Source organism: Culex pipiens, chromosome 1 (assembly GCF_016801865.2).
Source record: "Culex pipiens pallens isolate TS chromosome 1, TS_CPP_V2, whole genome shotgun sequence".
NCBI classification, from domain to species: domain Eukaryota; kingdom Metazoa; phylum Arthropoda; class Insecta; order Diptera; family Culicidae; genus Culex; species Culex pipiens.
The window spans coordinates 15,712,705-16,001,062 of NC_068937.1; the positions used below are offsets into that span (position 1 = coordinate 15,712,705).

At 32.5% G+C, this 288,358-nt stretch overlaps 10 protein-coding genes across 17 annotated transcripts in view; 3 read left to right on the top strand and 7 right to left on the bottom strand.

Moving 5' to 3' along the window:
- Positions 1–1,387: 1,387 nt before the first annotated feature.
- LOC120417677 (kinesin-like protein Klp10A) lies at positions 1,388–108,291 on the bottom strand. Of its 5 annotated transcripts, none has more exons than XM_039579808.2 (10): positions 108,117–108,291; positions 107,408–107,676; positions 69,246–69,481; positions 55,929–56,141; positions 45,208–45,250; positions 8,698–8,798; positions 7,848–8,636; positions 7,130–7,795; positions 6,899–7,073; positions 1,388–3,759 (listed from the first exon to the last, which is right to left on the bottom strand). In XM_039579808.2, exons 2-10 carry the CDS (start codon positions 107,454–107,456, stop codon positions 3,614–3,616), a joined length of 2,418 nt encoding a protein of 805 aa, XP_039435742.1. In that variant the 5' UTR covers positions 107,457–107,676; positions 108,117–108,291; the 3' UTR covers positions 1,388–3,613. The 5 variants fall into 5 exon arrangements, with proteins under 5 accessions (XP_039435742.1, XP_039435741.1, XP_039435739.1 ...); XM_039579807.2 differs by having other exon boundaries at positions 107,408–107,681; XM_039579805.2 differs by lacking the exons at positions 107,408–107,676; positions 108,117–108,291 and adding an exon at positions 69,560–69,890.
- A 4,780-nt stretch (positions 108,292–113,071) lies between these two features.
- Positions 113,072–114,057, bottom strand: LOC120417685 (protein lin-37 homolog). Its single transcript, XM_039579821.1, has 2 exons — positions 113,898–114,057; positions 113,072–113,843 (listed from the first exon to the last, which is right to left on the bottom strand). Exons 1-2 carry the CDS (start codon positions 113,935–113,937, stop codon positions 113,167–113,169), a joined length of 717 nt encoding a protein of 238 aa, XP_039435755.1. The 5' UTR covers positions 113,938–114,057; the 3' UTR covers positions 113,072–113,166.
- A 3,407-nt stretch (positions 114,058–117,464) lies between these two features.
- On the top strand, positions 117,465–157,673 carry LOC120417682 (uncharacterized). The gene is made up of 5 exons (XM_039579817.2): positions 117,465–118,683; positions 148,508–148,980; positions 154,522–155,649; positions 157,034–157,115; positions 157,196–157,673. The coding sequence occupies exons 1-5, from the start codon at positions 117,658–117,660 to the stop codon at positions 157,211–157,213; spliced, it is 2,727 nt and encodes a 908-aa protein (XP_039435751.1). The 5' UTR covers positions 117,465–117,657; the 3' UTR covers positions 157,214–157,673.
- Positions 123,521–146,586, bottom strand: LOC120417683 (uncharacterized). 2 transcript variants are annotated; one of them, XM_039579818.1, is made up of 3 exons: positions 146,457–146,586; positions 128,793–129,614; positions 123,521–124,066 (listed from the first exon to the last, which is right to left on the bottom strand). In XM_039579818.1, exons 1-3 carry the CDS (start codon positions 146,472–146,474, stop codon positions 123,614–123,616), a joined length of 1,293 nt encoding a protein of 430 aa, XP_039435752.1. In that variant the 5' UTR covers positions 146,475–146,586; the 3' UTR covers positions 123,521–123,613. The 2 variants fall into 2 exon arrangements, with proteins under 2 accessions (XP_039435752.1, XP_039435753.1); XM_039579819.1 differs by lacking the exon at positions 146,457–146,586 and adding an exon at positions 144,462–144,713.
- Positions 136,712–137,257, bottom strand: LOC120417684 (protein disulfide-isomerase 2-like). The gene has a single exon (XM_039579820.2). The coding sequence runs from the start codon at positions 137,165–137,167 to the stop codon at positions 136,748–136,750; it is 420 nt and encodes a 139-aa protein (XP_039435754.1). The 5' UTR covers positions 137,168–137,257; the 3' UTR covers positions 136,712–136,747.
- Positions 157,674–161,533: 3,860 nt separating the features above from the next.
- On the bottom strand, positions 161,534–172,914 carry LOC120417692 (glutathione S-transferase theta-1-like). Its single transcript, XM_039579832.2, has 2 exons — positions 172,448–172,914; positions 161,534–162,279 (listed from the first exon to the last, which is right to left on the bottom strand). Exons 1-2 carry the CDS (start codon positions 172,563–172,565, stop codon positions 161,711–161,713), a joined length of 687 nt encoding a protein of 228 aa, XP_039435766.1. The 5' UTR covers positions 172,566–172,914; the 3' UTR covers positions 161,534–161,710.
- Positions 172,915–181,471: 8,557 nt separating this feature from the next.
- LOC120417678 (uncharacterized) lies at positions 181,472–196,725 on the bottom strand. Of its 2 annotated transcripts, none has more exons than XM_039579811.2 (2): positions 196,128–196,725; positions 181,472–187,505 (listed from the first exon to the last, which is right to left on the bottom strand). In XM_039579811.2, exons 1-2 carry the CDS (start codon positions 196,215–196,217, stop codon positions 185,511–185,513), a joined length of 2,085 nt encoding a protein of 694 aa, XP_039435745.1. In that variant the 5' UTR covers positions 196,218–196,725; the 3' UTR covers positions 181,472–185,510. The 2 variants fall into 2 exon arrangements, with proteins under 2 accessions (XP_039435745.1, XP_052563984.1); XM_052708024.1 differs by lacking the exon at positions 196,128–196,725 and adding an exon at positions 190,702–190,866.
- LOC120417680 (uncharacterized protein F54F2.9) lies at positions 184,748–217,987 on the top strand. Of its 2 annotated transcripts, XM_039579814.2 has the most exons (5): positions 184,748–185,332; positions 200,781–201,031; positions 201,094–201,641; positions 212,576–213,405; positions 217,574–217,987. In XM_039579814.2, exons 2-5 carry the CDS (start codon positions 200,867–200,869, stop codon positions 217,711–217,713), a joined length of 1,683 nt encoding a protein of 560 aa, XP_039435748.1. In that variant the 5' UTR covers positions 184,748–185,332; positions 200,781–200,866; the 3' UTR covers positions 217,714–217,987. The 2 variants fall into 2 exon arrangements, with proteins under 2 accessions (XP_039435748.1, XP_039435747.1); XM_039579813.2 differs by lacking the exon at positions 184,748–185,332 and having other exon boundaries at positions 200,667–201,031.
- LOC120417681 (uncharacterized) lies at positions 207,788–209,477 on the bottom strand. Its single transcript, XM_039579816.2, has 2 exons — positions 209,285–209,477; positions 207,788–209,227 (listed from the first exon to the last, which is right to left on the bottom strand). The coding sequence occupies exons 1-2, from the start codon at positions 209,384–209,386 to the stop codon at positions 207,920–207,922; spliced, it is 1,410 nt and encodes a 469-aa protein (XP_039435750.1). The 5' UTR covers positions 209,387–209,477; the 3' UTR covers positions 207,788–207,919.
- Positions 217,988–254,833: 36,846 nt separating the features above from the next.
- Positions 254,834–288,358, top strand: part of LOC120417689 (glutaredoxin domain-containing cysteine-rich protein CG31559-like) — an 82,952-nt gene continuing 49,427 nt past the window's right edge. The window contains exons 1-2 of the mRNA XM_039579825.2: positions 254,834–254,978; positions 261,732–264,192. Of these exons, the coding sequence (XP_039435759.1) occupies positions 262,474–264,192 (1,719 nt within the window). The 5' untranslated portion in view covers positions 254,834–254,978; positions 261,732–262,473. The remainder of the gene's footprint in view (positions 254,979–261,731; positions 264,193–288,358) is intronic.

A 288,358-nucleotide genomic window follows, 5' to 3' on the forward strand; every position in this document is an offset into this window, starting at 1 on the left:
AACTAAAGAATATAAAAAAAACAAAATGATAAAAAATCAAGGAATTTCAAGAATTGAAAGAATTTTAAGAATTTGAAGATTTTTTAGAGTAAAAAAAAGATAAATAAAATTGCTACAGCTACATTTTTTGTCTAATGTTGGCGCTACTGCGTGATTTTGACATATCGGACGTTCAACATTCGAACGCCATCTTCGCTTAAAAACCTGGATTTAAAGAATAAAAAAACAACTACTAAATTTAAATAATTGAAAAAAAAAAATGTTTTTAAAATTTGTATAATCTAAAAATTTGATTTAAAAAAAAAATAAAATTTTAGGCATTCTATTTTTTTAATATAAGATTTTTTGGAATTTTAAGGATTTATAAAAGGTTGAATTTTTTTTAAGGATCCCAAGAATTTTACTAATTTTAAAATTTTAAGGAGTTTAAGAATTCTAAGAATTCTAAGAATTCTAAGAATTCAAAGAATTCTAAAAATTGTAAAATTTTTAAAAATTTCATTAATTTTACGAATTTTAAGAATAAAACTCTTAAAATTCGGATTTTAAGAATTTTAGAAATTTTAAAAATTTTAAAAATTTTAAGAATCTAAAGAATTTTAAGAATTTTAAGAATTTTAAGAATTTTAAGAATTTTAAGAGTTTTAAGAATTTTAAGAATTTTAAGAATTTTAAGAATTTTAAGAATTTTATAAATTTTAAGAATTTTAAGAATTTTAAAATTTTTAAGGAGTTTAAGAATTCTAAGAATTCCAAGAATTGTGAGATTTTTAAAATTTTTAAGAATTTTGAAAATTTTAAAGATTTTAAAAATTTTAAAAATTTTAAAAATTTTAAAAATTTTAAAAATTTTAAAAATTTTAAAAATTTTAAGAATTTAAAGAATTTAAAGAATTCTAAGAATTTTAAGAATTTTAAGAATTTTAAGAATTTTAAGAATTTTAAGAATTTTAAGAATTTTAAGAATTTTAAGAATTTTAAGAATTTTAAGAATTTTAAGAATTTTAAGAATTTTAAGAATTTTAAGAATTTTAAGAATTTTAAGAATTTTAAGAATTTTAAGAATTTTAAGAATTTTAAGAATTTTAAGAATTTTAAGAATTTTAAGAATTTTAAGAATTTTAAGAATTTTAAGAATTTTAAGAATTTCAAGAATTTCAAGAGTTTTAAGAATTTTAAGAATTTTAAGAATTTTAAGAATTTTAAGAATTTTAAGAATTTTAAGAATTTTAAGAATTTTAAGAATTTTAAGAATGATGATATTCGTTTGTTTGTTTTGCTCATTTCTCAAGATAAAGATTCACAACTGATGCAGAAGAGGATCGTGACTTTCGCTACCAATGTGGCCGTGATATTACCATCCTACAGCAAACATAACAAAGTGGGCCGCATTTTGGTCAAGCGATTCGAGTTTCTTCGTTAATTTTGATTGTTATCATTTTGAGATAAGTAAAAAAAAAAACATTGTATTCGTAAATAGAAAAATCAAAGCGGTTAATTTTATAATTACCATACTCTTGTTTTCGTTTAGGTTTTAATAACTGTGAGAAACTGTACTCTTCTGTGTGAGTGTACCTGTCTGTTTGTGTTCTGCTATAACTTCTGTTCAACAATGAGCGCGCAACGCGCGCTCGGGGGCTAGATTTCTTTTGTTTGTTTGTGAGTTTGTTGTGTTTGTATTATTTATTTTTATTTGTTTGCTTATCCGTTATCTGTGTGCTTTTGTTTCCATTTTTTTTCTTGTGTTGCCAAAAAACGTAAACGTAAATAACTAACGCGCAAATCAAACTGGACGCCACTGTCAAGCTTTTCGTTTTTTGCACTTCACTCCAAAAGACACATTTACGTTTTTAAAAAAATCTGCAATTTTCTGGCTCTTTCTCATTCTTTCGTGATCTGTTCTCACACTCAGACTCGCAAACTTGGTCACGTCAACATATTAGCACTCTAATTTGATATATGCATAAGATATATAGTTGGTTAATGTTTTCACCTGTCTCTAGTTTGTTTGTTTGCTTGTTTAGTTTCGTCTTTTGTTTGCCATTTTGTTTTTTACTTTTTAAGCCCAGTTTTCCTATCTACACTCGTTTTCTTTCTCTCTCTCTTTTGTTCTTTCTTTTTTTTCAATTATTAGAGAATAGTAGTCATTAATTTTATGTTTTAACTTTCTGTATATACTTTTTGCATGCTTTTCCGTTCTTTCCTTACTCACTCAGTTTGTGTACAAAACTCCACTTTTTTTTCATCAACTGTGTTTGCACCACTTTTGTTTGCAGCAAAAACGCACACAGTCTTCTTCATCGGCTTCTTCTTCTTCTTGGTGTAAGCTTATTTTACAAACTACTCGCAAAACCTTCTAAGAGTTTTTTTTTGTTCAAAGGATGGCTTCCATTAGTTAACATTAGTGAGAAGTTTTCAAATAATTTCAAGCAATTCCCGTACGTTTATTTTTTGTCTCTCTCCGACAGAATTGCATTTTTGAACTTTTGTTTTACTCTTAAGGTGGTATTCCACTACGGCAAGCTTTCGCGTTGCCTCCAAAAGAAAAGAAAGTTATTCTAAAATTCTAAAATTCTAAAATTCCTAAAATTCTAAAATTCTAAAATTCTAAAATTCTAAAATTCTAAAATTCTAAAATTCTAAAATTCTAAAATTCTAAAATTCTAAAATTCTAAAATTCTAAAATTCTAAAATTCTAAAATTCTAAAATTCTAAAATTCTAAAATTCTAAAATTCTAAAATTCTAAAATTCTAAAATTCTAAAATTCTAAAATTCTTAAATTCCAAAATTCTTAAATTTACCTACGTAGTGGAATAACAACTTGCGCTGCAAAAAGAATGAGAGCGACATAGAGAAAAGTACAAAAAAGCAACTCTGGCGGAGAGAGTCTTTCCACTGCTCTCTATCTCCGGGGAGGAAAAAATGCTGAGCCTGAGAATAAACCACTTTTTTCTCTTTTTAAATTAACTGCGTTAAAATTAAACGAAGGGGTGTCGATGCAAAATTAATGACAAATTTCTTTTTTTTTTTTGCATCAAACTAGTAGAGAGATAAAATAGTTTTCGTCTTAACACAGTTAGTACAAGTTGGTCGCTCTCTGACTTTTTTTTATTCGATTTGGCTCTCTCACTCAACTCGGACAAGATTCACACAAACAAGGAATGAACTCTGAACTCAGAATGTTTAGAGGGAATCGGTCTTCGCTTCGGCAGATCAGCTGTACACTATCTATATTACGGTAAAATTATACATAGTTTAATGAGTTAATATCGTTAAAGATACAACTACACGCTCTCAACAGACGCGATTTTTTTAAGAGTGTGTGAGTGAGTTTTTTTTAAGGTTGGTACGTGTGACGCATTAGTGGGTAAACAAAACCAAAACAATCTAAAAAGAAACAGAGTCTGGAGATATAAAGCGCAGTTAAATAAATAAATATCCTTCTCTTTGCAATTTTTCGCTCTCTCTCGCCAATTTATATGTGTGAGTGAGTTCTGTGTCTTCAAATAAACTTTCGTATTCTCATCAGAGAGGATCGCTCTCGCTCTCACTCTCTCATTTTTTCCAAACACAAACACAACTAACCTCGCTCGCTCGCTCTCCCTATCGCTCTTATTTATACTTTCGCTCGGGGTTGATTTTGTGCGACAGCATCTCCTCCTTGGCGAGCTTGGCCCGGAACTCCGACATCAGGTCCTTGCAGGTGGTCGCAATCTCCGCCAGCTGAGTGAACAGCTCCTCGCCGCGCTTGCAGTATGCTATTAATAAGAGGGAGAACGAAAAAAAAAAGAAAATTCGATTTCAAATTTAAAGTACAATATATTTTTATCCAGGGGAAAAAAGACAACTGAACAGCCTATTACAAAAAAAGAAGGATCAATAAATATTAGCAATTTGTTTCGTCTTCGGATTCGTCACCGGCTTCTTCGTTCAAATCTTGAATCAGCTCAAAAGTTTTCTCGCGATCAGACTCGACTTGATTTGCGCTTTCGTGAGCTTCCGCTGTAAAACACAGTTGCAATTTAGTTACAATTGAAGGCAATAAAAAACAGTCCTTTTCATAGCATCTTATCTTGGAAGGCACCTCGACGAGACTTTGAAAATGCAGTTAAAAGATGTCAAAGATGAGCTGTTTCGTTTTTCTTAGCATCCTAGCTCGGATGACACATCGTCGGGTGTTTCAAAGGTCATTGTAAAGGTTCAATTTCAATGGGCTCTAATTGCAGCTCGTTAGGCACGCCGACGATTTATGTACTAAATAAAGAATGATGCAAGATAATAGTTTGGAAATTAAAAAAATGGACTGTAAGATTCTAAATAATTTTCACTCATTTCTAAATATTTTTTGAACTCCTGAATCACTGAAATTCATTGAAAAGTTTTAAAATTGTTAAATTTAAATAAACAAAAACTCTACAATTCTCAAATGCTTAAAATTTAAAAAATCTTAAAATTAAAAAAAAATCTTGGAATTCCAACTTAACAACCCCCTAACCCAACCACCCACCACAACCCAACCAACCCCCACCACCCCATACCCCACTACACCACACCCCCAACCACCACAAATCCCGGGGGGGCAACACCCATAACCCCAACAACCCCATAAACCCCAAATCCCCCGAAAATACCCCAAATCACCCAAAATAACCCAACTACCCAAAATACCCACAACGAATCCAACTACCCCAACACCTCCCACACACCCCCCAACCCCATAACCCCCACCCGTCCTCAAACCTTCAGAAACCCCCCACAAACCCAAACCCCCAACAACCCCAAATATCCCAACACCCCAACCCCCCCCCCCCAACCCAACAACCCAAAATCCAAAAAAAACCCCCAACAAACCCCAACAAACCCCAAACCCCCCCCCCCACAAAAACCTCCAAAAACCCACCAAAAAACCCAACCAATAAAACCAAACATAAAATCCAACAACTGAGCAGACCCTTCCACCGTCAGAATACGCACAAAAAAAAACTCATAATACACACAAACAAACCTATATAAAACACTACATACAACAAAAACTACCAAATAAACCAAACAATCAAAACACCAATCTACAATTCTAAAATTCCAATTTTCTAAAATTTTAAAATTTCATAGGTTTTAATTTTATAATTTCAATCCGAAATTCCAAAATTTACAAATTCTAAAAATTTTAAACTCAGCAATTCGGAATGTCGGAACTCTGTTTTTTAAATTCCAATACTTTTAATTTTTTTTGTTCTTAAATTTTAATATTTTGTGATTTTGGAAAAATCATGTAGAATTGTGTTAATTCAAAAAACGGGATTTTTGTCAATTTAGAATTTTGGAATTTATGAATTTAGAAATTTAGGATTTTAAGAATTTAGGAATTTTAAGAATTTTAAGAATCTTAAGAATCTCAAGAATTTTAAAATTTTTTAAAATTTTAAAATTTTTAAAAATTTTAAGAATTTTAAGAATTTTAAGAATTTTAAGAATTTTAAGAATTTTAAGAATTTTAAGAATTTTAAGAATTTTAAGAATTTTAAGAATTTTAAGAATTTTAAGAATTTTAAGAATTTTAAGAATTTTAAGAATTTTAAGAATTTTAAGAATTTTAAGAATTTTAAGAATTTTAAGAATTTTAAGAATTTAAAGAATTTTAAGAATTTAAAGAATTTAAAGAATTTAAAGAATTTAAAGAATTTAAAGCATTTAAAGAATTTAAAGAATTTAAAGAATTTAAAGAATTTAAAGAATTTAAAGAATTTTAAAATTTTTAAGAATTTTAAGAATTTTAAAAATTTTAAAAATTTTAAAAATTTTAAAAATTTTAAAAATTTTAAGAATTTTAAGAATTTTAAGAATTTTAAGAATTTTAAGAATTTTAAGAATTTTAAGAATTTTAAGAATTTTAAGAATTTTAAGAATTTTAAGAATTTTAAGAATTTTAAGAATTTAAGAATTTGAAGAATTTGAAGAATTTGAAGAATTTGAAGAATTTGAAGAATTTGAAGAATTTGAAGAATTTGAAGAATTTGAAGAATTTGAAGAATTTGAAAAATTTGAAGAATTTGAAGAATTTGAAAAAATTTAAGAATTTTAAGAATTTTTAAAATTTTTAAAATTTTTAAAATTTTTAAAATTTTTAAAATTTTTAAAATTTTAAAAAATTTAAGAATTTTAAGAATTTTAAAATTTTTAAGAATTTTAAAATTTTTAAGAATTTTAAGAATTTTAAGAATTTTAAGAATTTTAAGAATTTTAAGAATTTTAAGAATTTTAAGAATTTAAAGAATTTAAAGAATTTTAAGAATTTTAAGAATTTTAAGAATTTTAAGAATTTTAAGAATTTTAAGAATTTTAAGAATTTTAAGAATTTTAAGAATTTTAAGAATTTAAAGAATTTTAAGAATTTAAAGAATTTAAAGAATTTAAAGAATTTAAAGAATTTAAAGCATTTAAAGAATTTAAAGAATTTAAAGAATTTAAAGAATTTAAAGAATTTAAAGAATTTTAAAATTTTTAAGAATTTTAAGAATTTTAAGAATTTTAAGAATTTTAAGAATTTTAAGAATTTTAAGAATGTTAAGAATTTTAAGAATTTTATAATTTTATAATTTTATAATTTTATAATTTTATAATTTTATAATTTTATAATTTTATAATTTTATAATTTTATAATTTTATAATTTTATAATTTTATAATTTCATAATTTTATAATTTTATAATTTTATAATTTTATAATTTTATAATTTTAGAATTTTAGAATAATTTGTTGCAATAACATTGCAGCTCGGTAGGCAAGTCGGCGGTTTTTTAAACTAAAAAGTGTAGAATGATAAAATCCGTCCTGCCCACAACATCAAAGCTTGGAAGGCACCCCGACGACCCCTTTAGCCGAAAGTCTAGGTACTCACCATCCTGGTCGTAGTCGACAAAGTTGGTCTGCTTGTAGAGCTCGCGCGACTCGGGCAGGAACTTCATCAGGAACTCGTTCACCTTCTGGTGGTGGTCAACGACCTCCTCCTCCGTCTGCTGCAGGTCCGAGATGGCCGCGTGCTGGTTGTACAACTCCACCGACATGTCGTGTTCCTGAAAAGAATTGTTTGAATTAAAAGTTGAAGAGGGGAATTTTCGGTTCAACTCACGTTCAGCGACCGCAGCTGCGCCAGATCGTTCTCGTTGAGGCCGCCGCCGCCGCCGTTCTTGGGCTCGTCGCTCTCCATCGGTTCGACGTCGTCCGACCGCTCCGACGGATCAATGGCCACCAGTTCCTTGACGCGGTTCGCGTACCGCAGCGTGTTGAGCGTGTGCTCGCACGAGCTCAGCCCGGGCGAGATCATCGCAATCATGCAGGTCTTGCTCTTCTCGCCGATGAACGAGTCCCGCAGGACCTGGGTGAGCTTGCTGACGCGGAACGGCAGATGGGCGTTCTGCTTGCCGAGCGCCCGGATGCACTCCTTGAGCGCGAGCAGTGACTTGTTGATTTCGGCGCCCTCCATCCGGGTTTGGCGGTTCGCGGAGGACGTGTCCGCGCCCCGCTCGTTACCGGCCAGATCGATGAACGAGAACTTGCCGTGGATCTTGGTCGAGCCCTTGGGCCGCACCACGATCTGAAAGACGGCGTGTGACCGGGACGAGTTGGCGTTGGCGGAGGTCTGGCCGGACGTGCGCGTACTGTTGCCGTGGTTGATGATGCCCAGCACCTCCTCGACCGAGTCCACGACCTTCTCCGTCAGTCCGACGACCTGTACCTGCTGCTTGCCGTCCTCGAGGACGCGCAGCTTCTGCTTGTCCGAGAGGAGATCGAATACCTACGAAAGAAAGAGCTTAGCCAAACTCAAAACAACCAAGAGAGAACCCTACCTTTCCGCTGTAGATCTCGAAGAAGCTCGCCGACACGACCAGCTGCAGGTGGTTGTACTTGGCGCTGTGCAGATACGCAAACACGTCCTTGGCGGCCATCGCGTAGATTCCGTTCTTGCAGTCCTGCACCTTGCCGTTGAAGTCACCGCCCATCGTGTGCGTCTTGCCGGACCCGGTCTGGCCGTACGCGAAGCACGTCGCCATCCCACCCTCGAAGATCGTCTGCACCAGCGGTTTGGCCGTGTACTTGTAGACGAGCTCGTTGCCGCAGCTGTCGTCGAACGCGTAGTCGAACCGGAAGTTGTGGTTCTCCAGGAACTTGGTCAAGTCCACCTTCGTTTTGGGCTCGTGCACGATCAGCGTGTCCTTGGTCGGCACGCAGATCACGTCCAGCTCCTTCCGCATGACCTCCTTCCTGCTGAGCGGCCGCTTGCGCACGCACACCGTAATCTGGTGGTCCTCGATGGCCTGCCCGTCCAGCAGCGGCCGGAAGTCGATCTGGCTCTGGTACTCGCGGATCATCGCCGACAGCTCCCAGTTCGGATTGCCCGGGTCCATGTTCATGAGGGCGTTCTTCTCCTCGCGGATGACCGCTTGCTTGGCGCGCCGCTTCTCCCGGTTCTCCTTGAGCCGTTCCACCTCCTTCACGACGTACGACCGACGCGGGTTCGAACCGGCCTGGCCGAGGGCCGCCGCCGCCACCGAGTTGACCGGTTGCGCGATCTGGGAGGGGGCGGGCGCCGTCGCCGGGACCGCCGCCGTCATCGACATCCTGGTGATGGGTTGTGCCTGCAAAAAAGGTTCAAGTTCAATATCCCAGAGAGTTCAAGATCTGGCGGAGAGCACCAACCTTTGCCTGTTTAGCCTTCTGCGGGGGAATGTTCTCTGACTGGTCCGACGACTGGCCGTTGTAGCTCGGGGCCAACGAGGTCCGCGCTGTTCGGGCCGCTCCTGCGGAGAGGGAGAGATAAGAAGGTAGGAAAGAAATGTCAGTTTTAAAAATATTTGCAACGACGTACTAGATTAGAGTCAATTTCTAATGTTTCCCTAATTTTAAAACATTTGAAAATAGTTTCTTTTTTCAAATATTTGTCGTGTTTGAATAAAAATGTTTTATTTTTATACACTCTTCGTTTAAAAACTTGCATTGGCCCATTTACACTGTTTTGCTTGTTTAAGATTTGTATCGTTTAAGATAATCCCGAAAAAATAGTTACAAAGCAACATTACTCAATCAAATCTTTTAAAGGATTTAAAATCTGTTCCAGGGATCATTCAAATAATACGTAATAAAAATTTCAGCCCACTCAGATATTTCTCAAAATTCACTCCAAAATAAAAAGTCAAACCCCCTTGTTGTGAAGCACCTCTTCCGCTCCCTCATTTTTCCGAATGTGTAACGTAATGTTTGGATGCACCTCAAGACTTGTTGAGGAGGTATTAGACTATGACAAATAAAGCAAAATGTATGCTAGCTGATGTTTCTGCAAATAAAGGCAGAAAAATCAACAAAAGTGACAATCTGTCAAACTGCCAAAAGTGCGAATTCGTTTGTTTGTCATAGTCTAATACCTCCTTTAAAAATTCAACTTTAGAAAATTGAGAAATTTTAAAGGAATCACAAATATTTGCAGAACACTGCATTTTGTTTTCAAAGAATTGTTTTTTCTTTTTTTTCAAATGCCAAACAAAGCAACAAATTTTGCATTTTTTTCAACGTATTTTTTTTTTAATTTTCAAGTAAATTTTGCGTTGTGACTATCATACAAAGCGAAATTTACTATTTGAAATTCTGAGAAGTTGATACATGTTTTTTACTAAAATAGTCGTCTTTTTTTTTAAACCATTGCAAACATTTTTCAAGGTTTATACTTGTATTGTAAATATTTGAAATAAAAAAGTCAATTCAAACAAAGTTTTGCATGGATTTTCATAACTTTGTTCTTGAGCTTTTTTTTCAAAATTTTCAGAAAATACTGTTGTGAAAACCTCAATTGTTTATTTTTGCATGGATTTCACGTATCAAGGTCGTTAACGACAAAATAATCTATCATTATTGTTATAGTCATTTCCAAAATTCTATCGGCGATAATCTTATCGCCGATGATGGACGATAACTTATTTTTGTATTCTTTATAAAATCGACTTATTTCAACAAATTCACAAAAAACCTATTTTTGTTAATACTAAAATTTTCAAAATTTGCAATATGGATAGCAAACGAAGCTAAATTTAGTATGCTTTTCACTTTATTAGAGATTTTTATGTTGAAAACTAAAATTTACTCATAATTCCATATTTTTCGAAAAAAACTCCTTTTTTTAAAACTTGTAAAACATTTTTAAATTATAAGAGTTTTTTTTTTAAAGAAAATACTAAAATTTTCAGAAACTACCATATTTTTTCAAATGTACTCAAATTTCACAATTTGAATAGGTATCAATTGAAGCGAAATTTTGTATCCGTTCTTACTTTTTTATAGTTTTTTTTTAAGTACTAAAATTTTCACAAAATGCCGTATTTTCAAAAATACTATTTTTTTTTAAATTTTAATATTAAAAAAAACTTTAAAAAGGTGAAAAAGCATACATAATTTCGCTTCAACTGTTACCCATTTTTCAAATTATGAAAATTCAAGTACGCTCGAACAAATATGGCAATTTGTGAAAATTTTAGTATTTTCATAAAAAGACTCTAATAATTTAAAAATGCAAAACAAATTTCGTTTCGTTTGATACTCATATTACAAAATTAGAAAATTTTATTATTTTCAAAAAATGCGGTAATTTGTGAAAATTTTAGCTTTCAGCAAAAAAAAAAAAAATCTGATAAAGTGAATAGCATAATAAATTTCGTTAGCCCGTTTTTTTTAAATACCCAATTTTTTTATTTTAAATTTTAGTATTAAACAAACTATAAAAAAAGGTGAAAGAGCATACAAAATTTCGCTTCAATTGATACCCATTTTTCAAATTATAAAAATTTTAGTGCTTTTGAAAAAATATGGTATTTTGTGAAAATTTTAGTATCTTCCAAAAAAGACTATAATAATTTGAAAATGCATAACAAACGTTTCGTTTCATATTACAAACTTTGAAAATTTTATTATTTTCGAAAAACACGGTATTTTGTGAAAATTTTAGTTTTCCACAAAAAAAAACTCTGATAAAGTGAAAAGCATACTAAATTTCGCTTCGTTTGATACCCATATTGCATACCATGAAAATTTTAGTATTTTCGTAAAAAATTTGTGAACAATTTTGAGTATTTATACTTTGAAACTAACTACAATAAACAAATATATATTCTGGGTGACGATTTTAAAAATATTTTAAAAAATTAGTTATTGTCCATGATTGACGACAATTTTATCGATTAACAACCTTGGTATTGACTTTATTTCAGCGCTATCTTCCGACAGTGTTCCCAGAGTATAATTCACATTAACATATCCTTATTCAGTAAAGAAATTGTTGGGTAATTGGGAAGAACATTGAGGTCAGTCAACTGAGTTGATTAAAAAATAACATAATCTCTAAAAAACAGGGCTAAAACTATCGAAATATTTTTTGAAGTCATTATTTTAATTTTAATTTTGATGGTGATAGTATTTTTTGAATTATTCATTATTTTTTATCTAGCAGGTTCTATTTACTCACCCCATAGATAATTTGATAATGCGTGATAATTACACTTTACATTTAATTATTTAGGTGAAAAATGAAAAAAAGTTAAACGTAATTTTTAAACGACCCTGAGTAATGTTTTAAGAATTATGTGGGTTTTGCTTCAAAATTTTGAAAATATGGATTTGTATTTGGGATTTGGCATTTAAAAAAAAAAACAAAATACAGAAAAACCGCATTATTTTTTGTGCTATCAGAAGAAATACAGAAAGTCGATTTTAAAAGTAATTTTCCACAAAATTCGCGACATTCGGATTAGAAAAATTGTTTGAAAATTTCCTAAGTGCTCATATTTTAAGACAGAGTTGCCAGATCGTAAATTTTGGGGACATTCCAGAAAATGTTTTCAAACGCCTGAGAAACATTATAAAAAGTCAAGTAAAAGAAGATTATAACTCTCGACACTGAAAAGTTTGACAAATTATACTTAAGAAGCAGTATATTTGAACAGGGTTGCCAAATTTTATTTTTTTAAGGGACTTCACAATTTTTTTTATGAATTAATCAAAACTGAAGGCAGAGTTGCCAGATCGTCGAAAGATTTACGACATTCGAAGAAATGAAATTTTCACTTAAATGCTCATAACTCTCGACGGAAGGGCAGGGTTTTCTTCCAAAATTCACCAACCTGCCTGCACTCGAACCGCTTCTTCCCGTTGGTTACTATAACGGACATCCTGCACAATCACCACCCCACTTGACCTCCTGGCCGGTGCCGCCCTAATGGCCGCCGGCCTATGACCCACGGCCACCGGTATCTTCATGGTACTGTTGTTGATGCACCCACAGATAAACGAGTACATAGCACAACACTTTCCAGCAAAATTAGACGGGCTAGCTCACATAACTTGCACTAAATTGGCACTAAATTAACACTAAATGAATCCCCGGACCGAACTTGCCCCGTTGAACTGCACCGACCGACTGGGAAAGTAACGTCCAAATCGTTCGTCTTCAAGGTGGAAAGAAAGCCACAATTTGGCCGGAGGCCGTAATTGATTTGGCTGTGCGTTGTTTTTGGCGTGCGGCGAAAAGTTTCGATTTCATTACAGCTGAGCGAGGAAATCTCTAGAAAACATTTTTTTAAAATAAAATTTTGAAATTTTATTTTTTTATTTTTTTATTTCAGAAAAAGAAGTAAAAGTGGCAACACTGCCACTCTTTTCTTTACAGAACAAAAGTCAAATTAACAACATTGCTAAATGTCAAGCAAATTTCGAAAAAGTGTCGACCCGACAAGCAAAAAATCACGCAATTTTCTATTGGGCGATCCTCGCACTCACTACTACTACCAAACTTTTTGCGGACTTCACAGAGACCCGCTTCCGAGCGCTTCCAAGCTGCGAGGAAAAGCGAAATTTGCGAAAAACTTGTGTGCAGCTCCGCCAAATTCAATGCAATGAAGCAAGTCAGGAAGCTAATTTTCCCCTCGCCGCTACGACGACCGGAACGAAATCGACAAACTTGCAAGATACGGTGCAAAACTAGGTTAGGTCAGCTGCTGATTGTGCCACCTTGAACCGGAAGTTCTTCCTACTTTCTTGGGAGGTGGCTTCGGGGTTTGATATGCAAATTGCACATCAACAACAAGAGGAAAGTTGCACAGACGTTTCAGGGTCCTTCGGGGGGTAATTTTGTAATTTTACTTGCCACACATTGTTAGGTAGGAGGTCAACAGATAACAGCTGGGGCAGATAATGAAGGGGGAAAGGGCATCGCGTTTACACTTTTATTGGGTCATGGAAGGACCGCGAGGATGTCGTTAATCAACGTTTTGTTTGATTGTAATCGCTTGAGATAGCTTTGAAGCTTTTTTTTTACCATTAATGACAGCAAGAACACAGTTCCCGCAATGGAATACCGCCTTAAGAATTGATCTTATATATCATATTTGTCACAATTTCAAGCTGACACTTTTCACACACACATTGAATTGTGAGGAAGTTTTGCTGACCATGAAGGAGGGTGTTTGGTAGTGGTAGTGACAGCTCGCATGCACCCAGTAGAAAATTGCATGATGCTTTGTTTGTAGGGTCGACACTTTTCAAAATTAGCTCGACGTTTAGCAAAATGAAAGATGTTTCCAGGGTTTTTTTTCTCACTGCAGATTCGAAGTATTTGACAGTGTTGCCATTTTTGTTAATAATTCTCGCATCAAAAAATTTAATAAAATCATTTTTTTAAGAGGTCACCAGGTTCAACCAAAAATCGAAATGTTAAGTTCTGAGCGACAATGTGTACCGGTTAAAGTTCCGAGTCGGAAATTATAGCTTTATTGCGTGTTACTCCCATCATCATCGCAGTGGTGGTTGTAGTTTTAGTGGTGGGGTCGAGGTGCCCGGAAAACCCGGAATTATTATTCTTGGAAGGAGGAGTAGTTTCCCTGGCTGACTCTAGCGGCATATGGATGATTCTCTCACGATTACAAACTTAACAAAACTGCAACGAATCACGTGAGTGTGGTTTTCATTTTATGTATTCTAGCAGCATTATTGGAAATTTAATGTATCAAAATGTCGCATTAAAAATGCGTTGAAAAAATTGTAAATAAAAAAAATCGTAAATTGCAAACTTGCAATTGATGCAATTACCAGCTTTTAAAAATAGCACAATTGTGCTGACCTTGAGTTGTAATTTTCCTGTTTTTTTTTCAAGCATTTCCCAGGAGTAATTCTCGTCCAATGCACGGTGGAGTCAATCTATATTGATTCAATGTAATTTCCATTCGACCCAGAGGGGAGGATGTCAATCGGGCTGTACGTACCGTCATTATAGCATTTAAAATTTATGTGAAAATGCCAAAAGAAAAAAAATGCAGGTATTTGTATCCCTTTGGACATGATTTATTGCGATCTTCATGCAAAATTGACACTTCTTTTGAGAAGATTTATTTAAAAATTCTCGAACATATGTTTTAGTTACCAAATCGACCAAATTGAATTTGAAAAAAAGTTAGCTAATTTTTTTGTTCTATTTTTCCCATTGTTCAAAACCTGAACATTTTTTTCTAACAAATACCACTTTTTTAGATGTCACACTGTGCACTGCTTCAAAAATGGTTTACCTCAAATATCGAATCATAACATTAACTAAGCAGCAAAAAAAAGTAGTAATCCTACTTTGTGTAAAAGGCTAACCTCAATGCGTTTATCCTTTCCATTCTTCATCGGTCTGGTGGCCAAAAATTTTACATGCATTGTGTAATATCAAGTGTCTTTATCCACAAAGGCGATTTCAAACAAACAAAAAAGTTCTCCGATTACGGCAAACCGAGGTTGCCCTTGTAGAGCATACCCATTGGGACTCTCGTGCCAAATATAAGCCCATTTGGTTGAGAATTGGCCTGTCCCCAGCTGTTTGAAGTTCACATGGAAATTACATGCTTTTGCATGCGATTTTACAATCGGTTTTTTTTGCTGTGTAAGTAATTTATGGGCGATCCCCTACACAGAAAAAATATGTAAATTTACACAGCGCGTAATTACTGTTTCTTATGTAAACTCACTCAATGTAATGTTGAAATATGATGTAAAGAGTAAAAAGTCATGGAAATTACTCTAATGTAAATCTAAATCTAATGTAAATCATGAATCTAATGGAAACGTTGAGCATGGAAACTCAAATCTGATGAATTTCTACCCGTGTTCGGCTTCCTGTAAATTCGTATTTAATGTAAATCATATATTCAATGTATTTCTGCCAAACGTTGACTTCAAAACTACCCGAACTAAAAATAGTAATATTTGGTTCTCTTTCTATCGCTCTCATACTTCGCTGGCCCACTGGCTGAGCCTCGCCCTGAACAAGTTGATGCTTTAGCCGCTCGTTTATAAAATACAAAGATGGCTCAGTCGGCAGCGCACGGAAAGAAATCCGGTCTGCGTACTTGTTTTCATTTCGCGACGAAAACGTTTACAGCGAATGTTAACGTATTTGATAACAATGTTATCAAATATGCCAACATTGTTAACACATTCGTCGACATACTTCGTTATGGCGCCATGCGTATTGCATACTTGGCGGCGCATTCATTTTTAATACGTTCTGCGCGTTACGCATCTGTCAGTTTGTCAAGTGTACAGGTTAAACCAACCAAAACAAAGTGTGCGCTGCGTTTCGAAAAAAAGTACGTCGCGGATTTTTCGTAATCAAACTCGCGTGGCCAAAAGCTCGACTCGGGTTGTCAATGGTTCCAGATTCCGACGTGCCGCCGTTTGCCTTCTAGTCTGTGCGCGCCAGCTTCTGTGCCTCCTGGAAGATGGTCCGGCAGTGTCAAAAAAAGTCGGCCTCGGTAAATTTAGAGGTCGCTGGAAGAGTTTCCGGCTCGGCTAGAAGAACCTGTAGGAGAACACCAAGTCTAGGGTTAATCCGTCGATGATGGATGGATTGACCCTGGAATACAAGAAGCTGCTCAATCTGAAGGCTGGAGGCTCTTGTCCGGAAATGGACCGTCACAGCAGGTGGACTGGAAGTTGGCGGATGTCATGAAAGCGAAGCTGATCGGAGATTAGACGTCGGATAAGATTGAGACATTCAGCAGGAGTATAACATTGCCAGGGAGGTTATTCCGGCGGCGATTCCCGGTGATCACCATGACCAATCCAATCTGCAAGAGTCGATTCCGCTTCAAGACCGGTGCTACAGTCGGAATAACGTCTAGATGGTCATTTCGGCGCGTGCTGATGTGGACACCAGTCAAATCAGGTAAATTAATAGTTTTTTATATCCTAAAAATCTATCCATTTTAGTCACAATCTAATCTATAAAAAAAATCGCAAATCGCATGACTGAAGAATTGTGCTCCGATAAACTTTTTTTTATTGAAAATTAGTGATAAATAGAATAGAACTATTGTAAATATTTTTAAAAGATGTTGTCCCCCCTCTCTCCCATCTCAAAAAAATATAAAATTAAAAAAAAAAACAAAAATTAAAATTTATCAATTTACAATTTAACAATACAACAATTTTACAAAAATACAAAAGTACAAAAATACAAAAATACAAAAATACAAAAATACAAAAATACAAAAATACAAAAATACAAAAATACAAAAATAAAAAAATACAAAAATACAAAAATACAAAAATACAAAAATACAAAAATACAAAAATACAAAAATACAAAAATACAAAAATACAAAAATACAAAAATACAAAAATACAAAAATACAAAAATACAAAAATACAAAAATACAAAAATACAAAAATACAAAAATACAAAAATACAAAAATACAAAAATACAAAAATACAAAAATACAAAAATACAAAAATACAAAAATACAAAAATACAAAAATACAAAAATACAAAAATACAAAAATACAAAAATACAAAAATACAAAAATACAAAAATACAAAAATACAAAAATACAAAAATACAAAAATACAAAAATACAAAAATACAAAAATACAAAAATACAAAAATACAAAAATACAAAAATACAAAAATACAAAAATACAAAAAATACAAAAATACAAAAATACAAAAATACAAAAATACAAAAATACAAAAATACAAAAATACAAAAATACAAAAATACAAAAATACAAAAATACAAAAATACAAAAATACAAAAATACAAAAATACAAAAATACAAAAATACAAAAATACAAAAATACAAAAATACAAAAATACAAAAATACAAAAATACAAAAATACAAAAATACAAAAATACAAAAATACAAAAATACAAAAATACAAAAATACAAAAATACAAAAATACAAAAATACAAAAATACAAAAATACAAAAATACAAAAATACAAAAATACAAAAATACAAAAATACAAAAATACAAAATAAAAAATACAAAAATACAAAAATACAAAAATACAAAAATACAAAAATACAAAAATACAAAAATACAAAAATACAAAAATACAAAAATACAAAAATACAAAAATACAAAAATACAAAAATACAAAAATACAAAAATACAAAAATACAAAAATACAAAAATACAAAAATACAAAAATACAAAAATACAAAAATACAAAAATACAAAAATACAAAAATACAAAAATACAAAAATACAAAAATACAAAAATACAAAAATACAAAAATACAAAAATACAAAAATACAAAAATACAAAATACAAAAATACAAAAATACAAAAATACAAAAATACAAAAATACAAAATACAAAAATACAAAAATACAAAAATACAAAAATACAAAAATACAAAAATACAAAAATACAAAAATACAAAAATACAAAAATACAAAAATACAAAAATACAAAAATACAAAAATACAAAAATACAAAAATACAAAAATACAAAAATACAAAAATACAAAAATACAAAAATACAAAAATACAAAAATACAAAAATACTAAAATACTAAAATACAAAAATACAAAAATACAAAAATACTAAAATACTAAAATACTAAAATACTAAAATACTAAAATACTAAAATACTAAAATACTAAAATACTAAAATACTAAAATACTAAAATACTAAAATACTAAAATACTAAAATACTAAAATACTAAAATACTAAAATACTAAAATACTAAAATACTAAAATACTAAAATACTAAAATACTAAAATACTAAAATACTAAAATACTAAAATACTAAAATACTAAAATACTAAAATACTAAAATACTAAAATACAAAAATACAAAAATACAAAAATACAAAAATACAAAAATACAAAAATACAAAAATACAAAAATACAAAAATACTAAAATACTAAAATACTAAAATACAAAAATACAAAAATACTAAAATACTAAAATACTAAAATACTAAAATACTAAAATACTAAAATACTAAAATACTAAAATACTAAAATACTAAAATACTAAAATACTAAAATACTAAAATACTAAAATACTAAAATACTAAAATACTAAAATACTAAAATACTAAAATACTAAAATACTAAAATACTAAAATACTAAAATACTAAAATACTAAAATACAAAAATACAAAAATACAAAAATACAAAAATACAAAAATACAAAAATACAAAAATACAAAAATACTAAAATACTAAAATACAAAAATACTAAAATACTAAAATACTAAAATACTAAAATACTAAAATACTAAAATACTAAAATACTAAAATACTAAAATACTAAAATACAAAAATACAAAAATACAAAAATACAAAAATACAAAAATACAAAAATACAAAAATACAAAAATACAAAAATACAAAAATACAAAAATACAAAAATACAAAAATACAAAAATACAAAAATACAAAAATACAAAAATACAAAAATACAAAAATACAAAATACAAAAATACAAAAATACAAAAATACAAAAATACAAAAATACAAAAATACAAAAATACAAAAATACAAAAATACAAAAATTCAAAAATACAAAAATACAAAAATACAAAAATACAAAAATACAAAAATACAAAAATACAAAAATACAAAAATACAAAAATACAAAAATACAAAAATACAAAAATACAAAAATACAAAAATACAAAAATACAAAAATACAAAAATACAAAAATACAAAAATACAAAAATACAAAAATACAAAAATACAAAAATACAAAAATACAAAAATACAAAAATACAAAAATACAAAAATACAAAAATACTAAAATACTAAAATACTAAAATACTAAAATACTAAAATACAAAAATACAAAAATACAAAAATACAAAAATACTAAAATACTAAAATACTAAAATACTAAAATACTAAAATACTAAAATACTAAAATACTAAAATACTAAAATACTAAAATACTAAAATACTAAAATACTAAAATACTAAAATACTAAAATACTAAAATACTAAAATACTAAAATACTAAAATACTAAAATACTAAAATACTAAAATACTAAAATACTAAAATACTAAAATACAAAAATACTAAAATACTAAAATACTAAAATACTAAAATACTAAAATACAAAAATACAAAAATACAAAAATACAAAAATACAAAAATACTAAAATACTAAAATACTAAAATACTAAAATACTAAAATACTAAAATACAAAAATACAAAAATACAAAAATACAAAAATACAAAAATACTAAAATACTAAAATACTAAAATACTAAAATACTAAAATACAAAAATACTAAAATACTAAAATACTAAAATACTAAAATACTAAAATACTAAAATACTAAAATACTAAAATACTAAAATACTAAAATACTAAAATACTAAAATACTAAAATACTAAAATACTAAAATACTAAAATACTAAAATACTAAAATACAAAAATACAAAAATACAAAAATACAAAAATACAAAAATACTAAAATACTAAAATACTAAAATACTAAAATACTAAAATACTAAAATACTAAAATACAAAAATACAAAAATACAAAAATACTAAAATACTAAAATACTAAAATACTAAAATACTAAAATACTAAAATACTAAAATACTAAAATACTAAAATACTAAAATACTAAAATACAAAAATACAAAAATACAAAAATACAAAAATACAAAAATACAAAAATACAAAAATACAAAAATACAAAAATACAAAAATACAAAAATACAAAAATACAAAAATACAAAAATACAAAAATACAAAAATACTAAAATACTAAAATACTAAAATACTAAAATACTAAAATACTAAAATACTAAAATACTAAAATACAAAAATACAAAAATACAAAAATACAAAAATACAAAAATACAAAAATACAAATATACAAAAATACTAAAATACTAAAATACTAAAATACTAAAATACTAAAATACTAAAATACTAAAATACTAAAATACTAAAATACTAAAATACTAAAATACTAAAATACTAAAATACTAAAATACTAAAATACTAAAATACTAAAATACTAAAATACTAAAATACAAAAATACAAAAATACAAAAATACAAAAATACAAAAATACAAAAATACAAAAATACAAAAATACAAAAATACAAAAATACAAAAATACAAAAATACAAAAATACTAAAATACTAAAATACTAAAATACTAAAATACAAAAATACTAAAATACTAAAATACTAAAATACTAAAATACTAAAATACTAAAATACTAAAATACAAAAATACAAAAATACAAAAATACAAAAATACAAAAATACAAAAATACAAAAATACAAAAATACAAAAATACAAAAATACAAAAATACAAAAATACAAAAATACAAAAATACAAAAATACAAAAATACAAAAATACAAAAATACAAAAATACAAAAATACTAAAATACTAAAATACTAAAATACTAAAATACTAAAATACTAAAATACTAAAATACTAAAATACTAAAATACTAAAATACTAAAATACTAAAATACTAAAATACTAAAATACTAAAATACTAAAATACTTAAATACTTAAATACTTAAATACTTAAATACTTAAATACTTAAATACTTAAATACTTAAATACTAAAATACTTAAATACTTAAATACTAAAATACTTAAATACTTAAATACTTAAATACTTAAATACTTAAATACTAAAATACTTAAATACTTAAATACTTAAATACTTAAATACTTAAATACTTAAATACTTAAATACTTAAATACTTAAATACTTAAATACTTAAATACTTAAATACTTAAATACTTAAATACATAAATACTTAAATACTTAAATACTTAAATACTTAAATACTTAAATACTTAAATATTTAAATACTTAAATACTTAAATACTTAAATACATAAATACTTAAATACTTAAATACTTAAATACTTAAATACTTAAATACTTAAATACTTAAATACATAAATACTTAAATACTTAAATACTTGAATACTTAAATATTATAATTCTTAAATACTTAAATACTTAAATACTCAAATACTTAAATACTTAAATATTTAAATACTTAAATACTTAAATACTTAAATACTTAAATACTTAAATACTTAAATACTTAAATACTTAAATACTTAAATACTTAAATACTTAAATACTTAAATACTTAAATACTTAAATACTTAAATACTTAAATACTTAAATACTTAAATACTTAAATACTTAAATACTTAAATACTTAAATACTTAAATACTTAAATACTTAAATACTTAAATACTTAAATACTTAATTACTTAAATACTTAAATACTAAAATACTAAAATACTAAAATACTAAAATACTAAAATACTAAAATACTAAAATACTAAAATACTAAAATACAAAAATACAAAAATACAAAAATACAAAAATACAAAAATACAAAAATACAAAAATACAAAAATACAAAAATACAAAAATACAAAAATACAAAAATACAAAAATACAAAAATACAAAAATACAAAAATACAAAAATACAAAAATACAAAAATACAAAAATACAAAAATACAAAAATACAAAAATACAAAAAAACAAAAAAACAAAAATACAAAAATACAAAAATACAAAAATACAAAAATACAAAAATACAAAAATACTAAAATACTAAAATACTAAAATACTAAAATACTAAAATACAAAAATACAAAAATACAAAAATACAAAAATACAAAAATACAAAAATACTAAAATACTAAAATACTAAAATACTAAAATACTAAAATACTAAAATACTAAAATACTAAAATACTAAAATACTAAAATACTAAAATACTAAAATACTAAAATACTAAAATACTAAAATACTAAAATACTAAAATACTAAAATACTAAAATACTAAAATACTAAAATACTAAAATACTAAAATACTAAAATACAAAAATACAAAAATACAAAAATACAAAAATACAAAAATACTAAAATACTAAAATACTAAAATACTAAAATACTAAAATACAAAAATACAAAAATACTAAAATACTAAAATACTAAAATACTAAAATACTAAAATACTAAAATACTAAAATACAAAAATACAAAAATACAAAAATACAAAAATACAAAAATACAAAAATACAAAAATACAAAAATACAAAAATACAAAAATACAAAAATACTAAAATACTAAAATACTAAAATACTAAAATACTAAAATACTAAAATACTAAAATACTAAAATACTAAAATACTAAAATACTAAAATACTAAAATACTAAAATACTAAAATACTAAAATACTAAAATACTTAAATACTTAAATACTTAAATACTTAAATACTTAAATACTTAAATACTTAAATACTTAAATACTTAAATACTTAAATACTTAAATACTTAAATACTTAAATACTTAAATACTTAAATACTTAAATACTTAAATATTTAAATACTTAAATACTTAAATACTTAAATACTTAAATACTTAAATACTTAAATACTTAAATACTTAAATACTTAAATACTTAAATACTTAAATACTTAAATACTTAAATACTTAAATACTTAAATACTTAAATACTTAAATACTTAAATACTTAAATACTTAAATACTTAAATACTTAAATACTTAAATACTTAAATACTTAAATACTTAAATACTTAAATACTTAAATACTTAAATACTTAAATACTTAAATACTTAATTACTTAAATACTTAAATACTAAAATACAAAAATACAAAAATACTAAAATACTAAAATACTAAAATACTAAAATACTAAAATACAAAAATACAAAAATACAAAAATACAAAAATACAAAAATACAAAAATACAAAAATACAAAAATACAAAAATACAAAAATACAAAAATACAAAAATACAAAAATACAAAAATACAAAAATACAAAAATACAAAAATACAAAAATACAAAAATACAAAAATACAAAAATACAAAAATACAAAAATACAAAAATACAAAAATACAAAAAAACAAAAATACAAAAATACAAAAATACAAAAATACAAAAATACAAAAATACAAAAATACAAAAATACTAAAATACTAAAATACTAAAATACTAAAATACAAAAATACAAAAATACAAAAATACAAAAATACAAAAATACAAAAATACTAAAATACTAAAATACTAAAATACTAAAATACTAAAATACTAAAATACTAAAATACTAAAATACTAAAATACTAAAATACTAAAATACTAAAATACTAAAATACTAAAATACAAAAATACAAAAATACAAAAATACAAAAATACAAAAATACAAAAATACAAAAATACAAAAATACTAAAATACTAAAATACTAAAATACAAAAATACAAAAATACTAAAATACTAAAATACTAAAATACTAAAATACAAAAATACAAAAATACAAAAATACAAAAATACAAAAATACAAAAATACAAAAATACAAAAATACAAAAATACAAAAATACAAAAATACAAAAATACAAAAATACAAAAATACAAAAATACTAAAATACTAAAATACTAAAATACTAAAATACTAAAATACTAAAATACTAAAATACTAAAATACTAAAATACTAAAATACTAAAATACTAAAATACTAAAATACTAAAATACTAAAATACTAAAATACTTAAATACTTAAATACTTAAATACTTAAATACTTAAATACTTAAATACTTAAATACTTAAATACTTAAATACTTAAATACTTAAATACTTAAATACTTAAATACTTAAATACTTAAATACTTAAATACTTAAATACTTAAATACTTAAATACTTAAATACTTAAATACTTAAATACTTAAATACTTAAATACTTAAATACTTTAATACTTTAATACTTTAATACTTTAATACTTTAATACTTTAATACTTTAATACTTTAATACTTTAATACTTTAATACTTTAATACTTTAATACTTTAATACTTTAATACTTTAATACTTTAATACTTTAATACTTTAATACTTTAATACTTTAATACTTTAATACTTTAATACTTTAATACTTGAATACTTGAATACTTGAATACTTGAATACTTGAATACTTGAATACTTGAATACTTGAATACTTGAATACTTGAATACTTGAATACTTGAATACTTGAATACTTGAATACTTGAATACTTGAATACTTGAATACTTGAATACTTGAATACTTGAATACTTGAATACTTGAATACTTGAATACTTGAATACTTGAATACTTGAATACTTGAATACTTGAATACTTGAATACTTAAATATTTAAATACTTAAATACTTAAATACTTAAATACTTAAATACTAAAATACTAAAATACAAAAATACTAAAATACTAAAATACAAAAATACTAAAATACAAAAATACTAAAATACTAAAATACTAAAATACTAAAATACTAAAATACTAAAATACTAAAATACTAAAATACTAAAATACAAAAATACAAAAATACAAAAATACAAAAATACAAAAATACAAAAATACAAAAATACTAAAATACTAAAATACTAAAATACTAAAATACTAAAATACTAAAATACTAAAATACTAAAATACTTAAATACTAAAATACTAAAATACTTAAATACTGAAATACTTAAATACTGAAATACTTAAATACTTAAATACATAGATACTTAAATACTGAAATACTAAAATACTGAAATACTAAAATACTGAAATACTAAAATACTGAAATACTAAAATACTTAAATACTTAAATACTTAAATACTTAAATACTTAAATACTTAAATATTTAAATACTTAAATACTTAAATACTTAAATACTCAAATACTTAAATACTTAAATATTTAAATACTGAAATACTTAAATACTTAAATACTTGAATACTTAAATACTTAAATACTTAAATACTTAAATACTTAAATACTTAAATACTTAAATACTTAAATACTTAAATACCTAAATGCTTAAATACTTAAATACCTAAATACTTAAATACTTAAATACATAAATACTTAAATACTTAAATACTTAAATACTTAAATACTTAAATACTTAAATATTTAAATACTTAAATACTTAAATACTTAAATACATAAATACTTAAATACTTAAATACTTAAATACTTAAATACTTAAATACTTAAATACTTAAATACATAAATACTTAAATACTTAAATACTTGAATACTTAAATATTATAATTCTTAAATACTTAAATACTTAAATACTCAAATACTTAAATACTTAAATATTTAAACACTTAAATACTTAAATACTTAAATACTTAAATACTTAAATACTTAAATACTTAAATACTTAAATACTTAAATACTTAAATACTTGAATACTTAAATACTTAAATACTTAAATACTTAAATACTTAAATATTTAAATACTTAAATACTTAAATACTTAAATACTTAAATACTTAAATACTTAAATACTTAAATACTTAAATACTTAAATACTTGAATACTTAAATACTTAAATACTTAAATACTTAAATACTTAAATACTTAAATACTTAAATACTTAAATACTTAAATACTTAAATACTTAAATACTTAAATACTTAAATACTTAAATACTTAAATACTTAAATACTTAAATACTTAAATACTTAAATACTTAAATACTTAAATACTTAAATACTTAAATACTTAATTACTTAAATACTTAAATACTTAAATACTTAAATACTTAAATACTTAAATACTTAAATACTTAAATACTTAAATACTTAAATACTTAAATACTTAAATACTTAAATACTTAAATACTTAAATACTTAAATACTTAAATACTTAAATACTTAAATACTTAAATACTTAAATACTTAAATACTTAAATACATAAAAAAATTAAATATTTTTTGTCATCTAAATTATTTTTTAATGATTTTTTAGCACTAATTCACGCTTATTTCATCCAAATCGTCTAGGCTGCGTCACTGATAAGATGAACCGGGCGATCCTTTTCAACCTGAGCTTCTGTAAAGGTTTCCGGCAGCAGTGGCGGTAACAACTTCAATACGGCTTTACAATCCAAAGGACAACGATCAGCGCCACAGCAATTTGAATATTTTGAAATTTTTGAAATTTTTGAAATTTTTGAAATTTTTGAAATTTTTGAAATTTTTGAAATTTTTGAAATTTTTGAATTTTTTGAATTTTTTGAAATTTTTGAAAATTTTGAAATTTTTGAAATTTTTGAAATTTTTGAAATTTTTGAAATTTTTGAAATTTTTGAAATTTTTGAAATTTTTGAAATTTTTGAAATTTTTGAAATTTTTGAAATTTTTGAAATTTTTGAAATTTTTGAAATTTTTGAAATTTTTGAAATTTTTGAAATTTTTAAAATTTTTGAAATTTTTGAAATTTTTGAATTTTTTGAAATTTTTGAAATTTTTGAAATTTTTGAAATTTTTGAAATTTTTGAAATTTTTGAAATTTTTGAAATTTTTGAAATTTTTGAAATTTTTGAAATTTTTGAAATTTTTGAAATTTTTGAAATTTTTGAAATTTTTGAAATTTTTGAAATTTTTGAAATTTTTGAAATTTTTGAAATTTTTGAAATTTTTGAAATTTTTGAAATTTTTGGAATTTTTGAAATTTTTGAAATTTTTGAAATTTTTGAAATTTTTGAAATTTTTGAAATTTTTGAAATTTTTGAAATTTTTGAAATTTTTGAAATTTTTGAAATTTTTAAAATTTTTGAAATTTTTGAAATTTTTGAAATTTTTGAAATTTTTGAAATTTTTGAAATTTTTGAAATTTTTGAAATTTTTGAAATTTTTGAAATTTTTGAAATTTTTGAAATTTTTGAAATTTTTGAAATTTTTGAAATTTTTAAAATTTTTGAAATTTTTGAAATTTTTGAAATTTTTGAAATTTTTGAAATTTTTGAAATTTTTGAAATTTTTGAAATTTTTAAAATTTTTAAAATTTTTAAAATTTTTGAAATTTTTGAAATTTTTGAAATTTTTTGAATTTTTTTAAATAAAACAATTATAATAATAATTTTAACTACCCTATTTCTTTACCAACCCTATTGCGGGTATCCGAAATATGTAACAAAGAAGAAGAAGTAGCTCCACCCTCAAAAAGCAGCACTACGTGCTGCATACTTTCAGGGGTTCTATGGCTGAACCGGCAGAAACGCCTGCAAGTATGCAGAACGTTACCAAATTAAGGAGGGCGTTATGTTGGCAAATTGCGTTTACAATGTAATCGTTTTTGTTGCAAATGTGAACGGACGACGGATCGATAACATTTGTAAACGAAATCTAGAGCAAATTGTTTACAATGTAAACGGATCCGCTGACAGGATTTCTTTCCGTGCGGGTAGCAGCAATAACACCGAACATTCTACCCGTCGTCCGTTCGATTCCAGTCCAGTGTTATTCCACTTGGCCGTCGACGAGAAAGCGTCCCCCCCTACCAGTGAAACAACTTTTTTAAATCATAATTTCCTTTTGCTGCCCGCTTCACTCATTTTAAATAGAACATAAGCCACACCCTTTTCCTACTGCAATCCAAGTCCAGCTTCTCATTCCCATTGGCCAATCAGAATTAGTTGATTTGAACTCATGTAAATTTCAAAACTAATGTAAATTTTCAAAATTAATGTAAATTTCCAATGAATCTAATGTAAATTTCCAATGAACCTAATGTAAATATACATCATTTATCATGATACCTTTTGGTACATGATAAATAATGTAAATTTACAGAAATATTTTTTTCTGTGTAGGAAGGAGTTTTGGATAAATGAGATCATCCACACCGTAAAAAAATGTGTAAATTTGAAAGGTTGTTTAGAATGGAAAGTGGCGAATTTACATATTTTTAGAGGTAATGTTACACTTTTTTTTTTATTTGATATAAGAAACTTGCCCACGATGATTATGAATAAATCTATTTTTAAAAACTTTAACAGTGAAACACCCAAATTGTATGAAATTTATTCCATTTATGTTTATTTCAGTGAGTTTGTCTGTTTGTTTTTTTTTTTTTGTTGTTTCAATCAATTTTGATATGATTCATAATAAAATCATAAAATTTGTAGTTTATTCTTATTATTTAGGTACCGTAAAACGGGTGACTTTGATAGCCGGGGTGACTTTGATAGGTTCGCGATTTTTCCGCAAAATGAAGAGTACAATTAAAATACGTACGAAATGGTTTAGAATCATACTGACCGTGGTAGAGAAGTGTTCAAAGTATCTAAAGAAGAACTTTTCATAAAATTTTGAAAAGTTTTACAGGTTAGTTAACTATGGTAAAGAAAATGATGATGAAAGTCATTATTTTAAACTTCTCAAAGTGTCATGATTTTCTCAATGCACATGATTTTGAATCGGTAAACGGAATGCATTATCGGATTCATTGGACAATTTTCCATTAGGAGAAGGTTAAATAAGTTTATAAATAATAAATATATGTGTTTTTAAAATTTATGTGTTTTAAACAATTTAAAGAAAATCTCTAAATTTATAGGCAATTTCAGTTGAACAAATTTCATGTAAAATGTGAAAACTTGTGATTCGTGCTTCGAATTCAGTATAAAATGCAATATAAATAAAAAATTTAATAAACAAAACAAGTTTAAAAAAATTTCAGGCGAAATTCCGACTTATTAACAATTTTTCCTAAAATTTATATGTATTGAAAAAAAAAAAATGAAATCCTATCAAAATCCTCCCGGTTTACGGTGAGTAATATTCAACCTTCCAAAATGACACTTTCCAGGTTTACACATTTTTTTGCTGTTTATTGAAACTGAAAAAAAATTCTTTTTATTTCAAGACAAACAGTAAAAAAATATCTTCTGAGTTTTAGCCAATGACGGGAAAATTATATTTTTGATGATGAAAATAGTTTTTTTTTAAATCAGCAAATGTTAAAAATATAAATATTTTGTAAACTTTGAATTATCAATCGAATAGTTTTCAAATAAAAGCCATTTCTGTTTTATATAAAAAAAAAACAAAAAATAGACAATTTTAATTAAAAAAACTCTGCTGGAAATATCATGGGCTTGGTTAAAATTAGGGTGGTTCACGATTAGTGCAAAAAATTAAGTTTGAAAAAAAATAAAATTGAATATTTCAAAAACACGAAGATCAATCAAGTCGCATAATTCTAGAGAACCTTTATTTTTTTATTTTTTTATGTTTAATTTTAGGTGATAAAGTTTACAAAAGTAATGTTTACAAAGTGTAACTAAATTGAAAAAAAAATCTACCGAAAAATAATCTGAACCCAAATCTGCCTACAGAAATGTACCAAATTGTCAAACAAGTAAAGAATGCAGAGCATCTTTTCTTTTCGGTAAATTTGAAGAATGCGATAACCCAGGTGACTAAAAAGAAAAGCTAACAAATATTACTGTAAAAAATTATTTTCAGAAACTCTTTCATGGTAATCCAAGCCAAAAGTTGTTCTTATCAAATTTGGTACAACTATTCCAAAGACAAAATTAATATTTGTTGATATGAAGATCGGATTGATACTATTTTTTAAGAAATTTAGGAATCGAAAACTGTTTTTTTTTATTCCAACGCTCCCCTTTTGAGTGTAACCGGCTGCATCTTATTTGGATGGCACTTTCTTAAGATATTTGAGTTATAAAATAGCAACTTTTGGGCCCTGAAATGACTCTCCAAAATCATTTCTTCGAAACCGAAAAGGTTTGTTCCTGAATTGCTATGTGAAAAAACAGATTTTTGAGGGTTTGTGCTGATTCTTCTGATTAAATTAGTTATAGAAGGCGAATATTCATGGAAAGTAAGATTTTTGGAAACACCCTAATCCTCACCACTCTAATTTTTCATACAAGCCAAAAGATGACCCTTCCCATATGCAAAAACCCTTCGGAAAAAAGCTGCAAAACTGCATTTTATTTTGTTCGGAAAATGAATTTCCCACTTAATGTTGCGATCTGGAATACTGTACACAGAAAAAAATATGTAAATTTACACAGCACGTAATTACTGTTTCTTATGTAAACTCACTCAATGTAATGTTGAAATATGATGTAAGGAGTAAAAAGTCATGGAAATTGCTCCAATGTAAATCTAAATCTAATGTAAATCATGAATCTAATGGAAACGTTGAGCATGGAAACTCAAATCTGATGAATTTCTACCCGTGTTCGGCTTCCTGTAAATTCCTATTTAATGTAAATCATATATCCAATGTATTTCTGCCAAACGTCGACTTCAAAACTACCCGAACTAAAAATAGTAATATTTGGTTCTCTTTCTATCGCTCTCATACTTCGCTGGCCCACTGCCTGAGCCTCGCCCTGAAGAAGTTGATGCTTTAGCCGCTCGTTTATAAAATGCGAAGATGGCTCAGTCGGCAACGGGTAGCAGCAGTAACACAGAACATCCTACCCGTCGTCCGTTCGATTCCAGTCCAGCGTTATTCCACTTGGCCGTCGACGAGAAAGCGTCCCCTACCTGTGAAACAACTGTTTAGAATCAGAATTTCCTTTTGCTGCCCGCTTCACTCATTTTAAAATAGAACATAGGCCACACCCTTTTCCTACTGCAATCCAAGTCGAGCTGCTCATTCCCATTGGCCTATCAGAATTAGTTGATTTGAACTAATGTAAATTCCAAAAGTAATGTAAATTCGAAAACTAATGTAAATTTTCAAAACTAATGTAAATTTCCAATGAATCTAATGTAAATTTCCAATAAACCTAATGTAAATATACATCATTTATCATGATACCTTTTGGTACATGATAAATAATGTAAATTTACAGAAATATTTTTTTCTGTGTACATTTATGGTAACACTGGCTTATGAGAAACGTTAAAAAAAACGATTCTTACAAAGCTATACAGATCAAAATTAACTCAAATGATTGTTTGTTGAAGACACTTGGGATGAGTTAATACTGTCTTAAGGAGCTATTACACTACCGCAAACAAACAAACAAACTCGCACTTATTGACAGTTTGTCAGTTTGCCTTGTTAGTTTTGACAAAAAAGTGCGAGTTTGTTTGTTTGTTTGTTTGCGGTAGTGTAATGGCTCCTTTATGTTACATTATTTGTTTTACCACACAGAACGATTCCCTATTTTGAAGCTTTTATCACTACTTTTTGGCCAAAAAACAACTTCACTCTTCTACCACACAGGACAAAAAAGCACTGTTATCCGTTCCAAATTAAACGCCGACAAGTACTGAAACTTCCTGACTGACAACCAGCCACACTTGACTTTGCATAATACTGATGGTCAACATGAGGGTCACATTCGAAAACACACACACATAAAATTTACTTCCCAAACTCTCTCTAAAAACAGAGTATCCTGCCACGCAACCGACTTCCTGCTGATCATCGTCCGGCGACGACGCAACAAAGAGAAGGGTAGAAAGCAATAAATAAACATGACGCCCGAAACAGAGAGGAAAAAAAATAAGGTGAATTACCTCCGGAACAAATCACCCAAAAAGTGAACGGTTGGAACCACCCCCTCGCACGAAAACGCACTCACTCACACGGTTACAGGTGTCGTCTGAGGGTGCTGGACGACGACGACTAATTTATAATTCACTACAGTTCACCTAACGGTTATGTCCCTTGTCGTGTGTGAGATTACATTAATTAGTCACACTTGCTCTACTTTTGCTTCCTTTAGTTTTTTTTTCGTTGACCCGATTTATCACCATTTGAAAACGCGATTATCGATGAGTGTTGAACTGATTGTAACAGGTGTCCTTACACTTTGTTTTCTTCTTTTTTTTTGTTTTTCACCGAACAATAAAGTACGACGACACGTAGGTACGTTCGCCGTGACGTCCAACTGGCGAATGTCCTGTCCTGGCGCAGGGTGGAAAACCCTGCTCACCCTGGAAACACGAGACTGCAACTGCTGCTAGCACTAGGAGTCTGGTGGTGGTCAGGACTTCCTTTTCTAATCAACTATAACGGAGTGCATTGCATTCCCATCCCCCACATGACTTTGTGCGCATGGACGATTTGCACTTTAGTATGGAGGTTTTTAATTGCGCTAACGTGTAATTTAAAAATCATTATTATTTTTTTTTTCTAAGGAATAAAAACAACAAATTAAAAAAAAAATTATCAACCTTTTACTAACTTTTCTTCAATAACAAGAAAGAAAAAATAAATGAATATGCGAATATAAACGCAGATCGCTTTAGTATGTGTTCAGTTCAAGAAAACGAAAATCATTCAATTTTTTTTTGCATTTCATTGTCACTGTTTTCCATTAGATTTTCTTTCCTTCTTCCTTTCTTTCTTTCTTATACGGATGAGCTGTTTCTAACCTTTGGCATATGTAGTGAGTAAAAAATTATTGGATCATTTTTTTTATTAAAAAAACTTTTTAAAGTCAATGCAAATTTTAATTACAGTTTTTGCTCCTCACCTCTTGAAAACTTCTTTAAATTTTCATTCAAAGAGATTTTTTATTTACATGCATTTCTTTCAATTTTACAAATTTGTGAGAGTAGCTTAAGGGGTTACATACATGTAGAAAATTACAAAATTTCATATTACAGAAAATTTATTGAATTCACTAAGAAGATGATTTTCAATCAATCCCTAAAACTTTCATGAAGATATTCCATGATTCAACTGAGTTAGAGACGATTTTAAGTGGGGCGGGTGCCACGATATCTCGAGATGGGACGGACCAAATTGGCTGAAATTCGGGGTGAAGACTCTCAAGACATATCCCGTGTGCATGACGGAGCCCGATTTTGAAATCAAAAACTAACTGTTTTTTATATGAAAAACACAAAAATATTTTTATCTTTTTCAAAAATATTTTTTTTTTGAAAATCGGCCTACGTCATGCACACAGGACCGGTTTAACGAGTCTTTACCAAAATTTTGAGCCGATTTGGTCAAGGCAGTGTTGCGATATCATGGTACCCGTTTTTTTGAAACTGCTTACTTCAAATAGCAATATCTCGGCAATGATACAACCAAATGGCTGAAAATGTAGATTTTAATGCCCTGAAAACAGATTTAAAAAAAGTTTAGGTGTGTGCTCAAACCAACCTCTGACATTTTTGCTGATTTGCATTTATGTAACCCCTTAACATACATAATGGCTTAAAATTTGAATTTTTTGTATTTTTTTGACGTGATAACAATTAAAACATATTCACAATATTTACATGTTTTGTGTTTTGAGTAAAAATGTAATATTGCCCCAAAAAAATGTAAATTTACATCTATTAATGGATAATTTTGCCGATCCCACAAGAATCAACCATAACATTTTTCAAACTTTTTTTCTGTCCTACACAGAAAAAAATCTGAATGTTACATCATTAATGATGAAACACTGCTGCTCGTCATTAATCGTTTTAAGTTAAATGCGATTTGATGTAAATTTGCAACAAATCATACGTGAAAAACATGATTTCACGTGTGAACATTACAGAATTACGATTACATCAACCGAGTTTACATGTGATTCATTATTTTTGTTTCAAGTAAATTTACACAGTTTTTTTCTGTCCTATATATTTTTTTTCATTTATTGAGCTATTCCAATGGGAAATTCGCTTCGAGTAGAAAAAAAGCAAACAAAAATTTCCCACCTGCGTCAACCACACATTACGTAACATTTTTTCCTGGATTTTGAATCACATTTTGTAAAGATCGTCACAAATCCTGATTGGGGTCTTATTTTCGCCATAAGCTTCAAAATGAAGCTTTTTTAAAATGTTCTTTCAACGCAAAAATATTTTTTTTTCAAAATCATGTTTTCAATCTCTGAGCAGAACAAAGCTGAAAATAAAAATTGTTGCTGAGATATCGTCAATTGAAGATTTAGGTGACACTTATAAAACCTTTTTTTCACTCAAATTGATCATCAAAAATCTTTTAAATTTTCTTGGCTATTTTTTTTTAATGGTGATATATCGTCATAAAATATTTTGAAATTGCAAAAAAAAAAACGGAAATTTATTTCTACAGTGAAAGTCGCGTCAGCAAACGACGCTAAATTTTCACTTCATCATTAGGGTTTTTATTGTAAAACATTGAAATATTCAGTAAATATTAATAAAAAATAAATACGAACCTTTTTAATAATTTGTGACAAGGGTGGATTTTTTCATAAACAATCAAATTATAAAAAATGAATATTTTTGCAATTCCGTCGTGAAACTTCTTACTTTTCCTGTCATTCTTGAACGACGAAACAGCCTACTTTTCTGTACCAAAAATAACAGAATCGAATAGTAACCCTTTTCAAAACAAATGCTGAAAAGTTCTACTTTTCAGCACTGAAATGGATGCTGAAAAGATGAACTTTTCAGCACTTGTTAGGAAAAGTTATACTTTTCAACATTTTTTGTGATTTGAACGATTCATTGACTCAATGCATGGACATTAGCCTGTCCCATTTTGAGGTCATGTCGAGGAATTTCAGGTGCTCACTTCTTAAATGATAGATTATGATGTTAGGAACAATGTTTTCTTAGACAAGAAAAAATAATAAAATACTTTCTCGCACCCCCTAGTCGATTTACTGAAAAAAGTCACTTTTTTGAACAAATTTTCTAAAATCGCTTGGAATCAATACAAAAACTGTTTCGATCAGGTGTGTATTATCTTCAAACGATAGGTTTTTGTCCATAGATTAAGATGCACTATCAATATTGGACCAAAATTTAAGTTTTTGGACTCTCCCAGGCGGATTTGTGTCGAAAAAATCGCATTTTTTCGAAACTTTTTTCAGAAATGTTCATTTAATTTAGGGTAGCCTATTTTTCCCAGTGAAACCAATACATGCAGCTTGTAGGAAATTTCATGGCGAACATTTTTTCCTCTGAGAAAATGCAATTTCGACACTCCAGAGCCGAGATATTTGAGTTTTAGTGAGGAAAAAAGTGACAATTTTCAAAATTTCTCAGAATTCAGAAGCAAGGCCTACTAATTACACGATGTAGCAAGCATATGTCTCAATGGTCAGGGTATGCTTTTTTATAGTAATTTTGGCCGCTGAATCCGAATCTGAAATCAAATTTCGTGTAAACAGTGATGTTTTGGAGCTACACCCTTTTGGAATGTTATTTGCGTGTTTAAGAGGCAGTTTTTGTAAATATTGATCGGTTTGTTTTAGAGGTCGTATCAAGGTGCTCCGATTTGGATGAAACTTTCAGCGTTTGTTTGTCTGTACATGAGATGAACTCATGCCAAATATGAGCCTTTTACGACAAAGGGAAGTGGGATAAAACGGGCATTGAAGTTTGAATTTTCTGAGGATTTCAAATATGACAAAAGTGAGACTAAAAAGTGCCGCTATGGATGCCTACAGGACAATAACTAACGTTGTAAAATGTTTGTTATAGAAAAATCGAAAAACTATGAGAAAAACTGTGATTGGCCAAAAAGTTATTACCGTAGGCTTATAGTCCATGAAATTACCTATCTTTTGAACTAAAAGAGTATGGGTGTTGGAGGCTGTTGCAAAAAGATATTGAGGTTTAAAAAAAACCATTTTAACAGTAATTTGCAAAAGCTATGAGAAAAAGTTAAACCAATCCTGGATGCCTATGGCCCATTTTGAAGTGCTTCAAAAGACCTTTCGAATGCATCTAAGAGAGTGGGAATTGATGAAGTTTTACTAAAATGCGAGCAATTTAATTTTAAGATTTTTTATATTTTTTCCCCACTTCCCTTTGTCGTAGAGGGCTCATATTTGGCATGAGTTCATCTCATGTACAGACAAACAAACGCTGAAAGTTTCATCCAAATCGGAGCACCTTGATACGACCTCTAAAACAAACCGATCAATATTTACAAAAACTGCCTCTTAAACACGCAAATAACATTCCAAAAGGGTGTAGCTCCAAAACATCACTGTTTACACGAAATTTGATTTCAGATTCGGATTCAGCGGCCAAAATTACTATAAAAAAGCATACCCTGACCATTGAGACATATGCTTGCTACATCGTGTAATTAGTAGGCCTTGCTTCTGAATTCTGAGAAATTTTGAAAATTGTCACTTTTTTCCTCACTAAAACTCAAATATCTCGGCTCTGGAGTGTCGAAATTGCATTTTCTCAGAGGAAAAAATGTTCGCCATGAAATTTCCTACAAGCTGCATGTATTGGTTTCACTGGGAAAAATAGGCTACCCTAAATTAAATGAACATTTCTGAAAAAAGTTTCGAAAAAATGCGATTTTTTCGACACAAATCCGCCTGGGAGAGTCCAAAAACTTAAATTTTGGTCCAATATTGATAGTGCATCTTAATCTATGGACAAAAACCTATCGTTTGAAGATAATACACACCTGATCGAAACAGTTTTTGTATTGATTCCAAGCGATTTTAGAAAATTTGTTCAAAAAAGTGACTTTTTTCAGTAAATCGACTAGGGGGTGCGAGAAAGTATTTTATTATTTTTTCTTGTCTAAGAAAACATTGTTCCTAACATCATAATCTATCATTTAAGAAGTGAGCACCTGAAATTCCTCGACATGACCTCAAAATGGGACAGGCTAATGGACATTTGTCCTATAATTCTGTCCAAAAGGTGTTTTCGGAATTGCAAAAAACGTTGTATGGAACTCGTTGCAAAACTTGATTTTTCATCACTCGTCGTATTTATCGAACTCGGTGAACCTCCTTAGATAAATGTACGACTCGTGCTGAAAAAATCCTCTTTTTGCAACGTGTTGCGTAAACTACTATTTCATAAAAATAATAGTAGTTTATGCAACAAGTTGAAAAAGAAGATTTTTCAGCACGAGTTCTACATTTATCCAACGAGGTTTGTCTAATTTTCAATATTTATCACAAAAACATTTATGTAGTGAAAATCTACACAAAATTCCGCTACTTTTGATACCCGTTTTGCAAATTATCTATGTATTTTTTTTTAATACGAGAAAAATAGTGAAAATTTTAGAATTTTACACAAAAAAAACTGGAATGCAGTGAATAACTATAAACAATTTCGAACGTTTCAAATTTATGAAATTTAGCTATTTTTAAAAAAATACGGTGTTTAAAAAATATATTTCTCACATAAAAAAAGTATAAAAATTGAAATTACGAGCCATGGATTCAACATTTTAATGAAAAAAAAGTGTTTTATACGCCTGTCCAGTGGTTTTGCAATCATTAGTTTTCAAAATATCTAAGTATTGACGAAAATTTTAAATTTATGACATTTTAAAATACTCAAAATATGGTATTTTGTGAAAATATTGTAAATTATAAAAGTTTTAGCGTTTTCAAAAAATGCGATACCTTGTGAAAAAAATTACATTTAAAACTCAAATATTGTGAGAATTATTATAAAAGGGAAAATAAATCAAATAAAAAGAACACTCTGCATAGTACACCCAAAATAGGAACGCCAACCCTATTTCCTTTACCGAAATTCGAAAATTAAAAAAAATCTTTATTTAAAAAAAACTATGTGTAGTGAAAATGTGGGTATTTACAATGAAAACTAGAAAGTTGAGTGAAACAATACAAAATTTCACGTATTTTGAAAACCTATTTAAAAGTATGTTTAACAAAAAAAGGTATTTTTTGGAAAAAAAGGGCAAACCCATATTCGATTTTCGTGAAACTTTGCTTGAACAGATAGATCCGAGATCCATTTCGTGACGGAACATGACATGAACACTAGGGTGTAATATGGTTGTATGGAAAAAAAATGAAGTTGTACAAATTCAGCGAGCACAGCAATTTTTCAGTTCCTTTTGGGGTCCTAAACAACTCCCCAAAGTTTGGGAACAATTGGTTTAGTCCTCACTTTGCGCAAAGCGATTCAATTTTCCATATAAATTTGTATGGGAAAAACCATTTTTTTGGATTTTGATATTTATAAAATCCACGTTTCACGCTGTACTAAAACCGGATTCATATTCGGATGCTCTGTAAGGTGCTCTACAACTTTCCCGAAGAGAGTATGGTGCTAGCTTGTCCCTGAAAGAAGATACAGCGTCCTCAAAACTCGTCTAAAACGTGATTTTGGCGCAAAAAACACGTTTTAGACGAGTTTTGAACACGCTGTATCTTTTTTTAGGAGCAAGTTAGCACCATACTCTCTTCGGGAAAGTTGTAGAGCACCTTCCAGAGCATCCGAATATGAATCCGGTTTTAGTACAGCGTGAAACGTGGATTTTATAAATATCAAAATCCAAAAAATGGTTTTTTCCCATACAAATTTATATGGAAAATTGAATCACTTTGCGCAAAGTGAGGACTAAACCAATCGTTCCCAAACTTTGGGGAGTTGTTTAGGACCCCAAAAGGAACTGAAAAAATGGTGTGCTGGAAAATCGATTTTGATATTACACCCTAATGAACACGTTTTTCAATGATTTCTGGCAATTGGTTCAGAGGAACTTTTATGTAAAATTTTACAACCGATTTGATGACGTACTCAAAATTTAAATTGAAAAAAAAGTAATTTTCATCAAAAAAGTCAACAAATAGTTTTTAAATGCTGCCATTTCTAGTTACAGTTACAGGGTAACTGTAACTGTAAAAAATCGAGAGACGTGCAATTTTTTCGGTAAGAAAAAAATCTTAAACAAAAAAGCTGTAAATCAATTGATGAGCCAAGGGTTAGCCGCAATTCGCGTCCGTTGTTTCCAAGGATCAAAACTGGAGCATGCATCGCGCGTTTGTGTGTGTGTATGTGTGTGATGTGTACAACTTCTGGTGGCCGTGGAAACAAAGAGCAATATCGTAATGTTGAAGGCACATACACACACACACAACGAACACACAAAAGCACGCAAACGTGTGACATCGTGAAAAAAAGCGGTCTACACGGTGTGTGGGACCATAAAGGATCATTAAATTGTACTACTGGAACTGTGAAAAGTTCACACAGTAGGAAAAATCAATGAAAAAAAATTAATGTAATTTTACAAAACTTCTATGTAAAAAAGCAACCTTACATAATTTTCAATGTAAATTTACATAGTTAAAAAAAAATCACAAATTTTTTACTGTGATTTTTCACAGCTAGAAACTTTTGCAATCACGACGCGCCGATAAAGCAGTGTGTGATTTCCTGTTCCGGAACAACGCTCTACCCGCGACTCTACTAAACGGAACGTAACGAAAATAGAGTTGGAAGTCCGAGGGAGAAATGGAGAGTAGAACGAAGGAATGCTTCCTTCCTCTTATGGAAACGGGTGAAGGCTGATTTGCGCGATTACAAGATGTGAAGTTTGAAGGATGTATTTTGTAACGTTCACAAATGACGTAATTTTGCATATTTTTAAAATAAATTGACAAATATTTTTTGAAAATCTAATAAATCGCCTTAAAAATCGGTAAAATTAATCTGTTTTTTTTTTTTATCTGCAGTGTCCTTGAACCAGTTTCGCCTAATGATTCATCAATATTTCAAACAATTTAGTCTGGTCCAGTCCAGTCAACACACAAATCAACGTAACACAAACAAGGCACATTTCGTGTTTTTTATGACAACCACACACACGTGGACAATCAGCGATCAAACCGTACAATCCTTGTGCAATATACATCTACACACAATAATAATCTTGATAAAGTGAAACGAAATTTGATGTTTTATTGTGGGGCTCAAATTATGTCCTCGTCCTTCCGGCTGGTCCGCCGGTTATGCCGTGACAAGTACACAACACACGTGTGTGTTTGTCCTCCAGCACTGACCAAGTTCGTGTCCGAGGACTAAGCTTTTTTCGATGTTTTTTGTCCTTTCTTACAGGCATATTAGTATGTCATATGAGGTTGGTTGGTTGGTGATATCCTTGTTGTGGTCTGCACAAAAACCTTGTAGAATCGTCCAGGCTTGTGAACTCAATAATTCATAGGTAAACAGACCATCGCAACAGAAAAAAATAGATTTAAAGTAATCTACACATAAACAGAAGTTTGGTTTGGTACGGTATGTCCACGTATCCTTTCTCCCCTGTATATTAAGTTAAATTTGTGTTCCGTTCAAAGAATCCTCTCTGCGGTTAATGCAACGCAGTAGGCCTGGCCAATCTACATAAAAGTTAATAATTTAAAAAAAAAAAAAACAAGAACTAACTCCACTTGTCTGTGATGCAAGCACGCGAAAAGGACATTTCCATTACGGTTATGGTTCCTGTTCCGCCAGTCCTTTATCGACCACCCTCTTCTTGCATGTGCAGTTGCACAACCCAAAACAACCCCCCAGCAATTGGATGCACTCTTCAAACACGTGCCGCCGTGTTACCCATAAAAGCTCATAAAAACAAATAAACACACACAACACTATCGTGCCGTGATAATGACAGAGAAAAAAGGGGTTTTTTTTCCTGGTGCGGAAATGGCTCTTTTTTTTGAGCAGCTTGCTGGACTTGGGCAAGGACTTTTCCGTCCTCCTCGGGATTTACGAATTCAATTTGCAAAATGCCAGAACTTGATACCGGCTGATGGCTGCGCTGGAATGGCAGACCTTGACAAAGCTGATGGGAAAATTGATTTTTTGTTTCAAGTTAAATTTTTTGAATGCTTCAAAATTCAAAAAATATTCTTCCGTTTTTAAATGTCAAGTTTAGATCTACCTTAGCTCAAGATTAACATTCTAAAAAAACATAATTAGAGTTTTAAAAAAGTCCAATAAAAAAAAATTTTAGTTTTTGCATTTTAAATGTTTTTGAATACCCTGACTCAAGGCAGTTTTAAAACACCCCTAAAACGAAAAAACGGAAAATTGTGTGTATTGGACCACTTCAAAAACTCAAGATAATTTTGCTATATTTTTTTCATTGTTAGTGTTTTTTGTATATTTTCAAAGTATTTTCCAAAGCCATGAAAATACCTTTTCATAGGAAGCAAAAAAAAATCATAGACAACCATACGCATACAATTGAACATTTCAATCAAAACATGATCCAACAGTCAATCAAAAAATGATGAGCCGTGGTGAATTTTTTCCGAATGATTTGGTGGCTTCCGAAAAGTTTTTGGTTATGAGTAAGACTGAAAAAATAGGTACATGGAAAAATACGCTTTTTATGTATATTTTAATTACTAAAAGTATAAATCTCAATACACGTATTTTTGCGTTTTTGAAATTTTGTGATATGTTTTAGGGGACTGAAAAAGACATTTTTGTGCTAAAGTTTAGGAAAAATCTAGTACAGGAGTTACGATTATTTGAAAAAATGTTTTTTCTAAGCCAACTCTAGCGCAAAGATGCAATTTTAGAACTAATTATCAAAATTATAAAAATGTCCAAATTAAAAAAAATGCATATTAATTTATTTTTTATTGATAAATGAGATGTGGTTTGGTTGAGCGTTTTAGCAGAATGCATTACTGTGAATACAAAGAGACGAGTTGTTCCTTTAAATGAGATAATATAAATGAGATTTTTTTTCCGTGCACATTTTAATCTGAAAAGTCTTAATCATTGCCTACAACTTTGCCGATAAGATTTTTTTTAAGATATAGAATCTCGAATATTAGCATGCCCATTTGCTAAGAACAGCTGGAAAAAATGAATGTATGTTTGTATTTTTAAAAATGTTCCTGCTTTTCCAATCCAAATCAAAAATTCCACGATAAAAATTAAAAAAAAAAAAACTGGAAAAATTCCAATGAAGTACCCAAAGAAAAAAAAAACTGTTTTCAAAATGTATTTTGATTTTAAAGTTTATAGCTTAAAATTTTGCAAGTGATAAATAAATGTTTTTTTATATATTTTTTAAACATTTTGATTATTGCCTTATGTTGAAATTTCTGTATTTTAATTTCAAATCTGATTTTTATTTTACGTTTAGAGTTGTTTAGGTTCTGTAACATAGGAGCAGTTCTCTCAGATTTCAGATATTCGTTTTTTTTGTATTTTTTAATCCGACTGAAACTTTTTTGGTGGATTCTGTTTGCCCAAAGAAGCCATTTTGCATCATTAGTTTATCCATATAATTTTCCATACAAATTTGGCAGCTGTCCATACAATAATGATGTATGAAAATTCAAAAATCTGTATCTTTTGAATGAATGTTTTGATCGATTTGGTGTCTTCGGCAAAGTTGTAGGTATGGATACGGACTACACTGGAAAAAAATGATACACGGTAAAAAATTTTTTGGTGATTTTTTATTTAACTTTTTATCACTAAAACTTGATTTGCAAAAAAAAACTCTTTTTTTATTTTTTTCTATTTTTCGATATGTTTTAGAAGACATAAATTGCCAACTTTTCAGAAATTTCCAGGTCGTGCAAAAAAATTTTGAGCGAGTTATGAATTTTTGAATCAATACTGGTTTTACAATCAAAAAGTACTCTAGTGAAATTTTGATAAACTCTAAAAAAATTAAAAATACTGTTTTTTTGCAAATCAAGTTTTAGTGACAAAAAGTTAAATAAAAATCACCAAATTTTTTTTACCTTGTATCATTTTTTTCCAGTGTAATTCGTATCCATACCTGAGCAGTTCTCTACGAAATCGGTCTTTTTTCTTCAATTTTATTGATCCTTGCACTGTAACTTGGATTTGGCCCGCACTTTTCTCTCGCACTTTTGACAACAAAATTTCCAAAAACTAGGCAACCATCAGTTGTTTATTGACATTTCCAGTCGCAGTTTCCTCCAAACTGGACATTCGCACTTTAAAATTGCGATTGACAGGTGAGCAACATCGGCTCGCTTTGATCATTTTTTGAGAAAATTAAAATTTCCCAAGCCAGTTTGACAAGTCGCATTAGTGCGATCGAAAGCATTAATTAAGTGCGAAGTCCAAGTTAGTGAGAATTGCGCAATAGTTTTTGTATTTTTTAATCCGACTGAAACTTTTTTGGTGCCTTCGGTATGCCTAAAGAAGCCATTTTGCATCATTAGTTTGTCCATAAAATTTTCCATACAAATTTGGCAGCTGTCCATACAAAAATACATATTTTCAAAATTTTCAAATCAAGACTAACATTTCAAAAGGGCCAAACATTCAATATTACGCCCTTTTAAAATGTTAGTCTTGGTTTAAAAATTTTGGAAAAAATGTTTTCGAAGAGATCGGAAAATTTCACAAATGTTTCATACATTAACATTGAAAATCGGACCATTACTTGCTGAGATATCGACAATAAAAAATGGTGGGTTGTTTGGGTGAGACTTAGAAAACATCAATTTTCCTGTTTTTAAACCTTTGCATTGCAATATCTCAGCAACTAAAGGTCGTATCAACAAAGTCCGAAAAAGCAAAATATAGAGAATTTTCTCAGCTTTTCAAAAATATTTTTTTCAAAAGTGTGCAAACATGTGCACTATTTAAAAAAAATGAAAAACTGCGACTATTTTCAAAAAAGTTACCTAAAAATGGATTTATCTTGAAAACGGTGCACTTTATCAAAATTTCACTAAAGTACTTTTTGATTGCAAATTTGATTTTACATCGAAAAATGAAGTTGAAATTTTTTTGCGACCAATATTTCGATTTTTTGAAAAAATCAGTATTGATTAAAAAATTCATAACTCGGTCAAAGATTTTTTGCACAACCTGGAAATTTCTGAAAAGTTGGCATTTTATGTCCTCTAAAACATATCAAAAAATAAAAAAAAATTAAAAATAGTGTTTTTTTGCAAATCAAGTTTTAGTGATAAAAAGTTAAATAAAAAATCACCAAATTTTTTTTACAGTGCATCATTTTTTTCAGTGTAGTCTGTATCCATACCTACAACTTTGCCGAAGACACCAAATCGATCAAAAAATTCCTTCAAAAGATACAGATTTTTGAATTTTCATACATCATTTTTGTATGGACAGCTGCCAAATTTGTATGGAAAATTTTATGGATAAACTAATGATGCAAAATGGCTTCTTTAGTCATACCGAAGGCACCAAAAAAGTTTCAGTCGGATTAAAAAATACAAAAATTAAAATTGAAGAAAAAATACCGATTTCGTAGAGAATTGCTCATAGGTCAATTTGCAGGTGAATCAATCTGATTTTGCTTCCAGAAATATTTTTGCAAAGTAATAGATAGTCTAAAATTTTAAGTCTTTCAGATTTTTTTTTATAAATAAACAATAATACAAATAATAAAAAATGTTTCATAAAATGACCGAAATAAGTATATTGAGGTAAACTTACACGTTTAGCAATTTGGATTGTATTTTTTTAAATTAAAATTCTAATGGTAAAAACAACAAAATTCATCACAAAACGTCAATAATAATAATATAAAAAAATGTTCCACATAACGAGACGTAAATTTACAGTGAATTGAGGTAAAATTACACGTTTAGTTATTTGGAGTGTAATTTTCCCTGAATAAAAAATAATGATAAAAACCAAAAAAAAATTACAATACATCAAAAATATTTATGGTAAAAACCACAATTTTTTAATAACAATATTGATGGGAAAAACCACAAAATTTATAACTAAACTTCAATAATAATAATAATTAAAAATGTTCCATATAAAAAGACGTGAATTTACAGTAAATTGAGATAAAATTACAAGTTTAGAAATTTGGAGTGTAAATTTTTCATTAATATTTAATAATATCATCATTGAATTGTAAATTGGATAAAATGTTATATACAGTTTGCGAATTTTTGTTTTTTTCATGGTCAAAAGTGATGTTTTAACGTAAACCAAACATTTCTGACAATTTAATGTACAATTTTGTTATGTTTTTTTTTATTTAACGATACAATTTTATGTTTACAGCAATTTTGTATAAATGTTCAATCAGACACATACACATTCTTCACAAATTGTTATTCAAAACTCTCTTTAAATTTTCAACGCTAAACGACTTTCCCACCGTGCCTCTCGCACGTGCAAGTTGCATCCAAGTTTGCACGCAAGCAGTGCTCGCAATGTGTTCGAGTGAGACAAAAAATAAACCACCCACATTCGAAACTCCCTCTCCCGATGACATGTTTTTCCTCCCACGACAAAAAAAAAAGAGAAATAGAGAGCGCGAGAAGAGAAACTTGACAAAACACTTACCATTTACCATGTTGAGCCTGCTGATTGCACCTTGTGTGGCGTTCTGTTGATGTTGTATTGGTGGTGGTGTTTTTGTTGTTGTTGCAGCCGGTCACGTTTGATGATGATGACGATGATGATTTCCACCAGTGCCACACATTTTTATTTGCGTTGAGGTGTGTGTGTTGTTTGGGGGCGCCACGAAGAAGAAGAAAGAAAAAAAAAGAAAAAAAAGGCAAAGTACACCGTAATTAGTAATTGTGGGTAAAATGGGTGATTTTGAAAGAGGCGTTTTGCCTGAAATAAAAACAAATGTACATAATAAAAAATACCGAAAAAAGAGAGTTCACGCATAAAAACCATTCCGCACGGTGGCGGCAGTGTTTGTACAATATATAAAGTGTGTGCAAATGCAAATTGAAGGGTAAGAGGACTTTTTAAAGAAGAATAAACTGTAAAAATTGAGTGCAACTGCTAAAAGGGGGTAAACAAAAAGGAAAAGTAGGCAAAAAGGGAGTGGGAAAGTGGAAAGGTCAAGTGAAATCAGAAGAAGACAGAAGAAAAATACCGCCAAAACAGAGACGACAGAAAGTGGAGCAAAAATGGTAGGAAATAAGTAGCTCGGTTTTAGGTTTCAAGATTCGTTTAAAGAAGAGTAAAAAAAAAATACTTTTAAAATTTTGTACCTATTTAGAAGACAAGGTTTATTTTATTCTAATCTGATGCAAAACCTTAGATTCGCTTGAAAAACAACAATTAAACAAAAAACTTTCACCGGAAGCCACAAGAATTAAACGTACTGACTGCCCTTCAATTAAAGTTTGTAGCAAACTCATCACAAATGGTGTGTGCACGTACCTCTGCTGGAGTGATATGATATTGCAACACAGAGAGTTCATACAACTGTACCTTTTTTACCCACTCTTTTCCCTTAAAACAATCACCATAAATTCTACACTGTTTAGCTCATTTGTGAACGTGGACGAATTGTTAGGGTGGTTCATGAAAGGAAAATCATACATTTAAAAGTTAAGTTTTAAACATAAACTAATTTGAAAAACAGTATTTTTTCAAACAATATGAAAACGAATGAAAAAAAATAATTTTCAAATCAAGACTAACATTTAAAAACTGCGTAGTATTGAATATTTTGAGGGTTTTTTTAAACATGCTAAAAAACAAATTTTTCAATGTTTGCTTTTTGAGTATTTTTGAAACCCCAGGGGTACCATAAAAAACCAACAAAAACGAAAAATAAATAAAATTTAGTTATAGGACTTTTTCAAAAAACATAAAAAAAATCCAGATTTGGACCTTTAGTCTCCAAAAAAATTAAAAATATTTTTTTTCGAGAAGATCAAAAAAATCCAGAAAAAAATCAATTTGTGACATTGGAAATTGGACCATTAAGTGCTGAGATATTGGCATTAGAAAAGAGAGGCTGAGTGGGTGCGACTTTGAAATCTTGAATTTTTCTGCTTGTTCTTTTTTTCGATATATCTCAGCAACCAGAGGTCCCATTTCAATGTTTTTTAAACAAAATTTTAGGGAAATTTTATACCTTCGTTTTTTTTTCAGAAATTGTGTCAGAAAATCGAAAAACTTAAAATTTTAAGTTAAAATCAAACTTTAAGTGGCCAATCTTTTTGTAATGTAGTTTTCAATTGCAAATTCGATTTTGCATTTAAAACTGCAGTCAAAGAAAAAATTGATTTTTTTTTTTAATATTGTTTTTATTCATGGCGGAACATTTTTTGACAGTTTTTGTCCCATAAAAGATCCCATAATAAGATTAAAAAAAAACAAAAAAATACGGATTTTGTGAAATAAATATCTTGTTAAAAAAATAATGTAAAGCTCAACATTTTTTAATATTTTTTCGAATAGTTCTCATCAGTGCCTACAACTTGTCCAATGACACTAAATAAAAAAAAAATCAAAAGAAAAAAAAATCATTGTTTTTGCTCAAATGATTTTTTTTTTAATTTAAAATTTTGTCCCTAAATGTTTTTAAAAATGAGTTTTTTTTATGAAGACTGTTACATTTTAAGTATGAGAAGTCCATATTCAATCTTCAGCTTTGTCAAATACACAAAAAAAAACAAAAAAAATACGGATTTTGTGAAATAAATATCTTGTTAAAAAAATAATGTAAAGCTCAACATTTTTTAATATTTTTTCGAATAGTTCTCATCACTGCCTACAACTTGTCCAATGACACTAAATAAAAAAAAATCAAAAGAAAAAAAAATCATTGTTTTTGCTCAAATGATTTTTTTTAATTTGAAATTTTGTCCCTAAATGTTTTTAAAAATGAGTTTTTTTTATGAAGACTGTTACATTTTAAGTATGAGAAGTCCATATTCAATCTTCAGCTTTGTCAAATACACAAAAAAAAACAAAAATCGACACGAACGGCCAGGCCTACTGCGTTGCATTAACCGCAGATACAGATTCTGTGAACGGAGCACCTTTCACAGAATTAACAGGGAAGGAAGGATGCGTGGACATACCGTACTTATCACTCCGATTTGTAAAAACGCAAAAAGTTATGAATAGTGAAGAGTTTGTTTATGTTTGTATTCTGCACTATTTTTATTCCTACAAAATACGAAATAAAAAACTTAATTCAAAAATTTAATATAGAGTAGTACTTTACGGTTTACTAGTTAAGTTAATGTGTGAACCACCCTAACATTCCCTCCTCTCGTCACCGTTAATTATTTGCATTTTTCCACCGGGCCCTAACGTAACCTAGACCAACCTTTTGGTCACCACGTCGGTGCAGAGCCCGGACCAACTTCTGCCTTATTTCACCTAAACCAGTTTCACTCTGTTGTTATTTTTGTTGCAGTTTTCCTCTTCGTTGTTTCCTCCAACCAACAACAAACTTTCCCCCGCGTGGTGCACACGTGTCTCTACCGGCCCCTCCCCTTAATCCACCTAAGTGAGTTGGTTTGGGAGGGTGATGTTTGGAAGCGTTTGGTGGTAACCACACATATTCAAATGATGACGATGATAATAATAACCGCATGATTCGGATGGGTTGGAAAGTTTCCACACACCCAGAGCTTTTCCTCGTGGCCGCAGGTTCAAATTACTTGGACTTGGCACTGGCCCTTCGTTGGTCGGTTGGTTGGTTGTTTGGGAAGGTGGTAAGGAAATGGGAAACCTTTTTTCAAGTGTAAGGTTCAGGTGAAAATTGTGCACTCAACCGAAGGAAAAGAGGAGGGAAATGTTTTCCTTAGATCTTATAATGACCCTTTTTTGTATTTGTTGGATTATCAACATATTGGAAAACAAATGACTGATGATCCTTAAATTGACGAAAAAAGTTGAGCAAAATTTACGTTTATTATAAAGCATGTAATTTTAATGTTATTTTATCGTTTGAGCAATTCCAGCTCAAATCAGGATTTTTTCTGGTACTTTTGTACCCGACCCTCTCTGATTTCAATGAAACTTTGTAGACATGTTATCCTAGGCCTATATAAGTCATTTTTGTGTATATGGTGCCAATAGTACACGAGAATAACATTTGAGAAGGGCGTAAGTTATTTAAATATTTTAGTATTTTGCAATTTAAAAATTACTGTATCTTGAAGCCGTTGCATCGTATCAAAAAGTGGTTAAAGACAAACTTGTAGGAAATTGGACGGGCTTTCTGATTAAAAAAAAACACTGAAACAAAAATACACGCAACTTTTATGTCATTTTTCAATTTTTAAGTTTAAAAGTTAAATTTAAAGGTGAAGTCACGATTTTTTTTCGCTCAAAATTTTTGAGGAAACGCCCTAAGATGTTACCAAAAGACTGACGAAAAATGCAGGATTGTATGTCTCTCCTAAAAAAATACAAAAATCATTTACTAAAACTGTTTTTTTGAAAAGTGGTCTAAACGTCAAAATTTTTAAAAACCGGTAGTGGGAATCGATTTCCCAGATAATTTTACATAAAAGTCTCCATATTGACCATTGTCCTATGTCCAATCCTTGGGAAGATACAGCGGTTTTAAAAATAAAAATGTTGAAAAAACGGGATTTTTGGTGGTTTTTGACAATTTCTATATGACAGACTTGGTTTTTCAGTCTCGTAAATATTTTTACCGGAAAGCTCGTCCAATTTCCCTTAAGTTTGCCTTTGAAAGCTTTTTGATTTATATCGTTTTTTATATTTACGTAATCAAGTTTACTATCCTGGTTTCTACCACACTGAAATAAATATTCTATTTTCAGTTATAAGCAATGTAATTAAGCTTATATCTGTAAGCCCTTACATCCAATTGAAATGCTGTCAAAGGCAAACTTATGGGAAATTGGACGAGCTTTCCGTTAAAAATATTTACGAGACTGAAAAACCAAGTCTGTCATATAGAAATTGTCAAAAACCACCAAAAATCCCGTTTTTTCAACATTTTTATTTTTAAAACCGCTGTATCTTCCCAAGGATTGGACATAGGACAATGGTCAATATGGAGACTTTTATGTAAAATTGTCTGGAGAATCGATTCCCACTACCGATTTTTGAAAATTTTGACGTTTAGACCACTTTTCAAAAAAACAGTTTTAGTTAATGATTTTTGTATTTTTTTAGGAGAGACTTACCTTCCTGCATTTTTCGTCAGTCTTTTAGTAACATTTTAGGCTATTTCCTCAAAAATTTTGAACGAAAAAAAATCGTAACATCGCCTTTATATTTAAGTTTTAGACTTAAAAATCAAAAAATCTCATAGATGTGGCGTGTATTTTTCTTTCAGTGTATTTTTATCAGATAGCCCGTCCAATTTCCTACAAGTTTGTGTTTGACCACTTTTTGATACGACGCAACGACTTCGAGATACAGTAATTTTTAAATTACAGAATACAAAAATATTTAAATACCTTACGCCCTTCTCAATTGTTATTCTCGAGTACTATTGGCTCCATATACACAAAAATGGCTTATATAAGCCTAGGATAACATGTCTACAAAGTTTCATTGAAATCGGAGAGGGTCGGGTACAAAAGTACCAGAAAAAATCCTGATATGAGCTGGAATTGCTCGTTTTTCTTTATATGTTTTTGTATTTTTAGATTTTTTTACATTTGAAAAAAATAAACTGTCAATTTTTGAACATTAAAAAAGCAAATGAATAACTCTGAATCCTGAAAAATTCAGATAAAATCTTCAATTAATCCTGAATGGTAAACAATATTAAATTTATTTTAATTTTTGAGAAACGAAGTAAGAATAAATCCTACAGCCCTATTTATCAAAGAAATTTCGTTCGCGAAACTTTAACCGTTCCTCGACTAGTTTTGATGACTTGCCTAATTCACGCCCAACTGCGAAAAATTCCCCAAGCCTCCTAACCTTAACTCTTTTGTGCGATGACGGACCGCGTCACGCTCCAAATTCTTGGCGTGCCAAGTCAGCGCCAGCCAGCCAGTGTCAACTTTAAAAAACATTCCTCCCTAAAGCCGCTGTCTACGCTTTTGAGTGTGTGTGACTCAGTTGAGCACACGGACTGGTTATAAGCCTTTTCAGAAAAAAGTGACATCACACTTCTCTCAATTTCTTTCCCATTTTGTTTGTTTTTTTTTTTTTTTTTTTGGTGCTCCACATATTGATTTTTCCTCGTCGTCAAATTGGCTCCCCTCCCTTTTGCCCCCACTACTTTAAGTTTGGATTTAAACTCGGTTATTCTGTAATGAAGAAGTTAGTTTGAAACTGTAAAATGGGGTGACTTTGGTGTTTTAGCTGTTTGTTTAAATCTTAAGTCAATTTCATAAAAATAAATTAAATCTATTGAAACTTAATTACAGAAAAACTACAAAAAATTGTTTTTTTTTTTTCATTTATCAAAATCAATAAACTGACCAAATTCACCCAACTTAACAGTAAAATAGATCCAACCGATCGAAATTAACCAGCTTCTTTCAGGCAGATGATGAGCAAATTTGCCACTTTAAAGTGATTAAGCCAATTGTACCCCCCCCCCCCCCCCCTGGGGGTGGAAAAGATGAAGGCAGACGACGGTTACAGGCTCTTCGTCCGACGACCTCCAAAATTAGTGCTGGCTAAGTGAATTGTAAACTCACGGTACCGTAGGTTGGAAAATTGGAGATACGTAATCCTCCCGGCTCGGTGTGGCAATTATCGACGATTAATTTCCGATGCCATCCGGTCTAAAAAGTAAAAATAAAAAAAATGCCGAAAAGTTGCAATTGCTCAAATGCACAAGAAGAGCCTTCAGCTTTTCGGATTGATTTTCGTGTTCTGCCTCCAACTTGACCCTGCCCGTCAAGTGAGTTTTTCATTTTGTGAGTTTTTATTTCATGTCTTGTTTTTTTTCGTGTTGAATTGCCTCCCCACCTAGTGTGGCCATCGCGATTTGAGCCTTTCTATGTGTTTCCATTAAAAATTGATACAGTGAAAAAGTTGTTTCAAAAATATTAAAATTTAACTTCTCTGGTCCTTTGTTTTTCATATTTCAGATTTTTTTTTATTTTTGTGTGCATTTATCTATCTATCACTTCCTCATCGAATCTTTGAATTTAAATCTTTTAAAATTCGAAACTTCAAAACTTCAAATCATCGAAAGTTGGAAAATTCGTAACATTAATTTTTTGCATGAGAACATTCATAAACTACGTAGAAACTTTCATTTTTCGAAGTCTCAGACCCCTCTCACCATCCCCTTCGTGGACAATTGTCCATACAAAAAGAATCGTTTTTATATTGAGAGTGAACAATGGCCAAAGCACCCCTCCCCTCCCCGCCTCAAAATGTCCACGAAGTTTATGGATTCTCCCCTTCTCTGAAATATCGAATCATCGAGTCTTCGAATTTGAGAATCTTCTATAAGATCTATAAATCTTCGAATCTAAGAAAATTTAAAACTTCAAAATATCATATCTGTAAATCTTCAAAACATCGAAACTGCGTATCTTCGAAACTTTGAATTTATGAATCATTGCACCTTTGAAATTATGAATCATCGAAAGTGTGAATCTTCGAAACTTCGAATTTCGATTCAAAATCTTCGAAACATCAAAAATTCAAAACTTTGAATCTTCGAATCAAAACTTCGTGATACTGAAGCTTCGCATCTTTGAACCTTCGAATTTTCGCAGCTTTAAAACGTTAAATCTTCGAATCTTTCAATTTTCGCATGTTTGAAACTTGGAATCGGCGAATCTTCGAAACTTCAATTCGTCATGTTTTCAAATCAGGAAATGTTCGAAAGTTTGAAACTTCAAAACTTTGAATTTTCTAATCTTTGCATCATGAAACTTTGAATCTTCGAATCATCGAAACTGAGAATGCTTTGAATCTGCGAATCTTCGAAACTTCTAATCTTGGCATTTTCGAATCTATGAATTTTCAAAATTTCCAAAAGTCAAAACATCGATTTTTCGAATCATCAAATCTGCTAATCTGTAAAACTTTGAAAGTTCGAAACTTCGTAACTTTGAATCTTCTCATCTTTAAATCTTCGAATTTTCTAATCTTTGAAACATCGATTCTTCGAATCTTCAAAATTTCGCATCTTTGAAACTTCGAAACTGCGACTTTTTGTATCTGCGAATCTTCGAAACTTCTAATCTTGGCATCTTCGAAATTTCCAAAAGTCAAATAAAAATTTCGAATTTTCGAATCATTGAATCTTCGAATCATCAAAACTCGTAATCTTCGAATCAACGAATCTTTGAAACTCGAATTCTTCGAATCTATGAATCATCGGTTATAAAAAAAATCGAACCATCAAACCATCGAATCTGCAAATATTCGAAAGTTTGCCTCTTTGAATCGTAGAATCTTCGCATCATTGAAAACTTCGAATCTATAAATCTTCGAAACTTTGAACCTTGGTAACATCGAATCATCAAATCATCGAAACTTTAAATCAATGAATCTTCGAATTTTCGAGACGTCGAAATTCCAAACTTAGAAACTATTCATCTTCGAATTATAAAATCTTCAAATTATCGAATCTTTTAATTTTCGAATCTACGATTTCTTTTAATTTTTTTTCAGCAATATGTTATTCGCTAACCCTACAAGATTGTCTAGGTTTGATCACAAATAATCGTTCACACTCTGCGCGTTACGTTTTTAATTTAATGTTCAAACGTGTATGGAAAACGCCATCTCATTTGTATTTGAGCAATTCTCTACGAAATCGGTATTTTTTCTTAAATTTTAATTTTTGTATTTTTGAATCCGACTGAATCTTTTTTGGTGCCTTCGGTATGCCCAAAGAAGCCATTTTGCATTATTAGTTTGTCCATATAACTTTCCATACAAATTTGGCAGCTGGCCATACAAAAATGATGTATGAAAATTCAAAAATCTGTATCTTTTGAAGGAATTTTTTGATCGATTTGGTGTCTTCGGCAAAGTTGTAGGTATAGATATGGACTACACAGGAAAAAAAATGATACACGGTAAAAAATTTTTGATGATTTTTTATTTAACTTTTTGTCACTAAAACTTGATTTGCATAAAAACACTATTTTTAATTTCTGGAGTTTTTTTGAAAAGGTCCAATAAACCAAATTTCCAGTTTTTGCTTTTTGGGTGTTTTTAGAACCGCCTTGAGTCAGGGGTATTGAAAAACTGAAAATTTAGTTTATTGGTCCTTTTAAAAAAAAACTCCAGATTTTTTCTATTTTTTGATATGTTTTAGAGGTCATCAAATTTCAACTTTTCAGAAATTTCCTGGTTGTGCAAAAAATCTTTGAGCGAGTTATGAATTTTTGAATTAATACTGATTTTTTCAAAAAATCGAAAAATTGATCGCAAAAAATTTTCAACTTCATTTTTCGATGTAAAATCAAATTTGCAATAAAAAAGTACTTCAGTGAAATTTTGATAAAGTGCACCGTTTTCAGTTAAATCCATTTTTAAGGTGACTTTTTTGAAAATAGTCGCAGTTTTTCATTTTTTTAAATTAGTGCACATGTGTGCCCACTTTTGAAAAACATATTTTTGGAAAGCTGAGAAAATTCTCTATATTTTGCACTTTTGAACTTTGCTGATACGACCCTTAGTTGCTGAGATATTGCCATGCAAAGGTTTAAAAACAGGAAAATTGATGTTTTCTAAGTCCGATTGAAAATTGATTTTCCTAAGTGCAAAAAATATCGAATGATCGAAATCTGAGAGAACTGCTCATTTTGATTATTTTAGTTTTTAATTTGAACAATTTTTTTCAACACCACTACAGCGTTGAAATTGAGAAAATTCTTTGATATTTGATGGTGCCATTCTGCCCCTGTTTGAAGATACAGTGTGTTCAAAGCTGGTCTAAAACGTATTTTAAGTATTTTAGACCAGTTTTGCGTATGCTGAATTTATTGACAGCAACAAAATAGCACAATACTTTCTTCGGTAATGACGAAGAGATTTTTGAAAAATTTAGTGAAAATCATTTAGTGAAAATCAAAATGTAAAAGCAGATTTTCCCATACAAATTCCCAAGTCAAATTGAAATGAAATGCGAAAAGTTTGGACTCTACCAAATTTTGGGAGGTTGCTTAAGTTTGTATGTTTTTTATATATGTATAAGAAATTGTTAGCAAAGAATTGGCCAAAGATGGAAATGTTCAAAAAATTGGTGGTGAACAAACAGGGTATTTTAATCTAAAATTTAAATAAATCTAGCAAACATTGAAATAAATATATTTACAAATAATCCAGGAATATTCTCTATAACTATCCCTAGAAAATATTTTGCTAAATAACTTCTGACAAAAGATACAGCGTATTCAAACTGGTATAAAGTGTATATATTTTATACCAGTTTGGAGCACGTTTGATCATTTGACAGAAGCATTTTAGCACCGTACTTTCTTCGGGAAAATTATAGAGCTTATATGCACTCCACTGCTACTGTATTTTTTTAAATTTGATTAAAAATTTAATGAATAAGAATAATGGAGTGGTTTGACGTTTGACGAATATTAAATTTTCAGAATGTCAGAATTTTGATGTTTCTGGTTCTTTTGACGGCCATTAACAACCTCTTTCAAAGTTTCCCGAAGAAATTATTTTAATAAATTGCTTCAGATAAAAGATAAGTGAAGTTAAAACTGATACAAATTATACACAAATTATACCAGTTTTGGGAACGGTATATCTTTTTATAGAAGCATTTTAGCACCATGCTTTCTTCGGAAATGTTATGGTGCGTGTTCTGAACTACGGAGTTGTTATTTAAGTTTCAAAATCTGGTTGAAAAAAAAATCAAAGTCAAAAATAATAGGCTTAACAAAACGTGCCAAAATTTTAGGACGTTATTCAGGGGCTTCTATGAGACCAAAAACCGTTTGATCTGGCATCGAGTCACGCAAGAATATACACAGGTAAAAATAATGCATTAAAAAAGAGTAAAATATCAGATGAAAGATGGAAAAAGATAACCTCAATTTTAATTTATACAAATTTCGGTTTACATCAACTATCTAAAACTCTTATTTACATGAAGAATAGTGCATAAAACTCGAAGAAATTTGCGGTGCAACTAACAGTACGAAAGCAGAAAATCCAATAAGGAAGAAAACTCTCAACAGAAAGACAGCAATCAGAACTCCAACTAAGAACGAACCAAAAACTAAACAAGACGAAGAAAGATAATCCCCGAACTTAATCCGGAACAACCAAACTAAAGGTAACTTGAAACTGAAGGAAACACTACTCCAAACAAAAACTCAACCAAAAACTATAACTCCACTAGAAATCTCGCAGAAATCGGATACCGTTTTCGTTGCCGCATTCGTGGACCTGCTGATGGGCATAGTTCCGCCGCCACCGCCTCCGATTCCGATCGTGGTCGTTCCGTTGCTGCTGGTTCCATTGGTACTCGAGCCATTGTTGTTGTTGACGCCGTTGTTGTGCAGCAGCAGTTGCTGGGTGGGATCTTCCTGGTCCTCTAGGAAGCCATCGTCCTCGGCGGAGGACTGTGAGGATTCCTGAGGGAAGACGACGGCGGCCGGGAGATTCGATCAACCAAGACATTTGCAGATGTTTTCAGGAGGTAGAGAGTGTACGGGAGAAGAGGATTGCGAAGGGTTAGGTTAGTAAATGTGGGCGATTTTGAGGTTAGGTATGAACTGGTATAAAGAGATGAATACTTGGTTTTTTTTCTAATGGTTTCAGAGAACTGTCAAAACAATGTCTGTCGATTTTAATTAGGCACCAACCTATGATTGTATGACCTTGATTGTTTTGACAGTTCGCAGCGATTGCAATTGGTATAAGATTTTCAGATTGAGATAATTGAGAGGTTGAAGAAGAACTTGGGACAATAACCTTCTCACTGGATCCGTCACTACCCCTTCGAGAGCAGTTATTGTTGTGAAAGTCGTTGAAATTGATCTCAAAGAATATCGGGAACATGCTTCATCCAGGTTTTCGCCAAAATGCTGTCAAAGTACTTTTTTCACTAGTCACAACACTGTTGTCGGCTTGACACCGCCCTATCCGTCCTGAGTTCGTCACTCAACTGTCAGTCTCCAAGAGCTCTTCAAATTCACTTTTCTAACAATTGAATCCACGAAAAACCACACCCACAAACTGTTCAAAAAACCGGCCGATCCGGAGCCGGCTATCGTCACTCGTGGAATGCCCCGGGAATGTCAGAATTTTTCCGGGTATTCCTCGGAACCTGGCCAACGCTGGTTGGCGAGACTACCAACCTGCCCACGAAGCCAAAAAAAAAAGCTAATCAAATTCCTTCACGCTACTATGACAGTGCCCGAAATGCTGAATAAAGGATTCACCACCAACGCCGAAAAAACAGAACTGTTCAGCACGATTAGTTTAATTGAAGCAAAAAAGTATGGATTTTCCTGTCCGGATCCTCGTGCGGCGCAATCCGAGTTTAGGGGGTATAAACAAATTTGGCCGGTTCCCATGGTGCCGGCGGAACGCCGAACGCGATTTCCGCGAATCGGGGTCGCGTAATCCCCGTTGCACTGCTTTTCCACCTCTTTGTATGTGTTTTTGGGGTGGCTCAATTTGACATTCAATACCGAAGAAATATAGTCCAGGATGAGCTTTACAACTTTTCTGAAGAAAGTATGGTGATAAACTGCTTCTGTCGAAAGATACAGCTAATTCAAAACTGGTATAAATGTTGGCATTTTATACCAGTTTTTGAACAGGCTGTATCTTTTCACTGAAGCAATTTAGCAACATACTTTCTTCGGGAAAGTTTTAGAGAACAATCTCATCAAAATTTCTATTGTATTGCTATTCAAATAAGTTTTACAATGAACGTTTAAAAACCAAAATTTCAAACAAAAGTTTAGGGTGGTGCGAAAAATTCGCACCACCCTAATCGTACATAAAACTCGAGTTTCTTCTACATATATCTCTGCCCAAGTCTCGAGCTTCAATTAGCAGCGATTCGGGCGGAGGGATTCTCTCTCTTTTAAAATTGTTCGTAAATCATATCACGGTTTTGGTCTCTTTGGCTTGCTGTTGTTGTTGCTGCTGGTGTCGGATGCAAATTGCAAATTGGTTTAATGGTAATGCAATTTTATGTTGTTGGCACAGCAACAGTGGGTAGGGGACATTTATTATCGAGTGTGCACTTTTGCAAGTGACATTCCGTGGTTGGAGTGTAATTTATCATAGAGGTTTTGAGCATTGAAAATTATCTTTCATGTTTTTAATTTTATTGTGATATACTTTACGGTAAAACAAATCATAATAATATTACACCTAGGAAATTTTTATGTCAGAAAAATTTGTAACATTATTTCTAACAATGCGTACATTTACATCTTTTTACGTGTAATTTTACTTATTCCACATAAATTCAGGTAAAATTACACAGTAAAAAATGTGTACATTTAGAAGGTTCAACATATCCTTTTTTATGATGTAATATTAATTACATCTGTACACAGTAAAAAAATGTTTTGGAATGTTGAAAGTGCAATATTACTACTACTTCGATGTAATTTTACCTAAATTTACATGGAATGATTCCACACATCGTCTACCGCCTGGTGCTGATATCTCATTTTTACCAAAAGTGGATATTAGCCGTTTTTTCAATGGTGGGCAGCGCAGGTGAATGCATTTTTAATCAATTTCAGCTGATTGCATTTAAATTTCCATTGAAATTTTGAAGTTTTCTGAAAAAATGTTTTTTGCCCCCTGATTTTTCAGGCCAACTTTGATGGGCGGTGGGCGGTAGGGGTTACAAAAACTTTAATGAAAATTTGTACCAGCCTTACATATTTTTATTTTATCATATTGTGAGTTTTCTCATTCTTTCATTTCAAACTTAAGCAATTCTTGAAGAAAAGCTTCTAAAACATTTTGTAAATTTTTATGAATTAAAAAAAAAACAAGCTTTTCTTCTTTATTGTCACAATATTTTTGTGAATATTTCAATTCTTTTAAACATGCGCAGCTCTAAACAAAGTCCGTTTTCTAAAATACAATCTTATCCTGATTTTTTTAATTAAAAAAAACAACTTATTCTTGATTATCGTAATCTTTTGAGAGTTTTTTTTTATTTTTTAAAACACGATCATTTTTTAAAAAAGCCTGTGACTTCTGAAAAATTTGGTTAGTTTTTTTTAAAGAACGACACACATTAAAAAATGTAAATTTACACATTTTTTTCTGACACAAAAGTTGTCAACATTCTCAGATTTCAAAATATAATTTTTTTTCTGTGTTATGACAAATTAAATCAGGACATTTTTTTAAATCAAACTGCACATTTAAAGAACATGGTAATATTGTATCTGGGAATGTGGACCGGTTTTATTTTGTCAGAATTTTTTTATTTTGCCTAAAAATTGTGTAAATTTACATGTTTCTAAATGTTATTTTAATTTTTCAAAATTGATTAAGATTTTTAAATTAAATTAAAAAAGCTTGCCATGCGACAAAAAAAACGAAAATTTCCATAAATTATCTGTGTAAGTTATCCAACAAGACAATAAAATTTTAGATTTAGAATTAAGTTTTCACAGTTTTTTTTTATCTTAGGAAAAAAAATCATTTTTTATTTTAGGAAAAAAAATCATCATGAAACTATGTTTGCATGTTTTAGCAGACGTGACATTTTTTTTACTTACATGTGGGAAGGGGTACAATTTACCTCTGGATTTTTTTACCTCTGGAAATGTGTAATTTTACCACTTTTCAAATGTAATGCCACTTTTTCAGTCTAAATTGAGGTAAAATTCAACCTTCCAAAATTACACTTTCCAAATTTACACTATTTTTTAATGTGTTACTGAAGGAAAAAAAAAACACCCACAAAGCAAAGAGCTTTGTTTGAAAATGTCCTATTCACATTGGAAATCTTATACACAATAAAAAAAAAAACATGGTAAAATTACATCTAAAAAGGGGTACATCTTTTATGTAAAAAAAAAAGTTTTAATTTTACCTCTAATAATGTGTAAATTTACATCTGGCAGACGCTAGGAAAAAATATCTGTAATCCTTAAAAAATATCAAACGGGCGATATTTTTTTTAAATTAAATATACTTTATTGAATCTTTCTTTTGATAATTACTTTTGATTAACATTATAAGTGGTCAGCTGTGGCTCTTCAGCTATAGTTTGCTTTTCGTGATTTAAACACTGTTCATTTATATAACTTTAACAGTATATAATTTATCATTTTTGTAACACTAGGTACAATGAGGAAAAAAAAAAGTTATCAAACCGGCGACAGTTATATCTAGCTTACTAAGTCCGCGCCCCAACCCGCACGGTTAACTCGCCGCTGTGAAAACTGGACGATCAAAGCCAATGTACCGCTATGTGCTCCGTAATGCATATACACAGTAAAAATAATGTAAATTTGGAGCTGTAATTTTGGAAGGTTGAATATTACCTCTTTTATGATGTAATTTTACCTCAATTTAGGCTGAAAAACTGACATTACACCAGAAAAGAGGTTAAATTACACATTTCCAGAGGTAAAATTACACCTTTTTTCTGACATAAAAGATGTACCCCTTCCCAGATGTAATATTACCATGATTTTTTTATGTGTACGATACATAGAGGTACATCGTCTTTGATCGTCCAGTTTTCACAGCGGCGAGTTGGCCGTGCAGGTTGGGGCGCGGTCTTAGTAAGCTGGATATAACTATCGCCGGTTTGATATTATTTAAGGATTACAGGCCACAGCTGACCACTTAAATGTAAATCAAAAGTAATTATTAAAAGAAAGATTCAATAAAGTATATTTAATTTAAAAAAATATCGCCGGTTTGATATTTTTTTAGGATTACAGATATTTTTTCCTAGCGTCTGCCAGATGTAAATTTACACATTATTAGAGGTAAAAATTAAAGCTTTTTTCTGACATAAAAGATGTACCTCTTTTTAGATGTAATTTTACCGTGTTTTTTTTGACATAGGACTCTACTTACTATATTGGGGGGCCAGTTCAGAAATTCGATCCAAAGCGTCACTTTTAAGCGTTAAAAAAGGGGACATTTTGAACGCTTATATCTTTTTTCCCTGTGAATCAATCCAGACGGTTGGACCACCAATCGAAAGAGGAAGACTTCAGCTATTGTTTAACTACATAGATAGTCTGACTAAACATAGTTAAAGCACTTAAAACATGCAATCAAAATGAGTAATTTTTCAGTACAAATCGGACAGATGACCAATCAGAGCGAGCGTATGCATTCGAGACCGCGCCCCTTTTGTGCCGTTCTCCGGCTGTGCCGCTATTTAAGCAGAAAATTTCGCAAAAGCAAGTCACATTGGAACGAGCACTCGAACTGTGCACGTCGGGCCGACGCGGAGCAGCAGCAGCAGCGGCCAATAGAAGAAGAGGATCAGCAACCAGAAGGAAGAACCACCGGCAGCAGAAGGAGGAAATTCGAGCGAAGCGGACGGCGTGGAAGTCGCTATGATGCGGCGGTTCTTATGAAAAATGGCCAATTCGACAGTGGTGAAAAAAAGCTGGAGTGGCCGGTGCCCTCAAAGAAGGTTCCCCCGGGGCCTGGGGGGACATTTACAGAAACATACGAGTTGTGGCAATATGGGTATCAAAATTCATGGTTTTTGATACTGAACATATTAATGGCCATTTCGACAGTAGTGGCCACAACCTGGAGTGGCCGGTGCCCTCGAAGAAGGTTCCCCCGGGGCCTAGGGGGACATTTACAGAAACATACGAGTTGTGGCAATATGGGTATCAAAATTCATGGTTTTTGATACTGAACGTAATAATGGCCATTTCGACAGTAGTGGCCACAACCTGGAGTGGCCGGTGCCCTCGAAGAAGGTTCCCCCGGGGCCTGGGGGGACATTTACAGAAACATACGAGTTGTGGCAATATGGGTATCAAAATTCATGGTTTTTGATACTGAACATAATAATGGCCATTTTGACAGTAGTGGCCACAACCTGGAGTGGCCGGTGCCCTCAAAGAAGGTTCCCCCGGGGCCTGGGGGGACATTTACAGAAACATACGAGTTGTGGCAATATGGGTATCAAAATTCATGGTTTTTGATACTGAACATAATAATGGCCATTTCGACAGTAGTGGCCACAACCTGGAGTGGCCGGTGCCCTCAAAGAAGGTTCCCCCGGGGCCTGGGGGACATTTACAGAAACATACGAGTTGTGGCAATATGGGTATCAAAATTCATGGTTTTTGATACTGAACATAATAATGGCCATTTTGACAGTAGTGGCCACAACCTGGAGTGGCCGGTGCCCTCAAAGAAGGTTCCCTATAGGGGCCTGGGGGGACACTTACAGAAACATACGAGTTGTGGCAATATGGGTATCAAAATTCATGGTTTTCGATACTGAACATAATAATGGCCATTTCGACAGTAGTGGCCACAACCTGGAGTGGCCGGTGCCCTCGAAGAAGGTTCCCCCGGGGCCTGGGGGACATTTACAGAAACATACGAGTTGTGGCAATATGGGTATCAAAATTCATGGTTTTTGATACTGAACATAATAATGGCCATTTCGACAGTAGTGGCCACAACCTGGAGTGGCCGGTGCCCTCAAGAAGGTTCCCCCGGGGCCTGGGGGGACATTTACAGAAACATACGAGTTGTGGCAATATGGGTATCAAAATTCATGGTTTTTGATACTGAACATAATAATGGCCATTTCGACAGTAGTGGCCACAACCTGGAGTGGCCGGTGCCCTCAAAGAAGGTTCCACCGGGGCCTGGGGGGACATTTACAGAAACATACGAGTTGTGGCAATATGGGTATCAAAATTCATGGTTTTTGATACTGAACATAATAATGGCCATTTCGACAGTAGTGGCCACAACCTGGAGTGGCCGGTGCCCTCAAAGAAGGTTCCCCCGGGGCCTGGGGGGACATTTACAGAAACATACGAGTTGTGGCAATATGGGTATCAAAATTCATGGTTTTTGATACTGAACATAATAATGGCCATTTCGACAGTAGTGGCCACAACCTGGAGTGGCCGGTGCCCTCAAAGAAGGTTCCCCGGGGCCTGGGGGGACATTTACAGAAACATACGAGTTGTGGCAATATGGGTATCAAAATTCATGGTTTTTGATACTGAACATAATAATGGCCATTTCGACAGTAGTGGCCACAACCTGGAGTGGCCGGTGCCCTCGAAGAAGGTTCCCCCGGGGCCTGGGGGGACATTTACAGAAACATACGAGTTGTGGCAATATGGGTATCAAAATTCATGGTTTTCGATACTGAACATAATAATGGCCATTTCGACAGTAGTGGCCACAACCTGGAGTGGCCGGTGCCCTCAAAGAAGGTTCCCCCGGGGCCTGGGGGGACATTTACAGAAACATACGAGTTGTGGCAATATGGGTATCAAAATTCATGGTTTTTGATACTGAACATAATAATGGCCATTTCGACAGTAGTGGCCACAACCTGGAGTGGCCGGTGCCCTCGAAGAAGGTTCCCGCGGGGCCTGGGGGGACATTTACAGAAACATACGAGTTGTGGCAATATGGGTATCAAAATTCATGGTTTTTGATACTGAACATAATAATGGCCATTTCGACAGTAGTGGCCACAACCTGGAGTGGCCGGTGCCCTCGAAGAAGGTTCCCCCGGGGCCTGGGGGGACATTTACAGAAACATACGAGTTGTGGCAATATGGGTATCAAAATTCATGGTTTTTGATACTGAACATAATAATGGCCATTTCGACAGTAGTGGCCACAACCTGGAGTGGCCGGTGCCCTCAAAGAAGGTTCCCCGGGGCCTGGGGGGACATTTACAGAAACATACGAGTTGTGGCAATATGGGTATCAAAATTCATGGTTTTTGATACTGAACATATTAATGGCCATTTCGACAGTAGTGGCCACAACCTGGAGTGGCCGGTGCCCTCGAAGAAGGTTCCCCCGGGGCCTAGGGGGACATTTACAGAAACATACGAGTTGTGGCAATATGGGTATCAAAATTCATGGTTTTTGATACTGAACATAATAATGGCCATTTCGACAGTAGTGGCCACAACCTGGAGTGGCCGGTGCCCTCGAAGAAGGTTCCCCCGGGGCCTGGGGGGACATTTACAGAAACATACGAGTTGTGGCAATATGGGTATCAAAATTCATGGTTTTTGATACTGAACATAATAATGGCCATTTTGACAGTAGTGGCCACAACCTGGAGTGGCCGGTGCCCTCAAAGAAGGTTCCCCCGGGGCCTGGGGGGACATTTACAGAAACATACGAGTTGTGGCAATATGGGTATCAAAATTCATGGTTTTTGATACTGAACATAATAATGGCCATTTCGACAGTAGTGGCCACAACCTGGAGTGGCCGGTGCCCTCAAAGAAGGTTCCCCCGGGGCCTGGGGGACATTTACAGAAACATACGAGTTGTGGCAATATGGGTATCAAAATTCATGGTTTTTGATACTGAACATAATAATGGCCATTTTGACAGTAGTGGCCACAACCTGGAGTGGCCGGTGCCCTCAAAGAAGGTTCCCTATAGGGGCCTGGGGGGACACTTACAGAAACATACGAGTTGTGGCAATATGGGTATCAAAATTCATGGTTTTCGATACTGAACATAATAATGGCCATTTCGACAGTAGTGGCCACAACCTGGAGTGGCCGGTGCCCTCAAAGAAGGTTCTCCGGGGGCCTGGGGGGACATTTACAGAAACATACGAGTTGTGGCAATATGGGTATCAAAATTCATGGTTTTTGATACTGAACATAATAATGGCCATTTTGACAGTAGTGGCCACAACCTGGAGTGGCCGGTGCCCTCAAAGAAGGTTCCCTCGGGGCCTGGGGGGACATTTACAGAAACATACGAGTTGTGGCAATATGGGTATCAAAATTCATGGTTTTTGATACTGAACGTGAAAATTGACATTTCGACCGTAGTGACCACAACCTGGAGTGGCCGGTGCCCTCATGGAAGGTTCACCTTGGGAGAACATTTATGACAATTTTGCCGACAAATCTATAAAACAAAATAAAATAATGTTATTTCAGATTTCACTAGCAATCCAAAAACACATTCAAATTGTTTGGTCCTATGTCTTTCGGTTATGTCTCTGACATACCATCTTGAACTTTTTACTGTGTAGCTTAAAGGACTATATGAAAACACAAACTGTAGAAGAAAAAAATAACTAATTGAGTGTTATTTATTCCTTTAAAAGCTTGAAACGTTTAACCTTTTAATGTTATTTTACAAATATTTACGGTCGAAGAATAATATTACATAATTGAAGATGTCAATTTACATGCTTTTAGTGGTAAAATTACACAATGCTTGTTGAACTGTGTCAATTGCAATCAAAATTGCATAATATTTTTATTCCATCGAATGTTTCTTTGAATTTGTATTTTTCGTAAATTTAGTACGTAATTTTCACGTTATTTAGAAAAAAAAATACAAAAAAGCGGTAATATTTAACGAACCAAATTTTCTACCATCCAATTTTTTTTACTGTGTGCAAAGTATTAAAAAAATCCACGATTCATCGATTATTCCTAGCCAAGCAACCTTTCATAAGCCCAAAATTCACTTTTGGCCGTTTATGAGTTTTGAAATTAAAACCTTCAAATGTTTACAAATTGCCCATTGCAAACCCCTCAATTAAAGCCCCATCAGGCTTGACTGTACCCTTCAAAAATATTTTTTTTTTCGTAGGTTCCCTAGAGACAACAGCATGTGAAGTTAAACAATGCCATAAGTTTCTCCCATTGGCAACAACAGCAGCTTCCATTTAGGAGGAAAAAAAAACCTTCCTCCAAAACGCCTCAATCCTCATTAAGACGACGGCACCACCATCGATTAAAATTGCCCATTTTCGTTCACCAACTAATAAAGAAGATCAATCCCCGCTGTATGGATGGTCCACTTTCGAAGCTAAATTTATTAAACACATTTTTTTTTGTTACTTTTATGGGTAACGAACGGCGTTTCAGTGGGTGGGTGGGATGAAGGTTTGGTGGTGGCGTCCGCCGGTTCGTCACGGTTGGCAGTTTGCGAAATTGAGAAGAAAAAGTGCCCACCCTCGGTTTCCCCTTTCGATCCGTAGGTTCGTCCGTCAATACCGTACCGGTCCAGTGTCAAAGTACACTCAGTTGCACAAGAGTGCATAGGAAAGAGAACTTTGTTTAGAAAAAAAAGTAAGTCAAAATTCTAAATGTTCGATTTATTTTGGGTAATAGTTTGGAGAAATTAAATTGAAGTTCAGATTTATTGAAGTAAACACAGTAAAAAATTGTGTAAATTTCGAAGTTGTATTTTCGGAAGGTTGAATGTTACCTCTTTTATGATGTAATTTTACCTTAATTCTAGATTAAATTTTCAAAACAACCTATCCGTCATGGGTTTCCTATGCAGACCTTTTGAAAATTTAATCTAGAATTAAGCTAGGAAAAGTGACATTATACCAGAAAAGTGTAAAGTTACATATTTTCAGAGGTTAAATTACATTTTTTTTTCTGACTTAAAAAATGTACTCCTTCCCACATGTAATATTGCAATGATTTTTTTTTGTTTACTATAAAAGTTCTTGTTTGTATTGACTCTTATAAATTTAATTGCATTTAATAATCAATTTGAAAGCTTTTCCATCCATGTCTAAAGAAGCCTAAAAGCTTACAAACTTCGAAGGTTTCCATTAGGGTTGTTCAAATTTAATTTCACGATCCATTACCTGTCCATTGGCTGATTTTTGTTGGCTTACTGAGCCTAAATCCCAAATTTGAGCTCAATTTGAGCATTTGGTTTTTTATTGGGAAAGTCACTGTTTCAGTTTTTGTTATTTTTTACCATATAAGTCATTTTAACGAATCATGTAACATGTCTAATCGAGCTCATATATGGAATTTTGGCTTAAAAAATGGATACAATTATACAGCCCTCAATGAAAGGCAAAAAGTCAAATTTTAACCACCCTACTGTACATACAAATTTAGTACAAAAATGTTCGCAAAAATCAGAAAAAAATAAAATCAAGAGTAAATTTTCAAACAACCTATAGCCATGGGTTTCCTATGCAGATAGGAAAACATTATTCTAGAAACGATGTTGTTGGTCAATTTGGCGTCTTAAGCTAAAATTTTCCAAAATTTCTTGGCAAAAACAAATGATAAATTATGTACACAGAAAAAATAGTGTACATTTGGAAGGTTCAATATTACCTCATTTATTATGCAATATTACCTCAATTTAGTTTGAATTACAACGAAATGACATTACAGCGAAAAACTGGTAAATTTACACATTTTAAGACGTAAAATTACACACTTTTTCTCATATAAATGATGCACACAGCAAAAAAAGTGTAAATTTGGAAGGTGTAATTTCACCAGAATAGTGGTAAAATTTAACATTTTCAGAGGTAAAATTACACATTTTTTTCTGACATAAAAGATGTAACTCTTTCCAGATGTAATTTTACCATGATTTTTTTATTCTGTGTACTCATGCCCAGATGTAATATTGCCTTTTTTTTACTGTGGAGTTCACTCGATACGGAAATGATTAGTTCACATGTGAAATCAGTTCATATAAACCTGGGATTTCACTTAATCGTCTGAATCACACGTAAAATAATATGTTTACGTATGATTTGTAGTAAATTTACATCCAATGGTATTTGAGGTTAAATTTTAAATACTTGCAGTAGTGTTACATTTCTAATGACAAAACATTCGGATTTATTTCCGTGTATGAAAATGGCAAAATACTTCGGAAGCTACACAATAAAAAAAGGGTTGAATATGGCCTCTATTTCGATGTAATTTTACCTCAATTTACGTGTAATATTAAAAATTACCCATACACAGATGTAAATTTACACATTATTAGGGGAATATAGTAAACTTTTTTTTAAACAAAATATGTCAACTTTTCCAAATTTAGAGTTTTTTTTTCGCTTTTTGGGTGTTTTAAAAACCGCCTTGAGTCAGAGATATTGAAAAACAACCAGAAACAAAAAAAAATGTTTATCAGAAAAAAAGAACTCCAAATATGACATTCTTGTACAGTGTAATTGCTTTAAAATTTATGTATTAGCGTTTTCGTAACTTGCCTAATGTTTAGAAAAAGCTCAAGTCGTCAATATATATTTTTTCCTGTGTTTAATTTGTCAAGATAATCCTGATAATTCACAGCAAAAAAAATGAAAAACTTACAGCAAGTTTAAATTTTTAAAGATTTTTCCCTTAAAAACACGTTAAAATTGCCACTCAAAAAGTGTAAATTTACACCTGTTTAAGTGTTACTTTACTTATTCTACATAAATTTAGGTAAAAGTACATCTAAAAAATAACATTCAGCAACCGAATTTTCAACTTTCCTAAATTAAACTTTTTTTACTGTGTAATATTAATTATTGCTTAAAAAAGGGGAAAACAGGTAATCAGCGAAATATTTCATCACCGTTGTTTATTTTATCATTTTTTCACTTATTTCAGACATAAACTGATAAAATTTTCATCTTTTTCTATGTAACTTTATTTTCCTTCAGGAACATTAAGCAAGAACTACATACAAATTGGGTGAATTTACAACCTTTAGAGATTTCAACTCGTATTTTTTTATCTTTGAAAACAGTTTAAAAATTATAGTAATATTAAATCTGGGAATTTAAAAAAATGCGTAAAAAAAGTGTAAATTTAAATCTGTTTAGGTGTAATTTTACCTTACATAAACTTCAAACAAGTTTTGCTTTTTTAATAACAAATTAATGCCATGAATGTTATGCAATTGTTATATTTAGTCCCTTTTCGCATGATTGTACAGTAAAATTAGAGATTTGAATTTGGGAAGGTAACATATTTAATGGTTGATTATTACCACTTTCTTTATGTGATTTTAGCTAAACTTATGAGTAAATAAGTAAAATTCATTGAAATATTATGAAAATTTAAAAAAATCAAATTATTGATTTTGCTTAACAAAATGCATAATTTAAAACTGGAACTGGTAAAATTTTCATCCTTTTCTATTGAATTTAACTATTTTATAACTTGAACACAATTTGGGTAGAACTACATAAAAAGAGGTAAAATTCAACCATAAAACCCTTTACACGGAGTTCACACACACTACCAAACGTTTGTTTTGATAGTGTGCGTGTGCGCCGTGTAAAAAGTGACAGTTCCTCACTTTTTAGTTTGACTTTGACCAACCAAACTAAAAAAGAGTCAAACGAAAAAGTGACCAATCACCGGGGGTTGAGTGTATTAAAAATAAAACCTTAGAAACTTGTCTTTGGACAAATAGAAAACATGCTCAACGTTCCGGTCAATTTGAACATAACAAAAATGACATTTTTTAATCAATCCAAGAATTCCTCGAATGACAATTTTTTTTGACAACTGAGTGTAGTCGTGTGACGCGTCCCGTTGATATCTATGTCAACCCCAACGAAGCATTCGTCTTCTTCTGGTTCCGTTGTCGATTTATGGATTAAACTTAGCCCTCTTCCAGAACCCTGAGCTATGTTTAGTCCTTGAGGGTCTAATCTGACCCGATTTCCGATCCTTGTTGGATCAATTCCGCACAAGACCCGGATGAAGCATGACCGACCCTTATTTCTACCGTTGTTCACTTACCCTGGCGAGGTTCGTCGGTGCCGGCGTGATGTGGTCCTTCTTGTGCAGCTGGGGCACCAGCGTCGAGTCACTGTTGGGCCCGCCGTCCCCGACGCCGAGCAGCTCCGGCTTGTTCAGCTCCAGCAGCATGTCCAGCTCGACCTCCTTGCCCTTGGTTTCGCCACGCTCGTACCACTCGACGGTGACCGAGCGTGACGCCTCGTGGATCCGGGACACCATCGCGGAATGTACCCGACCTGTTTTGAAGGTGGAGAGAGAGAAGAGGGATTCGGATTAGAATTCTGACAAAAGCAACTTTGAGGTTATGTTGTTACACTGGGAAACCACTTTGTGGCAACGGCACTTGTTGTTGTTCACGGACTTTCTGAGGGACGAGTTCTTGGAACTGCCCACGGCCAAGCTGCACTGACTTCCGCCCCCGCCGGAGGTGACGGAACCGGCCGGTTGCTGCTTCTCGACACTCTTGTCCCGGCCGCGGGACTTGCCGCCACCAAACAGGGACGTCAACCGTTTCTTCAACCACAGCATTTCAAATACCAAAAAATTTGTAACTTTTTCAAATCTACGACAACCACAAATCCGGATTCACCGTTGAAAACACCCCCGTCCGGGAGCAGCTCTCTCCGGTTGAGTATCGCGTGGAAAACTAAAAACGTCGTCGAGATATCAAAACAACCCAGCTACTGCGATCCGTTTCAGTTGACTGGTTTGGTTTGTTGTTTTTGCTGGTCCCCTCGACTCGTCACATGTTTCGGATCAAGTCAGCCACGACGACGACGAACGCATGGCGGGCGAGGACGACCCCTCGGCGCCCCAGTAGAGCAGGAGGAGGAGGAGGTTCATGTGTGAGACAGTCGTCAACGTGACCAGCTGGTTGGGACGATTTGGAGTGTCTCTCAGTGTGTGTGTTTTTTTCTCACTCTCCCCTAGGTTTTCATTGTGTTGTTGGTATTACTTGGGGAGAGGGGAGAAATCAACGAGGGGTCGGAGGATTGGACAAAATTATTTAATTTGACACCTTGAAAAAGTTTCAAATGTTTGAAATAATTTGAGGGATAACTTTGTGAGCTCATTGCTCTTCATTCATCCTATTTCAACGAAACATCTCAACGGTGAATTTTACACAGTAGGCCTGGCCTGTTGAAATATATTAAAAATATCAACCTTTGAAAGTGACCAAGCAACTTTTTTCGACAAACAATTTCACATTAAAAAATGATGACATTTTGTGTCAGAAAAGTGTGTAATAAATAACTCTGATTATATGTAACATTGCATACTTTCATCTGTAAAATTCTCACATTCCACGAAACTTATGTAAAAAATACATCGAAAAAGATGTAACGTTCAATTATTAAACTTTTTAACATTCCAAAATGATTTTTTTTAACTGTTTGGATTTAAAGAAATATAAAAAAATAATTACAATTAATTAGTCTTTTTTAAGAAACTCCTTACATTTTAATGTTAAAAATTGTATGGAAAAATCTTAAAAAGAAAAATGGCTCCTTTTGCTTTTAATCTTTTTAGTCTTTTAGTCTTTTTAGTCTTTTCAGTCTTTTTAGTCTTTTCAGTCTTTTTAGTCTTTTTAGTCTTTTTAGTCTTTTTAGTCTTTTTAGTCTTTTTAGTCTTTTTAGTCTTTTTAGTCTTTTTAGTCTTTTTAGTCTTTTTAGTCTTTTTAGTCTTTTTAGTCTTTTTAGTCTTTTAGTCTTTTTAGTCTTTTTAGTCTTTTTAGTCTTTTTAGTCTTTTTAGTCTTTTTAGTCTTTTTAGTCTTTTTAGTCTTTTTAATCTTTTTAGTCTTTTAGTCTTTTTAGTCTTTTTAGTCTTTTTAGTCTTTTTAGTCTTTTTAGTCTTTTTAGTTTTTTTTTGTAATTTTATTATGCTGAGTCTTTGTAGTATTTTTTCAGTCCTTATAGCTTTTTTTTACTTTTTAGTCTGTTTTGTTTAGAAAATTCAAAAATGTTTAAAGACTTAAATCCTTTAACATTTTTAAATTTTCTTCCTTTTATCTTCTAGTGTTGTTGTCATTACGTATAATATTCTATTTATTTAATTTGTTAGTGTTCGGTGCCATTTTATTATTTTGTTAAAATATTTTTTTGTGTTTCTCGTCTTCTCTTTTCTTATTTTATTTACTTCTCTTATTTTTAATTTATTCTTCTATCTTGTAGTTCTGTGCTCTTGTCTGCTAGCCATTGCTTTTTTCGGTTTGATTAATAATTTTACTGTTTGTTGTCTATTTTTATTATAATTATTTATGTTCTTTTTCCAATAAATTGTTTTATTTTCATTAACTTTTTCTCTATTATTTTTTCTCTTTGCATTTTCCTTTAAAATAAAAACAATGAGGTGAAATTGATTATTAAGCTTTTTGACATTTTCAATCAGATGTATAGCTTTTAAAACAAAAAAACACGATCTTATTAGTCAAGGAACAAACACATGAATAAAATTTGGAATTTCAGGTTTACGAGAAAACAAAACTCAACACAAAAGAAAACAAAAAGGTATCATTCCAAATAAAAGAGTAAACATAAAATTTGAAAAAAAATAAATAAAAATTATTCTTGGAAATACAAAAAAACTAAAACAAAAATCAAACAAACGTTAAACAAATAAATTCAGAAATAAAATGAATTAGCAAAAAAGAAAAAGACAATAAACAAATATTAAAAGAGAAAAAAAAAACAAAAATAAATAAAAGAAAAAGATACAAAATTTAAAAAACAGGTAAAAAAATAAACTAAACAAAAACATAATTTCAGCATCAGAGATTGCAATAAGCCTTTTTAAAGACTTAGAAATATTTGTTTTTATTTAATGTTTCACATTTTTTCTCACTATTCTAAGCTTCGTATTTTTTTTCTTCTTTACAGGTATTTCTGTTGAAACTATCGGAATCCTCGTTAAAATATTCTACTCAATTTCTCGTTCAACCTCTTTGTGCATTCAACTATAAACCGGTGTGCTGTCCGCTCTGCCTTATTTCAATTAGTTATTTATTATTTTCAGCAGGTTATGAAGGTAATTTACTCTTAAAATGCTATTGACTAACTACATTTATGATATAACATTTGATTATATAATGTTACACTAAACACAACATTTCACAACAATAATGCAAACTTGGAGCGGAGCGATTGCTACGGTATGTCCACGCATCCCTTTTCCCCCTTCCCCTGTAGATTCTGTGAGATGTGACCCGTTCACAGAATCCTCTCTGCGGTTAACAAAACGCAGTAGGGCTGGCCACTTTAATTTTTGTGATAAATTTTCGGGTGTTCTCGGATTTGCTGGAATTATTAATAATGACAACATTCAACTAGAGCGTCCAATTTCCCGGGGTTACAAAATTCCCGGGAAACGGGAAATTTTTTACAAATTTCCCGGGAAATCCCGGGAATTCCCGGGAAATTTGAAATTTAACGAAAATTATTCTAATCCTGTTCTGATTAATCTTTTGCAATGAAATTGTATAGAAAAGCAACTTTAATGGTCAAAATGAGTGTGCAACTTTGAGAAAACACAAGAAATTTCTTATTTTGAAATCGTCTCAAATGAAAGAAAATATTGTTATTATTTTTGTTGTTTTGACAGTGAAAATCTATGCTCCACAACTGTAAAATTGCTTTTAAATTTGTCTTAGTGACCACAAAGTTAAAATTAAAAAACCAAAAAATTCAACTTTTGATTAAATAAATAATCATTGAATTTACCTTAAAAATCTAATTTCTAGCGCTTTTTAACTTGAAACACTATTTTTTAACTTGAAAATTTGATACGAAGTTGTTTTTTAATTGTTTTTCATGTTTTTTTTATATGATTTTAGTTATATGGTTTTCAGCCTAATAAATCAATTAGATTAAAATAACTTTGAGTATTTAAAAGCGGTTGAAATTCAGTAATACTTTTTCATATATAACCCTCTTACGCCCTTGGTAGATCACGTGCTTCATACATTTATAACTTCAATATGTAATTTCTAGAATACTTAGTCAAGGTAAAAAAAAAGTCAAAAAAATCTCAATGTTGATCTTGGCCGGAAGATGTAAATATCTTATTTTCAAATGATATTACAAAAATAACATTAAAAAAGGTTGTCATAAATAATATAATTTATATTCATTCCATAACAGCATGAGTTTTGTTGTCCAACATATAAGCAAATTAATATTCCTAGTGGTGAATGCTTCAGAAATAAATATTATCTGAATTAAATCTTGGCATGAAATTAACAGACAAACTGATTAGTTCAATATGAACAGCAGATGGAAATAAATAAAATCAAATCAGGTTCTCCAATTATTATTTTTTGTAAAATTTCAAAACATTGCTGCCAAAAATGTAGGGAAATGTATACTTCTGCTTGTATTTCGGGAATTCCCGGGAAATTTACAAATTTCCCGGGAAACGGGAAATATTTTTTTTCGGGAAATCCCGGGAATTCCCGGGAATTTTTTTCCCGGGACGGGAAATTGGACGCTCTACATTCAACGAATTGGCTGCGTTTGTGTTAGAGAACATTCGATTTTAAAATCAAATTACAATATTTTTTTTACTTGGTTTTAATAACATTTTAGAGCATTTTCTCCGTAAATTTTCTTAAAACATTCTTGTGAACCACTATCAAGCTCGGTATTTTCATTGGCCAGGCCTACTTTGTTAAGTTCATCGCAAATATGATTCGTTGAAATTAGTTTTGTTTGAGTATAATAATTATATAATTATGTTTAATTCTTCTAAACATGAAATTTGATCAAATTTAGAAAAAAAATTGCGTTGAATGTTCCAAATTTTGATTGTTCTATATTTGTTAATTTTAAAAAATTATGTTTTTTTATTCTATAAACATTGTTTAATTTTTATGCGAGAAAAACCACATTTCTTCATTTTTATCTATGAAAATAGTATGGACAAATATATGTTTTAAACTTACTCAAGAAAATATAAACCTGAAGTTTGAACACCATGCTGAGACCCCTCGTCATTTCCGTCCGCGGATACTTTATTTATTAATCAACCACCTGGTTTCCCCTTGCGATCTATTCCGTCGAGGAAGCGCACAAAAGGACAGTACAAATACACAGTTCGAAAACGTCACATCCGCACACAAATACAAAGGAAAAACCAGGCGCAATGCAACACAAACAATCCTTCCAAACCAGCAAGGATTTCGACCAAAACAAAAGTTTGATCGATCAGAAAATAAACAAGTTTGAAGGGAAAAACAGTTTTCCAATTTCCCCTCCAATTAGGAGGCGAGAAATCATGCGCGAAAGCGACTTTTTCCGGGGTCAGGAGAGAAATTTTATTAAAATTTTGAAGCTCTTGGAAACAAAGAGGTGCAGACGACACGCATCGCCGACCACGTGCAAGTCCGAATTTGACCAAATTTCTTCGTGTGCGTGTGTGTCAACGCCCTCGTCGTTCGTCTCATCAATGAGACACAGCCAAGGGTTATTGGAATAACAACAACTTGAGTCGATAAATAAGTCAGCAGTAGACAATTATGGGCTTTGACCCTGCGACTCTGAGTGTGCTGCGTTCCTCGACGGAGGAACGCAAAAGTTCAGCGCTCAGTTTTTTGTCCTTTTCGGGAAGTCGCCCACTAAATTATTAACACAACAGCCAGAGCCAGACAACGGCAACGGTGACGGGGGCAAACTGAGAAGCGGTTCCCACCGGTATCAGTCGGGTTGGCACAGTTGAAAAGAAGCGGTTTAAAAAATAGAAACAAATCATAAAAAAAGAAATAATAGAGAGAAAAAGAAAAAAAAAAACAAGAACAAACCACTTCTAAACAAAACAATTTACATCGAATAAAAGAAAAAAATTAGAAAAAAAATAACTTCATAGAAAATTTTCTGAAAAAAATTAAAAGAAAAACAAATGAAACTGTGAAAAAAAAAATTGCAGACCAAATGGTTTTTTAAGTACAAACTATTTTTTGATAGTTTAGCATGTTTTTAAATACAAATTAAGCATTTAGGCTTAAGGGTGCACAGCAACGAAAGAGGTGTAATTTTGGTCCCTGATCACGAATCCGAGGTCCATTTTTCGATATCTCGTGACGGTGGGGCGGTACGACCCCTTTAATTTTTCTGGTTTTTGCCTTCCTCACGTTACTGAGGAAAGGCTATAAAATCACTCGAAAAATGAACTTCTCAATTAGACCTCCTAGACCCACCTTCATGTATACCTATCGACTCAGAATCAAATTCTGAGCAAATGTCTGTGTGTGTGGTGGGATGTTGATCAAAAAATTGTCACTCGATTATCTCGACATTGGCTGAACCGATTTTGTCCGTTTTGGCGTCATTCGATCCGTCTTGGGGTCCCATAAGTCGCTATTAAAAATTATGCAGTTTAGTTAAGTACTTCAAAAGTTATGCTAAAAAAACGATTTTAGCAAAAGTCCGCAAGATTGTAAAAAGGGTGGCTTTTGTAAGAAAACCCGTAATGCTATACATTTTCAGAAAGGAATTCAAAAGACCTTTCCAATGCGTCCGAAACATTGAAGATCTGACAACCCTATCAAAAGTTATAACCACTTAAGTGTTATTTACGCACTTTTTCGAGGCCGGATCTCAGATATTTTGATGAAAATGCTGTCTGGATCTCTCATGCGACCTATCGTTGGATAGGTATTCAAAAGACCTTTCTAACGCCAACATTGAAGATCTGACAACCCTATCAAAAGTTATAAGCACTTAAGTGGTATTTACGCACTTTTTGCATTTTGGATAGCACCCTTTAAAGTTGAGGAAGGCGCCAACCACCTAAGGGTGGATTAGGTAACGTTTTTTTACTAAGACACGTTTTTCAGTGATTTGTAGCTCGCAACCGTGAAGAGATATAAATTTGGTGTCAAAGGGACTTTTGTGTAAAATTAGACGCCCGATTTGATGGCGTACTCAAAATTCCGAAAAAAACGTTTTTTTTTCATCAAAAAAAGTTAAAATAGAGCTTTAAAATCACTGCCATTTCCCGTTACTCATTTGTCAAAAATCGTGAGAAATGTCATTTTATGGGAAATTTAATGTACTTTTCGAATCTGAAATAACCCAGAAGGGTAATTTTTTTTAGAACAAAACTTTTCATTATAAAATTACGTGTTTTTTTTCTTTTTTGCTTGTATGTGGGGATTTTTCGAAAATAAAAATTATTTTTTTTGAAAAAAAAAACGGATTCTCGCAATGCACGAGTCACAACAATCGTCCAAGGAGTCATTCTTATGCAAAATTAGCTGAGCTTTCCGAAAAAAAATACTTTCAAAAGCGATTTAGTTTTAGGGGTTAAAAATTCGAAAAACTAGTCAAAAAGGGTCAAAATCATAACTTTTTCAAACAACTTTTTTGTAAAATTCTGATAACTCGTAAAGAATACATCCAATTTTTTGTTTTTGTCTGCTCTACAACTTTGTAGAACATTGTTACACTCTAAAATGAAACCCTGCAAAGTTAGAAAAAACACGTAATTTAAAAATGAAAAAAATTGTTCTGAATGAAAAATTTACCCTTCTGGTTTATTTCAGATTCGAAAAGTACATTAAATTTCCCATAAAATGACATGTCTCACGATTTTTGACAGTTGAGTAACGGGAAATGGCAGCGATTTTAAAACTATTTTGTAACTTTCTTTGATGAAAAATACGTTTTTTTGGAATTTTGACAAAAAGTCCCATTGACATCAAATTTCTATCTCTTCACGGTTGCGAACTACAAATCATTGAAAAACGTGTCTTAGTAAAAAAAATACATAGAAATGAAAGGGGTCGTACCGCCCCACCGTCACGAGATATCGAAAAATGGACCTCGGATTTGTGATCAGGGACCAAAATTACCCCTTAGAGCTGCTGTGTGAGTTGGCGGAGAATGACCCATTTAGCATTAGCATTAGGAATTAGCATTAGGAATTAGCATTTAGCATTAGCATTTAGCATTAGCATTAGCATTTAGCATTACCATTAGCATTAATATTAAGCATTAGCATTTAGCATTAGCATTAAGCAATAGCATTTAGATCAAACAAGGCGAATTTTTATATAGATTTTTGCTGCGTTTTAAATTTAAAAATACTAAATTTTTTACAAAAAATCGTTTGTTAAACAAAATAATTTTTAAATTTGTGTTTTGTTGTGCAAAGTACTAACATTTCAACATAATATTGTGTTTCCATTTTTTTAAATTCATAAGTTATAGGTAGAGTTTTGTTTGGATTTTTACTGCATTTTAAAGTGTAAAATACTAGAAATTTACATACAAAAAATATTTAAAAAAATGCGTCAATTTTCATAACTTGCAACATGAACTTTAAACATTGCGATTTTTAAATACTTTTCACTACATTAGAATTTTGAGCATGAGCATGAGCTACATTAGAATTTTAGTGTAAATACTAAAATATTCACAAAATACATCTATTTTTTGAAAATACCAAGATTTTCGAAAGTTGCATCAAGCGTTAAAAATTTCATGTTTTTGTTACTGTCTCCATTTGGCCACTTGAAATTTTGTAAAAAAAGGATTCCATTAGGAAAATTAAGTATTCAAAAACATGGTAACAACAAAATACTAAAGTTATGAATTTTGGTAAATAAAAATTAAAAACTTGAAAAAATCAAATATAAACAAACAAATTATTAAAAAACATGAAAGTTAACAATAGGGGAGCAAAAGAGACAATCAAAAAAGTAAAAAAAAAAACAAACAAAATACAATATAATAAATTCAATGTGAAGTGAGATTGGGTCAAAAAAATTTCCGCATTTTTGCACGACCCAATTTCACCCTCCAGTAGAGGTGGGCAAAAAATGAGCGAGCCGCTCAAAGAGCCGGTTCACTGAAAAGAGCGAACGAACCGTGGCTCAGAAAAAAAGAACCGCGGTTCTTTTTAAACTTCGGTCTTTTGAAAGAACCGTTTCAAGATGGCATGATTTATGTTATAAATATAATTTATTGAATTTCCAAAAAAATAGTATTAAATTTGTTTTTGAGAATTGAAAATGCAATTTCAAATATTTCAATGCTAATAAAAATTTATCTCAAAAGTAAATGATTGTCCGAACAAAATGAAAAAAAAAAACATTGTACAACTGATTGTACACTAAAGTTTAACCAGAATACGCATTTGAGCATTTCAAAATTCATAACTTGTAAAATATTACCAAAAATCTACTGAATAGTTTAGAGATTTTTGAAAAAAAAATAAACCCTTTTGTCCGATTAAGCTTTAGCGTTTATAGACTTTATCGATTAAATCAGAATGAAGAAAAGAGTTCACAGAATATTTTCTTCAAATAAAACATCAGAATTAGTTCAGTTCTTGCAGAAATAAACGCAATAAAAAAAAACATTTTTTCCAGCATCCTAGATTTAAGTTTGGATGCCATTCAATTACCCGAATGTTTAGATTCGAGTAGAAATCTTGACAAAAAGACCACCAACAACTATGGTTTCCAAGAGCATCTTCTCGTTTTCAGTTTTAATTTGTTTTATCAAATAATTTATAAAAGTCCAATGTTAAGAAACCTTTAAAATCACACTATTCATAAAAAAACCTTTCTATCCAAACTTTGAAAAAGAGCGAAAGAGCCGTTCAAAAGAGCGGTTCTTTTTAATGAGCGAACGAAAATGAGCGGCTCCTAAAAAAGAGCGGTTTTGCCCACCTCTACTCCAGACCCAATGTCACCCCTGATGACGGTATGTTAAAATAGAAAAAAAAACAAAGGAAAAAAATAAATTGAAATAAATTTGAAAACTAAATAAGAAAAAGCGAAAAAAGATACAAATTTTGAGTATTCATAGAAAAGTAAAAATTATCAACAAAAAAAATATTTCAAAATAAATTATTTAATGCACGATTAAATCAATATTTAACTGGTGGAGTTTGATATCCATTAAAAATATGACTTTTGAAGAAACTTTCTGATCGATTTCGTGTCTTCAGCAAAATTGTAGGTGTAATTGCTGATTTAGTAAAAACTTGTAAAAAATTTTTTTAATAAATTTATAATTTTTATTATCATTTTTTTATATACTTTAGGAGACAAACAATCGCATCTTTTGAGCCATTGTGTTTGATTTGCCACCAAGTTCTGATTTTTTTTATAAAAACTTGTTTTTTTTTTTACAAAAATAGAAATTTTAGTCCAAATATGGTTTGATTTCTGTTTTTAATGTAAAATCAAATTTGCAATTGAAAAGTACTTCACAGATTTTATATAGCCACTTAAAGTGTAAATTTAACTGGAAATTTCCCGTCTTTCGATTTTTCAAAATGTTCATGATTGTCCACACCAGAAAATCTTTTTTTCGAAAGTTCAGAAAATTTCCAATAAAATTGCCTTAGAGACATTGAAGTTTGGACCGCTGGTTGTTGAAATACTGCGAATTAAAGAAAAAGAATGAAACGAGAAAATCGTTTTTTTTTTAAGTTTCATCCAAACCACTTTTGAACACACAGTTTTACTTTATACTGTGCCAAGTTTGTTCCTCATTACTGACCGTCCGGAAATATTGAACTCTGTCAATAAATTAAATAAGTCTCCCTAGCTAGACATAATGACATATCTGCGACACGAACAAAATCTATTTTTGGTTGATAGAAAGTTTGAATGTATTGATTATTATTATTTTGTAGCTACATATATTAAAACTTGGATTTTAGATTTTTAGGTCCTTTTTCAAATATATTCAAAACAAATTAATCATTTTTAAAAGGCCACACATCAAATTTATTCAATTTATAATATTCTACCACGTGTGACAGCTGGCACTCAAATCACACCAAAAACAAATTGCTATTTTATTTCCACGCTGGACAATTGTTATCCAATCTATTTCCCACTGGAAATGGGCCACTAAACTTGATGCGATCCAAAATAAACATAATCTTTCCCTCTCTACAATGTGCAATTCCTCTTCTATTTTTTTTTTTCGATTCGACCAAAGCGGGGCATTGTGTGTCAATCGTACAAATTGCATTTCAATGTCCAACTCTTGGGGGCTCGGACTCTTTATTGATCCAAATTATTTTGTTGTTAGGTAATTTTCGAGGCAGTTGGAGGTCGCCTAACCCTTGGCTTTTCAAGTTGTTGTTATTGTTTATTGTTTTAGTTTCTCTAGTTTATTATTTTTACAGGTCCAATTTTTCTAGCGTCAAATCGGACGCTCTAAATGTTGCTTGTTCACAAGAGATTCATTGCCACAATGCGTTGCTCACAGTGCATTTTTTTAAAGAGTAACCTTGTTCTTATAAAGAACCAGTCCATCTCGTCTCTAGATCCCAGACAATCCAACGAATGAATGAATTGAACAAAGTCTCTGAAATCACACTTGGACTACCAAGCAGACAAAAAAATCATTTGGAGTAAACTTTTGAGAGTAAGATATTTAGAACAATTTTCAAGTATTTTATTTTTTTAAGCTCAGTAACCCAAGTGTCAAATCGGATGCATCCACGTGTTCCACCACCGTCAAGATCGACAATCGGGGCCAATCATGTGTAACGGCTCTTCTTTTTTTATTGTTGTCTATCCAGCTGTAGAGGTGGCACTGTGCCAGCAGTACCGGTGCTGCAATTACAGGTATAATGCTTCTCAGCTGCTGGCTGGGAATCAGGTGTGCCGTGTCGTCAAACCAGATGATTGAAACGACGAATTGAAGCTCTGGCGGCTGATGCTGTGCACCCGATATGGAACGGAACATCAGCCGATGCAACACGTTAATCGATGTGCAGTTATTGGGTTGGCATTAATTGAACATGTTTTAAAAGTAAGCTATTAAAATATTGATTTCCCTTGATTGCCAATAACTGTAAATACTATTATTTAAAATTATGAATAAAATAATAACTGAATATCGTGAACATCAGTTACCAATTTAGGGAATAGAATTCATGAACTTATGAAAATATCACGAAAACATGAATTAAATTTTCACAAACTCATGAATCAAATATGATGTTTTTTTTTAATTTGATTTTTTTTAATAAAAAAAAGTCTTCTAATTTGAATGTCTTTCATCGATAGGAAAAAAAATTTCAGTTGCATAACAAATGTCAGTGGTCTGGCAACACTGTTAAAAAAATCAAGACACGAGAGACATTTTCAGTCAAGTTTCTATCCTTGCAATTTAGGTTTTTTGCATAAACAACCTTCTTTTTTACCTTCAACAACAACATCTTTGAACAGTGCTGCTAGATTAGGCCGATGCAAATATTTAAAAAAGTTTTTGTCCCTCGGCCCTGGCCGAGGTCAAGGGAGGGGGGGGGGCAAAAAAATAAAAAAATATAAAAATTTAAATAACAAGCCATAGTCTTCACATTTAAATGAAAAAAGTGTTTTAAAATGCATTTTACACTAGTTCAGTTGTTTTGCAATCATTAGTTTTCAAAAAATCTAAGATCTGACAAAAATAAAAATTGTATCGAAAAAAAAAAGATTTTGCATCGAAAATTTTCAAAAAAATTTAAGATTTTTTAATAAACCCAAACATGCTAAAAATGACTTTAACAAGGCAGAAGAATGTATTTTAATTTGATTTCAGCTGGTTGCACTTGAATTTTCATTGAAATTTTAAAGTTTATTGTAAAATTTTTTTTTTGCCCCCTAATTTTTCGGGCCAATTTTGAAGGGGGGGTGACAAAAACTTTTAAAAATATTTGTACCAGCCTTATGAAAAATATAGGTAAGAATTTTTAGTTCAACAACCAACGGAAATCTGATGCCAGAAAAAAAACATTTGTAAACTATCTATAAAATCTATAGCATTCAACCTAAAAAATTACACGATAACCCTGAAAAGTGTTGCCAGATCATAATGATTTATAAAGCAACGAAAGGGGGTTTCGACAATTCTATAATAGGGGGCGGCTTTGGAAATCATTTTCCAAAAATTTACAACATGCGCCCTTGAACACTAACGTTAAAAAATTGGGATGTTTGCTCATTTAACAGTGTTGCCAGATCAGCAAATTCCTAATTTTCTTTTTGAACCATGGAAAAATATTGTCTTTTTCTGTAACTTCCAGACTTTAACCAAAATAGTTTTCAAGGAAAACTTAAATAAATCTCAATTTTGGAATTATTGGGATCTTGTTAGCAAAATTTGGTTTTATTTTTAGTTTTAAGTTATAAATATGAAGAATTTTATGATTTTCTGATTTCTAGATCTCGATATCTTTTGATTTTCAAATGATTTTTTTGTAATTCTTAGATTTCTAGGTTATTTAAATTCTAGAGGATTAAATTTTTAAATTTCTTAATGCTTAGATTTTAAAGATTACAAAATGTATAGATTTAGATTTTTCAATCTTCAGAGTTTTAGATTTTCAGACTTTCATAGATTTTTTTAGTTTTTTGTATTTTTAGAGATTTAAATTAGACTTTAAGATTTATAATTTTCTATTCTTAGATTTTTAATTATTTAGATTTACGGATTCTATGATTTTTAATTTTTGGATCTTTAGATTTGTCGATTCTTACACTTATTTTTAAATAAAGACACAAAGTATTGAGATATTAAAAATCATAAATTTAAAAGATTTGAATTTTTAAAGAATTTTAAAGATTTTAAAGACTTTTCTAACATTCTAATGATTTTAAAAAATATAAGATTTTAAAAATAAATTGGATTTTAGATTCTTAGAATTTTTAAATTTTAGGTTTCCAGACTTTTTATATTTTTTTTAGTTTTATTTTTATATTTTTATATTCTTAAATTAATCAATAATTAGATTCAGATTAACCGATTCTTTGATTTTTTTAGGAACTTTAGATTATTTGATTGTCACATTAAAAAAGTTTTTTTAAAGACACAAAGTATTGAGATATTAAAAGTCATAAATTTAAACGATTTTAAAAATTTGATTTTTAAAGAATTTTAAAGATTTTAAAGACATTTCTTACATTTTAACGGTTTTAAAAAATATAAGATTTTAAAAATAAATTGGTTTTTAGATTCTTAGAATTTTAAAATTTTTCAATCTTTATACACAGAAAAAAAATCATGGTAATATTACATCTGGGAAGGGGTACATCTTTTAATTTTACCACTTTTCTGTTGTAATGTCACTTTTTCAATCTAAATTGAGGTAAAATTAAATCATAAAAGAGGTAATATTCAACCTTCCAAAATTAAAGCTTCCAAATTTACATTATTTTTTTCTGTGTAGTTTTAGAATTCCAGCCTTTTTAATTTTTTTTGTTTTATTTTTATATTTTTAAATTAGTCAATAATTAGATTCAGATTAACCGATTCTTTGATTTTTTTTTTATTTTTGAAACTTAAGATTATACTATTTTCACATTAAAAAAGTATTTTTTTAAACTTTTGAAAGATTTTAAGAATTTTAAAGATAATGAAATTTTCAAGTTTTTAAAGATATTAAAAAATATTAGATTTTCAAAATTCCAGAAATAATTTAAAAGATTTTCAGATGTTTGAATTTTTGATTCTTAGATTTTTTTGAATTTTAAAATTTTGGTCGGAGTTTGGACATTTATATTTTTATATTATATTTAGTTTTTGTATTTTTAGAAAAAAAAAGTAGACATGAAGAATCATAATTTTGTTTTACTTAGATTTGTTAATTTTTAGATTTTTAGGGTAACCGATTCTTTGATATTTAATTGCCAGATCTTTAGATTTTCCAACTCTTACATTAAAAAAAACTTTTTTGGTTATCTTTAGGTGTTGAAGTCATGCATTTTAAAGATTTTAAAGATTTTAAGAATTTTAAAGATTTTAAAGATTTTGAAGATTTTAAAGATTTTAAAAATTTTAAAGATTTTAAAGATTTTAATGTTTTTAAAGATTTTAAAGATTTTAAAGATTTTAAAGATTTTAAAGATTTTAAAGATTTTAAAGATTTTAAAGATTTTAAAGATTTTAAAGATTTTAAAGATTTTAAAGATTTTAAAGATTTTAAAGATTTTGAAGATTTTAAAGATTTTAAAGATTTTAAAGATTTTAAAGATTTTAAAGATTTTAAAGATTTTAAAGATTTTAAAGATTTTAAAGATTTCAAAGATTTTAAAGATTTTAAAGATTTTAAAGATTTCAATGATTTTAAAGATTTTAAAGATTTTGAAGATTTTAAAGATTTTAAAGATTTTTAAAGGTCTTAAAGATTTTTAAGATTTTAAAGATTTTTAAGATTTTTAAGATTTTTAAGATTTTTAAGATTTTTAAGATTTTTAAGATTTTAAAGATTTTAAAGATTTTAAAGATTTTAAAGATTTTAAAGATTTTAAAGATTTTAAAGATTTTAAAGATTTTAAAGATTTTAAAGATTTTAAAGATTTTAAAGATTTTAAAGATTTTAAAGATTTTAAAGATTTTAAAGATTTTAAAGATTTTAAAGATTTTAAAGATTTTAAAGATTTTAAAGATTTTAAAGATTTTAAAGATTTTAAAGATTTTAAAGATTTTAAAGATTTTAAAGATTTTAAAGATTTTAAAGATTTTAAAGATTTTAAAGATTTTAAGTTAAAAGATTTTAAAGATTTTAAATTTTAAAGATTATAAAGGTTTTCAAGATTTGAAAGATTTGAAAGATTTTCGAGATTTTCAAGACTTTTAAGATGTTCAAGATTTGAAAGATTTTCAAGATTTTTTAAGATTTTCAAGATTTTAAGGATATTTTATGTTTTTTTTAGGATTTTTTTTAAGATTTATAAGCATTGAAAAAAAGTGGTTTTCTTTAAAACAAAAACGTTTTTTTTTTATTCAATAATAACCATTTTGATTAAGATTTGCTGATTTAAGAATTTTAGTTTTTTTTTACATTTTAGGATTTGAGATTTTTAGAATTTTTTATTTTAAGATACATGATATTTTGATATTTTTAGATTTTAGGCTTAAGATTTTTAGATTTTAAAATATTTAGCTTTTTGATTTCCCATTTTTTTTATTTTGGTTTTTAGCTTAGATTTCAGGTTTTTAGGATTATATTATTTTTTTTGTCTCAACATTTTTTGCTTAAGTTTTTTTCAAGTAGATTTAGATTTTCAAATTTTAAGATTTGAAGGTTTTGAGATGTTCACATTTTTTGTTTTTAAGTGAATAGTTATCACATTACTTTCTCCGTGTATTCATCGGAAATGTGTGTGTGTGTCATCACACCACTTGTTGTATTCACTTGCTCCGTATCTGTAACGGTTTTCAGCCATCGTCATCCGGTGGTGATAGCTACCCTGGCTGCCTTGTTTGAATATCTCCCGGCTGATATCTCTATTGATTTTAATTAACGTTTAGCAGATATCACCGCTTTGCGCGCTTGCAATTATGGCGACCTAGCGATGCTATCGCGTACTAAGAGCAGATGAAACTGTTGCTTTTTTTATGAGGAGCCATTACACTGGATCACAAGAAATATTATTTTTATTTTGATGTTTGAAGTTTAAATCATAATTTTGAAAAATAATGCCTTATTTGCAAGATTATCATTTTGAGGAATCAGTAAATTGCACACAATCTTGCATGCAAGTTTCGATCCCACTTTTCCATCGCAGGACTGTGTTGATCAATTTCCATCGTGCATTGTTTTGCTGTTTCGAAATGTGCTTGTGAGCGTGTCTGTGTATGTGTGTGTTCGATCAATTAACAAATTAATCCACGCAGCCTTCCGATGCGCGGATCATAATTGAAATAGTTTTCTTCCAATGGAATTTTAGCATGTGCTTTATCCCTGTTTTGCTCACCAGTTGTTTTTTTTTGTGTTTACGTGTTGAGGACCATAGACAAGCGGATTGTTTTGGTTTAGATTTTTAACTGATAACTGTTTTGTGTTTTTAACCTTATCTAGATCACAAATTTTGACAGCTGTCAAAGCTGATAAACTTCTCTAGTAAACTTGAAGCTGAACAATTTTGACAGCTGTCAATCTTGTAGGTTAGGAAATCTGACAGCTATGAGTGGTTTGTGATTTTTTTTTTGACAGATCAAAATTAGAGTATTGTCTACTTGTCTGTGACGCTCACTTCCGTAGTGTTTTTGTTTTTTTCCACTATTTTTCCTTATAGGCAACTTTGCATTGTTACGGCTGCGCTTTATGATGGATTAAGACGCAAGGTTGTTCGAACACGACTCTCGAGCAACAACAACAACAACAAAACCGTGCCGCCGCCATGATTGATATCGCGGTCTAGATAACGATGATTAACAAGAAGTGGCAGGTCCAGGTTCTTTCGCGGAAGAGCGGGGTTCGCTAGACTATGACTGTACCAAGGATTTTCGAGATAAGATATCATTTCTTCCGGCGATAATTGGCGATGAGCTATCGTTGAGCGGACGTGTTGAGATGATTAATTAGTGTACAGGTGTCGGAAGAAAGCTGGGCCTAGTCATGGTAGATTGAAGAGTTGTGAATCCCCAGTGAAAGAACTGACTCACGAGTAGAAATGAGCAACCCAAGATGACGGACTTTGGAATACCATCAACGACGCTCCATAAATATCGACACGCGGAAGCAGCCTGAACCCCGTCAATATCTACGCCATTGAATTCATAAATTATACACAAACAATCCTCCCACGCGTCCGCGGATGACGCTGACGACCTACGACTCAATACCGTTGAGGTCGCGCAAACTGAAGAATTCTTCCACAACCCATTGTGAGGTTATGGACGCTGGGTATCGGGTAACGAACCCAATTTTACGACCGCTACCTCACTCAGAACAGAGAAAGATGGTCGTTATCTGGGAGCGTTCATCGCAACGCCAGACAAAGTCGTAAATCTTTCCAACACACTTCAGCGATGGTCACAAAGACCCCCGCGGATATTACTCATCGAATGGGGGAACTTCCCAGTGCGTTGCAGACATAAAGACGCTGCAGATGCTGGGATCAACGTGGCGGCGTGGTCCGACGAAGAAAGTCGGAAGCGATTTGGAACTGGTGATACCGGAGTCCGGCGAGCGAGTTACCTCAGCTGTAACAGCAAAAAAGAGCGATCAGCTGAGGTCCAAGACACTTTCAACGGAGGTTTTCCACCATCTGGTGGTGAACGCTTCGTTGAAGGGTCGAATGTCAATTGTTGAACGTCCAGTAGAAAAACTTGAAGGACGTAGATCTTTAAGAATTGCTCAGTATAGAGAAGGAATCCGCTATGAATTGCGTAGATCTTCCCGGACTATGTAGTATGAAGTTAAAGGAATCTGTCAGCAATTGCATAGATATTCCCGGACTATGTAGTATGAAGTATAAGGAATCTGTAAGTAATTGAATAGATCTTCCCGGACTATGTAGTATGAAGTATAAGGAATCTGTTACCAACTGCATAGATCTTCCCGGACTATGTAGTATGAAGTATAAGGAATCTGTTAGCAATCGCATAGATCTTCATGGAATATGTAGTGTGAAGTATAAGGAATCTGTTGGCAATTGCATAGATCTTCACGGAATTTGTAGTATGAAGCATAAGGAATCTGTTAGCAATTGCACAGATCATCCCGGACTATGTAGTATGAAGTATAAGAAATCTGTTACCAATTGCATAGATCTTCCCGGACTATGTAGTATGAAGTATAAGTAATCTGTTAGCAATCGCATAGATCTTCCCGGACTATGCAGTATGAAGTTAAAGGAATCTGTCAGCAATTGCATAGATATTCCCGGACTATGTAGTATGAAGTATAAGGAATCTGTAAGTAATTGAATAGATCTTCCCGGACTATGTAGTATGAAGTATAAGGAATCTGTTACCAACTGCATAGATCTTCCCGGACTATGTAGTATGAAGTATAAGGAATCTGTAAGTAATTGAATAGATCTTCCCGAACTATGTAGTATGAAGTATAAGGAATCTGTTACCAACTGCATAGATCTTCCCGGACTATGTAGTATGAAGTATAAGAAATCTGTTACCAATTGCATAGATCTTCCCGGACTATGTAGTATGAAGTATAAGGAATCCGTTAGCAATTGCATAGATCTTCCCGGAGTATTCAGTATGAAGTATACGGAATCTGTTAGCAATTGCATAGATCTTCCCGGACTAGGGGAAATATACCCATTTTAATCACACTAAGCCGTTCGACCAATTCTCATCACTTTTACCGTTTTCCGCTATTAAATGATTATTTTCAGATGTATCAACAATGGAGAGTTGCTTGCCCACTTTGATTTGAGCTATTTATTACTTTGGAACAGTCGAAAACACTTTATTTAAGCTGTAATTCATGATCAAAGTGCTGATAGGCCGATAATAGAAATAGGCTGAGAAAGGGTATAGTTCCCCTATGTAGTATGAAGTATAAGAAATCTGTTACCAATTGCATAGATCTTCCCCGACTATGTACTATGAAGTATAAGGAATCCGTTAGCAATTGCATAGATCTTCCCGGAGTATTCAGTATGAAGTATACGGAATCTGTTATCAATTGCATAGATCTTCCCGGACTTTGTTGTATGAAGTACAAGGAATCTGTTAGCAATTACATGGATCTTCCTGAACAATCACCAAATTTGAAAGTATTCTCGTTACAAAACTGCCAAATTACCCCTCGCAAACATCAACCCAACACCAGAAGTAAAAGCTCACTCTGTGTTGAGCCGCCCAACGGTAAGGGGCAAACACCCTTAAACTCTGCATCGCAGTTTTGTTTTGGGGTTTTTGTGCTTGTTTGACGTTCCGTAACACACTGGTGCGGTGTGGTGGTGGTGGCGCCGAGATCGACGCCGCTGCAATTTCTTCCGATGGAAAATGGGTTTCCCTTTATCGATGTGTTTGGTTAATCGATTTGACATGGGTGAATCGATGTGGGCACGAACCACCTTAGCTGGTTGATGAGGGAGTTTGTTGACTGGGAAAGCCACGTGGAAAGTTTGGGATATTCACCTGTTGATCGAATTGGAGTTTTTGATTTTTTTTTTTTAAGAATTCCTAGTTTTGATAGTCAACTCAAAAATCAAGAAACGTTGGCTCTAAGCGACCTTCCAAAGCTCCGACGTCACTTCAAAATAGCATTCGGAAATGGAAAATCAATTCCACAAAAGGGGTGCAGCAACAACAACAACAACTGTTCAGCATGATGACCCACTATTTATGCAGCAGCACCGGCATTCGAATGCGACAAGGAAAGGGGCTTCAAGGAAGGACGTTGCACTATAAAAATAGAAACGGGCGTGGTCCGTCCATAAATTACGCAGCAAAATGCTCAAACCTTAACCGAAGCAGGCCTTAAGTGTACCTCCTTGAAGCTTTGATGATTATGTCCAACCCCCCGTTCAATTCCTCAAAGGGTGACTCTGAAATCAATCGAACTGCGGATGATGCCGACGACGACTTCCCAATTACCCAAATAAGGGTACGAGCGAACGAGAACCGGGTTGACTGGACGACCGTCAACCAGATCAGGCCGACAAAACAAACTCTCTGAAAGCTACCAGGCTTGTTTGGTTGGTTGTTTGTCGGCGTGACATTTACGGTGAGAATCCGTACTGCACTGATTTGCATTCGGTTGTGGAGTGAGAAACGACCTTAAAATGGTGGTGTGAACTTGACTTTTGTAGTCCGTTAGAAAATGTGGTAGGTTAAATTGTACTAAAAAAACAACAACACATTGAAAATACTAAATAAGTATTTTTTATGACAGTCTGGTAAACCTGTCTAAAGTTATGAGCACCTAAAAGAAATTTTCACTTTATAAATTTTATAAGCAATTGGTATTGACAGTCTGGTAACCCTATCTAAAGTTATGAGAAATTGAAAGAAATTTTCAACTTTATCAAATCATCAATTTAATGAGTAATTGATATTGAAGATCTGGTAACCCTGTCTACAGTTATGAGGAATTTAATGAAATTTTCAACTTTATAAATTTAATAAGTAATTAATATTCACAGTCTGGTAACTCAATCTAAAGTCATGAGAAATTCAAAGAAATTTTCAATTTTATAAATGTAATAAATAAATGATATTGACGGTCTGGTAACCCAGTCTTGATATTGACAGTCTGGTAAACCTATCCAAAGTATTGAGAAATTGAAAGAAATTTTCAACTTCATAAATTTAATAAGAAATCCATACTGACGATCTGGTAACCCTGTCCAAAGTTATGAGTACTTAAAAGAAATTTTCACTTTATAAATTTGATAATAAATTGATATTGACAGTCTGGTAACCCTATCTAAAGTTATGAGAAATTGAAAAAAAATCAACTTTATAAACTTAATAAGTATTTGATATTGACGGTCTGGTAACCCTGTTAAGATTTATGAGCACATAAAACAAATTTTCAAATTTATAAATTTAATAAACAATTTATATTGACAGTATGGTAACCATTTCTAAAGTTATGAGCACCTAAAATAAATGATCTACTTTTAAAAATCTACTAGTAAATTATATTGAAGAGCTGGCAATCCGGTCTTAAGATATGAGCACTTAAAATAAATTTGCAACTTTATAAATTTGAAGAAGAATTATCGATATTGCAAGTCTTGTAACCCTGTTTAAAGTTATGTCCACTTAACGAAAACATTTAATTTCCATGAAGAAAGAGCATCGTCATCACTCAAAAACAGCTTTTCGATATGTCGTGAAGCACAAAGATCTGGCAACCCTGCCAAAAGACATTGATATATATTTCGAAGCCTTTTTGAAAAAAAATGAAAGGAATTAAAAAATCTGGCAACACTGTTTATTGATATAAAAACTTAAGTGTTATCATTTTCATTTTGCAGAGACATTTTTGAAGATTGATGCAGATTTGTTCAGCAAAATATTTTACTTTACAAAACTAAAAAAAAATCATAAAATAGTTTTTAAAAGAGTTTCTTATAAAAACTAGATAATAACTAAACATTTATTTAATCTGACCATTTCCTTAACAAATTTGATTTAATTTCTCATAAAAAAGATCACCATAACTTCCCGACAAAATCCAACACTTTGCGACCTGTTTTGTCACACTTCTTACGGAACTCAAATATCCAACCAAATCCCGTGGACTTGCGTGGGTTTTCCGTGTACAAACCATCGAATCTATCTGTATGTGTGCAAGTGTTGCTGCTGCTTCGTTTACCGGTTCTTTTTGACTTGGATTCGTTTTCCACCACCGATTGCCGTGTTTTTTTTCTTCCTCCTCCTCTTCTTTCTTTAATTATTAGTCATCCAGCACGTCATCGCAACACTTACTCACTTACGAGCGTTTATCTCGCGCGCACCACACACACACACACCTCTGTCAGTCTCACGCACGTGTTACATGGATTTCGAAGAGAAAAAAAGAAAAAAAGTGCCGTAATAGTTATTTGCAGCGAACAATGAGACCCCCTACTGATTGGCGTGTGATGGTGAGGTGAGGTGTGTGTGGTTATGCCCTAGTGCAGTGCACAAAAATAGGGTGAAATTTACTGTTTTTAAGTTGAGTTTACTTGGTTGCTTAATCACCTCAAGTTTGATTTTTGGACAATAAATTAGAATTTGAAGCCTTTTCTAGGGTTTTCCTAGAATTTTTATTGAACCATTAAACATTACGATACGTCGAAGAGATCTTTTAATTTCCTTTTAAATACTGCGACTCTCGAAATCATTCACAATCTGAAATACAAACCAGATTCCGTTTGATTTAGTGCAGTGTTGCCAGATCATCAATTTTATGACTCATGAAGGTAAGATGAATCCAAAAGTCATATTTGTTAAACAAAATCGAACCATAAGATAGATATATCTCACCTTCTTGAGACTTTCGACAGTGTTGCCAGATCTTCAATATCCCCAAATTTGAAAGGTTTTTTGGTTGTATCTCTAAAAATGTTTAATAATTTTACTATGTATTAAAGATTTTCAAGAGATAAACTCAGGTTTTTTATTATGCAAATTTGCGGTTATTAATGGTCTGGCAACACTGCCAAACGTCATTAGAACGTAAGTGAGCTTTACATAGCCTTAGGTCAGATTTTTATTTTAGAATAAATGTCTTCTGGAGCCACCTTATTTTCATCAATCATAGAACTGATTAACTGGCAACACTGACCATAGATATTGTGATTCAACGGTTTTTTAAATGTGAAAATTTAACTTTTTTTTGTTGAATTGCAGAATCAACAGCCCCATACCGGTCAATTTCAAAAGTACCACAAAATGCTTAAAAATATGATAAAATTTTAACTGATCGAAAAATCAAAAAAGGTTCCAAATTTCATTTTTATTTTGTGATAAATCAATTTTCAATTATGTACTTCTTATAAGGGCTCGTGCATAAACCACGTGGCCTTAAAATATGAAATTTTGGGCATCGCCTGCGTGACTTTTCTCCATACAAAATTTCAACTTGTTGAGCAGTTTTTTCAATATTCAGGTACAACTTTTTTTTATTCCTGACTTTGTGAGAACAATTCGTCACTGTCATGCTATCTTGCCGCACGTCGCAGACACCCAACATTCGATTTCAATCCTGAGATAATCAATAAAAATCGAAAAAAAAATCTGTGCATTGTTGACACTCTTCATATGAAACAAATATCAATTTTATCGTGCTATCTTGACACATCCTGAAAATTGTTGTAAGTGTGACAACTGGACAATGAGATTCTAGGTCAGAACGCATTTGACATACGTACATGCCCGACCACTCGATTTGGAACTAGTGGGAGAAAAAAAAACATTTTCAAATTCTTGTAACGTTCAAGTTGAATATTAAACTCTTTATTTAACTCAATTTCATGTATTTTGTTGAAGATTTTTGAGGAGTTAAATACTAAAAATAGAACATAATATTTTCTGGACCGATGATTCAATCGGTTGAATCGCCAATCATAATTAAAGCTGCAATCTGGCAACCCTGTTGTGAAATTTTTTTCATGCTCGAATGCTGTAAATTTAGAAGTAAAATCAATTAATATCCATAAAAAGATATTTAAACAGAATTCTGACATTTTGGGAACACTGCCAAAGAAAAAGGAAAATCCATTTAACACACGAGCAGTTCCCTCAGATTTCGGTCATTCGATTTTTTTTGTATTTTTTTAATCCGACTGAAACTTTTTTGGTGCCTTCGGTATGCCCAAAGAAGCCATTTTGCATCATTAGTTTGTCCATATAATTTTCCATACAAATTTGGCAGCTGGCCATACAAAAATGATGTATGAAAATTCAAAAATCTGTATCTTTTGAAGGAATTTTTTGATCGATTTGGTGTCTTCGGCAAATTTGTAGGTATGGGTACGAACTACGCTGGAAAAAAAGGTTACACGGTGAAAAAAAAATTTGGTGATTTTTTATTTAACTTTTTGTAACTAAAACTTGATTTGCAAAAAACACTGTTTTTAATTTTTTTAATTTTTTGATATGTTTTAGAGGACATCAAATGCCAACTTTTCAGAAATTTCCAGAATGGGCAAAAAATCTTTGAGCGAGTTATGAATTTTTGAACCAATACTGATTTTTTCAAAAAATCGAAAAATTGGTCGCCAAAATTTGTCAACTTCATTTTTTGATGTAAAATCAAATTTGCAATCAAAAAGTACTTTAGGGAAATTTTGATGAAGTGCACCGTTTTCTAGTTAAATCCATTTTTAGGTGACTTTTTTGAAAATAGTCGCAGTTTTTCATTTTTTAATTAGTGGACATGTTTGCCCACCTTTGAAAAAAATATTTTTGAAAAGCTGAAAAAATTCTCTATATTTTGCATTTTTAAACTTTGTTGATACGACCCTTAGTTGCTGAGATATTTTTATTCTTTTTGTAACTTGTTGCATAAACTACTATTTTGATTGGGTTGGTTTCAAAAAGATTGAAAGTAAATATATCTGCACAAAAAAAATAACTTATCTGTTTATTACTATAAACGAAATTAACCGCACAAAATGCAATTCCGCAGTCTATCCACAGAAGGTGTAAATATTTACACAAATACCAGACAGCTCAGTCCAGCCGTCCAGGTCTAGTTCAGTTCCGTCAGCAGCGCACTCGCCACAACACCAACACAAAGCAAACACACACCCACGACAATCCGATGCGACGCTTTGAACAACTCGGCTTGAGGACAAGAAGTTCGTTGGTTCACTCGCGTCCAGATCAACGAACGAACGACAACAACAACTCCGTTGATTTCAGCTAAATCGCGTGCCGTTTGCTTGTGTGTGTATAAATTGCAATTTTCAGTCTCAAGTCCAAAAAAAATGACTCAAGAAAGTCGTCCTTCACAAAAAAAATCAGGGGCATCCTGTACTGTTTTCTTCCCCCTTTGAGTTGTCTCATCAGCCGTTGTTGATGCAATATCTCTTCAAATTAATTTCAACAGTGTGTGTGTGTGCTTGCGTTTTTAAGTAACGCACGACTCAACTCTTTTGTAAGAGACCCTCGACAAGACAAGACTCGGGTGGGAAAAGAAAGAAGGAAAACCTTTTTCTTTCTCAACCGACGGTTTTTTTTTGCGTCCATTTTTTCAGTATGTGTGTGATATAATAACGCACTGTGGCACACACATCAAACGAGGCGAAATTCGCGACTCGTGGAAAATAACTCAATTTCTTGGTGTGACTCATCGACGATCAACCGACGACGACGACCACGCTCTCTCGCGCTGCGCTGCGGAGATGATAGTTTTGGTGTTGGTGTTTGTGTTTGAAGAGCCAATTGGTCGTCGAAGTTGGCTATAGTAGCGACCCGCTTTGGATAATTGAACGGAAGATTTGAACAGTAAACACACGCCATTCTTCTCCGCCAGCAGCGGTCATAATTGTTGGTAAATTTGGGGATGAATGATGTGTTGATTCTGAAGGAAATTGACTTTCTTTTTTATTTATCTTTTGTTCAATTATAACGACAAAGATAAGAATTCAGTTTAGCTTTATATAAAGCTTAAATAAAAAAAAATCATAACAAAATAAATTTACTTATTTATTTCAAAAAAATGAAATGTTAATTTTAAATCTCATTTTGAAAAAATATTGATAATCTGGCAACCCTGTTATGAGAATTTAAATAAAAATAATTAAAGCGTTTTTTTTATTGAAGAACTGCCCAGACTAATTATTGCTGTAATTTTGAAATTCTTGCATCACTGTTCGTAACCTATCACCTCATCCCGTATTTTGACATCTGAACAGTTCTCTCAGATTTCGGTCATTTACCTTTTTTTATATTGTTTGATCCGATTGAAACTTTTTTGGTGCCTTCAGTATGCCCAAAGAAGCCATTTTGCATCATTAGTTTGTCCATATAATTTTCCATACAAATTTGGCAGCTGTCCATACAAAAATTATGTTTGAAAATTCAAAAATCTGTATCTTTTGAAAGAATTTTCTGATCGATTTGGTGTCTTCGGCAAAGTTGTAGGTATGGGGATACGGACTACACTGGAAAAAAATGATACACGGTAAAAACATTTTTGATGATTTTTTATTTAACTTTTTGTCATTTAAACTTGATTTGCAAAAAAAATACTATTTTTATTTGTTTCATTTTCTGATATGTTTTAGAGGACATCAAATGCCAACTTTTCAGAAATTTCCAGGTTGTGCAAAAAATCTTTGACCGAGTTATAATTTTTTGAATCAATACTGATATTTTTTTATAAAAATCGAAATATTGGTCACAAAAATTTTTCAACTTTATTTTTCGATGTAAAATCAAATTTGCAATCAAAAAGTACTTCAGTGAAATTTTGATAAAGTGCACCGTTTTCAAGTTAAATCTATTTTAGATGACTTTTTTGAAAGTAGTCGAAGTTTTTTCATTTTTTTAAATTAGTGCACATGTTTGCCCACCTTTGAAAAAAATATTTTTGACAGGCTGAGAAAATTCTCTATATTTTGCATTTTTAAACTTTGTTGATACGACCCTTAGTTGCTGAGATATTGCCTAAGTAAAGGTTTGAAAACATAAAAATGGATGTTTTCTAAGTCTCACCCAAACAACCCACCATTTTCTAACGTCGATATCTCAGCAGCTAATGGTCCAATTTACAATTTCCGATCTTTTCAAAAACAATATTTTTATAATTTTTAAATCAAGACAAACATTTCAAAAGGGTGTAATATTTCACTGTACTACTTTTTGATTGCAAATTCGATTTTACATCGAAAAATGCAATTGAAAAAAATTTGCGACCAATTTTTCGATTTTTTGAAAAAAAATGTATTGATTCAAAAAATCATAACTCGGTCAAGGATTTTTTGCCCATTCTGGAAATATCTGACAAGTTGTCATTTTATGTCGCTTAAAACATATCAGAAAATAAAAAAAATAAAAAAAAGTGTTTTTTTTTGCAAATTAAGTTTTAGTGAAATTAAAAATCACCAGAAATGTTTTTACCGTGTATCATTTTTTTATCAGTGTAGTCTATATCCAAACCTACAACTTTGCCGAAGACACCAAATCGATCAAAAAATTCCTTCAAAAGATAAAGATTTTTGAATTTTCATGCATCATTTTTGTATGGACAGCTGCCAAATTTGTATGGAAAATTATATGGACAAACTAATGATGCAAAATTGCTTCTTTGGGCATACCGAAGGCACAAAAAAAAATCAGCCGGTTTAAAATTTACAAAAATTAAAAGTGAAGAAAACATACCGATTTCGTAGACAATTACTCTACTGCGGCAGATGGAATGATGCACGGAAAACTGAATCATGCACGGAAAAAAATTAAATTGTTTTTTATGTATAAAAACATGACAAAATAAAAAACCAATAAAAAAATAAATGAAAACAAAAATAAAAATTTATAAAAAATTAAAAGAAAAATAAAAAAATTTAAAAAATTAAAAAAATTAAAAAAAAATTTAAAAAAATAAAAAATAATTTAAAAATTAAAAAAAATTAAGAAATTTGAAAAAAAAATAAAATTAAAAAAAATTGAAATTTAAAGAAAATTAAAAACATTTTAAAAAAACTCAAAAAAAAATTATAAAATTGAAAAAATACAAAATAAAAAAAATATTTAAAGAAAATTTGAAAAATATAAAAAAATAGAACTGAAAAAATAAAAAAAATATAAAATTAGGGGAACTATACCCTTTCTCAGCCTATTTCTATTATCGGCCTATCAGCACTTTGATCATGAATTACAGCTTATATAAAGTGTTTTTGACTGTTCCAAAGTAATAAATAGCTCAAATAAAAGTGAGCAAGCAACTCTCCATTGTTGAAACATCTGAAAATGTTGATTTAATAGCAGAAACGGCAAAAGTGATGAGAATTGGTCGAACGGCTTAGTGTGATTAAAATGGGTATATTTCCCCTAAATTAAAAATAAAATAAAAATAATTTTAAAAAAATTAAAACATTCAAAAAAAATAAAACATTTTAATTTTAAATTTTCGAATTTTTTACTTTTTGAATTTTTGAATTTTTGAATCATACACAAGAGCAAACACACAAAAATCTCTGTATTGTTGAATTTTTTTATTTTTGTATTTGTGTATCTTTGAATTTTTAAATTTTGGAATTTTTGATTTTTCGTATTTTTGATTTTTTGCATTTTTGAATTCCTTAATTTTTGAATTTTTGAATTTTTGAATTTTTTGAATATTTGAACCATGTACAAGAGCAGACATAGAAAAATCTCCGAAACACGCATTCAAAACTTTGCCCCCGGCTTGCCGGTACTTGTCGGGTATCAGAAAATGAGTACCCGACAGGTACCGACACATATTTTTCTTTTACAGATCAAATTTGATACCTGTTTTGCTACCAGCGGTGGGAGACTCGGGGGCAAACTAGAAAGCAAATTTAGTGGGAATCAAATCGGGTAGCAAATGGTTTAACTTTCGACATTTTCGAAAAATGAAATTCTTTGAAATTTTTTATAGAATTAAATAGTTTAATAAACTTTTAGCATTTCTAGGCATACATCAACACATAATTATTGGTTTTGAAGGTAAACGAGAGCAAAAAATGATAAAAACCCATATTTGCCCCCCGCGTTATTCATGAGCCGGGTGCAAATTTGATTTGCACCCCAGCGCTGGAGATGCCCTTAAGATACAGATTTTGTATGACCAGCCCGCAAAATTGTATGGAAAAAACTAATGATGCAAAATGACAATGTATAAGGTAGGTAGATGTGGTAGGGCGGGTTATCCAGCGGTCAAAAAAAGTTAACAGGAAAATCGAATTGTACATGAGGATTTCCAGAAAAGTGAAAATTTTACATTTTTTTTGTTGTAGGGTTGTTAAGTATGCAAAACTGGACCGAAAAACGTTTGAATAATGTTTTAAACGAAAATATTTCTTCAAAATTAAAATGTCGAAAAAAAATCCGGTGAATTTTGCCCGGAAAATGCCCAAATTTTATTTTTTTCTGAAAATCTCGGTATAAAATCAGGTTTTCGTGGTTATTATTTTAACAGCTGGATAACCCGCCTTACCTTATCATATCTATATGCCTTGGCAAAATGGCTTCTTTTGACATAGGAAAAATGCATGGATAAAGTTTTATTTAAATAAAAAAAATACATAATTTATACATAAAAAAATCCAGAGAATCACCCCTAATAAGAATTTATCAAGCTGGAAAAAAGTTAAAATCAGCTATTTTTTAAAGTTAAGAAAAAAATATTTGTCCAAAAGGGAAGATCTGGCAACTCTGCAAAATGTTATGAGAAATTGGATGATGACACCTTCTCCTCTTCCTGCGCCAATCCCCGTGCCCGATTTTTTGTAAAGATTTTCAAAACTTGAGCAGTTCTCTAGGATTTCGGTCATTCGATTTTTTTTGTATTTTTTAATCCGACTGAAACTTTTTTGGTGCCTTCGGTATGCCCAAAGAAGCCATTTTGCATCATTAGTTTGTCCATATAATTTTCCATACAAATTCGGCAGCTGTCCATACAAAAATGATGTATGAAAATTCAAAAATCAGTATCTTTTGAAGGAATTTTTTGATCGATTTGGTGTCTTCGGCAAAGTTGTAGGTATGGATACGGACTACACTGGAAAAAATAATACACGGTAAAAAAAAATTTGGTGATTTTTTTATTTAACTTTTTATCACTAAAACTTGATTTACAAAAAAACACTATTTTTAATTTTTTTTATTTTTTGATATGTTTTAGAAGGCATAAAATGTCAACTTTTCAGAAATTTCCAGGTTGTGCAAAAAATCACTGACCGAGTTATGAATTTTTTAATCAATACTGATTTTTTCAAAAAATCGAAATTTTGGTCTTAAAAATTTTTCAACTTCATTTTTCGATGTAAAATCAAATTTGCAATCAAAAAGTACTTTACTGAAATTTTGATAAAGTGCACCGTTTTCAAGTTATAGCCATATTTAAGTGACTTTTTTGAAAATAGTCGCAGTTTTTCATTTTTTTTAAATTAGTGCACATGTTTGCCCAGTTTTGAAAAAAATATTTTTGAAAAGCTGAGAAAATTCTCTATATTTTGCTTATTTGGACTTTGTTGATACGACCTTTAGTTGCTGAGATATTGCAATGCAAAGGTTTAAAAACAGGAAAATTGATGTTTTCTAAGTTTCACCCAAACAACCCACCATTTTCTATCGTCAATATCTCAGCAACTAATGGTCCGATTTTCAATGTTAATATATGAAACATTTGTGAAATTTTCCGATCTCTTCGAAAAAAATATTTTTGGAATTTTCAAATCAAGACAAACATTTTAAAAGGGCGTAATATTGAATGTTTGGCCTTTGTGAAATGTTAGTCTTGATTTGAAAATTCCAAAAATATTTTTTTCGAAGAGATCGGAAAATTTCACAAATGTTTCATATATTAACATTGAAAATCGGACCATTAGTTGCTGAGATATTGACGATAGAAAATGGTGGGTTGTTTGGGTGAAACTTAGAAAACATCAATTTTCCTGTTTTTAAACCTTTGCATTGCAATATCTCAGCAACTAAAGGTCGTATCAACAAAGTCCAAATAAGCAAAATATAGAGAATTTTCTCAGCTTTTCAAAAATATTTTTTTCAAAACTGGGCAAACATGTGCACTAATTTAAAAAAATGAAAAACTGCGACTATTTTCAAAAAAGTCACTTAAATATGGCTATAACTTGAAAACGGTGCACTTTATCAAAATTTTAGTAAAGTACTTTTTGATTGCAAATTTGATTTTACATCGAAAAATGAAGTTGAAAAATTTTTACGACCAAAATTTCGATTTTTTGAAAAAATCAGTATTGATTAAAAAATTCATAACTCGGTCAGTGATTTTTTGCACAACCTGGAAATTTCTGAAAAGTTGGCATTTTATGTCTTCTAAAACATATCAAAAAATAAAAAAAATTAAAAATAGTGTTTTTTTGTAAATCAAGTTTTAGTGATAAAAAGTTAAATAAAAAAATCACCAAATTTTTTTACCGTGCATTATTTTTTTCCAGTGTAGTCCGTATCCATACCTACAACTTTGCCGAAGACACCAAATCGATCAAAAAATTCCTTCAAAAGATACAGATTTTTGAATTTTCATACATCATTTTTGTATGGACAGCTGCCGAATTTGTATGGAAAATTATATGGACAAACTAATGATGCAAAATGGCTTCTTTGGGCATACCGAAGGCACCAAAAAAGTTTCAGTCGGATTAAAAAATACAAAAATTAAAATTGAAGAAAAAAGACCGATTTCGTAGAGAATTGCTCACTTGTCATGAATTACTAGGATTCATTAAGTTCTCAAAATGGACGCTGTAAGTTTTGATGAAAACAACTTTCATAATTTAGTAAATATCAATAAAAAAAATTAGCATAAAAAAAACATAATTTCGCCCATACAACTGGCAACACTGCCCAATCTACTCTCACGCCATTAACAGTGACTCATGAAAAGTTTCGCTCGAGAATTCAAATCCCGCTCGCGGCCCAACACTCGGCGATCGACAGAACTTGGCGGCAGCCGTGAAGTATCTCCTTCTAAGGAAAGTTGCCGCGATTCTGTCCGGTTTGATGATGACGGTGGTGTTGCTACTGCGCTGTCACATCTAGCTGATTTCTTAACTAAAGTGGAGTATTTTCAAACTTTTTTATTTCTTGTTAAAATAATTCTGACAACTGGCAACACTACCCCGAATATGAACCGTTAACTCGCACAACACCTTCGTTAAAAAAATAATACTTTGCCCGTTATTGTAGATGTCCCAAAGTGGCACAGCACGACGTCCCCACACGGAAGGTGATTCGTGACCGTGAGTGAGTGAGCTGACATCAAACGCGCGCGTGTTTCACGTGTGCCGTGAGTGTATTTATATTAGGATGCCGGGACCGCCGTCGTTCACGACGGCCAGAACGCCGAAAAGAAAACAAACAGTAAGCTCAGCTAGCAGAATGTTGCCGGTTATTTTTGCTTGCGGCGACGCGGCGCGTAATTAATGACAGATGTCAAATTATGGGGATGGGACGGTTAGGTGACGATTTTGTTTATAGTTTTTTCCATTGCGTCGTCAACGGTGCACATCAACCGGAGCTTTCTACATCAAGATTTTTGACACGCAAATTTTAGTGTCTTCAAAACTATTACTAACAGCAAATTTTGATTTTATTTACAATCCAGATTGGTTGCTGTGCACCCTTAAGTAAAATTTAAAGAACTTCTCAAAGTCCTCAAAGTCGTGAATTTGGATAAAACCTTTCGATAAAATTCAAGATTAGACCAGCTGGCAGCACTGTTCACTGTAAAAGAAATTTAATTGGAAAATGTGGATAGCTGTTTTTCGATTGAATCATACTGTTAGATGAAATCAGCTGAATGTGGGTAAAGCACCAATCACTTTTAAGTGCATTTTGTGACGATTTATCTTTTTGGCAACACTGCTTGAAATTAGTGACGCTCAAGTAAAAAGTACAAATGTTGTAAATTCAGCAGAAAAAAAACTTCCGGTACCAAGTTTTTTAAAGGTATTTTGAAGAATTCTCCGACCTTTAAAAATATTGAGGATCTGGCAACACTGTTCTAAGATATCGATAAGTAGAATTTACGTTTTTTTTTGCTTTCAGAGCAACTTTTAAACAAAATCGAACGGGTATGTGACTTTTCTAAGCGCAATTGAGAAATTTTCCAACAAATATATTTTATTAGTTTTGATTTAGGCCGATGCAAATATTTAAAAAAGTTTTTGTCCCTCGGCCCAGGCCGAGGTCAAGGGGGGGGGCAAAAAAATAAAAAAATATAAAAATTTAAATAACAAGCCATAGTCTTCACATTTAAATGAAAAAAGTGTTTTAAAATACATTTTACACTAGTTCAGTTGTTTTGCAATCATTAGTTTTCAAAAAATCTAAGATCTAAGAAAAACAAAAATTGAATCCAAAAAAAAGATTTTGCATCGAAAATTTTCAAAAAATCTTAAGATTTTTTAATAAACCCAAACATGCTAAAAATGATTTTAAACGCAGAAGAATGTATTTTAATTTGATTTCAGCTGGCTGCACTTGAATTTTCATTGAAATTTTGAAGTTTATTGTAAAAATATTGTTTTTGCCCCCTGATTTTTCGGGCCAATTTTGAAGGGGGGGGGGGGGGGGTGACAAAAACTTTTAAAAATATTTGTACCAGCCTTATTTAAAAAAAAAGATGAAACACAATGCATTTATTTATTTTTATTGAATCGTTATCGTTTATTAAATATTAACTATTAGCAAAATATCTCCAGATTTTAAAAAAGTTACTCAACAAAAAATATTACTAAAAATATATAACAAAAAACTTTTTTTTGATTTCGATTTTCATTGCAAAGTTTACTTTTATAACGTTTATATTTTTTTAAATGAAATATGTCTTTTTTAGACTTGTTAAAAATTTACAATATTGGGAACACAGATTGAAAAAATACCGCAGACCATAGATTTTATGTCCAAATTTTTATTCATATTTTGTCGTTTTGTAAAAGTACTGTATCTGTAACAGTAAATATAATATTTTTATACCTTGTGCTGTTTTCTTTTTTAAAATTTAGCTTGAAAAGTGAAACTATTTTTTTTCGCAAAATACTTTGCATTTCGGAATTAAATAAAGTTTCATAATTTGCAATATTGGAAACAGACGACGCAAATTGGGGTCAAGATATCCACTGTATCGCAATTATTGCTGTGAAAAAATTCAATTTAGTAGCATTTTGTATATTTTTAGACAACAATCCAATTTTATTCATATACATATTTCACAATTTTACGAAACGGACAATTTTGTTTTCTTACACAATTTTTCAGATTAAAAATATCAATATAGAAATGATAATAATTACAATCAAACATAAAAAAGTGACTTTGAAACGGAGACATTTAAAAAAATACTGATTCAAAATTCAAAGAAAACGATGAATAAGATTTTTTTTTTGCAAAAGGAATAAAAACAACAAAATATTCCTATTTTTTGCAATAATATTAGAATATTTGATGAAAAATAAAGTTGCTCAAGCCGGTGAATCCGATTGATGCAAACGTTCTTCAGGGCGGGGCTTGTCGATTCAAGCTGAGGTACCTCACGCATGGCTAGACTGCCTTAAAAATGGGTCACCGAAGCTCAGCAGAGCTGACACCATCCAAATGCCTAGGCGAGTTATTTGCAAGTATAGAAAATAACTCAATTTGTAAAAAGCGGCCGCGTGGCCCCTTTTAGTTGGTTACACAATATGTGAAAATTTGATCTTAAGGTATTTTTTTTAATTCAGACACTCAGTTTATATATTGAATATTTCATGAACAGTTTATGGGCCGGTTGTAGAACTTTAAAAAAAACCGTCGCGGGTCGGATGAAATGGCTTCACGGACCAGATCCGACTCTGATTTCCATAAAACACCGTGTTTTTTTAAACACTCAAATTAAGAAAAAAATGCATTATGGGTGTCAAACGAAGAGAAATTTTGTATCCATTTTCAGTGTATCGGAGTTTTTAGTGTTAAATACTAAAATTTTCACTAGATATCGGATTTCTTTTTTTATATACTAAAATAAGCAAAAGTTCTAAAATGGATATCAAACGCCGAGAAATGTTTTAACAGATTCTCACTGTATCGCAATGTTTAGTATTAAATACTTGAATTTTCACAAAATACCTAATTTTTAGAAAATACTCAATTTTTTTTAATTTTCAATATGGGTATTAAACGACGCAATATTTGGATTAGACTTTTACTGTTTCACAATTTTTTTTTAGCGAAAAATACCCAAATTTCAAAAAAATATCGTAAATTTTCATCTTATAGTTTTTATAATATGAAACGTGTATCGAACGAAGCGGAATATTTCGACTGTATTACAATTTTTGAATAAAAAACCAATTTTTTTTACAAAATACCGTGAATTACCAAATTATTTATAATTTACAATATGAATATCAGACGACGCAAAATTTTATGTGCATATTTCACAAGATATCGTCATTTTTTTTTTTAAACTCAAATTTATGGCATCAAACGAAGTGGAAATGGCAATGGATTTTCACTGTACTACAATGTTTAGTGTAAAATACTTAGAATTTTGCAAAATATATTTTTTTTTTTTGAAAATGCTCAGATTATCATAATTTGCAATACGGCTACAAATGACACGATTTTTTTTTAGTTTGAATACTCAAATTTTCACAAAATTTTGTATACATTTTTACTGTATTACAATTTTTAGTAAATGATGCCAAAATTGTTACAAAATACTCTAATTTCTACAGTTGACAACATTCGTGTCAAACGGTGCGAAATTTTCAGTGTTGAATACTTATTCTTTTAGTACCCCACAAGTTTTCGAGTTTTTTTTTTTGAAAATACTCAAATTACCATAACTTACAAAATGGCTATCGAACGACGCGTAAGTTTTAACTTTTTTTGGTGTTGAATGCAAAAAATCTACAGATTTCACTTTGTCAATTTTTTTTTGTAAAATACTCATATTTTTACAAAATACTGTATTTCATTGAAAAACAAAGAAAATAATTGCAAAAGTGGTATCAAGCGATTTCGTAAAAAAAATCTAAGTTAAAAGATTTTTAAGTAAACTATTTAATATTTTTCAGACAAATTTTTAGTCAAAAAAGTGTGTAATTTTACAACAGGAATAGGTGAAATTTTCATGACATATGTTAAATATGTTAATTTGCACGACGTATTACATTTATTATTTTTTTTTTTTTTTTTAAGAGAAAAGACTATAAAATGCAAATTTTCTTAAATATCTGGCATATAAAATTAGAAAAAAATAACTCTGGAAAAATGAGCTGCAAAATCATTTTTCAACATATTTTTGATCTTTAAAAGAATGTTAAGGTGAAACGGGAAGGCAGTGCCATATTGATATCACGACTCGAGTTTTCGGAAGCACCTTCAAGAAAGCTATCCCAACTTACAAAGTTGTGTTTTCTTTTTTTTAGCAAGCGGTTTTGAGCCAAAGTTTCGTTTCGTTTTCGTTTTACGGAGCAAGGTGGGGGACGCGGCCTCAAGTCAGTCCAAGTCCGGTTTCTTGTGGAAAAAAGGGTAGTGGCCGAACTAGTATTGCATACCAAATGAACACCACCGGAAGATATAGGGGATCGGGAGGGGGGAGGTGAAAGAAAATGAGTGTTGATGTGAGTAGTAAGAACTTGGATGATTTGAGCAGTTACGGTAATCTAAGTTTAACACTGAATAAAGAAAATCTGAAATTGTGATTCAAAGTAAGAAGGCCCGGAATAAATTAAATTATTAGTTAATTAAATAAGAAAATGTAACTAATCGGAGATCTATACAAAAGAAACCTATGATGTATTCCAAATTTAAAGGAAATAAAAAATACTAGAGAAAAAAAGATGAAAACTAACTGCCGACCTGTCACGTCCGTCAATAGTCTTGTCGTACATTACAACTAGAAACAGATCTGCCAATGAAATGTTACACTTCGTTCAAATCAACTAATCATTTAAGTCCAATTATTCATCTATGGAAAACTATCTAACTTTAATCAACAACCTAAACTAAACTGTCTGAAAGTAAATTTAATCTCAAATCCCCGAATGTTTTATTATAACGCCAAATAAGGTAAAGGATCTTGTTTTTAAACCAGTCTTGCCGCTTCCAAAAACCAATAAACATAAATGAACAGTTCATAAGTTGAACACTAGTAATTAAGACGACTATTTCATGCCATTCATTTCATTAGGGCATAGAGCTTTGCAAACAAGAGTGCATCTCTATTATACCTTATGTAAACTGTCATTTGAGTGAAGGAGACACACTCCTGTTCACAAAACCCATGCGCCCTTTTGAAATGTTAGGCTCCATTTGGTCGTCAAGGCTCCAGTAGACCCTCGATTCGCAACAATGGTCGATACAACCATAATCCGAAAACCGTTAGTTCAACAGATTAACGAATTTTGTCCGATATCATCGCACTATTGATTGACCGAGACTCTATGGAAATTTTGACATATCAAAATGCTACGTAATAATATTTTTTTTTAAATAAATTTCAAAATCTATTCTATCCTACAATGCCTAGAAGAGGCCTCTGTTTCTGTTGTGAGTAAGCGCTGGTTTCAGAGTTCATTTTTCAATTTAAAAGGGGTGGGAGACGACTAATTTGCTTCATGAACTCCTACTCGGCCTTGGGACCACCTCTTAAGACACTGATGGCTCCTAGCTAGGAATTAAACCTAGACACAGCGTCGAGGCCCGCTTCGCATGGCAAAAATGTTGGCTGGGGGGAAGTGATATTATCACGAAATTTTATTTTAAAGCCAACATTGCTAACGGCGTCGAGGTCCTTACTCATGCCCAAGGAGCAAGCGGTTTTGAGCCAAAGTTTTGTATTTAACAATTCAAATAAAAATTGCTCAAAGTTTCCAAATACAAAAGAAAACAATTTTAAAAGGGATGAAAATTGAATTCGACATTCTGATAATATTTTTATCAAATTTTAATGGTTTACCGAAGTACATAATTGAGTTATTGGATACGAGAAATTGTTTACGTACATTTTTTCAAACTAGCATTTAAATACAATTTAGCTTCCATTTATTTGGCAACACTGGCTCTACCTTTTAGAATTCTCTCTCTCTCTCATTCTCTCAAGACTTCCTTCAAGCTGAGCAAAAGCAGTTAGTAGTTTGCCTTTCTCGACTTCTCCCCAAACAGAACAGCAGCAGTCTGTCAAACTGTCTTCTGTCCACCCTCTCCTCCTTGGTCCCACCCCAACCGGCTTCCCTGTGTCGTCCCCGGAGTCGAAGCCGGAAATTCCTTCCCAATCATCAAAAAGAGCTGTTTGAACTTACCATCGCTCCGTTTGATGTTGACTATGCTCCCCTTCTCGAACATATCCATGCCGTGTTGGGGCCAGCCGCAATTCTCGAACTCTTCCTCTTGTGCAGATTCTTCTTTAGTTGACCACTCTTCGGAACAGGTTCCGCTCGCTCCCAAATCAGGAAGGGAATCTTCCTTTTCAAACTCTTTTTTTTTTTCACTATTTCTTGCGTGGCTTTTCTCCAAACTCCTTCACAGATTGTGCTGCCTTATTTCACACTCAGCTTTTGCCTTGCTGCTGCTGCACTGGAAATGCAATGGCCGTGGCCACACACACAACACACACTTAGACAACACACAACAACCCGCCGCGCTGAAACAGCTGCACGACGATTCCCCGTCGTGGAACAAAAGAACCAGCTTGGGAACCGAACCCCTCCCGAATTTCTAAAAATTCCTAAAACAGATTCCCGGTTCCGAAACTGGTTCCGTCGTTCCCTGCCCGACTCCCGCAATCGCTTCGCGATGGCCCACTGGCCGCCGTGTCAACAGCTGGCCTCAAAAAGCTTCCAGAAAGAGGTTAGGTCGCGGGTTGGGTGGCCACTCTCTTCTTCCCACGACGACGACGCAAACGAAGGAAGGAGAAAAAACGGGGTCCGGCCTACTTTGTTCCCCTTTGGCTGGCCCTGTTACAGTTGACACGGTTCCGGAGCGAACCTCCGGTGAAGCGAACCCTCTCACCGTCACCGCAGATTCCGGTTCCCCGACGAAATCCGAATCCGGCAGTACGAAATAAAAAAAAACGGGTTTTTCTACTTCCTCCGCGAACAGACACACGTACAAACGCGCACACACACACACGTGGGATTAAGACGCTCTCTGTCGGGGGGCCTCGGCCTCAGCCAGCGAAAAACGAACTGACACTGCTCTGGAGCAGGAGGACGGTTCCAACCTCTTGCGACTTGCGAAGAGTGATGCGGATTTTGACGGCTGAAACCAACACGAACACAGCAGCAGGCGCTGCTGGGTTGGTTCTTGTTTACGCACGAACACTTGCGCAAAACTGACAGCTGCTCGGGGTTTTGAAGTTTCTCGAGAGTGCGAAAACCGCGATTTTGAATTTTTTTTGACGGTTTGCGCAAAATTTTAAGAAATTTTTATTTTCGTTAAATCACTGAAAAACCATCAAATCAAGCACCAAAACTCACGATTGTTTCGCAACGTGACTCGCGGGAAATTTACGCGACCGGACTGTTCGGAAAAACTGGAAAATTTGAGGACTGATCAAGAAAAGCGAAGAAACGGCGAACGAACGGACGGACGAAACTGACAAGCACAGGGTGACGCAGATTTTCGAGGACGGCAGTTGCCAGGGATGCTAGATTACTTGTTTCTAGAAAGTCTGCGCGAGCATGTCGGTGGGAAAAATCTGTGCATTTGACAGTTCTGCAGAATACAGAGGGGATTCGTTGTTTTGAATTTTGCTACTGCGAATGCTCGTTAATTCGAACGGAGTCGAATTGAAAAGCACTCAAACGTCAAAACTGAGTTGTCAAACTGATGTTCACATTTCGACCCCCTTGTTCGTCGATTTCTGAGTACGTGGTCTCTTGCTTGCAAAGCTGTCAGTCATTAGAATAATCGAATTTGATAGGTAATAAAAAAAATAATTAAAAAAAAAAAAGTAAATTGAAATAAGGAGCCATTTTGTATGCGGTATGCTATTATGACAATTTTTTTTGCTGGATTTTTTTTGCATCTGGATTTGATAAAAATCGAAATGTAATCGAGCCCAAACCTTGACCCAAACATGCTAAATAAGATTAACAATGCAGAAAACAAACTTTAAATGGTTTCAGGGTGGCCACTCAAACGCCTTTTTCAAATTCCCGACTTTTTTCCGACTTTTCACGAATCTGTAATAGGGGAAATATACCCATATAAATATATTTTAATCACACTAAGCCGTTCGATCAATTCTCATCAATTTTGCCGTTTTCCGCTATTAAATCATCATTTTCAGATGTATCAACAATGATGAGTTGCTTGTTCACTTTTATTTGAGCTATTTATTACTTTGGAACAGTCAAAAACACTTTATTTAAGCTGTAATTCATGATCAAAGTGCTGATAGGCCGATAATAGAAATAGGCTGAGAAAGGGTATAGTTCCCCTAATAGGCATTTCTTATCAAAAGAATGATTTTCATTTTTTTAAACTTCATCATCATTTTAAATGAAAATACGTTTACAACACAATCGCTTTAATTATTCTTTCAAAGAATTTAGAAAAATATCAAGGAATTCATAAAAATGTTTTTGCGATGTTCCCTTTTTAATTTTTATTAGTGCATTTTTTTATCAATATAAATTTACCTAGTGGTCAGTATTAAACATTTTCTATGAAAATTCAGTTTGATATGATAACTTTTTGTGGCAAATGCTTGAAGAGACAAATTTTTAAAACAATTTTGCAATAACTCAAAATTTCATGGATTAATTTTCTGCAATTTCAATATTTTCTTCATGTTTTCTAAACGTAAAAATGTTTTTCAATTTTGGATTTTATTCGATATTGAAGTTTTTCGAAAACTGAAAATCCAGCTTTATCTATAGAAGGTAATTTACCCATACTCACAATAAAAAATGTTTAAAGGCAACATTTGGAAAAAGATATTTGAAACTACTTAATGAATTTAGTTAAACAAATAATAATATTTACAAAACAAACCATTGCCAAACTCATGTTGGAATCTGTTTTCAAATATTCTATCTATGTGACAAAATGAAATGGAATCAGAACTCTAAGCTGGGCATAAGGCTCTATTTCTATGTTAGTTTTGCATTAGGTAATGTTAATGCAAAACTAACATAGAAACTAATGATAATGATAAACAGAAATTAATAAAGATCATTTGATTCATAAAAAATATTATGAAAATCTGTGTCAACTGGATCCAATACTTATTAAGATTTTGAATGCCTTAAACAGTTTTTCGATACTCAAATATATTGAAATAGTGAAAAGAACCTTACATTTAAAGTGAGTTACTAAAGAAGAATTGAGAATTGAAAATTGAACAAAATATTGCAAAATTACTCAAGAGTTAAAATTAATTTTCAAGCACGGATGCTTGGAATTCCCTACTTTTCCCGACTTTTTGACAAAAAATCATAAATTCCCGACTTTTTCCCGGCTTTCCCGATTTTCCGACTTGAGTGGCCACCCCGCAGTGGATTTCACATGATAAGACTTTTTCAAAAGCTATTTTTTTTGCCTTCTGATTTTTCGGACCAATTTTAGAAGAGGATGGGAGGGGGACGGGTCAACATAAACATTTAAAAAAATATTTGCAGCGGCCTAATTTGTTAGGATTAATAGAGTTTACAATCGATTGAAATATTTCTTTATTTACAACAATAATAGATTTTAAGCGCCCTGATTAAAAGGGATAAATTAAAATCAGAAGACCAAGGCTGTAAATCGAACAATTTCATTTGATTTTTCATTTAAATTATAATCATATTAACACCTGAACTCCCAATCTCAAGAAAAAGGGATATTTCAGGTGTTTTATATTTTATTTTTTTATAACTCGAACTAGGAAACATGATTTTTTTCGAGTTCAAGCTAAATAAATCCGCGTACTTTTTCTTAAAACTCATCAATCTGATAACCTACCCAAGGTGGAAAACAAAACTTTTTATGCTTTTTTGCAATGCATTTTTTAATGCAAAAATTTTCATTGTTTTTGATCTTTGTTTTTTTTGATTATAAAAAAATATTTATCGATTTTATCAACAAATTTTTCACACACTACCAAACGTTTGTTTTCGGCACTTATTAGTTTGGCTTTGACCAACCAACCAACTAAAAAAGTGACCAACCACCTTGTTATTTTTTGTATTTTTTTTTGTAAAAAACGTAATTTTAGTATTTTTTGCAAAACTTGTTATTTTTTATGGTACCTATTTTTTCTAAGTTTTGTTATTTATGTAATTTTTGTTATTTTTTCTATTTTCCGAAAGTTTTGTATTTTATTAATTTTAGCAATTTAAGTATTTTTTGTAATATTTGTTTTTTTTTTGCAATTTTAGTATTTTTTGTAATTTAGTATTTTCTGCAATTTTTTTTTGCTTTTTTTTGTAAGTTATTTTAGTAATTTTATTAAATTTAGTTATTTTGTTTTCGTAATTTTGGTAAATTAAGTAATTTTAATAAATTAAGTAGTTTTAGTAATTTTGGTAAATTAAATCATTTTAGTAATTTTAGAGTTGTAGACGTCCTAAATTTAACTTAAATTTAATTTACGTTTGTAGAATATTAAATTCTGGAGTTTTTGAATTTTGTTAGGTAAATTTAATAATTGAAAAAAAAAATAATGCCATATTCGGGCCTGTTTTGAAGATCCCCCAAAAACATGTAGAAATATTTTTACCAGCCTAATGTTACTTTATTTTTTTTTTTGTATTTTTAGTATTTTTTTGTAATGAACGTAATTTTAGTATTTTTTGCTAATACACTCAAACCTCGATGGTTTGACACTAACTGTAGTCAAACGGGGTCACTTTTTAGTTTGACACCCCTTTTACACGGAATTTACACACACTACCAAACGTTTGTTTTGATAATGTGCGTGAGCGCCGTGTAAAAAGTGACAGTTCGTCACTTTTTTTAGTTTGACTTTGACCAACCAACGGGGTACAAACTAAAAAAGTGTCAAACGAAAAAGTGACCAACCACCGGGGGTTGAGTGTATTGTTATTTTTGTAGATATTGTATTTTTGGTTTTGTAGCTTTTTGATTTTTGTTATTAATATAATTTTAGTTTTTTCCAATTTTTCTTTTTTTCTAATTTTTGTATTATTTTTGTTAGTGTAATTTTAGTAATTTTAGCAGTTTAACTGTTAAAGTCGGTCGTAAATCCCGCAAAATGTACACCAAATAATTAAACTAAACACACTCACACACACGAAGAACAAAGCTGAAAAGGTACCTCCTGAGCACTTGATATGTACAACAAATGTAAAAATTTAAAAACTGGAATAAAATTAATTTAAACGTTAAAAAAAGCAGTTTTAGTAATTTAGGTATTTTTGGTAATTTATTTTTTTCTTAAGTTATGTAATATTTTGTAAAAATTTAGTAATTTTTAGTAATTCATAAAACTAAGTAATTTTAGTAATGTTATTAAATTTGTAGCAGGTTCAGTAATTTTGGTAACATTAGTCATTTTAGAATTGTAAACGTCGTGAATTTAACGTAAATTAGAATAGAAATAAAAAATGGAATTTTGAGAATTACAAAATTTTATAATAATAAAAAAAATACCAAAATTTTTGAATTTTGTGGATTTTTTATTGGATATAGAATTTTTAAAATTTATAATTTCAGAACTTAAGATTATCTTTAATTTTATATTTTCAGAATTTTGTAAATGTTAAAACCTATAAAAATTTTTTAAAATTTTAGTATTCTTAAATTTAACAATCTAATAAAAATAGGAATGTCAGAACTTGAACTTGAAAATATTAAAATTTCAGGAGTTGAGAATTTTACAATGTCTGGAGATTGAAAACTTAAAAAAAAATGACTTTAAGAAATGTTCAACAATTTTGTTCGCTTTTGGTTATGTTAGGCCTTATAATGTATGCGTGATTGATTTTGTCATCTGAATAGTGTAATGTTTTAGCAAATTAGTTCTACAAAAGTAATCTATTTTTCCGAAAATCATCGAAGTCATACAAACATGCTTTAAAATACCTATTTCAAGTCAAGTAAAATAAAAAGATCACGCCTCCTCCTTCTGCTCCGTCCGGAGCATCGCATCCAGCAGGTCAAAGCTTCCCTTGTACCGCTGGCCAACCTCCCGTGACCTGCTCTGCCACTGATTCCGAACCTGTCCCCATCGCACCTTATGCTCGGCCATCAACGCTGTTTTGTCCATCGCGTCCCCACTGCTCCTACTCGAATCAAGCCGCTCTTTGGTACTTTCCAGCTGACACGCCAACGGCGACGGACACCGCTCCAGCGGACCACCCTCCGGCTTTGGCATCGCTCGCACGTCCCGAATCTCCCGGTTCCGGTACTGTTCCGTCATTTCCGGATTGTACTCGCGCTTGACGGGTGAAGGCGTGCGCAGGATCCGACTGGGGTTGGCCCTCGGTTGGTTCTGCATCCAGGACCGGCAGATCGGATACAGCGGAGTGTTCTCGTCGAACCGGGCCAGGTCCACGCTGCGGTCGAACAGCTTCATGATGTACGTCTGGTGGGGGATTGCGATGGAATCTGTTCCGACGGAGGTTGGAGCTACCCGGGAACGGCGCGATCCGCCGTGGGTGCGGGTTGGCTTTTGACGCTGGGAATCATCTTCCGAGCCAGACTCTTCGTCTCCACTGTGGGTCACAACGTCCTGCAGGGCACCCTTGAGGCGGCCTCTGGCCACGGCGACGTTTTGAAGGGAGCGGCCTGGGAAAACAATATTCATTTCCAAAACTTTAAAGGAATTCAAACAAGACTTACGTTTCTCGGCAGAATCCAACAGATTGCGACGTTTGGACATGTTTTCACAAAGAAATCACGTAGAAAGGGAACGGAAAATAATTTAATGTTCACGAAAAGCCTGGAAAATGCACGAAAACAAACAGCACCGCTCGCTTGGATTTTGTTTTGTTTTGGTTTTATGTGGAGAGGGTGGGTCTGTCGGAGTTGTCGGAGTAACGAAACCAACAGAAAATAAGCATGAGTCTGCAGATTTTATCAAGTTGACCGTGCAGAATGCATAAAGGATTCTGTGAGAATTAAATTGCGTTGCTTCAAAAGCCAAAAATTTCAGATTTTTTAAAATTACAAAAATTTACAAAATTGACAAAATTGAAAAAAAAATTAAAATTGGGTACAGTCATCTCTCATATTCGGAACAGTTTACAGATCGGCTAATGTTCAAAAAATCATATAAAATCGATAATTGAACGTAATGATTTGCTTTGCTTTGCTTTGTACATTTTTACGTTTTATATCAAGTTTTCAAAGAAAAACTAACTTAATCCACCTATGTGGATGGTGCCTTCCTCACATTTTACCAACATTTGGTGATATTATGAGTTTGGACACAAATTCTATCTATCTTCTATATGAATACAAAATTTCGACGGTTTTGTTCGAACGCGAATCAATTCAACACGGAACGTCCGATCGAGGTGCTCTTCGTTGCGTTGGGTTCGTATGGTAAGTTCGTGATTGCCAAACAGTTACAACATTGGCCACTCTGGAATCGATTCCAGAAAATTTGCAGATTGTATGGGAAAGGTTAAAATCAAGTTTTGATCACAGGAGGCTGAATAAGCAAAAAAAGTCAAAAACTTCAACAAACGAAAAAAAACCAGAACGAACTTTGTCAGGTAAGGTTTGTTTCTCAATAAAGAAATAGTTAAATGTCACTTAAGCGGTCATAACTTGAGACAGGATTGCCAGATCTTCAATGTTTTGGACTCATTGGAAAGGTATTTTGATGACCTATCCAACGATGGGTTGGATAATGGATCCGTACATAGTTTACATATATTTAAGTGAGATCCGGCATCAAAAAAGTACATAAATATCACTTAAGTGATCTTAACTTGAGACAGGGTTGCCAGAACTTCAATGTTTTGGACTCTTTGGAAAGGTCTTTTGATAACCTAACCAACGATGGGTCGGGTGATGGGTCTGGATATAGTTTACGTGCATTTATGTGAGATCCGATTCGCAACTCTGACACTTTTTTATACGTAACTTTTGAACTACTTATCGGATCTTCAAACAATTCAATAGTGCAGTATGGGGCACCAAACCGGATCGAATGCAATTTATTTGACTCAAATCGGATCAGCCAGTGCCGAGAAAACTTGGCAAGAATTTTGAGCACCGAGGGGAATACGCACACACATACACACACACACACAGACATTTGTTCAGTTTTCGATTCTGAGTCGATAGGTATACATGAATATAGGTCTACGAGCTGTTTTTCAAAAGTTCATTTTTCGAGCAGGATTATAGCCTTACCTCAGTGAGGAAGGCAAAACATTGACCCTTGAAATCCACAAATTCGGAACACTTTTTCTTACGATGTAAACAAACTTTTTATTCTCTCCAGGAGACATTTTTTTTACAAAATAATGACTTTGCACTCTGAAACCAATAAAACTCATGCTTAGTACACTCAACCCCCGGTGGTTGGTCACTTTTTCGTTTGACACTTTTTTAGTTTGTACCCCGATGGTTGGTCAAAGTCAAACTAAAAAGTGACGAACTGTCACTTTTTACACGGCGCTCACGCACATGATCAAAACAAACGTTTGGAAGTGTGTGTAAACTCCGTGTAAAAGGGGTGTCAAACTAAATAGTGACCCCGTTTGTTTGACAACAGTTGGTGTCAAACCATCGGGGTTCGAGTGTAATGTTTTATAAATGGTGTGATAACTTTTTTGTGAAAATATCAGTTAAATTCAGGTGTTCCACAATTGTGGGAGGCACAATAACAAACCACAATCATGAAACAGGCAATTTATAGGCAGTTTTTTGCTGCTCGGAAGAAAATATTCTTGAAATGCAGTTTTTTGTTTAAAAAGTACTACTCCTAAAAATAGTAGGGTCGAGAGAAAAGCTGCATTTGGCATGCTATTGGAAAATTATCACGTAAGTCTTCCGAATTTATGGGTGTTTCGAATATGTGGGATCACTTTACAAAAATTACAAAAATTACAAAAATCATAAAAAATACAAAAATTACAAAAAATACAAAAATTACAAAAAATGCAAAAATTACAAAAATTACAAAAATTGACAAAGTTTATAATTTGACAAAGTTGACAATTTAAAATCATGATTGAACAGACTTTACTGAAGTAACTTTTGATCATTTTTGGTGAAAGGTAGCTTATTAGGAGTACTTTCAGAATATGCAATAACCCAGAAAGTGTCAAAATGTACATGATGTCTTTTGAAATGTTACCGTCGAATTGACAAAATTGACAAAATTGAAAAAAATTACAAAATTGACAAAATTGACAAAATTGACAAAATTGACAAAATCTTGTTTTTTTTAATAGGACCTATAAACCAAATTTTCAGTTTTTGCTTTTTGGGTGTTTTTTAATACCCCTGACTCAAGGTGTTTCAAAAACACCCAAAAAGCAAAACTGTAAATTTGGTTTATTAATCCTTTTAAAAAAAACTCCAGAAATTGACAAAATTGACAAACTTGACAAAATTGACAAAATTAACAAAATTGACAAAATTGACAAAATTGACAAAATTGACAAAATTGACAAAATTGACAAAATTGACAAAATTGACAAAATTGACAAAATTGACAAAATTGACAAAATTGACAAAATTGACAAAATTGACAAAATTGACAAAATTGACAAAATTGACGAAATTGACAAAATTGACAAAATTGACAAAATTGACAAAATTGGCAAATTTGTCAAAATTGACAAATATGTTAAAGTTGACAGAATTGACCAGATTGTCAAAATTGTTTAAAATTGTTGGAAATTGTTAAAAATTGTTAACAATTGTACAGTTTAAAAAAAACTCTAGAATTGTTAAAAATGGTTAAAAGTTGCAAAATCGCCTAAAACAATACTATTACTGAGAAGTTGTCAAAATTGACCAAATTGACGGAATTGACCAATCTAATAAAATTGACAAATTTGACCAAATTGACAAAACTTACAAAATTGACAAATAAAAATATTGAAAAAATACAAAAAAAAAACAAAATATGCAAAAATTTACATAATTGACAAAATTGACGGCGTTGTGTTTATTAGTATTTCAAAATTTAAAAATAAAGAAAACCATTCTCAAATCAAGACTATCTTTCGATACGAAGTTTTCAAATTTAAACAAACTTCAGATTGGAAAAAATCCGAGTGCAGTCTTTTTACATCCAGGCCTACAAACCATTCCGCAAATCTGCAAAATCTGGCATGACTGCCAACTCCGACATCTGTCAATTTTAAACCTTTTAAACGAGCACAGCTCTACCGTTAAAATTTCAAATTTCCTCCGCAAGCTGCGTTGTTTACAAATATCTGCCAGGCCAGACAGACCCCATTTTCCAACGGCTTGGTTCGGATCGCGTGCGTGTCGGCGTCGTCGACGGAACGGATTTCCACCGGATAGAAACGAATAAAAAATGTCCCCGCGGTTGTTTTAGTGCTATTTGTGGTGGTTTATTTCAGTGAAAATTGATTTTTGTGTGTTTTAAAGTGAATTTAACGAAGAAAAGATGAAGCTCGTTACGGATGCAAGCTGCGAGTCGCTGGAACCGGTCCGGATCGCGATTCGCGAGCGGCCGGTCGGGGGTGACGAGGAGGTGGAGAGCATCGTGCAGCACCACGGGGTGAACGATCAGATTTTGGTGGTGGACGAGAGGCCGTTTGCGTTCGATTACGTGTTCCGGCCGGAAACGTCCCAGGTTATGGTTTACGACGCGTTGATCCGGCCGCTGGTGGTGAAGATGATTAACGGGTTTTACTGTACGGCGTTGGCGTATGGCCAGACGGGCACGGGCAAGACGTTCACGATGGGTTTGCAGTGGGATCATAGCGGTCCGCACGATATTAACCGGGGTATGATTACGAGGGCGTTGGACCAGACGTTTGAGCTACTGCGGGAAGCGAGGAACAAGGAGGACTACGAGATTGAGGTGTCGTTCATTGAGATTTACAACGAGAAGATCTACGATCTGCTGTCGGAGAACTCGACCGAGCCGGTCAACACCCGCGGGTGCAAGTTCAACGGCGGAACGAAGCGGCAAGTCACCCGCGCCGACCAGGCCCAGGACATTCTGCTCGAGGGCAACAAGAACCGTCACGTCCGCCCCACCAAGATGAACACCCTCAGTTCCCGTTCGCACGCCATCTTCAGCATTCACGCCTCGGTCGTCCACGACGACGCCCGGATCGTGTCCGCGTTGCACCTGGTCGATCTGGCCGGCTCGGAGGGTGTTCGCCGCACCGGTCACCAGGGTGCGGCCCTCGCCGAGGGTGTCCACATCAACCAGGGTCTGCTCAGCATTGGGAAGGTGCTGCAAGCACTCTCGATCGGCAGCAAAGTGATTCCGTACCGGGACAGCATTCTCAGCACGGTGCTGCAGGATTCGCTCAACTCGAACTCGTACCTGACGCTGCTGGCCTGCATCAGCCCGATGCCGGAGGATCTGAGCGAGACGCTGTCGACGATTCGGTTCGCGCAGGGCGCCAAGACGCTCAAGAATAATCCACAGATTAATCTGGTGGCGGCGGAGTTGAAGGTGAGTTAATTATAATTTTTTCATATTTTTAAATCATTAATTTTGTATAATTTGTCAATTTGTTTTAATTTGTCTATATTATTAGATTGGTAATTTTATCAATTTGGCAATTTTTTACAATTTGGTAAATTTTGACAATTTGTAAATTTTTAACAATTTTAAGCATTTTTTTTAACACTTTTGTAATTTTTACCATTTTTAAAATTTTGACCATTTGTACATGTTTTACTATTGTTACATTTTCTTACAATATTTGCAATTTTTAACAATTTTTATAAATTTGAAAAATTATTAACTTCTATAGAAAATATGCATTTTTTACAATTTTTAACGCTTTTAAACAATTTTAATTTTTTTTTTTACAATTTTTACATTTTTTAAAACTTTTACAATTTTTACTTTTTTAGAATTTAATGCAATTTTCAACAATTTTATACAATTTTATACAAATTTATACAATATAATACAATTTTATACAATTTTTTACAATTTTAAACAATTTAAAACCATTTTCAACAATTTTCAACAATTTATAAAATTTTAAACAATTTTAGACAATTAAAAACAATTTTAAACAATTTTAAACAATTTATAACAATTTTTAACAATTAAAAAAAATTAAACAATTTTAAGCAATTTTAAACAATTTTAAACAATTTTAAACAACTTTAAACAAATTGCAAACAGATTTTAACAGTTTTAAACAGTTATGAACAAATTTAAACAATTTTAAACAATTTTAAACAAATTTGAACAATTTTAAACAATTTTTAGCAATTTCAAACAATTTAAAACATTTTCAAACAATTTTAAACAATTTTAAAAAGTTTTAAATAATTTTAAACAATTTTTAACAATTTTAAACAATTAAAAACAATTTTAAACAATTCTAAACAATTAAAAAAATTTAAACAATTTTAAGCATTTTTAAACAATTTTAAACAACTTTAAACAATTGCAAACAGATTTAAACAGTTTAAAACAATTTTGAACAATTTTAAACAATTTTAAACAATTTCAAACAATTTTAAACGATTTTAAACAACTTTAAACAGTTTAAACAATGTTAAACTATTTTAAACCATTTCAAACAATTTTAAACAACTGTAAACAATTTCAATCCATTGCAAACAGATTAAAACAGTTTTAAACAATTTTGAACAATTTTTAAACAATTTTAAACAATTTAAAACATTTTCAAACAATTTTAAAAAGTTTTAAACAATTTTAATTAATTTTAAACTATTTTAAACAATTTTAAACAATTTTAAGTGATTTTAAACAAATTTAAGCAATTTTAAACAATTCTGAACAATTTTAAACAATTTTAAATAATTTTAAACTATTTTAAATAATTTTAAACTATTTAAAACAATTTAAAACAATTTAAAACAATTTAAACAATTTAGACAATTTTAAACTGTTTTAAACAATTGTAAGCAATTTCATACAATTTTAAACAATTTTAAACAATTTAACAACTTTAAACAATTTTAAACAATTCTTTACAGATTTAAACAAGTTGAAACAATTTATGTCAATTTTGAACAATTTTAAACAACTTTAAACAATTTTAAACGATTTTGAACAATTTCACCAATTTTAAACAATTTTAAACAATTTTTAACAACTTCAAACAATTTTAAACAATTTTGAAACATGTTGAACGATTTTAAACAATTTTGAAAAACGTTTACCAATTTCAAACAATTTTTAGATTTTTTACAACTATCACAAATTTTAACAATTTCTACAATTTATTATTTTTATTTACAATGTTGACATTTTGATTAAAAAAAATATATTTTTATTTACATTTTTTACAATTTTGTAATTTTGCTCAATTTGGCCAATTTGATAATTTTTGTCAATTTGGTAATTTTTGTCCAATTGGTCAATTAGGTTCATATGTTTAATATGGTCTTTTTGGTCAATTTGTAAATTTTGTAAATTTGGTTACTTTTGTAAATTCTGTAACTGTGTAAATTTTGTAAAGCTTGTAAATTTTGTAAATTTTGACAATTTTGTCAATTAAAACTATAAAACTAAAAAACTATAAATCTATAATACTATAATACTATAATACTATAATACTATAGTACTATAAAACTATAAAACTATAAAACTATAAAATCATAAAACTATAAAACTATAAAACTATAAAACTATAAAACTATAAAACTATAAAACTGTAAAACTTTAAAACTATAAAACTATAAAACTATAAAACTATAAAACTATAAAACTATAAAACTATAAAACTATAAAACTATAAAACTATAAAACTATAAAACTATAAAACTATAAAACTATAAAACTATAAAACTATAAAACTATAAAACTATAAAACTATAAAACTATAAAACTATAAAACTATAAAACTATAAAACTATAAAACTTTAAAACTATAAACTATAAAACTATAAATCTATAAAACTATAAAACTTGGAAACTTGGAAACTTGGAAACTTGGAAACTTTGAAACTTGGAAACTTGGAAACTTGGAAACTTGGAAACTTGGAAACTTGGAATCTTGGAAACTTGGAAACTTGGGAACTTGGAAACTTGGAAACTTGGAAATTTGGAAAATTGGTAACATGAAAACTTGGAAACTTAGAAACTGGGAAACTTGGAAACTTGGAAACTTGAAAAATTGGAAACTTGGAAACTTGGAAACGTGGAGACTTGGAAACTTGGAAACTTGGAAACTTGGAAACTTGGAAACTTGGAAACATAGAAACTTGGAAACTTGGAAACATGGATATTTGGAAACTTGGAAACTTGGAAACTTGGAAACTTGGAAACTTGGAAACTTGGAAACATGGAAAATTGGAAACTTGGAAACTTGGAAACTTGGAAACTTGGATATTTGGAAACTTAGAAACTTGGAAACTTGAGAACTTGGAAACTTGAAAATTTGAAAATTTGGAAACTTGGAAACTTGGAAACTTGGAAACTTGGAAACTGGGAAACTGGGAAACTGGGAAACTTGGAAACTTGGAAACTGGGAAACTGGGAAACTTGGAAACTTGAAAACTTGGAAACTTGGAAACTTGGAAACTGGGAAACTGGGAAACTGGGAAACTTGGAAACTTGGAAACTTGGATATTTGGAAACTTAAAAACTTGGAAACTTGAGAACTTGGAAACTTGAAAATTTGAAAATTTGAAAACTTGGAAACTTGGAAACTTGGAAACTGGGAAACTGGGAAACTGTGAAACTTGGAAACTTGGAAACTGGGAAACTGGGAAACTTGGAAACTTGGAAACTTGGAAACTTGGAAACTTGGAAACTTGGAAACTTGGAAACTTGGAAACTTGGAAACTTGGAAACTTGGAAACTTAGAAACTGGGAAACTTGGAAACTTGGAAACATGGAAAATTGGAAACTTGGAAACTTGGAAACTTGGAAACTTGGAAACTTGGAAACTTGGAAACTTGGAAACGTGGAAACGTGGAAACTTGGAAACTTGGAAATTTTGAAACTTGGAAACATGGAAAATTGGAAACTTGGAAACTTGGAAACTTGGAAACTTGGAAACATGGAAACTCGAAAACTTGGAAACTTGGAAACTTGGAAACTTGGAAACATGGAAACTTGGAAACTTGGAAACATGGATATTTGGAAACTTGGAAACTTGGAAACTTGGAAACTTGGAAACTTGGAAACTTGGAAACTTAGAAACTGGGAAACTTGGAAACTTGGAAACTTGGAAACATGGAAAATTGGAAACTTGGAAACTTGGAAACTTGGAAACTTGGAAACTTGGAAACTTGGAAACTTGGAAACGTGGAAACGTGGAAACTTGGAAACTTGGAAATTTTGAAACTTGGAAACATGGAAAATTGGAAACTTGGAAACTTGGAAACTTGGAAACATGGAAACTCGAAAACTTGGAAACTTGGAAACTTGGAAACTTGGAAACATGGAAACAAGGAAACTTGGAAACTGGGAAACTGGGAAACTTGGAAACTTGGAAACTTGGATATTTGGAAACTTAGAAACTTGGAAACTTGAGAACTTGGAAACATGAAAATTTGAAAATTTGGAAACTTGGAAACTTGGAAACTGGGAAACTTGGAAACTTGGAAACTGGGAAACTGGGAAACTTGGAAACTTGAAAACTTGGAAACTTGGAAACTATGAAACTTGGAAACTTGGAAACTTGGAAACATGGAAACTTGGAAACTAGGAAACGTGGAAACTTGGAGACTTGGAAACTTGGAAACTTGGAAACTTGGAAACTTGGAAACTTGGAAACTTGGAAACTTGAAAACATGGAAACATGGTAACTTGGAAACTTGGAAACTTGGAAACTAGGAAACGTGGAAACTTGGAAACGAGGGAATTTGGAAACATGGAAACATGGAAACTTGGAGACTTGGAAACGTGGAAACTTGGAAACTATAAAACTTGGAAACATGAAAATTTGAAATTTGTAAATTTGGTAATTTGGAACTATACTAATTAAAAACTTAATTTTTTTCAATTTTTTAGCTTGATACTTTTAAAACTTGAAAGCTTAGAATCCTATAAATTTGTAAATTTGAATACCTGAAAACCTTAAAAATTAAAATTAATAAAACTGGCAACATAAAAAAGTGACAAAATTGATTTTTTTAAATACACAAAATAGCCAAAACTAAAATAACCAAAATTTTTAATATTGAAAAAAAAACCTAGTTTTCAAGTTTTTTTTTAAGCATTCTTAAACAAATTTATAGGAAATTAAAAAAAAATTAAGAAAATAAAAATCTTAGATGTGAGCAATAGAGCGTGCACAAGATGGTGAAAATTTGTTCGAAATATTGTCAGGGAGTGTCCATAATTAATGTAATTTTAAAATTTATTTGAATATATATTTTCAAACTTTCTCCGTATACAAAACATAACTTTTTGGTGTTTCTTCCTCGCAAATACTGTGATCAATCTAAATGTACCCTAACCGGACCATATCCCGGCAGCATCCGGCCATCTTCTCCCTGTAAATGTCCTGCGTGCCCTCCGACTTGAAGTTGTTAATCTCGCTCGACACATCAAACCCATTCTCGAGCTTCTCCGCCATCCCGTCCAGGTCGGGAATGTCCTCGCTTTTGGTGGTGATGATCGGGAGCAGCATCGCGGCCATCAGCAGACCGAACCGGCCGAAGCGGACCAGCTGATCGTCGAGGGCCGAGCGCGGGAAGAGCCGTTCCGGATCGGATCCGAGACGGCGCAGGAAGGTGGACAGAGTGTCGTGGTAGAGCTGGAGAAGGTCTTCGTAGTGGGCGTCGCGGAAGGCTTTGGTTGAGGCGGTGAACAGGAAGTACATCAGGTCCAGCACGGGCGAGGCGTAGCGGCAGATTTGCCAGTCCAGGAGTCGGATTTCCACCGGGGTGTCGTGCTGTGGAGAGGGGAGAAGGTGGAATTTTAGTTGGTTTACCGAATTTAGTGACGTGAAAGCATGTTATTTGACATGTTGCAAGTCATATTTGTCTGTAACTTGGAAATAGTGCACCGGAACCGAGTTCCGGATGTTCCAGATTCATGTCATGGTGGCCACTTGATGTCTAACCGTTTTTTGAGTAGCTTCATCGAGCTTTATGATGCAAAACCATGTTCTTTGACATGTAGCAAGTCATTGTTGGTTGAAACGTAGAAATTGTCCTCACCGGAAACGGATTCCGGATGTTCCGGGTTGATGGTATTATGACATATTAACGAATCTACCGGTACTTGGAAGTTCTGTCTGAATAATCTTGATAAGACTTTATTTTTTCTAGGTCACAAATAATTTGACTTCAACTGTGCCAACTTCTTTCGCAGATCAAGGAACCGGTTCCGGAGGAGGAGGCCACGTAATTCGGAACCGGTTTCCAAAAATGTAACCAAAATGAACTTTTACTTCTTCTACTCAATTTTCCTTTTTTCAAATTTTGTCAATTCACATATGATTAATTTCGTCAATTTAATAAATAAAACAATTTTGAAAATCGTTTTGTCAATTTTAAAATTAAGTCAGTTTTGTAAATTTCTATTTTTTAACTTTGTGTTTTTCTTAAATTTTGTATTTTTTATTTGTTTTTTTTTTTTTTTTATTTGGCAAGTTATGTCATTTTTTTATTTTATTATATTTTTTTTCCAATATGGTAAATTTTCACCATTAGGAATTTTTTGCTAATTTTATTTTTTGACATTTCTGTCATTCTTAACATTTTTTACTTTTTTGAAAATTTTGTCATTTTGACAGTTTTGTCATTTTGACAATTTTGACAATTCTAAAAGTTTTGGCAATTATGTCATTTTTGACAATTATGTTATTTTTGACAATTACGTAATTTTTGACAATTTTGTTATTTTTGGCAATGTAATTTTTTTCAATTTTGTCAACTTTGTAAATTTTGTAAATTTTGAAAATTTTGACAGTTTTTTCAAATTTGTAAATTTTGTAAATTTTGTAAATTTTGTAAATTTTGTAAATTTTGTAAATTTTGTAAATTTTGTAATTTTTTTAAATTTTTTAAATTTTTTAAATTTTGTAAATTTTGTAAATTTTGTAAATTTTGTAAATTTTTTAAATTTTGTTAATTTTGTAAGTTTTGTAAGTTTTGTGAATTTTGTAAATTTTGTAAATTTTGTAAATTTGACATTATTGACATTATTGACATTTTTGACATTTTTTACATTTTTTAATTTTTTACAATTTTTTACATTTTTCGCATTTTTTACATTTTTTACATTTTTTACATTTTTAAATTTTTTACATTTTTTACATTTTTTACATTTTTTACATTTTTTACATTTTTGACATTTTTTACATTTTTTACATTTTTTACATTTTTTACATTTTTACATTTTTTAATTTTTTATATTTTTTACATTTTTTACATTTTTTACATTTTTTACATTTTTTACATTTTTTACATTTTTTACATTTTTTAAATTTTTTAAATTTTTTACATTTTTTACATTTTTTACATTTTTTAAATTTTTTACATTTTTTTAATTTTTAACCTTTTTTAAATTTTTTTACATTTTTGACTTTTTTTACATTTTTGACATTTTTGACATTTTTTACATTTTTTACATTTTTTTCATTTTTGACATTTTTGACATTTTTGACATTTTCGACATTTTTGACATTTTCGACATTTTTGACATTTTTGACATTTTTGACATTTTTGACATTTTTGACATTTTTTACATTTTTTACATTTTTGTCATTTTTGTCATTTTTTACATTTTTTACATTTTTTACATTTTTTACATTTTTTACATTTTTCACATTTTATACATTTTTTACAGTTTTTACATTTTTTACATTTTTTCCTTTTTTTCCTTTTTTTACATTTTTTACATTTTTTACATTTTTTACATTTTTTACTTTTTTTACATTTTTTACATTTTTTACATATTTTATTTTTTACAATTTTTTACATTTTATATTTTTTTACATTTTTTACATTTTTTACATTTTTTACATTTTTTACATTTTTTACATTTTTTACATTTTTTCCTTTTTTTATATTTTTTACATTTTTTACATTTTTTACATTTTTTACATTTTTTACATTTTTTACTCTTTTTACATTTTTGACATTTTTGACATTTTTGACATTTTTTGACATTTTTGACATTTTTGACAGTTTTGACAGTTTTGACATTTTTGACATTTTTGACATTTTTGACATTTTTGACATTTTTGACATTTTTGACATTTTTGACATTTTTGACATTTTTGACATTTTTGACAATTTGACGTTTTTGACAATTGCAAATTTGTGAGAATGTGTAAAAAATAAAGAATTGTTTCTTTAACTTTTTTTCTGTAGTTTTTATTTATTTTTTGGTTATTTATTTAATTTTGCCGATTTTGTAAATTCTGTTAATTTTGATATTTTGATCATTTTGACAATTTTGATAATTTGTCGATTTTGATCATTTTGAAAATTTTGACATTTTTTTCATTTTTGTCAATTTGGTCAATTTTGTCAATTTTGTCAATTTTGTCAATTTTGACAATTTTGACAATTTTGACAATTTTGACAATTTTGACAATTTTGACAATTTTGACAATTTTGACAATTTTGACAATTTTGACAATTTTGACAATTTTGACAATTTTGACAATTTTGACAATTTTGACAATTTTGACAATTTTGACAATTTTGTCAATATTGTCATTTATGTAAATTTTGTCAATATTGACGGTTTTGTCAATTTTGTAAATTTTGTTAATTTTGACATTTTTTAGAAATTTGACAATTTTTTAATTGACAATTTTGGCAATTTTGGCAATTTTAGCAATCTTGACAATTTTGATAATTTTTTTTCACAGGTTTGACAGTTTGTCAATTTATTTTTACATTTTGTCAATTTTGTCATTTTTGTATTTTTTTGTAATTTTTGTATTTTTTTTTTTAATTTAGTTAATTTTGATGCAATTTTCTTAATTTTCTCAATTTAGTAAATTTGTTTATTTGGGTATTTTTTCTTATATTGTTCATTTAAGCAATTTTGCCAAATTTTAAAAATATATTTTAAATGATTTGATGACTTGTATAAGTATCTTTTTGATTGATAATTACAGTATTTATCTAAAAAATAAAAATAATACAAAATCTTTTTAATAAAATTGCTAAAGCAATACAATTTGAATTCTAAAATGTGAGTTATTTTTAATATTGGATTTTTTTCTGAAATTGTATTTTTTAGTATTTTAAACAAAAAATATGAAAATAAAAAATTATAGAAAATTTTTCACGTATTCTAAATTTGATCATTATTTTAACAGCAGATTTGAGCATTTTATTTAGGAAAATCTTTTAGTTTGAAATTTTCACTAACTATCGTAAAAATTGTAGATGGATTTTTCAACACAAAGAAAAATACAAAAATGTTTTTTTAAATACAGAAAAAAATTATTCCACTTTTTTTTTACTTTCAGAATATTTTTTCATTATTAATTAATGTTCTTTACAAAATGATTAAGGCTGGTAAAAATATTTTTAAAAGTTTTTGTCACCCCCCCCCCTCCCCCCCCCCCCCCTTCAAAATTGGCCCGAAAAATCAGAGGGGGGAAAAAAATATTTTTACAATAAACTTCAAAATTTCAATGAAAATTCATGTGCAGCCAGTTGAAATCAAAATAAAATACATTCTTCTGCGTTTAAAATCATTTTTAGCATGTTTGGGTTTATTAAAAAATCTTAAGATTTTTTGAAAATTTTCGATGCAAAATCTTTTTTTTCGATACAATTTTTGTTTTTGTCAGATCTTAGATTTTTTGAAAACTAATGATTGCAAAACAACTGAACTAGTGTAAAATGTATTTTAAAACACTTTTTTCATTTAAATGTGAAGACTATGGCTCGTTATTTTAATTTTCATATTTTTTTTATTTTTTTGGAAAGGGTTTTAAAAAACCAAAACAATAAAAATTGTTCAAAATATTTAGTTAAAAACAACATAAAATTTTATTCATTACACTAAAAACATTTAAGTTTTTAAAAACGTTTTTTAAACTGTTCTATGTAAAAAACAGTAAATATAACAAATTATTAAAAAAAAAACTAGTTATAAAAATGAGCATTTTATACCAAAATGTTTATTTTTTATTTCAAAATATAAAAAAATGTTTTTAAATTAAATTCTAAGTCATTTGAAGATAGTTTATTTTAAACTATTCTATGTAGAAAAACACTTAATTATGCAGAATTTATATTTAATAAATATAAAACGGTATTTTTCAAACTATTCTATGTAAGCATTTCAAAATACAAAAAAAATATGTTATAAGCTAAAATCTAAGTCATTTGAAATTAAATTTTCAACAAAATAAATATTGATCATTATGAAAAGAAAAAAAAATAAATAATAAATTATTAAATTTTGTTTAAAAAAAAGTGCGATTTGATTTTTTTGTGAAATATTTTCGAAAAAGAAGTCAAAATATTTAATTTTTTGTTGAACATTTAAATTAAAAAAAAACACTAATTTGTTAAAATTTTAGATTTTTATACCTCAAATTCTGATAATGTAAATTTTTCTTCTAAACTCAAATATAGATGTTCAGATCAAAATAAATGATCCTGTCTTGGTCTTCAGCTTGTCGAATTTAATAATCTCACCTCATCATGCTTAAACATGACATTGTTGTTCCAGCAATCCCCGTGACAAATAACCGCGTACGGTTCCGCACTGGCGCCCTTCGTCAGCTCCCGGATGTGGTCCAAAAAGTTAACCTTCAACGCGTCCCGCGTCTTCTCGTACACCTCCGGCTCCGTCTTCTCGTCCAGCGTCTCGAGCGCCCTCGTGACCAACGCCTGGAACCACTGTTCCATCGAGGCGTCATCATCCCGCGTCGTAAACAGCTCCACCATCGCCCGGAACGGCTCGAACCGTTCCGGCTGCTGGTCCCTCAGGGCAAACGACAGGGCGTGCAACTTCCCCAGGGTTTTAACCACCAACCGGAAGTGCTCCAACCCCTGCTCCTTGTGCCGATCGAACATCTCGAAGCCCTCCTGCTTGAGGTCCGCCATGAAGATGGCCTCCTCGTACTCCCGGACGCACGTCTTCAAGCACCGCGGAACCTGGTAGAACCCATCACCGGCCTCCAACGCGATACCCTTCTCCCGCTGGAACTCCTCCAGCACCGGGTAGATCGTGTCGTAAAAGTAAATCTCCCGCTCGAAGGCCGGATGGGCGAAGAACTGGTTCCGGCGGGCCTCGTTCTGCGGCGGAAGCTTCACGATGATGTTCAGGGCGCGACCTGAGCGGCGACACTCGGCCCGGGCCCGGAACAGCACTCCGATGTAGTTGTCGCCGATGGCGGAACCGGCCGTCAGGGTGAGCGCAAAGTCGTCCGAGTCGAGTTCGGAGCGGGCGACCTCTTCGAGCAGCTTCTGGGACGAGCCGACCGGAAGTTGGCCAGCCTCGAGGGCCATGGTGACCTGAGGGGAAGGGAGACGAAACGAGCGGGTTTTAGTTGAATTTGGTCAGTAGTGGCGCCGGCCTTGTCGAAGGGTAGATAGCGTTTTATTTGCGCTCTCTTTCTGTTTTTAAGCTGAGAGAAATTCTCTCGCAGAGAGAAGAGAAGGGAGTTCGTTTTCTACAATAACAAATTGCTCAAGGTGTCATTTAGTTAATATTCTACTGACCAAGTTAATTACAATAGACACTTATAAATTCAACTCAACTCTACGATTGATTGATAGTTGTTCCTATTTTTGTTCACCATCTGCGTCGGTGCTCGGTGGCAGAATGATTGAGAGAGACTGCAACCTTCTGGGTGTTTAGGGGTGACAATTAGCATATCTACTGTATTGGGAGTGTAATATCAACTTGCACGGTACTCTATCTGATTGCGTAAATTGCCATGGAGAGATCGATGTTGTCATTAATTGCATATTATCACTTTTCTACGACTGCAAGCATGCGGACTTTGAGTCACACAATGACTCGTTGAAAAATTGTAACACAGATACTATTTTTGAAAATGTGCATAGTAAATGTTGTCGAAAGCTACCAAATTTTGACGATACTTCAACAGCTTGTTGTTGCTCAAGAGTGTGTTTAAACATTCTCAAGAAGGTTTTTGAAGGCCCTTTCAAATTTACTAAACTTTTCGAAACCTGTGTCGTTAATGTCCGAATCTGTTTTTGGATAAACAGAAAACTATAAAACTGACAATATATTTAAATTTTAATTCGTTTGTTTACCCGTTTTGTAAAATTCAAATATAACCAAAATATTTTTTGGTAAATTTAGCTTTTAAAAAAAATAAGTAATTTATACCAAAAAATTATGTTACTTGAAATTGTTAATTTAATAAAAATATTACTTCTTTTGAAACTCATTTGCAAATTGAAAAAATTGTGTATTTAGAAAATGCCATTTTTGTTAAAAAATTGTATTTTAATAAAAAAAAAACAATAAGAAGATTGCTCAGTTATCGAAAGTAACTTCTCAAAATCTAGAATTTTTTTAAAGGTCCACTAAACAATTGTTTTTTGCTTTTTGAGTAGTTTTAAATACTAAAAAATCATTTTAAAAATTTCAAAATTCCTCAAAAAGTACAAAAATGTTAAAATTTAATTAAAATGTTTTTTCCCTTGGTTCAGTTCTTGGTTCAGAGAGGGCTGATTACTTAAAAACAGATTTCAAGCCCAATCTTTAAAATTTTACTAAATTGTGCTACTATCGAAAATTTGTAAAATTTCGATGAATCCATGACCATATTTTTTCCGTAATGTTTTATGTTTTTTTTTTTGATCTGTTGTCCAAAAATTCAAAATTTTCAAAAAGTCTAAACATGCCTTATTTGAATAGAAATACAAAAGTAAAAAAAATAATGGGGCAAAAACTTGAAATTAGACTTGCTATGGTCTTGTTGAACCTTTAAAACAAAACTCTGGAAATTTGAAATAAAAAAAAATATCTTCTTAGACATTGACTGTTTTTCAATTTTCACAAAATACTCATTTTTTTTCAAAAATTCCATTCAAAATTTCTCGAAAATATGTTTGTCCTGAAGTTCCAAGCCTTTATCGAACTGAGATCCCAAAATTCAAAATTTTTACAAAGATTGAAATTCCATAAAAAGGCGAAAAGTGTACAATCAATTTTATAATAAAAAATCAATGATATTTTTTAGTATAATTTTTCGCCCCACGATTTTTGGGAAAAAAAGATTGGTAGAATGAAATCCAAACAAAAAATTAATGTTGAACCTAGCCTTAAATAGTAAAAAAAAAGCTGGAAATATTCCAAATAATTCTTCAAATTCAAAATTATGTAAAACTGCGAGTGGGATTAGTGCGAAATATCGCATTTGAATACGAAGCTTTTTTTTCTGAGATGTGTCCAAATTACCGAATATTAAAGTTTTTTCAAACATTTGCATAAAAATATTCTCATTATAATTTTTGGATTGCAAATTTCTTTTTGAAGTTTTCTTACAATTATAATTTTTTTAAAAAAACTGCAACACTGTATTCAAAAATATAAGTTCCAGAGCTCTAAAACTATTCTTTTTTAAGGTGTATCGTTTTTTTTTTTCTGAAGGATCTATTAGACTATGGAAACCAAAAAACTAACTCGCATTTTCTTGTGTTTGACAGTTTGCCAAACTTGTTTGCGGCCAAATGTATGCAGGCTGCAAACAAATCCAGGCTAACAAACAAAGCTGGCTAGCTGCCTAATAGTACAAAAAAAAGTTTGTTTGTTTGTCTGTCGTAGTCTAATACCTCCTTGAGTCAACCAGTTTTTGAATATAGAGCAGTTCTCTACGGAATCGTTTTTTTCTTTAATTTTAATATTTTTCAATCCGACTGAAACTTTTTTGGTGCCTTTGGTATACCCAAATAAGCCATTTTGCATCATTAGTTTGTCCATATAATTTTCCATACAAATTTGGCAGCTGTCCATACTGATAATTTCAAAAATCTTTTAAAGGAATTTTTTGATCGATTTGGTGTCTTCGGCCAAGTTGTAGGTATGGATAAGGACTAAACATAAAAAAATGCTATTTTTATTTTATTTTATTTTCTGATATGACATCAAATGCCAAATTTTTAGAAATTTCCAGATTGGGCCAAAAATCTTTGACCGAGCTATGATTTTTTGAAATAATATTTTTTTTTAAAAAATCTAAATATTGGTCGCAAAAGTTTTTCAATTTAATTTTTTTGATGTAAAATCGAATTTGCAATTAAAAAGAACTTTAGTGAAATTTTGATAAAGTGCACCGTTTGCAAGTTAAGGCCATTTTTAGGAGACTTTTTTGAAAATAGTAGCACTTTTTATTTTTTTAAATTAGTGCCCATGTTTGACCACTCTAAAAAATTTTTTTTTGAATAGATGAGAAAATTCTCTATATTTTACTTTTTCGAGCTTTATTGATTCGACCCTAAATTGCTGAGATATTGCCATACAAAGGTTTAAAAACAGGAATATTGATGTTTTCTAAGTCTCTCCCAAACAACCCACCATTTTCTAGCTTCGATATCTCAGCAATGAATGGTCCGATTTACAATGTTAAAATATGAAACATTCGTGCAATTTTCCGATCTTTTCGAAAACAATGATTTATAAAATTTCAAACCAAGACTAACATTTCAAAAGGGCGTAACATGGAATGTTTGGCCCTTTTGAAATTTTAGTCTTAATTTACAAATTTTTGAAAATATTGTTTTCGAAAAGATCGGAAATTTCACGAATGTTTCATATTTTAACATTGTAAATCGGACCATTAGTTGCTGAGATATCGACATTAGAAAATGGTGGGTTGTTTGGGTGAGACTTAGAAAACATCAGTTTTCCTGTTTTTAAAACTTTGCATGGCAATATCTCAGCAACTAAGGGTCGTATCAACAAAGTTCAAAAGTGCAAAATATAGAGAATTTTCTCAGCTTTTCAAAACAATTTTTTTTCATAAGTTGGCAAACATGGGAACTTATTTTAAAAAATGAGTAACTGTGACAATTTTTAAAAAAAGTTACCTAAAATTGGCCTTAACATGCAAACGGTGCACTGTATCAAAATTTAACTAAAGTACTTTTTGATTGCAAATTTGATTTTACATCGAAAAATGAATTTGAAAAAAAAAATACAGCGAGTGTTTCGATTTTTCGAACTCGGTATGGATTCAAAAAATCATAAATCGGTCAAAGATTATTTGCTCATTCTGAAAATTTCTGAAAAGTTGGCATTTTATGTCCTCTAAAACATATCAGAAAATGAATCAAAAAATAAAAATAGTTTTTTTTGCAAATCAAGATTTAGTGACAAAAAGAAAAATGAAAAATCACCTTTTTTTTACCGTGTATCATTTTTTCAGTGTAGTCCATATCCATACATACCTACAACTTTGCCGAAGACACCAAATCGATCAAAAAAATCCTTCAAAAGATACAGATTTTTGAATTTTCATACATCATTAATGTATGGTCAGCTGTCAAATTTATATGAAAAATTATATGGGTAAACTAATGATACAAAATGGCTTCTTTGGGCATACCGAAGGCACCAAAAAAGTTTCAGTCGGATTAAAAAATACAAAAAAAAATTGAATGACCGAAATCTCAGAGAATTGCTCAAAAGTTTAAAAAAAACAAGTTTTTTAAGCAACTTACAAAGGTCGAAAGACACATGTTCGAATAGACGAAAGGTCGAGAGATAAAAGGTCGAATGGGCAAAAGACCGAAAAAAACAAAAAGGTCGAAAGTAAACCAAAGGTTGAAAAATTAAAGTGTCAAAAATGAGTTTTTTAACTTACAAAAGTCGAAGGACACATGATCGAAAAGTCAATAAGATCGAAAGGTGAACAAAATGCTGGAAAAGGATCAAAGGTCGAAAGGAAAAATGGTCAAAATATAAGTATTTGTTTGAAAGATGATAAAATTCACAAAAAAATACTTGAAAAAAATATTTGAAAAACTGCTCTGAGTGTTTGAAAGCATGGAAAATTATCAAACATAGTATTGATAGAAAGTACAAAAATTAACTTTTGCACTAAAACGAGATGTGCGAAAATAGGACGAATGACATAAGATCGAAAGGACAAAGGGTTGAATGATGAAAGGTCAAAAGCCATAATGTCGAATGACAAAAAAAAAGTAGAATTATCTCATTCCCTGTCAACAAATATTGCAAATGTATCGAAGCTAAAGGAACCGTTTGAAACCGAGTGCAGTAATTCTTTTTTATTAAAAAAGATATTTAAAAAGAAATTGTTTTGTTGGAAAGGTTTAAAATTTATGACACCAGAGTAAAATCCAATTCTCTTCGCTAGGATTTTAGAGCAATTCCATGTCAAATAGGGAATCGGTTGTACCTGACCCTCTCCGATTTCAATGAAACTTTGTAGACATGTTATCCTAGGCATACATAAGCCATTTTTGTGTATATGGAGCCAGTAACACTCGATAATGACATTTGAGAAGGGCGTTAGTGTTTTCATTATTTTTGTATTTCGTAATTTAAACATTGCTGTATCTCGAAGCCGTTGCATCGTATCAAAAAGTGGTCAAAGACAAACTTGTAGGAAATTTGACGGGCTTTCCGAAAAAAATACACTGAAACAAAAAAACACTCCACTTTTATGAGATTTTTTTATTTTTAAGTTTAAAAGTCAAATTTGAAGGTGAGCCCACGATTTTTTTCGTTCAAAATTTTTGTGAAAATAGTCTACAATGTTACAAAAAGACTCACGAAAAATGCAGGATGGAGCAACTCACCTAAAAAAATACAAAAATCATTTACTGAAACTGTTTTTTTGAAAAGTGCTCTAAACGTCAAAATTTTCAAAAACCGAATACGGGAATCGATTCTTCAGACAATTTTACATAAAAGTCTCCATATTGACCATTGTCCTAAGTCCAATCCTTGTGAAGTAACAGCGGTTTTAAAAATAAAAATGTTGAAAAAATAGGTTTTTTGATGGTTTTTGGCAATTTCTATATGACCGACTTGATTTTTCAGTCTCGAAAATATTTTTACCGGAAAGCTCGTCCAATTTCCCATAAGTTTGTCTTTGACCACATTTCAATTGGATGTATGGGCTTACAGATATAAGCTAATTACATTGCTCATAACTGAAAACATAATATTTTTTCAGTGTATTATAGTAACCTGAATAGTAAATTAGCTTATATCTGTAAGCCCATACATCCAATTGAAATGTGGTCAAAGACAAACTTATGGGCAAGCTTCCCTGCACCGTGCGGTACACGCGGTTCGCTTGTACCTCGGGTTTGCTTTGCGCCTGCATTGTTCGGTTTACACCCGTACCCGACTCACACGAACCGAGGGTATTTTGGTACATCGTACCAGCGCACCACGACACTCTCGGTTCGCCGCATCGGTTTTGTGTCTGGCACTCACCCATGGCATGAACCCGGTATATGAGCCAAGGTGCTTCACTCGTTACAAGCCGAGGTACGTGTCGTGGTACGCGCTGGCGGTACAAAACGGGTTCAATACCACGACACGTACCACGGCACGCTGGGTTCATGCCATGGGTGAGTGCCAGACACAAAACCGATGGGGCGAGCCGAGAGTGTCGTGGTGCGCTGGTACGATGTACCAAGATACCAATACACAAATGGGTTCAGGCACGTACCGAAGCTAGAAAACCAAACCTACGGTGTGCGTTGGCACTGGCGCATGGGAAGCTTGCTTATGGGAAATTGGACGAGCTTTCCGGTAAAAATATTTTCGAGACTGAAAAATCAAGTCGGTCATATAGAAATTGCCAAAAACCATCAAAAACCCTATTTTTTCAACATTTTTATTTTTAAAACCGCTGTTACTTCACAAGGATTGGACTTAGGACAATGGTCAATATGGAGACTTTTATGTAAAATTGTCTGAAGAATCGATTCCCGTATTCGGTTTTTGAAAATTTTGACGTTTAGAGCTCTTTTCAAAAAAACAGTTTCAGTAAGTGATTTTTGTATTTTTTTAGGTGAGTTGCTCCATCCTGCATTTTTCGTGAGTCTTTTTGTAACATCGTAGGCTATTTTCACAAAAAAATTGAACGAAAAAAAATCGTGGGCTCACCTTCAAATTTGACTTTTAAACCTAAAAATCAAAAAATCTCATAAAGGTGGGGTGTTTTTTTCTTTCAGTGTATTTTTTTCGAAAAGCCCGTCAAATTTCCTACAAGTTTGTCTTTGACCAACGGCAACGGCTTCGAGATACAGCAATGTTTAAATTACGAAATACAAAAATATTTAAAACACTTACACCCTTCTCAAATGTCATTATCGAGTGTAACTGGCTCCATATACACAAAAATGGCTTGTATAGGCCTAGGATAACATGTCTACAAAGTTTCATTGAAATCGGAGAGGGTCGAGAAAAAAGTACCTAAAAAATTCCTGTTTTGGGCTGGAATTGCTCTTTAGCGGATTGTAGACTGGATTTCGCCATGTTAAGTGATGAACCAGAGTAAAATCCAACTCTGAGACAAACTATACTTTTCAATAGTTTCGCTGCCGGTCGACGTGTGATAGATTGGTTGGAGTTATTCAAACGACATTAAATGTTATATTTTTTGCCAAACCTTTATTAACCTCTCTCTTTAACCCTGCGCCAGCATCTTCTCCACCCAAGTGACAAACGCCTTCTGCGAACGAGCCCCGTTGTATTTCGTTTCCTCCTTTCCATTCCTGAACAACCTAACGTCCGGAATGTACTCGATCCGGTACTTTCCCCCGAGCGACTTATGGACGGTCACATCCACCTCGCCCAACTTCGCCACCGATCCCTTTTCCTCAAGTTCCTGGGCCGCTTTTTCGAACTGGGGATGGGCGGACTTGCAGGCGCCACACCACGGCGCGTAGAACATCACCAGCACGAACTCGTTCTCGTTGATGACTGGGTTGAAGTTTTTGTTGGTCAGGATCAGTACGCCATTTTTGGTTGTTACGTCCTCCTGGGGGGTTACTGGGGCGATGATGGTCAGGAGGAGTCCCACGGTTGTGAGGGTTAGGAGGAACATTTTTTGAAGATTCTTCTCTGCTAGGCCGATCTGACCAACTGAAACTTTGTTCAGTGAAGAGTACACCTAAATAGGTCTGACTGACTGACCGTAAAATTTAAAGATGGTTGATTTATCCACCACTACAATTTAGCTCCCAATCAATCAGTAAACAAAATTAGTCCGGTTCTTTTTCTAAATTGAATGTTTTTAGAAAATGTGACCAAGTGTTTAATTCCGTTCAGATTGTCATCAATTAATTGCAAGGTGGCTGAGCGTTATAACAGTTGATAGTGGGCATAGAGATGCACCAGCTCAAAGTATTTAAGGGGAAAAAAGTGACAAGTTGTGGACTAGTTCGGTTCAGTTCTGCAACAGTGGAAGTGGTTCTGTTTCATCTAAGATCATAAGATCATTCCAGTTTTTTTGTTTTTCTTTCCAACTTCGAAAATTCCATTTAAAATACATATCATAGTTTATGCTCCAACCTCTCTCAAAAAAAGCATTAAAAAAATGAGGGGTTTTTGAATAAGTTTTTTTACATGAAATGTGAGGCAAAATTACATCGAATTGATGTAAATTTACAGTACCATAAACGGTTAAAAAATCATGATAATATTACATCTGGGAAGGGGTACATTTTTATTTGAGAAAAAAATATGTAATTTTACCTCTGAAAATGTGTAATTTTACCACTTTTCTGGTGTTATGCCACTGAGGTAAAATTACATCATAAACGAAGTAATACTCAACCTTATAAAATTACATCTTTCAAAATTACACAATATTCTACTGTGTAGTGTATCCTTCCCCTTGATCCTTCTATAGACTTTTAAACAGTTTAACTGATTATGATATATCTAGAGTTTATTTTTTGTAAAGTTCCCAAAACATATGAATCACAATAGCTTATTGGAGTTAAAAAACTAGATATGTTGTTGTTTCCAGAAAAAAAGGGTGTAGTTATCTTATATTTTTTAAGCAACTTCTTTTTCATTTTAAAGACATTCTAAAAATTGCTTTGAACAGCTTAATATTAAAACAATTATGCCCTTCTCAAAACTCTTTTCCTAAAAGTCTTAAAATTAAAAAAAAAACAAATTTTGACATTTTTTGAAATTATAAAGGTTTTTTATATTGTTGAAATTCATAAAATTATGTTATTAAAATTCATAAAATTCTTCAAATTCTTAAATTCAAAAAAACTAAATATTTTTTTTAATTTAAGAATTTTATTTTATTTAAAGAATTTTAGGAACTTTAAAAAAATTAGGAATTTAAATTTTTCTAAAAATATCAAAAATTTAAAAAAATATTAGAATTTTAAGACCTTCTTAAAAAAAATAAATTCTTTAAATTCTTAAATTTCTTCAAATTCTTAAAATTCTTAAAATTCTAAAAAAAAATTAAAATCCTAAAAAATTCTTAAAATTTTTAAAATTCTTAAAATTTTTAAAATTCTTAAAATTCTTAAAATTCTTAAAATTCTTAAAATTCTTAAAATTCTTAAAATTTTTAAATTCTTAAAATTCATGAAATTCTTAAAATTCTTAAAATTTTAAAATTCTTAAAATTCTTAAAATTCTAGAAATTCTTAAAATTCTTGAAATTCTTAAAAATTTCATGATTCTTTAAATTCTGTAAATTCTTTAAATTCTTTAAATTCTTTAAATTCTTTAAATTCTATAAATTCTTTAAATTCTTTAAATTCTTTAAATTCTTTAAATTCTTTAAATTCTTTAAATTCTTTAAATTCTTTAAATTCTTTAAATTCTTTAAATTCTTTAAATTCTTTAAATTCTTTAAATTCTTTAAATTCTTTAAATTCTTTAAATTCTTTAAATTCTTTAAATTCTTTAAATTCTTTAAATTCTTTAAATTCTTTAAATTCTTTAAATTCTTTAAATTCTTTAAATTCTTTAGATTCTTTATATTTTTAAAATTCTTAAAATTCTTTAAATTCTTTAAATTCTTTAAATTCTGTAAATTCTTTAAATTCTTTAAATTCTTTAAATTCTTTAAATTCTTTAAATTCTTTAAATTCTTTAAATTCTTTAAATTCTTTAAATTCTTTAAATTCTTTAAATTCTTTAAATTCTTTAAATTCTTTAAATTCTTTAAATTCTTTAAATTCTTTAAAATCTTTAAATTCTTTAAATTCTTTAAATTCTTTAAATTCTTTAAATTCTTTAAATTCTTTAAATTCTTCAAATTCTTTAAATTCTTTAAATTTTTTAAATTCTTTACATTCTTTAAATTCTTTAAATTCTTTAAATTCTTTAAATTCTTTCAATTCTTTAAATTCTTTAAATTCTTAAAATGCTTAAAATTTATAAAATTCTTAAAATTTATAAAATTCTTAAAATTCTTAAAATTCTTAAAATTCCTTAAATTCTTAAAAATCCTAAAAATTCTTAAAATTCTTAAAATTCTTAAAATTCTTAAAATTCTTAAAATTCTTAAAATTCTTAAAATTCTTAAAATTCTTAAAATTCTTAAAATTCTTAAAATTCTTAAAATTCTTAAAATTCTTAAAATTCTTAAAATTCTTAAAATTCTTAAAATTCTTAAAATTTTTAAAATTCTATTAATTTTAAGAATTTTAAGAATTTTAAGAATTTTAAGAATTTTAAGAATTTTAAGAATTTTAAGAATTTTAAGAATTTTATGAATTTTAAGAATTTTAAGAATTTTAAGAATTTTATAAATTTTAAGAATTTTAAGAATTTTAAGAATTTTAAGAATTTTAAGAATTTTAAGAATTTTATGAATTTTATGAATTTTATGAATTTCAAGAATTTAAAGAATTTAAAGAATTTTAAGAATTTTAAGAATTTTAAGAATTTTAAGAATTTTAAGAATTTTAAGAATTTTAAGAATTTTAAGAATTTTAAGAATTTTAAGAATTTTAAGAATTTTAAGAATTTTAAGAATTTTAAGAATTTTAAGAATTTTAAGAATTTTAAGAATTTTAAGAATTTTAAGAATTTTAAGAATTTTAAGAATTTTAAGAATTTTAAGAATTTTAAGAATTGTAAGAATTTTAAGAATTTTAAGAATTTTAAGAATTTTAAGAATTTTAAGAATTTTAAGAATTTTAAGAATTTTAAGAATTTTAAGAATTTTAAGAATTTTAAGAATTTTAAGAATTTTAAGAATTTTAAGAATTTTGAGAATTTAAGAATTTTAAGAATTTTAAGAATTTTAAGAATTTTAAAAATTTTAAGAATTTTAAGAATTTTAAGAATTTTAAGAATCTTAAGAATTTTAAGAATTTTAAGAATATTAAGGATTTTAAGAATTTTAAGAATTTTAAGAATTTTAAGAATTTTAAGAATTTTAAGAATTTTAAGAATTTTAAGAATTTTAAGAATTTTAAGAATTTTAAGAATTTTAAGAATTTTAAGAATTTTAAGAATTTTAAGAATTTTAAGAATTTTAAGAATTTTAAGAATTTTAAGAATTTTAAGAATTTTAAGAATTTTAAGAATTTTAAGAATTTTAAGAATTTTAAGAATTTTAAGAATTTTAAGAATTTTAAGAATTTTTAGAATTTTTAGAATTTTTAGAATTTTTAGAATTTTTAGAATTTTTAGAATTTTTAGAATTTTTAGAATTTTTAGAATTTTTAGAATTTTTAGAATTTTTAGAATTTTTAGAATTTTTAGAATTTTTAGAATTTTTAGAATTTTTAGAATTTTTAGAATTTTTAGAATTTTTAGAATTTTTAGAATTTTTAGAATTTTTAGAATTTTTAGATTTTTTAGAATTTTTAGAATTATTAGAATTTTTAGAATTTTAAGAATTTTAAGAATTTTAAGAATTTTAAGAATTTAAAGAATTTTAAGATTTTTTTAAGAATTTTAAGAATTTTAAAAAATTTTAGAATTTAAAGATTAAAAATTTTAAGAATTTTAAAAAATTTTAGAATTTAAAGATTAAAAATTTTAAGAATTTCAAGATTTTTTTGAGTTTAAACAAAAAAAGTTGACTGTTACAAAACATCAACTCAAGAAATGAAAAAAATAAAAAAATAATAAAATCATTTCAAATTGCTTTTTCTTTCTTTCTCATACGCATTTTCTTCCATTTGAGTTTTGCTCAAAATTGTTTAATCAAACTCGCCTTCAGTTTTCTACCTTCTTATCTTCGTTTAACTACTGATTTTATTTTTTTTCAAAATGAACAACCACAAATAAAAATGAAGAAAAATAATAATATGATTTTGTTACAATTTTAATATCATAATCAATCCAAATCAAAAACCCAGGAAATTTTCATCAAAAAATCGCCATTTTTTCCTAAACACACCCTCCACTGCAAAACTCTCCCCGACTCAGTCCACAACTAGCCCCTCAAGCTTCTTCTCCTCCCTCCGCCATCTTCTCCTTAACCCACTCCAAGATGGCCTCCTTGGTGCGCTTGCTCTCGTACTTGGCCACCGGCTTCCCCCCACGGAACAGTCTCACGTCCGGCACGCCCCTAATCCCGTACTCCTTCATCAGACTCCGCTCCGCCCAGACGTTCACCTTGGCCACCCGAACCTCGGGCTGGTCCGTGGCCAGTTCCGCCGCGACCTCCTCAATCGTGGGCATCAACCGGTGACAGTGGCCACATTTGTCGCCGGAAAACATCACCAGCACGAACTCGTTCGCTTCGATGACCCCGGGGAAGGTTTGCGCCGTCAGGACGAGGACGCCGTTTTCGACCGGAATGTCCTCCTCGCCGGATGCCAGGTTGGTGGGAGGGCCGGCCAGGAAGAGGAGGGCCAGGGTCACGATGGAACGGAATGGGGTCATTTTTGGAACTGTTGCTAGAACTATTGACTTTAAGTTATTTAAAAAAAATCAAATGTAGAAAATTACGGATGTTTCAATTATGTTGCAAACATGTTGCACAAGGAAATCTTGTTGCAAATTAGTTGCACAATGATACATTTGCAACTTTTTACGGTTTTACTTGTAAAGCAAACTTTTGGCAACAAATTTGAACCATATTTGCACTTGCAACATATTTGCAACCTTTGTGCAACATCCTGTTTGTTTTATACTTATACAAGCTTTGAATTTGATAAGATTTTAAAATATCTGTGTTTGAAATACCTTGTAATTCATTGTTATTATCTATAGGATGCAATACATCGAAACAAACCGATTCCCCACCGCAAAACTATAATTACACCCCATCAAACACTGATCATTTCCCGTTTGTCACTGGCGAAACATCTCTACTCATCAAGTGGCGGAAAGCAAACACTTTTAAAGTAATTTGTTTTGCTGTTTTTTTTGCGTGCCTTCCGATCATCATCGAATGATCACAATTGAACAGGTTTTCGTTTTTTGCTTCGTTCATCATGATCTTTGCCACCTTGGCAGTGGCATCAAGAATAAATCTCCCGTTTCAGGTATCAAGTGTAGTGACAAAGTTGTTTTTGATTTGATGTGTATGGGTTTGTTATTGTCTGAATTGAGGTTAGAACGAACAAAATGAAGAAATAGAAAAAAATATTCAAATTTAACGAAAGTTTTTTCTAGTATTTTTTTTTGTAATTAAAAACATAAATTTTCAAAATACAAATATTTCTTTAAAAAAAAAAATCTTTTTGGAGACAACTTCACTGTAAAAAAATTGGTTATCAGAAACTTCATAACATCAAGTTTGCCGCATTGTGGTGTAATTTTACTTGATTATTTGTTAAACATGTAAAATTACACTTGAATGTATGTAAATATAACACAAAAAAATAATAATCATGGTTTTATTACATCTGGGATACATCTTTCATGTCACAAAAAATGTGTAATTTTACCTCTGAAAATGTGTAATTTTACCACTTTTCTGTTGTAATGTCGCTTTTTCAGTCTAAATTGAGGTAAAATTACATCATAAAAGAGGTAACATTCAACCTTCCAAAATTACACCATCAAAATTGACACAAGTTTTTACTGTGTAGCATGATTTTTTCAAAAAAATATCAGCAAATTTTGCAAAAGAATTACCCTTTGAACGTTTTTTTTGGCTGGTACATTGCTAAAATGATAGTGTGTAATTGTACTTTTTAAACATAAATTGAGGTATTTCATTAAAATAAAAAACTCTAAAACAGTAAAAATGCATGCAAAATTTTGAATCGTTTGATACCCATATTGCTAATTATAAAAATTTTAGAATTTTCAAAAAAATACGTTATTTTATGATTTTTTTAGTATTTATATTTTGAAATTTACCATATTATCAAAAAATATTTATTAACTTGCAAATTCAACATTATTGTGTTGGTTTTAGTCGTTTTAGAAAAATATATTCAAGTTATCGTCCGTTATCATCGATAAAATTGAATATTCTATCGATTAACAACCTTGGTCACAATCTATCAGATATATAGAAAAAATATTAATTTTACATAAGAAACTGGTAAAACTACACATTGATTGATGTAAAATTACATAAAACACGTAATGAATTCCATCTTAGATTGGTTGATGCCTTCCTCACATTTATATAGTCTTTTATTTGAGTAAATCAAAATTTGCAACCCGCAAATGTTACGTCAGAAAAAAATTGTGTAATTTTACCTCCGAAAATGTGTAACTTTACCACTTTGCTGGCGTCTAAATCGAGGTAATATTCAACCTATCAAAATTACACCTAACAATTTTACACAATTGTTTACTGTGTATGGTGCCAAATTTAGCCTACTATTCGTCACAAAAAATAACAGTGCTTAAAAGTTTGTTGTAGCACTCATTTAAGTGATGAAAAGCGCTTTGACAAAACAATCAAAATATAGATGCTTCTTCAGCTCCACCGATGATGACTTATTGAGACTTTCATGTGGATTAAAACTTTTTTGTCCTTTTTTTCAAGATTAAAAAAAACGATTTTTCTCAAAAAGTACTAAAATCTTGTACTAAAAAGACAATATCTAAAGTTAGACTTGGCCAAACATGATTAAAGTTGGGCAGTACACACGTTAGAATGTTGACTAGAGGTTGTCAGTCCGGTTTTCTGAGAAAACTAAACGTTTCCGAGAAATCTCAATTTAACCGAAAAAGACCAAGTCTTGCCCTTAGCTCTTAACCAAAGTCAAAAAATAATTTGAAGTTCTCTACATTTTTTCAGTTTTTTTTTTTATCATTTCTAATCATTTTTATTCCAACAACCATGATTTCTATTAAATGCTAAAAAATCTGCTTTTCACATAACAATATTTGCGATTCACTTATCAGCAGCCTCTCCACCCCAATTAATTACCCTTGACATTGTTTTATCGCCCACTTCACACTCTGAATTGCCGTCCAATGACAAAACCAACCTGTTTAGATGCTTCTCAAGCTGGTAAGCAAATTGTTCTCAAATCTCGACCACACGCCGCCGCCGTTCGTTGACTTCCTTTTACGGAGAATCGCTGATAACACAAGGGTTGCGATGATTTGAGGAAATTCGTCGTACACTTTTCGCAAACTCACTGGCGCGCTGATAAGTGGTCACTAAACGGGGTTTCAAGGTTTTTGGTGCCACGAGAGATCTATTCCGCTGGACCACCGAGTCACGACTGGAGCCGAGCTGAAACTGAGCTCCCAGTTTTCAAGTGCGACAAGACTAACTAATAAGTTCTAATACACGGCGGCGACGTGCAAAATCGCACTTGACTTGTTCACTATCCCTTGGAATGTCAGTTTTACTAGATTTTTTTTGTCGTTGAAAGATTCATTTTTGTTATTTTTTATTTACTTTTTAGAAGTTTGTTGACAGGTTTTTCAAGAAATCTTATTTTTAGTACAACTTTAGTACTAAGGGTTCGTCCAGTGAAGGAGTGTCCCATCGCGCTCATCACGCCAAATTTGTGGACACAGATAATTCTAAACGAATATGTGTGTGAATGTTTTGTTTGCTCTCTAATGCTGGTTGACGATGATGATGATGATGGACCATGACTCTTAAAAATCATGCGGTAACAATCTGCGATCGTGCGTTTGATGAATCTGCTGCGCGGTGGAACTTGTAGTGAACATTGTCGTGCGCGATTTTGGGCATTAAACCAACCCTAAAAAGCAATCTAAAAACCTTGAAAAGCTTTATTTTATTGAATATCAGATTTCTCTGAAAATGAGATTTTTTTCCATTCTTTAACGTTTTTGAATAATTTGTTAATGTACGAACGACGTCACAATCGCTAATTCACATTGCTGACAATCATCATCATAAAGGTATAATTTGTCTGTTGTTTGAAGAACAATCCAGGAAGTAAAATACCCTCGGTTCCATCTATCATCAGCTCTTCTTTAAAACTGTGCTCAATTTGCGTTTTTTGCTAAATTGAACACGAGAGGAGATCGCGGTTTGGCACTACCACTAGATCCTGGTGTCAAAAACAATCAACTGATTCAACTGATGTTGACTAATTGGGACTTACACGTTGAATAAAACTGACTTTTCTTACATTGAATTCATATTTACTTTCGATTTTTTGAAATTCAAAATAATCAATAATTGGCCTTGAAACTATATTTTTCTTCAAAAAAGTACTAAAATCTAGTACTAAAAAGACAATATCTTGAGTCAGAGCAAACCAAATATGCTCAAAGTTGGGCAAAATACGCGTTAGAATATGGGCTACAAGTTGTCAGTTCGGTTTTCCGAAAAAAAATATAACGTTTCTGAAAATTTTAATTTTATCGAAAAAATACCGATCCTTGCCCTTAGTCCTTAAACCAAAAATTTGAAAATTAAATTGAACATTAAGCAAATAAGAGTTCATTCACGTTGGTTTAGCAATTTTGTTACCTTTTTTTCACGATTAAAAATATTCAATTAAATTACATTTTTCTTAAAAAAAAGTACTAAAATATAGTACTAAAAAGACAATATCTTAAGATAGACTAATCCAATCATGCTCAAAGTTGGGCAGTAGATGCGTAAGAACGTTGGCTACAAGTTGTCAGGTTAGTTTTTCGGAAAAATCAACCGTTCTCCTGAAAACTCCATTTTTTTCTAAGCACTTCCAAGTTTGTCCCTTAGTCCTTAAACAAAAAAAAAATGACAAAAGCAAACCTGTTGCAAAAAATTCACAGAAAAAAAATTCTTCTCCACAAACTTTTGGTCCAACCATCCAATTTTGAGTGTAATTCCCACAAAAAAAAGGTTCGATGACCCACTTAATAGATGTGATGGCACGAGCAGTTTGGTCTTCTAGTTTTGTTATTATTTTTTTTTTGACTTCAATTAACACGACTCCACGAGAGATGACCTCATCAAAATCGCCACTGGAAACTGATATTTTGTTTAGAGCAGAACTTTTGGCACCAACCTCTTCGATGTTGTTCATTGCACGATTCTAAATCTTAACACAATCACTACATCAACTTCCTTCCGCGTGCGAATCTAGAACAAACCTGCGGTTTATCGCGCCAGATCATCTCTTATTTATAGACTCTCTCGGTCGAACGGTAATCCTGTAATAATTCCGGAGGATGAGTCTCCATTTGATTCAGTGGCAGATTGATTGGAAGTATGATTGGTTACGTGGCGAAGTGAGTTTCTTTGGGCTTGATTGATGTTTAAACAAAAAAAAATAAACTTTAAGAATTTTTAATGATTTTAGGTTGTTTTTAATTTAAGAATGAGATATTTTAATATTTTCAGAATTCAAAAAAACAATAACTTAAATTTAAAGAATTTTGAGGATTTAAAAATTTGTAAGAATTTGCAGATTTCAGGAATCTTTAAAATTAAAAGGATTTTGAAAATTTTAAGACTTTCAAGAATTTTAAGAATTTTAGGAACTTTCAGAATTTTAAGACTTTTAAGAATTTTAAGAATTTTAAGAATTTTAAGAATTTTAAGAATTTTAAGAATTTTAAGAATTTTAAGAATTTTAAGAATTTTAAGAATTTTAAGAATTTTAAGAATTTTAAGAATTTTAAGATTTTTTATAATTTTTAGAATTTTAAGAATTTTAAGAATTTTAAGAATTTTAAGAATTTTAAGAATTTTAAGAATTTTAAGAATTTTAAGAATTTTAAGAATTTTAAGAATTTTAAGAATTTTAAGAATTTTAAGAATTTTAAGAATTTTAAGAATTTTAAGAATTTTAAGAATTTTAAGAATTTTAAGAATTTTAAGAATTTTAAGAATTTTAAGAATTTTAAGAATTTTAAGAATTTCAAGAATTTCAAGAATTTTAAAATTTTTAAGAATTTTAAGAATTTTGAGAATTTTAAGAATTTTAAATTTTTTAAGAACTTCAAGAATTTTAAGGATTTTTTCGTATTTTTTTTTATATTTCAAAATGTTATGAAATTTTTCAAATTTAGGAATTTTAGAAGTTGAAGAATTTAATTTTAGGGATTTGACAAGTTTTAATAAATTTGAAAAGTTTTAGTTATTTCAGACACTAAAGAAATTTTAAGGTATTAAATTTGCAAAAAAAAAAACAACTACTAACTGAATCCCATTCATAATCTTACTTTTCACACAATCGTACAATCGCAAATTCTTTTCCCTTCACCAATTGCCTCTGATTGGTTCTATTTGCAAATAGAGTTGACCGACCAGCTTTGCCTATCATCAAACTAGACCGGCCTTGATTGTGTCTTAGTGTGTGTTGGTGTCGCGCGTTTAAATCATTTTATTGCCCCCCCTCTTTGCAGAATTTATTTTTAGCCTCCCTCCTCAGCAGCACTGTGCAAGATCAAAGGAACTTGCTTTGTGAACTTGGAATTGTTGTAACTTTCGCTCCAGCTGGTGCTGCTGGTTTGAGAATTGTTCAATTGATCACTGTGCCACTATGTCGCGTGGAAGGGGGAGAGTTCATAAGTTACGTGAAGTTAAATTCTTAAATTACTTAAATTCCTGAAAATTCTTAAAATTTAAATTCTTAAAATTCTTAAAATTCTTACAATTTTTAAAATTCTTCAAATTGTTAAAATTCTTAAAATTATTAAAATTCTTAATTCTTAAAATTCTTAAAATTGTTAAAATTCTTAAAATTCTTAAAATTCTCAAAATTGTTAAAATTGTTAAAATTCTCTTAATTCTTAAAATTCGTAAAATTCTTAAAATTCTTATAATTCAAAAAAATCGTAAATTTCTTAAAACTCATAATTTTTTAAAAATTTTAAAACATTATTAAGTAGTAGTAATTTACGAATGCTCCCTAAGTGACCCTGAACGCCAGGATCGTGTTTCTTTTCCGCCTGTGGCCATAACTCACCCAAGTTATCTCATCTCGGAACTACTGCTAGACTCTTTTTTGCGGTTTCTAACCTCCAATCAATCGCGTAACAACACCTCTCCGGACGATGATCGTAACACGTGACTAACCGCAATTCCGTTTCGTTCTTTCCTTCTTTTTTCCAGGCCAAAGAACGCGCCCGCACCCCAGCCAAGAACTACGTCCCCGGCGCCCTCCGGAACCGGAACCTGGCCGCCAAGACGCCCAAATCGGCCAAACGACCTGCGGCCGGCGCCGGATCATCCGTCAAAAAGGTCCACAGCAACACGTTCTGCACGCCGAGCAAAATCCGAAAATTGGACTACGGCAAGCTCAACACTACGATTGCGCCGGTTCCGTTCCAGAAACCGGCCCCACCGGAACCGGTTCTGGTGGCTCCGCCAACCCGGGCTGCGCTGCAGCAGATGATGCCACCACCGGCGCCCGTTTTTCCGAGATTCAGTGACGTTACGGAGCGGGACTTTGACTGCATTCCCTCGGATTGCCGGTCGTCGATGCTCAGCCTGAACCTGTCCAGCTCGACGTCGGTGGACGCTCCGACCTCGGCGGTGACGGCAAGCTCGTCGACGACGAGTGGCGTCTCGTCGCAGGTTTCGAGGTTGGTTTGGAAATCAAAAATAAACTAAAAACCCTTAAAAAAGGTTAAATCCCAAAAAAATCACAAGTCTTAAAAAAAGAGTCCAAATAAAATTATTCAGGCTTCATAAGAATAGTTTGAAAATAGTAAAATGAATCAAAGTATTCAAAATCCTAAACAAAATCATTTAAAAGCTAAAATTTCTTCAAATTCATTTAAATAAGTAAGAATAACATAAAATTATAAAAAAAATTAAAACTTGAAAATTGAACCTGAAAATTTGCTTAAAATTCTTCGAATCCAAAAAAAAAAACAATTTTCAAACCATAAAAGTTATTAAATAAAATATAAAATAAACATCCTAAAACTCTAGAAATTCCTACAAATAAAATTCTAACAGTCCTCAAAAAACAAATCTTTAAAAAATATCAAAAGTGTATTGAACAAGCTTGTTAAGATACTTGAAATCTTTAACCTTAAAACCTTATAAATTATATAAAAATCAAAATCAAAATAAAACATTCAAATAGCTTTTATTTTTGTCAGAAATATTTTTTATTTTATTTTTCCAAAGTTGAAAATTATTAAAAAATCTTAAATTAGAATATTAAAAACAAATATAAATATTAAACTTAAATTACAAACAAAAAGCAAAATGTTAAACCTTATCTTAAACACACAATAATTATACATTTTTTAAATAAAATATAAAACAATTAAAATAATTCAAAAATTAAAAAATTATTGAAAAAATAACTGAATTATAAAAAAAACCTTAAACTATTACACAATTTAAAAAAAAAACAGTAATACAAAAATGACAGAAATCACAAAAAAAAACAAAACAAAATTTACAATGATAACTTGAATTCCAGAAATTAAAAAGTGTAAAATTTACAATGATTTCAAAAATTACAGAATTGCAAATGTAGGATTTTTTTTTTGAAATTTATTCAAAATATATGAGATATTTTCAGTGGAAAAACAAGCAACAAAAATTATTAAAAAATAAAAAAAATACAAAAATATATAATTTGAAAAAAATATAAAAATCTACAAAAATAGTACTAAGATGTCAAAAATCTTTTTTTAATTTCAAAGATTTAAAAAATTATTCCAATAGTTCAATATTAAAAAAAAATGCTTAAAAAACAAAAAGCAAATAAATTACAAAAACCACAAAATAAATACATAAATTAATATATCAAAAAATCATAAAAAGAAAACAAATACCTTCCGATATTTCAAAAACGATATACTTTAAAAATTGAAAATTAAAAACAAAAGACATGAAATAACAACCATTTCAAAAAATATCAAAATATTTACCAAAGATCTCCAAAATTAAAAACAAAAAAAAATGCTTCAAAATTTAAAAAAAAACTAAAATTATCAACAAACAACTATTGCACAAATACTAAAAATACAAAGTCAAGTAAAAAAATCAGAAAAACATTACAAAGAATGCAAAAAGTCCAAATTTTCTTTGTTTTTCTTTATAAATGAGCTAACAGCCGGAGGCTGGTTCAGCTCTTATTTTCTTAAATTTCAAAGGTTAAAAAAAATCTACCTATAATCCAACAATGCTAAATTTCAAAAAATTTAAAATAAAAATGGACGTAAATAACAACAATTTCAATAAAAAAAATACAGAAATAGATAACAGAGATTTCCCAAATTTTATAAAAAAAATATCTGAAGAAAATCACAAAAAATTAAAAAAAATCAAGTAAAAAGACAACTATTACAAAAAAAAAACTAAGTCAAATAACGAAAATAAAAAAATAATTGCAGAAAAAAATTACAAAGAGTGCAAAAAAAATTTCTTAAATTTCCAACAACTGGAAATTACTAAAAAAAAATTACCAATAACTCAACAATGCTAAATTTACAAAAATTAAAACAAAATACTAAATTACGATATTTCAAAAACGATATACTTTAAAAATTGAAAATTAAAAACAAAAGACATGAAATAACAACCATTTCAAAAAATATCAAAATATTTACCAAAGATCTCCAAAATTAAAAACAAAAAAAAATGCTTCAAAATTTAAAAAAAACTAAAATTATCAACAAACAACTATTGCACAAATACTAAAAATACAAAGTCAAGTAAAAAAATCAGAAAAACATTACAAAGAATGCAAAAAGTCCAAATTTTCTTTGTTTTTCTTTATAAATGAGCTAACAGCCGGAGGCTGGTTCAGCTCTTATTTTCTTAAATTTCAAAGGTTAAAAAAAATCTACCTATAATCCAACAATGCTAAATTTCAAAAATTTTAAAATAAAAATGGACGTAAATAACAACAATTTCAATAAAAAAAATACAGAAATAGATAACAGAGATTTCCCAAATTTTATAAAAAAAATATCTGAAGAAAATCACAAAAAATTAAAAAAAATCAAGTAAAAAGACAACTATTACAAAAAAAAACTAAGTCAAATAACGAAAATAAAAAAATAATTGCAGAAAAAAAATTACAAAGAGTGCAAAAAAAATTTCTTAAATTTCCAACAACTGGAAATTGCAAAAAAAAAATTACCAATAACTCAACAATGCTAAATTTACAAAAATTAAAACAAAATACTAAATTACACAAAATAACAAGTATTCCAAAAAGTTCAAAACTTACAAAAACTTCAAAAAAGAAAATCACGATTTTCTAAAATTTTCAAGATTTCAAAAAAAGAAAAACCACAAAATTTAAAAAAAAATTTGAAAATACAAAATTACAAATAGTTTCAAATCTGGAACAACATTTGAAAGGAGCGGCACGACATTGCTATTGAGCAGTTCTCTAGGATTTCGGTCATTCGATTTTTTTTGTATTTTTTAATCCGACTGAAACTTTTTTGGTGCCTTCGGTATGCCCAAAGAAGCCATTTTGCATCATTAGTTTGTCCATATAATTTTCCATACAAATTCGGCAGCTGTCCATACAAAAATGATGTATGAAAATTCAAAAATCTGTATCTTTTGAAGGAATTTTTTGATCGATTTGGTGTCTTCGGCAAAGTTGTAGGTATGGATACGGACTACACTGGAAAAAAATAATACACGGTAAAAAAAAATTGGTGATTTTTTTATTTAACTTTTTATCACTAAAACTTGATTTAAAAAAAAACACTATTTTTAATTTTTTTTATTTTTTGATATGTTTTAGAAGGCATAAAATGCCAACTTTTCAGAAATTTCCAGGTTGTGCAAAAAATCACTGACCGAGTTATGAATTTTTTAATCAATACTGATTTTTTCAAAAAATCGAAATTTTGGTCGTAAAAATTTTTCAACTTCATTTTTCGATGTAAAATCAAATTTGCAATCAAAAAGTACTTTACTGAAATTTTGATAAAGTGCACCGTTTTCAAGTTATAGCCATATTTAAGTGACTTTTTTGAAAATAGTCGCAGTTTTTCATTTTTTTAAATTAGTGCACATGTTTGCCCAGTTTTGAAAAAAATATTTTTGAAAAGCTGAGAAAATTCTCTATATTTTGCTTATTTGGACTTTGTTGATACGACCTTTAGTTGCTGAGATATTGCAATGCAAAGGTTTAAAAACAGGAAAATTGATGTTTTCTAAGTTTCACCCAAACAACCCACCATTTTCTATCGTCAATATCTCAGCAACTAATGGTCCGATTTTCAATGTTAATATATGAAACATTTGTGAAATTTTCCGATCTCTTCGAAAAAAATATTTTTGGAATTTTCAAATCAAGACTAACATTTCACAAAGGCCAAACATTCAATATTACGCCCTTTTAAAATGTTTGTCTTGATTTGAAAATTCCAAAAATATTTTTTTCGAAAAGATCGGAAAATTTCACAATTGTTTCATATATTAACATTGAAAATCGGACCATTAGTTGCTGAGATATTGACGATAGAAAATGGTGGGTTGTTTGGGTGAAACTTAGAAAACATCAATTTTCCTGTTTTTAAACCTTTGCATTGCAATATCTCAGCAACTAAAGGTCGTATCAACATAGTCCGAATAAGCAAAATATAGAGAATTTTCTCAGCTTTTCAAAAATATTTTTTTCAAAACTGGGCAAACATGTGCACTAATTTAAAAAAATGAAAAACTGCGACTATTTTCAAAAAAGTCACTTAAATATGGCTATAACTTGAAAACGGTGCACTTTATCAAAATTTTAGTAAAGTACTTTTTGATTGCAAATTTGATTTTACATCGAAAAATGAAGTTGAAAAATTTTTACGACCAAAATTTCGATTTTTTGAAAAAATCAGTATTGATTAAAAAATTCATAACTCGGTCAGTGATTTTTTGCACAACCTGGAAATTTCTGAAAAGTTGGCATTTTATGTCTTCTAAAACATATCAAAAAATAAAAAAAATTAAAAATAGTGTTTTTTTGTAAATCAAGTTTTAGTGATAAAAAGTTAAATAAAAAAATCACCAAATTTTTTTTACCGTGTATTATTTTTTTCCAGTGTAGTCCGTATCCATACCTACAACTTTGCCGAAGACACCAAATCGATCAAAAAATTCCTTCAAAAGATACAGATTTTTGAATTTTCATACATCATTTTTGTATGGACAGCTGCCGAATTTGTATGGAAAATTATATGGACAAACTAATGATGCAAAATGGCTTCTTTGGGCATACCGAAAGTTTCAGCCGGATTAAAAAATACAAAAATTAAAATTGAAGAAAAAAGACCGATTTCGTAGAGAATTGCTCTATTACGGCCTTTCATTTTAAAAATTTTGCTCCAGAATGAAAGTACTAAGATAACAAAAAAAAAATTTTTCTTCACTTTCAAAGTTTTTAAAACTCTACCAATGATTCAAATTTTTGAAAATGCAAAATTACAAATAAAAAACAAAACGTACAAAACTATATGAAATGCAAAAAAAAAACAAAAAATTCAAAAAGTAAAAATAGCAACAAAATAAAAGTATAAAAATTATAGAAGTTATGAAAAAATTATAAGTTTCAAGATTTTCTTCAATTTCAAAGATATCAAAAATGTAACAATTATAAAGAATCACCTTAATACAAAAATTAAGAAAAAAAACTACAATTAATAAAACCACTTAAATAACATCAATGATTAAATTTCTATAGCTATCAATTTCTTAAAATACTAACACTGCTAAAATGACTAAAATGTCTTAATTTCCTAAAATGATTTTAGATACTAAATTTACTAAAATTGCTTATATTTTTTTTTAAATTGCAATAAAACAAAATAACAAGGTTGCAAAAATTACAAGAATTACACAATAAAATTTAAAAAAAACTAGAGCTACAAAAATAAAAAAATATAAATAAGTAAAAAAAATCAAAAGATTCATACCTAAATAACATTAATCACAAATCTTCAAAAATGTAAAATACATACCTAAATTACAAAAATTACATCAATTAGAAATGGATTGTTCAATATTTCATAATTTTTCAAAACATTATGTCGACGTGCCACCCGAGCAGCGACGCTATTGGGTAAACTCAGTCAACATAACTGTTTGCTTTCCTGATTTTTCTTACAATTTTTAAAAACATTCATTTTTTTCCTCTCCACTTCCAGCTACAGTCCGATCGTCAAAAAGTGCATGGAGACCTTCGAGGCCACCATCGAGCAAAAGTTGGCCGCCATGTTCGAGAAGATCCAACACTTTACCCCAGCTCCAGCGCAAGCACCAGCCCCACCACAAATCGCGGTCATCCCAGCCACCGCAGTCCAACCAATCACCATCGACTGCACCACCGACTCCCAGGCTGCTCCCGCTCCAACTCCATCCGCCGCCTCCTCATCCGCCATCCCGTGGGACATGATCCGGCGCGAGATCCAGGAGGCGATCCGGTCGGAAATGAGCACGATCAACGACTCGCACGGACCCAAGTACGAGACGAGTACGCCGTGCCGAAGCGTCGTCAATGAGTCACGACTTGGTCCCGTTCCGACGACGGCCATCAAGTTGGTCAACCCGGCGCTGCAGCGGGTGAAGGGGATGGCGGCGGCGGTCACCGTCGCGGATGATTCGCTCGGAGATGGGGGTGATTTGGACGGGACGGTCGTGATGAACACGAAGACACCCCGGCGATACGAGGTCATCAGCGTGGACAGCGACGAGGAGGTCGAGGACGATGAAGAAGGGGTCGTTGTGCGGCGGAGGATGTCCAAGCGGCTGTCCGGAGGTGAGGTGAGACAGCCTTTCGCACGGGTTGACGCCAACGTCGTGGGTCGTAAGGTGGCCGTGGTTACGCCGAAGACCGTCCAAGTCATGCGGGACGAAAGTGTCCTCTGGGAAGTCAAGGATAACGGTCAGGTTCGGCGTAGAAGTACGCGAATCTCCGACCGGAAGAGCAACGCCGCCGTCCACGTTCACAGCAAGAAAGGTTGCTGTCCGTCAACGAAGAAGAAGAAGAAGCAGCCGCGGTTTGAAGCCCTCGCGGAAGAAGAAGCCGAAGCGGATAAGGAGAATGAAGGCCACGTCACAATGCGGAAGAAGGCGCCGCCTATGACGATCAGCAATAAGGTTATCGCCGGGTACTTCCAGACGCCGGGGGCTGGAGGTGGGAAGAAGGACGCCAAGATGACCGCGTCCAAGCACGGCAAGGCCGTGCTGGATTTGGTCAACCGGGGTAGCATCAAGGAGGTGCAGATCCTGCCCACGGTGGGGCTGAAGATGGCCTACCAGATCGTTACGCATCGGTGAGTTGAAGTTTCCTTAACAAATTTGGTGGCGATGTGCCTTCCAGGCTACGTTGTTATGTTGTGGGCTATTGAAGAATTGATCGAAGTTACATAATATCAAATATTTAAGAACTTGAACAAATTTAAGAATTTCAAAATTAAAGAGAACAAATTTAACAAATCTAAGCAATTTAAGAAATTTAAGAAATTTAAGAAAATTAAGAAATTTAAGAAATTAAAGAAATTAAAGAAATTAAAGAAATTTAAGAAATATAAGAAATTAAAGAAATTTAAGAAATTTAAGAAATTTAAGGAAATTAAGAAATTTAAGAAATTTAAGAAATTTAAGAAATTTAAGAAATTTAAGAAATTTAAGAAATTTAAGAAATTTAAGAAATTTAAGAAATTTAAGAAATTTAAAAAAATTAAGAAATTTAAGAAATTTAAGAAATTTAAGAATTTTAAGAAATTTAAGAAATTTAACAACTTTAAAAATATTAAAAAATTTAACAAATTTAACAAATTTAACAAATTTAACAAATTTAACAAATTTGACAAATTTAACAAATTTAACAAATCCAACATTATCAGAATTTTAACAAATTTAATGTAACAAGAATTTTAACAAATTGAACAAATAAAAAAAATGACTTAATTTTTTTTTTTGAATTTTCAAAAATTTTAGAATTTTTAAAAATTTTAGAATCTTTAAAAATTTTAGAATTTTTAAAATTGTTAGAATTTTTAGAAGTTGAAGAATTCAATTATTTTATAAATTTTAAGAACATTAGGAATTTTTTAAAATTTTACAAATTTTAAGAATTTTAAGAATTTTAAAAATTTTAAGAATTTTAAGAATTTTAAAAATTTTAAGAATTTTAAGAATTTTAAGTATTTTAAGAATTTTAAGAATTTTAAGAATTTTAAGAATTTTAAGAATTTTAGGAATTTTAAGAATTTTTAGAACTTTTAGAATTTTAATAATTTTAATAATTTTAAGAATTTTAAGAATTTTAAGAATTTTAAGAATTTTAAGAATTTTAAGAATTTTAAGAATTTTAAGAATTTTAAGAATTTTAAGAATTTTGAGAATTTTGAGAATTTTGAGAATTTTGAGTATTTTAAAATTTTAATGATTTCAAAAAATTTAAGAATTTTAAAAATTTATTTTTTTTTTAAATTTTTAAGAATTTTGAAGAATTAAAAGAATTGTTAGGATTTTATATAATTTTAAGAATTTTCAGAATTTTAATAATTTTATAAATTTAAAGAATTTAAAGAATTTAATTTTTTTAAAGTATTTTAAGAATTTTAAGAATTTTAGGAATTTAAAGGGTTTTAAGAATTAATTTAAAATAAAATTTAAATACTAACAATTAAAACCTATTTTATTTATTTCCAGCACCATCAACGGCAAGTTCAAAAAGATCGACGATTTGTCGAAGCTTTTCGTCGGTGGCAAAAAGTGGACCAAGTTCCTCGAGGTAACGACTACTAAGCGCTCACAAAACGCCCGAACGTTATACTAACCAAGTGTTTCGTTTTTCTGCTCTCATCTTTACAGGCAAACTATCTGTCCTAATCGCGACAAAGAGAAGGCAAAAGCTCGCTCGTATAACAGCTTACGGATAGCGCGGCTAAAAGCAACCCTCCCCCCTAAGGTTTAATTTCATCTCTTTTGTGGTCTCGTCTTTATTTTGTAACAATTTAGTGATAATTTTTTAGCTATCTAAGTTCGCGCCCTCATCGCAAACACACGAGGTAAGTCGTTCTTACAACTCGTGTTTTTCATCTCATCTGTCGACAGTCCATAATCAATCGCACTAGAATTAGAAGAAATACTATTGAATACACTGTAAGTCTTAGATTCGTTCAAGTGATCGCTCGATGCTGCTCAATTCGATGAGTAACAATTATTTTCGATAGATTTTTTACTTATTATTTTGAAATCCAAAACCAGCTAAAAATTTGAGTAAAAAATGTAAACATTTCCTAAACTTAAACGTTAAAACAAAACAATACAATACAAAATCGTTGGGCCTTTGAACTGACGTTTGCAAATGTACTTTATAGGTGATAAATATTAAAAATAATACATGATAAATACTATTTCTGCTTGTAAAATATGTTTTTTCATATACATGGAAATAATAGAGAAATTCCACAAAACCAATACCCGCTGGCCGGCAGCGAAATTATATTTTGTATGATACAAATTGTATTAGACATGGGATACATGGGCGATCTTTTCTTCTATTTTTACACAGTAAAAAAAACACGGTGATATCACATCTGAGAAGGGTTACATCTTTTATGTAAAAAAATACAATTTTACCTCTGAAAATGTGTAACTTTAACTCTTTTCTGGTGTAATGTCCCTTTTTAGTCTAAATTGAGGTAAAATTACATCATAAAAGAGGTAATATTCAACCTTCTAATATTACACCTTCCAACTTTATTTTTTTTAATGTTTACGTTACAATTTTTTGTCGTAGGTTTTTTTTCTTTTTTTTTAAATAATAACTTGATGATTAAGCATACAAATGGTCAAACTACTTTCAAAATATAAAAAAATGCCTCTGAAAATTTGCACTGATTAACATTATTAAATTTACTTTTTAGATTTTTCCTAAATTAACAGAAAATTACTACACTTTTAAGCCAGTTGTTGTGTAGTTAAGTATTTTCAATATTTTTTTTCCGATGTAATGAATCAAAAAGTATCATAATATTCTAAAAATCACAGTTATGCTGCTGCCAACAGTTTACAAAATCCAGCAAATTCATGGAAATATCAAATGTTTCTTTGCTTTTATCCGATGGTTTTTTTTTAGTTTCGAAAGTTTTTTGCATTAAAATCTATAGGTTATCGTTTCAACAATATTTCAACATTTTTTTTGAAACGGTTTGAAGCCATTTGAACACAGTAATTTAGTTATAGTTTACTAATTTATGTATATTTCCCAAAAATAAAATAAAGTTTGAGGGGAGAATCAACTTTAAAAATAATTTGTATGAACGACAGCGGATTGCAGACTGGACTTCGTCATGTTTATGCGATGGTTATGCAATTTTAAGTTGCCTGGGAATTGATAATCGGGAATAAAACCAACTCCACCTGAACCAAACTATCAACACCATGATAACCGTCCATTGCCGGGCGCTTCCATCTCCATCGCACATCAGAGACTTTGGTAGACTGGAATTGTTGAGGATCGACTTTTTCAACAGGACAAGGGAAAATCTCCACGGCCTTTAGCTTTTAACCCTCTACTGCCCAAATTTTTTTTTCGAAAATATTTATTTTTCCCGTGTTTAGGAGGTCATTTTGAGCAACTTTTGTTCTACGAAAAACTTTACTTCTCTTGTTTTATGTTTTTCTTGTTTTATTTTTAGTATTTTAATTTGCATTTATCTTGTTTAGTTTATGTTTTTTTTTTTTTTTTTTTTTTTTAATTTATATTTATTCAAATTTCTTTTCCATGTACATTCATTCAGTTAAAATATTATTGAGTGTCCAATCACAAACGATGACTTTTCACCTTAATTTTAAATACTAGCAACTTTCATTTATTCATGAAATATTGTAGCTTTCGCTATTCAGTGATTTCAAATGTAGGAGGTCCTACATGTACAAAAGGGAAAAGGGATACCTTAAAACTAACTTATAAACTATATAAAGAGCGGATCAATGCAGCTGAAGACTGCAATGATTTTTGTCGAAATGCATCAATTATCTTATTGGACATAACATCCAAAGTGTCAACTTCGGCTAATTGATGAAGTTCACTGGTGCTGAACCAGGGAGGAAGTTTCAGAATCATTTTCAGAATTTTGTTCTGAATCCTCTGAAGTTTTTTCTTCCTGGTTAAGCAACAGCTTGTCCAGATCGGCACAGCATAAAGCATGGCAGGTCTGAAAATTTGTTTATAAAATTAACAGTTTATTCTTGAGACAAAGTCTAGAATTCCTGTTTATAAGTGGATACAAACATTTAATATATTTGTTACATTTAACCTGGATACTTTCAATGTGATCCTTGTAAGTAAGGTTTTTGTCAAAACCAAGTCCAAGATATTTCACTTGATCCTCCCACTTTAAATTTACCTCATTCATCTTTATAATGTGATAACTTTTTGGTTTGAGAAAATCAGCCCTTGGTTTGTGAGGGAAAATAATAAGTTGAGTTTTTGCAGCATTTGGAGTAATTTTCCATTCTTTCAAATAAGAATTGAAAATATCCAAGCTTTTTTGTAATCTTCTTGTGATGACACGAAGGCTTCTGCCTTTGGCGGAGATGTTTGTGTCATCAGCAAAAAGTGATTTCTGACATCCTGGGGGCAAATCAGGCAAGTCAGAAGTAAAAATATTGTATAAAATTGGACCCAAAATGCTTCCTTGAGGGACGCCAGCACGTACAGGTAGTTGATCAGATTTGCTATTCTGATAACATACCTGCAGAGTACGATCCGTCAAATAATTTTGAATAATTTTCACGATATAAATCGGAAAATTAAACCTTTTCAATTTCGCAATCAAACCTTTATGCCAAACACTGTCAAATGCTTTTTCTATATCAAGAAGAGCAGCGCCAGTAGAATAAGCCCTCAGATTTGTTGCTTCGAATTAAATTTGAAACTCTCAACAACTGATGAGTAGTTGAATGCCCAAGGCGAAATCCAAACTGCTCATCAGCGAAAATTGAATTTTCATTAATGTGCGTCATCATTCTATTAAGAATTATTCTTTCGAATAATTTACTAATAGATGAAAGCAAACTAATGGGCCGATAGCTTGAGGCTTCAGCAGGATTTTTATCCGGTTTTAAAATCGGAATTACTTTGGCATTTTTCCAACTACTGGGAAAATATGCCAAATCAAAACATTTGGTTTAGTTTATGTTTATTTTTGGTAGTATTTGGCCTATTCTACCACCTTATATAATTACATTTTGCCTATCTAATTTTTTCACGTTTTTACAGTCACTTTTTAAATTTTTGGCATATTTTTCACATTTTCTGCTATAGAATGGCACCGTCATTATTTAAATTGCAAAAAAGTGCGTAGAGGCATAGTCTGGGACACTACAAAAATTACTGCATACTTCTTTTTACTGAAAATATAGAAAATGTTAGTAAAAAACACAGCCAAAGTTGACCCCTAAAAAAATAACATTTTTAAAAACATTGGCAAAGTCACATAAGAGTTAAGAGTTCTTCTTTTCAATGCTTTTTAGAGATCAAAAATCGGTTAGAAAATTGATTTTTGGCGATTTTTTAGATCAAAGCCCGCCTAAAGGCGGGGTTAGGTTGTAGAGGGTTAAACATATTTAAAAAAAAAATGCGAAAACTTTTCACAACTGTTTTATTTTTCAAAAGTTGAAAAATTTAAGCTGATTCGGTGACATTGAGAAATAACTTATTTTCATGAAATCATTTTTGAAATCTTTCATATTTACAAGAAATGCACAAAACGTATTAGTTTAAGTTCAAATCCAACAGATGGCTCTGCTTATCGTTAGCCATCTTTATAACGTGCCATCTTGGCCGATCATCGCCATTCGATATTCATCAGCAATCTCTGGGCATGATCTTCCCCAACCTCAACGCAATCAACCGTTTTGCTGCGATTTGTCACCGCCGCCATGAGATCGAGGTAGCCGCGCAGGGATTAAATTACATCACGTTTACCGGCAGGTCGCGACAGCGCCTACTACGCTAGAAGCTCCGCACAAAGCGTTCAAAGTATTCTTTCTCACAGCTGTTGACTAGACTCAAGGCAAGGCGCTTCAAGTTGGCTAATTTATTCCGATATTCTGATGACCTGCTTGTTGTCAACTGCACCAACTGCTTGCAGCTTTCGAAGCGGAGTTTCAAGAGACAGTCGGAGAATGTTGTTTGGATTAAAACGTAAAATGCATTCAATTTTATTGACTTAGCGAGTAGTAATAATATAAAACCAACCTTACAGACTAGTACAAAAAAAACTCTACCGGGTTTATACTTTCAGCAGGTAGTATCTAAATCTAAACACAAATGTATATAATACATCTACAGACACGATCGAATCCCTCCCCGCCTCAGTTCTTCAGCGCGACCTTCTCGGTGAATTTGTAAAAGTCCTGGTGCGCCTCCTGGTAGTACGGCGTCATGGTGTAGCGGACCTTCTCGAGCCACGCCGCCAGCTTGGGCCGGCCCTCGAACGGGTCGACGCCGACAATCTTGGGCTGCTCGACCTCGCAAGCGGCCAGAATGTCGGCGATCGTGATGCGATCGCCCACGATGAACCTCCCCGGCGCGATCCAGTCCCGCTCCAGCTGATTCAAATTGGAGTCCACCAGCTGGCGGTACTCCTGGACGCGCTCACCCACCGAGCGCTGATCGCGCCGGGCCTCTTCCGGATACTTTTGCTGGACGACAAAGGTGTTGAACAGCTTGGAGCTGTTGTCCGCCTGCCACTCCAGGTACTCGTCGATCTGCGCCCGCAGCTTGGTGTCCCGCGGGTACCAGTGCTCCGGGATGAGCTTCTCGCGGATCAGGTACTTGAGGATCGTCACGCCGCTCGACAGCTTGAAGCCGTCGTCGATGATGCTCGGGACCTGCTGGAACCGGGTTACGTACTCCTTGTAGCCATCGGCCAGGTGTTCACCTGAAATAAGACGGAGAAGATCTTATTTAGAAGTTTGTTCCAATAGAAACCCACTGAAAAAAGTACGGCGGAGGTTGATTTTAGCTCAAAATGGGTTACCACGCGTCAGCGTGTATGATGTAAACAAAGAGCTGTCATTGACACGCTTACGACTTGACTTGTTTACGACTTGCCTTGTTGACCATTGTTGATTCTAAAAATATTTATTCCTCAAATTTGGAGACTGATTGTTAACCCACAAAAAAAGAGCGAAAATGACTGATGGACTTGTGATAACAAGCGGCAGCGCAAGTAAACAACGGGGGCCGGTTGTTTGACCGGCTAAATGACGCAATTGCAGAAGAGAAAAAGATGCAAGTAGCAGGAAAAAAAGTTGTTGTTTTCGCATTCTGTTTGAGGGTGTGACCGTTTTGGCTTTGCGTGCTTATAAAATATACGCGCAGCAGACTAGAATAGAAGTCGAGAATCGGACGTGGAAGGCATCGCGAAGCAACCAGACTTAAGTGGGTAATTGTTGTTTGAGGTGGAAAATGTGGTTTTAATTAGCGGCCGCGGTTTAACTCGGCTTCGATTTTGAAAGTATGATTGGGTTCAATTTGTGCGATTGTGAATTTAGTGAATTTAAAATAAAGTAGATTTTTATGATGGAAAGATACCAAAAGAAAACGTTTTGCAAGAATTTGTACAGGTGTGGATTGGAAGAAAAATTGAAAAATATTTTTACAACTTTACAACAGTTGCACCAATTTCATGGAATTTTCGTCCCTGATCAAGAATATGAGACCAATTTTAAATATCTACAAAGACATGTTTTTCAATGATGACATATTTCTGATAAAAAAAAAGCTGTAAAATCTCTGCTATTTCTATTTTTTTAAACTACAGGAATCTTTTTAAGTTTTATAATGTTCTACAAAAATTGTAGCGATGACACCTACTAAAAAAAAACTACGTAAAATTATGGGGTTTTCTTGAAAATATCGCGAGTTATCATGATTTTGATAAAGATTTAATTTTGGCCTTTTTTAATCAGTTTTGTGTCAATTGAGTAATTTAAAAATTCTTCAATTTAGAATTTTAGGGATTTAATCCAGCGACCTCTGGACTGCGAGTCCAGTGCGCCCAATCCACATTTTTTTTTATTATTTTGAGCAATTCCATGTCAAATAGGGAATCGGTTGTACCCGACCCTCTCCGATTTCAATGAAACTTTGTAGACATGTTATCCTAGGCCTATATAAGCCATTTTTGTGTATATGGAGTCAGTTACACTCGATAATGATATTTAAGAAGGGCGTAAGTGTTTTAAATATTTTTGTATTTCGTCATTTAAATATTGCTGTATCTCGAAGCCGTTGCATCGTATCAAAAAGTGGTCAAAGACAAACTTGTAGGAAATTTGACCGGCTTCCCGAAAAATTACACTGAAAGATAAAAAAACACTCCACTTTTATGAGATTTTTTGATTTTTAAGTATCAAAGTCAAATTTGAAAGTGAGCCTACGATTTTTTTTCGTTCAAAATTTTTGTGAAAATAGCCTAAGATGTTACAAAAAGACTCACGAAAAATGCAGGATGGAGCAACTCACCTAAAAAAATACAAAAATTCCTTACTGAAACTTTTTTTTTTTAAGTGCTCTTAACATCAAAATTAAAAAAAAAAACGAACACAAGAGTCGATTCTCCAGACAATTTTACATAAAAGTTTCTATATTGACCATTGTCCTAAGTACAATCCTTGAGAAGTTACAGCGGTTTTAAAAATAAAAATGTTGAAAAAATAAGTTTTTTTTATGGTTTTTGGCAATTTCTATATGACAGACTTGATTTTTCAGTCTCGAAAATATTTTTACCGACAAGCTCGTCCAATTTCCCATAAGTTTGTCTTCGACCACATTTCAATTGGATGTATGGGCTTACATTTTTTAAAACCGCTGTAACTTCACAAGGATTGGACTTAGGACAATGGTCAATATGGAGACTTTTATGTAAAATTGTCTGGAGAATCGACTCTCGTGTTCGGTTTTTGAAAATTTTGACGTTTAGAGCACTTTTCAAAAAAACAGTTTCAGTAAATGATTTTTGTATTTTTTTAAGGTGAGTTGCTCCATCCTGCATTTTTCGTGAGTCTTTTTGTAACATCTTAGGCTATTTTCACAAAAATTTTGAACGAAAAAAAATCGTAGGCTCACTTTCAAATTTGACTTTGATACTTAAAAATCAAAAAATCTCATAAAATTGGCGTGTTTTTTTCTTTCAGTGTATTTTTTTCGGAAAGCCCGTTAAATTTCCTACAAGTTTGTCTGTGACCACTTTTTGATACGATGCAACGGCTTCGAGATACAGCAATATTTAAATTACGAAATACAAAAATATTTAAAACACTTACGCCCTTCTCAAATGTCATTATCGAGTGTAACTGGCTCCATATACACAAAAATGGCTTATATAAGCGTAGGATAACATGTCTACAAAGTTTCATTGAAATCGGAGAGGGTCGAGAAAAAAGTACCTAAAAAATTCCTGTTTTGCGCTGGAATTGCTCAACTGTTGATTTCTTTTTCAATGTCAAAAAAGTAGCCAGTGTGTTATTTTCAACTGATCATATCTCGGAAACTTTTAGTCCGTTTTCGGTGTTCAAAAATTTTACCTTTATGAAATTTTTTGATCTTCAAAAAATATTAAAAAATTTTAAAGTTGAGTTTTACTTTTTAAATGGTCTAAATATTTTAAATAATTTCACAGTTTAGACCAAATTCATTGAACAAAAATTCACAATAGTTTCATTTTGTTGAATATTGAAAATCGAACCAATAATTTATTTTCATCGATTCGAATTCCTTGTGAAACTAATTGTCCGATTTTCAAAGTTCCAAAGAAAAAAAATAAGGTGTATTTTCTAAGCTTTTCAAAAATAATATTTAGGTTTTTCTTTAAGGAAGTAGGTATTTTTAAAGCGAATCAATTTTTGAAGGACGTTTTGTTTGCAAATGCGGTTTTGATTTAAAAAATGATTTTTAACATTTTTTTTAGAGTTTTGATATTTTCATAAAAAAACGATTTTTCAAAAAATAATTTATCATGCATCAGATTTTGCACCTTTAATCACTATGGCTCAGAAGATGTCTTTTTTAGTCTTCTAAATCAAGCAAAATAAAATCGAATATTGAAAAATATGTATTTTAGGGATTTAAATTTTAGTGACAAAAAGTTAAATAATAATAAAAAAACAGATTCTTTTCCATGTACCTATTTTTCCTAATCATAATCTTCAACTTTGCCGAAGACACAAAATCGATCAGAAAATATCTTCTCCATACAAGTCTCCATTTGTATGGAAAAACTTGTGGACAAAGTTCATCCAAATCAAGAAAATAAAAATTTAAAAATCGCGGAAAAAATTGCAAAATCGTAGATCTCTATTCAGCTAAAAATTTGTAAATTAGAATTTAACCTAAATATGTATGTAATTATAATTAAAATATTTACAACCTTCAACCTTCCAAAACTATCAACGGAAAGGTGCAGCTAATCTGCATGACAACCCTGTAATAATGCAATCATGTAATGTGCCCTACCAACTACCAGCAGAGAATGTTGTGCGTTCGATAACGCGCGATTACTCAAAGTGTAGTTCGAGCTTCAAGTCTCAAAGTCCACCTTGCCGACTTGGTGTCCAAAACCAGAAACTTCGCACCCGCTCGAGGTGTGTGTTGCGAAAAAAAAGCAGCGTTAAACAAGTTGCGTAGGTCTCTAAAACAGCGTTTTCCCACAAAGTTGACCACAATTCGATGGCAAATTTGGGTTCTCACCACACAAAAACTGAACGGTGTGAGTTACCTTCGCAGTCGAAGTTGGAAACTCCCTTAAGGTTGTGTTTGTGTTAAATTTTAATGTGCAGAAAAAAACACACACTTCTCGGTGTGTGTGTGTGTTGGGCCGATTGAATGAATGACCCGCTATGAAAATGGAAAACAAAAATGACCTTCAAAGAGGAGCGACGATCAAAATAAACATGAATTGGTTGGTGGTTGGTGATTTCTAGCGTGAATAACGCCGCAAACCGAACGAACACGAACGTAAGAGAGGGGCTACAACTAAAACACTGTAAAATTACATGAAACAATCGATGACATTCGAAGTGCTAGTAAACGTCAAACTAGCAAATAATGAAATAGAAATCAACAAATCTTTAGTTGATTTTAACTAAACATACTTGTTGAAATTATGGCATTAATTTTTAACGTGTAACAATCAACTTTAATTACGTTACAACTTGTTTTTATCCAACTGCCAGCTCAACCATCTGCAAAAAAGAGGGTAAAGCCTGTTTTTGATTCTTCTTTTTTCGTGTTCCCGAAGAATGATTTGAAGCAGCAAGTCTTTATAAAGCAAGAAGAAAACATAAGAACAAAAAATGAAGGTTCTCGCTCGAATTTCCGGGCTGATTGCTGATGGTTGGTTGGTTGGTTGTTTTGCGAATTGCGATCACTTTGCACGTGGTTCAATTGCAGGTTTTTTTTGTGGGTAATTAATATGGAAGAGGTGTTGTTGTCTGATTTCAAGTGCAACCCATGCATGACTTTGAAGAAATCGAACTTGCTAGAATGGAATCGCGAATGTAAAGTGATTGGTGGCAAGTTGCGAGTGAAAGGAGAGGAAATTTGCAGAGGATTGTATTTTCGATTGCAAAGGAAGAGGTTTTGGATTAATTGATCACAAATTTTATAAATAAATGAAACTTTTGTTGAATTTCCTGCTCTTTTATGTAGAAAAAAAATAAAAAAAATTAAAATTCAAGCCCAACTTTTGAAAATGTCAAAAATAAGTGTTTTACTGCCCCTGATCGCATAAATGTCCCATATGAATTTTCATCTTTTTTGTGTTATTGATGCAGTTTGGTTCAAAATCGTGTGCTCATTTAATAATGATTCTAAAATTATGAAATGAAAATTGCAGGCCAAGTGCGAATGATTCTGATGATACCTCTTCAGTTGACGCTCAGGCGAGGAACATCCTGGAAGGAGCGTCACTGACTACGTCCGTAGTCCTGTTAGATCATTTCTTGATCAAGACAGTATAGCTCTGGTTCCTTGCAAGTGTCCTATTTTCTTACCTCCACGTTGGCTTGGTTTTCATGATGACCTAGCTGGTGGCCTGTGGAAACGGATCGTAAACCTTTGACCAGCGAGGGTCAGAGTCGAGACGGCTAGAAGAAAGGGGCGGGTCAATGTGATTGTAGACGGTATTGTTTAGATTCGCAGTATGTTGAGTCAACTGCTGTGGATGTACCTGAACGTTGCAGAACGGGGTTTCCTCTCTCCTTTCCATTTCCAGCTACCATCTATCATCTGTTTATTTTGTTTCACTGATTTTTTTTTTAAACGGCTTTTGTTTATTATCCTCCATTTGATTTCGATTTTACTTATTTGATTCTCTTATTTCTCAACGCTTTTCCACTCTATTTTACTAATTGATGCTGCTGCAACAAACTGTCTGCTTTCCCTTAATTTGGCAGCGATGTCAATTTTGTTTCTCATGTGCCTTTTCTTTATTTATCTATTTCAATAATTTCTCATCTTCCCTGTAAATTGCCCTCAATACAATCTAAGCATGTTTGTTACCTCTATTTATTAACTATTGTTAATTTCTTTATCTTCTTCATAAATTACTATCTTTCTTTTACTATTGATTCTTTACAAAGTATGTTTCCTTCACTCCTTCATTGTTTTGAAACTTCACCTTTTTCTTAAGCAAGTGAGGTTCGAGCCCTTGCTCAATTTATGGAATGGTTAAAGGATTAACACAAATATTACTATTGTATTTTTGGTAAACTTTTAAAACATGCTTAGGACCAAAAATTGTAACAAAACACCGCGACAAAAGAAATAGCAACATATAAACACGACTCAACACTAGGAATGATTTCAGGAGAAAACAATACACAGTAAAATCACAACTAGTTTTTGAATTCAAACTAAATATAAAACAGTGTTTGCTTTAATGAAAGTTGATAGGCACACTTTAAATGGTTAGGCGCTTATACTTACATCAAACCCTACGTAATGTACCACCCCCGGCCGAGTTAAAATGCGTAACCGGAAAAGAAGGTGTGCATGCCTGGCACGAACACTCAAAGCGTGTTCTAGCGTGTTGCTCGTACTGACTCAGAGCAAGGGTGAGATGTAGGTGTAAGGGCAGTGCGTGTTCGTCGGGAACCTGGTGCATAAGATCGGTCAAGGCCCGTTCTTACACTGAAAATTGCGAATTGCGAATTGCGAATTGCGAATAAAATTATGAAATGAAAATTGCAGAAAATTTCACAACATTTCATTTTTGAACATTGGAAATCGACCATTAGAAAAAAATGAAGGATAAATAGATGACACTAAAAAAAATAATTCACTTAAGTTAAACTTTAGGAGACTGAATCTCAGAAACCAAAATCCGACTGAAAAAGTTTAACATTTAAAATTGTAATAAATTTGTCCATCTTTTTTGTGCAAAGGTGCTTTTCCTTCATTAAGTTTTTTTTTTATTGGAAAATAAACTTGAATATTTTTCTTATATTTTTCATAAAAAAATCAACATTAAATCAAAAAATGTGTAAAATCAACTTTGATTGCCAATTTGATTTTGCATCTAAAACTGATCTAAAAAAGGAGTCGACAATGTTTTGATTTTTTTTTTCTTGAAAAATCACGTTTTTTTAAAAAAAAAAAAAACCCTATCTTTGGTTCCAGAATTTGCACCATACTAAACCCTATGTCAAAAGAATATATTTTCCAAAACTTTATAAATACTTGTATCGGAAATTAAATTTTTAGTGATAAAAAGTGAAACTGATCTATTCAGCAACTTGCCACCAATCACCATGATTGTTTTGGTTTTCAGACGGTAAAAATCCTGATTTTGCAACTTGTGTCGTTTAATACGCCATTATTGTTTAGGGACCATTCATAAACCACGTGGACACTTTTTTAGTAATCTCGAACCCCCCCCCCCCTCGTGGACAATTGTCCATACAAAAAAAATATTTTTTGTATGGAGCATGGACAATCGCCATAACCCCCCCCCCCCCCCCCCCCTTAAAGTGTCCACGTGGTTTATGGATGGTCCCTTAATTTGTGAGATTTTCACTGAGTAAACGTAGTAAATTTATACATATTTTATTAATATTCTGGAAAATGTGTTAAATATGCGTAGTGATTATTTGATTGATTTGAAGCTTTTTAAAAACATTTTTTGATTTATTTTTTGTGTATGTGTTTCATACTTAAAAAAAAATTGTGTATCTTTATTAAGTCTGAAGACGGTCGAAACTTAGAAGGAACGAGGATAAGTTTTTTTTTCATGTTTCAGTATTTTTTAAATTCATTTAAAAAAAATTTAATGCTTTTTCCATAATAAGGTTGAAATGCATTTTCTGCGTTATTTTTATTGGTTTAACAGATTTGGTTTCATTTAATGTATTTAACAAAAGATATTATTTGTTTTTAACAATTTTTTAATTGCAATTCATTACTATTTTTTATATAGTTTTTTTGAGGTTCACAAAAATAAATAAAATTAATAAAACAGAGAATAAATAAAAAATCAAAAGAAAAATTGAAATTAGCGCAGAAGAGTTAATTTGTTGTAATTTTTTTTTCGAGAAACTTGTAACATTTTTTTTCAATAATCAATTTTGTCGTAATATTATCAAAAATTCTTTTTTTTATATTGAAAATTGGACCTTTATTTCCCGAAATATTGGTAATAAAAAAAAGTGTCTAAAGGACGTATTAGACTACGACAAACACACTCGCAAACAAGCAAACTTTTTGACAATTTGGCTGTTTGGACAAAACTGAAAAAAACTATTTTTTCTGTGCGTTTTTGCATGGCCATACATTAGCAACCAAAATGCGCACCAACAAAGTTCGAAAAAAAAAATTTAGGACAAATTCTCAGACATTATTATTATTTTTAATTGGCGTATTTACAAATTTTTCAAATTTGAAAAAAAACCTGCGATATGTTTTTAAAAAAATGCTTCAGAACTACTATACAGTCCAGACTCGATTATCCGAAGGCCTTGGTAAAATTTCACTTCGGATAATCGAATCAGGAATTATTTTTTTTCGTAGCCTCATTTTTGATTGTTTAGCTTTAGTATGACCCCTAAACTGCTCTAAAATGATTTAGAATTTTTAAATCCAAGATGGCGGCCAAGATAGCGGTGATAAAATATTGAAAAAAATGCATTCTTTAATTTTAATGACAATCAACCATTCAAATTTGACTAAAATGGGATCACAGAACTCGAGTTTGATGTTAAAAGTAAGAAAATAAAAAATACGTAAAACATTTTTTTTTTGTTCTTGATTCAATTATCGAAAGTCCCATACAAACCTTCGGATAATCGAAACTTCGGATAATCGAGGCTTCGGATAATCGAGTCTGGACTGTAATAGGAAAATATCAAAATTTCACTAAAGCACTTGTTGATTGCAATTTTAATTTTACATCATAAAATAAAGTCAAACTTTTGTTCGACCTTTCTAAATTTGCTTGAAAAATCACAATATTAATAAAAACACAATCACAATCTTTCTGGAATATTGTAATAAGATGACATTTCATGTCCTCTAAATTTAAAAAAAATAGAGTTTCTTTGGAAATCAATTTTAAATGACAAAAAGTGGCTTAAAAAAATTAGTAGCACAAATTTTACGTGTATCACTTTTATTCGGTGTTAGTCCTTATCCATACCAAATTCTCCGAAGACGCCAAATCGGTCAAAACATTGCTTCATAAGATAGCAGCCAAATGTGGTTTGGAAATCGAATAAGGAATTTTTTGTTATTGGTTTGTTTTTTGAGTTTGTGACCTTCAACTCCAAAAAGGCTCTAAAGTGATGTAGCAATATTTTATCCAAAATGGCGGCCAATATGGTGGCTTAGAATATTTTTTGGTAACGAAAAAAGCTATCAACCATATAAATTTGACTTATTTCAACTCAAATTTGACTTAAAAAGAAGATTCTTTTTTTGGGGTTGTTGTATGAGGATTGTCCACGATCCATACAAAAAAGTTTTTTTTGTACAATTGTCCACGAAGGGGGGGGGGGATGGGGGGGCTTGTTTAGAGATTCCCAAAAAAGTGTCCACGTGGTTTTTGGATGGTCCCTTCGAGAGTTGCGAATAATCCAATAATCGGACAATCGAGTCTTGACTATATCATGTTTATTTATTAAAAATTTATATATACATATAGATAAGGTGCGGAGCGTATTAAAAAAAACATGTTCTTTCGGAAAAAACGCAATTGTAACAGATGAACACAACATAATGAACACTATGTTTAAAGAAATAATAAATTTAGTTTTTTCCAGTTTTTGTTAATTTTTGAATCTTATTTTTAACAGTTTTGTTCTCACAATGTTATTGATTTCTTTCACCCAAAATTCAGAATCGAGATAATCGTTCTCTCAAAATTTATTGAGGGCTCAGTGCCAAAATCGATAGAATAATGGTACCAACTCACACCATCATAACAAATGAGTTCATTCGTTAGTTGAATCAATAAATCTCCAACAAGTGTCATACATCGACTTCTGACTTCTCCATGGTCACCAAGCTGTGGTGGCCGAGGCAGCTAAGTCATTGGATTGGTTTGTCAAAGGTCTCTGGTTCGATTCCCGTTGTCGACACTTTTGGTTTTTTGTTTGACGGATGAACTTTTTTTGCAAATGAACCTCGAGAAAATAGTTCTATCGCCCATCTCGAGCTGTGTTCTCTGCGTCCGTGAATGGTACCACTATTCTCTCGACTCGAGACCATCATTCTCTCGGACTAGCGCTGCCAGTTTTGGGTGTTTGATTGATTATTTTTTCCCTTTTTCATTTTTAATTTCATTTTTTTAAAATTTAATCAAAAAGTCAACACTAAGGTGTAATTGACGAACTCTTCATGTGCTTAATTCGCAAGTCATCGATAAATTGAATTCGCTGACGTCAATATCCCTTTTGTTAAAAACTTGCTTACGGTATTTAGGTTGTATCCACTGTTAGTTCACAACGATCATCTTCTAATCGACCTTTGCCTCTTAATTTTGAATAATATCCACCAATTCACACAAACTTTTTACGATCACGCTAGACGGTCATCTTTTACAACGAACTCACCTTTGGTGGCGCAAACCGGAATCGGATCGTACGGAATCTTGGTGGCCTCGAAGAACATGTAGAGGGCGCGCGAGTGCGTCGACAGCAGATCGTAGAAGAATTTCACCGGTCGTGGCATTTTTTCTTGATCGAAGTGTGCGTGTGCGAATTTCTGCGAGTTACTTTCAATTACTGATGACTTCACGAAGCTCTTCTCTTCCTTTTTTTGCAGTCAATTGGAACTTATTAGCGTTCGAATACACTTTTTTTCGGTCCGCTTACCAACGGCTATCGAGGACTTCTTCAACTCAGTGAATGATAAGCGACAACGACTTGCTGCCAAAAGTCACGTAGGTCACTCAGCGATGAAATTCCAAAACCAAGCCCGGTGAAGATCCCAGGGAACTCTCAACTCTTCAAACTCAACCTCCTGAAGAAGACGATTTGTGTCGTCCGCTTGAAGCGAAACTTCAAACTCAACTGAACTCGCGCTTGGCTTGGCGGCGTCGGTTATGGTCCGATGTCTGCTGAACCCATGAACACACACGTACAGCACACATACAGACGAACGGGGCGTCGCGACGCTCACGCCGGTGTTGAGTGCTTTGCGGCTTGTTTTAAGCGGCCTATAGTTTGTTGGTCTGGTCTGACTTGCCATTTAGTAAACAAATGGGAACTCGAACTGAGAGTTGATGGATTTTTTTTGTTGTTGTGTGAATTGGAGGACGTAAAGGTGCGTGTTTGTGGCGTGAATGAAGTGATGATCGTGCAGGAGGCTGGCTGGTGGCGCGCGGAGAACTCACTCAAAGATAAGGAGATCAATGGGTGGGATGAAGTTTTGAAATTTTTCATTTTTGGTCGGAAACAAGTCGTTGAACTGGTTTACTGTGAAATACGTCATTTAAGATCAAAAAAAAAAAATTAAAAACAAAAATAAGATGATAAAAGGCAGAAAAGTAAACACCACAAACATAACATTTAAATGCAATTTTTTCAACCTTTTAAATTTTGTCAATTTTGGCCATTTTTTAAATTTTTATTAAATTATTATTTTTTTTAAATTTTTACAATTTTTACAATTTTGAAAATTTTGAAAATTTTGACAATTTTGAAAATTTTTACAATTTTTACAATTTTTACAATTTTTACAATTTTTAAAATTTTTACAATTTTTTTTTTGATTTTTTTTTAATTTTTACAATTTTTACAACTTTTAAAATTTTTACAATTTTTACAATTTTGTAATTTTTACAATTTTTACAATTTTGTAATTTTTTGCAACTTTGTCATTTTTATCAATTTTATGAATTTTATGAATTTTCCGAATTTTGTCAATTTTGTCAACTTGTCAATTTTGTCAATTTGGTCAATTATGTTAATTTCATCAATTTGGTCAATTTGATCAATTTTGTCAATTTTGTCAATTTTGTCAATTTTGTCAATCTGGTCAATTATGTAAAATTGGTCGATATGGTCAATTTTGTCAATTTTGTCAATTTTGTCAATTTGGTCAATTATGTTAATTTCATCAATTTGGTCAATTTGGTCAATTTTGTCAATTTTGTCAATTTTGTCAATTTTGTCAATTTGGTCAATTATGTAAAATTGGTCGATATGGTCAGTTTTGTCAATTTTGTCAATTTTGTCAATGTTGCCAATTTTGTCAATTTTGTCAATTTTGTTAATTTTGTCAATTTTGTCAATTTTGTCAATTTTGTCAATTTTGTTAATTTTGTCAATTTTGTCAATTTTGTCAATTTTGTCAATTTTGTCAATTTTGTTAATTTTATCAATTTTGTCAATTTTGTCAATTTTGTCAATTTTGTCAATTTTGTCAATTTTGTTAATTTTGTCAATTTTGTCAATTTTGTCAATTTTGTCAATTTTGTCAATTTTGTCAATTTTGTCAATTTTGTCAATTTTGTCAATTTTGTCAATTTTGTCAATTTTGTCAATTTTGTCAATTTTGTCAATTTTGTCAATTTGGTCAATTTTGTCAATTTTGTCAATTTTGTCAATTTTGTCAATTTTGTCAATTTTGTCAATTTTGTCAATTTTGTTAATTTTATCAATTTTGTCAATTTTGTCAATTTTGTCAATTTTGTCAATTTTGTCAATTTTGTCAATTTTGTCAATTTTGTCAATTTTGTCAATTTTGTCAATTTTGTCAATTTTGTCAATTTTGTCAATTTTGTCAATTTTGTCAATTTTGTCAATTTTGTCAATTTTGTCAATTTTGTCAATTTTGTCAATTTTGTCAATGTTGTCAATGTTGTCAATTTTGTCAATTTTGTTAATGTTGTCAATTTTGTCAATTTTGTAAATTTTGTCAATTTTGTCAATTTTGTCAATTTTGTCAATTTTGTCAATTTTGTCAATTTTGTCAATTTTGTCAATTTTGTCAATTTTGTCAATTTTGTCAATTTTGTCAATTTTGTCAATTTTGTCAATTTTGTCAATTTTGTCAATTTTGTCAATTTTGTCAATTTTGTCAATTTTGTCAATTTTGTCAATTTTGTCAATTTTGTCAATTTTGTCAATTTTGTCAATTTTGTCAATTTTGTCAATTTTGTCAATTTTGTCAATTTTGTCAATTTTGTCAATTTTGTCAATTTTGTCAATTTTGTCAATTTTGTCAATTTTGTCAATTTTGTCAATTTTGTCAATTTTGTCAATTTTGTCAATTTTGTCAATTTTGTCAATTTTGTCAATTTTGTCAATTTTGTCAATGTTGTCAATGTTGTCAATTTTGTCAATTTTGTTAATGTTGTCAATTTTGTCAATTTTGTAAATTTTGTCAATTTTGTCAATTTTGTCAATTTTGTCAATTTTGTCAATTTTGTCAATTTTGTCAATTTTGTCAATTTTGTCAATTTTGTCAATTTTGTCAATTTTGTCAATTTTGTCAATTTTGTCAATTTTGTTAATTTTGTCAATTTTGTCAATTTTGTCAATTTTGTCAATTTTGTCAATTTTGTCAATTTTGTCAATTTTGTCAATTTTGTCAATTTTGTCAATTTTGTCAATTTTGTCAATTTTGTCAATTTTGTCAATTTTGTCAATTTTGTCAATTTTGTCAATTTTGTCAATTTTGTCAATTTTGTCAATTTTGTCAATTTTGTCAATTTTGTCAATTTTGTCAATTTTGTCAATTTTGTCAATTTTGTCAATTTTGTCAATTTTGTCAATTTTGTCAATTTTGTCAATTTTGTCAATTTTGTCAATTTTGTCAATTTTGTCAATTTTGTCAATTTTGTCAATTTTGTCAATTTTGTCAATTTTGTCAATTTTGTCAATTTTGTCAATTTTGTCAATTTTGTCAATTTTGTCAATTTTGTCAATTTTGTCAATTTTGTCAATTTTGTCAATTTTGTCAATTTTGTCAATTTTGTCAATTTTGTCAATTTTGTCAATTTTGTCAATTTTGTCAATTTTGTCAATTTTGTCAATTTTGTCAATTTTGTCAATGTTGTCAATGTTGTCAATTTTGTCAATTTTGTTAATGTTGTCAATTTTGTCAATTTTGTAAATTTTGTCAATTTTGTCAATTTTGTCAATTTTGTCAATTTTGTCAATTTTGTCAATTTTGTCAATTTTGTCAATTTTGTCAATTTTGTCAATTTTGTCAATTTTGTCAATTTTGTCAATTTTGTCAATTTTGTCAATTTTGTCAATTTTGTCAATTTTGTCAATTTTGTCAATTTTGTCAATTTGGTCAATTTTGTCAATTTTGTCAATTTTGTCAATTTTGTTAATTTTGTCAATTTTATCAATTTTGTCAATTTTGTCAATTTTGTCAATTTTGTCAATTTTGTCAATTTTATCAATTTTGTCAATTTTGTCAATTTTGTCAATTTTGTCAATTTTGTCAATTTTGTCAATTTCGCAATTTTGTCAATTTTGTCAATTTTGTCAATTTTGTCAATTTTTTCAATTTTGTCAATTTTGTCAATTTTGTCAATTTTGTCAATTTTGTCAATTTTGTCAATTTTGTCAATTTTGTCAATTTTGTCAATTTTGTCAATTTTGTCAATTTTGTCAATTTTGTCAATTTTGTCAATTTGGTCAATTTTGTCAATTTTGTCAATTTTGTCAATTTTGTCAATTTTGTCAATTTTGTCAATTTTGTCAATTTTGTCAATTTTGTCAATTTTGTTAATTTTATCAATTTTGTCAATTTTGTCAATTTTGTCAATTTTGTCAATTTTGTCAATTTTGTCAATTTTGTCAATTTTGTCAATTTTGTCAATTTTGTCAATTTTGTCAATTTTGTCAATTTTGTCAATTTTGTCAATTTTGTCAATTTTGTCAATTTTGTCAATTTTGTCAATTTTGTCAATTTTGTCAATGTTGTCAATGTTGTCAATTTTGTCAATTTTGTTAATTTTATCAATTTTGTCAATTTTGTCAATTTTGTCAATTTTGTCAATTTTGTCAATTTTGTTAATTTTGTCAATTTTGTCAATTTTGTCAATTTTGTCAATTTTGTCAATTTTGTCAATTTTGTCAATTTTGTCAATTTTGTCAATTTTGTCAATTTTGTCAATTTTGTCAATTTTGTCAATTTTGTCAATTTTGTCAATTTTGTCAATTTGGTCAATTTTGTCAATTTTGTCAATTTTGTCAATTTTGTCAATTTTGTCAATTTTGTCAATTTTGTCAATTTTGTCAATTTTGTCAATTTTGTTAATTTTATCAATTTTGTCAATTTTGTCAATTTTGTCAATTTTGTCAATTTTGTCAATTTTGTCAATTTTGTCAATTTTGTCAATTTTGTCAATTTTGTCAATTTTGTCAATTTTGTCAATTTTGTCAATTTTGTCAATTTTGTCAATTTTGTCAATTTTGTCAATTTTGTCAATTTTGTCAATTTTGTCAATGTTGTCAATGTTGTCAATTTTGTCAATTTTGTTAATGTTGTCAATTTTGTCAATTTTGTAAATTTTGTCAATTTTGTCAATTTTGTCAATTTTGTCAATTTTGTCAATTTTGTCAATTTTGTCAATTTTGTCAATTTTGTCAATTTTGTCAATTTTGTCAATTTTGTCAATTTTGTCAATTTTGTCAATTTTGTCAATTTTGTCAATTTTGTCAATTTTGTCAATTTTGTCAATTTTGTCAATTTGGTCAATTTTGTCAATTTTGTCAATTTTGTCAATTTTGTTAATTTTGTCAATTTTATCAATTTTGTCAATTTTGTCAATTTTGTCAATTTTGTCAATTTTGTCAATTTTATCAATTTTGTCAATTTTGTCAATTTTGTCAATTTTGTCAATTTTGTCAATTTTGTCAATTTCGCAATTTTGTCAATTTTGTCAATTTTGTCAATTTTGTCAATTTTTTCAATTTTGTCAATTTTGTCAATTTTGTCAATTTTGTCAATTTTGTCAATTTTGTCAATTTTGTCAATTTTGTCAATTTTGTCAATTTTGTCAATTTTGTCAATTTTGTCAATTTTGTCAATTTTGTCAATTTTGTCAATTTTGTCAATTTTGTCAATTTTGTCAATTTTGTCAATTTTGTCAATTTTGTCAATTTTGTCAATTTTGTCAATTTTGTCAATTTTGTCAATTATGTAAAATTGGTCGATATGGTCAATTTTGTCAATTTTGTCAATTTTGTCAATTTTGTCAATTTTGTCAATTTTGTCAATTTTGTCAATTTTGTCAATTTTGTCAATTTTGTCAATTTTGTCAATTTTGTCAATTTGATCAATTTTGTCAATTTGATCAATTTTGTCAATTTTGTCAATTTTGTCAATTTTGTCATTTTTGTCAATTTTGTCAATTTTGTCAATTTTGTCAATTTTGTCAATTTTGTCAATTTTGTCAATTTTGTCAATTTTGTCAATTTTGTCAATTTTGTCAATTTTGTCAATTTTGTCAATTTTGTCAATTTTGTCAATTTTGTCAATTTGGTCAATTATGTAAAATTGGTCGATATGGTCAATTTTGTCAATTTTGTCAATTTTGTCAATTTTGTCCATTTTGTCAATTTTGTCAATTTTGTCAATTTTGTCAATTTTGTCAATTTTGTCAATTTTGTCAATTTTGTCAATTTTGTCAATTTTGTCAATTTTGTCAATTTTGTCAATTTTGTCAATTTTGTCAATTTTGTCAATTTTGTCAATTTTGTCAATTTTGTCAATTTTGTCAATTTTGTCAATTTTGTCAATTTTGTCAATTTGGTCAATTATGTAAAATTGGTCGATATGGCCAATTTTGTCAATTTTGTCAATTTTGTCAATTTTGTCAATTTTGTCAATTTTGTCAATTTTGTCAATTTTGTCAATTTTGTCAATTTTGTCAATTTTGTCAATTTTGTCAATTTTGTCAATTTTGTCAATTTTGTCAATTTTGTCAATTTTGTCAATTTTGTCAATTTTGTCAATTTTGTCAATTTTGTCAATTTTGTCAATTTTGTCAATTTTGTCAATTTTGTCAATTTTGTCAATTTTGTCAATTTTGTCAATTTTGTCAATTTTGTCAATTTTGTCAATTTTGTCAATTTTGTCAATTTTGTCAATTTTGTCAATTTTGTCAATTTTGTCAATTTTGTCAATTTTGTCAATTTTGTCAATTTTGTCAATTTTGTCAATTTTGTCAATTTTGTCAATTTTGTCAATTTTGTCAATTTTGTCAATTTTGTCAATTTTGTCAATTTTGTCAATTTTGTCAATTTTGTCAATTTTGTCAATTTTGTCAATTTTGTCAATTTTGTCAATTTTGTCAATTTTGTCAATTTTGTCAATTTTGTCAATTTTGTCAATTTTGTCAATTTCGCAATTTTGTCAATTTTGTCAATTTTGTCAATTTTGTCAATTTTGTCAATTTTGTCAATTTTGTCAATTTTGTCAATTTTGTCAATTTTGTCAATTTTGTCAATTTTGTCAATTTTGTCAATTTTGTCAATTTTGTCAATTTTGTCAATTTTGTCAATTTTGTCAATTTTGTCAATTTTGTCAATTTTGTCAATTTTGTCAATTTTGTCAATTTTGTCAATTTTGTCAATTTTGTCAATTTTGTCAATTTTGTCAATTTTGTCAATTTTGTCAATTTTGTCAATTTTGTCAATTTTGTCAATTTTGTCAATTTTGTCAATTTTGTCAATTTTGTCAATTTTGTCAATTTTGTCAATTTTGTCAATTTTGTCAATTTTGTCAATTTTGTCAATTTTGTCAATTTTGTCAATTTTGTCAATTTTGTCAATTTTGTCAATTTTGTCAATTTTGTCAATTTTGTCAATTTTGTCAATTTTGTCAATTTTGTCAATTATGTCAATTTTGTCAATTTTGTCAATTTTGTCAATTTTGTCAATTTTGTCAATTTTGTCAATTTTGTCAATTTTGTCAATTTTGTCAATTTTGTCAATTTTGTCAATTTTGTCAATTTTGTCAATTTTGTCAATTTTGTCAATTTTGTCAATTTTGTCAATTTTGTCAATTTTGTCAATTTTGTCAATTTTGTCAATTTTGTCAATTTTGTCAATTTTGTCAATTTTGTCAATTTTGTCAATTTTGTCAATTTTGTCAATTTTGTCAATTTTGTCAATTTTGTCAATTTTGTCAATTTTGTCAATTTTGTCAATTTTGTCAATTTTGTCAATTTTTGAATTTTTGAATTTTTGTATTTTTGTATTTTTGTATTTTTGTATTTTTGTATTTTTGTATTTTTGTATATTTGTATTTTTGTATTTTTGTATTTTTGTATTTTTGTATTTTTGTATTTTTGTATTTTTGTATTTTTGTATATTTGTATTTTTGTATTTTTGTATTTTTGTATTTTTGTATTTTTGTATTTTTGTATTTTTGTATTTTTGTATTTTTGTATTTTTGTATTTTTATATTTATGTTTTTGATTTTGTTGTCAATGTTATCAGTTATAGTACTAATTTGATACCAAAGCTTATAAAAACCCAATAAACCAAATCGAAATTGATTTTATATTGCTCATTTAGGAAACAACATCCATCAGCCCGCACCTGTACAATCTAAATGATTCAGAACAAACTCTCCGCTTGTGTTACCAACCACACAATCGAGATAGACTCGCCATCAGACAACAACAAAATAAAGAGAAAAAACGGCAATCCTCCAACAATGGAGACATAAATCTGCCCCGCTTGTCTCAGTTGTTCTCTCAGCTCACGAACAAATCATTTAAAACTCACGCGACTCAATCAAATCACCTTAAACGTCTTAAACGCCACTTTTATAGCAAACCAGCCGTCGCCGCCACCATTATGGCAACGTCCGATCAAAGCATGCGCTAATCTAACAGAAGTCACCTCGACGCCCGTCGCCCGACCGATTAATCAAAGTAGGTCTTGGTCCCCACATGGACGGGACGGGTCGGGACTCTTATCAACATCACAACCGGCCTCCGTGCCCCGAACCACAACCCGTCGCTGTAGTGCTGCCTTGTCGCAAACGTCAGTTTGACATTTTCAGAAAGTTTTCTGTCCCGGACAGAAATTTGTCGAAATATTTGCGTGTAGGGCCGACAACAAAGTTTGTTGTCGATCAAACTGACGTTTCCAAACCAAAAATGACATTTACGTCAACTGTGCAAGTCAGTAGCTGCTCCGCAGCTGATTATTCTTCGTCAGCTCACCTTTTTCTATGGAACATGCGACACTAAGTGCGCTGCACTCATCTGCGCACTGCAGTGCAGTGTAAATCAAATGATAACTGAATGACAGCCGAGTGAACTCTCACTCTTGATAAGCGTCCCGGCCCGGCGGATTTGTTTTGGTTTGGTGATTTCGTCACGCGTTGCCGGTTAGAGGCGTAAGATGTGTACACGTAGAATCTTGATAGTTGGCGTTATTTAATCACGTTTTCTGTAGTCATTTGAGGTTAGAACACAATGGCGTAGGTCATCGAAGAAATTTCTGAGCAAATTACACTATCAGATCTTAGAAATGATTGTCCCGTCAAAATGTTTGAATCGTTCGAGCGTCATCATATTGGTTTGTTTACCTTTGGTTAGCAATCGCCATTATGGCAAATGTGACATTTCGGAATCTGTGTAAACAAACAAAGAGTTTTTCATCTCAAAGAATTTTATTGATTTCTCAACGCCACTTGTTCTTCCACTGCTTATTCTCAATTCAAACATCAAACTTTGGTTACTTTCTGTTTTGCTGCTTTTTGTTTACTGTCGCAAGAATGTCCTTTCTGCCATTGTTTACCGAGTGTGTGTGTTTACGTGAGTTTTTGTGTTTGTGTTTGTGTGCGCGAAAAAACAACATCTTTCTCTAAAAATAAGCACAACTTTTATTTGGGTAGCGGATTGGTGTCTGAAACTGATAAGCAGATTATGGTTCGACCAAAACAATGCACCGCTGGGGGTGAAGTGAACCCTAAAATAAGTAATCTTGTTATTGTTTGGTTGCCGGTCCTTGTTGCCGACTATTTGTTTTTCAGCGCGTAGAAAGTGACAGCTTGGTTTGTTTATTTTATATTTACATCAACATAGCAGTAAAACAACACGATTTCTAAAGTATATTTTTTTAGTAGATAAACGTTATTGCACTTCTGATTTGCCCGTTGCCACGCGCAAATTCTCAAACGGATAGAATACTTAGATTTAACCTAATTTCCGATGGCGACACTTTTCGTTTTGTTTTGTTATCAGTAACGAAAAAAAAAGAGTTGGTTTATCAGCTTTAGTCACCTAATCTTCCGTAATTGCTGGGGGGCTCCAAGTCAGCTTCACTTAATTGTGTTTTTCGGACTAAGCTTACATTTCACTTTGGAAATAAATTTTGTTATCATTGCCTCTGGGTGTTGGGAAATCATAAAATTGGTCAAAAGAGTCAAGTTTTTCACTAGTTTAAACAAATCTCAATCGAAAATTGTGCATTTTCATTGATATTCTAACGAACATTAAAAATAACTCAGTTTTCGTCAAAACCGAACAAACTCAAAAATGAGTAAAACGCTAAATGTCAATTTTTTGTTAGTTTCACTCAAAATTTGAGTTATATTTATAAATAGGTTAGGTTTTGCCGACAACTCCGTGATTCAAAATTAGAGTGTTTCAAACGCATATTTCAGAACATTAATAATTCCGTTTTAGAGTGTTCTTAGCACGCATAGTAGGGCGATGGATTTTTACATGGTAACCAAATTAGTCTAATATAGAAATCTCACATGAAAAACAGGACAAAAAGATATGGTAACTTGTTGTGTTTTAGTTAAATAGTAAGAGTTATTCAATATAATACAAGTCCGCGCTGATGTATAGTTACGAGTGTTTCTGTGTGAGTTGCACACATTCAAAACCACTCAATTTTCGTCAAAACCGGATCTACTCAAAAATGAGTGAAAAGGCCAAGTGTCAGATTTCAGTGAATTTCATTCAGAATTCAACGAATAATGAGAGAAATTTACCCAAATCTGACATTTGCCTCTTTTAATAATTTTTGAGTAGGTTCGCTTTTGACAAAAACTGAGTAATTCTGAATGCGCGTGTATGTTCGCCTTCCTTGATTACATTGAACTAACTACTAAATATCAGAATCGATAAACGATCAAAGTAGGCTCCGTTCAACCTGCTCGCCAAGTGTGTATGTATGTGTGTGTGTGCTTACTTTGTACAAGTACATCTAACTAATACACCTTAATATCTTGCCGCTTGTTTAATCTCAAGATTTTCCACTACTTTTAGATACAATATAAATTTTTAAGTTTACCACGACCTTTACGACCTTCTCTGTTTACTATGATTTCTGCTTTTTATTTATTTTCTTCTTTATTACTATATTTTACGGTGAAAAGGCATCTTTTACTGTGTGTTTCTTTTAAATCATTTCGTCCCATTCACTTTTTTTCTTCTTCAAATATTTAATCGCTTGTTTACTTTTTTAAGTCGTCTGGTTGTGAATGTTTGCGTGCGCTTCTATCAAACTACTAAATTTAAATGTGTAAATCTGGTTGGTTGCAGCTGCAGCTCTTTGCTCTATTGCGTTACTATGGTTTCGATTGTTTACCTTTGGTTTTGGGTTTGCTTGTGTTAGTGTTAAGCCGTTTGCGTTTCGTTTCTTTGCTTTTCTTTTTGTAGGAAACTATAAGCTACCTGGTTCCCCTTTTTTGCGTTCACAGTTTTTCTTTATTGTGTTTGTGTGTGTGTGTTTTTAGTTCGCCTTGCTGTTTTTGTTGTGAGTGTGTTCACAGAGTAATCCAGAGAGAACAGTCCAAACAAAAGCAGTCAAATTTTGTGGCTCCGTTACTTGTATACCCTTTGGAAAGGCAGCGGCTTTCAGCGTTATGTTTTGAGCGTTACGGGGTTGATGAAGAAAAATTTTCATCATAGTAAACTCAGGATTTTTAAGTTTTTTTTTTTTTTTTTGACAAGTGCCATGTTTTGATGACTGATTTGTAATTTTGTTCCTTGCAAGTTTTATGTTTTTTTTTAAGGAGCTTGGGAAGCAGTTAAAAGTTAAAATCCAGTTTATGCCAGAAGTGTCCCTCAGGCATGCCCTCAGGACTACCCAAATGATTTGGCGGTGGGACGAAAACTATGCTTCCTTCCGGGTATTAGTTCCGCTATCTTAAATTGCCGCCCGTGGATCTTCACTCACAAACGCATGCCATGCACTCTTCGCAGTTTTTATTAAACAGAGGAAAAAAGAGGAAAACCTGACGTAGGTTAGTCATTGTCCCAAGATTAAGACTATAAATGAAAATTAAACATAGAAATTAGAAGATTCCATCTACTTATCCAATTTTTCTAGTAGTATGTTACGTCGTTTCCCAAAAACTGTCCTGAGAAATTGTTATGACCAAGCCACAAATGTTACAGCTACGAAAACTGTCCCAAACAATTTCGCACAATTTTTCACTTTAAAGAAAGCTTAGTTTTCAGAAAATTCCACTGGAATTCCGTTGGAATAGGAATTTATTACTCGAAACCACATCTCCATTGAGAACTTGGTCAGTTCGAGCCACAGCGTTGCCAGCATGAAACTTCCAACACAAGTAATTCTTTGGCGGAACCACAAGTGAGAGGAGGTGGTTCCTAGATAGCTCCAAATTTGTCCTTTTCCAAAACTTCCACCAAACTTTGGATATACCAGATGTGGTCCGCGATAGTCGTCAGAAAATCCACATTGTTGATTGAGAGATTGTGAAAATTTTTGACAGCTAAATTTAGAACCTGGTTGCTGCGAAAAAAATGTAACGCTTTAAACGTCATATTTCTCGGAGACAATCAACAGTGTTGCTGAAGGGGGGATGTACCACGATGTACCGCGTAACGCAACCATAAATTAAATGCCAGTGCTCCCTCTGGGTTACTCTGTGGTGTGTTGGTGTGATTTGATTCTTTGTCTTCAGTTAAGTTTACTAGTTTTTTGTTGTTGTTTCTACTGTATTTCTATTAGTAAAATGCGTTGTTCTGTCGCGTTGATTGGGAATCTCTTGTAAATATTGCATACACACGTTCAAAATCAATCAGATTTCGTCAAAATCTTACAAATTGTTCGATTACTCATTTTTGGGTTAGTTTTGTTCTGACGAAAAATAAGTGATTTTGCATGCAAGTGTTGTTAATATTTACGCTGTTGTAGTGGTTGTTCATTCTGCAATCTGACATTTCAAGCAAAACAATGTAACAGAACCTTACATTATTTTGATTGATTTTATAGGAAATCATATTTTTTCTTGGTTTTTGTGATTTGGAACTTTTATGTGTCATTTTCAACCCAATTTGTTTAAAATAGTTTGCATGAAAAATGTTTACACAAACACAAAAATTGTGTATTCTAAGTTGAACGTGTATCACGCGAAGCGAAATTTTGACAGTTGTTGCATTCGGCTCTTCAGTCATTTGACAGCTGCGAAGCGCATCGGACGTGGTTTTGAAGAATTTGTGCCGCTTTTCGACAGACTTTTGGTAGCAGGTTCGTTTTATTTTTATTGGTAGAGACATAAACCAAGCAGTTTTCAGGAAGTTGATTTGCGGAATGTTCCACTTTTTCAAGCAGTGAAACCAAACTTTTCGGCACCCTCAGCAAACGTCAAACCATACAAATTTGTTGCCGGATCGTGGGGTTCCAGCCTACTTGGTTGAGAATCGCTTTACACGTTCTGCTCGCCATCCTCGTCCTGCTCGCCATCCTCGTCCTGCTCGTTCAGCAGCAGCGGGCTGTTGTCCCCAATTGCCCCAGTTCCGGACCCACCCGGCGGAAGGGCCGTTCCCGGCGTGGTCGGCGCCGATTTGGACATCCAGCTGCAGCGGCTTCGGCCCCGGCTCAGCAGTCCAGCTGCGGCTGCGCTGGCCACCGCCGAGGGACTCCGCAGGGAGCGACCCGGCGGCGCCGCCGGTCCCTGGTTCTGGTTCGACGAGATCGGGATGTACATCGCTTTGTGACCTCCGAGTGAGGATCCCTGCGAGGGCGCCTTGCAGAAGAACTTTTTCTTGCTGATTAACGAGGAAGGTCGCCGGATGTGGCTGGTGCCGGCGGTCGGTGCCGTCGCACCGCTGCTGACGTTGATCGAGCCGTTGGAGGCGTTGGTCGATGGTCCCGGGGGAGGTTGCGGGTTGATGATGATGATCCCTTCGCTGGTGCTGTTCGTCGCGCTGATGTTCTGCAGCTGGCGGATCTGCTCGAGCAGTTCGCGCACCTCCACGGTTGGGCTTGTGGCTCGTGGTGGTGAGTCTGGCGTTCCGAGGTTCGCCAGCGAGGACACGTTCGAGCCGGTGTTGGATCCGATGTACGAACTGCGTAGCCCTTCGAATCGCTTCGCCAGCTCGACGTTGATCGGCGAGTCTTCGCTGTTGGCCGTGAAACCGGAAGAAGGTTGATGGTGCGCTTGGAACTGGGCCTGCTTCTGCTGCTGCTGCAGAATCTGGCAGCACGTCTCCAGGCTGCGCCGAAGCGCGTTCAGATCCTGGTACTCGTGCTCCGAGTTGGCCGGAATCGTTATCGAGATGCCGCCAATCGAACCGCACGAGCTGTAGATGTTGGCCGCGCCGGTTGTGCTGTTGTTGTGCTCGCTGGCTTGCGATGGTGCCGTCGGTTGGGCACCGTTCAGACTTCCCTCGATCGAGCCGTTCCGGCTGGATTGTGCCGTCTGCTGCTGCGGAAGCTGCTCCCGCTGCGAGTAGATCATCGGGTTGGAAGCCTCGCTTGCGGCGCTACAGCTATTGTTGTTGTCTCTACTGCTGTTATGTACACTGAACCGGTAGTGGTCACTCTGCGAGCCGGACATCTGCGCCGAACTACCCGACTGTTCGCCACTTCCCTCGCCGCTGTTGTTGTGACTGCTGTGCCCGTTGTTGAACTGGACACTCTCGGACGTCCGCAGGACGATTCCGTTCGCCCCCAAAAATCCCACGCCGTAGTAGTTGGAGTTGGGAACCGAGTTGGGTCGATGACTGGCGGTCGTTCCCTCGAACGTACAAGCCTGCTGCGACGCGGACCGTGGCATTCCCCCATAGTTCCGGACCGACATCGCCGACAGGTCGGGACTGGCCGCCCGCGAGTACGGCGGTGGAACCAGCGTGTTCGCCTCATTCGCCGTACAGATAAAGCTGGAGCTGAGCGAATCAACCGTGCTCGTCCCGGACATTGACCCGACCGGCCGGACAATGTAGTTCCGGAAGTACTGCACCATCAGGTAGTTCGCTCCGCCATGGTTCCCGCTCTTCCCGGTGTCCCCACCACCAGTATAGCTAAACACCAGCGGGTACAAATCCGGCTTCGAGGTGACCTCGGTGTACGGCGGCGGTGCGTGGATGTGGAACGAGTTGCACCGGCTGTACTGCGGCGGCGCGTAACACGACCCGGCCGAGTCGCCCTCCGACTGCGAGTGGTGACCCGGGGAACCCCAGCCGCACAGCTGGCGGCGTTTCTTCCACAGGGAACAGGCACAGAGCAGCGCCAGCACGATCGCCAACAGGAAGCACCAGAAGTACCAGTGGTTGATGAAGAACAGATTCAGCACGTGGTCGGTGGCCGGGGTGGGCGTCCGAGGGGCGCTTGGGGGTGCGTACAGGTAGCAGCAGCCCTGGGCGCAGCATTCCTTCGGGGGCAGGCAGCGGTGGCCACCCTCGCAGAACCGGGCCGCCACCTGGTGGGGGGAGGGGGAAAAGATTGAGGTTAGAAATGGAAGTTGAGATATCTATAAAAGCTGAGTCATGCCACGTCGTTTGAAAAAAAAAAAACACTTTTTCTTAAAGTATAATGTACCTAAATAAACAAAAACTAAAATGACTTCGATTAAGAAATGTCAAAAACTAATTACTTCCGGATCCTTCCCGGAAATGATCTGGAAAGGTTTGGTTATGTCACTGCTTCCGAGAGCTTGAAAACTTTTAATGAGGTTTTGACAACGGATGTCTGGAGGCACACTCTGACAGCCAAAGCAACCTCAATTTTAAAATTTGAGAAATTTGAAGCTTTTTTTTTTTAATTTCAGAACTTACATTTAATTTAGAATTTTTGAAGTTCTAATTTTTAGATTTTTTTGGATTTTTAATGAGAAGAATTTTAAATTTATGAATTTTAGTATCTGACAATTTAACAATTTGATTATGTTATAATTTCTCAATTTTACAGTCAATAAATTTAACATTTAACAGATCTTTTAAATTTTAAAATTTTGAAGATTTCATAAAATTTAAGAACTTTCAAAATTTCAAATATCATTATTATTATTACATTTTTGAAAAATTTTCAAAGTTTTAAATATTTTAAAAATTTTCAAAGTCTTAAAATTAAAAAAAAACATCAAGTTCTAAACATTTATAAAATAAAATAAAAATTAAAACTTGGTAACCTTTAAAAACATTTGAAGTCTGGAGGTCCAATTTTTTTTCTGGAGGTTCAATAAACCAAATTTCCAGTTTTTGCTTTTTGAGTGTTTTGAGTGTCTGACTCAAGGTGGTTTCAAAAAAAAACCCAAAAAGCAAAAACTGGTAATTTGGTTTATTGGACCTCCAGAAAAAAAATCAAGAAGAAAAAAATATTACAATTTAATTTTTTTTAAAGATTTTTGAGAATTTTAAAAATTTTAAGAATTTTGAGAATTAAGCAATTTGAAGAATTTTAAGACTTTTAAGAATTTTAAGAATATGAGGAGGTATTATAAGAATTTTAAGAATTTAGCAATTTTAAGAATTTTACGACTTTTAAGAATTTTAAGAATGTTAAGAAATTTAAGAATTTCAAAGGTTTATTTTTTTCAAATTTTTAGACTTTTAAGAATTTTAATTGTAAAATTCTTAAAATAAGAATTAGAACTTTAAAAATTTTAAGAATTTTTATTTTTTTGAGAATTTAGCAATTTTAAGAATTTTAAGACTTTTAAGAATTTTAAATTTTTTGAGAATTCAGCAATTTTAAGAATTTTAAGAACTTTCAGAATTTTAAGAATTTAGCAATTTTAAGAATTTTAATAATTTTAAGAATTCAGCAATTTTAAGAATTTTACGACTTTTAAGAATTTTAAGAAATTTAATAATTTTTAAAATTTTAAGAATTTTAAGAATTTTAAGAATTTTAAGAATTTTAAGAATTTTAAGAATTTTAAGAATTTTAAGAATTTTAAGAATTTTAAGAATTTTAAGAATTTTAAGAATTTTAAGAATTGTAAGAATTGTAAAAATTGTAAGAATTGTAAGAATTTTATTTTTTTTTAGAAATTTATGAATTTTAATAACTTTAAGAATTTCAAGAACTTAAAGAATTTTTAGAAATTTAAAATTTTTATAAATTTTGATTATTTCAAAAATTTTAGAATTTTAGTAGAATTTTATGTATTTTTATACACTAAGAAAGATCGTAAATTTGTTTAACAGTCGTGAATAGACTCAGAGAAATAAAATAAGGTTCAATTAGTTATTTATTTAATTTTAAGAATTGTATAAAATTTTAAGAATTTAGTAATTTTAAGAATTTTAAAATTTTTAAGAATTTTAAGAATTTTCAGAATTTTAAGAATTTTAAGAATTTTAAGAATTTTAAGAATTTTAAGAATTTTAGGAATTTTAAAAATTTTAAGAATTTTAAGAATTTTAAGAATTTTAAGAATTTTAAGAATTTTAAGAATTTTAAGAATTTTAAGAATTTTAAGAATTTTAAGAATTTTAAGAATTGTAAGAATTTTAAGAATTTTAAGAATTTCAAAAATTTTAAGAATTTAAGAATTTTAAAAATTTTAGGAATTTTTAGAACTTTGAGAATTTCAAGAATTTAAAATTTTTTAAGAGTTTTAAGAATTTTAAGAATTTTAAGAATTGTAAGAATTTTAAGAATTTTAAGAATTTCAAAAATTTTAAGAATTTAAGAATTTTAAAAATTTTAGGAATTTTTAGAATTTTAAGAATTTTAAGAACTTTGAGAATTTCAAGAATTTAAATTTTTTTAAGAGTTTTAAGAATTTTAAGAATTGTAGAAATTTTAAGAATTTTAGGAATTTTAAGAATTTTTTAAATTTTGATTGTTTTATAATTTTTAGAATTTAAGTATTTAGAATTTTAGACACTCAGACAGAACGTTAATTTGTTTTACTGTCGTGAAATGACTCAGAGAAATAAAATAAGGTGTAATTAGTTATGGAAATAGAATGAGTTACAAAATGTTTAACTAATCATTAATAAAAAAAAATAAAATGATTTTTTTTTTTGGAAATTGAAAAAAATTTAGATAAAGCTCAATTTCATTTGAAGTCGTTTAACGAAAAAGTAATAAAAAAGGTAGTCAGTGTTGTAATCCATAAAAAAAAACTTCAGTGCAGTCAAATCACATCCATCTACCAGAACATTATGCAAAAAAAGAGAAGAAAAAACAACATAATCAAAGGTTGTTATAATTGTTGGTTGCTGGTTTTGGTTGTGGTGGTGGTGGTGGCGGTAGGCACTGGAAAAAAATGCTGCAGTCAGCAGCATCGTCATCTAGGTAGGCTGTGTTCGGGTGTGTGTGTGCATTTAGGGGCTTTTTGGTGCACTTTGAAGGAGGAGGAAAAAAGAAGAAGAAGGGAACAAAAAGTGCATCATTTTTGCAGCCATTTGGGTGGGCAAGAGTTCAGCATGGCAAATGGAAAAGGTTAAATGTTGGAAAAAGGTGGTGAAATCAGTTTGCAGGTTATGATGATGAATGACTTTTGAAAATGATTTTTTTATGAAAGAGGTGAGTGATGTGAGTCATTGGATTTAAGCAAAACATTCAAATATTTTTGTTTGTGCGTTTAATTTCATTCCGGTGCTTTTTAGAATAAATCTACAGATTTTGAGAATAATTTTAATTATTATAAAAATGCTATTTACGACTGAATCTTTTCTATGCATTTGCTGATTAATTTTGACAGATTTGCAGCACCTTCTTCCTCTTTCAAATTGCACTAATCATGTTTCAAATTGAAGTGTCTTTCCTGTTCACATAACTCATTCTTAAAAGTTTTTCTCCTCCTCCAACACATTCACCTCAGACACACACAGAGAAACATAAACACACATTGCCACGTGGTCAGCACGTTGTCGTCGGTTGTCCTGCTAACCCAAACAGAAAGAAATTCATGGCATGCTGCAGACTTTCCACCAGACTGTTTGTCGTCACCACCCGTCACGGCCTACTACGTTTGTGTGTTTACTGATGCTGCTGCTGCTGCTACTAAAAGCTGATTAAGTGCCACACTACCGCCACCAGACTTTGGACCACTAGGGACTAACCTTAAAGTAGATCAAAAGTAAAAAAAAATACATTTTCAATAAATAAATAAAATGAAATCAACGTAACCCCATCCATTAGTCTGTCAAATGAACCGAAAATAATTGGGCCAAACAAACGAGTGACTAAAATTGTGTATTTATTTTGCAATCGAAATACCCTCAACCGAATTCCAATGCTATCTATCCACGTGGAATTTCGATAGCATACATTTCTTGTTCTTTTTTTCCTTCTTTTTTTATACACATCATCTTCAAGGATATTTGGTTTGGGTATCGTACGATATGGGGAGACTTTTTACGAGGTGAGGGGTATAAATGTAAGGTTACACATTACGTATTGTGAGAAATTTGATAGAAGTTCAAGGGGAGAAAAGCTCGATTTAGGGCAAAATTATCTACGTGGAAAACCCCCATTTACGCGCTAGTGTTGAAGCCCTTTGTAAATTTTGATGATTAAAAACAATTTCTGATCACTTTTTTTCATTTTAATGAAAAAAAAATACAAGGCAACCTTTTTTTATGGATCAACTATGGTCCTCTTAGAACAACCTGTCAAGTGAGACCTTTTCTGTCAAGAAGAACCGCGAAGTTATTTTTTTAAATTGATTTAAAAATCCATGTTAAATTCTTTGAAGGGTCATTGGTTTTTTAAAAATTAGCATTATCGTTGTAAACAATTATATCACCGATTTAAGCCTAATTTTAGGACCAATTTTAAAACCGCAAAGGATTTCAAAAAGGATATTAAAATTAATTTAAAAAAAAATACTTTTCGGCCCATCTTGACAGAAAAGGTCCTATTTGACAGCTCGTTCAAAAGGGCCATAGTTGATCCATTGAAAAAATGTTGTCTTGTAGATTTATTTTGTTGCATTTTATTCGTGTATTTTTTTTACCGTTGTTTATAAAAATTGCAATAGGGCTTTAGGACCCTATTTGGAGAAAAACCAATGAAAAAACTGTTGCCACCCAAATGTTTTGCATTTTTTATACGGATAAAATTTTTTGAATGTCTTCCGCATGCTCAAAGAAGCCATTTTGAATCATCAGTTTGGATATCATTTTCCATACAAATTTGACAGCTCTTCTTACAAAAATGGCACACGAAAATTAAAAAAAAATTATCTTTTGAAGGAAATTTGTGATCCTTTTTGTGTTTTCGGTAGGGCGTCCAATTTTTCCGGGTTTTGGATTTCCCGGGAAACGGGAAAAATATTTCTGGAATCCCGGGGAATTTTTAAAATCATAAATCATGTTTTCATTATACTGTTAAGTCTTTCAAGCATAAAATCTTAAAATAATCTCAATAATAGTAATTGGTGATAATTTAGACTTCAATCTAAACAAGGAAGACAGTTACTAAAAAGCTTATCAGAAATTAATAGTTGATCTTTTTGGTTTTTTTTGTTGTGCATTGGATTTCACAATTTGTTGCAATTTTTCGTTCAATGTGATTCAAATTAAATAAATAAGTCTTTTATAAATATATTTCTTTTACATATTTTTTATCAGACATGACTAGAAATTCTTGAAAAATTTCTTGGAAAATTTATAAAGAAAAGAGGCGAAAAGTAAAATAATAACAATGAATGTTAAACTTTAGATATTATCTCTAAGTTACTATCGCCAAATGGGGAAAATCGTAGCTACAGTTTGAATAGGAGATTTAAGAGCAATTAATTCGTTACATTTGTCCATATTTGAACCAGATTCTGGTGTTTGATAAGAAATAATTTAATATGATTTTTTTCAAATTTAAAGTCATAAATATTTGTAAATATAATACCCAGTATTTTAAAAATATATAAAATCAAATAGAAATATATTAACTTTCCCTAATAAGCAAAATTAATGCTGATGGTTTTTAAATGGGTTAAAAATTCTTATCGATTACTAAGTATTCATCAAGCCATTTATAAACACAAGCAAATCTGAATTTCAGGCCAAAATTTGATTTTTTTTTCCAATTTCGGGAATTCCCGGGATAAATTATAAAAAAATCCCGGGATTCGGAAATTCCCGGTTTTGGAAAAATCCCGAGATTTTTGTCCCGGGAATTCCCGGGATGGACGCACTAGTTTTCGGCAAACTTAGAGGCATAAATGAGGACTACACTGAAAAAAAAAAATACACGGATAAAATGCTGATATTAAAAATCATTTTTGTCACCTAAAATTGATTTCCAAAACAAAAAATTGGGGACATACAATGCCATCTGTTTAGAAAATTCCCAAGCAATTTTTTTTTTCAAAAACTAAAGTTTAAAAAAAATTAAAAAGCACAAAAAATGACAGAGTAAAATCTATTTTGCAATAAGAAAGAACATATTAAAATTTGAATAAAGTTTGCCGATTTCAAATTATAGCAATTTTTGTGATTTTTTTTTTAAGTCACGATTTTATTTCTTTGGGAATGGTGCTCATGTCTGCCCATTAAAAAAATAGATTTTCTCATTGTTTGTAGTTCTGGAGTTTTTTTTTTTTTTGAAAAGGTCCAATAAACCAAATTTCCAGTTTTTGCTTTATTTCACTCTTGAAAAATATCATAACCTGGTCAGATTTTTGCCCTTTCTGGAATTTCTGTAGAGATGGCATGTTTTCGTAAATCCATTTTGATTGACAAAAAGCACTGACTTTAAAAATCAGCAAAAAAAAACATATACATATTTTTTTCAGTGTATAGTCCAAACTCGATTATCCGAAGTTTTGACGAAATTTCACTTCGGATAATCAAAACTTCGGATAAAGGAATCACGAAAAAAATTTTTTTTTTCGTTGTCTTATTTTTTATTGTTAAGCTTTAGTATGACTCATAAACTACTCTATAGTGATTTAGAATTTTTAAATCCAAGATGGCGGCCAAAATGGCGGTGAGGAAATATTGAAAAAATACATTTTTCAATTTCATACGCAACCAACTTTTCAAATTATAGGTATGAAAATAAAAAAATAAGAAAAAAACAATTTTGTTCGTGATTCGATTATCTGAAGTCCCATAAAAACCTTCGGATAATCAAAATTCGGATAATTGAGGCTTTGGATAATCGAGTATGGACTGTAGTCCCCATATCTTACACTTTGCCCAAGACACCAAATCGATCAAAAAAATTCTTCAAAAGATGCAAATTTTTGAATAGCATTTTTATATGAAGTGCTGTCAAATTTAAATGAAGAATAATAAGGACAAACTGATGATGCAAAATGGCACTCAAAAAACAACAGCCAGATTAAAAAATATAAGAATTGCTCTGTAGATTAATATTTAAAAACAAACCTAAAATGTTATGAAGTTTCTGTTAGACAAATCTATTGAAAACAATCAGTTGATGTTTGAATCCGTTTTTTCTTTTAAAAAGAATGGAATTAGCTTGAAACATGATTACATCAGGGTGCTAAAAATGAGTTTAGATAGCTGATTTTATTAATAAAGACGATACAGCTTATTTTTCTGAGCACAACTTGGAGCATAATGATGTTTTGTACGAGTATTAAAACTTTAAAATAGATTTTTAAATTATTTGTTAGATAAATATTGTTAAATCATACTCGGATTTTGAAAAAAATAACGCGGCTTTTCTTGAAAGAAAGTACTTTGTTTGACAGTTCTTTCCAAGGAGGCTATAGTTGATCTATCGAAAAATGTCGACCTTTTAATTTCTTGCATGAAAATCAAAAACAGTAATCAGGAATGTCTCTGGCACGCTTTCCATCGGTTTTATTAAAACTAATATTAGACTCTAAGACCATGTTATTTTACTACATTAGTTTTATTATTTTAAAAAAATTAAACGCCCTTTCCAAATGTTGCTCTAGAAATTACACAAAAATGGCCAATCTGATAAAGAAAATCGGTCCATTGACCATCCAAACAAGAATCGTGTTTACAAATGATCATGGTCCATGCAAAAATGAAAATTTTCATTTTCATACGTGGTTTATTGATGATCCCTTACCAACTAATAAAACTTTTACTATACTACCACAGCAAATTTTAAATTGCTATTCCAATAAACAACAAATAACTAAATGCGATTTAGTAATTATCATTTTTGGTGAAATTCGGCAATAAACCAAAACATTACTGAAAAATCAGTACCTGCATATCTGTCAAACTGAAATGTCACTTTTGACTTATTGTTTGGATTGTTTGTTTTTAGAGACAAAATAAGAAAAATGTGAATAACGAATGCCTCAATGCTAACCATCTGTTTTTTTAGGTTTGGTATAAATAACAGTACTGGAAACATTTTTAATGGCAAGCAAAATCAAATATTGATAATTGAAATACCAGCAACGATTGCTGAATGTATAGCAAATGGTCTGTCAAACTGACACAAGAAATCTACGGAATTTTCAGCAAAAAAAAAAAAAAAATGACGTTTCTTTTGCTGAAATTTCAGTTGTTTTGACAACAATTTGACTGTAATTTCAGTAAAATATCTGTCAAAGTGACACATGTCTGAAAAAAATACTGAATTTTAGTGGAAAAATTGGTGTGTAGTATATTTTTACAAAAAAAATCCTGGCAACACTGCACGGCCTTCCAAATCCCCTGAAGCAATTCTAAATATTTCACGTGCTAATCATAAGATTTCCCGACAATAACCTCAAAGTGACAGGGTTCAAGGGATGCCAGCGCCAGATTGATCCCAAACCCCAATAGTTGATGGATTGTCAGCTGTGAATAATACAGAAGCTGTGGGGATCCTGAACGAGAGGAGAAAAGGACACACACACGGGTGTGTGTGTCGTGCACGTTCGATGTTGTGACGTCTTTCGTCGAATTTGGTCATATTTTACCCCCCTCGAAAAAACAGGACATCACAGCAGGCCACCATCGATTCAGCGATTCACTGAACCGTTGAAGGGGGGCACATAACAAAATAAAAAAAAAAGAAAAGAAATGATGCAAAATGAGATTGAAAAAAAGGAGAAATTGGATTCCGGAAAGAAGGTGTCTGTTCCCCTGTTAGGGGGATTAACCCCCTAATCCCAATTCCGTGGGACCAAAAATAGCCGACATACTAGATCGGACAGGGCAGCGATTCCGTAGAACATCATCAACAGCAGGCCACCGCCAGCGGTCGAGGGCACTCCGCCCCTGCTGGCCGTCATGATTGAAATTTCTTCGTGGTCTTCTTCTTCTTCGATTTCTTCGTGGCGTGGCACTCTTTGTTTCTTTCTTTTCCTGGGTTTCCCCTGCAAAATTTTCCTCAAGGTTTTCTTTCCGTGCCTTTTTTTTCAAATCACCCAAAATTCATTGTTTTGCACTACATTGTCGCTTCCTCACCAATTTTCACTTCCCCATTTTTCCTGCAACACACACCCCCCCTTTGAAAATCGCACGCACTAAACGCACTTTAAGAAAAAAGAAAACGCCTGAAGGTAGGCCACGGCGACCGAGCCTGAAAGTAGGCACAGCTTCACATTATTCGCGGATTTTCGAGCGCATCCAACGAAAGTACCACATTTCGGTCCATTTTTCGATGTTAAAAAAGGCAAATTTCAGCTTTTTTCGTGAGTTTTTAACGGAGGAAAACTGCGCGACGGAGAAAAAAACCCCTGCCAAACGATGACGGGCTCCTTTTTTCTTCTTCTTTTGTGAGTGTGTCAGAGAGTGGGGCTTGAATGAGACAGAGGGGCGACACTGTGTGTATACTTGCAGGCGCGAGTTGCATACATACGGGGGAGGGATGGGGGAATGAGGGTGTGGAATTATACCAGATTGGGATGACAGTAGTTTGTGGTCGAAATTTGGGAGGGTGCGCATGTGCAAGAATTTGTTATTTTTTTTTTTAAATTACCGTTTAGTTTATGTTTGCATGTAGGTAATATTGGTTTCAGATTGTTTCTATGATAAACTTTGTAATTAAAAAAAAAAATTCCCTTCCAAATAAAATGTAGTTATCCTAGCGAAACTTTCGCCGAATATAAAATTCATAGAAATTTTTTTTCGAAACCAATTAATTTTTAAAGAACTGGTCAAGTTTAAAAGAATGCAAAAACTAGAGGTGGGCAAAAAAGAGCGAGCCGCCCAAAGAGTCGGTTCACTAAAAAGAGCGAACGAGCCATGGCTCACAAAAAAAGAGCCGTGGTTCTTTTTGAATCTCCGGTCTTCTGAAAGAACCGTTCCAAGATGGAATGGTTTTTAAACTTTTGAAAATTTTTAAGTTTATAAATCACTTCGTGAAATCGAATAACGAAACAAATTTTTTTTTCGTTGTCTAATTTTTGATTGTTGAGCTTAGGTATGACCCCTAATCTACGCTAAAATGATTTAGAATTTTTAAATTTAGGATGGCGGCCAAAATGGCGGTGATGCAATGTTTAAAAAATGCATTTTATTATTTAATAGGCAATCAACAACTCAAATTTGACTAAAATGGGGTCGCAGAATTAAAATGTTATTTAAAAATACATACGAAAGCATTTTTTTTTGCTCGTGATTCGATTATCCGTAGAGCAATTCTCTCAGATTTCGGTAATTCGATTTTTCATATTTTTTAAACCAGCTGAAATTTTTTGGTGCCTTCGGTATGCCCAAAGAAGCCATTTGGCATCATTAGTTTGTCCATATCATTTTCCATACAAATTTTGCAGATGTCTTTACAAAAATGATGTATGAAAATTCAAAATTCTGTATCTTTTGAAGGTACTTTTTGATCGATTTGGTGTCTTCGGCAAAGTTGTAGGTATGATAAGTACTACACTAAAAAAAATATACACGGTAATTTTTTTTTGTGATTTTAAATTCAACTTTTTCTTACTAAAACTTGATTTTCCATTTTTTTTTTACTATTTGATATGTTTTAGAGGACATCAAATGCCAACTTTTCAGAAATTTCGGAATGGGCAAAAAATCTTTGACCGAGTTATGAAATTTTGAATCAATACAGATTTTTTCAAAAAATCGATATATTGGTCGCAAAATTTTTTCAACTTTATTTTTGCTTTAAAATCAAATTTGCAATCAAAAAGTACTGCGCAACCTGGATAATTCTGAAAAGTTGGCATTTGATTAAAAATTAAAACAAAAAAAATAAAAATAGTGTTTTTTTTTTGCAAATCAAGTTTTAGGACAAAAAGTGTAATTAAAAACACATTGTTTTTACCGCGTATCATTTTTTTTCAGGGTAGTCCTCATCCTTACCTACAACTTTGCCGAAGACACCAAATCGATCGAAAAATTACTTCAAAAGTTACAGATTTTTGAATTTTCATACATCATTTTGTATGGACAGCTTGAAAACTAGTATGGATTTTTTTTGGACAAACTAATGATGCAATAAGTTTCAGCCGGATTAAAAAATACAAAAATTCTAATAAAAAAAAGACCGATTTCGTAGAGAATTGCTCATTTGCCATAACTTCAAAATATTATACAGGATGACCACTAAAATCCCATTTCAAATTCCCGACTTTTCCAGAACCTACAAAAATAGGTATTTCTTGTCTGAAGATTGATTTCATTTCATGAACTCTTTAAAAAAAGTCAATATAAACCATTGAACAAAATTCCAAAAAAAAAAAACAAACAGTTTAAGTAAAAAAAAAGTTTCAGTAAAAAAACTAAAATTCAAATAATTAATTTTTAAAACCTTCAACTTTCTTCAAAAATAAAAGCAATGATTTGAGTAAAAACATAAATCATCACATTTTGAAAAACAGCCGTAAGCGTAACAAATACCTTTAACGGTGCACATCAACCAGAGCTTTTGCACCTAGATTTTTGTTACAGACAATTTAGTATCTTCAAAACTACGGGTACTATCGAAATATTTTTTTATTCATCCCCTAAAGTGCTGTCCACAAAGCAATTTACAACAAAGTTTGATTAATTTTACAATCCCGTTATTGCAGGATTGGGTTCGTAAGTTTGACAATTTTGGAATAAGAAGACAACAACTTCCTTCGTTGCTGTGCACCCTTAATTTCAATTTTTATTTTTAAAATAACAAAATATCAAGTTTTTTTTAAACTTCGAATCAACTGGCAATGAAAATGATGATGACAAAAAGTTAAAGATAACAAAATTTTAAATTTTATTCTTATGTTTATATTTTTGTCAAATCTTTACATATCTTTTCACTTGATTAAAGTTATTATTCTTTCAAAGAATTTAAAAATATCTATGAATTCGCTTAAAAGATGTTTTACGAAGTATCCTTTAAAAATTTATAAATTCTGCCAGTATTTAATTGTTTAATGTTCAATGAAAAATTCAGTTTGACAGCAATTCATATTAAACCACTTTTTTATAGGAATGTTTCTAAAAAAAAGTTCTCTAAACTTATTTGTTATAACTCAAACAAATTTTTATTAATTTAATCAAACCAACGCAAATTTCAACTAAATCTTCCTCGTTAAAAACTAGGAAAAAAAAATTAAAATCTATTGAGAATACATTGTATAACGCTCATTTCTAAATTTCTTATCAAGTGAAGGCTTTTAAACTTTTTAATAATTTTGAATTTTGAGCAAAAGCGGAAAAAGATGTTAAACTTCAGAAAAACAATATTTTCGTAAATTCATTAATATACTGACCGAGGTGCGCGACAATAGTAAGAAATTAAATTATTTAATTAATTAACGGCAGAAATTAAATACATTAACGATTGTTTACGATCAAAACATCGCCACCTCTCCTTACACTACATTGATTTGACAGTTTGACACCGCGCGTGTTTGTTGTTGTTTTTGGTGCAAAATTTGCGTCCTCGAAGAGCAGGTCGAGCAACAAAGTGCAAGCGCAGCACAGGCGAACCGGAAAAGTACGCAGCGCCATCCAGGGTGGTAAACAGGACGTGATCTTTTTGATTCTTTTTGATTTGCTACTGGCCGTTGTAATCGAATTCTGCCGGCTTCAACTCTTTTCCGCCTATGGCACGTTTACACCGTCCTGCTCCAGAATCTTCTCCGCATCTTTCTTTTTTTATCCAACGCGACCAAGAATGTCTAGAACTTAGCGGTTTATCGAAATATTCGATCTTACAATAATTAACAAGTTCATTTTTTTACAAGCGCGAAAGAGACACGAAGCCAACCAATGTTTTCAAAGCAGGTGAGGCGCTGTCAAATCTCAAATGACATGAGGAATTTAATTCCTCAATGTATTAAATACCAAAAATTAATATATTAAGGCCTTTGTCACGCCCCTCGCTATCAACTAACATCGGCGAAAAAAATATTCAAAAATGTAACTTTTTTTTTTTTGGTCCACAGTGCCTATAGTTTAGTTGTTTCGTTGATTGTTTTTGAAACCACCTAGAGGTATTCAAAAATGTTTAATAGCAAAAAATCTAAATTTCGTTCATTGGGCGATTACAAAAAACTCTACATTAAATGCGGAAAAAAATTTTTTTTTGATTCCCATTGCAATAAAAAAAAATGAGGCCAGTTTTTAATATTTTGAAGCAAGATTCATACCACCCTCACCCCAAAAGAGAACTTCCTCCCGACGTAAACAGAGCGAAAAGGAGAACTAATTCTCTCCCAAGTTCCCCCTTCTCTCGGTGCTGCACGCAATCCAAAAGTGACACATAAACAACCAAACGTCAAACGGACGATCTCTTCAAGCGAGTTTTGCACGACGTCGGCGGATTTCCACGTCCTAAATTTTCCTTAATTTTATCTAATTTTATTACTTGAAAAGGACGAAATTTTTGCATTTTTTTCAAGCTGCCCAGCTCAGCAATGGCCAAGTGAGCGTTTTGCGAGTGTGTTTCGAGATTGTGCTTGAGAGTCGTGTTTAAAATTTTGGAGGGATGACGTCGACAAGGTTTCTGCTGATGCTGGCAGGATTGGCCGCGGTCCTGGCGCTGCTTCCGGCGGGGACCGCCGCGCACGGCTGGGGCTCCGACGACATGGAGATATTTGATCTGGTCGAGGAGGTCAACGAGAACTTTTACACCATGATGCAGATTAATCAGGTTTGAAATTCTTTAATTTATTTTGTTGAAGCAGAAATTAGAGTTTTTGCCTTGCTTTTCAGAACGCCACGAACCAGGAAATCAAGCGAGCCTTCCGGACGTTGTCCGTGGTGCTGCACCCGGACAAGAACGACGCCGAGGACGCCAACGTCAAGTTCCGCAATCTGGTGTCGGTGTACGAAGTGTTGAAGGACGCCGGCAAGCGGGAAAAGTACGACAAAGTGCTCAAGGAGGGTCTTCCCAACTGGAAGTCGGCGCTGTGGTACTACCGGCGCGTTCGCAAGGTCGGCCTGGCCGAGGGCGCGGCCATCCTGCTGATCGTTGCGACCGTGATGCAGTACTTTATCTCGTGGGCAGCGTACGCCGAGAAGAAGTACACGGCGGAGCAACTCTTCGGCAGCAAGTTGAAAAAGCTGCAGAAGAAGAAGCAAACGAACGTGGATTTGGACACGATTTTGAGTGAAATACCCACGCCGAGCGTGTTCAACACGTTGCCGTTCCAGATTCCGCTCGGGCTGTACCGGATGGTGACGGGAGCGCCCGGCGCGGTCAAATCCGCCGTTAACTTTTACGCCGAGCAGAAGAAGCTGGAGGAGGAGCGGAAGTTGAGGTTAGTGTAAGGGCCCATCTGCCACAAAGGCCCCCAATTTTCTTAGGTTTATTATTGATTTAAATAATTTAAAAAACTTCAAAAGTTCACAGTTTACATTGTTTTAAAGTTACAAGAATTTTTGAACAATTTTTTAAATTCAAAATCAATTAAAAAGCTGAAATTAGGCTAACTTGTTTTTCGAATCTTAGAATTTTACAATTTTTACAAATTCTTGTAAATATTTAGTAATTCAAAAATTCTAATTCTGTCGGATTTAAGTAAATTTAATTTAGAATGTAACGCAAAATGATTGAAATTCATCCCAGTCCCAGGCAAATTGACTCAATTTTGAGTAGTTTTGGTTTTGACGATACACGCACGTTCAAAATCACTTAGTTTTCGTCGAAAAACGAACTTACTCAGAAAAAAGTAAACGGGACATCTGTCAGATTTGAGTGAATGTGTGATATACACCCAGATCTGAGTGATTTTGAACGTGCGTGTAAACTTATGGTCGTGCGGCACACGCGGTGTTTTTCTAAAAAAAAAAACGCTTTGACAGTTCTGCACCTACACTGATATTCAACATTACACACTGTTCAGTTCACTTTTACACACTTGTATGGGATCCCATACAAGTGTGTAAAAGTGAACTGAAAAAAGTGTAATGCTGTTTACCAGTGTAGGACAAGCGGAGAGGAAGTCGAGCCGCTGCAGTGCGAGCCTACTCCCACTGAGAATTTTCGCTCGAGCCTCGACTCGATTCAGGCTCGATCTCGAGCCATAAACAAATCACGAAGTGATTTGTTTACCTTTTGTTGGTACCCTCCGCAAACGTCAAAATATACAAAATTGCTGCCGGATATTTTTTTTTCATAAAATTATTTTTATTAGGTCCTTTTCGGTGCTGGGACCTGGTTAGGACCGAGTCGGCTTTTGTAATTACATTTGACTTAATAATTACAGAGGATCTTGTGTGTAAATGTTAGTGGGAGGGGAGCCGATTACCCGCGGCCTACTCGGGGTTAGTAGGGAACAAGGGATTGTTGTATTATATAGTAAATGACCTTGTGACATTATTTCACCACTACGGATTCATTCACTCAAGGGGTGTCAACTCCTCGGTGGCCATCTGACCGGAGCATCTGACTACCAATCCAAAGGTGTGAGTTCGAATCCCACCTGATTCCATGCGTTTTTTGTTCATATTCAAAGTTCAATTATAGTCGAATAATTTCAAGGAGACCGGTCGGGAATCGAACCCGGAACCTTCCGCTAATGAGGCGGGAGCCGTAGCCATTAAGCCACGGGCCGGTCTTAAAAAAAAATTAAAAATTCAAAAATTTAAAAATTCAAAAATTCAAAAATTTAAAAATTTAAAAAATTTAAAAATTCAAAAATAAAAAAAAATTAAAATTCAAAAATTCAAATATTAAAAAATTCAAATATTCAAAAATTCAAACATTCAAAAAAAAAATTTAAAATTTAAAAATTCAAAATTGCGTTTTAAAAGCTAATAATTTATTTTTGATTTTTTTTATACCTTTTATTTTTTTTCATTCTTAAAAAATATTTTTTTTTTGCTTTTTTTAAATTTTGGAATTTTTGAAATTTTGAATTTTTGAAATTTTGAATTTTTGAATATTTGAAATTTGAATTTTTAAATTTTAAAATTTTTGAATTTTTGAATTTTTGAATTTTTAAATTTTTGAATTTTTGAATTTTTGAATTTCTGAATTATTAAATTTTTGAATTATCGATTTTTTGAATTTTTGAAACTTGAATTTTTGAATAATTGAATTTTTGAAGTTTTCTGAGAGGGAATTTTTGAATTTTTGAATTTTTAAAGTTTTCTGAAAGGGAATTTTTGAATTTTTAAATTTCTGAATTTTCGAATTTTTGAATTTGAATTTTTGAAGTTTTCTGAGAGGGAAATTTTAAATTTTTGTATTTTTTAATTTATTTTATTTTATTTTAATTTTTTATTTTTTTAAATTAAAAAAATACCGGAACCTTCCGCTAATGAGGCGGGAGCCGTAGCCATTAAGCCACGGGCCGGTCTTAAAAAAAATTAAAAATTTAAAAATTCAAAAATTTTAAAATTCAAAAATTCAAAAATTCAAAAAATTTAATAATTTAAAAATTCAAAAAAAAAAAAAATCAAAAATTTAAATATTAAAAAATTCAAATATTCAAAAATTCAAACAATCAAAAAAAATTTAAAAATTTAAAAATTCAAAATTGCGTTTTAAAAGCTAATAATTTATTTTTGATTTTTTTTATAACTTATATTTTTTTTCATTCTTAAATTTTTTTTTTGAATTTTAAAATTTTCGAATTTTAAAATTTTTGAATTTTAAAATTTTTGAATTTTTGAAATTTTTGAATATTTGAAATTTGAATTTTGGAATTTTTAAATTATAAAATTTTTGAATTTTTAAATTTTTGAATTTTTGAATTTTTGAATTATTGAATTTTCGAATTTTTGAATTTTCGAATTATCAATTTTTTGAATTTTTGAAACTTGAATTTTTGAAGTTTTCTGAGAGGGAATTTTTGAATTTTTTAATTATTGAATTTTTGAAGTTTTCTGAAAGGGAATTTTTGAATTTTTAAATTTCTGAATTTTCGAATTTTTGAATTTGAATTTTTGAAGTTTTCTGAGAGGGAAATTTTAATTTTTTGTATTTTTTAATTTATTTTATTTTATTTTATTTTTTTTTAAATTAAAAAAAAATACCGGAACCTTCCGATAATGAGGTGGGAGCCGTAGCCATTAAGCCACGGGCCGGTCTTAAAAAAAAAATAAAAAAATGAAAAATTCAAAAATTTAAAAATTTAAAAAATTCAAAAAATTTAAAAATTCAAAAATTCAAAAAAAAAAATTCAAAAATTTAAATATTAAAAAATTCAAAAATTCAAACAATCAAAAAAAATTAAAAATTTAAAAATTCAAAATTGCGTTTTAAAAGCTAATAATTTATTTTTGATTTTTTTTATACCTTTTATTTTTTTTCATTCTTTAAAAATATTTTTTTTGTTTTTTTTTTTAAAATTTTTGAATTTTTAAATTTTTGAATTTTTAAATTTTTGAAATTTTGAAATTTTGAATATTTGAAATTTGAATTTTTGAATTTTTAAATTTTAAAATTATTGAATTTTTGAATTATTGAATTTTCAAATTTTTGAATTTTCGAATTTTCGATTTTTTGAATTTTTGAAACTTGAATTTTTGAATTATTGAATTTTTGAAGTTTTCTGAGAGGGAATTTTTAAATTTTTGAATTTTTTGATTTTCGAATTTTTGAATTTTTAAATTTCTGAATTTTCGAATTTTTGAATTATTGAATTTTTGAAGTTTTCTGAGAGAGAATTTTTAAATTTTTGAATTTTTAAATTTCTGAATTTTCGAATTTTTGAATTTGAATTTTTGAAGTTTTCTGAGAGGGAAATTTTAAATTTTTGTATTTTTTAATTTATTTTATCTTATTTTAATTTTTTATTTTTTTTAAATTAAAAAAAATATATTTTTTTTTTAATTTTTGATTTTTTTAATTTTCTCTTATTTGTTTTATTTTGTTTTATTTTTTTAATTATTTTTTTTTTATTTTTTTACATTAAAAAAAAAAACAAATAAAAACAAATGTTTTTTCCGTGCATCATTCCATTTGCCACAGTAGCAAACCAGCAGCATAACGGGTAGCAAAGAGAAATCCCGAAGAACTGAGAGCAAATTTGCTACCGCGACAGGTACCGCGGTGGGGTTGACGTCGGGTGCAAATTTGATTTGCTTCGTTGTTTGCTACCCGCGCTGGAGATGCACTAATTATAACCTACAACTTTGCTCAAGACACCAAATCTGTCAGAAAGTCCCATCTCATGATACAAATTTTCATAAATCAAAATTATACGGAGACTTGTACGGAAAAAACTAATAATGCAAAATTGCTTCTGCTGGCATAGGGAATATATGGGCAGAGTTTCATCCAAATCAAAAACACAAATCGCGTAACAACTCGCGAAAATTTAGAGAACTATTCAAATGATTAACCGGATTCCGGTACATAAGGCTTTCTAGGACCAGTACAAACGCTTTGATTAAACTCAAAAATGAATAAATTTCCGTCACAGTGCATTTTCTGAAAAATTGTGAAGTTTTGAAGCTTTGGTGTCTTCACAAGAGTTGTTGTAAATAAAAGGGGGCAACTTTGAGCACAGAGAACAGATGTACATTACTGAACAAAAAGCGTCGAAAAACGTGTGTAAAAATTCAAACCAAGATACGTTGAAAAGAGCTAGGGTGTGCATCATCCGCCTAGATAGCGTCACTTCAAATATCATGATGACCTGCAGTAGCAGAACGTTGGACCATCCATTCACTGCACAAAACATTCCGAACGAGCGACATCAGACCAATGTCCGACTGTCCTTCGTCGTAGGGGTACGATTTCACGCGCGAAAGAAAATAACAAAACCAGCTGTGAAGGTAAACAAAACGAAATCAGAGATAACATGTGGAAAAATACTATTTTAAGCTATCGCTCGAAAAAATATTTTTTAAACAAGTTTTCTGCTATGTTTTTTAAATGTTAATGCATTTTTGCATTATTTGCAATCAATTGAAATTGTACTGAAGTAAATTTAGTTTATAAACGAGGAAAATATTATTTTTCTGAGGAAATTATTGAGCCATTCTACATTGTTAAGTCAAGTAATCTCAGCTGCGACGGTGGTAGCGTATCCTTAACATTATCATTTCTTTGTTGCAAGATTGTATGCAACACATTTTGTGAGTGCTGCAGTGTTTACACACAAGTTCGAGCCTAGATGTACATCTGTTCTCTGTGCTTTGGGTTTGTTTGAAAATTAGGGTGGTTCACGATTAGGGTGATTTTGCAAATCTATCTTTTCAGGAATATTTTTGGGATTTTTTGTTTGTCTTCTAGAAAGTTGTTGAGCTTGCCAATCCAAGCAACTTTGTCGTAGACATAACAATTTTATCTCGTAATCCACGCCTTCTTCGACCACATTTAAAGAAAGCATCTGAGAAAACCTTCAAAAATAAGTTTGTTTTTTAACGTAGCAATTCAGGGTTAAATTTTAGAGAAAAGTGATATTCGGGGCACCTTTAGAGCTCTAAAAGGCAATCATTTTCATTTTTTGACAAGTCAATTTTGATTAAGGGTCAAAATAAAATAATTCCACCCAAAAATGATGCAAATATGAATCTCAAAGATCTCGAAAAGGCGCAAGCCAAATTTCAATCGCCAGCTTGCATTTGAAAGAGGAGATACAAACGCAGAAAAAATCTCCGGGGTGTTTTTCTTTAAACTTGAGATATTTTCATTTGAAAAAGTATAATCTTCATGGGAAAAGCATATGGGACCACCCTAACGAAATTCGAAAATTATCCAAATATGTAATTTTACACACTGAATCTGCATCTGTCCTTAGAATTGAGCCAATGTGTCAAAAATCGATTTTTGGTCATATTTTGGGTTTAAATGATAATTTTACATGGAAACTTAAAAACAAACAAAGACAAAAAATCAATTTGTTTTATCAAAAATTCTGATTTTTTTCTCTAAAATTTGAAACTTATTAAATACATATAAATTTAATTCTCTAATGCTATGGTTCTTAATTCAATAAATCTGAATATCGAAAAGTACAACCTGCCTAAATTTAAAAATGATTCTATAATTTAAATATTTTTAAACACATTTTTTTGGGTTTTAAAATAAACCTTAAATTTGTGATATTATTGTTGGATTTAAAAATCATAAATCACTTTAGAGTTGTTTAGGGGTCATACTAAAGTTTTTCGTGATTCGATTATCCGAAGTTAAATTTTTCTAAGGCCTTCGGATAATCGAGTCTGGACTGTATAAGAATCACAGAATGTTAGAGTTTATGAATTAAAGAATTTTAGAGTTTATTTTTTCCGATTTATTTTTAAATTTTAGAAGTTTTGTTTGTTTACTAGTTGCGCAACTTTTTAAAGTAAACAGAAATTGTTGGGTTGTTTTGGAGATAGGGTTGAGGGAATTTAATCAAGAAAGCACGATCACTAATAGAGAATTGCAAAAAATGAGGATCATCCAAAAATTACGTCTCGTTATGTGTTTTTATATATTTTTTTTGTATTTTTCAAATTTATAAAAATTAACCAATTTATTGAACTATTCTGTCATATTTGTTGAAGCAAAAAAAAAAAAATAAAAATGAATTGAACTTTTGAAACAATATAAATTTTAACACAAAGTCGTTAACGCTAACAATAAACTCAACGTTATTCAAACACAAAAACGAACGCTGCGCCGATCTCCCACGGAATCATCTACCCCTCCGTCAACGCCATCTTCGGTATAGGACCTCACGACGACAATCTGCTCGTCCGAGCCCGTTCCCTCGCTGCCGCAGTCCGAAAGCTCCTCCTCGTCCACCCTCAGCGACTCCAGGCTGGAGTCGGACCGGTTTGGTTCCGGAAATTCAATCAGCGATTGCGAGCTCGCCTCCTGCGGCGTTTCCGGGATGATCTGAAGCACTTCCTCCTCCTCCTCCTCCTCCATGACGTCGTCATCTTCCGACTCCAGCTCGAGCTGTTCCTCGCTGACAAAAGTCACACTTTCGTCGCTGCCTTCCGAGGGCGTGTCCCCGAACGTGTTGTTGCGCAGGTCATCCTTCTTTGCTTCGTCTTGGGTGGTGATCGCTTCCGTTTCGGACACGAACTCCTCTAGACCGAGCTGGGCCGTGTCCACCATGACCAGTGAGGTGGCTTTCCCGACGATCTCCGTGCGGCAGAGCAGCCAAATCCGGAACCCGTCGAGAATCTCCCACAAAGCGAGAACGGTGCGGTTTGACGCCGTGACCAGATGATTTCCCTCCCGGGCCATCGCCGCCAGCTTCCCGTCGTGGTAGAACCGAGTCCAGCGGGGTTCGCGATCGTCATCGGTTCGAAAGCTGGCCCCCCTTCCGGAGCTCATTCCGATGAGCAGCACCGACTCGGAGAGCCAAACGGCAGCAACCGGCTTTTCGCCTTCGAAGGTGACCGCCCGGACGATTCGACCACCTGGGATGGAGGTCACCCGCGCGAAACCTTCCCCTGCCGTGACCAGCAGGCCCCCGCTGGGACTAAACTCCATACAGGCAATCGGCCCCGCAAAGCGCTCATCAACCCGGAACTCATCCGTAGCGGTCGTCCTGCTCAGGTACAAATCCCAGAACTTGACCTCCCGATCCTGCCCCACCGTAAACATCATCCGACCCGTCCCCGGCCGCACCCTCAGCACCGCAACCCCCGCCCGGTGGGCGTTCCACTTCCGGCAGGTCACGGCCCGCTTCCCAATGTCCACGTAGAACACGCTCCGCTCGGCACCCCCCACAAACAGGAACCTCCCACAACCGCTAAAGTCCATACAGTTTATCGATTCCTCGTTCGGAACGGTCACGTCCCAGCTGGTTCCCTGCTTCAGATCCAACATCACAACCCGTCCATCGGCACCACCCGAAGCCAACATTGTTCCACGATTCCGCAGCACGTTGATCGCCCCCTCCTGGATGTGATCCGACTGAAGTTGCTGCAAACGGAACCGGTTTCGAACCTACGACCAGAACAAATTCCAGCAACTTCCGGTTGCGCAACCAAGATTCAATCTTACCTCCTCGTCCAAAGCCACTCGGAAACGGACCAGCTCTTCCTGGTACAGGCCGACGAAGATAAGCAACGGGGGCGGGGTGAGAGGGCGGCGAAATGGGGCCATTTTCTTCAGACGAAACTAGGTCGGAACAGATTTCCACTCGATTTCGATTTTACTTTTTTGAACCCGCCGCCGGAAACGTCAAAGTTTTAGTTTGTTTTGAAATTTTTACACGGTAAAAGAGGAACAAGGCGATTTGTGAGTTGAGTGAACACGCTGAATTGAAATCACTCCGATATGGTCTAAATATGGTCTAAAATCTAAATTATTTTACCATTAAGGGGTTTCAATCTAATTTGAATGTTAACCTCAACCCAACTCAATTTTGCATAAATCTATTGAGGAAAACTATATGTATAAAACGGTATAAAAACAAGCCTAACAATCAATTTCGATAACATCAAAGCTATGAAATTTGAAGTTTTTGTTCTTCGGCTCTGGTCAAGGTCGATTAGGGTTGCAAAAAAGAATCACGTTTCAATGAATTTATTTGAAATTTGTAAAATATCAATGAATGCATTTTATTATTTTTTATAAACTTTTACGTTTAGCTCCGAGCTGTGGCCACAAAATTAGAAATTTGTAAAATGATTTTAAAATCTTTGAATTTAAGCGGATTTGCAGAATCGAAGTGAAATTCAGTCAAATCGGACAGTTGGCCCTTTTACTCATTTCTGCGTAGGTTCGGTTTTGACGAAAACTGAGGCATTTTGGCGTGCGTGCAGAGCACGTTCACTCTACCCTTTATCTGTCAACACAAGGTAAACAATCCCTTTTTGAGGGTTACTTCCACCCCTTTTTTCAAGTTTACCGGTGGTAGCAGCGAACCGAAGATTGGCAATGACGTTTTAGAATTTTGACAGACTGGAACGCATTAATTTTCGGTTTCCCGCATGGCTGAAGTTGGGAATTTTTTGCATAATCTTGCTTAGATTCGCGATAAAGCGGTTTAAATAAAAAAATCAAATGTTTTTTTTGCTCTTTAATTTAACAAAATTTTGTATATTATGTCTTAAAATTAGTACAAAACGTTATGAGATTTTTATTTCACCCAAAAATGACGAAATTGACGAGTCTCAGTGTCCTAATGCAAACAATAACCGAGCTCGAGCTGGCACAGCCCTGCGAAGTATGTTGGCTGACATATCGGGCGGTCAGTAAAAAACTCCAGCCAGAAGTTGCCTGACAAAAAAACTTTTGCTAGAAAGAGATAGGAAACCTGATGCAAACAAACCCGCAGTTGCCATGTAAACATACTTTGAATGTATTGATAAACTTCTGACTGGAAAGCCTTATTATCAAAAAAAAAAAAAACGAAATTTGTTAATAATTCTAAAATCTAAGATTCTAAAATTCTTAACTTCTTAAATTCTCTAATTCCTACATTTTAAATTCTCATGTTTTTAATGCTATAATTCATCATTATCTTCTCCATACAAAAGTATTTTATCGTTCGAAAATCCGTATCTTGAGAAGGGATTTTCTGATCGATTTGGTATCTTCGGCATAGTTTTTTTCTTTTTTTATATGTTTAAGTTTGCCTTTAATAAATATTTTAAAAGTTTAAAAAAACACTCGAAATTTTTCAAAAATCTTTTTCAGATTTTAAATTGAATTTTCAATTGAAAATTACTTTTTTTTTTAATTTTGAGTTCAGTGCAACGTTTTTTAATAAGATCAATTTGTAGGATTTTATTTTCGAAAAAAAAAGTTTCTTTTCACATGAAAAAAATAAGTGTCCACGTTTTTTAAGGAAACCTTTGTAAAATTTTCTAAACTGTTTAAAACAATATTTTTAAATTTCAAATCATGACTTTTATTTCAAAAGGACTTAAAATTTTTATTTATTCCAAAACTCCACAAATGTTTTTTTACATTGAACATAGAGTTACTAGTTTCTAGGACGATAACGGTTATCGTTTCATTGCCGATAATGGACAATAACTTTTTTTTAAACTTTCTAAAATCAACTAAATTTGGTTGAAAATCGTGTTAAATTTTCAATGTTTTCATAGGGTACATTCCCTTTTTTGAAAATGTAGTGAGTTTCAAGGTAAAATACTCAAAATTGTTCACAAAATATCGTATTTTTCGAAAGTACTCAAATTTTCATGATTTGCATTATGGGTATCAAACGAAGCGAAATTTTGCATGCTTTGTGAAGTAAGTGAAAATGCATTCAAAATTCCGCTTCCTTTGCAAATTTTGAAAATTTGATTATTTTCGAAAAAAAAACAGTATTTTGTGACAATTTGAGTGCTTCATTAAAAAAAAAACTCTAATAAACTGAAAATGCCATTAAATCATGACAATTTGAGTAGTTTCGAAAAATACGATATTTTTTTGTGAAAATTTTAGTATTCAAAAAAAACTATTATAATGTGAAAATGCATAACCCATTTCGCTTCATTTGATTTAATTATGAAAATTTCGAAAATTTGAGTATTTATGAAAAAAATACAGTAGTTTGCGCAAATTTTTGTATTTTTCGAAGTGAAAAAAGTGATAAAGCATACAAAATTTCGTTTCGTTTGTTACACATATTGCAAGTTATGAATTTTTGAGTACTTTCAAAAAATACGGTATTTTGTGAAAAAAATTCAGTATTATCTGCTCACCACCAAACCGAAGTGCGCATCTCTTTCTTCTGCTGCGCAAAAAAAATTGAGTGGTTTGTCGTAAGCGTGTACATCAGCCTGTGGCGCAACAGCCCACTGAGAATTTTGGCTCGAGCCTCGACACGATTTAGGCTCGATCTCGAGCCAGATCGACTCCAGGGGGCTCGAGCAAAAATTCTCAGTGGGAGGCTTTGACAGGTTGCGCTCGTATTTTGATTTTTGTCTGTCTTCACAATAATTATGCTTTGAAACTAACTACATTTTCAAAAAAATATATTCCCTCTGAAAACATTGAAAATTTAACACGATTCGGTTCAGTTTAGTCGATTTAAGCCGATAGAATTATCGAAATCACGATAATAGATTATCGTTATCGTTCCGACTATAACGACAAAATTATTGTTATCGTTATCGAGCTTCGATAATTTTATTGTTAACAACCTTGGTCCTAACCATAAACTACAGCTTTGCCGAAGATACCAAATCGATCAGAAGTTCCCTTCTTTAATTTTAATTTTAAGAATTTCTAGGGAAGATTTTTTTTTTATAAAAAATATTTTTTTGTTTTGTTGAAACTGTTCAAATGGTTAACCTAATTTAAAACTTAAATTTTCCCAATTTCTCTTCCTTCCAGAGAAAAAGAAGAGGAGGAACTGCTCCGCAAGCAGGAAGAGGACCGCGCCCGTGAGCGCGAGAACCGCACGCTTCGCAAGCGCAACAAAAAGTTCGTCGCCCCGGAAAAGACCGACGCCGAGCTGGCCGCGTACAACCAGAGTGCCATCCAGCGGGGCGACGATTCCGGTGCCACCACCGCAAAGCCCAAACCCGTGGTCAGCGGCGGGCTCTGGACCGAGGACGACCTGACCGAGCTGGTCCGGCTGGTCAAAAAGTACCCCGGCGGAACGACGGACCGGTGGGAGGTTATTGCGGAACTGATGGGCCGCAGCGTCACCGAAGTCACGTACATGGCGTTCAAGATGAAGGACGGCGGCTACAAGATTGGCCAGCCGGAAAGTGTCGCCGAAAGCATCATCCAGGAGGCGGCCAAGCAAAAGGTCAAGACGAAAAAGAGCGCGGAAGTGGCGCCGGAGCTGGACGGAAATGCCAACTGGTCCCAGGCGCAGCAGGCGGCGTTCGAGCAGGCCATCCAGAAGTATCCCAAGTCGGGTTCGTCCGACCGGTGGCAGAAGATTGCCGGAAGTGTGCCCGGGAAGAGCCGGGAAGAGTGCATGGCCCGGTACAAGTATCTGGTGGAGTTGGTGAAGAAGCAGCGCGAGGAGAAGGAGAGGGAAGCGAAGGGGGAGGCGGAGGCGGAGTGTCCGGCGGAGGGGCAGGAAGCGGTGCCGGTGGTGGAAGAGAAGCAGGAGGGGGGTAAGGCTGGAGCCAAGGGGAAGAAGAAGGGAAAGCAGCAGCAGCAGGTGGATGATAATGGAGCTGAGGAGGACCACCAGGATGGTGATAAAGGTGAGCAAGGGATTGTTCACAACGACGTACGTACGACCACAAGAGATTTAAAATGGATTTTAATCATTTTTTTTAAAATAACTCCTTGGCCTTTCTTGACAGAAAAAAGGTTCCATTTGATAGCTCGTTCCAAGGGGATTATAGTTGATTCATCGAAAAAATGTTGTCTCGTCAATTTATTTTGTTGCATTTAAACATGGGGTAGCGAAGAAGACGCCATCTTGGAAGTTCAGAAAACAAACACTGACAATCAGTATTATACATATTATATGGTTACACGAAGTGTGTTATCCTGGTAGAACTCAAAAGTCCCATGCAAATGTGTAAAAGCAAACTGGAAAATGTGTAATGCCGATTCTGAGTGTACGGGCGCACTGTTTTGTCGACCAAAAGAAAAAAAAGCAAAAAAAAGGTAAACAGAAAAATCACTTTTTCGATATGAATTTTCAGCCAATTTTGGGATGGTATCTACAACAATATGATATTTTTTTTATGAATACAATATGGTATTTTTTTTCAGAAATATATCGTTTAAATTGCGGAAAATTTGAAAATCAAAAACCCAAACAATGATTCGTTATGGGCTACCATTTGACAGCTAGTGCTTTTGTTGTGGGCTCTCATTTGACAACCGTGCTAATGTCGACTGTTGTCAGTTTGCTTTGGTCGGAATAGGGTTGCCATCCCCCCGCATTAAAATGAAAAAAAAGTGATCAGAAATCGTTTTTAAATTGTGTTTTTTTTTGTCGTAGCACATAAAAATTAACATAGGGCTTTAGGACCATAACGGAATTTTATTTTCCTGTAATGTTAAATGGGATGAAAAGGAAAGAAAACAATTATGCGAATTACAGCGAAATCAAACATTTTTTTCAATAATTTTGTGATTTAACCCTTTCAGGTCTGATGGGTCATATATGACCCAAAAATCAAAATTTCCAAAACTATCCTGACAATTTTTAAAACTGAACCTTGAAAATTCATGTTTTTTTTTCAATTTTTAAGAACGATTTTTAAGTTTTCCCCATGAATCAAAAAAAAGAAGTGCTGTGCACTTCAAGGATTTAAAAAAAAATCTGTTGAGTTTCTATTTTTGACGCAATTGTCAATAAGTTCTAATTTAAATTTATTTAGAAATGTTGTTTGATGGTTTAGCTTGACAGTCTGTAGACAGCTTTTAGTTTGCAATCATTCTTTGGGTAAAAAATACTTATTATCTCAAATTTTGGAAAAGTCGGGAAAATTCGGTTTTTAAAAAATGAGATTGAAGTAGCCACCCTGCCGTTGAACCTTAAAAATTTCAAATTAAAAAAAAAATCGAAAAAAAATCATCGGTGTAAGCGGGATACGCTCAATGTTTGCATTTGTTTATCCTGATTTTTAAGCGAAGATGGCGTTACGAATGGTGCACGCCCGAAATGTCAAAATCGCGCAGTGGTACCAACATTAGAAATAAAGTGTGGCTGTCATGCCACGGCAAATTGTTTTTTGTAATGTTGGTACCACTGCGCAATTTTGACATTTCGGGCGTGCACCATTCGTAACGCTATCTTCGCTTAAAAATCTGGATATATAAGCTTTGCAAAAAAAAATCGTTAGATGAGCAGTTTTACCAAAAAAAAAATTTAAACTGAACCTAAATGCATAATTTTTTTTTAAATATATGAAAAAGATTTTTAAACGGTTTTATATTGATTTCACTTCTACTTTTATTAAAATTTGGAGGTTTCTTGAAATAAAAAATGACCATTAATTTTAGAGTAACCTGAAAATAATATAATTTAGGATTATATTTTTTCTAAATAATGCTTTTACAATCAAGGATAGATAAAAAAAAGGATAGAAAACATGTAAAAATATTAAATAAGTCAAACTTTTTTTCTTTTTCATCAAGAACAGTTTGTTTTTAACACTGGAACGCCCAACGCATGTCCAACTTACACGGACGCCCAAGCCTCCCAAAAAAGTTGGAACGGTAACTTCAACACGCCCGTTCTCGGGCATAACTCAACCAATCGGGACGATTCTTGTTCCCAGTGATTTGTAAGAATGTCTAGATGATCCTAAAATTTAGCAGAACTTGATTTGAACAATTTCTGCGACCGAAAACATCGTTTCAACTTTTTTGAAACGACTGCCTCCGCGGAATTTTCGGCGAATTTTTTTTTACACGCGAAAAAAAAAGTTGGAACGATGTTTTTGATCGCAAAAATTACAGATTTGATCAAATTAAGTTCTGCAAAGGTCTAGAATCATCTAGACATCCAAACAAATCACTGGAAAGAAGAATCATCTTGATTGGTTGAGTTATGCCCGAGAACCATTGAGTTGAAGTTACCGTTCCAACTTTTTTGGAGCCTTGGGCGTTGGAATGTTAAAGAAAAAAATTGAAAAAGGCACAAATGTATCACTACAATCATGAAAAAGTTTTATTTAAAGAATGAAAAAAAAAAAACGTTGCAAAATATTTAATTTTTTTTAAAGAGTGGTAAAACTGAAAAAATATTTAAGAAGTCAGCATTTTTTCAAATGATGGAAAATATCTTTAAATAAAATTAAGACCTTATTTTTTTTTTTCCTTCAAAGAACTGTTCATATTTCAAAAGATTGGGGTAACTTACAATATATTTACAAATATAAAATAAATAAATAAAATAAATAAATAATTATCAAAGTTCGATACCGTTAACGATGTTTCGTTCTATCGTAGCGTTATTACTATAGTTTTGGAATTTTCTCAAAATACCGTATTTTTTGAAAATACTCAAATTTTCATAATTCGTAATAATAAAGAAACAAAATTTTGTATAAATTTTCATTTTATTAGAGTTATGTTTTGAATATACTCAAATTTTCCAAAATACTCAAATTTTCAAAAATACGTAAATGTTAATAATAAATAGAATTTTCTAAATATGGCATTTTGTGAATATTGTAGTGTTCTACCAAAAAAATATCTATAATTAAGTGAAAATACACGTTATATTTCGCTTCGGTATCAACCCATATTAAAATTTATAAAAAATATGTATTTTGGAATAGTACAGTTATTTGTAAAAAAAATTGTATTTTACAAAACTTTTGAATAAATTGAAAATGCATTCCAAATTTCGCTTCGTTTGATAACAATGCATCTTGCAATGTTGCGAATTATGATATTTTTTTGTATTTTTGAAAAAATACGAAATTTTATAAAACTTGAGAATTTCACAAAAAAAATGAAAATTAGTAACTTGTGAAGTGAAAATGCATACAACATTTTGCTTTGTATAATAGCCATGTTGCGAATTTTGAAAATTTTAGTATTTCGCTAAAATACGGTATTTTGTGCTTTTTTATATATTTTACCAACAAAATTCTAATAAGGTTAAATTGCATACAAAATTTCACTTCGTTTGATATTTATATGCCTGGACTAACCCAACGATTCCCCCATTTTTTGAGAATATCTGTATTGGTCCGAATTTTCAGATCGATTTTATATCTTTGGTAATGTTGTGGGAACTGGTGACTAAGTAACTAAATAGACAAAAAACGACTTCCGAATAAAAAAATAATCATTTATTATTTTTATTTAACACTATCTATTGTTTGATCAGTACAAAATAATCATATTAATTATTTTAAGAAATCTATGTTCTTTTTTTAAACAATTATTACCTGAATCAGTGTGAAGCCAAATCTGATACGGTTTTATTTTCCCAGTATTTCGTAGCCGGCCTTAGGTAAATTGAGGAAAATGGTATTCTTTGTGCCTGTTTTCAAAATACAGTCCAAAATATTGGTTTTTTTATTTTCTTAGAATTTTATGTTGCCTATTGAATTTGAGAATATTTTTTTTTTCAATACTCCACCACCGCCATTTTGGTCGCCATTTTGGATTTAAAAATTCTCATATATTTTTAAATTAGCGTAGTTTGAAGGTCAGCTCGGAAATAAAAAAAAAACAAAAAATCTGGACTATAAATACGAAATACAAAATATTAATAGAATCTTCTGGTTATTTTATATTATTTCAAGATAAAAATCAGGTTCAACATTAAAATGTCAGACATTTTTTATTGTTATGCTTGACAAAAAAAATGATAAGAGAATATGAATTAATAATTAAAATCTACTGAATCCAGACAAAACAACATTTTTTTTGATCAAAATACTTTTTTTGCAGAGAGCTGCGAATCAGCTGATAAACCAGCGTCTGCGGTGGCAGGTGGCAAGACCAAGAACAAGCGGCGGGAACGCAAGAAGCAGATTGAGTACTACAGCTACGACGATTCGGACGACAATGGCGGTGACGACGATGCTTGAGCGTTAGTCGGTGACCAACGGGCGCGCGCATTGACCATCCGTGAAACCTCGTGTTCAACCCAACTATAAGAAGAAGAAGACTTACTTACTTTAAAAAGAGCATTTCCGTGTACTTGTGTGTAAAAAGAAAGAAAAAACGATGCACTTTAGCTTTGGGACTTATGAGGGAGAAGGTCGTCGTGTAAGTAGAGACTGTAATCTGTGAAATAAACGAGAATTGTTGCACAAAAATAAAAATAAAGAAGAAGAAGACGAAGAAGTGTTCGAAACCGGAGCGATTTGTTGTTGTTAATTGGTACTTGTAATGAGAAATTGTGGTTGAGTAATCGATCACTGTTTGGTGGGAACTTTGCTTCAACGCCGTTATCAGGTTATTATCGCGGGGCAGAATTGAAAGAAATTGACGCGTGATGATTGTGATGAGGTGCGAAGTGGCTTTTGGATCGGTTCGGTTGTGGTGTTGTAGGTGAGATAAACAAATTAACGGAGGTACCTACCAACGTCTCTACTGCAAGTGCTGCTGACTGGTAATAACGTTATCAATTTGGTTGTGGCGCATGTAGGTAACGAGAATCGACAAGGCGATGACTATGTCAGTTCGACTCAACTGGATTTGGTTCTCACTGCATTACAGAGTTGAGAGTTGGCGGATGGAGATGGATCATGTAATCAATAGATGGTATGACATAAGAGTTATAGCGTTATTAATTGAGATGTTTTTTTTCGGGATGTGGTGTGTCGATTTAAATAATCTTTATCCCTTTCAAATTTTGCAAAATAATCAAATTTCAAGCATTATTTTCAAAAACATAAGCAATAATTATAATTGAATAATGAAACGGAATTATTTTTCCTGCTTTTTTAATCAAAAACTAGAAACTAGAAACGTAATTGACCAAATTGACAAAAAATGACAAAATTGGCCAAAATAAAAAAAATAATACAAAAATGACAAAATTGTCAAAAATTACTTTTACAAAATTATCAAAATTGACAAGTTGAAAAAATTTACAAAATTTTCAAAAACGCCAAAATTGATAAAAATTACAAAAATTACAAAATTGACAGGTTGAAAAAATTTTACATCACAAAATTAGTTAATTGACAACAATTGTTGAAAAATTGTCAAAATAAAAAAAAAATTGCAAAAATAAACAAAATTGACAAAATTGATTTTTTTTAACTACAAAAATTTGCAAAAATGACCAAATTGACAAGTTGAAAAAACAAAAAATGATAAAATTGACAAAATTGAAAAAAATACAAAAATTACTAAATTGTCTAAATTGACAATTTGAAAAAATAACAAAATTGATAAAATTGACAAAATTGCCAAAAATAAAAAAATACATTTTTTTTGTAATTTTTGAAGAAAATAACAAAAATGAAAAATTGAAAAAATACAAAATTTATAAAAATGACAAAAATGACAAAAATTACAAAATTGACAAAATTGACAAAATTTTCAAAAATTGCAAAATTGACAAAATTGACAAGTTGACAAAATTTACAATAACGCCAAAATTGAAAATAATTACAAAAATTACAAATTTGACAAAATTTAATTACAAAATTTGTTAATTGACAAAATTGACAAGTTAAAAAAATTGACAAAAATGAACATAAATGAACAAAAATGAACAAAAATCAACAAAAATTAACAAAAATGACAAAATTTTATAAAAATTGCAAAAATTTACAAAAATGACATTTTGACAAGTTAAAAGAAAATGACAAAATAAAAAAAAAAATGCAAAAATTACAAAATTGTCAAAATTGACTAAATTGACAAGCTGAAAAAAATCGTCAATTGATAAATTAATTAACAAATTGACTAAATTGACGAAACTGTCAAAATTGACAAAATTGATAAAATTTTCGAAATTGAGAAAATTGACACGTTCAAAAATTACAAAATTAGTTAATTGACAACAATTGTTGAAAAATTGTCAAAATTTTCAAAATTTGTAAAATTGACAAAATTGATAAAATTAAAAAATTGTCAAAATTAAAAAAAAAACATTGCAAAAATGAACAAAATTGACAAAATTGATTTTTTTTAAATACAAAAATTTGCAAAAATGACCGAATTAACAAGTTGAAAAAACAAAAAAATGATAAAATTGACAAAATTTAAAGAAAATACCAAAAATTACTAAATTGTCTAAATTGACAATTTGAAAAAAATAACAAAATTGATAAAATTTACAAAATTGCCAAAAATAAAAAAATACATTTTTTTTTGTAATTTTTGAAGAAAATAACAAAAATGAAAAATTGAAAAAATACAAAATTTATAAAAATGACAAAAATGACAAAAATTACAAAATTGACAAAATTGACAAAATTTTCAAAAATTGCAAAATTGACAAAATTGACAAGTTGACAAAATTTACAATAACGCCAAAATTGAAAATAATTACAAAAATTACAAATTTGACAAAATTTAATTACAAAATTTGTTAATTGACAAAATTGACAAGTTAAAAAAATTGACAAAAATGAACATAAATGAACAAAAATGAACAAAAATCAACAAAAATTAACAAAAATGACAAAATTTTATAAAAATTGCAAAAATTTACAAAAATGACATTTTGACAAGTTAAAAGAAAATGACAAAATAAAAAAAAAATGCAAAAATTACAAAATTGTCAAAATTGACTAAATTGACAAGCTGAAAAAAATCGTCAATTGATAAATTAATTAACAAATTGACTAAATTGACGAAACTGTCAAAATTGACAAAATTGATAAAATTTTCGAAATTGAGAAAATTGACACGTTCAAAAATTACAAAATTAGTTAATTGACAACAATTGTTGAAAAATTGTCAAAATTTTCAAAATTTGTAGAATTGACAAAATTGATAAAATTAAAAAATTGTCAAAATTAAAAAAAAAACATTGCAAAAATGAACAAAATTGACAAAATTGATTTTTTTTTAAATACAAAAATTTGCAAAAATGACCGAATTAACAAGTTGAAAAAACAAAAAAATGATAAAATTGACAAAATTTAAAGAAAATACCAAAAATTACTAAATTGTCTAAATTGACAATTTGAAAAAAATAACAAAATTGATAAAATTTACAAAATTGCCAAAAATAAAAAAATACAATTTTTTTTTGTAATTTTTGAAGAAAATAACAAAAATGAAAAATTGAAAAAAATACTAAATTTATAAAAATCACAAAATTGTCAAAATTTACAAGATAAAAAAATTGACAAAATTAATAAAAATGCCAAAATTGAAAACAAATGTATAAATTACAAAATTGAATGTTGAAAAAAAAATAAAAATTGATAAAATTGACCAAATTTAAAAAAAAAAACATACACAAAATTTGACAAAATTAAAAAACTGAAATAACCAAATTATGACAAAAATGACAAAAATGACAAAATTGACAAAATTTTCAAAAATTTGCAAAATTGACAAAATTGACAAGTTGAAAAAATTTACAGTAACGCCAAAATTGAAAATAATTACAAAAATTACAAATTTGACAAAATTTTATTACAAAATTTGTTAATTGACAAAATTGACAAGTTAAAAAAATTTACAAAAATGAACAAAAATTAACAAAAATCAACAAAAATGACAAAATTTTATAAAAATTGCAAAAATTTGCAAAAATTACATTTTGACAAGTTAAAAAAATGAAAAAATGACAAGATTAAAAAAAAAATGCAAAAATTACAAAATTGTCAAAATTGACAAGTTGCAAAAATTGACAAAATGGACAAAATAAAAAAATATTAAATAAAATTGCAAAAATTACAATATTGTCTAAATTGACTAAATTGACAAGCTGAAAAAAAATCGTCAATTGATAAAATTAACAAATTGGCTAAATTGACGAAACTGACAAAATTGACAAAATTGATAAAATTTTCGAAATTGAATTAATTGACAAAAATGAACATAAATGAACAAAAATTAACAAAAATTAACAAAAATGACAAAATTTTATAAAAATTGCAAAAATTTGCAAAAATGACAAAATTGACAAGTTGAAAAAATGATAAAATTGACAAAATTAAAAAAAAATGCAAAAATTATAAAATTGACAAGTTGCAAAAATTGACAAAATGGACAAAATAAAAAAATATTAAATAAAATTGCAAAAATTACAATATTGTCTAAATTGACTAAATTGACAAGCTGAAAAAAAATCGTCCATTGATAAAATTAACAAATTGACTTAATTGACGAAACTGTAAAAATTGACAAAATTGATAAAATTTTCGAAATTGAATCAATTGACAAAAATGAACATAAATGAACAAAAAATAACAAAAATTAACAAAAAATAACAAAAATGACAAAATTTTATAAAAACTACAAAAATTTGCAAAAATCACAAAATTGACAAGTTGAAAAAAATGATAAAATTGACAAAATTTAAAAAATATGCAAAAAATACAAAATTGTCAAAATTGACAAGTTGCAAAAATTGAGAAAATGGGCAAAGTAAAAAAATATTAAATAAAATTACAAAAATAACAATATTGTCTAAATTGACAAGCTGAAAAAAAATCGTCAATTGATAAAATTAACAAATTGACAAAATTGACGAAACTGTCAAAATTGACAAAATTGACAAAATTTTCGAAATTGAGAAAATTGACGAAACTGTCAAAATTGACAAAATTGAAAAAAAAATAAAAAATTGACAAAATTGATAAAGTTTAGAACATTTACAAAATTCCCAAAAGTTGTCTTTTTTAATTTATATAAATTTTAAATTTTTTAACTAGATATTGGAAAGACGTAAAACTTAAGGATATATTTTTATAAATTCATTGTTATTTTGAAATAATTTGACGGCAACGCAATTGTAATAATGTATGCAGCATTTTTTGATACATTTTGCTTCGATTTTTTAAAATTAAGCTTGAACATGTTTTTTTTCTGCTCTCGCCACCGAATCTCCATCCAACGAGCTCGTCAACCTCAAGCAGCTATCACTAGCCTATCATCAGCCCGACGTATTGTCGAAAATCTCAATCAATTAGCCTTATTGATTGAAATTCAAATAGCTCCCCCTCACAAAGTCAGTTCAGTCAGCTTTCCTCTCGATTAGCTTCAAGATTGGAAATTTCGACGAGCTTTCGTCGTCAGTTTTTTCGAGTTCGAGTCGTTTTGTTATTGGGCAGATGAGAAAATCGAAATGCTCGCACTCAAATTTGCATGCTAAACGTGCAACGTGTGTGTGTGAATGGTCTGCCAGTAGTGAGTAGATACAACTTAATTGAATTATGTAGTTTGTGATCGTGCCGGTTTCTTTTTATTGACTTTGATTTACTCCGTTCGTTGACTTTATCGGGGTGATGTGAGAGATTTTTGTTGAAGAGTTCCAGCGAAACTTGTTTGGGGATACCGTGGAGAATTTCCCTTGTCCTCTGAAAAAAGTAGAGTATCCACCATTTCCGTCTTTTAAATTGATGGAGTTGAAGACTAGGCAATCTGAGTTTTATCAAATTTCTTCAAGAATCTAACATTTGTGTTTGACTGTAACGTGAAAAAAATGAGTAAGGAAGACACTACCATAAATCATGTTTAAATCAATCACCGTTTCACCGCTATACTAAAATTTCTCCTTACAAAAAATCGCCCAAGCTGACGGAAATCATCTAAAACAAGTCTCGAGCCGCCTTCCTGAACCGCATGTGCGTAGTAAATCGAACATTGGTGCTGAGCTGTTGTTTTGGATTTTCAATAAATACCCTACTTGTTCGAACGACCACCAACACACCCCCTTTTTCTACAAGCTTTTCGAGACACGTGCCCAAGATTGGCTTGGCGCCTTCGGACGTCATCGATTATTACCAACCCGACAAACCAATATTTGTGGGGTTTGTTTCACTTCACGTCCACCGTTTTTTTTTCACCCCCTCAGCCGAGTGTCTGTTTTTTTTTGTTCATTACTACCTTCAATATAGGTACTAAACTGTTGTGGCGCGCCAAACAACGACCTCTCTTGGCGGAAATTATCCGGAAAATTGAAAAAACGAAAGCGTTTTTTGTTCGAACTCGACCCCAGGAAGGTGGCGGGGCCTTAAGATTTTGACAAGTTTTGTAGGAAAATTGGGTTTTTTCATTAACTTACGTTTTTGCTTTTTTGTTCAAATTTTGTGAAGAATCCAAGTCCATACAAGCCTCCCTTACAATTTTGACAACTCTCCATACAGAAATGCTATCGAGAAATTAAAAAGGGAGATGTGAGCCGGTAACCAAACATTTTTTACAACTGTCATGGGTAAACTTCACAGAAGCTTGACAGAAAGCTAAAATGTTGCACTTTTAATTTCTAGATAGAAATATTCATAAATCTTTATTTCGGAAAGATTTTTTGATCTATTTGTAAACTTCATTAAAGTTGATGATTGATCAGGACTATTTAAACACAAGTACCCCAAACTTGACCCCAAACAATAAGGCTGCTTGATTGGGATTTTCGACAATACGTTGGCTGATGTTATAGTCTTGCTGATAGTGATAGCTACTTGAGGTTGACGAGCTCGTTGAATTATTTTTTTATCAGTCTAAGCTTGGATTGAATTCACGGTATAAGGCTTTCTAGGCCCAGTGAAAAATATATAATTTAACCCAAAAATGAAGAACTCCTCGTCACAGTGTCCTGATGCAAACAATGATCGAGCTCGAGCTGTCACAGCCCTGCGAAGTATGTTGGCTGACATATCGGGCGGTCAGTCAAAAGAATCAACTGGAAGTCACCTGACTAAAAACATTTGCTAGATAGAGATAGAAAATCTGATGCAAATAAAACCCGCAGCTGCCATGTAAACATACCTTATAAGGCTTTCTAGTCAGAAATTTACCAACACATTCAAAGTATGTTTACATGACAGCTGGACGTTTGTTTGCATCAGGTTTCCTATCTCTTTCTAGCCAAATTTTTTTGTCAAGCGACTTCTAGCTGGTTTATTTGACTGACTGCCCAATATGTCAGCCAACATACTTCGCAGGGCTGTGACAGCTACAGCTCGATCATAGAGTTATCTACGTGCGCATATATTGCGTGTACGTACACGAAAAAGATTGAGGTTAAATTTTGTCCGGCCAGCAAAATCAAATGGTGCGCTAGTGTGTGTACGCGAAACGTCATAAAGCTCTATTGTTTGCATCATGACACTGTGACGAGGAGTTCGTCATTTTTGAGTTAAATTATATTTTTTTCACTGGGCCTAGAATGCCTTCTAGCGGATTGATTTTAACCGAAAAACGAGTATGTTTATGGCACCGTGTTGTGTGGAAAACAAACAGCTGTCACTTCCAAAAAACACCCGGTTGTTTTCGTAACCTTTTGTTGATTCAATGTCAGGCTAACTTTTAGTCAATGTCGATCTGATAACTTGACACTGTACGATTTATTTATGCGGAAGTAGGTTTGTGTTTTTTTTTATGATTTATTGTTCAAAAGTTCAAAAGTCGAGTACCTGATTTGAGTGGTACAAATGACAGTTCTTCCATAAGGAATACATTGTAAAAAAAGCTTAAAGAACTGCTCGAATGAATATATTTATAACTTGTTTTCAAAAATCATCATTTTTCTCGACCTGGAAAAACGTTGACGACAACTTCTCGCGAGATGCATTATTGCATCCACTCATTAACCTCATTTGGCTGCACCTAACCTCACTTTGCTCAGCACCAGGGTTGCCTAATTACACACGTAATCGCGCCCTCAAATCACTACCATCAGCAGAGACCCCCTTCTTCGAGAAACCCACATTTTTCGCATGCTCACATCGTCAAGTTATCGACAACACTGCTCATGAGTCGAAGTCTTCCTTCTTCAAAGCCCTCCTGATTATACACCATCTGGTTATTATAGGTTATGTTTTGGGTTGGCTCATGCTCTTTTCCACCCATGTAGGTGAATTTAACGCACTAAAAAAAATAAAATTCATGCAAGTTGGAATATTTCCGAAAAATAAAAATGCCACCACCAACACCAAGTTGTGAGGTGCGAGCTTGAAAATAAGGTGATTAAAAAACGTGAAGAAAAGAAAAATTATCACACGCAGAAAAATGTTTTGTAGAATCAGCCTGTACGAGGTTTGTTTCAACAAAAATTTTGTTGAATATAATCAACGCCGATTTTGCGTTGAAACAAACCTTGATTTTCTCAATTCCACAAAAATCATTTGTTGTTTTGAAAAAGTTGCTTTGACGTTTAGCGTTGATTCAACAAAAATCTAGATTTTCAAATCAACAAAATGTTTTGTTGATTCAAATATGCCTTATTTTTCTGCGTGCACCATTGTTGGAAAGGGTTTTGTTTTCCGCCCCTGGTGAAAATCAAAACAACGCATCCAAGCAGAAGGGTGTCTCGGAGTTGGAGTTGGAATCACGTGGCGTGAGGTCGATTGGAGTCATTGCGTGAGGTCTGGGCTCTCTCACCTAGTGATCTTCATCTTATCGTGTGTTACGACTGAATTATGTGCTGATGGTGGTGCATTTGGAGGTCTAGCTTACAGGAAATTGGATGTTTTTTTTTCAGATGAGTTTTCGTGCAATGGTTTGCATTTTGATGTAAACATTATCAAAGAGCAGTTTTTTGAGACTTTTTTGAGTTTTTTTATGACGGAAATGGATCTTTTAACGTCAGCGTGCACACAACACGTGTGATAAACAAACAGCTGTCACTATTACACCGTCCTTTTAAATCACTCGGTTTTCGTCAAAACCGGACCTACTCAGAAATGAGTCAAAGGGGCATCTGTCAGAATTGAGTGAATTTACTCAGATCTACACTCAAAGTAAAAAGTATCCTTTTTTCAAGTTCACCCGTCGTCACCCTTTAAAAGGGTATCGAAAATGTTCTGAATTTGACATACCCTTTTAAAAGGGTGACGCCGGGTGAACTTTAAAAAAGGATAGAAAGTATCCTTTTTGAGGATTGAAAGTACCCTTGTGAGGGATACTTCTGACTTTGAGTGTAGGTGAAAATCACTCAATTTTCATTGAATTCTGAGTGCAATTCAAACAATTCTGACAGATGCCCCATTTACTTATTTCTGAGTAGGTTCGGCTTTGACGAAAACTGAGTGATATGAAGCACCGGATTCGAGTGGTAGAAATGACAGTTCTCCCATAAGGAATACATTGTAGAAAAAATCAAAAACTACTCGAATGGAAGTACTCCATTAAACGTGCGTGTAAAAACACGCCTGTTAAAGATAAATCATTTGTGAGTTATATTATCTCAATTTCGGCTAATTCGACGGTAACATTTCAAAAGGCATCATGTACATTTTGACACTTTCTGGGTTATTGCATATTCTGAAAGTACTCCTAATAAGCTACCTCTCCACCAAAAATGAGCAAAAGTTACTTCAGAGCAGTTCTCTAGGATTTCGGTCATTCGATTTTTTTTGTATTTTTTAATCCGACTGAAACTTTTTTGGTGCCTTCGGTATGCCCAAAGAAGCCATTTTGCATCATTAGTTTGTCCATATAATTTTCCATACAAATTCGGCAGCTGTCCATACAAAAATGATGTATGAAAATTCAAAAATCTGTATCTTTTGAAGGAATTTTTTGATCGATTTGGTGTCTTCGGCAAAGTTGTAGGTATGGATACGGACTACACTGGAAAAAAATAATACACGGTAAAAAAAATTCTAATCTAATCTAATCTAATCAAACACAAGCGCAGCCAGTCCGAAGAAAGCATCCTGGAAGATCTTGAAGTTAGATTACGCCCCAAGTTCTTTCTTGTCATTATTGATGATTGTAGTAATTTCGAGATCACCCGAAATGTATTACACTCATTAAAGCGGCCAGGCCTACTGCGTTGCATTAGCCGCAGAGAGGATTCTGTAAACGGATCACATTTTACAGGATCTACAGGGGAGGAAGGATGCGTGGACATACCGTACCAAACGCTCCGAATCAGTTATGATGTGGTGTGTCATGAGTGAGTGTTGTTGTAAATGTCTATGTTTTATGTCATTTGATTATTGGGGATATGGAAGCAAATGGGAGATGAGGGATAGCATAATGATGGTATAGGTGTTGAAGGAGTTTATATAGTAAATGAATAAATGAATATATCATATAGTAAATGAATAAATAAGTATAAACATATAAGCAAATTTAAAGGTGAGTCCAAGAAGCTGTGAAATAATGAATGAGAATTTAAATAATAGACGATCCAGATGGTACCAAAGCTGTTACGGAATGCTTATCAAATGTTATAGCTTTATTTAAATTATGTACTGAGTGGTAAATCGGAGGAGTGGGATAGGTACAGGATGATGAACGTAATATTGGAATTTAACAATTATTATATAATCGATCAATGTTGCAATGGACAATTTGAAGAGGAGTCAAAGAGACTGTGGAATAATTAAACAAGGAGAAGAATACGATAAGGATGACATGGTTTTTAAAGGAGGTCATATAGTAAAAGAATAAACATATATAAGTAGCAAATTCAAAGGTGAGTCCGAGAAGCTGTGGGATAATAAAAAATAGCTTAAAGTATATATGCTGGATGGTGAGACAGATGAGTATATATAAATGAATATATAAATATAAACGGCAAATTTAAAGGCGAGTCCAAGAAGCTGTGAAATAAAAAAATAAGATTTTAAAGATTTTATGCTCCAGCTGGATCCAATGCTTTTAGGGAAAGCTTATTGAGATAACGTAATAACTTCAATGGTGGTAAAACTGAGGAGTGGGATAGGAACAGAACGATAAGAATGATACTGGAATTGAAAACAATGCATATAATCGATCAATGTTACAATGAAATAATATAAGTAGACATAACAATTCATTTCATTTGCCCTAGAAGCTGAAACAGATCATAATTACCCAGTATATTTTACGAGTTTTTAAGGTAATCTCAAGTTAAGAAAAAAAAATACTGTTACTAGTGTTTGATGCTGTGAAATATTTTACTTTTCTCTTTTTTTTCATTCACAAAAGTTTTTTTTTATGTTTTCACACATTTCTTCAGACCCTACTTCGTCGCGGCTTGGCAAACTGTTCCTCAGTTGTCGTCAGACTCATCTTCGCTGTCGGATGCCTCTGGGAGAAGATAAATCTTCCTGACTTCTTTCTTCAGGGCTGCCTTATCCAGGAGCAGGCTTACGAAATCTTCTTTGACCTTACCGAAAACGGCCAACTCCTTTTCCAGGGTTTGCATCCAGGTATCACAAGGCCGGCATTTTCTTTTTGGCAGCTCAATTTTCAGATTGAATGCCGCCTGCAGTAGGTGATTGGCCATCCTTCGAGAGATATGTCCCCAGTACATGACACGATTTATCACAATCGTTTTAATGATGGTCTTGTTCAGCAGAAGGCTCCTGGTTGACGCAATCGTCACACCACCGCAGGCCTTGTACCATTCTTGAACAGTTTTCCGTTCGAAGTGGCGTAGCGTGCGTCTGTTACCGGCCGTCAAAGAGATTGCGTTTAAACCGAATACAACAGTTGGAACTACCACAGATCGATATATCCTCCGTGCTATATCCCACGGTACCCGATTCTTCTTCAAGAATGGAAGTATCGCTTTACTAACTCTGGAACCTTGGGAGCAGCGTCGCTTGACCGATTCCGGGCGATTCACGGTTGCCGTCAGATACGCACCTAGATACCGGACCGACGCCTTAGATGTGAGGTGGAAGCCTCCCACAATGTGCTGCTCCAACCGAGCGTCCTTAGTCTCGTAAGGGTCGCGGATCAACAGCTCGGTTTTCTCAGGGTGGATGATAAGTCCTACCTCTTCCAACAGTGACCTCAAACTCCACATAATCTCATCCATTTCCTTGAGTGAGCTGGTGATGATCATCAGATCGTCCGCATAAGCTAGGATAAAGGGGGGCTTCATTCCGACCGAATGCTCTAGGTTCACTGACGGATGCAGTTGCTTCAGTTTAAGCAATATCCAGTGCAGGACCAAGGTGAAGAGACGCGGAGAGAGTGGACAGCCCTGCTTTACGCCTTTTCCCTTGCTGACCTTGGGTGTTCGCTGGTTCATCCAACGCAGACATGTTTTTTCTTTTAATGCAAGGTTAATCACCCGATTTACGAGGAAATTCGGGACTCCTAGAGTTTGAAGAGCTTCTATCACTGCGGCATGGCTTACGGAATCGAACGCTTGTCGGATGTCTAAGGCCAGTGCATACAGGCTGATGCCATGATTCCAATATTCCTCCGTTATTCTTTTCGAAGTAAAGATATGATCCTCGACTGACCTGTTTGCCAAGAACACCGCCTGGTACGTCGGCAGCTCGCCTGTGACTTCGTCCAACTTATACAACAAATGAGTGGCAATCACCTTATACACCACGTTGCACAGCGTGATTTTGCGGAAGTCCGTGGTGGCCTTCGGAGACGGCTTCTTAGGTATCGGAACTTGGACCGTGTCGATGAAATCCGCTGGTGGAACATTACTATTCCAAACCACTGCAATCAGTTCATGTAACTTCTCAACGAACTCGTCCGGCGCTTTCTTTAAAAGTTCCACATTTATCATGTCTGATCCTGGGCTTGTGCTGTTGCGAAAGTTGGCGATGATGGCTCTTATTTCACCAACTGTCGGTGCTGGAATCGATACAGGTGGAGTACTTTCGGGTAGCAGTGGTATGTCCTGTCCTTCCGTCACCGTTTCGTACAGTGACTCCAACCATTTGAACTGCGATATTGAGCACCTTTCATCCTCTTTTGGCTTTTGAGAAACTCGAACGTTTTCTTCAACCGCATGTAGGGATCTGCACAGTTCAAGTTTGTGAAGAAGTTTCTCCACGTCCTCCAGATGTGCTCCTTTTTAGCTTGTTCAAACTCGCTTCTGGCTAAAACTGTCTCTGTACGGCAACGCTCAACATCCGGAAACCGCTTTTGACGATTAATCTTTCCTTGAAGCTTGGCGTAAGCTCTTCGTGTGATGGGAGACATCGGCGCTTTCTTCTCCGGCGGGATGGCCTCTTCCGCAACTCCAGTTAATACTTCCTTCAGCTGACCCCAAAATGACCCAGTGTCCGTAGTGTTGAATTGTGTCTGCTCCAGTCTTTTTAGGACCGACTTCGAGAACTCCGATCGCTTTTTTTCGTTTGCAAGAAGCTTTACATCCCACTTCTTGTGGGCTGTCCCTGAATGTACCACTTTGGGGCGGTACGATATGGAGCGGACGGATGCAAGGATGATCTTGTGGTCTGTTTTAAACATCTTCGGCCAACATCCCTTTACGCTCTTCTCTTTGATCCTGATGCTGGCGCCGCTCGGTACGAGAACGTGGTCGATTTGGGATGAGGTATTTCCATTTGACCACGTCTGCAATGCTGATTTTGATCTAGCAAAGGTATTTGTCATGATAAGATTAAACTGCAATACGAGCTGTAGCAAGAAGACTCCATTCTCGTTGCTCTCGGAATGGGCTAGGTGATTTCCAACCAAATGGCGAAGTTCCTTTGTGACGTCTTTCGACCCGACTCGTGCGTTGAAGTCTCCTAAAACGATGTAGTCGTCCTCCGGAGGGATCTTGAGCAGAATGTTAGACAGAGAGGCGAAGTTGTCCATCATTCTTTTGTCAGAAGGAATATGAACAACAACTGCCTTCAACCTTATCGCATCTTTCTCAATCCAGGCTGTGCAAATGTTTTCAGATACACTGTTTAAATTCTTCAGGGTGACGCCTCCGGCCTTGTTCACCAAGATGCCGACACCGCGGTGGCTTGTTCTGGACCCACACGGACTACAATACCAAATGAAATTTTTGGACTCCATTTGTTCCCAAATTACTCGACATTCCTGTACCGCACAAATATCAACCTTCAGTTCACTAAGTTCGATATCAATTTGGTCTCGTTTTATACGATTTGAGCACCCGCAGCAGTTGATGGTAGCAACATTTAATCGGGGTTTCGTTAGCTTTGCGCTGCTGCTCCTGTTCATCTCCATCGTGCGGTTGTTCTGGAACTGTGGTCTCTCCCCTTTCCTGTCAGCGATTCTTGAGGTGTAATACACGGTAAAAAAAATTTGGTGATTTTTTTATTTAACTTTTTATCACTAAAACTTGATTTACAAAAAAACACTATTTTTAATTTTTTTTATTTTTTGATATGTTTTAGAAGGCATAAAATGCCAACTTTTCAGAAATTTCCAGGTTGTGCAAAAAATCACTGACCGAGTTATGAATTTTTTAATCAATACTGATTTTTTCAAAAAATCGAAATTTTGGTCGTAAAAATTTTTCAACTTCATTTTTCGATGTAAAATCAAATTTGCAATCAAAAAGTACTTTACTGAAATTTTGATAAAGTGCACCGTTTTCAAGTTATAGCCATATTTAAGTGACTTTTTTGAAAATAGTCGCAGTTTTTCATTTTTTTAAATTAGTGCACATGTTTGCCCAGTTTTGAAAAAAATATTTTTGAAAAGCTGAGAAAATTCTCTATATTTTGCTTATTTGGACTTTGTTGATACGACCTTTAGTTGCTGAGATATTGCAATGCAAAGGTTTAAAAACAGGAAAATTGATGTTTTCTAAGTTTCACCCAAACAACCCACCATTTTCTATCGTCAATATCTCAGCAACTAATGGTCCGATTTTCAATGTTAATATATGAAACATTTGTGAAATTTTCCGATCTCTTCGAAAAAAATATTTTTGGAATTTTCAAATCAAGACTAACATTTCACAAAGGCCAAACATTCAATATTACGCCCTTTTAAAATGTTTGTCTTGATTTGAAAATTCCAAAAATATTTTTTTCGAAAGGATCGGAAAATTTCACAATTGTTTCATATATTAACATTGAAAATCGGACCATTAGTTGCTGAGATATTGACGATAGAAAATGGTGGGTTGTTTGGGTGAAACTTAGAAAACATCAATTTTCCTGTTTTTAAACCTTTGCATTGCAATATCTCAGCAACTAAAGGTCGTATCAACATAGTCCGAATAAGCAAAATATAGAGAATTTTCTCAGCTTTTCAAAAATATTTTTTTCAAAACTGGGCAAACATGTGCACTAATTTAAAAAAATGAAAAACTGCGACTATTTTCAAAAAAGTCACTTAAATATGGCTATAACTTGAAAACGGTGCACTTTATCAAAATTTTAGTAAAGTACTTTTTGATTGCAAATTTGATTTTACATCGAAAAATGAAGTTGAAAAATTTTTACGACCAAAATTTCGATTTTTTGAAAAAATCAGTATTGATTAAAAAATTCATAACTCGGTCAGTGATTTTTTGCACAACCTGGAAATTTCTGAAAAGTTGGCATTTTATGTCTTCTAAAACATATCAAAAAATAAAAAAAATTAAAAATAGTGTTTTTTTGTAAATCAAGTTTTAGTGATAAAAAGTTAAATAAAAAAATCACCAAATTTTTTTTACCGTGTATTATTTTTCCAGTGTAGTCCGTATCCATACCTACAACTTTGCCGAAGACACCAAATCGATCAAAAAATTCCTTCAAAAGATACAGATTTTTGAATTTTCATACATCATTTTTGTATGGACAGCTGCCGAATTTGTATGGAAAATTATATGGACAAACTAATGATGCAAAATGGCTTCTTTGGGCATACCGAAGGCACCAAAAAAGTTTCAGCCGGATTAAAAAATACAAAAATTAAAATTGAAGAAAAAAGACCGATTTCGTAGAGAATTGCTCTTCAGTAAAGTCTGTTTAATCATGATTTAAAATAAAGTAACATAAACAAAATCTCTGCCATCAGCAGTCCCTGTGTATATAGCCCTGTCAACCTGTCAAACAAAAGACTACATGAACCTCGTGACGGAAAAAAGCAACATGAAAAAAGCGCTATGTACATTCGGCGAAGAAAACCGAATCATAACAAAGCGTCCCCCTCAATGCCAGCAGGGTGATATAAACGTTGGTGATTTCAAAAGAAGTTATGTTTGTTTTTCTCAAATAAAATTACGGAAATAATGTTTTATTGAATTTGGATGATCAAGTATCAATTAAAGCAACGTTTTTCATCGTTTGTTATCATTAGAACATCTTATTTTGCTTTTATATTAAAATGGGAATTGAAAATGGATGCTCATCATTCAAATGCGTTTTTCTCAAAACGCATGGTTTGTACATGATGCTTTTTGAAATGTTGGCGTCGAATTACGAAAATGATTTTATTTTTAACTTATTTTTAACAAGTCCTCCGTAATTTTTGGTTTTGATTATATATTTTCCCTGGACCTAGAAAACCTTATTGTCCACGTTTAATTTCCCAGTTTAATCAATTATATTAAAGAACAAGTCATCAAGTGAAACTGATCTACCACGAACTATCAACTGACCAAGTGGTTACCAGCGAGCCAAGTGTTCATCATCAAGTTCGATTGGCGCGAGGCACTCATTTCACAGTTATGTCCCAATTACCAACAACTTGACCACAACCTCCTCCTAGAAAAAAAATGCAGAAAAAAAAATAGTCCACCTCACTCTTGACTACTTCAAAGACCCCCAGATTGGATCTCGAATTAACGAATCTTTGAGGGTGCGAAAATGAGCGTCCATTAGTGGAAGAAGGGGGTGCACCAGCTGTTTATTGGCTAGTTTTATTTATTTTCTTGTGTTCGATATTATGTCACAACGCCGTGTGACTGACCCGACATGTGTGTGACGTGACGCGCTCTGGTTCACTTGCTGTGCTGGCCTAACTTGTGTTTTTATAATTTCGCCTGTTGAAAAAGCTTGCGATTTTGATAGTGATCGATTTTGCAAGGATCACTTCGGTAGAAATGCAGCTGAAATAAAATTAACCGCAATCTAGTTGGTTTTGATCGCGCGTGTAGTGATGACACTTTCAAAGTGAACTGTCAAGTGATGATTTTACCGCGGCATTGTTTTGAAATTGGCTGATGCACGCAGTGATTTGTTTACCTTTTTTCGACTCTCCCCGGAAACGTCAAACCATACAAAATTGCTGCCGGATCTTTTCCGGGAGAGATCCGGAAAAAGGTCCGGCAGCAATTTGTGTTGATTCGACGTTTGCTGTTTATGTTGCTGCTGGCAAAAGACAATGGTGATTGAATTTTACCCTCACATTTGGTCGAAGCCAAAACTAATCAAAAATGAGTAAGGAGGCAAATGGCGGATTTTGGTTATCTTAACTCACAATTGATGATAATAATCTAATTTCTGACATTAGCCTTAGACCTCAATTTTGAGTAGGTTCAGTTTGGATGAAATTAGAGTGATTTTGGGTAGGGGTGTAACAATGTTTTGTTTATTTCAGTATGAATTATTTTATTTTTCCCACTACCATACTGAATCTTACGTGCTTGGAATTACATCAATTTTGGGCACTAGTGCGTTGTAAGTTGTTACACATTTTTAGCGTTGTTCCTACGCCACACAGGGCATCACACTCACACAATTCTTCCCACTTTCGTTCATGCACGCACTCCATAATGCCGCTCACATGATTAAGGTAAGAGCCGCTGTATTGGATCTTAAATGTTGTAAATAAATTTGTTATAATTATGCTGATATGTAAGTTTAAAATTGTTAGAAAAAATCTGAAAAATTTTTGACAAAAATAATTTAACCTAAAATTGCGTTCAACTACCCACCGAAAATGGTTACACGCTAAACCGCAAAAGTGTGCAAGTGGAAGGAAAACCTCCAGCTTAATCATGTGAAAAATTGTTTTCATTTTTGTTTGCCACCCCTTCCCCTGACCTCACCCCTCATAGTGGCCGGCCGCCTGGTCCAATTTTCCCTCGGCGTACACAAAAGAAGTGAGATACCAATCTGCACGTGAAGAAAAATAAGAGGAGTGAAAAAAAACCACCCAAACAATAATAACTGACAACAACAAACGCAGAAGACGAAAAAAAAGAAAAACGAAAAAAAACTGCAACACGAGCAGTAGGAAGTAAACATCATCAAATAAATTAATTTTGCGCCTATTTATCATACAAATTACTTCCCCACTGCTCAATTTTGCCCCACATGTCCTACCCCCAAGAAAAAATAAATCTTCAAATTTCGTTTTTCAAATAAGAGCTACACGAGTGTGTGTAGATTTTTTTTTTCGATCGCTCAAAATTGGCCTTAATTTGACAAATAAGACACGCGCGGATAGGAAAAATTTTGGGGCGAAAATCGGGGAAACATATTTTGTTGGCCAAATAGCCCAAAAATGGTCGAATTAAACGAATCAGTGCCGTTTGTGCGAACTTTTTGCGAGGAGAGTTTTGCAGGCTCAAATTAAGGTCACATCGGTTTGAGGTGAAAATGATCGGGTTTTTTTTTGCAAATGAGAGCAGTGAATTTTTTGCAAAGTCATGTTTGTTTTTGAAAATGTTGTTTCAAGTCGTTTAGGCCTTATGGGTCATATAAGGCTTTCTAGGCCCAGTGAAAAAAATATAATTTAACTCAAAAATGACGAACTCCTCGTCACAGTGTCCTGATGCAAACAATGATCGAGCTGTAGCTGTCACAGCCCTGCGAAGTATGTTGTCTGACATATCGGGCAGCCAGTCAAAAAAACCAGCTAGAAGTCGCCTGACAAAAAACTTTTGCTAGAAAGAGATAGGAAACCTGATGCAAACAAACGTCCAGCTGTCATGTAAACATACTTTCAATGTGTTGGTAAATTTGTGACTAGAAAGCCTTATTGACCCAAAAATCAAAATTTGCCGATTACACCTTAATTTTCGAATGATCCTAAAAATCATTTTTCCATCATAAGGCTTTCTAGTCAGAAATTTACCAACACATTCAAAGTATGTTTACATGACAGCTGGACGTTTGTTTGCATCAGGTTTCCTATCTCTTTCTAGCGAAAGTTTTTTTGTCAGGCGACTTCTGGCTAGTTTTTTTGACTGACTGCCCGATATGTCAGACAACATACTTCACAGGGCTGTGACAGCTACAGCTCGATCATTGTTTGCATCAGGACACTGTGACGAGGAGTTCGTCATTTTTGAGTTAAATTATATTTTTTTCACTGGGCCTAGAAAGCCTTATTAACCAAAAATTTTTTTTTTTCAATATTCAGGCTTGGAAGGTTTAAAGTTTTTAGTCTTTCTGTGTCAGCGTGCACGCATTCCGTAAGATAAACAAACAGCTGTCACTTTGAAAAATCTTCGCTTACCGCGGTAACTCAAATTCTGCTCTCCTTTCCCACTATTTTATTCAAATTTATCAGATCGACTACCAAAAAAAAAATGGTTGTCGCAGTAGAACTGAAAAAAAAATCATGGAATTGTGAGAAAACGAATTTGGCAAAGTGTGAATTTCCAGTAACAGCGTTTCTGTTTAAAAAGGGAACAGCAAATGTCAGATTAGTGTGAATCAATCAAAACTTTTTGAAAATTTGAGCTTATTTCCTAGTTGTTTTTATTCAGTTTTTTTTTCAAACACTAATGAGTTTGAGTCAGTTTGTGAATGAATTTCATCCGCGTTTGGGTGAACATTACTCGAGTTTGGACGATATTTGTTCAAATTCTGAGACATTTTTTTTTGAAAAAAAAAATTGCGTTGGCCATCACAACAAATTTCATGTCCTTTTTTGGTAAGAACTGGGTTGGTGAGATAATATTTTATGTGCAAAAACTGTTGATACCCATATTGCACTTTATGAAATTTTGAATACTTTCGAAAAATATGTTTTTTTTGTGTGAAATATTTTTTGAATATTTTACAAAAAAAGGCTAATAAAATATGAAAATTTCTGTTTTTTGGAAAAATACGGTATATTGTAACAATTTTAGTATTTATCCCAAAAACTCTTATGATAGTGAAAAAGCATACAAAATTTCGCTTCGTTTGACACCCATTTTGCAAACTGAATAACATTTAAACTCTTCAAAAAAAAAAACGATATTTTGTAAAAAACTTAATTTTTTACAAAAAAAAAATCTGCTCAAAATCAAAAAGCAAACAACATTTCGCTCCGTTTGACAAACATTTTACAAGTTAGAAAAAAAAATAAAAAAAATATATATATATAAAAATATTTATAATATATATTATTCAAAATATCGTATTTAATTTTTTGAAGTTTGAGTATTTTACAAAAAACTCTGATAATATTGAACAAAGCGAAAAAGCACTCAAAATAACGCTTCGTTTAATACCCATATTGCATGGTAAATTTTTTAAGAATTTTTGAAAAGTACGTTATTTTGTGAAAATTTGAGTATTAACAACAACTCTAATAAAAGCGAAAAAATATACCAAATTTCGCTTCGTTTGATACTCATATTGCAAATTAGGAACATTTGGGAATAAAAAAAACCTCCGATAAAATTGAATACAGTAAAAAAGTACATCAATTTCGGTTTGTTTGTTACCCATAGTGCAATGTCAAAAATCAAAACTTTTCGAAAAAATACGTAATTTTGTGAAAATTGAAATAGGATACAAAATGTCGCATCGTTTGTTACCCATATTGCAAATTGTGAAAATTTGGAAATTTTAGAAAAATCACGGTATTTTGTGATAATTATAATAATTTATATAAAAATATGATAAATGTGAAATAGCATATAAAATTTGGCTTCGATCGGTTCGATAATTTGCAACATTATGAAAATTTATTTTTTTCCAAAAATTCGGTATTTTGTGAAAATTTTAGTACTCTGATTAAAGTAAAAAAAAACACAAAATTTCGCTTCATTTTAAACCAATTTGACAAATTATAAAAATGTGGAGATTTGAAAAAATACGCTATTTTGTAAAAAAATTGAGTATTTTACAAAATAAATCTGATAAAATAGATTTAAGGTGAAGCCGTTGATCATTTTTGAAGAAAATTAATCATCACTATAAAAAATTGTGTATTAAATTCAATTTAACGAATTTCAGCACCAAAAGGAATCAGCATGTGCCGGTTGTTGCCTTCTTGAAGCCACTGAAGGAATTTTTGATCTAAATCAACTGTGCTTCAAAATTTATATAATTTTGTGGCACAGTCATTGACGTCCTAGTTGGCAATCATTGATTAATGACGATTTTCATAACTTTACAAGGAATCGGATAATCGTTACCAAAAGGAATCAGCATGTGTAGGGAACTATTCTAAACAACTTGTTGAAGGAATTTTGTCAAAATATTGAAAGCGACGCAAAATTTATATCTTTGAAGGAAAAATCATGCAATGATGGAAGTCTTCACGTTAAGTGAAAAAGCACAAAAAATGTTAATACCCATATTGCAAAGTGGAAATTTGAGACTTTTCGAAAAAGTACTGTATTTTGTGAAAATTTGAGTATTTTACAAAAAAAAAACTCTTATAAAAATGGAAAAGGATAAAAAATATCGCTTTGTTTGATACCCCATATGCAAATTTGGGATTTTTTTTAAATACTGTATTTTGTGATAATTATGGTATTTAATATAAAAAAACTCTGATTGATGTGAAAAAGCTTTTAAAATTAGGCTTCGTTCGATACCCATATTGAAAATTATGAAAATTTGAAGAAAAAAAATCAAAAGAATACGGTGTTTTGTGAAAGTTTTAGTACTCTGATGAAAGTGAAAACGCATACAACATTTCGCTTCGTTTAAAACCTATTTGACAAATTATGAAAATTTGTATGTTTTCGAAAAATACGTTATTTTGTAAAAAAATTGTTGAAAACAAAACTCTTATAAAATTGAATAAAGTGAAAAAGCACAAAAAATGTCACTTTGTTTGATACCGATAATGCAATGTGTAAATTTGAGATTTTTCGGAAAATACGGTATTTTGAGAAAATGACAGAATTTTACAAAAAAAAACCCTGATTAAAGTGAAAAAGCATACAAAATTTCTGTTCGTTTGATAAACATATTACAAATTATGGATTTCTTTTAAATACGATATTTTGTAAAATTTGAGTGTATCACAAAAATAAACTCTGATATAAATAAAAAATGCTACATTTCGCCTCATTTGATACCTCTAATTCAAATTATAAAAATTTTAGTATTTTGGAAATAATGCGGTATTTTGTAAAAAATAATTTAGTAAAAAAATCCTCAAACTAAGAAAAAAAAATAGCTTTGTTTGATACCCATATTGCATTTTTTTGTAAATTTGAGTATTTTTGAAAATAAGATTCTTTTGAAAAAGAAAAACCCGAGTAGACGGAAATAACTTGAGTATAACATTTTTTGATAATTGAAAATACTAGGCCGATAACATTTTATCTTATTTATAACAAGATTTGTTATTCGTCGCTTTGACGTTTTTGTTATTGGATTGTTATTGTAATAATAGACTCATAAAATTTTTAGTTATTCTTCGAACAAGTCTTTGTTATATTTGTTTGTTATTTTAACAGCTAATCCGATCATCCCAGTAACAGTTGGAGGTATTCTTCCATAACAATAAAATGTTATTTCAAAGTTGTTTTGGCATTCAACCAATATCAGACCAATAACAATTTTTGTTATGATAACAAAAACTGTTATTAAACCTTTATGCAAAAATTGATTTTTCAAGAAGATTTCATAACACTTTCAGTTATTTTAACAGTATTTGTTATTGAAATGGGATGAATTTTGTTATTACCGTCTGTCCGGGAAGGTTAATTTTGCTTGAAATTTACCACATCATCAAAAAAAGCTTTTCAGAAATATACAAAAAATAGTTATCGTCCGTTATAGGCGATAATTATCTAAATAACTAAAGATTATCGTTAGAGTCCGATGAAAACAAATGAACCCACAACCCAAATTGAGTAAAAATTACCCTAAAATTAGATTTTGTTTTTCGCACGTTTTGTGTGCACGCTTACATAGGTAGACCAATTTACCGATTTAATTAGGAATTTTGAGGTGGTATTACTCAAAAATAAGCATTTGAATTTAAATCTGTGATTTTGACACATCATCACTAAGATTTTTGAATGTACTAAAATTTCAACGATACCAGATTTCAGTTAAATACGAAATTCATTGGAGTTTAAATTTGCAAACAATCATTCGTGCTTCAACTTGAAATGTCCAAGTTGTTAAACTTTGCCACGTGCACGCTTTCAAAACCAGGTGGCAAAACATACAATGCATATATGCAAAACAAGAGTCTCAAAGAATCTCAGAAATCAACAACCTCAGCCGAGCTTAATTTTGCAACCTTACCACACACGTTCAGACATGCTGCCTGACTTTGCTTGCAGCCCAGATCGGTTACAATCCGAAATGTCATAATTATAATAACATCCCCAACAAACGGTAACCATGGTAGCGCCATCGCGCAACATCGAGCAACATGAGAACTAAAGCGGTACCTTGGACCAGCAGTACAATCGACGCGCCGTCATCTGGTCTGGCAGGGCAGAAATTATTAACGGGGAAGGTTAGGGGCGCTGAGTAAACATTGCACGCGCAGCGCAGTAGGCTCAGAAGTTTGGAGAAGAAGAAAAAAACTGCGAATTTCTTACGGTTATTCATAGACAAAGAGAATTAGGATTGCTCAGGTTCTGACAGATGTTGAAAGTTCGCTTACCTTTAACATTGTTTAATTTGACCTTGACGCGTCAAACGCAATCAAGGCGCTTGCAATGCAGAAGGTGTGCACCTGTCAACCGCTCTGAAGCTCGCATCATTTGTCTATGTCTCAATCAGCAGAGAGGGGAAGAAGGGTTCGCGCAAAAAAGTGCACGGTAAACATGACTTCTGCCAAGATCCGATGGGAAATTGCGCGATGAAGTTCGTCGAATGCCAGGGCTGCTTCGATGTAACGGTGATGGTCGCGCGCGCCCGATCTTGAATGACTCAATGGATATCAAGACACCGTTGGAATGTGCGCGCCAAGCAAGGGTTAAGTCTCATCTGCTACCGCGGTGAAGAAGTCAGGGCCTGCTGAGGCAACCCTCCGCAGCAATGACCGTGTGAACTTTGCGGTTGAGGTGGCATCTTAATAACCGGCGCGCAGTAAAAGGTTCCTTTGACAGTTCTGTTGATGAATCCAAAGTTGCCAAAGTTGCCATTGTTGACAGCGCGGATGAAACAGAAGTAATTGTTGTTGCCGTGAGATTTTGAAGGTGTCTAGGTCGCCATCAAGAAAAGGCAAAGTGCCTTCAATTTGCGCACGGTCCACGACTTGTTTCGAAAGTATTTACACCGGTTTTACCAAGAGCGTGCCGCCGGCCGGAACGTGGTGGCGACCACGCCGAGCGTGATTTTCGGCAATTAACACCTGTGTGGTGCCGTAGATTGTTGTTTCATAGCGGTTCCAAGACCTTGCCAGACTTCATATTATGTAGATCAAGGATGCTGGGTAGTCACCGCAAGTTAGTCACTTGTTGCCGAAAAAAATGTGGCGCGCGAAAGGTTCTCGAAATTGAGCCGTCACGATTTGTTTTAAAATTAAAAGTGGAGAAAAGCCTCTTTGTTGGTTTACATTGACAACCTTGGTTCAAAAACGCAAACCAAGGTGAATCATCATTAAGGTTCGTAACTGTCAAACGGGCTTGTTGATGATCTTGGATGTTAATTCAGTTCAATGTGGATAAACATTAAGGTTACGAAACGTCAGTCTTGCGAGTTGTCAAACCAAAAATTCCAAAAAACAAATCGACTTCCAAAATTTGAAGAAAGCGCGTCAAATATTGACAGCTTTTGTCGCCGCGTCTCGTCCAATTGCGGATCTTCAACTCACCCCTCACAGCTGTCTCCAAAATGACGACAACAAAGCGAGCTCATGATGCTGGAATTCAAAAGCAGAGAAATCGCACTGAATATTGAAGATGACTGTGTCGTCGTTGATGACCAACTTCGTTGGCGGGAAGATCCTTCTGGCTGTTTGGGTGATTGGTGGACAGTGGGGGTGCGAAAATGAATCACTTTTTTGAATAATTTACACAAAAATCTTGATGAATTTTGATTTTAATTTAAAAAAAACTACAAACTTAAAACATAAAACTAAAAACAAAATTGTCAAAATTGCCCAAATTGTTAAAATAATAAAAATTGACAAAATTGTCAAAATTTGTCTCAATTCAATTGAAATCGTCAAAATTTACGAAATTAAAAAAACTAAGACAAAATTGAGACAAAATTTAGAAAAAATTGAAACCGAATTGAGACAAAATTAAGACAAATTGTTACCAAATTGAGAAAAAATTTAGACCAAATTGTGACCATATTGAGACAAAATTGAGACAAAATTGGGACAAAATTAAAACATAATTGAGACCAATTTGAGCAAAATTGACAAAACTGAGACAAAATTGAGACGAAATTGACAAAATACAGACAAAGTTGAGACAAAATTGAGACAAAATTGAGACAAAATTGAGACAAAATTGAGACAAAATTAGGATAAAACTGAGACAAAACTGAGACAAAATTGACACAAAATTGAGACATAATTGGGACAAAATTGAGACAAAATTGAGACAAAATTGGTACAACATTGAGACAAAATTGCTACAAAATAAGACAAAATTGGGACAAAATTGAGACAAAATTGAAATAAAATTGGGACAAAACTGAGACAAAATTGAGACCAAATTAAGACAAAATTGGGACAAAACTGAAACAAATAGGAGACAAAATTGATACAAAATTGACACATAATTAAGACAAAATTGAGACAAAATTGAGACAAAATTGAGACAATATTGAGACAAAATTGGGACAAAATTGAGACAAAACTTAGGCAAAATCGGGACAAAACTGAGAAAAAATTGAGACAAAATTGAGAAAAAAATTGGGACGAAACTTGGGACAAACTGACACCAAATTGTGACGGAATTGAGACAAAATTGAGACAAAATTGAGTCCAAATTGTGACACAATTGAGATAAAATTGTGAGAAAATTGAGACAAAATTGAGTCCAAATTGAGACCAAATTGTGAACAAATTTTACCAAATTGATACAAAATTGTGACAAAATTGAGACAAGTTTGAGACAAAATAGAGCCCAAATTCAGACCAAATTGTGACCAAACTGGTACAAATTAAGACAAAATTTATACACAATTGATAGAAAATTGAGACAAAATTGCCAAATTGCCCAAATTTGTCTCAATTTTTTCTCAATTTGACGAAATTTACAAAAATGAGACAAAATTTAAACATAATTGAAACAAAACTAGAAAAAATTTAGACAAAATTGAAACCCACTTGAGACAAAATTGAGACAAATTGAGACAAAATTGAGACAAAATTGATGCAAAATTGAGATGAAATTAACAAAATTGACAAAATTGAGACAAAATTGGGAAGAAATTAAGACAAAATTGAGATAAAATTGAGTCCAAATTGAGACAAAATTGAGATAAAATTGAGAGAAAATTGAGACAAAATTGAGTCCAAATTGAAATCAAATTGTGACTAAGTTGAGACCAAATTGATACAAAATTGAGGCATATTTGAGACAAATTTTGACAATTTTGACACAAATTTGGAATATTTTGACAAACCGACGAAATTGAGACAAAATTGATACAAAATTAAGACAAAATTGACAAAATTGAAAAAAATGTGACAAAATTAGAGGAATTGAAAAAATGAGACAAAATTATGACATAGTTGATAAAATTGACAAAATTGAGACAAAATTGTCACTAAATTGAGAAATAATAAAAAAATTGATACAAAATTAAGAAAAAATTAAGAAAAAACTGAGACAAAATTGAGACATACCTGATAAAATTGATATAACTGAAAAAAAAAATAGAAAAAAATGAAACAAAATCAAGACAAAATAAAGACAAAATTGATAAAATTGAGACAAAATTGTCAATATGTCAAAATTGTCAAAATTGTCAAAATTGTCACAGTTGTCAAAATTGTCAAAATTGTCAAAATTGTCAAAATTGTCAAAATTATCAAAATTGTCAAAATTGTCAAAATTGTCAAAATTGTCAAAATTGTCAAAATTGTCAAAATTGTCAAAATTGTCAAAATTGTCAAAATTGTCAAAATTGTCAAAATTGTCAAAATTGTCAAAATTGTCAAAATTGTCTAAATTGTCAAAATTGTCAAAATTGTCAAAATTGTCAAAATTGTCAAAATTGTCAAAATTGTCAAAATTGTCAAAATTATCAAAATTGTCAAAATTGTCAAAATTGTCAAAATTGTCAAAATTGTCAAAATTGTCAAAATTGTCAAAATTGTCAAAATTGTCAAAATTGTCAAATTTGTCAAAATTGTCAAAATTGTCAAAATTGTCAAAATTGTCAAAATTGTCAAAATTGTCAAATTGTCAAAATTGTCAAACTTGTCAAAATTGTCAAAATTGTCAAAATTGACAAAATTGACAAAATTGACAAAAATTAAAAAGATTGACAAAATTGATAAAAAAAAAGCAAAAAGTGTAAGAAAATGTCCTAAATCCTTCGGCTCCCTGTAAATTCCTCATAATGAATTCAGCAAACTTCGTTCGGCAAGAGTTCCGCATGCCACTTCGACGACGGGTTCGACAATAAAAATCGAAGATTCGCCAACATTTTTCACGTGTGTCTGCGTGAGTGGTTCCAATCCATTGTCCAAACACCCTGCCGTCACACCTACACGCACAAATACGGACTCCACTTTTTGCACCTTTTTTTCGTGACAATTCCTTCACCGACGACGATGACATGACGAAGGCTTTCTCAACCAATCAAACACATCTCGCAGTCGCCTCGCAGAGTCAAATGCACGCTAAAAAGTAAATCACCAACAGCGCGCAATTTTTTTAAAACGATTTTCGACATTTTTTAAAATTTTTGCTTTCTTAAGATGTTTGTTGGCTCTGTCCACTTTTGGCCGGACCTCGCGGGACCTGAAGTTGAGGGTTTTTTTCCGTCCTCTTTTCTCTTCATATGTTTTCATATTTTTGCCGTTGAATTGGTGGAATTGGTTGAAGTCTTCGTCGTCGTCGGCATCTTCATCGGTGGTGGCGGTGGTGGTGATGATGACCACGTAACATACTTACAGGTCATCCACACGAGCCCACCGAAGCCGTTGAGATGAACTGGCGTACTGATTTTGCGCATTTTTTGCCCAACTGTTTTTATTTTATTTTATAAGTTATTGAATTCGATTAGCCTTGTGTAGCGCGCTTTTTTGAGTAACAATCATTAAAAGTGCATCGCGGATGAGTGGAAAATGTTGTTTTGTCTGCCAGAGACTTCAACGAAAGGAAAGTGACGAACGCTCGGGAAGATTCATGAATATAACATTCTTTTGTTGTGATTTTAGACTTATTTGCATTCTACAAATCGGTATTACACAATATTCAATCATAAGTTCCCAAAAAAGCTTACAGATACATATATGAGTCTGAGTTTATTTTAACAAATTCTTGAAAGATTTTTTGAGTTCAGTAAAGTTCCTTAGCACCATCATAATTTTGAACATTTAAAATGTTACATGAAATCGTACAGTAAACTTATTTTGTAAAATGCAACAACAAAACACAAAATCTCATGATATTTTGAATGATTTAGATTTCAGCGATTAGTGAGTTCAAACCGGATTACAGATCCGATTATTATTCCAGAAAAATAAATATTTATTTCGGTTGTAGTCTAGCAAATTATTACGATTATTGCCTTAAAATTACATATAAAACCTATGAAAGCAGTAAAAGTAATTTGCTGCATAAATCAAGCACATAACTGGATTTTTTTTTAAAAGGTCCAATAAACCAAATTTTCAATTTTTGCTTTTTGGGTGTTTTTAGAACCGCCTTGAGTCAGGGGTATTCAAAAACACCCAAAAAGCAAAAATTGAAAATTTGGTTTATAGGACCTTTTCAAAAAAACTCCAGATAAATACCTCAGATTTTAATATGTAATTTTGCTCAGAAGTGTTGTCAAAATGTTTAATTATTTTCAAATTATCATATGTTTGATACTAAATTTGATTTTTTATCCAATCAAATGTGAAAAATCAACAAAATTGATTTTGTTTTATTCTGATAATAAATTAATTATTATTATCAGAATAAAACAAAATCAATTGATAGTAAAAAAAATTAACTGCTGGAATCTTTTTTAAAATTTTTGAATTAGACTGGATTTTTTTGAATTGGACTGGACTGGAAGGAGACAAAAACTTAAAACTTGAAAAAATGTTGTCGAGGTTCAGGGTAGCACAAATAAACGAAATCTGTTATAAGGGGTTACAAACATGTTAGTCGGCAAAATTGACAGAGGTTTGTATGAGCATAAATTTAAACTTTTTTTAAATCTGTTTTCAGGGTATTGAAATATACCTTTTCATCTGTTAACTAAATAAATTTGAAGACTTTGTGTTGCATCGTTGCTGAGATATATAATTTGAAGTTAGCTTTTCAAAAAACGATATCTCAACACTGCTTTGACCAAATTGGCTCAAAATTTTGGTGAAGACTCGTTAAACCGGTCCTGTGTGCATGACAAAGGCCGATTTTCAAAAACTTAATTTAAGAAAAAAAAAAACAAAATATTTTTATGTTTTTCATATAAAAAATCGATAGTTTTTGATTTTTGTATTTTTTTAAAAAGCAAAATTTTAAAATCAGGCTTCGTCATGCACACGGGACATGTCTTGGGAATCTTCACCCCAAATTTCAGCCAATTTGGTCCATCTCATCTCGAGATATCGTGGCACCCGTAAACTCGATGTTTAGAGAAAAACGCTCACAAAGTTCGACAGTTCGCTTTGCGCATGGCAAAATTGTGAACTTAAATTGTCTCTTACTCAGTTTAGACACGAAATGTCTTCATGAAACTTTTAGGAGTGAATGAAAATCATCTTTTTTTGTGGATTCAGTGAATTTTTTATAATATGTTTTTTTTTATTTTCTACATGTATGTAACCCCTTAACAACATTTTTAATTAGATTCTGATTTAAACAATGTACGATGCACTTTTAGAACCTATCACAAAATACTTTATACATCATAGCAGTTAGTGGTCATAAAAGGAAATTTCAATGAATTCATGAAAATATTTTTTCCCTGAAATTCCTCGTCATTTTCCGATTTAACAAAATTAAATATTAGAAATTTAAAAAAAGTCTCAAAGCGGATTTCATTTGTTTCCTTGAAAATGTCTTTTTAAAGCTCAACATTTTTTTGACTCCTGACTTTTTGGAAAAAAAAAAATAGAGAGGGAGAAGTAGGGGGGCAAGAACCTCAAATAAAATTTACATTGGCTAATTAAAAAAAATGTTTAAGAAAAAAAATCATCTCCAGGATTTAAATACGATAAGGCCAAAACAGATTTAATTACAAATTTTTGTCTCCTGCAAAATATTAAGCCTCGAAAAAAATCAAATAAACAAGTAGATTTTTATTATTTTTTTAACTGTTTAAAATCATTTTACTTATTTTACAATAAGCTTAATATATCGAATCGAAATCTAGAATTGCAGATTTGAATTACCGTAAAACGGGGTGACTTTGATAACCGGGGTGACTTTGATAGGTTGCCATTTTTCCGCAAAATAAAGAGTACAATTAAAATACGTACGAAATGGCTTAGAATCATACTGACCGTGATAGAGAAGTGTTCAAAGCACCTCAAGAAAAACTTTTCATAACATTTTGAAAAGTTTAAAAATTTAGTTAACTGTAGTTAAGAAAATGTTGGTGAAACTCATTATTTTAAACTTCTCAAAGTGTCATGATTTTTTCAATGAACATGATTTTGAATCGGAAAACGGAATGCATTTTCGGATTCTTTGAACAATTTTCCACTAGGTGAAGGTTAAATAAGTTTGTAAATAATAAATAATATGTGGTTTTGAAACACAATTTAAAAAAAATCTCGAAATTTATATGCAATTTCAGTTGAACAAATTGCCTTTACTAAATATAAACTTTGTTTTTTTTTTTTTTTTTTTTCTTAAAAACTATACCAGCTACTTAAGTGATGCTACTTTTAACGTACAAATAAAGTTTGAACATCTTAAATATGATTTTAACAAGAAAAACTATGACTATCAAACCCAAGTAACATTTTTTTCCAGGAGTTCTACAAGAGCTCTTCAAGATAGCTACAGCATAGCAGTTTGGACCGCGGTAGGATAAAACTCTCTTCAAGTACTCTTCCAAACTCCTGAAGAAGTTTTGAAGAGAATTTTATCCTACCGCGGTCCAAACTGCTATGCTGTAGCTATCTTGAAGAGCTCTTGTAGAACTCCTGGAAAAAAATGTTACTTGGGAAGTCACCCCGGAATTTGAACTAGGAATTTTCAACGTAACTATTTTTCTAAACACTATTGAAAAAACTTTTTTTTTCCAAATAGTGCATGGACTTTGTGTGGCCTACCCCAGTACATGTTTTAAAAATAATAATCTTGAGAAAAACCTTACTTGTTGGAAAATATTCCAAAAACAAATTGAAATCCTATCAAAGTCACCCCGGATTACGGTACGAAGAAATTGGTTATTCATAAATTCTCGTAAAGTTGTTTTTTTAGTAGCATATCTCATTGGGCCTTTTTTGTCATACTTTTTAGCAACGTAATTTTGAAAATTAGTCTTGAAAATGGAAATTTAGTTTTTTGAATAAAATAAGTAAAAAGCCCATTGTCTACTTGCGATAAGGCTGGTACAAATTTTATTTAAAGTTTTTGCCCCCCCCCCCCTTCAAGGTTGTTCCGAAAAATCAGGGGGCAAAAAACTATTTTTTTCAAAAAACTTAAAAATACCAATGGAAATTTTAGTGCAATCACCTGAAATCAATTTAAAATGCATTCCCCTGCATTTAGAACCATTTTTAGTTTGGTTGGGGTGATCTAAAAATCTTTAAAATTTTCGATGTTTATTATCGCAAAAAGTTTATGTTGTGCTAAAATTTTTGTTTTCGTCAAATTTTACATTTTTTTTCAAAACATCTAGACTAGTGTAAAATGCATTTTAAAACACTTGTTCCATGTAAATGTTGAAACTATGTTTTGTTATTTCAATATTTATATTTTTTTTATTTGCGCCCCCTCGACCCCGGCCTAAGTAAAAAAGCAATGATAATTTCACTCAAACACTCAAATTAAATGTTATTTCTGTTCTAATGTGTGGTATCAAAGAATAATTTGCTATGCCAAATTTTTGTATGACTAAAAACGAATGCTGCGGAGTCAAATAAATTATAGTTTTTAATATTTTAATAATCATATTTTGATGACAATTTATTTTCGGAATCAAAATCTCTTAAAAAAATTCAATAAATAATTTAAGCTTATTTTATTGAAAATAATAGTAGAATTTTGAAAAATATGTGCAACAGCCTTTTTTAATAAAAGTTTGATAAACTTTTACAAAATTTATGAGTGTATCAAATATTGAATGCTTTATAATCTTTTGATTTCCAAAAATATAATTGAAAATATTAAAACCACTTAAAAAGTACTAAAGATTTTGTTGAAAATTTAATTTATGTATTATTGATTTGGATGAAATTGTCTATGAACATTTTCTATGACACAAGAGATCTTTTTTCCTAATCATTTCATACAATTATGGCAGCTGTCTATACAATAATGCTATTAAAATATCAAAAAAATCTGTATCTTGAGAACGGAAGAATTTTCTGATCGATTGATGTCTTTGGTAAAGTTGTCAAAGTCCTAAGTCATGACTTCTCAGAAAAAATAAAATTGATTTTTTTTTAATTTGACGTCTTACACAAAATAAATGGTCTAAATTCATTTGGCAGGGTTGCCAATTAAAAAAATCATGATTTTTTAAATAATTTGTGCTGCTTTGTTACGCATTGAATTGTCTTGTAACAATTCAAAATAAATGATCTCATATTAAAACATCGATTACCACCTGAATCAGTCATTAATTAACAAGAAAACATGGAAGTTTCCCCCCCTCAACACGTTCCCGAAACTCTGATTTTCAATTCAACCTTCAAAGGCACCTGTCTGGAACGCTTAAAATTTCCAACTTTTTAACCCAGTCTGGCTCCCGCGGATGAAACCACCCGCAAAGCCGCCACGGAAGGAAGAAGGTGTGAACTGTTGGCCTACTCCCTCGCGAGAGACCAAAACCAGACCTCTTCCTTCACCTGGGATTTCCGCAACTCGCTGGCACCCAACAACCACCACCCATTCTTTTCCTTCTCATGGAATGCTCCCGAAATAACCTCACAAGGCCGAAAGCTGCTGCTAAGCTAGTCTCAGTTTATATTTTTTTCAGTGTTAGGATTTGGAGGCACTTTTAATTAACCCTTGACATTTGTTTTTTTTTTAAAGAAAAAAATATTTTTTTTTTAGAAGAGCTAAAAATAAAAAAAGGATAAAATTACAAAAAAAAAGTTGAAGGTTTAAAAAAAAGTAAAAAAGTAAATTAAAAATTCCTTAAATACATTAAAAAATAAAAGTTGAGGGTTAACGAGGGGGTGGCTCCCCTGCGCAGAGAAGAAGGGTCTGGAAGGTCTTGGCTTGACGTCGCGACGACGGGGGCAAACGCACACGCGATCATTTGAAGGAGAAGGAGGAGAAGGTCCAAGAGACCGGAGACAATGCCTGCTTGATGCGGCGCGTCGAGGGGAAAGTTTTTTTTCTTCATCAACTTGATCCACCGCCCGACGAGTGGCGGTCGGTGTGCGTGTGAGTGTCCACAGGTGAGTTGAGTGGCTTAATCAGCAGGTGTGAGTGTGCGATTTTTTTTTCATTGAGGCAGTGGTTGAGTGGTTGGGTTTTTTTTCTTTTTTTTTCTTGTGGAAAGAAACAACAATCAACTTGAGAGCCTCGCGTGGTGTTTATGAAAAGTGAAAGAAGAAACAAACTGAAAGAGATTTTCAATAACAATAAAAATGAACTCAGTTAGTGAGTGGTGTTGGCGGGCAGTTTTGAGCTTATAATGGAACTCTTTAGAGGAACTCGTAAATGCATCGAGAATTTTAGTTAAAAATAATTTAAACATATTTAGTTGATTTGTTGCTTAATATTCTTCAAAAAGCCAAATAATCAAAAAAAAATAATACTTCTCCACTTTTTAATTCTTGTATAATTTAGCTAAAATAATAATACCTATTAATCAATATTTTTAAATTAAATTGGTTTTGGGACATTAAAATGACATTGAAATGATCAGAGAACGTGCATTGGAACCTGTAGAAGTTTTCCTGTTTTATGCTATTTACATATTTTAATTTTCATAGTTGTTCGTATTATATTTTTTTTTATCTGCCAATGCTGGCATGATTACATAATCGTCATTTCATGCAAATTATACAGTTTTGTTCTAAGGCATGCAAAATTCCAGAAAAAAACAAAACACCATCTTTTCCTGAAAATTTGAATTGGTTGGGTTATGGTTGGGGCAAATTGGTTTTTAACGGTTTAAGATGAATATCTCAGGATTGAAGTTTGCGTTCTTAACTCAGATTGGCCTTAATCGATGTTAGGCATTTCAATTCATAACTGTAATAATCAATCAAGCATTTTGTGATTCTTTTTGCTCAGAAATGTTAAAATTTAGGTCTAAATAAAAAAAAAACTGCTTGTTTATTCCCCTCCTCTCTTTCGACCAAGGTCAAGGCTGACGGACAAACACTTTATAACTCTTAAAACTAAATAACTCGATTTGAGCAATTTTGAAATTTTGGAACGCTCGTCTTTAACTTAAACAGCGTTGAAGTTATTTAATTTATGTTTATGATTCAAAAAATCATAACTCGGTTAAAGATTTTTTGCCCATTCTGGAAATTTCTGAAAAGTTGACATTTTATGTCCTCTAAAACATATCAAAAAATAAAAAAAATAAAAATAGTGTTTTTTTGCAAATCAAGTTTTAGTGACAAAAAGTTAAATAAAAAATCACCAATTTTTTTTTACCGTGTATCATTTTTTTTTCAATGTAGTCCATATCCATACCTACAACTTTGACGAATACACCAAATCGATCCGAAAATTCCTTCAAAAGATACAGATTTTTGAATTTACACATATCATTTTTGTATGGACAGCTGCCAAATTTGTATGGAAAATTATATGGACAAACTAATGATGCAAAATGGCTTCTTTGGGCATACCGAAGGCACCAAGAAAGTTTCAGCCGAATTAAAAAATACAAAACTTAAAATTAAAGAAAAAAGACCGATTCCGTACAGAACTGCTCAAAAGTAGTTCCTCGTATGGATGGCCCCTTAGTGAGATCCAGCTTCTGAAATGTAGGGGAGTGTGGGGAGACTTGATCCCCGGGGACACTTGCTCCCAAGCCTGTATCTCGTCAGCATGTGGATAAAAAACACTCAAAAATTATTCAAAAAAATATTTTTTATGCATGAATTGTTTGATAAACATATCAACTTTAAAACCCTTACGCATTTGACGTTAAATTTATCGTCATACTATTTTTACAATCAATTGTTTAAAAATGTGCGTTTAGGGAGACTTGATCCCTGCATTTTTACAGTCACTCGAATCAGCCTCAAGGTTAAATAATTGGGCTGGGTTTTCGTATATAGTTTCCTTTAGTATAGTTGTACATAACTTATTGCAGTGTGAACCATTTTTCAAAAATTTTGTAAACAAAAATTACCAGCTTTTGTAAACATGCTCAATTTTGGTCTAAAAAAGAAAATTTTAAGTTTTTAAGTATTTTGCATGCTATACTTGTTATATTTTGAACACAAACCGTACAGGTTTAATGCGAAAATGCTGTAACTTATAGAAAATTAAAAGTTTGGATGAATAAGAAACATTTTGCTTAAGATTTCTACAAAATGATGAAAGGGGGTCAAATTACCCCCAACATTTTGAAAATGCCGGTTTAAAATATTTTTTTAAAACGCTTGGCATAATTCGAAGAATTTTGTCTGATGAAATACCCTTATCAGCCAAACATAGTTGAATGTCCAAGCTTTCAGTTCATGCAAAAAGTTCATAGTTTTGTGAGAAATTGACAGAATTATGTGCGATACAAAAAAAGGGGATCAAGTCTCCCCACTCTTCCCTACATACACACAGAAAAATGTTTTGTAGAATCAGCCTGTTCGAGGTTTGCCTCAACAAAATGTTGTTGAATATAATCAACAAAAATGTTGCGTTGAAACAAACCTTGATTTTCTTAATTCCACAAAAGTCTTTTATTGTTTTGAAAAAATTGCTTTGACGTTTAGCGTTGATTCAACAAAAAGGATTTTCGAATCAACAAAATGTTTCGTTGATTCAAACATGCCTTATTTTTCTGCGTGTAAATATTGAGACAGGGTTGCCAGATCTTCAATGATTTGGGATCGTTGGAAAGGTTTTTGATTACCTAACTAACCATGTACAGTCCAGACTCGATTATCCGAAGGTTTGAATGGGACTTCAAATAATCGAATCACGAATAAAAACCTTTGTTTTACGTAGGTTTCTGTCAAACTTTAAATTGTTTGCATGTTTCATCACAAAATGTGCACAGTGCCCAAGGGGTTTAAATACTTCTTTTTACATACTGTATATCACGGAATTGAAATATACAATCGAATCAATCGTTTTGTATTTGGTCTCTGACCTATCTTGTTCTTTTCAAGATATCATTAGCTTAAATTAAACAATATGCATTTTTTAAGAAACATTTTTTATGGACAATCCCCCGGGTCATGAGGGATAATTTGTTATTTTCAATGGGTTTTCATGAGTTACAAAAACTTCATTATTTAGGTTCTTTGAATAAAAAATTTAAATTTAAATCATATATTAGAAATTATGTTGATTTAAAAAAAATCACAAGATTTCGTTCGTCAATTACACACAATCAATCAACGAATCATCTTCGCTGTAGACTTTACGGAGTAGGCCTGGCCTTGTAATAAAAATCTCGAGAGTAATCTACCTAGCATTGTCTAGAATGCTTTACAATGGCAGACTAGACGAAGTTTATTATGTCAGATTAGATAAGTTAGTTAATATTTTCGGTAAAAAAAAAAAACGCATTTTTAAACTTACCAGAAATTCCTATTTCCCATAATTCATCCAACCTAGCTCCCCCAACACCTTGCCACCCAACAAACCTGAAACTGAGTGATCTTCAGAGACACTCTTTTCTGCACATGTCTTGAGCTGTCTTGAGTGCACTTCTTGAACAACGCGCATCCACCGCGTTGCAGCCGAAACCCTCAACATCGCGCGCGACTTCCTCAAGCCCAAATCACTCACCTGTGCGCCACTCACCTGGGCTCCGGCGAGTTCTCCTTAGAGATCCCCGTGCGGCGCGCAGCGCCTGCTGCGGTCACTTGCCTCGTCAGTCTTGCAGTCGCAATCGTTCGCTCCGCAGTCGTGTAATCGCGCGCTCTCTCCTTCCTGTCCGTCCGCCGAATCCGGTTTTTTCCACCGAGATACCGCGGACAAGTTGCCCCGAGGGGGAACCCAACCTGCACAGTGGTAACACATAATTTCTTTGAGCGCCACCAGCCTTATCGGACGCGGAGAAGTAGGTCTTAGTGGAACTGGTGCAGAGCAGGTTCCTGGTCCGAAAGGGGACCAACAGGGTCGTTAAGTGAAGATCAACGCGTGTGTTGTTACGTCAAGGTATGCGGTTGACAGCTGCGCGACCCCGTGGGTCAAAGTGTACTGCGTTGAAGGTGCGCAACTGTCAGTCGTGAAGCGCAAGCAGGTGGAAATTCGGTCAGTGGCCAAAATAGTCGGGTGAAATTCCGGCCGCAGTGGTGCAAAACGTCAAAAAGAAGCCACGCGAGGGGGAGGGTGAATGTTGATAGCGAAAGCCGGATCAAAGGTGGAAAGGAAGAAAGGTGTCTGGCAGTCAGTGTGTGTGAATGTGAAACTCGGCGAATAAAAATAAAATTTTAAAAATCGGTTTCTCCCGAAACGACCGAATCAAGGCCACCTGCGACGAGATCGTCGGTGGATTGTAGGAGGCGGTGATAACCGAGACCTAGTGCGATCAACGGGTCCACCTCGCGAGTACTCTCTGTACTCGCCAGACAGCTGAAAGATCAAGGATTCTGTTGAACTGTTCTCGACGAGCTCTCGAGATCGTGAACTTGACTGGTTGTTTTTGCTTCTGTTACTTCTGACAGCTGCCGTTTCGGCGAAAGGAGGTTACCGAGTTCGTGTGTTCCGTTGGAGAGAACGGACAAACTCGAAGCGGCGCCGTTGAGAAGAGTTCAAGAGAACGTGATCGAGAGGTTTTGGCAACTCCAGAACTCAACGCACGTGTGCGCAGATATCCGCGTGATTATCTAAACCCAGAAAGTGAGAGATCAAGGACGGGGTGATTTGGAGTGAAGAATTGTGTTGTGTTTTTGTAAACATCGAAAAGGTTAGAAATGTGGTGACGGTAGAAGGTCACCTCAACATCAAGTGGAAGTGATCAATCAAAAAGAAGTGTGCATGAGCGTGTGGAATTGTGCGTTGTTCTAGGTCAAGTCTCCCGATCAGGCAATCGGAAGAGATTGGAAGAAGCGAGTGTGTGGTGGGATCGTGGTGAAGTGAGCTGTACACTACAGCATTGTGGTCGTCTGACATTGGCTTAGATTCTTGTGGTGTTTTTGTGGTTAAATTGCACGAGCTGAACCTTGAGCATAATTAGTTAAACTGTTTATTTGCTACATACTGAACGAATTGTTATGGGCAAGTGGCAAGATAGAGCAATCACGACGAATAACAAGCAAATGTGTTGAAGCTAAAACTTAGGTCATTTAGCCTTTTGTTTAGATTTCGTTTTCTGAAAAAAAAATCAGGCCAAATTTTCATCCAAAAGTATACAGAATGCTTTATACATGATTACAATTATGCATCCATAATTTGAAAAGAAATACTAATAATTCATCAAAATTCAAATTCTGGAAGATTCTACGTCTTGAACTGAACTGATCAAAATTTTATTTTTTTCAAAAGCTCAAAAGTGGGACATTTGATACAAAATAGAAACATTAACGTTATGCAATATATATAAAAAAATCGCGATGAAAATGCATTAAAAATTAAAATAAACATTAAATATAATTTGAATAAGTTTAATATTAAATGCACTTTGTGAGTCTTTGTCCCCGAGAATAGGAGGAAAAGAATTGAATGTAAAATGACAAACAATTTTTTCCTATAGATTTTAATTTTTGTTTTTTTTTATTCGGCTGAAGTTTTTATGGGTGCTTCCTATGAAAACAGAAAGAAGTTTGGATCAATGGTTCCTTCAAACAAGCCTCCATAAAATGTTTGCACCTGTTCATGCGAAATGACATGTAAATATTTGAACAAATCTATCATAAGGTCCTCCAACAAAGTTGCAGGTGGTGAGAAGGATAATTCAGAAAAATAGCTACATTCCTAAAAAAATATTTTTGATATTTTTTTTTTACAGAAGGTGAAATTCCATAAAATCTATGTGTTAATTTATTTTATTATTTTATGATGCTCCAAAGGAATTTTTGAACCAAAGAGAAGCATGGAAAAAACATTTCAAGCAATATATTTTGTTCAAAAAAATGATTTAAAAAAAATGAAAAAAGTACTTAAGTACAACTTAAGTGAAATCAAATTTACAATCAAAATTAAATGTATCGTATAGCCATTTGAGGGTTAGTCTAATCTAATCTAATCTAATCAGACCCTAGTGCCTTAGGTTAGATGACGCCTAGCACTCTTCTTGTCATTTATTAACATTTGCAGTGCGCCATTGCATTAGAATGCATTGAAACATCACAAGCGTTAAAGCGGCCAGGCCTACTGCGTAAAGCCGTATCGCAGAGATGATTCGTAATTGGGTTGAGTTTGAGCACTGAGTGTTCGAACAACAACACAATTCTGAATCGACAGGGGAGGAAGAAGCTTGGGGACACACCACCATACGCTCCGAGATTTTGGTTGTATTCGTTGGGAGCACCATGCTAAGAAGGTTTGGTACTCCGGGACCCTCTGGGATGGGACATTGTATTTCCACGAATGCCCTGGACACTATTTGCCGTGGTTATAGCGCCACAACTCGCTCTCTGTAACAGTATTCCTAATTCCAGTCCAAGCATACCAAGTCGCCATGCCCTAGTGGTTAGCATTTTTGCTTACCAACCCAAAGGACGGGGGATCGAACCCCGCCTCGAGCGACTTTGATTTTTCGTTCATATTTATCATTTCAAATTTTTTATGTTTTCTTAACTTTCTCGTTGGGAGCAGATGGGCATCGAACCCAGAACCATTCGCTTACAAAGCGAACACCGTAGCCAGTCAGCCACGGCCGCTCCATAGCCATTTGAGGGTTAGTCTAGGTTAAAAGAGGTTAAAAGAAGTATATTTTTGATCTTTTTTTAATGAATTTTTTTTATTCAAATTGTAGAGGAAATTTTCTACCTTTTTGATTTTTAGACAAATAGCATTGTTAAGATTAAAAATAGATCATTTTTTTCATTAGTTTTCCAGTTAGCCGAGTTAGGTTAAACCCGCTTCTATAATTATTTTTGGCAACTTTATTTTTTTCTTTTCCCAGGCAACTTTTGTTTTACGAATACTTTATTTCTCTTGTGCTATATTTTGCTTTATAATTTTTTGTTATTTTTAAGTATTCTTGATTATTTTCCTTTTTAAATGGTAGTTCTAGGACTATGCATCAAAATCTTATAATAATCTTTTGGAATTTGGCTATATTTAATAAACTTCCAGAAATTTTATTTGTTTTTTTTGTGTTTTTCACATTTTGCACGTGTCAACACATTTTCTGGAACAAAAAAATACTGCAGACTTATGTTAACATTAAAAATAGGAGATCTTAATTTTAAAACTATAGTTAAAAATACGAAAAATTTCTTTGACAAAGTCACATGAAACAAGCCAAATCACCAATCCAAAGTTTTTTTTATTTACGAGTTCTGATTTTCGATTTGATTTGAAGATTCAAAATTAGTTATAAAATGGATTTTTTACGAGTTTCGAAACCCGTCTAAAGGACCGAAGTTGGGTATTTGAGGGTTATTTTTTCTACTGGTTATCTCGGTTTTTTTTCCAAAAAGTTTTTTTTTAAACTGGAGTGACATTGATAGTCACTGGTTTTTTTTTCTAATCTCAGTCCTGAATAATGTAAATTGATTGAATTTTATAACGTTGCATCAATGTTTTATTTGAAAAAATCACAATTATTTGTTTTTATTAAAGTTCATAAATTTTTATGAAATATATAAACAAGTTGATTGAAAGTTGTTTGTATTATAGAAATTCTATTTCAATAACACACACAATCTGGTAACTTAGAAAACTGATTTTAAACGTTCTTAGTGTAAAATGTCCAATGTAAAACTTGACAACATTTGTTAAATAATACTTTCTGAGGTACGTTGAACACATTGCTACCAAGCTCACCCAGTCATGAAATGTTCTAGTAGAGCTGGCCAAAATCCTGCTAGAAAGGTGGACATTTATGCTATACTGCTGGTAGAATATCTAGCTCTGCTTGAACTCTGCTAAAATTTTGCTAGAACACCGTGACTGGACAGCACGGTTTCATACCATTCCGTTTGTATTTAATTTGCATTTTGTTGTTCTGTTGCTATTTACAAGCTACCAATGTTACCCAAGTTTACGATACATTTCACTTAGAGTATCGTCTTTTTATAAAAAAAAACAAGTCAACTAAATTTGTTTTTTTTTTACACGAGTAGCCATTACAAAAGCCTTAAAACACTTATTTTTACATAATTTTTACTAATACATATTGCAGAAATTTTCACAAAAGTTTTAAAAATGAGAGCTAATTAGCTATAACTGAGAAAAAAAAAATGTTTTCACAAATTTAAACTTTATGAGGCTGTATGTCAACACCCAAATCAACTAAGTCAAAAAAAGAAAGCGTAGAAAATTTTCTTAGCTTTTTAAAAGTATTTTTTGAAGGGGTGCTTTTCGTTCATAAAGAAAAATATTAATTTTTTTCGAAAAAAAAAAAACTTGAAATTGAACAAAACATGAAAACGGTGTATAGACTTGTGGCATTTTCCTAGTAGCCAGCAAGTTGCACATCAGTTTTTACTAGAGGTGGGCAAAAAAAGAGCGAACCGCTCAAAGAGCCGGTTCACTGAGAAGAGCGAACGAACCGTGACTCATAAAAAAAGAACCGCGGTTCTTTTTTAAACTCCGGTCTTTTGAAAGAACCGTTTCAATTTGGCATGATTTTTATTATAAATATAATTTATAGAATTTCCAAAAAATGTTGTATTAAATTTGTTTTTGAGGATTTAAAATGCAATTTCTAAAATTTCAATGCTTATAAAAATTATTCCCAGATGATAAATGATTTTATTATTATCAAATATAATCAAATATACTTTTCATTATACAACTGAGTGTACATTAAAATAATACCGGAATACAAATTTTAACATTTCAAATATCATAATTTGCCAAATATTTCTAAAAATCTACTGAATATTTGAGGGATTTTGGAAAAAAAATAATCATTTTGAATCAACTTTAGCGTTTATAGACTTAATCAACTTTAGCGTTTATAGACTTTATCTATTAAATCAGAATGTAGAGAAGAGTTCACAGAATATTTTCTCCAAATAAAATATCAGCATTTGTTCAGTTCTTGCAGAAATAAAGTTTGGATAACATTCAATTACTCGAATGATTAGTTTTGAGTAGAAATCTTAACATAGAGACCACCAAGACCTATGGTTTTCAAAGGCATGTTCTTGTTTTCAGTTTTATTTTTTATCAAATATCACCGTAATAAATAATTTTCAAAGTTTATGTCACCCCTCCCCTTCAAAATCGGTTCGAAAAATCAGGGGGCAAAACAATATATTTTTCAAAAAACTTCCAAAATTTAATGGAAATAGAAGTCTTATCAACTGAAAACAAATTGAAAAGCATTTTGGGATCGATCAAAAATATATAGAATTTTTGTGAAATTCCGTTGCACAGTAATGCAATTTTTTTTCGGCTTAAAAAAAGTTCATCAATACTTTGATATTTTGAAACTAATGATTGTAATACAACTGGGGACAACAACTGTTTAAAATGCATTTTAGAACTCTTTTTTAATTAAAATGTTTATACCATGCCTTGTTATTTAATTTTTTATTTTAGTTTTCTTGCAACTTTGGCCAGAGTTGAGGGACATAAACTTCAAAAAATATTTGGTACGGCCTAATTTATAAAAGTCCAATGCATTGCAATGTGAAATGATTTATAACATCGTACGATTCTTGAAAAAAAAACATTTTCATCCAAATTTTGAAAAAGAGCGAAAGAGCCGTTCAAAAGAGCGGCTCTTTTTAAAGAGCGAACGAAAATGAGCGGCTCCTAAAAAAGAGCGGTTTTGCCCACCTCTAGTTTTTACAATTGACTTTTTGGCTGAAAATTTTATACAATGTTTATTAGAACTGTCGTACAATAAGCTTACTGCTTGTGTTTCGGCTGCAATTTAGATTTTTGATCTAGATTTTTGAAATATTTTTTTATTTTTTTTTGTCACTTGACTTTAGTTGAAAACGCTATTTAAGTGCTAAGGTAGTAACATTAGGTGTTGTTACATTGTGTAGTCTAGTTGAAGACAAGCGGGATTTTTTTTTTACTTTTGTATCGTTGATTTTAGAATTTAGCTGTTTTAAAAAGTGTAAAAATATTTGGCATATTTTTTACGGATGCGAATTATATCTTGTAAAGTTTTTTTTGTTTATTTCGTTATTTCATTTTTAGGCTATTTTTTAAGATTTAAGGAAAGGATTTGAGGATATCTTGAATGATAGAGACAGTAACAAAATTATATTTTTTAACTAATTTTAATTTGGGAAATTCTCATATATGTGGCATGGTTAGTAAGATTAGGTTAGAGAAATTCTCATATGTTTGGCATGTTAATCGATTGCACCTAACTCCATCCAATTGGCTGATTTTAACTTTTTATACAACCTATTTTTTTTATTTTTTGATACTTCCTATTGAACTATTTATACTTGATTTAAGTTTGAAATGCTTTTAAGCTGCAATTGAACGTCAAAGTGCTGAAATGCCAACATTAAAGGCACGATGGAATTGACTGCTGTTCCCATAAATCGCCCAATAAAACTTTTTCAGGGAATAAAGTTTAAAGCTACTATTATTCAAGAAATGTTGCCAGTATAGGCATAAACCACAATAAAACACAAGAATCCAAGCCAATCTGACGCAAATCTTTCCGCAAACAAATAGGCAACTACAAACGGCTAGTGACTCAAACCAAACTAATCAACAAAAACCAACAGCATTCAGCCAAACACGGAAGTAAGAAATCGCAGAAAACCCTTACCGCAGCAACAACGAAACAGTTGAAAAAAAAATCATCAACAAAACAAAAGTGTTTCCAGCTTTGAAAAGTCCGACGGCGCGCGATCGCGCACCTTTAGCAAGCATAATCAGCAAAACAACAACAACGCCAGCAACGCCAACGTGTGTGGACTTGGTGAAGTGGCAGATAGAAAGTGAAACCTCCCTCAAGTGTATTCAATCTTATGAGAGAGGGAGAAGTCATCAACAATTCAACCAAGATCTTTTCACGCCGAGGTCGTCACCTAAACTTCTAAACAAAGTGAATGTAACCGGGGAGGTGTGCAGTGCTGACAGCTGTGCAGTGCAATCAACCAACCAAGAAGAAACGAAACGATTTAAAGTCAAGTGTGCGGCGATTTCGACAAGCGAGAAAAAGAAAATCGAATCAGCATAAATTAGCGTCGGTCGTAGCAACCCGTTGTAGCGTCGCATCATCAAGCCACTGACAGTTGGCAACAACGGTTGCTGCGCAACGTCGCAACGCAACATCGCGCCGCGATGTCACACTAGGCGTTGCATGCTCAGTAAATACCTAAATAAGCGTGTTGCCAAGTTTGGCGGGCTTTTGTTTTGAAACGCGTGTTGTTGATCCGCGAGGTTTGCGAAAGAAAACACCGAAAGAGAAATGGATTCAACGGCCTCGATGATGGCACAAACACTGCCGCACAGGCTAACCTCCATACAGATAAGCGCCGAAACAACGGTTTACGCGAGCTTGGACTCGAGTCTGGCCGCGCTGCAGAAGCGGCAGCACGTGGAGGAGGTCGATGCGGGTAGCGGTACCCATCACAGTCTCCCCCCAGCCGTTGAGTTGTTGCGCTCTACGACGGGTTCGGTCTCGGAAAAAGTGGTTTTGCCGGAGAAAGAAGAAAGAGAGTCGTCGGTTGAGGTGAGCTCACACCAAGACCAGCAAGCAGACTCGTTGGTCGTGGTAGACGCATCCAGATCATCTGGAGTTGGTGCCGTTGCCCTTGCTGTCGGCGCTGGTAGCTGCAGTTCGCTGGAGACCGTCCAGGAGAAACCATCGTCACCGGTGTTCACCGACCAGGAGTCGCACGTCGTACGCATCCAGATCGTTCAGAAGGAGGAGGGAGAGCAGGAGAAGATTAGCAGTGCGTTACAGAGCGTTACGCCCGGGACGGCAGTGATTAGTGTCAATCAGAACGTCTGCGGGGGTGTTCAGAACCAGTGCAAGGCCAAGGTTTCGATAGTGTCGTTTGGACCGCCCGAAGATCCGCGCGAGACGCCGTCGCTCAGTCCTACGCCCTCGGTCGAGATGGTTCAGAAGCAGGCGAGTCCCTCGTCGACTCCGACCTCGGACGTCAACGGCGGTGGCGGAACGTACCTGTACTACATGATGTCCTCTGGCCAGTGCTCCCCAAGTGACACGCTGGACTCGGGCACGTGCAGTGACATCGAGGTGACCCCACCCCCACTCCCCAAAAAGATGTCCAAATCGCCGCAACCTGCCGCGGCGGCTTCCCTTATGATGATAAGCTCGCCAAGCCCGGTGCCGCCGTCCGCTGTCGTCCCAGCTGATAAGCCGCTCGGATATCAGCGTCACCAGCGGGCTGGCAGTAGCAGCTACACCAGCACCAGCGACAGTGACGAGTCCGAGTCCAGTCTCAGCTGCGACTCCCTCAATTTCACCCAACTCTGCGGCAACGTAACCTCACTAACCCTGTCCCCAAACCCGCAAACCCCGGAACCACTCCCCACATCCCGTCCCCTCTCCCAAACGCCCTCAAGTGACCATCGCGATGCGGAAGGCTCCCCCCTTCCGCCAACCCCACCCCCAATGTCCTCCACCCTCGCCGCGGCCAAAAAACAGAAAATAGTCTCCATCCTGCCCGACTCCCTCCTCAAGGACATCCGCGAACGTTCCGCGTCCGGCCGCGCCGCCGCCCAAATCGCCGCCGCCGCGAGTGAAGTGACCCCGCCCCGCGAAGACATCACCACCACAACTCGATCCATCCTCATGGAAAAGATCAACAGTTTAAACAGCGTTGCCGATGGCAACACTGCCGCCAATTTGACAGCCGCCGCCAACAACAACAACAAATCGCTCAGTTTCGAAAATGACAAGTTTTACAAGTTTCACATCAACGAACACTCGAATCTGCAGGAACGGAACGTCGGCGGAGCCGCCGTCAACGGGTTCGGGAGCCCGAGCTGCGGCGGGGCCTCGTCCGTGGTGGATGATGACGAGAGCTTTGCCGGCTTTCGGGATCTGACCAGTGGGACGTCGACGATCCGGAGCAACAAGGGGACGGTGCGTGGGGTGAAGAACCGGGTGCGCAACGGGATTGCGACCTTTCTGCAGATGCAGCAGGCGAATTTGAAGGTAGGTGCAATTTTTTGCGAATTTTCGGGGTTTTGTTTTTGGGGTGGGTGATTACGCGGAAGTCGACTGACGTTAATCGGGGTGACGTTATCTATCGGGAGCCGGATTTGATATACACACGCGGGGGATTTGATTGATAACAGGCGAGTTTCACAAATACCTGTCAGTAATGAAGGTGCATTGATTTTGGGTTATTTATAAAAAAAGTGGGATTTTTTGTCAGACCAGTGTTAAAAAAAAAAACGCCTTCCTTCTTTATTTGACCGTCGATCAATAAATCTGGCAACCCTGGCAAATTAGTTATTCTCTAAAAATAACCGAATTTATATTTTTTTAGGACGCGTAGATCATGAAGTGCAGTCGAGATAATTTTTGAAATCGGCTTTTAGAATTTTGGTCAAAAAATGGGTTTACAAACAGGGTTGCCAGGTCAAAAAAGCAAAAATTTGGCCAAGTAACAAAATAAAAAAAGCTGGAGGAAATGATTTAATTCAAAAGCTTGTAAAATTCTGATGGTTTAATTAGTTTTTGGCCTAAAACAGATTGAATTTATATTATCATTAAAATAAAAATTTGCTTTTTTTCGGAATTGGCAGAAAATGAAAAATTTGTCGAAATCTTGCTGGTAAATCTTATTCTGGGTGACAAATGAAAAATCTGGCAACCAGGCAACCTTGTTTACAATCAAACCGACACCGATATCGATTTTAGCGGTAAAAAGTTATTGTTAGCTTACACACTTCGCCAAAACTAACAAAATAAGAATTGCAAATGTTCAACAATTTCTTTGAAACAAACAGAAAAAAATTGCAAGCTTCAAAAAGCGATTTGTAGATCTGCACAAGACTTAAAAAATGCTTCAAAAGATTGCAAAACTTTTGCGTTGTTTCAGAGAAATTGCCAAATTTACAAAACGTAACAGCTCAGCGTAAAAAGAGGTTTCTCTGTATTTCTACAGAGCCGAATCGACAATGGAGCACATTCATTCGAGCAGTTTGTTGCTTTTTTCTTCAATGTATTCCAGGGGTGACCAAAGTATGGCCCGCGGACACATTTTGAATAATCATGTAAAATGGCCCGTTGATCATAAGTTCCTAAAATGAAGGTTTATTTTAAACTGTTTTAAGTTCATCTTTTTTATTTTTTTGTTAATTTAGAACTGATGATTTATCTATATCTTGATTCCCATTTTACCACATGAATATATTGTTCAAAAATCTTTCTAATTTAAATAATTTTAATTAAATAAGTAAACATAAAAAAAATCATCAAATATTTTTTGGAAAATTTCTATTTATGTTTATGAAACTTTGAAATTTACCTTAGTTAGAAAACTGTGATATAAGCAAAAATTTAAATATTACATATTACTTTTGAAAGTCATAACGGACCTTTGTATGAACTGTGCCTTAAACTTACTTTGCACTCAGAAATCTTACTCCTCGGGATTCGAACTCGTGACAGTTGGATAACGAATCTGATTGCCTACCATCTCATTCAGGCAGACAAGACTTACAAATTTCAATTGAAAATTAAGTGCAGTCAGCTGAAATCAATTTTAAAGCATTTCTCTGCGTTTAGAATTATTTTAAGCATGTTCGGGTTTGTTCAAAAATAATTTGGATTTTAGCGAATTTTCGATGAACAGTACCACAAAAAGTGGTTTTACACTGAAATGTTAATTTTTGTCGAATCCTAGATTTTTGAAAATAATTATTGCAAGTTTTAACTATTTTTGCGTTGAAATGTTGAAATTCTTGCTTGGAATTACAAATTTTATACACTCATAACTGGGCATCGGCATACGAGAGGATAAAGAGCACGATTCGGTAGTAAAATGGTACTGTGTGCGGACGGAGAGGATAAATCCCGAAATTACCGAGAGTACTTTACTCATGGGTTCATCTTCAAAAAAAGTTCATCTACCAAAAAAAAAGTACCGGTACCGAGACTCGAACCCAAGACCTTCGGCATATTGAACCGTGCCTTTGCCGTATGGGCCACCATGGTTCGGTGAGTAAGTGGCGGTCATTTGTATATATAAGCCACTCAATAGGCTGAACTGTTTCAATGAACGAATGAACACGCGAGAGGACTTTACTCTCGCAAAATAGCACTTTCCTCACGTTTCTTTTTGTGAGGACTATCCCCTCGTTCTTTAACTTTGGGTGGATGTTTTTCCTCCCCTCCATTGCCAGAGTCAAGAGGCAATAACTTTTTTTTATATTTGCATCGACCCAATTGTTGAAAAATAATCGTGCAACGATTTTTCATCTGTAACACTAAATTTAAAGATAAAATTACGCCGATACATAAATTGTTTCGATTTCTTGTCGCCATTTTCAAAATTGAAAAAAATAACTAAAAAATTTCAATGAAAACACATGCACATTTAATTAAAAACCTTTTTTCAAATACCTTATAAAATTAAATCAACAAAACCAATGGAAAACTTTTATTTTCTTGTATTTTTAAATAACGAAAATGTTAAAAAATAACAGAAATTACTTAAAACTATAAGTGAAAGATATTGTTCAGTCTTTTAAATGAAAATAACGTAATTAAATTATTCATATAACTATTTTTTATTTGGTCCGCAAGCTCATTTAAGATTGAAATTTTTCCCTATTTTAGAAGGCAACAAAATCTATAGTTTTTTTTTCAGTTATGCTTTTCCTTCATAAAGTATTTTTAAATTGCTTAAAAAATACTTTTTAAAATATCCAAATGTGCCCACAACGTGAAAACGGTACACCTTATTTAAAATAGGTCGTTTTCGATCGGAAATTTGAGTTTAAAAGTTTTTGTTTGACTATATTATTGATTGTTTTTGCCAAAAAAAAAACCACACAAAGTTTATTTAAGAATCTGTATCCGGTACCAGATATCAGAATTACTTATCTCGAGCGCATAAGCTGCATTTTTTTATTTTTTTTTATTTTGTTAATTCAACTTTTAATACCTCGCTCCGCAAAAAAAAAAAAAAAAATATCAACTTTTAATAATAAAAAGTCAAGAAAAAACATGGATTTTTCCGTGTGCATTGTTTCTGAAAAGTTCTTAACATAAGCCTCACACTTTTCCGAAGACACCAAATTGATCAGAAATTCCCTTCTCAAGATACAGATTTTGGAATATTCGAATGCCAATTTTGTAATTGTATAGAAAAAATAATCAATATAAAATATAAAAATATTCTGCAAAATGGATTCTTTTGATATTGATAATGCATTGAAAAAAAAAGTCATTTGAGTAAAATAAACATAAATTAAAATCTATTTAAGAAAACGTAGAGAAATAATCGATTGTCAGTTTAGATTTTCTTAACAACACCATTATCACAAGTTGGTGTTTGATTCCTGGTAACTATGCCCAAGTTTCATCAAATTAGCACCATTTTCCAGCAAAGTTATAATTAACCGTAACCATAACAACAGCAAATTGAGCTCGTTGGAACGCCTCACCACACAAAGACCCTAATGACCCTAAACAGTATAGGAAAACGCACCACATTTCTGGGTTACTCGATTTCAATTCAATTTCAAAACAATCGCAAAGAGAAGAAAGAAAAGGAAAACCTGTGTGCAAAATTAGATTTCCTCTATCGACGAGACCCTATCTTCTGGCAAGGTGGGGGCATGTGGGCCACAACAAATAACCAATCCATCAAAATTACAACGGAAAAGCCTCTGCTAAATTGCTTCCAATCGATCGAAACGGACAGCAATCGAACTGAAATTAGCAGCAGTAGCTGGGTCTAATCATAACGATCCGCTGCGGCGGCGGCGGAACTTTACCCTTAATTCGATCCGACCACGTGGAGTCGAACAACCAGGTGAAGAAGGTACACTTTGTTGGCAGAAAGTTGGCTTGTTTGTAGTTGGTTGTGTTGAGGGAATTGTAGGAATTGAAGCAAAGTTCTTCACTTTGCATGCAATCTTTTATGCAAGTTTTGTAACTTGTGTGAAATTGTGGTTGGTAGGACTTTTATCCTTATTGAAATGACCAGGCCTACTGCGTTGCGTAAACCGCAAAGCGAATTCTGTGAATGGAACTCATTTCACAGAATCCGCAAGGAAGGTAGAACGCGTGGACATACCGTGTCAAACGCCAAATTAAGCAGTTAATAACAGTTACATGTTTTAATATAAAAACATTTTTTTTTATTATAAAAAATCTAGTTTTTTTTAAGAAGCAAAAGTACCACCAACAAACAAAAACTAGATCGCAATGTGTGGAAATCTTCTCTTTTAGCAAGTTGCCCAAAAATCAACGCTCTCTCAAATCAACATCAATCAAACTTTAAAACAGACAGATTTCCACCCACCTCCTCCCCCTTAACCACATCACTTACCCCTCCCAAAAAAGCTCATTTCTCAAAAAGTTCCACCAAGTCACGGCCGGCCGGGGCCAATTTCGGCAGCAGTCGGTTTGTGGATTGCAGCAGCAGCTAAATTCCGTCGAAATCGGACGAAAAGCGCGTAGCCAAAAAGTTGACCCACATGACGATACCCCTTCGAAATCGTTGTTTTTAATTTTTTTATTTTTTTCGGGTGGAAAAGCTCCATGGGTGGTTGCGCACTGATCTCGCGTCGAGAAATAAACAGTTTTTTTTCTCGACTTTGGCTGATAAACAGACTTGAGGTGGATTTGAGCCGAGCCGGCAGCAGCAGTTTGGTCGGTATTAACAACAAATATGATGAACGACGAAAATCGATCGGTTTTGGAAGGGTTTTTTTTTTCTCTCGGTGGATGTATTGGATTAACGGCAATTTGAGGCAGAAATTGGTTGTGTCGGAAAAAATGATAAATGGAAAGTTGCACAGGTTGGTTGAGGGATTAATTTGATATCGAAATCAATTTTCTGTAGCAAAAAAATCGATTAAAAGTTTTTTTTCTGCTAATTATTATTTTTAGCTATTTCTTTCAAATCAAGCAACATTTGTTCTTCTATAGATCCACCTTTTTGTTTTGTGTTAATTTATTTTTAAATCATGAATTCAGGTCACGGTCGAATGGACAAATGGTTGAAAGTGACAAAAAAAAAAAATTGAAGAAAAAATCTTCGCATAGTAAGCTATTTAAATATTGTATATTAATTTTTACTCATCACATATTTTGTGATTTTTTCCATTCTTTCAAGCAATATTCTGTTTCAAGTTTGATGGGATCTTTTTTGTTATATTCAAACTCATATTATGATTCTTTCAAATTAATTCATTCTTGTTTCAACAATATTCTTATGAGTTTTTAATAGTTTAATTTTTTTAGACCACAGATCGGAAAAAGATGTGAAACTTACGGAAAAAAATATTTTCGTAAATTCATTGATACTTGCAAAGAATAAAAATTTACAAAAATGAGTTTTTTTCTTTATATTATCTATTTTGATTGATTTAAAAAATTTGAAAATAATTTTTTTAACGGAGTTGAGAAAATGTTATTTTTGATATTTAAAATCTGATCAATGCAAAGTGGTCCAGGTCGCATAATTTAGTGGAACAAGGATTTTTCAAAAATGGTTCAACTATTGACGCTTTCTTTAAATTTGGTCGTAGAAGGCATAGATTGCGAGATAAAATTTTGGTGTCTTCGACAAAGTTGCTTGTATTAGCAAGCCAACTTTCTAGAAGACAAAAAATCCCAAAAATGTTCCTGAAAAGTTATATTTTCAAAATCACCCTAATCCTGAACCACCCTAATTTTCAACCAAATCAAAAGTTGCCCCTCTCCATTTGCTACAACTCTTCTGAAGACACCAAAACTTCACCATTTTCCGGAATAACAATTTTTCGATATATACCACTGCGAAAAGGTCGGATTAACAATGTCCAAAAAAGCAAGTTTTTGAGAATTTTTTCAGCCTTTCGAATATTTTGTCGAATGTTAACAACGATGGACACTATTTTTACAAATTAAAAAATGTTTTTGCCTTCCTCACTGAGTTAAGGCTATAATCCTGCTCGAAAATTGAACTTTTGAAAAACAGCTCGTAGACCTATATTCATGTATACCTATCGACTCAGAATCGAAAACTGAACAAATGTATGTGTGTGTGTATGTGTGTGTGTGTATCTATGTATGTATGCAAAATTCTTGCCAAGTTTTCTCAGCACTGGCTGGACCGATTTTGATAAAACCGGTTGCATTCGACTTGGTTTAGGGTCCCATACATCGCTATTGAATTGTTTGAAGTTGCGATAAGTAGTTCAAAAGTTATGTATAAAAATGTATTTTCACATATATCCGGATCTCACTTATATGCATGAAAACTATGTCCGGATCCACCATCCGACCCATCATTGGTTAAGTATCAAAAAACCTTTCCAACGAGTCCAAAACATTGAAGATCTGGCAACCCTGTCTCGAGATATGGCCACTTAAGTAATATTAATGTACTTTTTGGAAGCCGGATCTCACTTAAATGTATGTAAACTATGTCCGGATCAACAATCCAACCCATCGTTGGTTAGGTTATCAAAAAACCTTTCCAACGAGTCCAAAACATTGGAGATCTGGCAACCCTGTCTCGAGATATGGCCACTTAAGTAATATTTATGTACTTTTTGGAAGCCGGATCTCACTTAAATGTATGTAAACTATGTCCGGATCCACCATCCGACCCATCATTGGTTAGGTTATCAAAAAACCTTTGCAACGAGTCCAAAACATTGAAGATCTGGCAACCCTGTCTCGAGATATGGCCACTTAAGTAATATTAATGTACTTTTTGGAAGCCGGATCTCACTTAAATGTATGTAAACTATGTCCGGATCCACCATCCGACCCATCATTGGTTAGGTTATCAAAAAACCTTTGCAACGAGTCCAAAACATTGGAGATCTGGCAACCCTGTCTCGAGATATGGCCACTTAAGTAATATTTATGTACTTTTTGGAAGCCGGATCTCACTTAAATGTATGTAAACTATGTCCGGATCAACAATCCAACCCATCATTGGTTAGGTTATCAAAAAACCTTTGCAACGAGTCCAAAACATTGGAGATCTGGCAACCCTGTCTCGAGATATGGCCACTTAAGTAATATTCATGTACTTTTTGGAAGCCGGATCTCACTTAAATGTATGTAAACTATGTCCGGATCAACAATCCAACCCATCGTTGGTTAGGTTATCAAAAAACCTTTCCAACGAGTCCAAAACATTGAAGATCTGGCAACCTTGTCTCGAGATATGGCCACTTAAGTAATATTTATGTACTTTTTGGAAGCCGGATCTCACTTAAATGTATGTAAACTATGTCCGGATCCACCATCCGACCCATCATTGGTTAGGTTATCAAAAAACCTTTGCAACGAGTCCAAAACATTGAAGATCTGGCAACCCTGTCTCGAGATATGGCCACTTAAGTAATATTTATGTACTTTTTGGAAGCCGGATCTCACTTAAATGTATGTAAACTATGTCCGGATCAACAATCCAACCCATCATTGGTTAGGTTATCAAAAAACCTTTGCAACGAGTCCAAAACATTGGAGATCTGGCAACCCTGTCTCGAGATATGGCCACTTAAGTAATATTCATGTACTTTTTGGAAGCCGGATCTCACTTAAATGTATGTAAACTATGTCCGGATCAACAATCCAACCCATCGTTGGTTAGGTTATCAAAAAACCTTTCCAACGAGTCCAAAACATTGAAGATCTGGCAACCCTGTCTCGAGATATGGCCACTTAAGTAATATTTATGTACTTTTTGGAAGCCGGATCTCACTTAAATGTATGTAAACTATGTCCGGATCCACCATCCGACCCATCATTGGTTAGGTTATCAAAAAACCTTTGCAACGAGTCCAAAACATTGAAGATCTGGCAACCCTGTCTCGAGATATGGCCACTTAAGTAATATTTATGTACTTTTTGGAAGCCGGATCTCACTTAAATGTATGTAAACTATGTCCGGATCCACCATCCGACCCATCATTGGTTAGGTTATCAAAAAACCTTTCCAACGAGTCCAAAACATTGAAGATCTGGCAACCTTGTCTCGAAGTTATATGTGTGTACGTATTTTTCTGGATCTAAAAAAAATAGCTGAAATATGTGTCCAAACCACTCATATTACCCATTGTTGGTAAAAAGTGAGGAAGGCATCAACCACGTAGGTGGATTAAGTTAGTTTTTTTTAATAAGTTAACCTAAACATGACTTTTCTCAAAAACGATCCAAATTATCAAAATTTTAGAAAAGTACTTTTTGATTAAGAATTTAATTTTACATCTAAAATGATTTTTCGACCACTTTGCCGAAGACACCATATCGATCAGAAAATTTCATCTCGAGTTACATATTTTCGAATGTTTTCATAGCAGTTTTCTATGGACAGCCCCTAAATTTGTAAGCATTCTTGTAGGAAGAAATTAGTAATGCAAAATGACTCATTTGGACATAAGAAATCGATGGACCAAGTTTCATACATAAAAAAACCAAAAATAAATAAGGATTTTTTCGCGAAATTCTAGAGAACAGAGAAGTCTAGGCAGAAATTTTGCCCCCGATAATATTTTTTTTTGCGATCTCGAAAAAAAAAGTTATTTAAATTTTTGAAATCAATATAAACATTTTGAAAAGGCGTAATGTTGAGTTTTTAGCCCTTTTGAAATGTAAGTATTGATTTTAAAATGAACGAATGAACTCTTTCAGCAGTGTTCCTTGATTTTTGAAATGTCTTTCGAAAAATCATCTTTTAATTTGACCATAAAAGCCCTGAATTTAGTTGATGTAGTCACAACTCTAGACCTGATAAAAAGATTTTCAAAGTTTATCGATGCTTTTTATGTTGGTCTCGGATCTCCGCAATATTTTATTGGGAAGGTCTTAATTGAAATGTTTATTACTTTAGTGATTTGAAATCTTTTCTTCAGCAAGCATGCTTTCAATTAATGACGTGCTAAACTTCACACTTATTGTCGCTAAAACAAAACTTTGCGAAACTGTTTCAATAAAGTTTCAATTAAAAAGTCCCCTGACCGATTGCTTAAATCACCGAAACTTGCCCACTTTTGTTCAAACCCACGCGTTGAGTGTTGAGTTCACGCCTCAGACGACACGTGCCTCTTTTGTGAGTGTGGAAATCTAGGTTATGTTTTTCTTTTTAAATTTGTATTGGGAAAAAGTAAAAATGATTTCGCGTGCTCTGGCTCTTTTCGGTTAATGGATTAGTGCGCAAGTTTTTCACTTTTTTTCACGGCTTTTTTTGTTTTGTTTTGCTGAAAGAGTCAAAGCAGATTTCGCCTTATCGCCGATTTCATATCTGAGAGTCCAAATTAGAGACTGTGATTAATTGGGTAGGCTTTTTTAACAGTCAGTGCGAAAAATAAATATAAATATCTGCACTGACGGCGGCGTTCAACAAAAAACCGGAATTTTGTTCAGTGATACTGTGATAAGTGATAAGTTTGTTATCTATGAAACATTTCTTGGTCAGAAGAGAGATAACATTCCTCAGAAACATACTATCGGTGGACGAATTTGAAGGGGAAAATGGTTGCTTCCGAAATAATCAATCTCTTGTTGTGTTTTGAGACATATTGTGGACAGTCTATTGGACTAGACGAGTACTGACGTTTTAATTTGTTGTTGATTATGATTAATTTGAACAGATGACAGACGGGAATTTTCAAACATCAATTTGTAAGTACGATAACGGAATCGTAGTACTATTGATAAGGAGAGGTTACCCAACTCATGTTTATGAGTTGTTTATGACGTATTTTATCCGAAAGTATCTCAAAACAGGGTTGCCCGATCATGGCCTTTGTAAAAGGTCTACTAGTTTTCCAAATCTAGATAATTTGTTTTTGGAAAATCATAAAAAATCCTTTTATTTTATTCCTTAATCGCATTTGAAAGCAGTCTTGCCGGATCCTTAAAATGTATCTTTTATCAAAGAGATTTTAAATAAAAAAGGAGATTCAAAAGGAAATTCTAAAATTCTTTTGAAGCAAGATTTTGAAACCCCGTCACAAAAAAATCTGGAAATGAATGTTTTGTGATATTTTTTGCTAGTGTTGCCAGACTTACTTTAATTTTCGTCATTTAAATGCTTGTTATTATGAAGAACCCAGAAGTAGTTTGGAAAGTTATGGAATGTTAACTGCAACTCTCATAATTTCAGGTAGGGTAGCCAAATTTTAAATTCAATTAAATTTGCTTTAAAAAATCGAGGCTCGTAAAAACCCGATAAAACAAGCATTCTGAATCCAACAGGGAAAATCCAAGCCAAAGCAAACCATTCTTGTTTCTCAAGCTTCTCCAAAAAAACCAAAACATCTTCAAAACCACTTGAAACATCAACTTTAAAGCGTCGAAATCGAGAGCACTTTTTCGCTCAACTACTTTTAAGGCCAACCAACTGACTGCGGACTCAACTCAGGTTCTAAATTGCCCCAATCATTGGGTTGAGCTCACCTCACCTGCCAATTATTCGCATCGGATTGGCCCATTGCGCGAGGCTCGTGGTGGTGAGCTTTAATTTCTCGAAAGATCGCGGCTCGTAATGGGCCGGTAAAGAGAGAGAAAAGTTGCGATTTCGACTTCCCCCAAGCGCGGAAAGAAACTGTTCTTTGTGATATATTTTATTGCCTTCCTGAGCTCGCAGAGTAATGAAACCGCCCTAAATCGGGAGCGAACGGGAAAAACGCACGTGGTGCAATAGAGCATGAACGCTACGCAGTGTTGCCAGTTTATGTGAGGAGAAAAGTTGTTTTTTTCGATTTATTTGAAACTTTTAAAACCTGCAAAGTCTTAAGTCTCAAAAGAGCAACAAATTCTGAATCAACACCTAAATTCAATTAAATAAAGCAACTTTCGCTTATTTCAACCCGAAAAGATCTACCTACCTTTTGAATTTCCGTCACGCCGTTGCATGCAAATTGCCACAAACAAGACACTGCTAATTTCCTTCTCTCAACGTCCACAACAAACGGCCACAAGGAAATGACAAAACCCGCGCGCACGGGGAGCAACCATGAAATTAATTTGCCAACCCATCGCGATTCGAATTTCCCAGAAATTGTTGTGGTGGCCACAATCGGAGGCGGAGACCGCCAGATCAAGGCAGATTGCGCGACCACAATATCTACACAATTAATTTACACAGCGCTGAACCTTAACCACACCGATTAGCAGTTATTTTTGCTGGATTGAGGGGCATTTTCACAGGGGAAAATTTGTTAAATTTAACTAAAAAACTGCTGTCAAAATTTTAAATCAAACGCTCTTTTAATTTTTTTTTCTTTAGAAATTTACCATGAAATTCATTTTTTACAACTTTTTTAACTGTGTGAAGCCAATGGCACCAACTACATATCGGGTGCAATGGAAGGTGACGGACCATTCGACGACGACCGTCCATTGCCACCTCCTCCGAAGGAGAATGCTTTTCATTTGAGGTAATGAAAGAAAATAAACAACACACATTGGAGTTGCAAATTTAATTCAGAGTAGACGCGATTTATGTTTACCGCGATGGGATGTAATTGAAAGGATGGGTTGTCAACTGTTTTTAATAATATTTAATCTTTTAGGTTTAACATGGTTTCGTTTTTTGGCATGAATTACGTATTCATTTCTATAAAAACAAGAAAAAATAATTTGCGTCTTAATAGGGTCCTAAAGCCCTATGTAAGTTTTTATGCACAATAGTAAAAAACAATTTTAAAAACTATTTCGGATCACTTTTTTTCGTTTTTATGCAAAAAAAAAAAGACAAGAAAACATTTTTTCGATGGATAAACTAGGGTCCCCTTGGAACGAGCTGTCAAGTAGGACCTTTTCTGTCAAAAAGGGCCGTGAAGTTAAATTTTCAAAATTGATTTGAAAATCCATTTTAAATCCTTTATGATCGTATAAAGGGTCATAGTACCTTCTCAGAAAAAAAAACTTTATCGTTGTGAACAAAATATCAGCAATTTAAGCTTAATTTTAGGACCCAATTGGCTGATTCTATCAAACTGAAATTTGCGTTCAAGAGAACTAAGTTCGATTGAAATTGCGCGGAGGTATTTTTTTTGAAAAATCTGGTCGCCCTAATGACAAAAAATACGGGTCTGATTCTTTTGGCCGAGAAACCCACACTCCAATTTAGGGCCCGATCGGACAATTTTTGTTTTGGAATCGTGTTTTTGTTTCGTGAAGAATTGCTTCAAAATTAAACACACATTTGTTAACATTTCGTCTGTTGTGTGCTATCTTGTGACAACGACTATTAAGTACTATTCGAGAAAATCGATTTTTAAAGTTTGATGATAAATATTTTCAAAGCTATGAATGATATGTAAAAAAATCTTAAAAGCACGTGTCACAAGTGTGCACAGAATTTCCATACAAACTAAAATATGATTAAATCAATAGTTTAACCGACTTAATCAGTATATTTTCAAAAACAAAAGATTGCATTGCCTTTAGAAAGTGTGTAGCAAAATAAATGTGTGAAAAACAAGACAAATTTTCCACATTTTCCAACAGCATGTATGACGTGTCACAAGTGTGCACAATAGGGTGCCCAGAATATGTGACTTTTTTTTCAAAACCTATTTTAGGACTCTAGGCCAAGTATGAGCAAAATCGGTCATCATTTACCCATTGATACTCGAAGGTGAAGTTTGTATGGGAAAAATCGAAAAAATGTATGGAAAACCCAAGTTTCTTACGGTTTGGTATGCACGGTGCGCTACTACCATCAAAATATTCCCATAAGTGAGATTCTTATTGAAAATTTAATGCTCTACAACTTTGTAGAACATTCCAAAACTGTAAAACTTGATCCTGTAAAGTTATTAGCGATTTAAAAAAGTCATTTTTGTATGAAAAACATTTTTTTCACCAACTTTAGGCTCGGGTATCAATGGGTTAATCTCAACCAATTTCGCTCAAAATTTGCACAGATGCTTAAAATAACCCAAAAACCCGTTTTCCGCTTGTGGAGCAGAGGGTCATTTTTTCTGGGCACCCTAGTGCACAAGCATTTTGATGATAAATTGGTCTATGTCACAAGTGTGTATTGCGATATCCGGGAAACGGAAGCGAGTTCCCCAAATCGGGTTAAAGCATCTTGTAGTGTTTGTTAAGTATAGCAAAACGTCATCATTAACTCATTTTCGACCGAAATGGTCTATGTCACAAGATAGCACACAGCAGACGATTTATTGACAATAACATAATTTTATTTGGTTTTTTTTCATAGATTTTTTCTAAAAAAATATTGAAAATTAGTTCTCTTTTTGTTATTCTCGAATTATAAAAAAACCAACATAAAACTGTTTTTTTTTTTCAAAACTTCATCATCCCGGTTCGAGAATCAACCTCACGACCTCTGGATTAGAAACCCAATACGCCGCAAGTCGAAACCCATCCCCTACCGGTCAGTGTTCCCAGTGAGCAGATTTACTCTTTGAAGGGATCTGACTTTGCCGAGCCAGACAGGAATCGAACCCATCACCTTCCGCTTACAAGGCAAAACCCGTAACCTCACGGCCACGGTAGCTCGGCGAATTAAAAAAACAATTAAATTAAATTTAAATTGAAAAACACCTGAACAAAAATGTTATTAAATTTTATTAAAAAAGAAACAAAACTGCTTTTCCTTAGTTTTTAAACAATAAAATCAAAACCAACTTAATAAAATGCATTTATTTCTTCGTAACATGCATCTTGACATGAACCTTTTGATAAAAAAAGTTTGTTTACTGTCTTTGCTTGTTTATTACGTACAAATTTGTGAAAACGTTTTTCTTTCAGTGTCACTTTAAAAGGTTTCAATTTTTCAACTCAAGATATCTCCAAAAAGGGATGTGAGTCAAAAGGTCGAAGGACATAAGATCGAAAAGACAAATGGTCGAATGAGCAAAAGTTCGAAAGGACAAAATGTCAAAAGTGAGAAGCCGAGAAGAAGTCATAATTTAAACGTAATTCATAATTAATGTTTTTTGTAAAAAAAATAGGTTGAAAACTGAATTCTTGTCTCAGTAATATTTTTCTAGTTTGTTTGAAAGAAACCTGAACTCAAACATATTCTAAAGAATTTTTATTCGCTATTTTTTTTATTTCTAGTTTCTTATTCTTGTTTTTGGATATTTTTTGTGAGCGAAAATTTATTTCAGACTTGTCCGGAAAATTTCATGAAGATTTGTTGAAAACGAGAGAGAAACAGAATAAAGTTTCTGAATTAAGGTGAAACGGGACATCAGTTCTTGGGCAACTTCTGTTCAACTTAAACAAATGTCTGACCTATTTCTGCAAAAAGCAGAACTTTGTAAGTTACGCCAATTTCCTTAAAGTTGCTTCCAAAAACTCGAGTCGTGGGTCAATATGGCGCTGTCTTCCCGTTTCACCTTAAAGCAAAAAAGGTGTTAAAGTAGAATTTTATCAACGAAGCCACTTTGCGTAACAAGTTTTGCGCATGCAATTTTTTATACAATTTTGACAGCTGCCACTCAAATATTTCAATCTTGAGAATAGGTCTTCGCCAAAATTGTTTTAAAGATAAGATGCACTCACGAAAAAATGAGATATGATATAGATGGCGAAAAATCTATCTTCCGTGCAGTTTTTTTTTTGGGAAAATCTTGATTATTGAAAAACATAAAAAAATAATTTTATATCATAAACAGTTTTTTCAATCAAAACTTACTGTATTTTTTTTTATAAAATCCGCCGTTAGAAGTTATATCCATTTTAAAATTTCGTGTAAAATGTGACTTTTCTTACCTGGTCATTCGATAAAAACAATCTCAAAATTTGGTTTGAAATATGAAATGAGTAAAATTACCATATTTTAGACCTTTCCAAAAACATATTTTTCAACATTGATAATCGAACCAATAGTTTCCGAGATATCGTCAGTTGAAAATTACAGGTTGATTAGATGACTCTTTGAAAAACTCATTTTCGTCGATTCGCATTCTTTGTGAGGCTGTATCTCAGAAATTAATTGTCCAATTTTCCAAGCCTCAGAGAGAAATTTTCTCAGCTCTTTAAAAAAAAATTATGGAGGCTTTCTTTCGTGAAGTATTTAAAAAAACATGAAAAATTTGAAAATTTCCCAAAATTATAACCTAGAAGTGACTTTTACTCTAAAATTCTTTTTCGATTGCAAATTTGATTTAGCTTTTAAAAATACGTTTTAAATACTTGTTTTACCACATTTTCGACATTTTTCTAAAATTATTATTTTTCGAAAAGTTATATCTCATGATCATGGGAATCACAAAGACAAACTTTCATCAAAATAAAAAAAAATCGAAAATTTCGAGAACTTCTCAAAAGCTGTGTGCATCCAATCCAATACCCGCTGGCCGACAGCGACATTATCGAAACGTATAAATTGTTTCAGTTTGTGTAAAAAAAGGCCCAGAGAACTGCTTCTTTTAATTTTTCCATGAAAATGTAATTTACATTCATTCGACATCGTTTGATGACTAAATTTGGGTTTTTTTAAATATGAAAATTATATAATAGATGTTATAATTGATGAGAGTTCGACTGTTGTTATTATTTTGAGTTTGATCGGCTACTCAGTCTGGGCAAAGTGAAACGCTGTTTATGCTGTGTCCGACGTTTCGGCGCTGATTGGCGCCTTCAGCGCCGAAACGTCGGACACAGCATAAACAGCGTTTCACTTTGCCCAGACTGAGTAGCCGATCAAACTCAAAATATAATAGATGTTTTTTTAATAAATTGAATTAAATGCTGTTTCCAAATTTTAACCTCTTAGTTTTAATGAATTAAATTAAAACAACGTTCCTCAATTGACAACACCACCCTTGGAGGTTGTTATGATTCACCTGACTGCATTTTTTAAGTGACGTCTCCACCATGCACAATCAAGAGAGGAAGCAGTTGATATTGAAGCTTTTGATGTGAGAAGCGACTTCTACCTTGGCTTCCAAGAAGCCAAGTCACTTTCATCAATCCCGCTAGTCGGGTTCGAACTCCAGGAAATTGGCACGCCATCTTCCCCTTCCAGGGGACCCCAAAAACGCAAGATAAAGGTTCAATTACTGCAGCGGCAGCTAAAGTTGAAGCTTCTAATTATGGTCCAAAGATGGCGCGCGAAAGAACCAGAAAACCGTTAACCTTCTGGTCAAATTTCACGCGGAAGATCAGCCTGCTACTGCACGCTACAATTTAGGTTTAATCTCCAGTTTTTTTTGGGAGGGGAAATGGGTGGAGTTTTCTGCTGAAATTACCTGATGGGGAAGCTACGATGCACTTGTTGAGGAAGTGAACGTGGAGGGAAAAAAACGCAGAACTTTTGCGACTAATCACTTTCTTCAAATTAAACCCCTTCTCTGCTCCGGGGGGTTAACCGTCAATCATCGTACACGTTCAGGAAGATCGACTCTTCCGCCATGACTAGCGGAATACTATCTCCGACCTGAACTCTCTCGAAGCCGGAGTTAGCTGGAGCTGCGAGCGATTAGTCAAAAATTGCGTTGATGAGCGATTTTGAATTTACACCGCAGGTTTGCCTGGTGAAGTTGAAAGAGAGGTGAACGTGGTGTTTAGGTATTTGCCGATCAACACCAACTTCAGGCCCAGCCGAAGTCGTTGAACTGTTTTCGATTGGCGTGAAGTGATAGGGAAATTTTTGCACGCGGTTTTGAATCGGGTTCACAGAAAAAAATAATGTAAATTTGGAAGCTGTAATTTTTGAAGGTTGAATATTACCTCTTTTATGATGTAATTTTACTTCAATTTAGACTGAAAAAGTGACATTACACCAGAAAAGTGGTAAAATTACACATTTCCAGAGGTAAAATTACACCTTTTTTTCTGACATAAAAGATGTACCCCTTCCCAGATGTAATATTACCATGATTTTTTTTTCTGTGTTGATTAGTTGAGCTGAAATCAATTTTGAAGAAAAACTGAATAAACCCAAAAAATCTAAAAATATGTTTGAGGAGACGAAAAACGTCCATGAAAAGCGTCATGATCGTCAAAATCTTGTTTTGGAATTTTGAATTTTCACAAAGTTTATGAGAGTTTGCCTCCAAATTTCCTGGCCGGCAGCGAAATTATGGAAAAGTATATTTTGTTCTTAAATACAGATTTTCTTCAAAATGTAGATCGAACCGTTTTCCCACCATAACTTCTTCAAATCTTTCCTGTCAGTGTGTGTGTGCTCAAACGTAAACGATCGCCATGCACTTGTTTACACGCTTCAACTTTTATGTAACTTTACATTGCTGAGCGTGCGCGCGCTTATCCCTCCAGCTTGTGCTCGTAAATCCCTCTCACAAACAACCATACCTTCAACAACAACAACGAAAACAACACTGCACTGCAGTGAGTGAATGATGATTCACACACATAAGACAACCCTTGCTTTAATCGCTTTCGGCACCGTCTTTGCGATCTTCTTCTTCAATTCCATATGGGAACGTGAAGAGGGGTTCGACGTCAGTTTCCTTGTCGAACACCAAGATATTGAGGGTTCTTTACGAGACCTACTCCAGCAGATGCTGGTGGTGGTTTTGGCCCAATTACACTCATCAACTGAACGTAAAGGTGCACTCAGTGGCTTACAGAAGTAAAAATTGAGAATTTTGACATAATCTCTCCCGAACTCTCAAAAGATCATCAAAGAGTTGACGATATTTTCATGATTTTCACTGTAATTTCTCTGATTGCTGACGTTTAATCTACAGAGTGTTTAGTGAGATGAAAAATCCTTCCAAAAAAGTTGAAATTTCGCGAGAGAGAATCTCAGTGAGTGCTCAGTCAAACTTTTTTCAGTGAAGATTCTTGCATCCTATCATTCAATTTAGCTTGTCTTACGAAACTGAGTGTAGCTCAGCTACAAGGCAAAAATAACACGCACTCACACTCTGATCACCGAGATGATCAGAAAAGAGACTTGTCTCTTTCTGCTTCAACTCTCTTCAAATGTAACGGCACTTTTCGGCCCGCGCGGACGGGAATTTTCTCGAAGGAAAAATCTGTGCCAACCAGTTTTGTCACCCAACTGTCAGTCGGTCGACCACCGGTGGTAATTTATCCGGTTGGGACAGATTTCCCCACTTGAGCTTTTAATCATGGGCTGCGCGGAAGTCAAAACAAGACCTCGCAAGGTACCTACTTGCTGGAATGTGCGTTGACCATGGCGAAATGGTCGTTTGATGGATGACCTAGAATCGGCAGGTTGTCGTCGATAATGGATGCCGGTGTTGGTCAAGTAAAACTTGATGAAGGGTCTGTTGAAAGAAGTGCAGTTTGTTGCATTCTGAAAAATCTTAAATTAAACTGTTTTATGATTTTTATTTTTATTTCATGTGAAATATGCAGGTTCGTCGCTTTTTCCATCAAGGCACCAAAAATACAATTTCAGAAATTGAAGAAATTAAACTGTTTTAGGACTTATTTATAGTTTTTAAATTTCATATGAAATATGTAGGTTCGTAACTTCTCCACCACAAACACAAAATAACAAATTTAAGCAATTAATGAAATTAAACTGTTTTAGGATTTTTTTTCATTTTTCTCTAATCTCATATGAAATATGCAGGTTCGTCGCTTATCCATCACAAACACAAATGAACCAATTTGAAAAATTTAAGAAATTTGACTGTACAAGTATTTTTTATTTTTTCTAATTTCAAGGAAATATGCAGGTTCCTCGCTTACTTCATCACAGACACAAAAGAACCAATTTCAGAAATTTAATAAATTTTAATGTTTAAGGTTTTTTTTCCTGATTTTAAAGGAAATAGGCAGGTTCGTCGCTTCCTCATCACAAACACAAAAGTTTCAGATAAAACATCAATTTTTGTTTACAAATAGTTCAAGGCAGCGAACAAACCCAAAAACTTAATTTACCTTCAAATTGAATCCCCATACGCAAAAAAAGCTCTGCAAAAAAAACCAAAGGAAAACAAAGCAAGGTTCGCCAACAGGAAATGGAGCTCGCACTTTAATTAAATGAATCTTTTTCATCATCATCATCACCATCAGCGCCGTTAGTCGTGCTGCATTTCCGACGGCCCTTTGGGTGAGCAACAATTTTACACATGATCGATCGACCGTTTTGGGGTGATGAACCACACGGGCACCAGAGGTTGGCGCATTTTGCGTAAAAGTTTAGCTTTGAAAAATCGCTGCTTAATTCACGTTCAAGTTGTTGAGGTCTTCCTCACAATGTTTTGATTCAAGCTTGCTCAGATTGCACCAAAAACTCAGAATTCAAAAAATGCAAGGGGTTCCGGTTCCCTTAAATAAAAGTCTCGAAGAACAAACATTTGAAAATTCCTTCGTTTTTATACTGGATCGATTCAAAATGTCTTGACTACAGAGTTGTTCCCCACAGAATCTTAAAAAATCTGCATTTGGATGAGATTTGTTTTTTTTTTTTTAATTTTTTTTAATTATTAACAAGATTTGTAGTTAGTGTGGCAGTGCGTGGCCGAATGGTTACGCTGTCCGCTTTGTAAGCGGATGTTTCTGGGTTCGATTCCCATCTGCTGCAACCTTCCATCGGATGAGGAAGTAAAATGTCGGTCCCGGCCTTGGTTGTTAGGCCGTTAAGTCATTCCAGGTGTAGGAGTCGTCTCCATGCCATAAGTACAAACAACACACCAAACCAAGCCTACTCCGGTGGAATCGATGGCGGCGGTTGGACTCGCAATCCAAAGGTCGTCAGTCCAAACACTGGGGTGGAAGGTTCCTTGGAGTAGAAAGAGGTTTGGGTGCTCTCCCCATTCAAGCCTTCGGACTCCTAGGTTCGAGCAGAAACTTGCAATAGAGACCACAAAAGACCCGGGGGTCGTTAATGTGGATGGTTTGATTTTTTGAAGATTTGTAGTTCTCTGCGACATTGAAAAACGTTTTTTTCAATTTCTACCCTCATCTTATCTCAACATAATGCAGCATTTAAATAAATATATTTGAATTTATAATCAAATTTGCAGCAGAACTCTTATGTTTTTTTCTTACAAAAACCGAGCCGCTTTCAAGTTATAGCTATTTAAGGGATAAATTTGAAATTTAAAAGGTTTATTTTTTAGATGTTCCAAATCGTGTCCATATTTGTCGAATTTAGAGAATAGCAGTTTATGCAACAAATTGCTAAAAGAAAAAAAAAATCAGCACGAGTCGTAGATGTACCGAGTTGGATAAATACGAAGAGTGCTGAAAAAATCGAGTTATCAGAGAGTTCCATATTTTTTGGGCAATTTCGAAAAACTCAAATTAAAACTATAATGAACACAAAATTAAAACTATGTTGAAAAGTATTACATTTCAATACAAGTGCTGAATAGTTCAACTTTTCAGCACTCATTTAACCTTCGGGAAGTCGCGCAAAAAAAAACTACAAGAGCAGTCGCGTGGTGTACTTTGTGCACCTGTCAGAAATTTTAAAATAAATCGAATATAATTCCAAATAGGAAGAAACAATGTTCTACAAAGTTGTTAATTTCACCAACAAGAATGTCATCAGATATCTAACCACCATCTAGAATACACCGGGGGGCCTCGGGGATGTTCCGAAGAGGGGACATTTCCGGAATTCCGGTCCACAAGCCATGATGGGTGTCAAACTTCATAATTTTCAACGGCAAACCTTAATATGAACATTTCAAGTGTCACAGATGATCTTGCAACCATCCGGATTAACCCGGTGGCCCCGGAGAGGACATTTCCGAAATTCCGGTCCGCAAGGCATGATGGGTGTCAAACTTCATAATTTTCAACGGCAAATCTCAATATGAACATTTCAAGTGTCACAGATGATCTTGCCACCATCCGGATTAACTCGGTGGCCCCGGGGATGTTCCGAAGAGAGAACATTTCCGAAATTCCGGTCCGCAAGGCATGATGGGTGTCAAACTTTATAATTTTCAACGGCAAATCTCAATATGAACATTTCAAGTGTCACAGATAATCTCGCCACCATCCGGATTAACCCGGTGGCCCCGGGGATGTTCCGAAGAGAGAACATTTCCGAAATTCCGGTCCGCAAGGCATGATGGGTGTCAAACTTTATAATTTTCAACGGCAAATCTCAATATGAACATTTTATTTTTCCTCTTTAGCATAGGGCAGCGAATGACCAAGAAGGTTAAATCAGTCAGAAATAACTGAATTAACAACAATCTAATCTAATCTAATCTAATCTAATCTAATCTAACCAAATCCTAACGCAGCCAATCTTTCGAAGGGATCCTGGAGAGTGCCTTAGGTTAGATTACGCCTAGCTCTCTTCTTGTCATTTATTAACATTTGTAGTGCGCCATTGCATTAGAATGCATTGAAACTTCACAAGCGTAAAAGCGGCCAGGCCTACTGCGTAAAGTCGTATTGCAGAGATATGATTCGTTGAAGTGGGTTGAGTTTGAGCACGGAGTGTTCGAACAACAATACAATTCTGAATCGACAAGGGAAGGAAGAAGCGTGGGGCACACCGCCATGGACACTATTTGCCGTGGTTATTGCACCACAACGAGCTCTCTGTAACAGTATCCAAATTCCAGTCATGGTAGTCATGGCCTAGTGGTTAGCATTTTTGCTTACCAATCCAAAGGACGGGGGAATGAACCCCGCTTCGAGCGACTTTGATTTTCGTTCATATTCATCATTTCAAATTTTTGTGTTCTTAACTTTCTCGTTGGGAGCAGATGGGAATCGAACCCAGAACCGTTCGCTTTCAAAGCAAACACCGTAACCAGTCAGCCACGGCCGCTCCTAACAACAACAATAATCTGTATACAATATAAGTAACCTAGTGTTTCTGACTGGCTACCGTCAGTGGGGGTGACTATGGGTCAAAAAACGATACACCTCTCGTAATTTCTTAATAACAAAAACAATTTGAATTACATCGAACATCTTTTATCGTAGAATTGTTCTTAGATAGTTTACTAACATTTTCCCAAAATATGGTGTAATTTGATGGACTCTACCTTAAATGGCAATCGTTTGAAAATTGACCCAATCCCACCCCTTTAAGGGGGTGACATTGGGTCAAATCAAACTAAAATGATGCTCAAATACAAAGATATAGTAAAAACAAGTCATCCAACAGTGTTTCTTGTTCGAGGGAATCGTATTGACATGCTAAAATATTGGAAGGAGAGATTTTCAAACATTTGGGTACTTTTTGATCAATTCCGACAAAAAAATTAAAAAGTTGATTTTTCGAGAGGTCATTTTTGGCCAAAAACGTACCTCAACTTTAGATAGCTGCTAAAATGACAGGATTTGTTTTAGGAACGAGATTTTTTCAGAAAAGTCATCTTAAGATGTCCCTTGCACAACCCTTTTAACAGAATTTAGTTTCATTGAGAAGTACCTGAGAATAGTAAAATCCGTAAAAAAATACTTTGACCCAATCTCACCCCCCAGACCCAATGTCACCCCCACTGACGGTATAAAATATTTTGCTTCAATATTTATAAGTTTCAAAATTCCCGAGAGTCACCAAATTTCCCGGGAATCGAGATTTCCAAAAATATCCAATTTGCAGGAAAATTTTTCAGGTAATATTACTCAAAAAAGAGGTTATATTCAGCCAACCAAATTTTTATCTTTCCAAAATTCATTTTTTTTTTTTTTGCTGTGTACTGATCACGATGTTCATTTTGATTTTGATTTTGATATTTGGAAATTTTACAAAAACGCATATCATCTCTGACACTTTAAATGTTCATATTGAGGTTTGCCGTTGAAAATTATGAAGTTTGACACCCTTCATGGCTTGTGGACCGGATTTCCGGAAATGTCCCCTCTTCGGAACATCCCCGGGGCCACCGGGATAATGCGGATGGTGACAAGATCATCTCTGACACTTGAAATGTTCATATTGAGATTTTCCGTTGAAAATTATGAAGTTTGACACCCTTCATGGCTTGTGGACCGGATTTCCGGAAATGTCCTCTCTTCGGAACATCCCCGGGGCCACCGGGTGGGTTAATCTGGATGGTGACAAGATCATCTCTGACACTTGAAATATTCATATGAGGTTTGCCGTTGAAAATTATGAAGTTTGACACCCATCATGGCTTGTGGACCGGATTTCCGGAAATGTCCACTCTTCGGAACATCTCCGGGGCCACCGGGTTAATCCGGATGTTGGCAAGATCATCTCTGACACTTGAAATGTTCATATTTAGATTTGCCGTTGAAAATTATGAAGTTTGACACCCATCATAGCTTGTGGACCGGATTTCCGGAAATGTCCCCTCTTCGGAACATCCCCGGGGCCACCGGGATAATGCGGATGGTGACAAGATCATCTCTGACACTTGAAATGTTCATATTGAGATTTTCCGTTGAAAATTATGAAGTTTGACACCCTTCATGGCTTGTGGACCGGATTTCCGGAAATGTCCTCTCTTCGGAACATCCCCGGGGCCACCGGGTGGGTTAATCCGGATGTTGGCAAGATCATCTCTGACACTTGAAATGTTCATATTTAGATTTGCCGTTGAAAATTATGAAGTTTGACACCCATCATAGCTTGTGGACCGGATTTCCGGAAATGTCCCCTCTTCGGAACATCCCCGGGGCCACCGGGTGGGTTAATCCGGATGGTGACAAGATCATCTCTGACACTGGAAATGTTTATATTGAGATTTGCCGTTGAAAATTATGAAGTTTGACACCCTTCATGGCTTGTGGACCGGATTTGCGGAAATGTCCCCTCTTCAGAACATCTCCGGGGCCACCGGGTTAATCCGGATGGTGGCAAGATCATCTCTGACACTTTACATGTTCATATTGAGGTTTGCCGTTGAAAATTATGAAGTTTGACACCCATCATGGCTTGTGGACCGGATTTCCGGAAATGTCCTCTCTTCGGAACATCCCCGGGGCCACCGAGTTAATGCGGATGGTGACAAGATCATCTGTGACACTTGAAATGTTCATATTTAGATTTGCCGTTGAAAATTATGAAGTTTGACACCCATCATGCCTAGCGGACCGGAATTTCGGATATGTCCCCTCTTCGGAACATCCCCAAGGGCCACCGGACCGCACTCAGATCCCATATATGCATTGAGTCGTTATTAGAGGCCCCCCTGAATACAATGCAACAGTTTTGGGGTCAATTGATCCAAATTGAGACTCATAAAAACAATGTGGAACTTCCGGTATTCATTCCACCAAAAAAAATACTTACGCGAGCAGTCGCGCTGGTGTACTTTGT

What these genes read in the sequence shown, in the direction of transcription:
- LOC120417677 (XM_039579805.2), bottom strand. Translation starts at nt 69,773, where the DNA reads ATGCTGTGGTTGAAGAAACGGTTGACGTCCCTGTTTGGTGGCGGCAAG. An exon ending in CACCGACGAACCTCGCCAGG is followed by an intron (nt 56,142 to 69,245) that starts GTAAGTGAACAA and finishes GTCTTCCCTCAG; the next exon opens with GAATCCTCACAGTCCTCCGC. An exon ending in TGTCGACTACGACCAGGATG is followed by an intron (nt 3,760 to 6,898) that starts GTGAGTACCTAG and finishes TCTTATTAATAG; the next exon opens with CATACTGCAAGCGCGGCGAG.
- LOC120417685 (XM_039579821.1), bottom strand. Translation starts at nt 113,937, where the DNA reads ATGTCCAAACGTCGCAATCTGTTGGATTCTGCCGAGAAAC. An exon ending in GTTGGATTCTGCCGAGAAAC is followed by an intron (nt 113,844 to 113,897) that starts GTAAGTCTTGTT and finishes TTGTTTTCCCAG; the next exon opens with GCCGCTCCCTTCAAAACGTC.
- LOC120417682 (XM_039579817.2), top strand. Translation starts at nt 117,658, where the DNA reads ATGAAGCTCGTTACGGATGCAAGCTGCGAGTCGCTGGAACCGGTCCGG. An exon ending in TGGTGGCGGCGGAGTTGAAG is followed by an intron (nt 118,684 to 148,507) that starts GTGAGTTAATTA and finishes TCTTTTTTCCAG; the next exon opens with GCCAAAGAACGCGCCCGCAC. An exon ending in GTCTCGTCGCAGGTTTCGAG is followed by an intron (nt 148,981 to 154,521) that starts GTTGGTTTGGAA and finishes CTCCACTTCCAG; the next exon opens with CTACAGTCCGATCGTCAAAA.
- LOC120417684 (XM_039579820.2), bottom strand. Translation starts at nt 137,167, where the DNA reads ATGTTCCTCCTAACCCTCACAACCGTGGGACTCCTCCTGACCATCATC.
- LOC120417683 (XM_039579818.1), bottom strand. An exon ending in TCATGTTTAAGCATGATGAG is followed by an intron (nt 124,067 to 128,792) that starts GTGAGATTATTA and finishes CCCTCTCCACAG; the next exon opens with CACGACACCCCGGTGGAAAT.
- LOC120417692 (XM_039579832.2), bottom strand. Translation starts at nt 172,565, where the DNA reads ATGCCACGACCGGTGAAATTCTTCTACGATCTGCTGTCGACGCACTCG. An exon ending in TCCGGTTTGCGCCACCAAAG is followed by an intron (nt 162,280 to 172,447) that starts GTGAGTTCGTTG and finishes GTCTTATTTCAG; the next exon opens with GTGAACACCTGGCCGATGGC.
- LOC120417678 (XM_039579811.2), bottom strand. Translation starts at nt 196,217, where the DNA reads ATGACGGCCAGCAGGGGCGGAGTGCCCTCGACCGCTGGCGGTGGCCTG. An exon ending in TCGCTGCCCTGTCCGATCTA is followed by an intron (nt 187,506 to 196,127) that starts GTATGTCGGCTA and finishes TCCCCCCACCAG; the next exon opens with GTGGCGGCCCGGTTCTGCGA.
- LOC120417680 (XM_039579814.2), top strand. Translation starts at nt 200,867, where the DNA reads ATGACGTCGACAAGGTTTCTGCTGATGCTGGCAGGATTGGCCGCGGTC. An exon ending in CCATGATGCAGATTAATCAG is followed by an intron (nt 201,032 to 201,093) that starts GTTTGAAATTCT and finishes CTTGCTTTTCAG; the next exon opens with AACGCCACGAACCAGGAAAT. An exon ending in GAGGAGGAGCGGAAGTTGAG is followed by an intron (nt 201,642 to 212,575) that starts GTTAGTGTAAGG and finishes TCTTCCTTCCAG; the next exon opens with AGAAAAAGAAGAGGAGGAAC.
- LOC120417681 (XM_039579816.2), bottom strand. Translation starts at nt 209,386, where the DNA reads ATGGCCCCATTTCGCCGCCCTCTCACCCCGCCCCCGTTGCTTATCTTC. An exon ending in GAGTGGCTTTGGACGAGGAG is followed by an intron (nt 209,228 to 209,284) that starts GTAAGATTGAAT and finishes TTCTGGTCGTAG; the next exon opens with GTTCGAAACCGGTTCCGTTT.